The sequence below is a fragment of the Leucoraja erinacea genome, chromosome 25 (genome assembly GCF_028641065.1).
Source record: "Leucoraja erinacea ecotype New England chromosome 25, Leri_hhj_1, whole genome shotgun sequence".
Taxonomy (NCBI): Eukaryota; Metazoa; Chordata; class Chondrichthyes; order Rajiformes; family Rajidae; genus Leucoraja; species Leucoraja erinaceus.
Window position 1 is genome coordinate 22,465,251 of NC_073401.1, and position 288,358 is coordinate 22,753,608.

Below are 288,358 nucleotides of genomic sequence, written 5' to 3' on the forward strand. Positions count from 1 at the left end.
ATATGTTGCCTCCCTGGTGCAAGGGTCTGGGATGTCACTGAACGGCTTCAGAACATTCTGGAGGGGAGGGTGAACAGCCAGTTGTCGTGGTGCACATTGGCAACAACGAGTATAGGTAAAAAAAAGGTATGAGTGACAAGGTGAATTTAGGGAGCTATGAGATAAACTTAAAAGTAGGACCTCACAGGTAATAATCTCTGGATTACTACTAGTGCCACGGGCTAGTCAGAGTAGAAATAAAGGATATTGCAGATGAATTCGTGGCTTCAAAATGTGCAAGAGGGAGGGATTCAAATTTCTAGGGCATTGGAACCAGTTCTGGGGGAGGTGGGACCAGTAGAAACAGGACGGTCTGCACCTGGGCTGAATGGAACCAATGTCCTAATGGAAGTGTTTGCTAGTGCTGTCGGGGAGGAGATATAAACTAATGCGGCGGGGTATGGGTGCAAGAGCAGAGAGACAGAGGGGTGTAAAATGAGGGTAGAAGCAATAGGTAGTCAATGTGAAAAATAAAAGTGGCGGGCAGACAAATCCAGGGCAAAATCAAAAAGAGCCACATTTCAACATAATTGTATAGGAGGTAAGAGTGTTGTAAAAATAAGCCTGAAGGCTTTGTGTCTCAATGCAAGTCGCATTCAAAATAAGATGGATGAGTTGAATGTGCAGATAGTTATTAATGAATATGATATAGTTGGGATCACGGAGACATGGCTCCAGGTTGACCAAGGCTGGGAGCTGAACATCCAGGGATATTCAATATTCAGTAGGGATAGACAGAAAGGAAAAGGAGGCGGGGTAGAGTTGTTGGTAAGAGCGGAGATCAACGCAGTAGAAACGAAAGACATTAGTTTAGAGGAAGTGGTAATTGCTATGGGTAGAGCTGCAAAACACTAAGGGGCAGAAAACGCTAGTGGGAGTTGTGTACAGGCCACCTAACAGTAGTAGTGGAGTTGGGAGATGGCATCAAACAGGAAATTAGAAATGCGTGCGACAAAGGTAAAACAGTTATAATGGGTGACTTCAATCTACATAAATTGGGTGAATCAAATTGGCAGGGGTGCTGAGGAAGAGGATTTCTTGGAATGTATGTGGGATAGTTTTCAAAACCAACATGTAGAGGAATCAACGAGAAAGCAGGCTATTTTAGACTGGGTATTGAGTAATGAGGAAGGTTTAGTTAGCAGTCTTGTTGTGCGTGGCCCCTTGGGAAAGAGTGGCCATAATATGGTTGAGTTCTTCATTAGGATGGAGAGTGACATTGTTAATTCAGAAACCAGGGTCCTGAACTTAACGGAATGTACTTTGAGGGTATGAGACATGAATTGGCCAAGATTGACTAGAAATTGATTCTTAAAGGTTGACGGTGGATATGCAATGGAAGGCATTTAAAGTCTGCATGGATGAACTACAACAATTGTTCATCCCAGTTTGGCAAAAGAATAAATCGGGGAAGGTAGTGCATCCGTGGATAACAAGGGAAATCAGGGATAGTATCAAAACAAAAGGATGACGCGCAAAATTAGCCAGAAAAGGCAGCCTACCAAGGACTGGGATAGAAATTCAGAGTCCAGCAGAGGAGGACAAACGGCTTAATTAGGAAAGGGAAAATCGATTATGAAAGAAAACTGGCAGGGAACATAAAAACTGACTGCAAAAGTTTTTATAGATATGTGAAAAGAAAGAGATTAGTTAAAACAAATGTAGGTCCCTTGCAGTCAGAAACAGGCGAATTGATCATGGGGAACAAGGACATGGCGGACCAATTGAATAAATACTTTGGTTCCGTCTTCACTAAGGAATACATAAATAATCTGCCGGAAATAGCAGGGGACCGGGGGTCAAATGAGATGGAGGAACTGAGTGAAATCCAATGCATTAAAGGCCGATAAATCCTCAGGGCCAGATAGGTTGCATCCCAGAGTACTTAAGGAAGTAGCCACAGAAATAGTGGATGCATTAGTGATAATTTTTCAAAACTCTTTAGATTCTGGAGTAGTTCCTGAGGACTGGAGGGTAGCTAATGTAACCCCACTTTTTAAAAAGGGAGGGAGAGAGAAAACGGGGAATTGCAGACCATTAGTCTATTACCGGTGGTGGGGAAATTCTGGAGTCCCAGTTTATTAAAGATGGGATAGCAGCACATTTTGGAAAGTGGTGAATTCATTGGACAAAGTCAACATGGATTTATTAAAGGTAAATCATGTCTGACGAATCTTATAGAATTTTTCTAGGATGTAACTAGTAGAGTGGATAAGGGAGAACCAGTTGATGTGTTATATCTGGACTTTCAGAAGGCTTTCGACCAGGTCCCACATAAGAGATTAGTATACAAACTTAAAGCACACGGTATTGGGGTTCAGTATTGATGTGATAGAGAACTGGCTGGCAGGCAGGAAGCAAAGAGTAGGAGTAAACGGGTCATTTTCACAATGGCAGGCAGTGACTAGTGGGGTACCCCAAGGCTCAGTACTGGGACCCCAGCTATTTACAATATATATTAATGATCTGGATGAGGGAATTGAATGCAACATCTCCAGGTTTGCAGATGACACGAAGCTGGGGGGCAGTGTTAGCTGTGAGGAGATGCTAGGAGGCTGCAAGGTGACTTGGATAGGTTGGGTGAGTGGGCAAATGCATGGCAGATGCAGTATATGTGGATAAATGTGAGGTTATCCACTTTGGTGGCAAAAGGAAAGTAGACTATTACTGAATGGTGGCCGATTAGGAAAAGAGAAGATGCACACGAGACCTGGGGTGTCATGGTACACCAGTCATTGAAAGTAGCATGCGGTGCAGCAGGCAGTGAGAGAAAGCAAATGGTATGTTAGCATTCATAGCAAAATAATTTGAGTATAGGAGCAGGGAGGTTCTACTGCAGTTGTACAGGGCCTTGGTGAGACCACACCTGGAGTATTGCGTACAGTTTCGGGGTCTTAATCTGAGGAAATACATTATTGCCATAGAGGGAGTACAGAGAAGGTTCACCAGACTGATTCCTGGGATGGCAGGACTTTCATATGAAGAAAGACTGGATAGACTCGGCTTGTACTCGCTAGAATTTAGAAGATTGAGGGGGATCTTATAGAAACGTACAAAATTCTTAAGGGGTTGGACAGGCTAGATGCAGGAAGATTGCTCCGATGTTGGGGAAGTCCAGAACAAGGGGTCACAGTTTTAAGGATAAGGGGGAAATCTTTTAGGACCGAGATGAGAAAAACATTTTTTTCCCCACACAGATAGTGGTGAATCTGTGGAATATTCTGCCACAGAAGGTAGTTGAGGGCCAGTTCATTGGGCATATTTAAGAGGGAGTTGGATGTGGCCCTTGTGGCTAAAGGGTATCAGAGGTGTATGGAGACAAGGCAGGTCGGGGGGGGGGGGGGATTTGCGTTGGATGATTCGGCCCCTGATCATATTGAATGGTGATGCAGGCTCGAAGGGGGCCGAATGGCCTACTCCTGCACCTCTTTTCGATGTGTCTATTGTTTCTATCCTAAGAAAATCATATGTATAAATTCATTTGCCGGATAAACGACTCTAAAATGTATTTAACGATGCCTTGTCAAATATAGGTTTAGCACTACACGCTACGGGGACACTGGTATCGCTGGCTCGTTGTGGGACATTGATCTTTTCTATTCTGGATGTTAGAATCATGTATTGTGTTTTTTTATCTATATATTTATGATGTGTTTAGTGATATACTCAGATTTTATATGTATTTTATGGTGGCAATGTAGTTTTTATATAATGTTTGTCGTTTGTCTGACCTTGAGTCCGAAATAACGTGTATTAACGATAGAGAAGATTAACCCATATTCAGATAAGCATAACTCTGTAAGAACTATATTCTGGACTATAGTGACTTAATGTGGAACACAACTAAAGGGATTGGTCGAATTCTTTGTGGCATTAAAAAAACAATCAACAAGAACAATGAATTGTATTAATAAAGGAATATGACTGTGTTGCTACATCAGAGATCAGATCTATGAAAATTTTTTTTAAATATTGTAAGGAAACCGAAGCTGAGGTTTGAGGGTATAAAACCTTACTTGCAACACGACAGTGGTAGTCCTTACAAATCAGAACCAGGCCCAATTCTGCCTACTCTCTGTTCATGAAGCCAGCCTTCGCTTCACGATAGCATGTTACCTCTAGTACATGCATCATTTTCCTTCTTTGGAAATTGCACGTTAATCTTCAAAGTATTCCATGACATTAGACAAACGTTGCTTGCCAAGTTGCTTGAGCACTTCGGCACAAACGCATGTGATAGTTTTAATATTCAATAATATTCACGTGTTCCAACTATCCTACTATGACGCTTATTCTCGTCAAATTTGATCTAAAGCATCCAAAGAAATACTACGGTCGGCAAAATACCTCTAATATAATCTTTGTGATCACATGCCTGTGAAAGGAATGGACGTGGCGGATAAAATATATCTAGGAGTGCTTTCTGTGCCAGTGCCAGACCCACTGAAAATACGTGGCCAGGTAAGAGGATGAAGCATCAGTGGGCTGATATTTTTGAGGGTACAAACCATTTGCATTTTACCCGTAAAGAATGTTTGGAAGAATGAAGAATAGTCCCGAAATCAGGTTTCCGAATTGCAAGAAGGCCGATTTCAGTAACATTGTAAGAAGTACATTCTGGATCGGTATTCCCTAGTGGGTTGGAGCTGTATTTTCGGCAAAATGACTGCATCAATCCAGAGAAGTGGTCCTTAACGATTACAAGAGTCCACATCACATCCCTATATTTAACGTATTAAGGATCACAGTCCTTCTGTCATTTCATCTTTACCTGAAATTGCACTGCTAACATAATCTGCGGGATAACCCTACGGGGAACAGATTGCTTCTCGACCAGCTGCCCTGGTAAACGCTGGCCCCTCGCTGGACCATCACAATGTGTGTGGTTTTGCTCCAACCGAGCATTTGGAAGCGCGCTTCGCATACAGGAAACATTCCACACAGAAGTGAATGCTTGTTAGTCATTAACCCCGTTATTCTTCGCTGTGGCTTCTATGCAATGTACATCTTCCCCTGCGTAAAAACGATAAAACTATATTTAATACGTAATCTTATTTATTTTAGAGAATATCTAGGTTGCTTTAATACGTCACTTCCATTAATTTGTTAATGTGATGAATGTCCACGTCCATTGTCAAGTGCTAGAGTATATTCACGCAGATAGGGCAGCATCTTTTGGAGGACATGGATATGTTTATGTTTTTTGGTGGGGACCCTGTTCCAGAGTCTAAAGAAGTTTCTCGATCCGAAATGTCCTTACGAGACCATCTACTCCAGCATTGTGCGTTTTACTGAAGATCCAGCATCTCACAGTCTCATCTCATTGAACGTCACAACCTTGTTCTGTTCACCATTTCATTACCAATGTTTAATCTTTTGAGACTTTCAGTCTGCCTGTCTACTCCTCTCTCTCTTTCTCTCTCTCTCTCTCTCTCTCGTTGTTCTTACCCCATGATGCTCGCACGTAGAGTTACACTATGGATCAAGCAGAAATAATATTCTGCCAAACTCCAACAAGACGAGTAGAACATCTCTATTACCCTATAATCTCTTTTTGTTTCCAAAACCTAAAGTTCCAACAATACGCCAAATTTTAATCAACATTGATAGCAAGATGCGGATTAGTATGCACTGGTAAGCTTCTTGAATCACTGACGTATTCTGGCGATAGGACCCAAATCCTGCAATTAGAAAGGGATTTCCAAGAAATGAGCCCCCAACAATCGCAAAGCATAGCAATGTATTTCGCACTCAACATCGCCTGTGACTTGTCTAGCAAGAGAGGTGCTCCTATGCACACCCTTTGCTCTTATCCTGATTCGGCACGGAGGTGTTGTCCGTGAGTCCTAGGCATAATTGTAATGTATTTTACGTATTGCCAAGAGAGTCGTGGCAATATATTATTACTTGGGAGAGGATGAATATTTGGAATGAGAAAAGTATCAAAGAGCGGATTACTTTCTTCTGGATGAACTTGATTGTTGTTTTACCTGCATGAGGAATTGTCCAATGTATCCAGTTTATGTAAAGCGTTAATGTGGAGAGATCAGAGGATAACTGAGCAAAGGCAACTACACTGCGTACTGAAACATGGTCTGATGTCATCATTTCAACTAAAATGTTGTTAATGCCAGTTAAATGCTGCATAATCATGCCACGGTATCACAGGAATGATTCCGCTGTTCCAACAGAGATAGCATTTCCGAAGTACCGAAGAGTAGAACAATTTGGGAAACAATGTTTGGGACATTGATGCCTTTGCTTGACCTGTGTGCATGTCATCGATTTGCGGACGTTAATGAGATGCGAGTATTAACTGTCCAGACACATCAGCAGTACAGCCCGGTCTCCTTTGATTAATTACCAGCGAAATCGTTAGTCCAAATATCAACATTTTGAAAATGTAGACTGTTTTTTGACTGTATTTTCTTGTTCATCGCCGTTAGCACTGATTCGCCCAGTGTTACTACCCTGCAGGGATAATACACAAAGCGATAGGAGCGCTGCCGCGACAACTAGCGCGATTAGGTTGCGATATAAAATCTGCTTACATTAGACCAAGTATAAGGCAACGCTGGTTGCATGTAAATATCATTTCATATGTCAGATGAAGTTGGACAGAAATTATATCATAGCATTGCAAGCACGTGCAGACATCGAGGTCTTTCATATATAAAACTCGCCAGCAGCTACTAACATGTCGATTAAACATGTTTCTCAGTTTCTTTTCTCAATTAAGTCAATTGCCCGTGCTAAGCCAGTGAACATGTGTGCTGCTAGCAAGCATGCTTTCCAGAATTACAGCGGTGTTGACGGGGCATTGACACCCAAATCTGCAAATTCGTAACTAATTTTGAAGACAATTGCTTCTTCACATTGCGCTTTGAAAGATTTCCTACACACCATCTTCATCAGAATATTTACCAGTTTCAAATAAAATGTGTGTGTGCAACTAAAAGGGTGAAGATACATGTCGCGTACAGTAGTGCGAGACCATGAGATCGGATTCTTCAGCCCCTGTTGGAATGCATCCCTTCATTGTTCAAGAGTGAATGAGCAGTCGCCAGGAATTATGATGAGGTTATTCGATTAATTTATTTGAAGTCGCATGCCGTGCAACTGCACAGCAAAAGGTTCAGAGTAAATGAAAAGGGATAATTCAACACCTCCTTACAAACTAAACAAAGTCTCTTATGTGATTCAGTCTATATTAAATCGTCCCGAGGTACAAATGTACCGAGATAAATTGTACCGAGATATTCGACACCAAGTCTTTATTTACTTTGGAAATAATTTGACCCAGGAAAAATCTGGCAACTTCTGATTGGCGCAACACGCATTCTGATTTGACTGTTGAAGGATAGATAAGGAACTCGAGGTGACGCCTTGTCACACGCTTCGTAAGCGACCAGGAGAGAAACACTGAGGAGCCACTTCACCTGGCGTTCTCCGCTCAATTCATTACAATGTCTTGCTGGATCTCTCTAGTCTATGCGTTAGTGTTTTCCGCAGCTTGTGAGTATTTACTTCAACCGACATGATATTTAATCTCGAGTACGATTAAACCTTTCTATCCGTGATAATTCTACTGTTATTAGTTAATATTCTACTTTTATCTGGTTTGTTTTCCAGATATAAATGCGCAATTTGCACTAAATCAGCCGTCTTCAAAATCCACATCTCTGGGACAGAACGTGGAAATTGCCTGTACCCTGTCTGGCGGCAGTTTAGGTACTACCACCGTTTATTGGTACCAGCAGATTCCCGGAGCGGTTCCGCGGTTTCTGTTCTACTATTGGTCGGGCAGCAGCATTACTAGAGGCTAGGGAGTTTCTGAACGTTTCTCCGGATCAGTGTCAGGCAACACTGCAACATTGACAATATCGAACGTGCAGTCTAGGGACGCTGATGACTACTACTGTGCTGTGTGGAAAGATGCTGTAATCTTCGGCAAAGGAACGAGGCTGGGTATTGGCAGTAAGTACAATACCTTCTATCTTTGCGTAGACACAAAAAGCTGGAGTAACGCAGCGAGACAGGGAGCATCTCTGGAGAGAAGGAAAGGGTTTTAGGAAGGAACGGCAGATGTTGGTTTAAACCGAAGATAAGCACAACAAGCTGAACAGGCAGCATCTCTGCAGGAAATGTAAAGGCTCTGCAGTTCCTTCCTGCATATTTTGTCTTTGGGTTAATGATATAGCAGTGAAAAGTAATTGGTTTTCTGTCGCTAATCGATGGTTCAAAGGAAAAGCTTTTAACGCTAATATGTTCAGCGTTCGACTAAAGTCGAGATTCCTTTGGCAAATTATTAGACGTAGCTCTATCAAAGGGCCCAGATGTTAGAACGGCTGTTTGTATTTTTTACACTAAATGACTTTAAATAAAAGCTGATTTTTTTTTTTAATTCCCCGCCACGTTGCGTCTTTTTTGGCAAATTAGTTGAGAACAGCAATGAAAGGACGAAATGGCTGTCCGGTTGTGTTATTATTCTTAATTACTTTGCGGACAACGAGCTAATAATTAAGAATTAGACCGAGAGTAAGGGAACGGGAAATAACTTTGGGGGGATAGTATTCGCTATTCAACCTCGGAAATCTGAGATCAATCATGACTTCAAAGAGAAGAGACTGGTCGAGAAAAAACAAACATATACGTTTCAGCATTAATGTAAATCATATCAACGACTATTTAAAATGCGAGAAAACGGTAAATTTAACGTGGCTGCAAATCTAGTCTGTTCATTGATGGCGAAAACGGCAAAATATTCTTGTCGCTAAAATCCAACCATTAGGAATATTTCGGTATCTGGTCTTAACAAATGAACAGATGAATTAAGGGAAGGTATTTAAACAAAACTAAAGTTTTAAGCGCGTTTAGTGGAACTTTGGCAGCAATGAAAACCCGCAACTGGCTGTCGGGTAAAACGCAGTTTTTTTTTATTGTAGCTGGAGCCAACGAAAATAATACTCTGGAGATCAATTCAAAACACTGCCGAAATAATATATTTTACGCTGCTGCGCATATTCTGTCCCATTGCCATAAATAGTAGTTATTGTTTGGAGATCTCACTTGGAACGAATGAATCCATGTTATACCAACTGTATTTTTAACAAAGATAATGTTTTAACCGAAGCAGTTCTGCCAGCCCTACTAATCTGTGACTTTATTTTAAATAGATCCTCTGCCCCCCGCGGTGTCCGTGCTTGGACCTTCAGCGCAAGAATTGACGGGAAAGGGAACGGCCACCCTGGTGTGTTTGGTGAACGGGTTTAATCCGGGTGCTGTGGAAATTGACTGGACCGTGGACGGCAGTGCGAGGAGTGATGGCGTTGAGACCAGCCGGGTCCAACAGGAGGCGGACAACACGTTCAGTGCGAGCAGTTACCTGACTCTGCCAGCCACAGTGTGGAACGCACACGATCTTTACTCCTGTGTGGTTAAACACGAGTCGCAGGCAAGCCCGCTGCAGGCAAACATCGCCAGGTCCAGCTGTCTGTAAAACCTCTAGATTCCAACAAATCAAACTGACAAATATTGTTGCTCCGTCTTTCATTTGTCAAAAATTGATATAAAAATATTCTCTATTATCGACTAGCATTTGCGGTAACATTGTCCTTTGTCTCGCTGTTTGTAAACGTCATTCAATTGAAGCAACTCGTTGTGAATTGAAACTCCAATGTTATTCAATCTGTTAAATGCATTCCCAAATATTCATTAAAAGACAGTGGTCTAAAGATTACATTCAGGTTTGTTTTGTTTACCCACGTGACTAACATACAAATACAGCTCGCGACTAAAATCAATAATTCAATCTTAAGAGCGATACATGTGTTGGATTTTTATTTCTGATCAGAGAAAATCAAATGTATTTAATCAACCTTCATCATTTTACCTTATGGAAGAACCGATGATAAATGTGGCCGAACGTTATGTTATAAACTGGTGTGATGATAAATTGGTTCATAGAGCCGCGCGCGCGCACACGCACACACACGAACAAAATGGGGCGCTCATGTAGAAACGTATTCGAGGGCAGACAGTAATCGTTATATGTGACCTTGCTAATACTATTCACTTAGCAATTCCAACCTATTTCATCTGTGAATTAACTGGGTGGGGCTGGTGGTGAGTGAGATTAATATGGAAACATAGAAACATAGAAAATAGATGCAGGAGTAGGCTATTCGGCCCTTTGAGCATGCACCGCCATTCAATATGGTCATGGCTGATCATCCAACTCAGTATCCCGTAAGGCCTTCTCTCCGTACCCCCTGATCCCTTTAGCCACAAGGGCCACATCTAACTCCCTCTTAAATATAGTCAATGAACTGGCCTCATTGTCTGGCAGAATATGGTCTTTCTGCCTTTATATAGGGCGCTAGCACACATGGAGTATCACATATAGTTTTACTTTCCTCGCCTAATAGAAGTACTGAAGTTCTTGGTTGGTTCCTGCTGAGCTGATTAGCGGGATAAGTGTACGCTGCGCGGAACGACTGAGAAGCGTAGCCTACCTTCTCATCCACTCCCTACACAGTGGGGGCAATTTTACAGAGGTCAATTAACCTAGAAACCCGCAATCTTTGGGATGTGGGAGGCAAACCACGGCACCACATGGGAAACGTGTAAACTCCTCACAGACAGCATCCGAGCTCAGGATCGAACCCTGGTCTCTGGCGCTGTCGAGGCAGCTGCTCTACCAGGTGCGCCACTGTGCCGCCCCACAATATATAATATATCAGCCACTGTAATATCTAAATCTCGTAGTGGTCTTGGCAGGAAAGGTGCAGACGTAATTTCTCCTGATTGATGAGTGCAAACTATAATTTGCAGTATCCACAAAGCGCAGAACATAGTACAGCACAGCACACGAACAAGCCTTTCCGCACTCCATGCCTCTGCCGACATGATGCCAAAACCAAATCTTATCTGCGGGCACGTGATCTGGATCCAGAAATCTTACAAATGCCACTGTTGCTTGTGTCGCCACCACCACCCTCGCCAACGCCTTCACAGTCCTCACCAACCTCTGTATATAAAATGTCCATGCGTCTCTCTCCTTAAAGCTATGTCACCTAGTCCTTGATATTTCCACTCTGAGGGGAAATGGTAATCATTCTCTGCCCTATCTATGACTCATAATTGTATATAATTCTAGCAGGTCTCCCCTGATAGTCAACGGTTACAGGGAAAACAACCCAATTCTGTCCAACCTGTGCTCGTAGTTCAGGTATCATGCTGGTAAACATCCGCTGAGCCCTTTACAAGGCCTATAATTTCCATCTAGTATCAGGGCGACCAGAAATGATGGCAGTACCCGAAATGCAGCCTAGCAAAAGTCCTATAAAAGTTAGCATCATGACTCGCCTGCCCTTATCCTGAATGCCCTGCCCAATGAAGGAAAACATACAATATGCATTCTCACCACTCTATATAGTAGTGTTGCCACTGAAGGAGATATAGACTTGGTTCCCAAAATTCCTCTGTACTTCAATACTGTTGTTATTAATCGAAAGTAGATACAAAATGCTGGAGTATGTCAGCGGGTCAGGCAGCGTCTCGTATATTTCTCCTCATAATCGACCCCTCCCCCAGCAGTTCAATGCTCTGGTTAATCTGCATCTATCATTTCATCTCTCATTTTTATACCTATCCCGCTGTTTACTTTGACAGCCTTCCTCACTGTCAGCAACCCAAACAATCTAACTGTCATCTGTAAACGTATTAACTACTAGAGAAGGTGCAGAGACCTTTGTCATGGCTCCTGCAATCTCGTCTGTTGTGTCTCTCAATAATCTGTCCATTCATGCACACTGCCCCTCAAGACACCCAACACCTACTTCTTAATCACACAGTGCCTTTGCATATGAATATTCGCCACATTGATCTCACTCTCCTCCTTGTCTTCTCCTTGATTAAAAGACGTACAACGACTATATGTTGGTTCACTCTCCCGCACGCGCACACACGCACACACTCACACGAATACAATAGCGCGCTCATGCACAAACCCATCCGAGAGTGACCACTAACCGTTGCATAAGATCCTTCTAATCACTTGGGAATCCGATCAATTTCATCCTGGAGTGAAATGGGTGGGGCTGGTATTGAGTGAGAGTAATGGGAGGCAACCGGGGAGCCCGGAGAAACCCATATTATCACGTGGGGAATGTGCAAACTCCCAGCCTTGGTCAGGATCGAACCCTGGTCTCTAGAGTTGTGAGGAAGCAGATCCACTCCACACAGGTGCGCCGCTGTGGCACCCTACAATATATAGTATATATGCCTCTGTAAAATTCTTAGTGGTATTCGCAGAACATTTGCAGACGGTATTTGACCTGATTAGTGTGTGCAAGACTGAAGTTTGCAGTCTTCATAAAACGTAGAACGTAGAACAATACAGCAAACGAACAAGCCCTTCGGCCCACAATTTCTCTGCAGACATGAAACCAAAACCAAACCTTATTTGCATGCACATGATCCGTATCCCTGCATTCTTATATATACTCACCAGCACCTCTCACATTAAAGCTATGCCATCTCGTCCTTGATTTTTCCATTTTGGGGAGAAAGTGTTTTGACTCAATCCAATCTATGACTCTCATAATTCTGTATACTTTTGGGAGGTCCCATCTCATCCTCGGGCGTTGCAGGGAAATCAATCCAATTATGTCTCACCTCATCTTGTGGTTATTCTGGTTAAACTACATCTGCCATTTTGTCGCCCATTTCTGCACCTGGTCTCTAACCTGCTGCATTCCCCCTAATTGAGCATCATTCTGCTAAACATCCTCTGCATCCTTTGTAAAGCCTCCACATCCATCTAGTACTGGACCGCTCAGAAATGTAGACAGTAGCCACACTGAAGCATAACAAAAGTCCAAAAAAGTAGCATAATGACTCTATGGCCGTTATCCTCAATGTCCCGACCAATTAAGGCAAGCATGCCATCTACCTTCTTAGCACGATATCTAGTTGTATTGCCCATTTCAGAGAATTACGGACTTGGTTCCTACGCTCGCTCTGTGCACCAATACTGTTGTAATTCATTCTATATTTTCCCCCTTACAGTCGACCTCCTAAAGTGTCGCACCTCACACTTATTCTGGTTAAACTACATCTGCCATTTTGTCGCCCACTTCTGTACCTGGTCTCTTTCCTGCTGCATACGTTGACAGCCCGCAGTCCGCAACCCAAGCAATAGAAACATAGAAACATAGAAATTAGGTGCAGGAGTAGGCCATTCGGCCCTTCGAGCCTGCACCGCCATTCAATATGATCATGGCTGATCATCCAACTCAGTATCCCGTATCTGCCTTCTCTCCATACCCCCTGATCCCCTTAGCCACAAGGGCCACATCTAACTCCCTCTTAAATATAGCCAATGAACTGGCCTCAACTACCTTCTGTGGCAGAGAGTTCCAGAGATTCACCACTCTCTGTGTGAAAAAAAGTTCTTCTCATCTAGGTTTTAAAGGATTTCCCCCTTATCCTTAAGCTGTGACCCCTTGGTCAATCTTGGTGTAATCTGCAAATTTACTAACCAACCCATCTACATTTACAACCATGTAATTCATATATATCACACGCAACTGAGGAAGGTGCACAGGTGGCTGCAGAACTGCATAGGTTGTCGATCTCCTGTCTGGAAAGTGTCCTTCCACCACAACACTAACTTCTATCCGTAAAATAGTTCCAAATCCACACGTCCAAGTCACTGTTAATCCCGTGCAATTTAATCTTCTGGATCAGCCTACCATAGGGGACTTTATCAAATGCCTTATAAAATCCACGTGCACGATGTCCACTGCCGGGTTATTGATTACCTTGGTCACCTCCTCAAAACCTTCGATCAAGTTAGTAAGGCACCAGCTGCCGCGGATAAAGCCATGCCAATTAATATGTCTAAGTAAACCATTCTCTTCCAAATCCCAATCTGAAGAATCCTCTCCGTAGTTTATCATTCACTGATTAGTGGCGCACTGGCCCATAAATTCCCGGATTCTCTCTACTTCCTCGGTTAAACAAAGGATCAACACTAATTACTCTCCAGTCCTCAGACCTGGCCTGTTGCTGAAGGTGCAAGGATCTTCGTCGAGGCTCCTGCAATATTCCCTTTTGTCTCTCGAATAACTCGTTGATGTATCCACCTCAACGATTACCTTTCTTCACGACCACCAATACCCCCTCCTTCTTAGTCTCACAGTGCCCTTACATCCATGAAACTACCAGAGCAAAGAATATAGTAAAGAGAGGTTACAATATTACAGTTGCAGATAAAGTGCAAATAGATAATGCAAGGTCAATGAAGTAGGTTTGGAGCCAACAGCGAGGGAGAAACGTCCCTGACTCTGGTGGTACATGTTTACAAGCTTTTGTGTCTTCTGTCCGATGGAAGAGCGGAGACCAGAGGGATAATGGTCTATGATCATGTTGGCCGCTTTCTGAAGCAGCGTAAAATGTCGTAAAATGACAGTCTCTGAAATGTAGACGGAGTCTATTGGGAGAGGTTGCTTTTGTGATAGACGAGGGTACATTAGCAACTCTCTGTAGCATTTAGAATTAACAATAATGTAATTGTTTACAGAGCTATCAACAGAATCTAGACGGCATATATCGACCATGGAGTGAAAGCACGCAGTAGAAACTGGTTTGAATTGATTTTCTGCCTAATGACTAATTGTGGCGACCAGTTGAGTTCCTCCTGCAATTTGGGTTTTTTATCGCTCCACCTGAGAAGCATCTCCTTTAATGTGTCCATATGTCTACAGGCAGGTCAGCCTGGGAGGGAAGGTATTGCATTTGTAGTTAGAGGTGCTCGGAATGGCGAACAGTGGCAGAGATGGGGCAGCATGCAAGCAATCACGACTGTACCTCGCGACACTGAATTTCCGAACCTAATTAAACTTTTCAACATTATCATTGTGGCGCCTCACATATTCGCGTACACATCCACCTACATTTTTACTGTGATGCATATCCCGGCTGCACATGGCCTTTATTTATCAATTACTTTCGGTCGGATGGCACAAAGTAATCACAAATCAGGAGGACGCACGACAAATATTCGCCTCACTCGTCTGGGTTAAAACCTCAGTAGTTCTGTCAATGTTCAATTTAATATTGTATGTGTAAATATTCTGGCAAATACAGTAATAAATTGAATTGGCAGATGGTCGATTAGAATGTAATTAGAAGCTACTTGGCAAAAGATGCTTATGTAGTAAGAATGATTGATAAGTTTGTTGATGGCACGAAAATTCGTGGCATTGTCAATATTGAGATTGCAGTCAGTTTGCAGATTGATGTTGATCACCTGGTCAAATGTGTAAGATAATGCCAAGTAGAATGTAATCCTGATAATTATGTTCTGTTGTACATTGCGGCATTATATAAGTGTAAGTCACAAATCATGCAGGGTAGGTTCCAGCATTGAGCAGCAACATTCGTTAATCTGCAAGTCTAAAGTTCCATGGAAATGACAGGGCAGGTATAACATGCTAAAGAAGGCTTATGAAGTACTTTCATTGTCCAGTGTATCCGATATCAGAAAACAGAGGACTACATCCACATTTCTAAAATATTGGTTATGTCACAACTAGAATACTCGGTGCCGTTCTGATCAGCACTGCATCGAACGCACAGGAATATTCTGGAGAGATTGCACAGAATCTTCATCTTGATGTTGCCTGTGATGGAATGTTTCAGCTGTAAGGTAAGCCGCGATATGCCGGTGCCGTTTTGTTAGGTGCATCTGAGGCTGTTTTGCAAACATGATTGGGATATTAAAAAAATATGAGGGACACATATAGCGCAGACAATAAGGCACTTATATTCATAGCAGAAGTGCGCAAGCCTGAAGGGCACAGGTCTAAGATGAACATTGAGAAACTAGCGATGATCTGAGGAAGAGGTGCCTCATCCAAAGAGCGGTTGCCATCTGAAATGCACTGCGCAAGAAGATGGTGGACGAAGATACTCTCAAAATGTTGAGGAAGCTTCTGGACGAACATCTGAATTGACAATCTATGATAGATTACAGACCTAATTTTAGTGAATAGCATTAATGTGGAAAGACAGTAGATGGGCAGATTATTAATTTCGATGATTAACAGTTGATAGACATGGTGAGCCGCCGGGATTTCAGTATTTCTGTGCTATGGGAATCTACAACTTCCTATCTTTCTGACCTCTAATATCATCAACGTCTGAGTACGTTTGGTGAGTTACTACCCTACTGTGAAAGAAAAGGTTACCAGCACCCAATGCTTCCTCTCTAATCATATACCACTCTTACATGTCAGCGTACCACCTTTTCTTCCTTTCTGCCGGGAGTAAATCCAAGAACGGCATTTATGGTGGGTTTAGGGATGTACCGTCACCAAAACGTGTGCAGCAACTCGAGAAGGTGCTAATCACGACGGTGTAAATCATGATGGTTACGCTAACAGTGTGCCTTACCAGAAAAAATAAACCACGTGCAAACTACATTTGACAATCACGATGCGTCGGGCAGGTCATCGATCCATCTTTCTGTCTTCATTTTCCTTTGAAATGGACAGATTAACGATTAAGGATTATGCATCACATCCGAGATTTGACGTATTCGGGATCTCAGCGCCGTGTCTTTAACCGAAATTGCACGAATACAAAAATCAATATGGGCTGATTGCTTCTTCTTAGGTTGGCCTAGTAATACTACCCCATATGGGCTCCTCACACCTAGTATCTGCAACAGTAAAAAGACCCTGATGGGAGTTATGTACGGGCTTCCAAACAGTAGCCAGATTGTAGCGTACAAATTACACCAGAAGATGCAAAGGTCATGTGGATTTCAATATGCAGGTAGACTGAGAAATTTAAGGTTGGTACTGGATCCCAGGAGAAGGAATTTGTAGAGTGCCTCCAAAATAGTTTCTTAGAGCAGCTTATGTCGAGCCTACTAGAGAAAAGCAATTATTTATGTGGCATTGTGTAATGAACTGTTTTTGACTAGGGACCTTAAGTTTAAAATATCCCCAGGAGGTGGTGACCATAATATGATGAAATTGAACCTGCAGTTTGAGAGGGAGAAGACGAAACTAGATGTGTCGGTATTACTGTTAGATAAAGGTAACTACAGAGACATGAGGGAGAAGCTGGCTAAAGTTGAATGGAAAAGGATCCAAGCAGGAACGACGGAGGAGCTGCAATAGGAGGAGTTTCCATTAATAATTCGTACGATGCATGATATTTCATTCCAAAGAGGAAGAGAGTTTCTAAGGAGAGAGGGACTGACACAAAGTTACTTAAAAAGCAATATGGAAAGAAAAAATGAAATATAAAGTTGCTAGCCACTAATGTAAAAGAGGTGAGCAAAAGTGTATTTATAAGAGAGAGGGAAGAGTAGACATTGGACCACGGGAGAATGACGCTGGAGAAGGGATAATGTGGAATAAATGAATGTCAGATTAATTTAATAGGTTTTTTCATCGAACCTCACAGAGGCTTCAAGAGAGTTGGGGACAGAAACTAGTGGAGTTGATATTACTAAGTAGGTGCTTGGGTCTGAAGTTGAATAAATCACCTGGACCAGATGTGCTGCACCCCAGTGTTCTGAAGAGACGGTTTTAGATATTGTGGTCGTGTTTGTGGGGATCTTTCACTGGGGTCAGAAGTGGGCACAGTGGACCAGTAAATTGCAAATGTTACTCTGCATCTCAAGATGGGAGCATAGCAAAAGAGGGGAACCTATAGACCACTTAGCTTCACTTCAGTGATTGGTAAGATTTTAAAGTCCATTAAAAATGGTGAGGTAACTGAGTACTTATGGAGGAGCTAAATACTATTAAGATCACCAAGGAGGTGGTATTAGGGAAATTAATGAGACTGAAGGAGGATAAATCCCCTGGGCCTGATGGATTACATCCAAGGGTCTTGAGGGAGATAGCGGTGGGGATTGTGGATGCATTGGTGATGATTTTCCAAAACTCCCTGGAGGCAGGAACGGTCCCAGTGGATTGGAAAATGGCCAATGTAACACCTATATTTAAAAAAGGAAGTAAACAGAAGGCGGGTAACTATAGACCGGTTAGTCTAACATCGGTGGTGGGTAAAATGTTAGAGACAATTATTAAAGAAACACTAACGGGGAACTTGGATAAACATGACTTCATCGGACAGAACCAGCATGGTTTTGTGAAGGGGAAGTCCTGTTTAACGAATCTGCTCGAATTCTTTGAGGAAGTAACAACCCGGGTGGATAAAGGGGAACCGGTGGATGTGGTATACTTGGACTTCCAAAAGGCTTTTGACAAGGTGCCACATAAGAGACTATTGCTAAAAATAAAAAATTATGGGATTGGGGGTAATATATTAGCATGGGTAGAGGATTGGCTAACAAATAGGAAGCAGAGAGTGGGGATAAATGGTTCATACTCGGGATGGCAACCGGTAACTAGCGGGGTTCCGCAAGGGTCGGTGCTGGGACCCCAGTTGTTCACAATTTATATAAATGATTTGGAGGAGGGAACCAAGTGTAATATATCAAAATTTGCGGACGATACAAAAATGGGAGGAAAAGTAGGGGATGAGGAGGATAGGAAGAGTCTGCAAAAGGATATAGATAAGCTAGGTGAGTGGGCAACAACTTGGCAGATGAAATTTAATACTAATAAATGTGAAGTCATTCACTTTGGGGAAAAAAATGCTAGGGCAAGTTATTTTCTAATGAGGAGGAGCTGCGTTGTAATGCAACGCAAAGGGATCTAGGGGTATTAGTACATGAATCACTGAAAGTTAGTATGCAGGTGCAGCAAGCAATCAGGAAGGCTAATGGAGTTTTGGCCTTTATTGCTAGGGGGATTGAGTATAAAAACACGGAGGTCTTGCTGCAGCTGTACACAGTATTAGTGAGACCACATTTGGAATACTGTGTACAGTTCTGGGGTCCATACTTAAGAAAGGATGTACTAGCCCTGGAGACAGTGCAGCGAAGGTTTACAAGATTAATTCCTGCAATGAGGGGATTGACATATGAGGAAAGGTTAAGTAGGCTGGAACTCTACTCTTTGGAGTTTAGAAGAATGAGAGGCGATCTCATTGAAACATATAAGATCGTGAGGGGCCTTGATCGGGTGGATGCCCCGAGGATGTTCCCAATGATCGGGGAAACTAGAACTAGGGGACACAGTTGCAGAATAAGGGGGGGCTCTTTTAAAACTGAGATGAGGAAGAACTTCTTCACCCAGAGGGTGGTTAATTTATGGAATTCACTGCCCCAGGGAGCAGTGGAAGCAGAAACTTTAAATATATTTAAGACTAAAATAGATGGTTTTTTAGCTGCCAAGGGGATAAGGGGCTACGGGGAGAGGGCAGGGATATGGACCTAGGTATGGTTAGTATAGTAAGACCTGAGTGATCTCCTGGACAAGTGTCGATCGCCTAGATTGGGGTCGGAGAGGAATTTCCCGGATTTTTTTCCCGAATTGGACCTGGGTTTTTATCCGGTTTTTTGCCTCCCCCAGGAGATCACGAGGTTCTTGGGGTGGAGAGGGGTGATAGCGGTATAAAGGGGAGGGTAGTGTCTTGTGTTCTGTGTCTTGTGTCTACTGTTTGTGGGTAAGTGTGTCTGTTTAGTGTTCAGCCATGAGCGAATGGCGGTGCGGGCTCGATGGACCTGGTGGTCTGCTCTCGCACCTACTTTCTATGTTTCTATGTTTCTATGTTACTTAGAAGCACATGATAAAATTTGGCAGAAGTCAGCGTGGTTTTGTGAATGGGAAATATTGCTTGTTGGAATTCTTTGAGGAAGTAAATAGCAGGATGAACACTGGATGTTGTTGACATGGGTTTTCAGAAGACATTTGATAAGCTGCTGCATATGAGGCTGCTAAAGAAGATGAGAGCCCGCTGTATTAGAGGGAAGATAATATCACAGATAATATAATCCGTGTACATTATATAGTTGTATGGCAGAGTGGGAATAAAGGGGGGTGGGGGGGGGGGGGGGGGGGGGGGGGGGGGGGGGGGGGAGGGGGGGGTCCTCATTGAAACCTGCTGAATAGTGAAAGTCCTCGATGGATTGGATGTGGAGAACATGCGTACACATGTGGGAGAGTCTAGGACCAGAGGACACAGCCTCAGAATAAAAGGACAGACCTTTGGAGATGAGAAGAAGGTTTTTTTTAGTTAAAGGCTAGTGAATCTATAATATCCTTACACAGACAGATGTGGAGGCCGAATTAGGTATTGTAAGGTAGGAATTGTCCGATTATTTAGTATTAAGGATGTCAAAGGTTATGAGCAGAAGGCAGGAGATTGAGTGAAAGATAGATCAGCCTTGAATGAATGGCATATGAGGCTCGATGGACCGAATGGCACCAATTCTACGCCTATGCATTGTGGACTTTGTGTACAGTTTGCCCCCAACTCAGCTATTTGGAAGCAACATTTTCATTACTGAAAAGATTCCACACAGATGTCATTGTTTGTGGCACAGTGATCCCGTTATTCATGAGTTACAGCTTTTATGCACTGCCCTTCTACTCCGATATAAAACTATAAAGCCGTATTTAAATCCCTATTCCTATTTATTTTACCGTTTTTTAATTGTTTTAATACTTCATTAAGTTGTCAACGATACAAGTTATAGAAATCTGTATTCCCACTGGCTACGAATATTCTTTGAGCCTAATCTCCCTCATTCTCGGAATAACTCAGTCTGAAGAAGAATCCTGACCCGAAACAATGCCTATCTATGTCCTCCCAAGATGCTGTCTAACCCACGGAACAACTGCAGAGCTGTTTCACTGAAGATTCCAGCATGAAGAATTGAATGCAAAGCCGTAGATGTTGTTTATATGGATTTCAGGAAAACATTTTCTAGGGTTTGGCGTGGTAGGCTGCTCTGGACTGTTAGCTCGTAAGAGACCTGAAGAGCACTAGCCGACTGGATAGAGAATTGGCTTCATGGAAGGGAGCAGACGGTGCTGGTGGAAGATTGTTTTTCTGGCTGCAGGGTTATGACCAGCGGTGTGCCTCGTCGATCACGACTGGGCCCATTGTTGCTTTTGGTTTACATAAATGATTTGGATGAGAATGTAGAAAGCACGATTGGTAAATTTGCAGATTACAAGAAAGTGGCTGGTATAGTAGATGGCAAAGATAGTTATCAACAATTATAGCATAAACCTGATCAGTTGGATAAATAGGCTGAGGAATGGTTAATGGATTTAATGCCAATAATTGCGACGTTGTGCATTTTGCGAAGTCAAACCAGGGCAGGGTCTTCACAGTGAATAGCTGGTCCTGTGGAGGGAGGGGTTGTTTAGAGGTTGGGATGTTATGTTACAGTTGTAAAATATGTCACTGAGACTGCTGTTGGACTATTAAACTTAGTGTTTGTCACAGTGATGTTTGAGAGAAGGGTGTTATTAATCTGGAAAGAGTGCGGAGAAGATTTATTAGGATGTTGCCATGACATGAAGCCCTGAACGACTGGGAGACGTTGGCAGGCTCGGATTTGGAGTGTAGGAGGATGATGAGTCGTGTTATCGAGGTGTTCAAGATCATGAGGGGAATAGAAAAGGTAAATGCACAGAGTCTTTTACCCAGAGTTGGGGAATCAAGAAACGGAGGATTTAAGTTTAAGGTGAGAGGAGAATGATTCAATGGGAACCTGGGGCGAAACGTTTTGACACAGAGGATGGTGAGATATAGACTGAACAGCCAGAGTAAGTCGTTGAGACAGGCACAACATTTAAAAGACGCTTCGACAGGTATATAGCCAGTAAAAGTTTAGCGGGACATGGGCCAAACTCGGGCAAGTGCGATTAGTGTAGTCAGGTCATCTTGATCGACATGGGCAAGTTGGCCGGAGGAACCTTTTCCTTGCTGTTGGACTCTTATGGTATTATGAAGCTATTAGTTTAGTTTAGTTTAGTTTAGTTTAGAGATACAGCGTGGAAACAGGCACTTCGACCCACCGAGTCCGCATCGACCAGCGATCCCATCACATCACCACTACCCTACACACAAGGGACAATTTACACTCATACCAAGCCAATTAACCTACAACCCTGGAAATCGAAGATCTCGGTGAGAAACCACGCTGTCACGGGGAGAACGGACAAATTCCGTGCAAACAGCACCCGTAGTCGGTATCGAACCCTGATCACCGGCGCTGCATCGCTGTGAGGCAGCAAATCTACCACTGCGCTACCCTGCAGCTATCTGTAGCTCATTGTGCATCTACTCCACTTTCACCTTCCTTGAAAGTCTCAACCCTCTCTCTTCAACACTTTATTTCAAAATGTATTTTTTGAGTTTCTCCACTTGTTGCTAGTCTCTCTTTGTGGCATCACTCTCTCACACTCTGTCCTTCATAATGTTAGCACGTAGAGTTACATTATAGCTACAGCAGAAATACTATGCTGCAAAGCTGTAGCTAGACTCGTACGACAGCTGTACTTTTCCGTCCTCCGCTTCTGTTTCCAAAACAAATAGATTATGTTTACGTCTTCCAAAGCCTGTGTCTTCCTGCAACTTTCAGAAAGCGCATTGTTCCAGAAACGCATTACAACTGAAATATATGTGCTCCATGCATCTTGTTATGTTTTATGACAGTTGGCAATCCAATTCCCCTCCTGGGATAAATAAATGCTATCGTGTCGTATCGTACCGTATCGCCCTTGGGAAATATGCCAAGCAAAACTAATCACTTCATCCACCAATACATCCAATTTTCGTCACCATTGCTTGTAAGGTGAGTACTTGCGACACATATCCAATTACTCCTCAGAATGTGCCCATGTGCGTCCTTCTGGGATCACAATAATATTCTGTCGATAGAACCCTCACCATATTATTGGAAAGGGATTACCAAGACAGGCCCAGCAATCGGAACCCGAAGAAGGGTCTCGATCCAAAACGTCACCATTCCTTCTCTCCAGGGATGCAGCCTGTCCCGCGGAGTTACTCCAGCTTTTTTGTGTCTATCTCCAGCAATCGGAAAGCTGGTCAAAACATTTCCCAATTCAACGTGGTCTGTGACTTGTATCGCAACAGTGTAGCTCCTATGCCCACTCTTTATTTTCATCCTGGTTGGCATGGGAGTGTTGGCCGCGGATTCTAGTGAAGTAATTGCAGTACATTTTGTATGTGGTAAAGATAGACACAAAAAGCTAGAGTAACTGCGGGTCAAAAAGCAAATACTATCGTCGCGATACATTACTCATTGGAGTGAGTAAACACAGGTGCAGAGAATGGGGTGTCAATCAATCGGATTATATTGCTCTGGTTGAAGTTTATCCACGTGATTGCTGTTGGAGCTGCACTCATCTGGGCAAGCTGGGAAAATTCCCCAATTCGTCCAGTTTATGGTGGGAAACCCTTCGTGTAAGGAAATGAGAGTGGCATGCACATTGGTAATTGGCAAAACAGGAGTGTGATACTAGCGCCTTGAAACGTATTCTTATGTCATAATTTCAAGTAATATTTTGTTAACATCCATTTAAGTATGCGTAACCATCCCAAGTTATTACAGGAATATTTTCCATGCTGCAACAGCGAAAGCATTTCAGAAGTACTGAGGAGTCGAAGAGCTTCGGAAGCAAGTCTGTTGATTCTCGTGCTGTTAATCCCATGGCAAGGGTAATCCATGACATTCACTGAACATTATCGTTATAATTAGAGCCACTGGTTTGCTTTTTAAAATCTAGTATGATGCAACGCTGGTTCCATGTAAATATAATTTCCCACGTCGAATTAAGGTTGTTGGAATTAAAGACAAGGCAATCTAGAACCGCCGACACATTTGACTTTTTTTTAACATATACAACTCGCCATAAGCCCTGTGGTCGATTAAACATATTTGTCATGTTTCCATCTCATTAAGTCAATTTTACGAACAAAGTGAGCGGACGTTTCAAATGTGGGTGCTGCAAGAAATCATGCTTTCCAAATTTACTGCAAAAGCATTACATTAAATTTGACCGTGATTTCCAATAAATATACAGTAAGACTTACAAATTTGCCAATTTTACAAATTCAAAATTAATTTGCAATCAGTTATTTATTCGCCTTGTGCTTTTAGAAAATTTCGATACACCATCGTCACCAAAATGCTCACCAGTTTCAAAAATCAATATGCAACTAAGGAACGTGTCGCGCACAGTGCGAACACACCGTGAGATCAGGACTCAGACACTCTCCACATGGAATGTATCTCTTTATTTTTTATGAGTGAATGAATAGTCGGCGGATATTATCATGGGTTTATTCGATAAGTACATTTTGTTTTAATTTACGCATTGTGCAACCGCACCGAAAAGGGTTCAAAATAAATGAAAAAATATATTGAAAATAGACACACAAATCTGAAGGAACTCAGCGGGACAGGCACCACTCTGGATTCAACGAATGGGTGACGTTTCGGGCATCATGAATGTCCCATTTCAAACAAAATGAAATCTCTTATGCGCTTGAAAATATATTAAATCGTACAGGAGCAGACAATTAGAATTCGGATATTGACCTAGCTAAAGGTTTGGGAATAATTTGACACAAGAAGAATCTGGCAACTTCTGATTGGCGCAACGTGAGTAGTGATTGGAATGTTTTGCATACGAACACCCAGTGACGCCTCGTCACACGGTTCATAAGAGACCCGGAGAGTAACGTGTGTACCACTTCACCAGGCGCCCCCCACTCAGATATTTACAATGTCTTGCTGGGTCCGTGTAGTCTATGCATTAGCGTTTTCCGCAGTTTGTGAGTATTCTACTGACACCGACATGATGTTTAATTTCGAGCACAATTATAACTTTATTTTACTGACGCATGTTGTTTCGCGAATGTAAATGAATAGTTCACCTTTTCTAATTCTTCTTCCAGGTATAAACGCGGAGGTTACACTAAATCAACCGCCTTCACGGTCCACGTCTCCGGGGCAGAACGAGCAAATACCCTGTACCATGTCTGGCGACAGTTTAGGTAGTACCAATGTTTACTGGTACCAACAGATTTTTGGAAAAGCGCCGCGGCATCTGCTCTACTTTTGGTCGGGCAGCAGCATTTACAGAGCTTCGGGAGTTCCTGAACGTTTCTCCGGATCAGTGTCAGGCAACACTGCAACATTGACAATATCGAACGTGCAGTCGGAGGACGCTGCTGACTACTACTGTACCGTGTGGAAAGATGCTGTAATCTTCGGCAAAGGAACGAGGCTGGGTATTGGCAGTAAGTAAAATATCTTCACTATTTGGGTGCTTGATACTACAGTGAAAGGCAATTAGTTTAGTGTCGCTTAATTAATGGTGCAAATAAAAGTATTTTAAAGCCTATCTTTTCTAAATACACGGCTAAAATCAAGTATTTTTTGGCAACTTGATTGAAGTAACGATATGGGATGGGCAAATGCCTTTTCGGCTGTACATTTTTCATTCTTAATTACTTTTCAAACGATGAACTAACAATTGTCAACCAGGGTAGGAAATAGGCCGGCGGTAAAGAAGCTTGTCTTCCTTCTTGTGATGGCACGAATTATTCTATTAGAAGACGCACCTTCAATAATAGCACTGACTTTGGGTTGATGCCCCATCGCGAACTCTGGAATATCCGAGAGCTGCGCATCATTCGACACTCGTGGGTTTTTCCTAAAATTATGAACATGTATAGATAAAGAAAGTGCATTTCTCAGAATTATTGGTTCAAACCCAATAACCTGTCAGACACCTGGAATCTCGCTTTGAATTGTTTTTATATGGATTGGTAAACTTGTATTAGGCATGAGGAAAAGATTGGAACAATTCATAAGATTGTATTTAATTTTCCCTGACGTGGGTTTCGGTATCGAGAGTAGAAGTGCAAATGTATAAGATAATAATAATGTAAATTCCTGCCGGCTGTGCATTAGTCGCCTTGCGCCATTTTTCTGTTACTCTTCCCGCTAGAGGAGCAGTGCAGCAGTGTTTCCGGTATATGGAATCTGACCGTAGTTAGAGGATTTTTTTTCTTTGGCGCCCAATGAAATAGAAACAACGTGAAAACAAACAAATTAGTCAGTCAATTAGAACAGGCTTCTTCAGATGTTCAAATAATTTAGCCATATCCCGAGAAGACTATTATCACATTTATCCTGCATTTATTTTACATTTTTTAAACTGTTTAAACGCTAGTTTGAATTGTTTAATGTGTATTTAATTAGCCACTGAAGGGAGTTGGGGCATTCCAATGCTCTTCTATTGGAATTAAAATTTAACCCGAATCGCCTTCTGAAGCAAAGTTGCGCCAGAAACAAACAAAAACGCAGAACCAAAGCGAACGTCCTGACATCGTCAATTATTAGTTTAAATAGTCCTCCCTCCACCACCATTTGGAAAATTTTAGAGGACCAAGAAACCAAGAAGAACACTTTAGTTTATGCTTTCAAATGCGTGCTTAATTATTCCTCCTATAGATTCTCATTGTTATTGAAATACTGAGGTCAATCATTTTCAGTTAAATATGATGTTGAATTCCTTGCGTCATTATACATTCCGGGATCAATGTGTTTTATGTTGTGAAATGTAATCGTGGATTGTCATCCTGTCGTGGTGGAGAAGCTTGTGTGGTCCTGAGAGCGATGCCGTCTGGAGCTATGCTCCTGATAGGGTCGCCCGTGGCGGTAAGGTCGAGGGGGAGGTCTTTGACAAAGAGCAATTCAACCAAGTCCTCAACGGTGGAACAGGCAGAGGATGATGGCTGACCTTAGTGGAGCGTCACAACGGCTGTGAAGGCGGATGAAGGCTGCATCCATGCCACTGGATTCTGACCCAGACTTGTCAAGGACCATGTGGTGGCTGCCTGTGCGTTAAATAAACGTCTTCCCACGCACCGGCGTCCTCTATGAGAGGACATTCATATTCGTTTGGAGTGGCCGACATACTTTCTGTGTGGGCATTCTGGAATCACTAGGATAGCGAATATTTTAACTTGAAAAATAACTTTAAAAATTTGAATTTACATTGTACCTTAAATTTCTGAACCATCTCAGATAAAATCAGTTTTATTCCAGGGGATGTCTTAGCGCGTTTTGTTTTTGTTGGCGCCGCTGAGTGAAGTGAGCAAGATTCATTGTCCTATTTGGGAAGTCTGAGCTAAATTATAACTTCAAAAAACATTATAGCTTTCGAGAAAGGCATATGAACTTCAAGGTTAATGTGGAACAGTTCAAGAATAATAATAATGTGGAATATTTCTAAAACAATTTAGAATGCGATAAATAGTATGTTTGACATTGTTGCAAAATTAGATTTATGCGTCGTGCCAATATGATCATTTCTCTACTTACGCGACTATTAATAATACTGCAAAACCTTGTTTCAAACAGACCCACGCGCCCCCACAGTGTCCGTTCTCCGACCGTCAGCGGAGGAAATCACGGGAAAGAACACGGCCACCCTGGTGTGTTTGGTGAGTGGGTTTAATCCGGGCGCTGTGAACATTGACTGGACCGTGGACGGCAGGGCGAGAAGTGACGGCGTTGAGACCAGCCGAATCCAACAGGAGAAGGACAACACGTTCAGTGCGAGCAGTTACCTGACTCTGCCAGCCACAGTCTGGAACTCACACGAGCTTTACTCTTGTGTGGTTAAACACGAGACTCAGGCTAACCCGCTGACGACAAACATCGCCAAGTCCACCTGCATGTAAAATGCCTACATTCCACCTAATCCAGTCGAGGAAATATCTTTTGATCCCTCTTTCATTTATTAAAAATGATTCGAGGAATATTCATTGTTGTCAACTAGCCTTTGCGTTTAAAATTGTCGTATGTCTTACCATTAGTAAATGTCATTCAATCAAAGCAATCCTATTATTAATTGATAGTCAAATGTTATTGGAATTCTAATTAAATGCATCTTCAAATATTGATCAAAACTCAGTGGTTTTTGCATCGTAGATTTTTGCTTTAACAAAAAAAAAATCTATCGAATACAATCCAACCTTAATCTCTCTTTGTCTCTGTCTCTCTCTATTATCTGATTAGTGGATGAGGTGTGCGATATATCGGTCCTATTTTCAAAGGCGTTGAGAAAATAAAGGAGCTGATATCACAATAATATCTAAAATTCTCTGTAGTTCGGCGGAATAGATGCCGAGTTATTTCTGCTGATTCGTTGGACCAGTGGTGAAGTTTGTAATCTTTATTGAACATAGAACGTGGAACAGCACAAGAACTGACCGTTCAGCCTCCAACATCTGTGCCAACCGCGATGCCAATACCTAAACCTATCGGTCTGCATATAATTAATATCCCCAAATTCCTTCGTATCCATGTGCCTATCCAAAATTCTGAATATTCTCCTTCCACCACAACCTATCTATCACACCACAACGGTATTTTGTCCATAGGTCAGCTGTGAATCCAAAGGCCCTAATCACTCAGAATCCAATGCATGGTGATTTTCTAGATCAATTTGCCATGAGGGACTTCATCAAATGGCTTACAAAATCCATGTAGACAACATCCACCGCCCTACCTTCATCGATCACCTTCCTCGTCTCGTCAAAAACATGATCAAATTAGTAAAATAGGAGTCATTTATAAAGTCATTCCAATTAATGCCCCTAATTAACCCATTCTCGTTCAAAATGGAGTAAATCCTATCTGGGAGAATCCTCAACAATAGCTTCTCTACCACAGACGAGAGGATCGCCGGCCTATATATTTTTTCTAGATTCTCTCTACCTCCCTTCTCAAATAAAGGAACACAATTATCTACTTTCCAGCGCTAATCACATCGCGTGTGGCTAGAGAACATCAAGGATCTCCGTCAATGCTTCTGCTATCTGCCCGTCTCAATAATCTGGGACATCCTGGGGATTTATCTGATGTAATGCTTTTCAAGAGCCCCAACACTTCCCCCATCTTAATCCCAAATTTTCATGGCATAATAGCATTCTCCACACTGAGCTCACAATCCACCATGTCCTTGTCCTTTACCTCTGTAATCCAACGCAACAAAAAGGTCTGAAAAAGGGTCTCGACCCGAAACACCACCCATCCCTTCTCTCCAGAGATGCTGTCTGTCCCGCTGCGAGTCCAGCTATTTATGGCAATCTTCGGTTTAAACCAGCATCTGCAGTTTCTTCCTGTGCAACAAAGAGCTTTATCACTTACCCATTTGGCCATTCTAATCGCCCACGTGAGTTCTTTCCCCATTGTTTTATGTTCATCAAAAGCTGACTTCATCTTCAAGTAATGGGTTGGGTAATCAGAACTAAAAAGGAAAGCATTCTTCGCTGAGTGCAATTACAAAGTTTTGGATTCTTTACTGCAGGTGATCGCCAATACCTATATATATTCCGGATAGTAATATAGATATAATAATACAATAATATAATATATTATTATACCTATGGCACTATGTACATGTTATATTTCCGGTTTCGGCATATCCTGCACCTAAAAAAGCAGCCTCCAAATCTCATTTTTTCACATTATAAAGGGTGCATTTAAATTAATTAAAGTCCATACAGATTAATTTTCATAGATTCAGACTTTAGATCTTACCTTTCAGTTTGAGTTGATTCACAAAGTTCCACAACTTTGTGTTGCAGCACCTCAGAAGGGACTTTGCTTTCAAGACTTTCTTCCACTTCTATCCACTTAGCTGCACATTTTTCAGACTTCTTAATGCTTTTCTCACTAAATTCAATTACCCTGCTGCAAGTTTCCCGAACAAAGAACCTTCATCGGAATCTCCAGTAAAACAGGCATCAGTGAAGCCCTCTCAGCTATGTTGTGTGCTAGCCTGAAACAAAGCGCGTGATTGGCCAACTGGCAGACAACTCAATGTTAAACATCCTTTGATTGGACTAAAAATACCCGATATTTTCCAGTTTTTCTCTAATTTAATAAAAATGTGCAAGTCTTGTTCATGACGAGTTTCAGGGGTGATTTATATAATTTTTTTAAACAATATATGAACATTTCATGTAGTTCTGTGACTTGGGTCACGAAACACTGGAATAAAGCTCCTCGGCCCACAGCCTATTAGCCACAAGGGCCACATCTTAAATATAGCCAAATGAACTGGCGCCAACTACCTTCTGTGGCAGAGAATTCCAGAGATTCACCACTCTCTGTGTGAAAAATGTTTTTCTCATCTCGGTCCTAAAGGATTTCCCCTTTATCCTTAAACTGTGATCCCTTGTCCTGGACTTCCCCGACATCGGGAACAATCTTCCTGCGTCTAGCCTGTCCAACCCCTTAACAACGTTGTATCTTCTACCGAAGATAACCACAAACGCACGACAGGGAGCATCTATAGAGAAGGAATTGGTGACCTTTCGGGTCGAGACCCTTCTTCAGACTGAGAGTCAAGGGAGAGGGGGACATAGAGATAAGGAAGGGTTAGGTGTGAAACGAGAGATCAGAGGGGACGTGAATAAAGGAAAACGTAGACTAGATCATTGTTAGCTGAGGGGAAGGCGGCAACGAGGCACACAAAGTTATTTTAATCAGGACAAGGGGGACTAGTCGGTGAGCTAGGATGGGGGAGGGGATGGAGAGAGAGAGAAAGCAAGGGTTACTTGAAGTTAGAAAAGTCAATACTTTATGTTTCAACGTGCTCCATCATTCTATCACACATACCATATCACCCAATCCCTGACTACACCCAGTCCTTCATCCACATTCACACTGCATTAGACAACCTTGAATCTACTACCTCACCCTTACACCTCTTGCACAAGCACGTTCAAGAGATGCAGAAACACTGGACAGAACACATACGTATCACCTGATGTGCCAGGAATCTCAGTGTGAGAGCAGAGCGTTGGAGAAAGGATGAATCCCCTTCACTGCTTTCACCTGACAAGACTAACACTTGAGTTCAAGTTCAAGTGAGTTTATTGTTACGTGTCCCTGATAGGACAATTAAATTCTTGGTTTGCTTCAGCACACAGAACACAGTAGGCATTTACTACAAAACAGACCAGTGTGTCCATATACCATTATATAAATATATGCACACATGAATAAATAAACTGATAAAGTGCAAATAACAGATAATGGGTTATTAATAATCAGAGTTTTGTCCGAGCCAGGTTTAATAGCCTGATGGCTGTGGGGAAGCAGCTATTCCTGAAGGTAGCAGGGAGATGAGTGTGTGGCCAGGATGGTGTGGGCATCACACCATCAAGTTATGTTTGCTTAGGACACACACGTCAGAGTTATTTTTTTTAAATTTGCCACTGCAGGACTTGGACATATTCTACAATCGCGGCGAACTTTCCAGTACAGTAATAAGCAAGATAGGCAATCTTCAAGCAGTTGTGGTTCAGATAAAACGTCGAATCAAGGCCCAATCTTCTTTCTCTGGAGGAGATATAGGTGCCACGCCACTACTGGTGGAGCAGTGATACTCCGACGAAAGCTATGCAATAAATTACACAATTAAAACATGTGGTCCATACATTTTTTATTGCTTTTTAGATCAAAGATTTTATTGTCATTCAAAAATACACTGACAAATGCAAGTCTGAACGAAATTTCGTTGCATCTGTCTCACCGTGCAACATAAAATAACAAAAGGATAAAATAGATAAAAGGATAAAATAGATAAAAAAGATAAAATAGATAATAGTGGCGGCACATTATATGGAATTCAAGAGTCGCAGCAAATCAACCACAGAATTGCTTCACGTTAGCTGCAACATCCCTGCATCGCATCAAGGGACAGTACCGATGGATACAGTGAAATATAACATTGAGATACTTTTTGATTGTCTTAATGATTAAGTTTTGTTGTGTTGAATCGCGCTCGTGTCATGACTGATGTTAGACAAATGCGGACGATGACCTTTTTTTCAAAATAAGAAATAAAAGATGCCTGGGAGTTACACGGGATAAATAATTAGTGAATAAACAGATACAAAGCAGAACAAGAAACGCCAGTTGCGTGGAGCAGTCCCAAGTGTACATGGAATCCCATACGAGAGTAATTGACATTAAGGTTGCAGATCAAACTACTATCACTTCCTCACTATGGTCTCTCAGCCTCTCAACATCACTGCTTTTCAATGAACCCCGGTGCAACAATCAATCGACCCCCCCCCCCCCCCCCCCCCCCCACCCCCCTCCTAAATTGAAGAGAGAGAAAATGTCCCTGGTCCTCGCCATTCACCTCACCAGCCTCCGTATCCAACACACCATCATCTAACATTACTGACAGAGAGGTGTGAATCTGTGGAATTCTCTGCCACCAAAGACAGTGAAAGCCAATTCACTGGATGATTTCAAGAGAGAGTTAGATTTAGCTCTTAGGGCTAACGGAATCAAGAAGAACGGAATGTGGAGAAACCAGGAACAGGTACTGATTCTGGATGATCAGCCATGATCATATTGAATGGCGGTGCTGGCTCAAATGGACCTCTTTTCTATGTTTCTATGATTCCTTTATCGATTGTAGTACCTCTCCAAGGTAAATATTTTCAGTTTGCCATCAGAACAGTTCAGAATCTGAGCCCCCATGCTTATAGTTTATTTTTTCTGAGGCTAATTTTAATTGCAAATCTCTCATTACTGAACGAAATAAAAGATCACTCTAAACAATGTTATATCTTTTTATCCTATTACACCATATTATTTATGCTTGAAAACTGATTTTAACGGTTACAAACTAACACGTGAGCAGAACAATTTCTGTAATTTTGGATTCTTCCATTAAATCACGTTGAAATTGTTTTCGATTTCCATAATAATTAGAAACATGGGTCCAAATTCCTTCACTGCCCCGTTCAGTTCAGCTAATAATACAAATTATTCTTCCGCGGGTTCAGTGTCCTCCTTGGTGTCAAGCACATACTGGGCACCAATAGCGGAATTTGCACTTTCGCAATCACTTTGTAAATGACCCATTTTCTCACCAAAGTGGGGTTTTCCTGTTTCAGCCACAATGGTAACAGACTCTGCTTGTGTCGCGATATCACAGACTGGCTTTACAGTCATTGTATTCGAACAAAAATCAGTCCTCGATGACCACAGACTAACTGACCATGATGGGCAAAATCCGAGAACAACAAAACTACAGGAACATGACCAACATCCTTTTGGGCTGGTTTATCAACTTTGGTTGGAGCTCAGATTTTTAAGCTATCTTCATGAACTAACTTTTTTTTAAATGAGTCATCGAGCTGTTGGTAGTAGGTTGCAATTACCATCTTAACCAATAATGTGGAGATAATACCCGATAACACTATTGATTTAGGGATATTTGCCAGGGATGGCGGACTAGTTATGGGGAGACTTCCAACCCTGTGCCGCAGCCAGGTCAATAGGCATTTGTGGCAAAGTTAAGACTCGATATTGTTAATAACGTTGGATTTGAATAACACAAAATGGTGCTGGAAACGTGGCGACTATTGTGTGCTGTCTTAGTATCATGCACTATTCTTGCACTCTTGTAGCTTTATACTGCAACATTTGTTTACTAAACTGTATGCAAAAAAAGAAATTTCACTGTACCTTGGTACATGTGACCATTAAAAACTCACGTCAATGTAACCATGTAATCTCCAATGTGAATAATCTCCAATTATTTGAAAGGCATTGTTCTGTGCATGATAACCCCATCAATTTGTTTGGTGCAATCAGACTTTTGATGTTAAAAGCATGTATAGACCAAAATGTCAAGGAATATGCCTGCCCTTTTCTCACCTGCAATATTGTTTGCCCAAAACTACTGTTCAAAATATTGCAAATAATCATTGCCAAATTGTGCTAAAATCATGCATGGGTTTCCATCTTATAAAGTGCTATCTCAAAATCCATATAAACTATGTGCATGGACATTTTCCATGTCCATTGCACTACCTACACAATTAAAAGATGTGAACATGCTCAATAGACTTGTGCTACCCTTTACATGTCCATGTTGGCTCTCTCAAATCAAGAGACTTTTTACTGTCAGCCTTTAATTACAAATGCCAATAACCTCCCAACAACTATTAATAAACTGACAAGTTTGAGCTTCCCTCACCGTTTTTAAATAATGGAACTGCATAAGTATTTTTGCAATTTAAGAGGGACAATTCAAGAAATAATCCCTATTGATGATTATTGATTTAGACGAGGGAATGCAACATCTCCCAAGTTTGCGGATGACACGAAGCTGGGGGGCAGTTTTAGCTGTGAGGGGGATGCTAGGAGACTTGGATGGGCTGGGTGAGTGGGCAAATGTATGGCAGATGCAGTATAATGTGGATAAATGTGAGGTTATCCACTTTGGTGGCAAAAACAGGAAAGTAGACTATTATATAAATGGTGGCCAATTAGGAAAAGGCAAGATGCAACGAGACCTGGGTGTCATGGTACACCAGTCATTGAAAGTAGGCATGCAGGTGCAACAGGCAGTGAAGAAAGCGAATGGTATGTTAGCATTCATAACAAAAGGATTTGAGTATGGGAGCAGGGAGGTTCTACTGCAGGTGAGACAGTACAGTTTTGGTCGTACAGTTTTGGTCTCCAAATCTGAGGAAAGACATTCTTGCCATAGAGGATGTGCAGAGAAGGTTCACCAGACTGATTCCTGGGATGTCAGGACTTTCATATGAAGAAAAACTGGATAGACTCGGCTTGTACTCGCTAGAATTTAGGAGATTGAGGGGGGATCTTATAGAAACTTACAAAATTCCTAAGGGGTTGGACAGGCTAGATGCAGGAAGATTGTTCCTGATGTTGGGGAAGTCCAGGACAAAGGGTCACAGTTTAAGGATAAAGGGGAAATCCTTTAGGACCTAGATGAGAAAAACATTTTTCTCACAGAGAGTGGTGAATCTCTGGAACTCTCTGCCACAGAAGGTAGTTGAGGCCAGTTCATTGGCTATATTTAAGAGAGAGTTAGATGTGGCCCTTGTGGCTAAAGGGATCAGGGGGTATGGAGAGAAGGCAGGTACAGGATACCGAGTTGGATGATCAGCCATGATCATATTGAATGGCGGTGCAGGCTCGAAGTGCCGAATGGCCTACTCCTGCACCTATTTTCTATGTTTCTGAAAGAGCCAATAACCAAAGTGTCTGCTGTTTACCAGCCTTTAAATTCCAGCATGGAAACCTTTTAGTCCTCGCCAACATTTCTGTCAATTGTAGTGAGTTTCAGTCCTCAAATTATTAAATTCCCTTGTATATTGAATGTATTTTTGCAAGCGGATTGGGATTAAGATGGTTTTGTACAATGGTATGGGGTGTTGTTGAAATGGTACCTGGAGTATTGTTCACAGTTTTGCTCCCCTTAACGTAAAAGATGGATACAGTAGCAACAGAAATGCCAAATGAAATCCACGATGCCATTTCCTGAGATTAACAGGTTGTCCTACCGAGGATAGTCCTATCAAATGGAGCTAAACAGATTGTGTCTATATTTTCTAGAGATTAGAACTAAGATGACCCTACAGAGAAATAGAAGATTTTGAGCAGGCATGACAGGGTAGATGTTAAGATGTTCCTACTATTATCTAACAGATAATAACAGATTGCGTACAGTTTTGGTCTCCAAATCTGAGGAAGGACATTATTGCCATAGAGGGAGTGCAGAGACGGTTCACCAGACTGATTCCTGGGATGTCAGGACTGTCTTATGAAGAAAGACTGGATAGACTTGGTTTATACTCTCTAGAATTTAGAAGATTGAGAGGGGATCTTATAGAAACTTACAAAATTCTTAAGGGGTTGGACAGGCTAGATGCAGGAAGATTGTTCCCGATGTTAGGGAAGTCCAGGACAAGGGGTCACAGCTTCAGGATAAAGGGGAAATCCTTTAAAACCGAGATGAGAAGAACTTTTTTCACGCAGAGAGTGGTGAATCTCTGGAACTCTCTGCCACAGAGGGTAGTTGAGGCCAGTTCATTGGCTATATTTAAGAGGGAGTTAGATGTGGCCCTTGTGGCTAAGGGGATCAGGGGGTATGGAGATAAGGCAGGTACGGGATACTGAGTTGGATGGTCAGCCATGATCATATTGAATGGCGGTGCAGGCTCGAAGGGCCAAATGGCCTACTCCTGCACCTAATTTCTATGTTTCTATGCTTACTAGTAGGAGTCTTGAACAAGGAGGCATGTTACAAAATAATACATCAGTCATATAAAACAGAGGAGCATGACATTTTATTTTTCAATGGATGGTGAAGACCTGGAAGTATTTACATCGCTTCCAGTCTTCTAAGTTAAGAATATTTTTTACTTTTTTCCATTCACCATCATTTAGTGTTACGATATATATCAAATTTTATATCATGATGAGTGTATATTTGGAATGTCAGTTATTTTCACAATGAGGAGAAGTATTGATCATACCCAAAACCTAACATCTTACAGTATATCCAGCTTATATATATAAGCATATAATCCTCCAACATTTTCGCCACCTTCAATGGGATCCCACTACTAGCCACATCTTCCCATCTCCACCCCTTTCTGCTTTCTGCAGAGACCGTTCCCTCCAAAGCTCCCAGGTCAACTCGTCCCTTCCCACCCAAACCACTCCTTCCCCAGGTACTTTCCACTGCAACCGCAGGAGATGCAACACCTTTCCATTTACAGACCCCCCCCCCCGACTCTATCCAAGAACCCAAACAATCTTTCCAGGTGAGGCAGAGGTTCACTTGCACCTCATCTACTGTATCCGCTGTTCCAGTTGACAACTTCTCTACATCGACAAAACCAAGTGCAGGCTCGGCGATCGTTTAGCTGAACACCTCCGCTCAGTCCGTCTTAACCTACCTGATCTCCCAGTGGCTCAGCACTTCAACTCCCCCTCCCATTCCAAATCTGACCTTTCTTTCCTGGGCCTCCTCAACTGTCAGAGTGAGGCCCAGTGCAAATTGGAGGAACAGCACCTCATATTTTGCTTGGGTAGTGTACACCCGTGGTATGAACATTGACTTCTCTAACTTCAGACCGCTCTTGCTTTCCCTCTCTAACCCCTCCCCCTTCCCAGTTCTCCCACTAGTCTTAATGTCACCGACTACATTCTTTGTCCTGCCCCCTCCCCTGACATCAGTCTGAAGAAGGGTCTCGACCCGAAACATCACCCATTCCTTCTCTCCAGAGATACTGCCCGTCACACTGAGTTACTCCGGCATTTTGTGTCTACCTTCAATTTAAACCAGCATCTGCAGTTCTTTCCTATATGCTTTTTCTTTTCAAGCCTAACATTTAAATTATATCATACGGTGATTATTGTCATTTACCACTATAAAAAGGGAACAATTACCTAAATCTCACAAATCATTCATGGTCTGCCCTCTAGAAAAGGCTGCTTCAGAAAGCTGCCTTAAATGTGCACAAATGTATTACCTTCCTCACAAAGTATTCTGTTTTCCTGCTATATGTAAAATCAAAGTCTCCTTTTAAAAGTTTTATTTTTGCTGATAGTCACAAAAATCTGGAATAACTCAGTGGGTTATGCAGCATTTGCTGAATAAAGGAATAGGTGTTGTTTCGGGTCAAGACCCTTCTTCAGACTGAGCGTCAGGGGAGGGAGAAACAAGAGATATGAAAAGGTACATGGAAAAAGTATATGAAAGTTCTGCAAATGGACAAATCAAAGCTAGCAAAGATGATCAAGGATAAATGGAGCACTTTGCGCCATCCTTATACCAATCTCCGACTATATATATTCCACAACATCACTGCCTTTGGGAGGCAGATCGACAAGTCCTTTTCCGGTTTGTATCATATGTTCAATTTTATCCCTATGGCTGCAATACTTTCGATTACTTACATTTTTCCGTATTAATACTCAACAACATCAGGCCACTCATCCTCCTGGTGCAGTTCCCCAATCTGATAAACTTGAATATTATCTCCCAAATATGACCATGTTATAACTTTCTCAGTAATAGCTTCAACATTACATTATTTAACCTGCATTGGAGCTTCTAATTCACTCTATTTATTTATAACACTTCATGCATAATTACATAAATGTATTATCTGGGAAATAAAGTTTAACATTTACTGCTTCCCTGACATCACCTGACATCTTACAGCATGAACAAACTTTTATTTCTTGTTCTTACTGCAAAATTTCCTTCACTTCATCCACATGATTTATTGCCAGTTTCAACCTGAACTAAGTTTCGATCTTTAAAGTTGAAAAGTATGCAAATAATCACCAGTAATCTTGATATCTCTGCAATGATTAAATTACTTTCTGCTTTTGAAGACACATCTGGCTAAACAATAACATCACAGCGACGACTCGTGTCTATATTGTGCCTATCATGCAATAAAATATCCAGTTATGCTTCAGTGGAGTGTTAGCAGACAAACAATGACACCAAGCCTCCCAGAGGGACGATTAGAACAAGCAGGCAGAACTGGTTACAATGATAGCTTTAAAATATCAAATCAGCCTTTCCAGCTAGGCCCAACAAGGCGACTCCGGATTGTCAAAGCTGTCACAGCCAGACATAAAAACATATTATATGCACAAGTGGTTGTTCTATTCAACAGCCAAAAATCTGTAGCCTCCCTTTGATCTAGTATTTTGTTGGTTCACATGCTTAATCAATGGTGTTTTATCATTAATGTTTTATTATTATGAATGTTCAGTGTTTTCTGAGTCATACGTAACTGTCACTGTATGTCATGTTGTTGCTTGTGGGCGGAGCACCAAGGCAAATTCCTTGTTTGTGAATATTGGGCCAATAAACTTACTTACTTACTTAGATCCCTGAATATGACATGATTCCTTTGTAACCAGTGTAATCCATTTTTAACTTGATTAATACCAAACATTGTGCCAATGCATGAAGCATTTCCATTCCAACAAGTAGTGGTTCACTGTTTTGCTTCTAATTGTGTGTACTGTATTCATTGGCCTGCTCTAGACTGTCCTTGTGAGACAGGTTCATGTGCACTTTATCTACTGTATCCGGTGGCCTCCTTTATATCGACAAGACCAAGTGTAGGCTCGGCAACCATTTCGCCAACACTTATGCTAGGCTGGATGTATCAATTGCTAATGATTTTAACCCCTCGTCCCATTTCTATACTGACCTTTCTGTCCTGGGCTTCCTTCTTTGCCGGAGTGAGATCATACACAAAATGGAGGAAAAGCATCTCGTATTCCATTTGGGAAGTTTACAACCCAAGCGGTATTAACATTGCATTCGGTAATTTTGGGTAACTACGTAACCCCCCCTCTCCCTTCTTCCCTGCCCTTCCTACCCACCCACCCCACCACTATCCACCTATTTCTCCATCCACATTACTTCCTCTGGCTTCACAATTCAGAGCTCTTTAATCCTTTTGTCTCATATATTCGGTCTTTTCATATCTGGCCCTTGTCCAACTATACACCTATCAAAACCCCTCTTTACCTGTATCAACCCATTACCTGCCAGACTTTGTCCTGCCCCTCCTCTCTTCCCAGATTTCTTCCCGCCATTCCCCACCCCCGAATCAGTCTAATGAAGGGTTCTGACCCAAAATCACACCAATTCATGTTCTCCAGATATATTGCCTGACCCACTGAGTTACTCCTGCAGTTAGTGTCTTTTTTTGAGAAACCAAATAGACTGGGTGACTGGTTTGTAGAGAACCTCCTTTCAATCCATGTGTGACACTGAACTTCAAGTTGCTAATCACTCCATCTCATCCACCTGTAGCCTCTCACACTGTTCCAATTCAATCTGGAGTAAGATCAAGGAATAGCACCTCACCAGCAGCAGATTTGACATGTTTAAACCCTGAGAATACAATGTTGATTTGAACAATTTCAATAAATATCCTTTCTTTTTTGTAACAAAACCTGCCAGTTCTAATGAAAGACCACCATCCTGTAACATCAACTTTATATTTTTCTCCACACAGGTGATGTCTGATTTGCCATTCAATTTAATTCCTAAATGCAGCTGAAGCATTTTGAATACCTTTGTTGCAGTATTATTCTTATTTCTCACTTCTCTACTATTTTCTCCTCCTCCATACAGATCAGCTGGGATTAGGAATCAGTCACCATTCTCTCTCAGCAAGTGCCACCGCTCTTCATTTGTTTCTCTGTCTATCAGACATTGCATGTTCTTTCCACTTCTACGCAACTTAAAATATATCCTAATTTTCCTTTGTCCTATGAAAGGTCATCTACAATGTTCCTCTCTCCACAGATGCTGTCTGACTTGCTTAATATTTCTACGTGGATTATGCGTTTCAGATTTGTAACATCTGCAGTTTGCAGCTCTTCCAATACCAGCCATGTTAAAATTATTATTTTTAAATCCATTTCCAGATCAAGTTAGAGAGATAATACAACAAGTTGCTAACACTCACCTCATTCATGAAAGAAAGTGGGAAGCCGATCTGGATTGAGGAAAAATACTTTTGGTTATATAGAAACATAGAAAATTGGCATAGGAGTAGGCCATTTGGCCCTTCGAGCCAGCACTGCCATTCAATATGATCATGGCTAATCATCCAAAATCAGTACCTCGTTCCTGCTTTCTCCCCATATCCCTTGATCCCAATAGCTTTGACATTATCCTTCGTAAGGTTGACATTTTGGAACTTAGCAAGGAGGCAAGATGAATTGTTGGTAGAATAGGGATATCCTAAGCTTGAGATTATTGGGACAAGCTTCAGTTTGTATCTATTCAGTTATTCTTGCATCAGTATTTGATGTCTTTGAAGGTAGTGCATATACACATCATTCTATTCCCTTCCTGAATGTTATGAGGACACACAAAAACATGACACATTGGATAGTAAATGTCAAAACATTAGGCACCTATCTAAAGATGATAGATTGCATTTTAAAGTAATCTATGTTTAATCTTGATATGGCAAAATGAGGAATTGAAAGTCACATCTGTTAGCACATCAGAAAGCCAATTGAGCAATTACTGCCATCTGGTGCCAGATCCTAGCAGTCATACCACTTTTGGTGGCTTGCTAAAAAATAACAGAGTAGGAGTAAACGGGTCTTTTTTCACAATGGCAGGCAGTGACTAGTGGGGTACCGCAAGGCTCAGTGCTGGAACCCCAGCTATTTACAATATATATTAATGATTTGGACGAGGGAATTGAATGCAACATCTCCAAGTTTGCGGATGACACGAAGCTGGGGGCAGTTAGCTGTGAGGAAGATGCTAGGAGGCTGCAAGGTGACTTGGATAGGCTGGGTGAATGGGCAAATGCATGGCAGATGCAGTATAATGTGGATAAATGTGAGGTTATCCACCTTGGTGGCAAAAACAGGAAAGTAGACTATTATATAAATGGTGGCCGATTAGGAAAAGGGGAGATGCAACGAAACCTGGGTGTCATGGTACACCAGTCATTGAAAGTAGGCATGCAGGTGCAGCAGGCAGTGAAGAAAGCGAATGGTATGTTAGCATTCATAGCAAAAGGATTTGAGTATAGGAGCAGGGAGGTTCTACTGCAGTTGTACAAGGTCTTGGTGAGACCACACCTGGAGTATTGCGTACAGTTTTGGTCTCCAAATCTGAGGAAAGACATTCTTGCCATAGAGGGAGTGCAGAGAAGGTTCACCAGCCTGATTCCTGGGATGTCAGGACTTTCATATGAAGAAAGACTGGATAGACTCGGCTTGTACTCGCTAGAATTTAGGAGATTGAGGGGGGATCTTATAGAAACTTACAAAATTCCTAAGGGGTTGGACAGGCTAGATGCAGGAAGATTGTTCCTGATGTTGGGGAAGTCCAGGACAAGGGGTCACAGTTCAAGGATAAAGGGGAAATCCTTTAGGACCGAGATGAGAAAAACATTTTTCTCACAGAGAGTGGTGAATCTCTGGAACTCTCTGCCACAGAAGGTAGTTAAGGCCAGTTCATTGGCTATATTTAAGAGGGAGTTAGATGTGGCCCTTGTAGCTAAATTGATCAGGAGGTATGGAAAGAAGGCAGGTACAGGATACCGAGTTGGATGATCAGCCATGATCATATTGAATGGCGGTGCAGGCTCGAAGGGCCGAATGGCCTACTCCTGCACCTATTTTCTATGTTTCTAAGAGAGGCAATAACCAAAGTGTCTGCTGTTTACCAACCTTTAAATTCCAGCATGGAAACTTTTTAGTCCTCGCCAACATTTCTGACAATTGTAGTGAGTTTCAGTCCTCAAATTATTAAATTCCCTTGCATATTGAATGTATTTTTGCAAGCGGATTGGGATTAAGATGGTTTTGTACAATGGTATGGGGTGTTGTTTAAATGGTACCTGGAGTATTGTTCACAGTTTTGCTCCCCTTAACCTAAAAGATGGATACAGTACAACTGCCAAATGAAATCCACGATGCCATTTCCTGAGATTAACAGGTTGTCCTACCGAGGATAGTCCTATCAAATGGAGCTAAACAGGTTGTGTCTATATTTTCTAGAGCTTAGAACTAAGATGACCCTACAGAGAAATAGAAGATTTTGAGCAGGCATGACAGGGTAGATGTTAAGATGTTCCTACTAGTAGGAGAATCTTGAACAAGGAGGCATGTTACAAAATAATACATCAGTCATATAAAACAGAGGAGCATGACATTTTATTTTTCAATGGATGGTGAACACCTGGAAGTATTTACATCGCTTCCAGTCTTCTAAGTTAAGAATATTTTTTATTTTTTTCCATTCACCATCATTTAGTATAACGATATATCCCAAATTTTATATCATGATGGGTGTATATTTGGAATGTCAGTTATTTTCACAATGAGGAGAAGTATTGATCATACCCAAAACCTAACATCTTACAGTAAATACAGCTCATATATAGCATATATATATATATATTAGCATATAATCCTCCAACATTTTCGCCACCTTCAATGGGATCCCACTACTAGCCACATCTTCCCATCTCCACCCCTTTCTGCTTTCTGCAGAGACCGTTCCCTCCAAAACTCCCAGGTCAACTCGTCCCTTCCCACCCAAACCACCCCTTCCCCAGGTACTTTCCACTGCAACCACAGGAGATGCAACACCTGTCCCTTTACCTTCTCCCGCGACTCAATGTAAGGACCAAAACTGTCTTTCCAGGCGAGGCAGAGGTTCACTTGCACCTCCTCCAACCTCATCTACTGTATCCGCTGTTCCAGGTGACAACTTCTCTACATCGACAAAACCAAGTGCAGGCTCGGCGATCGTTTAGCTGAACACCTCCGCTCAGTCTGTCTTAATCTACCTGATCTCCCAGTGGCTCAGCACTTCAACTCCCGCTCCCATTCCAAATCTGACCTTTCTGTCCTGGGCCTCCTCAGCTGTCAGAGTGAGGCCCAGTGCAAATTGGAGGAACAGCACCTCATATTTTGCTTGGGTAGTGTACACCCGTGGTATGAACATTGACTTCTCTAACTTCAGACCGCACTTGCTTTCCCTCTCTAACCCCTCCCCCTTCTCAGTTCTCCCACTAGTCTTAATGTCACCGACTACATTCTTTGTCCTGCCCCCTCCTCAGACATCAGTCTGAAGAAGGGTCTCGACCCGAAACATCACCCATTCCTTCTCTCCAGAGATACTGCCCGTCACACTGAGTTACTCCGGCATTTTGTGTCTACCTTCATTTTAAACCAGCATCTGCAGTTCTTTCCTATATGCTTTTTCTTTTCAAGCCCAACATTTAAATTATATCATACGGTGATTATTGTCATTTACCACTATATAAAGGGAACAATTACCTAAATCTCACCAATCATTTATGGTCTATCCTCTAGAAAAGGCTGCTTCAGAAAGCTGCCTTAAATGTGCACAAATGTATTACCTTCCTGACAAAGTATTCTGTTTTCCTGCTATATGTAAAATCAAAGTCTCCTTTTAAAAGTTTTATTTTTGCTGATAGTCACAAAAATCTGGAATAACTCAGTGGGTTATGCTGCATTTGATGAATAAAGGAATAGGTGTTGCTTCGGGTCAAGACCCTTCTTCAGACTGAGCGTCAGGGGAGGGAGAAACAAGAGATATGAAAAGGTACATGGAAAAAGTATATGAAAGTTCTGCAAAAGGATAAATCAAAGCCAGCAAAGATGATCAAGGATAAATGGAGCACTTTGCGCCATCCCTTTACCAATCTCCGACTATATATATTCCACAACATCACTGCCTTTGGGAGGCAGGTCGACAAGCCCTTTTCCAGTTTGTATCATATGTTCAATTCTATCCCTATGGCTGCAATACTTTTGATTACTTACATTTTTCCTTATTAATACTCAACAACATCAGGCCACTCATCCTCCTGGTGCAGTTCCCCAATCTGATAAACTTGAATATTATCTCCCAAATATGACCATGTTATAACTTTCTCAGTAATAGCTTCAACATTACATTATTTAACCTGCATTGGAGCTTCTAATTCACTCTATTTATTTATAACACTTCATGCATAATTACATAAATGTATTATTTGGGAAATAAAGTTTAACATTTACTGCTTCCCTGACATCACCTGACATCTTATAGCATGAACAAACTTTTATTTCTTGTTCTAACTGCAACATTTTCCTTCAGTTCATCCACATGATTTATTGCCAGTTTCAACCTGAACTAAGTTTCGATCTTTAAAGTTGAAAAGTATGCAAATAATCACCAGTAATCTTGATATCTCTGCAATGATTAAATTACTTTCTGCTTTTGAAGACACATCTGGCTAAACAATAACATCACAGCGACGACTCGTGTCTATATTGTGCCTATCATGCAATAAAATATCCAGTTATGCTTCAGTGGAGTGTTAGCAGACAAACAATGACACCAAGCCTCCCAGAGGGACCATTAGAACAAGCAGGCAGAACTGGTTACAATGATAGCTTTAAAATATCAAATTAGCCTTTCCAGCTAGGCCCAATAAGGCCTGCTGGAAGGCGACTCCGGATTGTCAAAGCTGTCACAGCCAGACATAAAAACATATTTTATCCACAAGTAGTTGCTCTATTCAACAGCCAAAAATTTGCAGCCTCCCTTTGATCTAGTATTTTGTTGGTTCACATGCTTAATCAATGGTGTTTTATCATTAATGTTTTATTATTATTAATGTTCAGTGTTTTCCGAGTCATTCGTAACTGTCACTGTATGTCATGTTGTTGCTTGTGGACGGAGCGCCAAGGCAAATTCCTTGTATGCGAATATTGGGCCAATAAACTTACTTAATTAGATCCCTGAATAAGACACGATTCCTTTGTAACCAGTGTAATCCATTTTTAACTTGATTAATACCAAACATTGTGCCAATGCATGAAGCATTTCCATTCCAACAAGTAGTGGTTCACTGTTTTGCTTCTAATTGTGTGTACTGTATTCATTGGCCTGCTCTAGACTGTCCTTGTGAGACGGGTTCATGTGCACTTTATCTACTGTATCCGGTGGCCTCCTTTATATCGACAAGACCAAGTGTAGGCTCGGCAACCATTTCGCCAACACTTATGCTAGGCTGGATCTATCAGTTGCTAATGATTTTAACCCCTCGTCCCATTCCTATACTGACCTTTCTGTCCTGGGCTTCCTTCTTTGCCGGAGTGAGATCATACACAAAATGGAGGAAAAGCATCTCGTATTCCATTTGGGAAGTTTACAACCCAAGCGGTATTAACATTGCATTCGGTAATTTTGGGTAACTACGTAACCGCTCCTCTCCCTTCTTCCCTGCCCTTCCTACCCCCCTCCCTCATCCCACCACTATCCACCTATTTATCCATCTACATTACTTCCTCTGGCTTCACAATTCAGAGCTCTTTAATCCTTTTGTCTCATATATTCTGTCTTTTCATATCTGGCCCTTGTCCAACTATACACCTATCAAAACCCCTCTTTACCTGTATCAACCCATTACCTGCCAGACTTTGTCCTGCCCCTCCTCTCTTCCCAGATTTCTTCCTGCCATCCCCCTCCCCCCACCCCAGAATCAGTCTAATGGAGGGTTCTGACCCAAAATCACACCAATTCATGTTCTCCAGATATATTGCCTGACCCACTGAGTTACTGCTGCAGTTGGCAACCATGTTAAAATTATTATTTTTAAATCCATTTCCAGATCAAGTTAGAGAGATAATACAACAAGTTGCTAACACTCACCTCATTCATGAAAGAAAGTGGGAAGCCGATCTGGATAGCGGAATTTTTTTTTTGGTTATATAGAAACATAGAAAATTGGCATAGGAGTAGGCCATTCGGCCCTTTGAGCCAGCACTGCCATTCAATATGATCATGGCTAATCATTCAAAATCAGTACCTCGTTCCTGCTTTCTCCCCATATCCCTTGATTCCAATAGCTTTGACATTATCCTTCGTAAGGTTGACATTTTGGAACTTAGTAAGGAGGCAAGATGATTTGTTGGTAGAATAGGGATATCCAAAGCTTGGGATTATTGGGACAAGCTTCAGTTTGTATCTATTCAGTTATTCTTGCGTCAGTATTTGATGTCTTTGAAGGTAGTGCATATACACATCATTCTATTCCCTTCCTGAATGTTATGAGGACACACATAAACATGACACATTGGATAGTAAATGTCAAAACATTAGGCATCTATCTAAAGATGATAGATTGCATTTTAAAGTAATCTATGTTTAATCTTGATATGGCAAAATGAGGAATTGAAAGTCACATCAGTTAGCACATCAGAAAGCCAACTGAGCAATTACTGCCATCTGGTGCCAGATCCTAGCAGTCATACCACTTTCGGTGGCTTGCTAAAAAATAACAGAGTAGGAGTAAACGGGCCCTTTTCACAATGGCAGGCAGTGACTAGTGGGGTACCGCAAGGCTCAGTGCTGGGACCCCAGCTATTTACAATATATACAATGCCGTAGAGGGAGCACAGAGAAGGTCCACCAGACTGATTCCTGGGATGTCAGGACTTTCATATGAAGAAAGACAGGATAGACTCGGCTTGTACGCGCTAGAATTTAGAAGATTGAGGGGGAATCTTATAGAAACGTACAAAATTCTTAAGGGGCTGGACAGGCTAGATGCAGGAAGATTGTTCCCGATGTTGGGGAAGTCCAGAACAAGGGGTCACAGTTTAAGGATAAGGGGGAAATCTTTTAGGACCGAGATGAGAAAACATTTTTCACACAGAGTGGTGAATCTCTGGAATTCTCTGCCACAGAAGGTAGTTGAGGCCAGTTCATTGGCTATATTTAAGAGGGAGTTAGATGTGGCCCTTGTGGCTAAAGGGGTCAGGGGGTATGGAGAGAAGGCATTGGATACCGAGTTGGATGATCAGCCATGATCATATTGAGTGGCGGTGCAGGCTCGAAGGGCCGAATGACCTACTCCTGCACCTATTTTCTATGTTTCTATGTAACACCCATCAACTTTTCTTGATGGTTTGTGCATACCTACTTTTACAAACCAGCCATGGTGCAAATTTGTGATGCACCATGATGCAAATAAAAATAAGAAAATACTAAGTATTTCAGTTCCAAAGCAAATGAAATGGGCCATTTAATCTTTGGCCCATTCCAATTCTTTATCAGAAAGATAAAGAATAAAGGTCTCACATCTGAAACGTTAACTCTGTTTCTCTTCCTATTGGTGTGGCCTGACCTGCAGAGTATTTACAGATTTAAAAAAATTATTTTAGAGTTCGGCCATCTGATGCTTTTTCAACATTTTCAGCAAAGTTAACATTCCGTGTTGATGATTCACCAGAACGTTGTCACTCCGAAATAATGTAAAGTTTTATTTGACTGGATCCTGCTGCCTTGATTTACTGGCAGCCTCCAACCCCCACCTTCCTCTCTACCACCGAATAACCCGCAGGTCTTTGGGGGAATATGCAGATTGCTCACAGGCAGCAGCTGCCACAGTACTGAACCCGGTCGCTGCAGCTTTGAGCAGATTTACTCGCGGCGGCACTGTGCTGCCCTCATCTGACAGCAGCCCGGCATTACAGAGCAGACTTTGCAATACAAGTCCTTCTCAGACAGTGCAGCAAAAGCTCTACAGCCCTCCAGCTGTTTAAATTTATAAAAGACAAATTTTAGAGATCACTGATGGAGATATTTAATGCAATTCAAATGGATTTCAATTCCAATTTTCTTAATTTAAAAAAAAAGTATATTAAAACAAATTAAAAATTGTTAAAGTAACATTGGTAAAGGTAAAGCACTCACCTTTCCCCACAAAGCAAGGTACGGATGCAATGCATGGATGTCAATGAGCTCATAGAAACATAGAAAATAGGTGCAGGAGGAGGCCATTCGGCCCTTCGAGCCAGCACCACCATTCATTGTGATCATGGCTGATCGTCCCCTATCAATAACCCGTGCCTGCCTTCTCCCCATATCCCTTGACTCCACTAGCACCTAGAGCTCTATCCAGTGATTTGGCCTCCACTGCCCTCTGTGGCAGGGAATTCCATAAATTCACAACTCTTTGGGTGAAAAAGTTTTTTCTCACCTCGGTCTTAAATGACCTCCCCTTTATTCTAAGGCTGTGGCCCCTGGTTCTGGACCATTCTGGACATTGTTCCAATGTCTGACCACCCCAGTGGAAAACCTTGCCCAGCAAAAGGGCATACCGTCAGATATGCCGGCATTTGGCCCTCATAATCTTTAGAGCCACCAGTTGTCAAAAATAATTATTTAGCCGTATTCTTTTCTCAAACCACTTTCACAATCCCCTTATCAGACAGCTACCTATTGATCCTAACTTGCCTTATTTTTCACATGCAAGGATGGGAGGATGAAGGTAACTGATTTGTGTAAATATTAGATCCTCAGAGTCCCTTTATTTAGAGTAGTCTGTAGACAATGGAACTGACAGATATTTCATCTGCATACAATAAGATTATCCCAAAATAAAGAATACAAAAGAAATTCAAAGTAGATAGCTCCATTGCATGTGTCGGCATCTCACTGACAGCAGGCCACAGTCACATCAGCACCATTGCTAACCTTTGGATGGGATGTTAAATCAGGGCTCATCGGTGTTCTCAGGTGCTTGTAAAACACCTCATTATGCTATCTGGGGAAAGAACAGAGGAATTATTCCTGATGTCAGGAGCAATTGTACTCTCAATGAACATTACTAAACCACGTTTTCCAGTCATCATCTCATTACTCTTTGCGGGATCTTGCTGTACCAGTCTGCAGGACATTCCCTGCCTTCAACATTGGTCAACTTTGGAAACAGCTCATTGGTCGTAAAGAACAGAGGTTGTAAAAGGCCTATATAAATGTCATTTTACTTTTTCATTCAACTAGTCTGGCACGTGTCATCACCTGGTTGTGTACAGGTTTCAGATTTTCCAGTAATATGGTAGGACTGCTCGGGTGCTCATGCCCCACGTCCAGTTCCTATTCTCTACTCATACCGTAGCCATGTCCAACTCTGTACAGAATCATCGGTTAACACTCATGAGCTCTCAACAGGGGAAGCCCAAATGTTTCCCTCCTCAGACTAAGGACTTGAGGTCAATTATTATGCTTTGGTGTGTGTCTCAGTCCCACTCCCTCCTTCTCTCAGTTGTGGCAAGTTATCAATAACTAATTTTTCAGATATTTCAGAAATAAACAGGGGTGCTTAGACCAAATCTCTGACTATAATTGGCAGTACTAATAGGAGCATCGACTGTATTTGAAAAAAAATAATGCTTAATTTTATAGGTACTCAATTTATACTAAGTCTATTCCAGTTCCTTATCACGAGACTTAAAGTGAAGTAAAAAATGATGAGAACTGACGTAATCACATGGACCTACAGGAAGTGGGCGGTTGTTCAGCCCAAGGGCTTCAATTTTTAATTGTACAAAGCAAAGACAGGCGGTCAGAATACCACACTAATCCTCAGGGTCAACGTCCCCAATTTGATACCAAATTTAGCACAGCCAAAGAAACCCTTCAGGCCTTAGTGGTTTCAAACTTGGGCTGCAAGCCCATTAATGCAAAATCAAGGCAATCTTCAACATCCTGGGCTCCCTGCAACTGCAGAGTGTTTCACAGTGATGGTAAAGTTGTAAGCATCAGTTGCTGTCATTTTCCCACCCAGTTGGAACAATATGCTCTGCTTGTCCGAATCAAGGATTGAGCTGCTTGCTGCTGCCAGCGAATCCTCACCATTGGAAAGCACATTCTCAGTGCCAGACAGGTAGACGCATAATGCTGGAGTAACTCAGCGGGACAGGCAGCATCTCTGGAGAGAAGGAATCGGTGACGTTTGGGGTCGAGACCCTTCTTCAGACTGATCAGTGCCTGACATACCTGCAAATCAAGAGATACTTCATATCCAGAAGGGAGAAACAGGGATGCGATATTCTATCTTTATTTTATAAAAAAAGACGAAAAATGTGCCTGTATAAAGTTAAAAGGTACCAAAGGGCAAATTAGGTTTCTGTACATCTCTGCCATGCCCATGGTGGCTCATTAGAATTATTTTCTCCCCATTCACACATGTAACAAGGACATACTTTAAACAAATGTGTAATTTAGTACATCAGGCAAACAGAAAACGACACCATGAAAAGTCTGAACTCAGCTGTTCATCCTCTAACCGAGAAGGTTTGAAGACTGACAGCTTTCGATTGTGTTGTCCTTCCCTCTCCAAGGCAGGGAACAGGCAGTAAACGTCTGAGTGTTGTACAGCATTGGACTTGAAAGTTTATAAAAATGAGCACGGTCTGCAAAGGTCACTATCTGGCAAGTAATGCGGCCAGTGCTCATCACACAATGGATAGAGATGTTAAACCTTGGTCGCTTGTAACCATTCTCTGGGTGTAGTACTGGCTCCCGGCTCACCGACGTCCTGCAGTACAGTTGCATATCATCTCTCCTGTGCACTGCACGGCCACTTGTTGTGAAGTGGCGCATTTAGACCAGCACCGTCGGTCTCGCTGTCTCTGCGATCATGTCATCCACTGCAGTGGGCTAGCCTGGTATCGCTGATTGCGGCCTTCATCTCCCAGATTAAGACCCAAACCTTCAAAAGTCCATCTCTCCCAGGTGGGCGTCACCAGCCGGCCACAGCAAATCTCCCAGAGTGCGTTTGCGGTCAGATCTTTGTCAAACATCTGCTTGAAGAGTACTACTTGTCCCTCAGAAGATCCAGCTGGTCCTGATACTCCGTGAAGAGTCTCTGGAATCGGAGGTTCTGGCCAATAACTGGAAGCATCTCCTTCAGCAGCTCCCTCTTCCGAAGGCCCTAGCAAAGGAATAAGGAGGTTTTAGTCACTACAGCAAGAAAGATGTTTGCTCCCGAGGAATGAGGATAGTCCTGAAACAATTAAAGAATTACGTTTGACGCACTAAGCTTGTACTCCCTAGAATTTAGAAGATTAAGGAGTGGGGGGCTTACATTTTCTGGTGCCAATACTCCCACTTATACCAGCATAGCCATGTGTGGCATATAGTCCTTCGTCTACATTTACATTGCAAGTTGCAGAACACAATCTCTCTGCCTAACAGTGCATGCAGCAAAATCAGTCCAAAATAGCAACATGTTTTTTTTGCCTTCTCTAACTATCCTGCTAACTCAGAGCAATAAATTTAGGGAAACAGGCCCTTTTGGCCCACTATACCGACATCAAGCACCATTTATTCCAATCCTGTACCACTTCTGTTTTACTCTCGTCAAAATCTCCCCAATTCCTCCCAGATTCTACCACTTATCAATACACCGGTAGCAATTAATAGTGCAGGAAGGAACCGCAGATGCTGGTTTAAACCGAAGATTGACACAAAATTCAGGAGTAATTCAGCGGGACAGACAGCATCTCTGGAGCGAAGGAATGGGTGAGGCTTTGGGTCAAGCCCTTCTTCACACTGAAGCTTCGGGTCGAGACCCTTCTTCAGACTCTAGTCTGAAGTATTACACCCAGAGTATGGTCTAGTTTGGTTCAGTCTGAAGAAGGGTCTTGACCCAAAGTGTCACCCATTCCTTCTCTCCAGAGATACTGCCTGTCCCGCTGAGTTATTCCAGCATTTTATGTCTCTTAACAAAGAATAATGGCAGATTAATTTATGAATCTCATATTTTCACAATGTGGGAAATGGAGCAACTGGGAGAACGTGCAAACTCCACACAAACAGGATTGAACCCAGGTTGCTGGAGATGTGAGGCAGCAGGTGTACCACCATGGTAAATTTTGTATCATGGCAAATATTTATATACTTCATAATTACTACACAAGTGAATGTGGATAAATGGAAGAAGCAAAGAACTGCAGATGCTGGTTTACCAAGGAAAGATACAAAATGCTGGAGTAACTGCAGGTTATCCCTGAAGAACAGCATTTCGGGTTGTCTCTTAGCAGAAAATTAAGAGGATGATAGCATGGCAGCATAGGTAATTTATTATGATATTTGGACTCAAAGATAAAGGCACACAATGAGATAAAAGGGAATGTCGTAAATTGCGAAGCTGGAGGATTGACAAGGCGCACATTGTTTAGTAATGTAGGTTGAACGGATGGGGAGGGGAGAGGTAGGTGCAAGGTTAGCCAGGGCTGAGGGGAGGGTGGGGAGGGGATGGGAGAGAGGATGGGGTCGGTTTTGTAGAGGTTAGCTAAAGTTGGAGAACTCAATGGTTATATCATTGGGTTGGAAGCTACCTAAGTGGAACTTTAGGTGCTGTTCCTCGTGTTTGCATGTGGCGTCACTCTTGCAATGGAGGCAGCCCAGGACAGAAAGAACAGTATGGAAATGGGAACCGGTGTTTTGAATGGTTAGCAACCCGGATTTCCCGCGGGCCTTGGCAGACCAAGCGAAGTTTTCGGTAAAATAATCGCTGGGGTCTACCACATTCCTATACAATTCACACCTTGTCAATCTTTCAGCTTCATAATTTGTAACTCTGATCCTTTTTGTCTCACTTCTTCTGTGTTCATTTCTGGCCTTTGTCCAACCATCTATCTGTCTATCAAACACCCTACCCCCTCGCCCGTGTTCACCTATGACCTGCCATGCTTTGTTACGCACTTCCACTCTTCTCACTCTCTTTCACTCCACCGCTGCAATCAGTCTGAAAGGGTCTCAACTCGAAAAGGCACCTATTCATGTTCTCCAGGGATGCCTGACCTGCCAAGTTACTCCAGCACATTGTGTATTTCCGTACATAAATGGAACAATGGTGACCTGTAGCAAGGGACAGATTGCACCCGAAATGGATGGGAAGGAAAATCCTGACAGGCAGATTTGCTATTGCTACTCGGGTGAGTTTAAACTAGATTGGTGGGGGCGGAATCCAATGCAGGACTGGACAGGTAAGAGGCTGTAAGTACATATGTAAGGTGATGAAAGAAGGTTCAGTGGACAGGGTAGGCAGGAACACAGAAGGGACAGAGGAAGGACTGTTGGATTGAATTGCATTTTAATGCTAGAGGCCTGAAGGGAAAAACACATGAAGGGCGTTTGACCGTGACTTTGTGGCCGAGACAGAAAGCTGGTCAAGAGAGGGCTTGGGCTGGCAGCTTAATGTTCCAGAGTACAGGTACTACAGGAGAGATGGAGGTGGGGTAAAAAAGGAGGGAGTGTTGTTTTATTGTTTAAAGTGAGTGTCAGTGCAGTAGTCCAAGATAACATTATTGATGGTTCATCCAGTGAGGCTAAATGGGTGGAGAAATAAAGAGGTTGATTACCTTGTTAGGAGTGTTTTATATGCCCTCAAATAGTGTATGGGAATTAGAAGAACAAATATGCCAGGAGATTTCAAGTTGCTGCAAGACTAATAGGGGATTTTGACTTTCCCAATGTAGATTGGGCTTAGACAGAGTGGAATTTGTCAAACGTGTTCAGGAAAGTTTCCTCAGACAATATGTAGAGGGCTGTTCAAGTAAGAGGTCAAAGCTCGATCTACTCTTAGGAAATTGGAAAAGGTAAGTGATTGAAGTGTCTATGGGCGTGCCTTTGGGACCAGCGACCACTGTTCCATTAGTTGTTAAATAGTTATAGGTAGTGACAGGACGGGCCCACAAGCAAATTCTAAATTGGGGAAAGGCTAACATTTGATGGTATTAGACAGTAACTTGCTAAAGTTAATTGGAACTAATTGTTTGCAGGGAAATTAACAACTGGAAAGTGGGATGCTTTTAAAACTTCAAAATACAAAGAAAGGCACTCGAGATATTTCAGACTTGGCCTCAATGACTATACATTTGTCTAGCTGGGTTGCAGAGACTGACGTTTTGTTCTTTTTTTTTCCTCAACAAGATAACTTGTAATGAAGGATAAACCATCTACGTTCAGTTAATTCAGTATTAGTACCAGTGTTTTCTGATCCCTCGTTTAGTAGCGTGTTTGTATTTGCGAACAAAACCAAAACATAGTAAAATCCACAAGACTACTCAAAGCACTTCTGAGAACATACAAATCAAATAGAAAAATAGTGCTTGGTCATATTCCAAACCCAGTAAAGATGAACTACAACCAAATTTCAGTACATTTGGCCAGAACATTCTGAACTGGGCCTGCCACACATGGCCCCTGCACACATGCACTTAACTGAGCTGAAAGCCTTCACAAACCTTCAGCTCCTTCAAGTGAGGCAGTGAGGTCTGAATAGCTACTATGCCTCAGATGGTAGGAGGCAAGGGACCTCCCTTCTGGAATTCACTGACAGTCATGTCAGAATTGTTTGTTCCCATCAGGTTTATGTTGTTATTGTGCATTGATAATTTGTGCTTGAAGGACTAACTTTAGTTGCTCCCAGCTACTGATTTCAACCCATTTTTAAATATGTTTCATTCAATCTTTTTATGCAAAGAGAAACTGCCTACCAGGACAGTTGATTCCCACTGGCTACTGGAAGAGTTGTGAACCGGGCCAAGCAAATCTTTGCAAAGTTCTCTCAAACGTGGCTCAAATCCTGCAAATAGAAACAAGAGTCAGTGGAGTAATTGATTGACTGAAGAAAACTGGCCCTTCAGCCCAATGTGTAAACACTGATATTCGATCACCCGTTCACACACCTGATCTATGCTTATCCCACTTTCGCATCCGCTCCCACACAAGCAGCAATTTACAGAGGCCAATTAACCTACAAATCCATACGATTTTGGAACATGCATGTGATTCACACCATAAAATCAAAACTAGGAGCAATTCCCCACCTTCATTTACTAAATAGCGGGTGTAGATGAGAAGCCAGTGACGATATTCCTGGCTGGATTTTAGCGTCATTGCAGCTGCAACTTGATTCTCAAGATATGCCAGTGTGGTCCCTCGTTGTAAAACATGGGGCATCGAGGAGAGCCTAGCAGCCTGGCGTCCAGCACTGGAAGATGCAACAGAGATTATTCAGCAGACCAGCAATGGAAACACACAGCCATAAACTGAACTGCAGCCAATACAACGTTTAAGATGGAACTGCAGATGCTGGAAAAATCGAAAGTACAGTGGCTTGCAAAAGTATTCATACCCCTTGAACTTTTCCACATTTTGTCACGTTACAACCACAAACGTAAATGTATTTTATTGGGATTTTATGTGATGGACCAACACAAAGTGGCGCATAATTGTGAAGTGGAAGGAAAATGATACATGGTTTTCAAATTTTTTTACAAATAAAAAAACTGAAAAGTGTGGCTTGCAAAAGTATTCAGCCCCCTTTACTCTGATACTCCTAAATAAAATCCAGTGCAACCAATTGCCTTCAGAAGTCACCTAATTCGTAAATAAAGTCCACTTGTGTGTAATCTAATCTCAGTATAAATACAGCTGTTCTGTGAAGGCCTCAGAGGTTTATTAGAGAACATTAGTGAACAAACAACATCATGAAGCCCAAGGAACACACCAGACAGGTCAGGGATAAAGTTGTGGAGAAGTTTAAAGCAGGGTTAGGTTATAAAAAAATATCCCAAGCTTTGAACATCTCACGGAGCACTGTTCAATCCATCATCCGAAAATGGAAAGAGTATGGCACAACTGCAAGCCTACCAAGACATGGCCGTCCACCTAAACAGACAGGCCGGGCAAGGAGAGCATTGGTCAGAGAAGCAGCCAAGAGGCCCATCTCTGGAGGAGCTGCAGAGATCCACAGCTCAGGTGGGAGAATCTGTCCACAGGACAACTATTAGTCGTGCACTCCACAAATCTTTATGGAAGAGTGGCAAGAAGAAAGCCATTGTTGAAAAAAAGCCATAAGAAGTCCCGTTTGCTGTTTGCCACAAGCCATGTGGGGGACACAGCAAACATGTGGAGGAAGGTGCTCTGGTCAGATGAGACCAAAATTGAAGTTTTTGGCCTAAATGCAAAACGCTATGTGTGGCGGAAAACGAACACTGCACATCACCCTGAACACACCATCCCCACTGTGAAACATGGTGGTGGCAGCATCATGCTGTGGGGATGCTTTTCTTCAGCAGGGACAGGGAAGCTGGTCAGAGTTGATGGGAAGATGGATGGAGCCAAATACAGGGCAATCTTGGAAGAAAACCTGTTAGAGTCTGCAAAAGACTTGAGACTGGGGCGGAGGTTCACCTTCCAGCAGGACAACGACCCTAAACATACAGCCAGAGCTACAATGGAATGGTTTAGATCAAAGCATATTCATGTGTTAGAATGGCCCAGTCAAAGTCCAGACCTAAATCCAATTGAGAATCTCTGGCAAGACTTGAAAATTGCTGTTCACAGACGCTCTCCATCCAATCTGACTGAGCTTGAGCTATTTTGCAAAGAAGAATGGGCAAACATTTCAGTCTCTGGATGTGCAAAGCTGGTAGAGACATACCCCAAAAGACTTGCACCTGTAATTGCAGCAAAAGGTGGTTCTACAAAGTATTGACTCATGGGGGCTGAATACTTTTGCACACCACACTTTTCAGTTTTTTATTTGTAAAAAAATTTGAAAACCATGTATCATTTTCCTTCCACTTCACAATTATGTACCACTTTGTGTTGGTCTATCACATAAAATCCCAATAAAATACATTTACGTTTGTGGTTGTAACGTGACAAAATGTGGAAAAGTTCAAGGGGTATGAAAACTTTTGCAAGCCACTGTAGATGTAAAATGCTGGAGAAACTCAGTGGGTGAGGCAACATCTATGGAGAAAAGTAGTAGTCCACGTTTCGGCTTGAAACCCTTCTTCAGACTGATGTCGGGTGGGGGGGGGCGGGGGGGGGGGGGGAAAAATAAAGGAAGAGGCTGAGACAGTAGGCTATGTGGGAGAGCTGGGAAGGGGGAGGGAAGGAGGGAGAAAGTAAGGACATCGTGAATTTAGAGGTCAATGTTCATACCGCTGGGGTGTAAACTACCCAAGCAAAATACGAGGTGTTGTTCCTCCAATTTGCGCTGAGCCTTACTCTGGCAATGGAGGAGGCCCAGGACAGAAAGGTCAGATCAGAATGGGAGGGGGAGTTGAAGTACTGGGCAGATTGGGAGATCAGATTGGTTACATAGAAACATAGAAAACAGGTGCAGGAGGCCATTCGGCCCTTCGAGTCAGCATCACCATTCATTGTGATAATGGCTGATCACCCCCAATCAATAATCCGTGCTTGCCTTCTCCCCATATCCCTCGATTCCACTAGCCCCTAGAGCTCTATCTAACTCTCTCTTCAATCCATCCAGTGATTTGGCCTCCACTGCCCTCTGTGGCAGGTAATTCCACAAATTCACAACTCTCTGGGTGAAAATATTTTTTCTCACCTCAGTCTTAAATGGTCTCCCTTTTATTCTAAAACTGTGGCCCCTGGTTCTGGACTTGCCCAACATTGGGAACATTTTTCCTGCATCTAGCTTGTCCAGTCCTTTTATAATTTTATATGTTTCTATAAGATATCCCCTCATCCTTCAAAACTCCAGTGAATACAAGCCTAGTCTTTTCAATCTTTCCTGATATGACAGTCCCGCCATCCCAGGGATCAATCTCGTGAACCTACGCTGCACTGCCTCAAGCACAAGGATGTCCTTCCTCAAATTAGGAGGAACTGTACGCAATACTCCAGATGTGGTCTCACCAGAGCCCAATACAACTGCAGAAGAACCTCTTTACTCCTATACTGAAATCCTCTTGTTATGAAGGCCAACCTTCCATTAGCTTTCTTCACTGCTTGCTGTACCTGCACCCCAACTTTCAGTGACTGGTGTACAAGGTCACCCAGGTCTCGCTGCACCTCCCCCCCATACCTAACCTAACCCCATTGAGATAATAATCTGCCCCCTTGTTTTTGCCGCCAAAGTGGATAACCTCACATTTATCTATATTATACTGCATCTGCCATGCATCTGCCCACTCACTCAACCTGTCCAGGCCACCCTGCAACCTCCTAACATCCTCTTCACAGTTCACACTGCCACCCAGCTTTGTGTCATCCGCAAACTTTTAGTGTTGCTCCTAATTCCCTCTTCCAAATCATTAATATATATGGTAAACAGTTGCGGCCCCAACACCGAGCCTTGCGGCATGCCACTCGCCACTGCCTGCCATTCTGAAAAGGACCCGTTCACTCCCACTCTTTTCTTCCTGTCTGCTAACCAATTTTCTATCCATGTCAACACCCTACCCCCAATACCATGTGCTCTAATTTTAGTCACCAGTCTCCCGTGCAGGACCTTATCACCGGCTTTTTGAAAGTCTAGATACACTACACCCACTGGCTCCCCTTCATCCATTTTACTTGTCATATCCTCACAAAATTCCAGAAGATTAGACAAGCATGATTTCCCTTTCATAAATCCATGTTGACTTGAACTAATCCTTTTACTGCTATCCAAATGCCCCATTATTACCTCTTTAATAATTGACTCCAGCATCTTTCCCACCACCGAAGTCAGGCTAACTGGTCTGTAATTCCCCGTTTTCGCTCTCGCTCCTTTCTTGAAAAGTGGGATAACATTAGCTATCCTCCAATCCACAGGAACTGATCCTGAATCTATTGAACATTGGAAAATGATCACCAATGCGTCCACTATTTCTAGAGCCACCTCCCTGAGGACCCTGGGATGTAGACCATCAGGCCCAGGGGATATATCATCCTTCAGTCCCATTAGCCTACCCAATACTATTTCTCGCCTAATGAAAATTTATTTCAGTTCCTCTACCCCCTTAGATCCTCTGTCCTCCAGTACATCTCGGATTTTGTTTGTTTCTTCCTGAGTGAACAGATCAGAAGTACCTGTTCAACTCTTCTGCCATTTCCTTGTTACCCATGATGATTTCACCCGTGCCTGCCTTCAAGGAACCCACATTTGACTTTGCTACTCTTTTTCCCTTAGGAAGCTTTTACTGTTCTTCCTTATATTCCTGGCCAGCTTCCCCTCGTACTTCATCTTTTCAACCCGTATTACCCGTTTTGTTTCCTTCTGTTGTCCTATGAAGGTTTCCCGATCCTCTGCTTTCTGGCTACTCTTTGCTGTGTTATACATCTTTTCTTTTAGTTTTATTCTATCCCTGACTTTTCTTGTCAGCCACGGTTGTCTCCTGCTCCCCTTAGAATCTTTCTTCCTTTTTGGAATGAAATTACCCTGCGTCTTCCGGATTATGCCCAGAAATTCCTGCCATTGCTGTTCCACCATCATTCCTGCTAGGATCCCTTTCCAGTCTACCTTGGCCAGCTCCTCTCTCATGCCTTCATAGACCCCTTTATTCAACTGCATCACTGACACATCCAATTTAACCTTCTCCTTCTCAAATTGCAGATTAAAACTAATCATATTATGACCACTACCTCCAAGCGGTTCCTTTACCTCGAGTTCTCTTATGAGATCTGGTTCATTGGACAACACTAAATCCAGAATTGCCTTTTCTCTGGTCGGCTCCATTACAAGCTGCTCTAAGAAATCATCACGGAGGCACTCTAAAAACTCTCATTCTTGGGGTCCTGAACCAACCTGATTTTCCCTGTCTACCTGCATATTGAAATCCCCCATCACCACAGTGGCATCACCTTTGTTACATGCCAGTTTTAACTCCTGCTGCAACTTACAACGTACATCCGGGCTGCTATTTGGGGGTGTGTAGATAATGCCAATTAGTGTCTTCTTGCCGTCACAATTCCTCAACTCAATCCACAGTGACTCTTTAATAGTCTAAATTTCTCATAATAAGCCACTGTTATACGCATCAATGACTCCAGTGGTAGCAAGTTTCACATTCCCATTATAGGCTGAATAAAGTGCTCAGAATTGAGCTGCCTTTTCATCCATAACCAGCAAGAAGACTCCATGTAATTGCATCATGAACATTTTTAGATGGATACAAAAGAACAACTTTGCACCACCAATGTAATGTTCTTTGCTATCCTATTGCACAACTTGCTGATGTGCCTGATCCCTTTGTAAAGCGAGGTAAACTGTGGGATTTGGAACAGTCATATATATCAAACAGCTAAACCATTTCCAATCAATGGAGTGAACATGAGGAATGTTACAGAAGTCATATGGCAGAAGTGTTTCAAGATCAACAACCCCAGAAATCTAATGCCTAATTCAAACCATGAAGAATGTGCCTTTATCAGTGGATAGATCGGCAACACTATTACTTACTTTATTCCACATCCCTGCACTGTAGCTAAGGGTCCAGAACACAACATGGCCTCCTGGGAAGTTAAACAGCTGCGATAATCTGCACACTGAACCAGCGAATCTTGCTTATCCGAGATCAAATTCCTGGAAAATAAAGAAACCGTGAGGTAAAAGCCCTGAACAGGTTGATACAAATCAATCTTACCGGACTACCCGCATCATCCCTCTCTGGTGTCAGATCATTATATGGTCATAGAGTCTTACAGCATGGAAACAGGCCCTTCAGCCCAATTTGCCCACACCGGCCAACACGTCCCATCTACCTTATCCCACCTGCCTGCATTTGGCCCACATCCCTCTAAACCTGTCCTCTAAATGCACCAAGTGTTTCTTGAATGCTGCGATGGAACCGGTCTCAACCGTCTCCTCCAGCAGCTCGTTCCATACACCTACCACCATTTGCGTGAAAAGGTTATCCATCAGGTTCCTATTAAATCTATGCCCCCTCACACTAAAGCTACATCCTCTGGTTCTCAATTCCTACTCTGGGCAAGAGACTGTGTCTACCCGATCTACTTCTCTCATATTTACAAATGTTTGTGGAAAGTCACTTGCAGGTGTCAGACTATTAGTGATTACAGAGATTACCGGATAGGTGTCTGTCTATCATCTGAAAACGGTGGTCATCTTATTCTTTCGTGATGATAAAGGGGGGATGTAAAAGTTACTGGGCTGCGTGCGTCTCTGCCCCAATACATATATCCCCAAATGGGTTATAGCGTCAGGATACATGAATGTCTTGAACGCTTATCAAAGAAAAAAGGGTGTTGGGAAGTTTATTGTATCCTGTAGGGGTTAGTACTGGACTACATGGTGTTTTCTGGGAAGGGAGAATGAGAACTGTACAGGAATTTCCATGACTTTATTTCTGATTAAGCACAGAGTCTGATTCATCTGCTCTATCTGTTTTCGTGATGCTCGGTAGTGATCCAGTGACATAAATAATAACTCAGTTTGGACAGAACACACACTTATAGATACTGGGAAATGAGTGCCAAATTATATGACGAATAATCTGTTCCCTTAACCTTCACCGATCAGATATATGGGCTAGCTCCATTTCAGGTTTATACTGACTAACATTTCACAATGGTTACCAGATTTTACTGCAAGTTTGTTTTAACAAAATCTTCCCTTTATACTTTTGACAAAATATAACTATTACATTTGGAAGCTGCAATTACGACATTGGTCACAGTGGGGGAAAAAAACAACCAGAGCTATTCTCAAATGTTAATAATTTATAACTGCCAAATCATTTAATCATAACAGATATCAAACAGAAAAAGGCATAGTTCAATATATTTGCATGATATGTCAACAGGGTTCCAAAGCGGATAATTTTGTGAGAAGCTATGGTGTGGATGCGCACCTGCGCAGCCTGTGATTCGTGCAACCCCAGCGAATGCTGGTCCTTCCCCTGTGAGTGGCCAATGCACAGAAACATATCTGAATGGTCGGTTTATTATCTTTACAAACAGCACCAGTGTGCTGCCCACAAAATAGATTGTTTATACCAAGGGGAAATCCCGAGCACACAAAATATCTACATCTGATTAAAAACACACCCCAGAGCACTATTTATGAATGTACAACTACTGAGTTAGATCTATTTGAAAGTACAAGCAACTCCCCAGTTAGTCAAATCAGTTAACTGGTATTAGTTACATATTTTTAGGTTTGTTCATCTTCAGACCAACAAGAAAGCTGCCATTAGAGGTGAGCAATGCAAGTAAGAAAATAATGTTTCAAAAAAACTTTAAGTAAAACTTATTCGAAGCATTTTGAGACCATGCACAAAGTTAAACTTTGTGCTTGAGAGAGTTACACAATAAAGAGCTGCAGTGCAAAGCATTCTGACAAAGGAAGCTTGCATTGACGTCAAAGGACAGGAGCTTTCTGATGAATCGACAAGGACCAGTCTGTCCATCAAGCTTTCAGAGACTCTCAGATTGCATCGACCAGCATGGAATCTCCAAATCCAAACCAAAATTTAAAGAGAAGCAAATATATATTTAGAAAGAAAGAATAGCGTTGCTAAGACAAATGGAGTGAAATTAAGTGTTTAGTTCCTAGTCAGAATCATCACAACCATGATGGCCATGATCACTGCAGCAATGCTGCATTCACAATTCACAATTACAATTACATTATTATTCTGTGAATGAAATATTGCATACAGAGTGCAATATTTTATTCACAGAATAATAATGGAACTGTTACCCACAAATAACTTGTCTGCGCTGTGCATTTAATGGCATCCGCATTATCCTTACTTAATAATCAGATGATTGTTGAAATTGCTGTACAGCAATGAAGTATTGATTCAGCACATCACACTAGATATCTCCAAAGAATGACTGCTTGCCACACTAATCTCATTTCCTGCTATTTCCCAACAAACCTTGGGATGTTATCCCTTCACTGTTTACCTCATTCCCAAGTGCTCAGATTGATATGACCTTAATTGCCCTTCGTGGTCATAACTCCATCTTCTAATAACCTTTTATTGTACATTTTTCCGTCATATTTTGACATTGATCCTCAAGTTATGCCTTTGCCAGCAATGAACATCCACACAAGCAAGTTGATGCATAATTAATCCTCTCCTCTCTGCTATGTGTAGTACAAAGTCTTGTAAACCTTAAACTCCTATTTTCCAGGAAATGCAGCACTGCATCTCCTCCATAATCTCATTTTCTTTCATGATAGTGGCCACCACCTGGTTAAACCTTTCAAAGATGGTGCCATTTAACAATTCACTTAGCTTGCTAGTCACAATAGAACCAAATCTGAATCTGAATCTGAAATGGTATTGCATCAAGCTGCTCGGCAGCACAGGGGCAGAGTTACTGCCTTACAGCACCAAAGGCCAAGGTTCGACCCTGACTATGGGTGCTGTCATTATGAAGTTTGTACGTTCTCCCTGTGACTGGGTGGGTTTTCTCCAGGTGCACTGGTTTGTAGGTAATTGGCTTCAGTAAAATTCCCCCCAGTGTGTAGGATACGAAGCTCGATAACATTGAACTAGTGTAGAGGTGATTATCAGCAGTCGAAGGGCTTGTTTCCACACTGTGTTGCAGTAAACTAAACTAAACGTAATGAGGAAGGCTTAGTGAGCGATCTTGTTGTGCAGAGCCCCTTGGGCAACAGTGACCATAATATGGTTGAATTCTGCATTAGGATGGAAAGTGACACGCTAAGTCAGAGACTAGGGTCCTGAACTTAAAGAAAGGAGACTTAAAGTATGAGACGGGAATTGGCTAGGATGGACGGGCAAATTATACTTAAAGGGTTGACGGTGGAGATGGAATAGACATTTGTCTATAGTCTGAAAAATGAGTAAAGACCGTACTTAAGTGTGAATATCTGGAACTAACAAATGGCACAAATATAGGTCTCAAGGTATTAGAAGAAAAAGTAAAGGCCAGCAATGTGTTAAGGAAACAGAAGATTAGATGATGAACGGAGAGGTTGTGTAATGCCCGGCTCACCCGAGTCATCAGGAAAGGAAGGGTGACACTATCAGACTTCAAGATGAAAAACAAGTTGATTTCAATCTTTCTAAGGATACATACTTGTTCTGTTCACCTCATACCGTCAATCGCTTGAGAAACACATTCAGTCAGAGTTTGGAACTTTGGAATTCATGAATTTGGGGACATTAATTGAATCAATGTACACAAAAATGCTGAAGAAACTCAGCGGGTGCAGCAGCATCTATGGAGCGAAGGAAATAGGCGACGTTTCGGGTCAAAACCCTTCTTCAGACTGATGGGGGGTGGGGGGGGGGAGGAATGAAAAAGTGGAAGGAAAATGAATGTATTAGCTCAAGTATTGAATCATGTGTTAGCATACTTGGATTGTTTTCTCTCGAGCATCAGAGGCTGAGAAAACCTGATGCATGTATATAAAATTATTAGAGGCATTGATAGGGTGGATCGACAGAACCTCCCCCCCCCCCCCCCCCCCCCAAGGGTGGAAATGTCAAAGCCTAGAGCGCATAGCTTTATAGTGAGAGGGGCAAAGTTTAAAAGAATTGCAGGGAACAAGATTTTTTATACTGAGAGTATAAGGTGCCTGGAATGTATTGCCAAGGGTGTTTGTTGAGGCAGATGTGATGGTGGAGTTTAAGAGGCTTTCAGATAGGCACATAGATATGCAGGGAATGGAGGGATATGGATCACCTGCAGATAGAGGAGATTCATTTAACTTGGCATCATGCTGATATTGCAGGTCAAATGGCCTGTTCCTGTGTTGTACTGTTCTATGTTCTGAGAGGAGGATGGATTGCAGTTGGGGCAAACCACAATGTTCACGCCAAAGTCATGAATAATGGTAGCAAGAAATAGCATTTAAGCGTATGTTGACGCCATTCAACATGAGTAGAATGGAAAACCTTGCCACGCCCATATGAGGTTGGGACCATTGCAGACGCAATGTTGCGTTGGTGCATTGGAAAGGTGATTGAAGGTCACTATGGAAAAGTCTTACACAAGAGAAAAGTATAGAATCTATTCCTTTATTGACATAAAACACATGCCAAAGCTGCTCTCTCCTGTCCTGCAATGATCATTTGTTCTAATTAAAAACAACTTTTCCCTTTTAAAAAAAAAACTGTTTTAGACAAGGCTCTATTCAACCAATAAAATGTTAATTTCTTACCATGTGCAAAGGGATGTATTGAAGCAGTATGACTTGCCATTGGACAAAGTGACCACTGGAACGCCATGATGTGTAAGCAGCGATTGGGTTATAGTGGTATCATTACCTGTGAACAAAATGCAAGAGTATCTTAAAGCTTAGCCTACAGATTACTTCATGTTATTAAGCTTACAGTGTCAGGGACCACACATTATTCCTTAACATATAATACAGGGGCAACTCTTTTAAGGGTCTGGGAAAACAATGCCTTCTGCAACATGACATCTGAGAAAAGGATTATGATGGACCCTTAAATCCAGATGGACAAAGCTCAATGTGGCACCTTCGTCTGGGTTTACAGTTTATTCCGTAATGCAGCCACCTGATAACTTATTCATTGCAATGGACTGTGCAATACAGCATTGTGTCAAACATTACAGGGCCATGGATAATTTTGCACTGTAACAACGATGGTTTTAAATGGAACCCAGTATACAGACACTTCCCGACTAACCCCAGGGTTGTGTAGTCAGATGTTACACTGATCAATAGACAATAGGTGCAGGAGTAGGCCATTCGGCCCTTCGAGCCAGCACCGCCATTCAATGTCATCATGGCTGATCATCCCCAATCAGTACCCCGTTTCTTCCTTCTCCCCATATCCCATGACCGCTATTTTTAAGAGCCCTATCTAGCTCTCTCTTGAAAGCATCCAGAGAACCTGCCTCCACCGCCCTCTGAGGCAGAGAATTCCACAGTTGGAAACTGAAGTAATACTACGCATGCATCATTCACTATTCATACAGTGGGGTATCAGTGGGAGCATCCACGGGTTCAGCTGACTGGCTTGCGAAAACGGCTGCATGTGCAGTGGTGCACTGCTTCTGAGAGTGCCAAGATGTGCGCTCGGAAATAAAGCGCAAGTGTAAGTTTACTTAAGGGCCCTACTGCATACAGTGCCCTCCATAATGTTTAGGTCAAAGACCCATCATTTATTTATTTGCCTTTGTACTCCACAATTTGAGATTCGTAATAGAAAAAAAATCACATGTGGTTAAAGTGCACATTGTCATATTTTATACATTTTGGCTTCACCATGTATAAATTACAGCTGTGTTTATACATAGTCCCTCCATTTCAGGGCACCATAATATTTGGGACACATGGCTTCACAGGCGTTTGTAATTGCTCAGGCGTGTTTAACTGCCTCCTTAAATGCAGGTATAAGAGAGCTCACAGCACCTAGTCTTTCCTCCAGTCTTTCCAACACCCTTGGAAACTTTTATTGCTGTTTATCAATACAAGGACCAAAGTTGTGCCAATGAAAGTCAAAGAAGCCATTATGAGGCTGAGAAACAAGAATAAAACTGTTAGAGACATCAGCCAAACCTTAGGCTTACCAAAATTAACCCGTTTGGAACATCACTAAGAAAGATAGCACTGGTGAGCTTGGTAATCGCAAAGGGTCTGGCAGGCCAAGGAAGACCTCCACAGCTGATGATAGAAGAATTCTCTCGATAATAAAGAAAAATCCCCAAACACCTGTCCGACAGATCAGAAACACTCTTCAGGAGTCAGGTGTGGATTTGTCAATGACCACTATCTGCAGAAGACTTCATGAACAGAAATACAGAGGTACACTGTAAGAAGCAAACCACTGTTTAGACGCAAATATAGGATGGCCAGGTTACAGTTTGCCAAGTACTTAAAGAGCAGCCACAGCTCTGAAAAAAGGTCTTGTGACTAGCTGAGACTAAGATTAACATAACAGAGTGATGGCAAGAGCAAAGTATGTAGGAGAGAAGGAACTGCCCAAGATCCAAAGCATACCACCTCATCTGTGAAACACGGTGGTGGGGTGTTTTGGCCTGGGCATGTATGGCTGCTGAAGGTACTGGCTCACTTATCGTCATTGATGATACAACTAGCTGATGGTAGTAGCATAATGAATTCTGAAGTGTATCGACACATGCTATCTGATCAAGTTCAAACAAATGCCTCAAAACTCATTGGCCGGCAGTTCATTCAACAGCAAGACAATGATCCCAAACATATTGCTAAAGCAACAAAGGAGTTTTTCAAAGCTACAAAATGGTCAATTCTTGAGTGGCCAAGTCAATCACCCAATCTGAACCCAATTGAGCATACCTTTCATATGCTGAAGAGAAAACTGAAGGGGACTAGCCCCTAAAACAAGCATAAGCTGAAGATGGCTGCAATACAGGCCTGGCAGAGCATCACCAGAGAAGACACCCAGCAACTGGTGATGTCCATGAATCACATACTTCAAGCAGTCATTGCATGCAAAGGATATGCAACAGAATACTAAACATGACTACTTATATATACATGACATTACTGTGTCCCAAACACATGGGGGGGGGGGGGGGGGACAAACGACTATGTATAAACACTGCTGTAATTTCTACATGGTGAAACCAAAATGTATAAAAATGGCCTTCATTAACATCTGACAATGTGCACTTTAACCACATATACTTTTTTCCAAATACAAATCTCAAATTGTGGAATACAGAGGCAAGTAAATAAATGATGGGTCTTTGTCCCAAAAATCATGGAGGGCACTGTAAATCGGGGAGTGCCTGTGTTTAGCTATTGCAGCACTGAGTACACAAAAGATCAAATTCATACACAATTGCCTTGTACCAATTTTCTCCAGATTCTTGCATCAAATTACTGCAAAGTAGCATTAACAGAAAGAGTCTTAGTTTGCTTACAATCTTCTTTTAGCTAAGTAAAAGGCAAGTCTAAGAACTCAAACCCAATTAACCGATTTGTGGAGAAGTTAATAATGAGCTGCGGATGAAAAGGTTTGTATTTTGAAAACAACACTGAACCATCTGAAAATGGTTATCAAAATTGCAGCAGAATCTCGATACCTTGGCCATGTGGGCTGAGGTATGGTTGATGGAATTTAAAACAGAGAAGTGTGAGGTGTTGGACTTTGGAAAGTCTAACCTGGGCAGGACCTACACAGTGAATGGTAGGCCTCTGGGAAGTGTTGCAGAACAGAGAGATCGAGGAGTGCAGGTACATAGTTCCTTGAAGGAGGCATCACAAAAGGATGATGGGGTGGTCAAAAAGTATTTTGGCACATTGGCCTTAATCAGTCAGAGTATTGAATATAGAAGTTAGGAGGTCATGTTGCAGTTATACAAGCTGTTGGTGAGGCCGCATTTGGAGTATTGTTGTGTTCATTTCTAAACACCATGTTATAGGAAAGATGTTGTTAAGTTGGAATGGGTGAAGAGGAGATTAACAAGGATGTTGCGAGGACTCGAGGGTCTGAGCTATATGGAGAGGTTAGACAGGCTGGGACTATTCCCTGGAGCACAGGGGGATGAGGAGTGATCTCATATAGGTGTATAAAATCATGAGAGAAATTGATTGGGTAGATGCATTGTCTTTTGCCCAGTGTAGGGCAATTAAGAACCAAAGGGCATAAGTTTAATTGAAGGGGAAAGATTTTATCAGAATCTGAGGGTGTAACTTTTCAAACAAAGGGTGGTGGGTATAGGGAACAAGCTGCTGAAGGAGTTCGTGGAGGCAGGGACTATCTCAACGTTTAAGAAGCAATTATACAGGTACATGGATAGGACGGGTTTAGAGCGATACGAGCCAAACGCAGGCAAGTGGGACTAATGTAGATGGGACATGTTGTTGGGTGGTGTAGGCAAGTTGGGTCGAAGGCCTGTTTCCACACTGTATGACTAACACTGTATTCAACTAGTTACTATAACTAAATTTCATAGCATTCGCCCCTTTACACCTGTGCTGCATTTCTGAAAGGCCTATAGATTTAGTCCCACTTTTTCCACTCTTTCTCCTCAGTTCTACTACTTCATTTTCAAAGTATACCCACGTCCTTTTTGGAAATTAATGTAGAACCTTTCCACCATTCTCCCAAAAATGTACTTAGATCATTTGATCTAACAAAGTTGATACTATTTGATCAAATAAAGTTTTAATCTTCCCTCGTTCATTCATTTTATCCACAATCTGCCACAAGAAATACCTACATTTTCTGAAATCCTTCTCCAGATTGGATCTGAAGAAGTCTCCTGCTGCAGAACAGCGTCAATCCATTTTCCTCTCCAGAAGCCGACTGACCCACTGATTTACACCAGCAGTTTTTGTGCTCAAGATTCAAGCATCCGTAGTCTCTTGTGACTCCTTATTATCCTCTTCAATAACCTGCATAAATCTAAATTCTAATAAATTCCCCTTTAGCCTCATTTGCTCCAAGGAAAATATTTCACAAATCTGAATAGTTACTACAAGCTACGCACCAAGAATGACTGGATGTGGTGTTTGGCAAGTTGTAAGTTTCAAGTGGAAATTCATTTCTCAAGTAACTGAAGTACAACAAGACTAGATGTCCACATAATAAAGATAAATAATTATTGATTGGGACACTAAGCAGAATTCCTATTTATTGCACCACTAGAATTTTCTTCTCTTTTTTAATTAAACTCCAATGGTTAGGAAACTTCATTTAGATATGCCGGGTAAATAAAAAATGGAATGGTAAGCTATGTGACATGATGGTAAAGAAAACTTGAGTTCTGAACAATGGCATTTCACAATTCACACGCCTGTTGTTTAACCATGACGTTACTATAGCAGATGGAAGAGGAAGTGTTTGTTTTTCTCAAGCTGATTTGACTCCAAGGAAACAGATGTACAGGAAAAGGCAAAAAAACTAAGACTGTTGTGACAAAACATTAAGTGTAAACTTTTTATTTTAGTTCACTCAAGTCCCTGCTCGGGTTTCAGTACATCCAGGTGCGGCTGACAAAACAGCTCGGGGAACGTTCAATGGCTCAATGTTTGCATATTACAACCGTGCTAAGAAATTTAGAGAAATTATTAAATGATTAATTTTAAAAAGCATTCCAAGGCAAAGAAAAAGATGCATTTCTATCTTTTGAATACTGCCATTATCAAGATATCCTCCCACCGCTCTCCCCCAGCCCGACCCAATCAACATCCTGGGAGCAACCAAAAGAATAAACTGAATCAGCCAGGATCATACAGTGGTGACGAGAGCAGATCAGAAGTTGAGTATTGTCTAGTGTGTGATTCACCAAACACCCAAAAGCTTTTCCATTGTCTACAAGTCACAATCACAAGTCTGAGGGAACACTCTGCAATGGCCTGGATGAGTGCAACTTCAATACCATTGAACAAATTTATCATCAAAGACCATGAACATTGATCAGTATCCCATCCACAACAGTAAACCTTCAAGTACTATTTTAAAATACGGTCGCAAATTCATTAAAGCTCAACAGCAAATTTATTAAAATGTCTTCACGCAAAGGTTGTGGGAATGCAGTACTCCAAGATGGCCATGGAAACCGAATAAATGGGGGAATAGGTGGTTACTCGTGCCAAACTATAAATGTGTTCTTTTGTCAATCTGTCTCTTTAAATTATAAAATGATACAGATACGTTTCTAGGAGACCCAAATAGCAGACATAAAGAAACGTGATGATTGCAGCCTTTACAGCTCGTTACCAAAGGGGCCACATTTCAATTTCAATAAATATGATACTGAACGGCTCAATATTTTGTACATTTTCTACAACAAATAACACCCACTTCCACTTCTGCAATATTACCCACACTTGTCCTTACGTTTTATATGTTGCTGAACCCTAATGCGTAATTATATCATCTCCAGACGTGACTACTTCAACTATTCTCCTATAAATTATGTCTCCCCGATACTGCCACACGCATTCTCTCTCACATTTGGCCCTTTTTGCCCAACAACTCTCCTGCTAAGCTAAGTTTTATTCCCAACCCTCCAGAACATCAATATTAAAGACTTATCCATGGATTTATGTCTCAGAACAAAGAACGCTCCTCCTCCAGGACTTGTTTCTGCCAATATTTCACATTAAGCATGCTTCCCCGAGCCTGGCCTTTTACAACCACATTCCTTTTTGTTTGCCATCTGCCTTTTCTACTGTCTACAACGTCTGCTCTAAACTATATAGTATTTAAACCTCCCTCATTTTTAAAATGTATTCCAACCCATCGCTTCCAGTGTTTTATTTTCCTAAATGCTCCCTTCCTTGTTCAACATCCGTTTCCTTTCTTTTGATGGATGGCAGAGATTTTTTAATTTTGAAACCACAACATAAAATTAATATATTGTTATCATTCTTGTGAATGATTAAAGCTGTCTAGCCATTAAGGCAACAGTAAATGAAGAATGAAAGCACTTACTTTATGGGTACTAAAAATACAGAGAATTAACAGCAAATCTGCAAAAAATGCAGAGGAGAAGGTGGGCCAAACAGTTCAGTCTTGCTCCTAATGAGCTGCCATTTTGCATTAACTAAGAGAGCTATGTGGGTGCAGTTCACAAAAATATATCAGGCTGAGTTGAGAATAGCCTTTGTTCATCTCTGCTTTTTACTACGCATGTGCAGTTCCAGACCAGAAAATTCCCATTAACTTCCAAATATGTTTCAATCTGATCTAAAATATATTAAACCAAAGAGAATCAAAACGTTAACTGTGCTGGTTGTGAGGAGAATATAAATGCTTTACAAAATGTGGACAGTCAAGGGAAACAGTAATTTGTTAGCGAACCAGAGTAATCTCTATGTGTAGGAAAGAAGATGCTGCCTGTCCCGCTGAGTTATTCCAGCATTTTGTGTCTACCCAAGAGTAATCTCTATGAGAGTTCCATGATTCCACTCACACCCACTTTTGCAGTTAGTACATTTTGTTTGCAGCCTCACAGCTGGTCCAATACCTGATAATATAGTGATCAGAGATTCATCCTTGACCAACACAGTCTGTTTCTTTGCATCCCTGGAAGAACAAGGAAACATGAAATGCAATTATGTTCCCAGTTTGCATTCACTGCTGACCAAATTGAGAAGCAGAAACCTTTTTCAGATCTGATGCCATCAAATTAATGCTTAAAGCTGTTCCAATCCAAAACACCAAAGTCTTGCCAACAATATTTTCCCCTTAACAATTTCACGTCTTTGGATACATTGTTGCTTTCTCATCTTTTTTCCACCCATAAAATATTCCAATCACCTTTTAGAGATTCTACTCTCCACCTCTGATATTTACTTGTCTATTTAAAAAGCTTCCTTCTCTATTGAAAAATGGAAGGCAGAATCAATTTATGTCTAAAAATTATACATGTGTTTGAAACGGAACTTAAAATGAAACTAATAACATGAAAAATATTTAATAAATTAAAAAATAGAATTTTATTTCAAAACACATTGAAAAGTTGGTATCATAAATATAAACATACATTAAGAAAAATATATTAAAAAACATGCCCCCTCCTAGTTGTTCCTACCATGCATGCCATGCAGCTGAAAGTCAGATAAGAGGTTTTTCCAAATTCTAGGCTCAGCAATTTACGGAATGCCTTTCAGTCAAAAGAAAAATGCAGCATCAGAGCATGAGATTTGATATGCACGCATCTAAGCTCCAGCATATTCCTGACTTTCACACTGCAAGTGCAATGGCAGGGAGTTTGGTGTTCGATACTTCAGTCACTGCTGTAAATCAGCAGTTCCCTAAAGAAAAAGCAGCTCCCTCCACTGGCAGAGCTGTCAACACGATGCAGTTGACCACATACATCACACTCCCACACGGTTCCATACCCCAGGTGTAACCCATTTTGATGGGCATTTTCCCTGTTGTTTTTACCCGGAGGCACGCACTTACCAGACAGAGAGAGTGGCAGTAGCCATTAGCGCCATCACAAAGTGACTTGCACAATGCAACGTGGAGATGGGCGACTGGAGGAGAATGGCTGGCAGCAACCGTCGTCCATTTGCTGAAAACACAGACACCATCCGCTCCTCGCAGGCAACACTGACAAGGTCACTGCAAAAAAAGAGATGGATTAGTGCGAGCCTGGGACTACAACAGTTAGTGAAAACATCCACAGCAACAAATTCCCAGAAACTCAGACTGGCAACTGTGCTGGGGCAGGAAGCAAGCCATTCACAAGCATGCGATCACCATCAATACTTGTAAGTTCCAGTCCAAGTCAACCATCCTCACTTAGACGTATATTGCTATTCATTCATCATTGCCCTTAGAGGATTTGAGTGGGATCCTCACCAGTAGGATATGTTGCAATTCATCGCAATCTTCTTGAAGACAGTTAGGGTTGGGCAATAAATGCTATTTAACAACAATAGATGTTATTAAGCTAGGAAGAGTGCCCCATTTATGAGAATGTTGCCAGGACTTGAGAGCCTGAGCTATGAGAGAGGTCGGGCAGGCTAGGCCTTTATTTGTTGGAGCGCAGGAGGATGAGAAATGATCTTATAGAGATGTGCAAGATTATGAAGGGAATAAATAGGGTAGATATACAGAACAGGGGAATCAAGAACCAGAAGACATGGGTTAAGACAAGAGGGGTAAGATTTAATAGTAACCTGTGGGGCAAGCTTTTTCACACGCAGAATGGTTCGTATATGGAACCAGCTGCCAGAAGAGGAAGTTGAGGCAGTTACTATAACAATATTTAAGAGACTTTAGACATAGGTAGGAAATGTTTAACGGGATATAGGTCAAAAGTGGGCAACTGGGGGTTAGTGCAGATGAGACATTTTGGTCAGCATGGGCAAGTTCAGCCAAATGGCCTGTTCTCGTGCTGTGTGATTCTATGACTGCGTAATTCAAGTTGTGCTATTTGTGCCAAACTGCATAAACTGAACGGTTGTCATTGAAGGGTGCACATTCACAAATCTGCTGCTACAGGAATATAAGCGCTCAAAATTACATTGGTTATCTTCATGGGAAGTTGGCTCTCATGGAAATGAATTGAGAGACTGGCATTTACACCAAATTCTGGACTTTTCACACAAAATGCAACATGAAAACCAACCAAATTTCTAATTGACGAATTAAAAAAAAGTCCTATTGCTTCTGTCTAAAATTACAAGCCAACAATTAGTTGAAATATTCTTACACATATAACAACGTAGCACATCATACATGAGGCTTCTGTCGACAGCTTTATGTATTATGGAGGCCAAAGGTTCAGGATTTGTGCCTCACAGCAGAATCACTCTAGTCTGAGACCTATGCACTAAACCACCAAGTGTATTTTTAATATGCAGAATTATTTCTGTTCTTTCAGGTTTTCTTCATTTGGGTCTAGGTAACTCTAGGGAGGTTCTACTGCAGTTGTACAAGGTCTTGGTGAGACCACACCAACTGTATTGCGTACAGTTTTGGTCTCCAAATCTGAGGAAGGACATTATTGCCATAGAGGGAGTACAGAGAAGGTTCACCAGATTGATTCCTGGGATGTCAGGACTTTCATATGAAGAAAGACTGGATAGACTCGGCTTGTACTCGCTAGAATTTAGAAGCTTGAGGGGGGATCTTATGGAAACTTACAAAATTCTTAAGGGGTTGGACAGGCTAGATGCATGAAGATTGTTCCCGATGTTGGGGAAATCCAGAACAAGGGGTCACAGTTTAAGGATTAGGGGGAAATCTTTTAGGACCGAGATGAGGAAAACATTTTTCACACAGAGAGTGGTGAATCTCTGGAATTCTCTGCCACAGACAGTAGTTGAGGCCAGTTCATTGGCTATATTTAAGAGGGAGTTAGATGTGGCCCTTGTGGCTAAAGGGATCAGAGGGTATGGAGAGAAGGCAGGTACAGGGTACTGAGTTGGATGATCAGCCATGATCATATTGAATGGCGGTGCAGGCTCGAAGGGCCGAATGGTCTACTCCTGCACCTATTTTCTATGTTTCTTATCATTATTTGCCCATTTATATGAATTATTGAGGTTAGAGTTCTAGAGAGCGACTACAATATTTCTCAGAACATCATTGTTGAAAGAGGTCTAAAAGGCAAAAGCTAGAAACACTAAATTTAGATATAATAATTCTGTTGAATAATGGACTCGCAGAAATGATCAGTGCATCTGTAGTCTCCAAGTAAGACCATTCTGTATAAAAATATTTAGCTTAAAATTTTTTAAGAACATTCCAGTTGCTGAGGAAACCTTTCTCTGAAACTTATTTCACTTCTGAGAATCTCTATTCAGTAGATGAAATTTTCCTTCTGAAATTCTTGTGCTTGCAGCTTAATGTAAACAGTAATAGGTTTAAAGAAAATCACATGCATGAATAAATCACACTACTTATTCCAGAATCTTAGAGCACAATGCAATGCTATTCAATTAATTGTCTCTGTGTCAGTGAAATTGGCAAGCTGCCCATCAGAGGACATTGGATGACCTTTGCATCAAAAATACCCTTCATATTCCTACTTTAAAGTTGACATCATTTTTCCACATATGGCATACAGTTTTGTTTAAACCAGTCTTAACCTGAAACATTTGCTAAATAAAGCATGGAGCAAGTGAGAACGCAGACCAGCTGCATCTTACAACAGTCGCCCTTTGGAACTCTCCCAGTGTTTAAAGTTTCATTTCATTTTTAGCCAAGCCTCTGCAGCAGGAACAGATGCCCTACACCACACACAGTAAAGAGTTGTCCCATGTTATATATAAGGATGTTTATCATCAGACTGCAAAAAGCCCTAAACATGTTGGTTGGGTCCCAGTATTAGACATTAAGGTTTATTTTTCCCTTTGCGTTATTCCCCAAGTTGGGGGGGGGGGGGGTTACTGATTCTCCCACAATGCATTGCAACCACCCAGCACCAATCATACAAAGCAAACACTTAAGTAAGTTTGTAAACCAAAATTCAGAACATGCTAACAGTCTCATTAATTAAACACAAACTATATAACTTAAAATGTTAACATATTACGCTATAACTATTATAACACCAAAATTACATAATATCAGCAGCTTCCATGAAAGGAGACTGACAATAACTTTGCACATTATTTGATTATCAAATAATACATAGAAACATAAAAAATAGGTGCATGAGGAGGCCATTCGGCCCTTCGAGCCTGCACCGCCATTCAATATGATCATGGCTGATCATATTAAAATTAAAATATTAAAATTAAGGTATCATTAATGGCACACAAACCTCACACAGGTACGAGGCTGCTACACTGCAAGTTTGAACAGCCTGGCTACGGATTGCATGCATCTCCACCATAAAAACTAAAAAACCTTATACTTTACTTAACTACTTAAAGCAGAACTACAAATAAGTATGAAAAATTCCCCTTCATAAGTTCCATGAACAAAATGAATGGTTGACAAGATCAGTGGTGCACAGTCATTCAGTCTTCCCCAAAAGCCAAAGCCAATCACCAGTTCTCTAAATCAACTCTCAGATTTCTCACCACTGGACTTTCCCCAAAGAGCTCACACTCACCAGCTTCCAGCAGCAGTGAGGATTCGACTGGTTAGTAGTGTGTCCCATTCTTTGCCTTCTCTCATGCACTTTAGCCGGCTGAGCTTCCACCCCGTTACTGTTGGAACTTCATTTTCCACCTCTATGTACATAGCTGGCTCAGTGCTCACCTGGAATTCAGTAAAGTACAAAACTTACTTTATACACATAGAAAATTGAATTAAATTCTCTCAGCTCACGTATAATATATCACCTTAAACATTTTTCTAAATAAATCTCACATTCCCCCATTTGAATTTTGTAATTACAGCACGCGCTGAAGAGATGTTCTTTGAGTTTACAACAGGGAGAATGTTAACTGCAGATGCTTTCTTTACGCTGGAGAAAATGCTCTGGAGAGAAGGAAATAAAAAGTTTTAAACATTTCCTTCGCTCCATAGATGCTGCTGCACCCGCTGAAGCTTTTCGAACAGGGAATGTTAATTTCTTTACGCTAATGCTCTAAAAAGTTTTAAACAATTAAGCTAACCGAACAATGAAGCGATATCCGTCCACCTCCAGTAGAGGGCTCCAGTACCTTGTCCACAAAGCGAGCAGAAATATTCCTGACGCACATAGTGTTGGGTAAGTTAATATTAACTTGAGTAATGGTCGCTTATGTAACATTCTTGTATTACAGGCTTAAACAGGCCCTTGCAATAAAAGGGCTTGTAAAATCCTGAAGTAGCATTTAGAAACACTGGTCCCAGACAATGCCATCTCTTACCTGTATGTTAAATGCTTTCTTTGGTGTCGGTGTCGGGAGTTTAAATACTATGACAGGGGCCGAGACACGTGATACCTCTTTTTCTGTTGAGGGAGCAGGCTGAAATAGAAGTACTTCATTCAATATTTGACTTCAGTCAAGATCGATTGTGTAAATGAAGAGTAGAAATCAGTGAAAAGACAACAATGGCACTTCCCTCATAGCACTGTCTTCATCCTGAGATGACAGGAGGTTACTAGGTACAGCAACTAGGTACAGCAAAGGTCACAGGGCCAGATCATTGTAGTATTGAAGACTTCAAAGTAATGTAGTATTGAAGACTGCACCTCCAGCCAAGTCAAGCTGTTCCAGTATTGTTACTGCTCTGGTATATACCAGACAATTGCCCAGGTGTGTTCTGTTCAATGAAGCAGCATTAATCCAATCTTATTACTTACCACCCAGTCAGTCTACTCTCAGTCCTCAACAAAGTGATGAAAGATGATATCCACAATGCAGCTCCACTTACTCTCCATGACCCTCCTCAACAATACTCTGTTTCCCAGTTTTAGGGCAAATTACCGCCTTGGACAAAACATAGCCAATGAGCTGAATTCCAGAGGCGAGTTGAGGATGATCACCCTCAATAATCACACACATAAATGGGCATCAAGGAACGAACATTCCAATGATTGGAATCATTTTGCTGTATTGCTGTGGGAGGTTAATCATCCCAGTCCCAGAACTGCTACTAGAGATCTCCAGAGCTAGTTCCTCAAGACAGTGCTCTAGGGCTAGCCATCTTCTGCTGCTTTAGCAGTGAACTTCCTTCCACTGTAACATTAGGATTGACTACATTCACAGATACGGTGTTTGAGCCATTCAAAACTAGTCAATTAATGAGTCGTGCATGGATCAAACATTGTGCAATCATCAATAAGACCATATGTACTTCATGATCTAGACAATGTTCAGGCCAAGTAACATTAATCACACAAAACAGGTTTATCATCCATCCTGGATATTCAATGGCTTTCTATCATAGCACATTGGGAGGTGGGGCGAGGGGGTTAAAGAGGTCCAAAATTCTCTTCATTGACCTGGATGGCGCAGCTCCAGCAATACTCAAAATAGTTCAACACCATTCAAGACAAAGCAGTCCACTTGACTAACAACCCACCCACCATCTCACCATGTAAACATACATTCCCTCCATCACTGACGCACAACAACTACAATGTGTACCATCACTTAAGATGCCCACCAGGCTGCTCCACCAGCATGTTCAAAACGTACAACCTCTGACTTGGAAGTGAATTGCTATTCCTTCATTGCCACTTGCTCTAAATTTCAGAACTGCCTACCAACAGTAATATGCGAGTAGGAAGGGACTGCAGACGGTGGTTTGCTCCGACAATAGACACAACAGTCAGGATTAACTCAACGGCAACAATATACGAGTGCTTTCACCATATGGATTGCAGTGGTTCAAGAAGGCTCGTCACCATCGTCTCAAGGACATTTAGGATCAGACAAAAAAATGCAGGCTTATCAGGGAGGTTATGTTAGCAAAACAGTTTGACAGGAGATACATAATATGTTTAAAATATACATGATGGTGCAACACAGAAGTTAACATCTGGCATTTTGTATAGACACTGCAATGGGAGCAGACTGGATGCACAACATAACTAATAGGCTCATAGGAAAGAATCTTAGTTGGTTGTATTGATTAGCTAACAACATATGCCGTATAACCTGACAAAGCTGTTTCGAATAAATTACACCAGGTAGATCTTCCATTCCATTGGCAAATGCAGTGAACATAGAACAGCACAACACAGGAACACGGGAACAGGCTCTTCCGACCACAGTGTCTGTGCTGGGCATGATGCCAAGTTAATCTACATTTCCCTCCATTCCTGCATATCTGCGTTCCTATCTAATAGCCTCTTAAAGGCCACAATTGTTTCAACTTCCAGTACCACCTCAGGCAACACATTCCAGAACCCACCACCCTCTGTGTAAAATAACATCTCCACCCATCTCCTTTAAACTTCCCCCCTCTGACCTGAAAACCTGGGCTTTGACATTTCTATCCTGGGAAAATTGCTCAGTCTACCCCAGTGATTGGCAACCTGGGGTCATATGCCCCCAAAGGGGCCATGGCAAATTTCAGGGGGGCCACAGAAAAATTTGGGAATTTAGGGGGCCACAGGTTCACCTTTTTTCCACTAATAATGTCAGGGGGGCCACAGAAAAATTAAAGGGGGCCATGAGCTAAAGAAGGTTTACCCTATCTCTGCCAAATGCTGCCTCTCCAAACTGGCAACGAACAGGGCCCAAACAAATGCAGTGACACAGAAAGAGATAGTATACATCCATAGAAGAATGTTTACTGACATCTTTAGGAGTGTGATAATTTCACCCGTACCTGAGTTGTTATGGTTATAGGCATATGCTTTGTTTCTTTCCTGGGTCGACCTTTCTTTTTCTTTTCCACAACTTCTGCTTCAGTGTCATACTTGCGTTTGGACGATGACGAGATTTTAGAAGCCGGAATCTTCTCGTCACTGTCACTGCTGCTCTCTTGAATTTCTCTGGGTTTCAACTCTTTGGACAGGCCCAAATCTTTACCCCTATAAAGAGAGAACCACAACAAAGATATATTATTAGCCCATCTCATTCACCTTGGATGAACCAAGTATGTCGTCAATTGGAGTGTGTCTCGAGTAAAAAAAAAAACCCTTTCATGACATCAAGAATGGATAAGATCGCAACAAATGACCTGTTCTAATGGGAGAGATGCAACATAAAATATCTGTTTTCTTGTAAGCATTAACTTCAAACTTCTGAGAAGTAATACACCTTGTAATACATTTTCGTGATAAAGTAATGTAATTTGAACTCATTGCAGTATTAACTTGCGGACAGTCCTAAGTCAATTAAAACAGACTCCACCAAAGTCGTCCACGTTGCTGTCCTAATACCTGTCCAAGTCAGTCTGCCTGGCAACAGAAGAGATGGGGGCTGTTCCAGGTGTAGATTTGGATCTTTCAGTGAACCTCGAGTCAAGAGCTTTCATCGGCTCAATCCTTGAAGGAGAAGTCAAAAGCTGAGTGCTTGTGGGCACAGCAGTGGGTGTACTAGTGATTGCAGACCTGAAAAACAAAGACATGACTTTAATGTACAGGTCTGGCCTACATAACACCCAACAACATACAGATATTTCAAACCAACTATAGTATTCCCAAATATGTACAGGGTTCATCCTGAAATTTTGCAAAAAAAAAACTATTACATGCCATTTTTGATTTGTCGCTATTTTATATATTGCTTTAATTTCTCTTCTTAATGGGTCTTGAAGTAATCATCCTTTATGTAAGAGTCCAGAAATTAATGTTTACCAGGGATCGATCCTGACTCCGGGTGCTGTCTGCAAGGCATTCGACCGTTCTCCCTCTTACCTCTGATTTCCTCCCACATCCCGAGGACATGCAGGTTTGTAGGTAAATTGGCTTCTATAAATTGTTCCTAGTGCGTAGGATGGAACTAGCGTGTAGGTGATGGTCGGTCGGTGCAAACTCAATGGGCCAAAGTGCCTATTTCCACGCTGTATTTCTAAACTAAATCATGGAAACTCACTGCAGACTGAGATTGGAAATGGTGGAGGGGGATGAAGCTTATCCTGATGGTCACTCCGTGATATTTCACAAAACAAAAAATCAGGCAGCAGTGGGACTTAAGTGGTTTGCATTGAATAACCCTGCTGAACTAATTTGTAGAAATAAACTTAATAAAAATGATGAAGCAGGTAGCATCAATTGGTGTGACAAAAGAGGTGCCCAGTGTAATACAATTCAAACAAAGAATGAATAAACCCAATTGCCTAAATCTAGTTGAAGGTGACCGAATTAAGCAAATATAAGAACACACAACCTGGCATCTTGCTGGTGCTTTGAAGACTGCATCACCCTGTTCAATTTTTATGAAAGCCTCAGATTATCATCCCTGACCATAACATGATTAATATTGGAAGGTATAGTAAATACAGAAAATAAACACGACGCCCAAAAATTGAATTTTGTGACTAACAGGAAAATAAAGTTGGCATATAACGGCTGGTTAAAACATCGGTATATAATGCCAATGCATGGAGCACAAATACACTATTATGAAAACACTATGAAACAATAGTGAAATCAGCCATGGGACAAAATGTGTAGGAAAGAACTACAGATGCTGGTTTAAATCGAAGGTAGGAACAAAATGCTGGAGTAACTTAATGGGACAGGCAGCATCTCTGGAGCGGTCTGAAGGAGGGTCTCAACCCAAAACGTCACCCATTCCTTCTCCCAGAGATGCTGCCTGCCCCGTTGAGTTACTCCAGCATTTTGTGTCTACCTTCAGCCATGGGACATTCTGTTCAGGTGTGGTCACCTTTTATTGACTAAATATGAAGCTCTTGGAGAGAACATAACCAAGAAAAACACCACCAGCTGATTCATAAAGTAGTTTAGACAATTATCTTCCCTGAAAATTCAGGAACTAAACAGAGGTACCCGTTTTATTTAAATAAAGAAGGGGAAAAATACAACCTTGTTGCGCAAAAATAACTAAAATATTGCAATGAATTACTTAGAAGAGCAATATTAGGCGTTGCTGCCACCTAGTGGAACTCTGAACAATTCAGTTTAAAGTATTTAAAAACCTCAATAGCGTGGCTTTAGACTTGCAAAAAATGTCAGTTTGGGTAATGAAGATAATTTCACACTACGTTTCAGCACATTGTTGCTTTCACTGAGAAATTTACAACTGGAAATAGACGTAACAAAAGAACCGAAACACCATAAAAGTTTCACTCCACGGACTAAACAGAGACAATAGACAATAGGTGCAGGAGGAGGCCATTCAGCCCTTCGAGCCAGCACCGCCATTCAATGTGATCATGGCTGATCATCCCCAATCAGTACCCCGTTTCTGCCTTCTCCCTATATCCCCCGACTCCTCTATTTTTAAGAGCCCTATCCAGCTCTCTCTTGAAAAGCATCCAGAGAACCCGCCTCCACTGCCCTCTGAGGCAGAATTCCACAGACTCACCACTCCCTGTGAGAAAAAGGGTTTCCTCGTCTCTGTTCTAAATGGCTTACTCCTTATTCCTAAACTGCAGCCCCTGGTTCTGGACACCCCCAACATTGGGAAAATGTTTCCTGCCTCTAGTGTGTCCAAACCCTTAACAATCTTATATGTTTCAATGAGATGCCCTCTCATCCTTCTAAACTCCAGAGTGTACAAGCCCAGCTGCTCCATTCTCTCAGCATCCTGGGAATGAACCTTGTAAACCTACGCTGCACTCCCTCAACAGTAAGAATGTTTTTCCTCAAATTAGAGGACCAAAACTGCACACAATACTCCAGGTGTGGTCTCACTGGGGCTCTGTACAACGGCAGAAGGACCTCGTTGCTCCTATTTTCGATTCCTCTTGTTATAAAGGCCAACATGCCATTCGCTTTCTTCACTGCCTGCTGTACCTGCATGCTTACTTTCATAGACTGATGTACAAGGACCCCCAGATCCCGGTGTACTTCCCCTTTTTCCCCCAACTTGACGCCATTTCGATAGTAATCTGCCTTCCTGTTTTTGCTACCAACGTGGATAACCTCACGTTTATCCGCATTAAACTTCATCTGCCATGCATCTGCCCACTCCCCCAACCTGTCCAAGTCACCCTGCATTCTTTATAGCATCCTCCTCACATTCACACTGCCACCCAGCTTTGTGTCATCTGCAAATTTGCTAATGTTACTTTGAATCCCTTCATCCAAATCATTGATGTATATTGTAAATAGCTGCAGTTCCAGCACCGAGCCTTGCGATACCCCACTAGTCACTGCCTGCCGTTCTGAAAGGGACCCGTTAATCCCTACTCTTTGTTTCCTGTCTGCCACTTCTCTATCCATGTAAGCATTCTACCCCCAATACCATGTGCCCTAATTTTGCCCACTAATCTCCTATGTGGGACCTTATCAAATGTTTTCTAAAAGTCCACGTACACCACATCCAGTGGCTCTCCCTTGTCCATTTTCCTAGAGATGACAGAGATGACAGAGAACCTGTGGCTTTCGCCGATTAAAATATTGGTTGGACTGTTTGTCAGTCAGCATTCTTTTAATTCACTCGCCTCCGTTCTCTTTTCCACAGGTGTCGCCTAAGCTGTTAACTTCCTTATATTTGATGTTATTTCATATCTGCAGTTGAAGGATTGGAAGTTTAATTAATTTCCCTTTTGCTGTAATACTGGTCTCCTGTCGCTAGATGGCACTTTTGCTCCACAGCAACCACCACAGTTCACTGCACCTGCTCGGCTGCTTCCCACAAGTGGGGGAGGGGAAGAGTCTTTTGTTCCTCTGTACTTTCCGCAGAAAACTGCAGCTTCAAACAACTCTAATCAAATGAATTAGCTTTGATTTTGTTCAGCACCAATCAAATATCTGAGCTGGGATCAAAGAAACATTCTCGCACTTAGATTTATACTGCATCTGAACAAGCCGAGTTATAAAATAAAGCATTGTACCCAGTTACTGATGAGAAATAGGGTGACATATCCATGTAGGTGTGTATCACTATTCAAATCCAGTTGTACTCAGCATTTGCACCTTACCCGTCTTTGATGGGGCTGTCTTCAGGTGGCTTTGCAATGGCTGGTGCGGGGTCCTGAGATAGTTTAGCAGAGACGGACTTGGCAGCATTAGAGTCTGAGGAAGGCTGTGGCTGGCTGATCTGTGAAGACAGCACTGACCCTGGAAGTGCCCCCGTGATGGGTACACTATTAAAAAAAGCAGTCGAAAAATCCCTAATGATAAAAGAAACAAACAAAAGGCAGGTCATGTGAGAAGCCATTTTGTGGCATTCATAGTTTCTTACACAATGGATTTTGGGGAATTAAATATTGCATTGAATTTATTCAAATGAAAACAATTTTGTTGAGTTAATTAATCCAAAACATAATTTTTTATAACAGCTCAGAGAGTGACAGTGAAGCATGTTTCATTTACTGATGGCAAATGCTGGAGACTCCTTGGTTTCAGCTGTTCAGAGAATGCACTCTACACTACAACAAATCTCTACCAAGGTGGGCAAGAGCACACAATCACAAGTCTGCAACTACACTAAGTCTCGTAAAGGAAAGGGCAAAAGAAGAGGACGCAGGCAGGTCTTAGCCAGGAGGATTCTTAATATCTAACATTACATGGGACACCAAGGACCGAATCCAGTAAGCTTACTGAAATGTGCAAGGTAGCAGGGATTGAATATTTCATGTCATTAATTCAATTTTTTACTGCTACACAGATTTTAACATTAATTGGGAGGATTGGACGAGCCATCAAGCCTCTGCTAATCCTGTGAGACATATTGCAACTAGCATCTGTTATCAGGGGGGGGGGGGGGGAAGCATTATAAGGATGTCCTTTCAAAACTGTAAAACTTTCCCCACCACCACACTTTCCCCCATCACCCCCCCCAACCAAGCCAGCATCACCACCACATCCACATGGTAAAGGGTCTTCCTAACACACGAACAGGTAAGGGTGGTGATATACAAGAGGGAGACAATGTTCAGCAGCAACACAGAAGAGGTTTATCACATTCCGTCCACATTAAATGATATTATTATTGCTAATCCTTCACCAACATTATGACAGAGGGAGACACCAGTGAGCAGAACCCTATGATACTATTACATATGGCAAGTGATTCATTTCCTAACTTTCAATGTCTACCATCCACAAGGAACATGTCAGAAGTGTAAATTCCTTGGATGAATGGTGCTTCAGGTCAAAGCAGCTACTTACTAGATTTGGACCCCACCCAGCTAAATATTCACTCCCTCTTTTGCTATAATGAGTATAGCAAATCAGTGCACTGTAGTATCTCATCGCTGCTTCTTCAAAGGCGCCTCCAACCCAATCTGCTTCTGGACAGCCAATGACATACAGCATCCTGGCATGAAACAATGTGGCCAATCCTTTAGCATTGCTGGCCTAGCTATAGGAATTTCCAATAAAAAGGTGCCAACGGAATATCCAAAACTTCAATTACAGGAAGTGACCACCTTCTCAATTATGCCAAGACATGGCCAACAACTGCACAGCTTGCCGATAAAGTCCACATCTTAAATATCAAAGCACACTTTGCGGTAAGGACTGATCACCTGCAGTGAATATTGTTTTGAATAATAACATGATAATACGGCCTAATTAATCACAAAGAAACCAAAGCAAAATTCTCTATGGAACTGCCAGCATTATGGATCTGTGACTTCTCCCTTGGTGGAGATTCAGTTTCGGGTCAAGACCCTTCTTCAGTCCTAGTCTGAAGAAGGGTCTCGACCCAAACGTCACCCATTCCTTCTCTCCAGAGATGCTACCTGTGCCACTGAGTTACTCCAGCATTTTGTGTCTATCATCAGTTTAAACCAGCATCTGTAGTTCCATCCTACACATTCCTTCTTGATGCATCTATCCTAAATACCTCATAATTCTATCAAGGCATATCACTGGCATACTTATTGCAGCAAATATAATATTGCAACAACATTATTTGGATAAACTATAGGGAATTCATAGCACAATGGTTTAATACGAAGAAGAAAAATGTTTGCAAATAATTCAAACTGAAATAATTGATATCTGGTACACAATAATTTTAATAAATAACATAAATCCTAAATTATAAAAATATCTTTATACCTGCTTATATTGACAATATTAGCTCCGTCTCCAAAACACTGAAACAGGAGATGAGGTTTGAAGGACTGATTGATACGAAAGACACACATCAAATACAAAAATCAATTACAGTAATCAGCTTCTGTCTGGCCCCCGGGAAATCCTACCTTATTAGATACTGCAAAAATAAATCATAAATCACATAGCAACTGGGAATGTGTTAACAGCAAAGGTCCTTTGCAATGAAATAATTTGAAATCATGAGAATTTTTGGCACCTTAACACATTCACTTCAGCTACCCCCTGACAAAACCAATGCTGATACGAGAGCCTGAAAACTATTGAGCTACACATGCCTACCAGCATATACAACAGATATTGGCACAAAGTTTGGAAACAGTAATCCATTAGTGAGTTTGACATAATCCGAGTCCAACTTAAAATCACAAAATCCTGAACAGGTACTCTAAATATCTGTACACTAAATGTAGATTTCTGTTAATAATCATAATCTAGTTTTTGCAGTAGCAAACTATGATTTGGAACAAGATTTACAAAAATCCACTTTCTATTATATGACCAAATTGTAATACATATCATCCCAATGAGCTCTAAACCTCTGGTCCGTGTAGCCGCAATTAATAATAACCAGGAAAAGACAAACTGCTGGAGGAGGCAGCATCTCTAGAGGGGAGTGACTGAAAACATTTGATTTGAACCTTTCAAACATTGTCTTTCTCTTTGCCTCAACAGATGCTGCCTGACCCGTTGTGTTCCGCAATGAATCCAGTCTAACAACAGGCACCTGATATCACTTCTCCACTGCTGGCCAAGCCGGTCTGCCAAGTTAAAAGATCTTTGTACTCTGGAAATCATACCCCCCCCCCCCCCCCCCCCCCCTCCAATTCACATCTGCCACATTATGAAAGAGTGCATTTCCCATTGTGGAGAAGCAGCTCCCAGAACAGGAACTGGAAATCACAGGAAGGTTGGCCAAGGTGACTTTAGACAAGAGGGACCCAAATCCACAAACTAGTTGGACCATATATTTAGTCCGAGCTAGAAATTCAAGGAACAGAAGATGCTGGAATATTGTGTACAGCACAAAGTGCTGAAGTAACTCAGTGGGTCAGGCAGCATCTCTGAAGGACGTGGATCAGCGATAATTCAGGTCGGGATCCTTCTTCAAACTGTAATCAGACGGTGTCTGAAGAGACCCGACCAGAAAAGTTGCCTAGCCATGTCCTCTAGAGATGCTGAGTTACTCCAGCACTTTGTGTTCTATTCAGTCTGAGTTTACAAATTAGTGATACTATGGCAAGAATGTGCATTACTGACTATATTCAGGCTCACTGATCAGTTATTGAATATTCAACATGTCAGTCCAGAGAAAGAGAAACAAGAGAGACAGGCTCAATGCAGCCCCTTGACAGATTCAAAGCTCCCCCCCAAACTCATGATCCTTCGAGGTGAATATCAGCGGCCCTCCCACCTTGCCATCCAATTAGTCAAGCTGGGACAACTTTCTAAAAAGCCACAGCAACTAACCCATCAGCACGCCAGAGCAGTGATAACTCTGCCTGGTTGTCAGCAGTGAAGAACCTTAACAGTAGCTACTGAAGGCCAACGCTGGGGGGCTCCAACCAAGGGAGGGAAGATGACACCAGCACCACCTAAAGAAGAAACCGACCTTCATGAGCAGAGAATCCTGGATTTCGGGAGCCCAGCAATTACATCTATGACTGTCCCAAACGGGACACGAGACATACAGTTAGCGCCGAAGTACTGTATGATTAACGGTGATTGCGAGTGTGTGAATAGAGCAGCATTTGCACTGAGATCAGACTTGTATTCTTTTATTTGTCTCCCCGTGACCCGCGTGGGTTTTCTCCGAGATCTTCGGTTTCCTCCCACACTCCAAAGACGTAGGTTAATTGGCTTGGTAAATATTAAAAAAATTGTCCCCTATGGGCGTAGGACAGTGTTAATGTGCAGGGATCACTGGTCAGCGTCGACCCGATGGGCCGAAGGGCCTGTTTCCGCACTGTATCTCTAAATAAAACTAAACTATTCTCAGGGCAGCATTTGAACCATAATGTGAGACTTGTGGGCTAACTGAAAGTTTAGCCATCCCTGCATTCATCAGTTTTCAGGCTCTTTTCGGGGTTTTACCAGATGAAGACATGAAAAGTACAAGTGCAGAGGTTTTCACCCACATCGAAGAAAGCATCTGAAAATGGCTTCAGAACTACTTGGCTCACTTGTCAAATAATGACAAATTTGTTGAAATACTGCCCTCACACAGTCTAAAACAAAGTTTAATTTGAAGTACACACTGTACCAGTAATGCTTGGCCCAGAGTGTGCATTGGCAACTCACCACTGGTGCACCTACAAAGTTGGAAGATTCCACCTGCCATGAAATGGGGCAGATAAACCACTCAATTTATTCAAAGGCCACGTACAAGCACCAATCAGGATGTATTGTTCCGCCTGATACCACTGCAAAGTTTCAATAATAATAATGCAATCGCAGGTGGCTTCTTTTATTCCATAGCTACCTCCTTTTATAGATGGCAATTTACTCGTTTGTGATCCATTAATGTTTCTAATTCATTGTTCTCCTTTTACCTTGTGTTTTCATTTCAGAAATGCGTTCCACTTCCTGTGCTTCTTTGTACAGTTGGATATGGAGCAACAATAATTGTTTGGAAGTGTTGCAAGGGCATATGATATAATTGAACAGCTGAGGAGCTACATGGTCTTCAACTGCTTTCAACAAGATAGATGCTTTCCAATTTTATACCATCATCGATTTTCCGGCACCTTGGTTCCAGAGCCTTGCTGGATTATCCAAATTGCCAGAACTGCGGAGGTTACGGCCTCAAAGAGAAGTTGAACTGTACCAGAACGGTCTGTCGCAGGGGGGAAATTTGATCCGCTGATCGGCCCTGGAAGTCCCGATAAGGTCAAGAATTCACACCGCCATTTCCCCAGTGCCCCAGTAATCCAGAAGTAGAGAGCATTGGTTTAAGGTGAGAGGGGAAATATTTAATAGGAACCCAAGGGGCAACTTTTGCACACAGTCGGTGGTACATGTATGGAACGAGCTGTCAGAAGAAGTGGTTGAGGCAGGTACAATTACAGCATTTAAAAGGCATTTGGACAGGTACTGGATATGAAAGGTTTAGAGGGATATGGGTCAAAGGCAGGCAAATGGGACTAGCTCAAATGGGCAATTTTGGTCATCATCGATGAGTTCATAATTCAGAGGAGCAGAGTTAGGCCATTCGATCCATCAAGTCTACTCTGCCATTCAATTATGACTGATCTATCATTCCTCTCAACCCCATTCTCCTGTCTTCCCCCCGCAATTTTTGCAACCATTTCTAATTAAGAACCTGTCACTTGCAGCTTTAAAAATACCCAATTACTTGGCCTCCACAGCTATCTGTGGCAATGAATTTCACAGATTCACCATCTTCTGACTAAAGAAGTTCATCCTCATCTCCTTCCTAAAGGTATGCACTCTTATTCCCGAGGCTGGGCATTCTTTCTGGTCCTAGATTCGCCCACTAGTGGAAACAGGATGGGCCGAAGGCTTGTTTCCATGCTGTATGACTCCATGACCATGTATCCAACCTGACTGAATCTAACCAGGTCACTGCTAGCAGTACATCGATTAACAAATAAGAGCTTTGCTTTGCCAGCGATCATGAGAATCAACTCAGACATAATATGTCTCATAACCTGGCCTTGCAACCACTCATGGCCGTGAGTCATTGAGCAGCTGCCACTTAGCACCCCCTGGAGTTGTAAAATTACTGGAAAATCAATCACTTCAAAGTCATGGCCAAGGACCTGCTGCCCGCAGTGTTCAGTGACATTACACCACAGCTCAAATATTCTGATGTAAAATCGGCAAATATCCTGACTACACCCTCTCCACTTTATTCCAAGATATCAGTACTTCCACAACCAATTTAGCAGAGCTGGTGTTAAGTGAGGCCCCTCTGTGCTGCGGCAATCTCAAGACAATGGCTTGTGGACCAAACAACCTGCTCTGTTCAGCCTGCCGGCTGCACCCGAGGTCTGTAAAATACCTTGATCATCCCATAATGCACATTAAATCAAGAGCAGTGGAAGTCACTGGTTGGAGAGTAAAGAAAATCTGTAAATCAATGAATTATGCCAAAATGACATCAGGCCCTTACAATATGATAACCACCTAAAGAAATCTTAAGTAACTGGCACTCTGTCTCTTCCAGCTTTATATTCGAGATAAAACACACATGGGGTCGGAAATTCTGGCTGTTGGGGATTATACACCGAATCAGCATTTTTTGCAAGGCTGCCGTAGTGCTACATTGGACTGAGCGCCACAATAGGATTTCAAGTGCACATTTGTTCCTTCATTGTTTCCTAACTGTGCAACATACACTAAAACTTTTCAAAGGGTACTGAAATGACCTCTTACCCAGTGTCTAACTGAGCAATGCAAAAGGGTGTGATTCTTCTCCGTCCGTCAGCTGTCCTAGTTTCAATCTGTTTCTTTAATAAATTCTATAAAGGGAGAACAAGAGAGAAAGAAAGTTCAGATGTTATTATCCAGCACACTATTTGCCTCCCATTGAAGGTCTCAATAACATGGCCCAGGCTTTAATTTTTAATAAGCATTACGGTTATTCAGACTGCTTTTTTAACGTCACAGACTACAGAAAGTGCAGCACTTCGGAGAAGCCTTCATTCAGAATATAAATCCTTCGAAACAAAGGACCAAATGCGACGGTGGTAAAATACCTACACAATACACGATAGGCTGCTACAATTGCCATGCAAACAATTCTTGTGAATGGCTCTCTTGCCATCTTTCAGGGGATTTTTGAAACCCAACACCCCTTAGAAACAAGCTGCATCATATTACACCAGACATGCATAATAGCAGTGGCACAATCAAGACTAACTCTCAGTGCAGGGCAGCAATTAAGTTATTTAATAAAAAAAGTGACAGCTCTTTGTTATAAAAATTCATTTTCAACTACAGATTAGCACTTGTATTTCATGCAATATTCGGATTCATTTTAAATAAACGTACTAGTAGCCTCCCCATGTACTCCAGAATTTAAAACAAAGCATCTTGAAGGGTCTCAAGCCAAAGCGTCACCTATTCCTTTTCTCCAGAGATGTTGCCTGATCCGCCGTGTTGTTCCAGCTTTTTGTGTCTATCTTCGATCTTATAGTCATGTCTAGTTTGCTCGGTTACTGGTGATCAGTTAGATTCTCCACGTTAAGGATAAAGCAGAGTTATGGGACAGAGAGAATGACAACACTTCTAAAGTGAAGCTAAATGCACCCCTGTCAAATGTTCCCAACAGGTTTTATTTGTCTTTCTGCATTGAAGAATTGTGTGAATAAATCACTGGATTTGCTAGGGGATTAGCTGCCAGATAAGGATGGTAAGGACATGAAAGGATGTTTCCATATCAACTGAATGGAAAGATCCTACATGAAGTTAAATTTGACTAACTGCCATTTATTTCTCTTTAAAGTCCTGCAGCTATAGTTACGCATCAAGAGATCCTGAAAGCACCTCTTAAAACCATTACTCCCATTACTAAAGGACACCACCTGCAGATTCCCCTCCAAGCCACACACCAAAACTGACTTGGAAATGCATCATTGTTCTCTTTTTATTGCTGGGTTGAAATTCTCAGACACTCTGGAAGAATTTAATCATAAGTGATTCAAGGACACGCTATACTTTAGAAATGAGTGATACATTTTGGCTCTCTCAACTGCATTCCATTGCTATCAACAGGCTTTTTAAAATAAAGTAACTGAAACTGAAGACAGTGAAACTATGCATTTAGATTTTGTGGCACCTTGGTGAAGAGCAGTTAAACAGTGTACCCTATCCTGCAATGAAGAAATCATAATTTAACTTTAAATTTCCCACACCACATAATCAGTGTGAAAGATTACTTGATATCTAAGTAACAGTGAAAATAGAAAATGATTTGTGTTCCGCTCATCATTTCTTAAAATTAAAAATTGCACTTGCTTTTTGTTTCTTAATGGTTGATTGGTGAATTAATTGAATAATATAGCACGGAAACAGGCACTTCAGCCTATCAAGTTCACACTAACCATCAATCACCTGTTCATACCAGTTGTATATTATCCCACTTTCACATCCAATCTCTACACGCAAGGGGGAATTAAAAAAGGCCAATTAACCTACAAACTCGCTTGTCTGGTGTGTGGGAGGAAACTTGAGCAGCACCCGAAGGAAACTGACAGTCACAGGGAGCACATGCAAAGTTTATGCAGACAACAGCCAAGGTCAGGATCAAACACACTTGGGTCTCTGGTGCTGCGAGGCAGCAGTTCTACTAGCTGCATTACCTGCAGACCAGGAAATGAATGCTCAAGGTGACTGATGGTATGCTAATCAAGCAGGCTTCTTGACAGTCACTGGCGCTGCACACACCAGGAGCATTCCATCATGCTCACAAGGTGACTTGCAGATGGTTAAAATGCGAGTTGGTCACTGCAGGGTATCCAGCCTTTGCCTACTCTTGCAGCAACAATATTTATGTTGCTCATCCAGTTAAATTTCTGCTCTGTGCTGACTACCAGGATATCATGGTGCGGGACTCAGTGATGGTGAAGCCATTGAATGTCCAAGGTAAGTCATTTGACCTTCTCTGCTACAGATGGTCTTTATCTGGCACTTTAGTGGCCATTCGTCAGCTCAGGCCTGAATGGTGTCCAGAATTTACAGACACGAACAGCTTTATTTGCAGATGTTACAAATAGAATGTTTTCAATCATCAGCAAGCATATCCTCTCCGATCTTGTGAGGAAGTGAGATCACCAATGAAGTGGCAGAAGATAGTCGGGCCTATGACGATGCTCTGAAGAACTCCCGCACAGGTGTCCTGTGGCTCCATTATTGACCAACTACCTTCTTTTGTGCAAGGTACAATTCCAAACACAAAAGTATTTTTGCTAGCTTCAGGTTTCCCAGGGTATTTAGATGTCACACTCAGTTTCACTTCACATCTTTGGAACATGGCAGCTCCATCACTTTACCGAATTGCAAACAACATATATTTTTATTGGTTCTATCACGACCTATAGTTCCAAGTATTTAACGTCAGTTGAAGATTTCTCAAGTAGCATCGGGGTCATGAACACTGTTAGCATAGCAACTAATTTGCACCAAGGACATACAAACTGCATTATAATATAGATGAGAAAACCAGTTTCAGTGAAAATAATTTGGAAGAAAATAATGACTTGGATGAAGGGGAGGGTGAAAATAGTGCCATAAGACATTAAATTCTGCTTCAAATGAAAGACCAACTGGTTTAACATAACATTTTGATAAAAGTGATCAGACAAAGGAATAAAACAGTGACAAATATCGCTGAGAGCGTACAGCCTTCGTCTTAGATCCCATTTGGGCAGCGATGAAAAGCAAGTCCAAAGAAAGAGGACAAGAGTGGAATTAAAAAATATGAATTACTTTGCGTCCAAAATGATAAGCTTTAAAAAAATTACAGAATAAAAGATCAGATTTTGAATGTATGATTAGAACAGGCAATCAACAAGGGGTGCACTTTACAAGCTACATTCAGGAAAAAGACACTTACTTCTCAAGTCTAATTTCCTCCAAAATATTTCAAAAATATTGCATTGATACGAATTCTAAATTAATTCAAATTACATTAAAGTGCACGTCTCATTTACAGCAGGGAAACGGGCCTTTCAGCCCAACTTTCCATACCAACCTAATCCAAGCTAGTCCCATTTGTCCACATTTGGTTCATATCCTTCAAAACCTCTATCCATTTATCTATCCAAATGTGTTCTATTACTGTTAATATACCTGCCTCAATGATATCCTCTGGCAGTTTATTCCGTATACCCATCAATTTCTGTGTGTGACAAATTGTCCCTCAGGTTTCTATTAAATCTTCCCTCTCACATTAAACCTATCCCCTCTAGTTCTTGTTTAAGAAAGAACTGCAGATGCTGGAAAAATCGAAGGTAGACAAAAATCCTGGAGAAACTCAGCGGGTGAGGCAGCATCTGTGGAGCAAAGCAATAGGCGATGTTTTGGCTCGAGACCTCCAGTTCTTGATTCCCCTATTTTGTGAAAAAGACTGTGTGCATTTCCCCCTCATGATTTTATACGCGTTTATACGACCACTCCTCGATTTTGGGGCAGAAAAAGGAGCAGATGGAAATGCCACTTGTTCTCATGAAACATTTGTGTGCATTTCCAAAACATTTGAAATAGCAATGATTAATAAGAGGATTCCGTTTCAGGTCCCATAAATGAAAGCCTCTCTGGGTATCAGTTATAAACCATCCCTGCTATATTCAAACCTGTGACCCAAAAACACAAGTTGTTTTTATTTACATTTTAATGCTCAAGAAGCTGCTTCTTATCCATTACCTTCCGAATGTCCTCCAAGCTCTCTCCATTCAGCATATTCGGCACTTTGGTGGCCATCAGTTCCCTGGACCCTAATGCATTTTTTTTCTGCTCCTGTAACTGCTTCTGCTGCTGTTGGTACTTAAGCATCTCTGGATTTTCAATGATGGTGGTGGACAGTTGCTGCTCCGTTGTAATTGCTAAACTTTTGCCATAAGTCTTCTGGTGAATCATATTCTGTAAGACAGACATAGAAAATGTGGGTCACCAGGCAGGTGAAGAGTGATAATTTGCCTTAAAGGGAAATGTTTAATAATCTAATAATCAGATATATGTCTGCCCACAGCGAGTTATGTTCTCTTGACAACAGGAAGCAATCTTATGTAGGTGAGTGTACTATCTGCATGCAATAAAAGATTTCTGCTCATTTATGGAAACTGTAGCAATAGTAACTCAGCCAAAATTTTACATTTTAATTACCTTTTGAATTGAAATGGATGAAAACCAAACAGTGCACAGTGTGTGGATATTAAACCTTACCCTGCCCTAACTTTACTGGTGAAAATACTGGAAACATGAATGGGCACAAGTTTAACTCTCGTTGTCCAGCACTATGGTTGCAAGTAGGAAACAATTCATCCCCAAGAACATATTCCAGGTATACCTACAAAAAGTATTTGTTTGATGCAGGAGCTAAATGAGCATGCTAATGACAAATTAGTCAGTGCAATTCAGACCACTAGTATAAAAAGACAAAAACGTGCATAGTCAGTTTGTGAATTTGTTTTTAAACTACTCAAGTTGGGATCTCACCAAATATACATTTTAATAATTGCAGTATACATGATGTTGAGTCCTTCTGAACAAACTGCGGGAGAGTTGAGGGTACTCGAGAGAGTACACGTTTTAATGTAAAGGCATAAATGAGAGTGGTGGGGATTAGTTATTACTGCTATATAAATCTCTATGTAATGAAGCCTGGGTTCAGTTTAACTGCATTTTGCTTACTCTTCTTCTTCAGTCATAGTTGACCAGGTCATCAAAGGCTATGAATGCTCATGTGTAGCTCTGTGGAAAATGGTGATCTCCTCCAACCTTTCCAACATCAAACAATCCTGCACTAGGGGACCCACACACTTGGTGCCAAAAATATTTACTACCAAGAACTCCAGTGATCCACCATCAAATGGCATCATCACTCAATAACACAAGGGTACTAAATCACAACATTTGTCAACTGGAAATTAACAAACAAGTATTCATTGGATCATTTTTCTAATTATTTTATTTTGAAATCCTCATTTTCAAGTAGTAATTCATTTCTTTTTCAACTTCTACATTTCACCTTCTTATGAGATCACCCCTACCAAACCTCATGAGTAACATTATTAGTTTGGGAAAGTTATATCATATATAGTCCCATGATATCAAAACCACATCCCTGCTTGAAGATTCATGTTTCTCTGGTACAAGAACAGACCCACCTGCAAGTAAATTAGTAATCTGCACCAAGTTGAGGATACAAGCACATTGATGTAGTTGCTGCTGCTGTACTTTAAATTGGCTCAGTTACCTTCTCCTCCTCAGTTAGTGGATCACCCAATTCTTCCTGGGAGAAATCCAGAAATGCCACCGTTCCATCCATTGAGCATACCAGCAAACCCAATCCTGTTAAAGTCCTGGTGTAAAATAAAACACAAACTATATTTAATACTTTCAAAGTCAACACGTTTGCTCTCAAATTATGAATTTGCTGCAAATTATGATTAGTTCCAATCAATTAAAAATTCATGGATGAGAAGAAGGATCTGCTTATCAATTTGCATTATTAAATAAATTAGTACAATTAACATTTAAAAAAAGAATTAGATGCATATAGAAAAGTCGTGCTGGGCCAAGAAGAGTTGAAAAGCCGAAGATGGCATTCTAACATTGAAAAAAAAATGGGATCAGTTAAGATAACAAAGAGGAAATAGAAAAGGAAGCTTTGAGATTATTCTAATGACAAAGATGGAAGGTAATTGTGAAGTATAATCTTAGCTGAATCAGGAAAGATAACCCAAAATGGTTGAATTAGTGGCATAAAAAAGGGCAAAAGACTCTTTAGGAAAATATCATCATTAACATTACAATCAATCAAGAAAGAACAGCCTTGAATGAAGGTAATGTAAAAGTCATAGGAGTTTTTACTGGATAAATTGATGTGTTAAAAGTAGTTTGAAAAATAATTTCAAATAGTTTATTTGAAACCATATCCTGGAGCAATATACATTGGCATCAAACAGGAAACAATTTATCTTTTCTTCTTGGGTAATGAGATTAGTAATTAGTAGTATTAATTAATTAGTAATTGCATAAAATGACCCTCCAGGAAAGGATTCAACCAAAGTGTGGTTGCATTCAAGAGTCGCAAACTTTCAGAGTAGTCTTCCTCCTAAATAAATGTATGTACACTAGTATGAGGGGCAGATTCACAGAGACAAGCAATGTTATTACACTCAAACAGGTCCTTCAATCCACCCAATCCACATTGGCCATCAAGTCTCCACTTTGGTTACATTATCACATATTCAATTAGAGATTGCACAATGGAAAAATACATGTTTTCTTGATATGATAGAATCATGAAACTTTGCGGAATAGGAGGCGGCTTTGCTGGTGAAAGCACTGCTTAAGAACTCTAAAAAAACATGGAGCACTTCCCATATCTTCACAGGTGACATATCGGCAAAGATAAACATCAGTGATGAAATTCACCACCACCTTCGATGCACCAGCAGAGTCTTTGGTCAAATATGGTAAAAGGTGCCAAAAAAAGGAACCTCTAAACAGGCAAAAAAAAAAAAACATGGTCAATAGACAATAGGTGTAGGAGTGGGACATTCAGCCCTTCGAGCCAGCACCGCCATTCAATGTGATCATGGCTGATTATCCACAATCAGTACCTCGTTCCTGCCTTCTCCCCATATCCCCTGACTCTGGCATTAGTGCTCTCAACCAGGCAATAGTGCTCCCTGTCTTCCCCTGTACTTCTGAGATCTGGACTTCCTACATCAGACACCTCAAGGATCTGGGACATGCAAATTCCACACAGATTGTACACAAGGGCATAATTGAACCTGTGGCGCTGCAGCAGAATACTGCATCACAGTGGGACCCAGGTTACTCACAGCAATGCCTGAAGCCCAACTCGTATATTGCAAGATTTGTCATGGGAGGAGATTCCCTGGTGTTCAGCAGAAAAGTTGCAAGGACGTGTTGAAAGCTTTTTCGAAGATGCGCAACACCCTCTTTGACTCATCAAAGTGGAGAATGAGCATTTGGATGCTATGGAGAAACTTGAGGCCTTGTATTATTGAGAATCCCTATCTAAGCTATGGAAGGGGAACACACACCACAAATGCATCTCCTCCTGCTCCTTTTTTGGAAAGTCAGTGGTTTTCCCCAATGGCCTCACCAGCCACCTCAGAATCCACAAAAACATAGCTCAAGTAAGTTATCCTTGATCCAGAGGGATTGCTGGAGCAGTCGCAGTAGCAAAAGTAGTAGTAGTTTCCATCAAGCTGCTGATGGTTTGCCTCAGACTCTCATCAAGACACTTTTCCTTCATCCATTGTCATTTTCCTCATTACCAGCTGCAAAACAGCAGCGGAACCTGTGGCACAATATATGGCTCTTGCCACAGAGACAATTATAGCATTGTGGAAAGGAGATGTGTTAAGATTGTGTCCCATGGTCAATTTTAAACATTCACAATTGATCATACCGAAACAACTAAACCAAAGATTTTCTTTTCATTTTGTTTTATGGGTCTACGTAAGGGGGAGGGGGAGTCAATATCTACATTGGTGGAATAGTTGCCAGCCAAACCTGATGCTTCAATCTTGTGGTTTGGGAATGCACAAGGATTGCCAGTTTCTAGTTATGTCACACTGATCCAAGAACAGGTTAGCTCGCATTTTATTCTTGCCCAGCATCAATGAAAAATGTTTGCAAAAGAAACGTATGATTGATTGTAAAATATAATTGAAACGCAAGAGAAAAGTATTTCCTCTAATTTACTGAATTAATTTTAATTCAATAACATATCTATTATATTAATGTCGATTTCATTCTGATACAAGTATTGACGAGAGGATACAAGTATAGTGTGAAATGGAGCAACATTAGAGAATCCATCACAATCCTTACCAGGAGATATCCATAATAGATTTATCAAATAATTCATGGATCACCACCAGAGGGCGTTTCAGGCAAGTAAGCTGTTGAAACAAAGCAACAAGTGAACACTAGCCTGTTTGACTGCAATATGTTGTTTCTTTCATTCAAGAAGGCCATTTAAGACTCTAGCAAAGCAAATCAAAGCCAAATGCCCATGCACAAAATAAATCAATTCCAATTGAAGGTAGAGAGGCCCAATCATAGGTTATAATGTGTGCCTTAAAGGAGACACAGATAATAAGCCAGAGAGAATTCAGGGCTCGATAAGATTTAGAGCATGGACAGGAGAAGACTAATTACGTGATCAAAGAGGTAGGCCGCCCCAGAATTGGAGAAATGCACAGCTTGGAGAAGGTCATAACAGAAGTAAATATCAGATGTCTGAAGGGATTCAAACAGAAGGGTTTAAAGGATCTGAGAGTTAAGGTAATTCAGCAATATGGAGATTACGATATGGAAAAACAACCACAGATAACATTTTAGATCAATTAACTTTTATCAAAATTGCAAAATGTTAGAAATAAATCATGTTTCCATGGGGGTGGTGCTGTCAGCGATGGCAGCCTCGCCAATGGTCTTCTGTCTTTTTTGTTATTTTCAGTGTTATTAAAAGTTTGTGTTAATGTTCTCTGGTTTGTTTTATGTGGGGGGGTGGGGAAACTTTTTTTCAATCTCTTACCTTGCCGGAGATGCGATTGTTTTCCGAATCGTATCTCCGGTCGCTCTGCGGCCTAACATCAGGGAGCTGGCAACCTTGCTCGAGACTGACTTTGAGCCCTACTGCTGGGCCCTGGACTTACCATCGGAGCCTGCGATCCCTTGCCTGGGATCGACGCTCCAACCCCAGCCTGCGGATTTCACCTTCGAGGAGTTCGCAGTCTTGGGTAAAGACCGATATCGGGAAGCTCCAATGAGGTTCGACTAGCCCCAACCCAGGGTCCGATCGCCCGGCGCAGGGGAGCTGAGATTCCCCCCCGATGCGGGAGCTTGATGGCCCCGACGCGGAGGGCACGACCGCCGGCTGCGGGAGCCAAGATCGCCCCGTCAACGGAAGGTTCAAGGTCCCCCACCGCGGGAGAACAAAGAAAGGAAGAGATAAAACTTTTTTTTTCCGCTTTCCATCACAGTGAGGAATGTGGAGGAGTCACTGTGGTGGATGTTTATGTTAAAATGTATTTTGTGTGTCTTGTTGCTTTTTATTGGTACGACTGAATGTCAAATCAAATTCCTCGTATGTTGCAAAACATACTTGGCTAATAAAGTATGATTATGATTATCATTATGATGATTATGTTTAAGATGTAGAAAAATAATGTATCTTGAGGGGAAAGAAAGTCAAAGGGGAGCATAGAATCGAGCATGTCTATGACATGGTGAAAAGTCAGTTTATCTTTCTTGAGATGTCACCCCAAAAACAAGGCATCTAGGTCGACACAAAAAACTGGAGTAACGCAGCGGGACATGCTGCATCTCTGGAGAGAAGGAATGAGTGACGTTTCGGGTCAAGACCCTTCTTCAAACTAAACTAGCATCTGCAGTTCCTTCTAACACAAGGCATCCAGGTCTCTGGACTTACCCAAACAGAGAGGGACCGGTCTTTACTCCCCACTGCACAGCAACAGTAAGGACAACTAGGCTTATTGGAGCTCCCATTCCGTGGCTTCTTCTTAAATATCTTAGGGTTAAATTTCTAAAGATGGGAATAGAAGAAAAACGTCAGCATCAGATTAACAAAGCGCTGCTTTACATCCAAAGTATAAAGAAACTGCTCATTTACTCAGTCTTCTGATCAGCAGCATATTCAGACACATAGCCCATTTTAAGTGCACATCGCTAAATAGAATTTAATGCTGTATTGAACCTAATGAACAGATCACAGACAAATGTTTATAATTCACGGTTTTAAATAAACAGACAAACTTGAGCACTGATGTAAGTTGGGACAGCTTATTATTTTGAAACTAAAAACTGATCTTAATTGTTTTTCTATTAGTGCATTAACCAAACTGTAACAAATAAACTTGGCCTATCCTTCTCTTATGTCCAGATGATCCTCTTTGCATCTACAAGTATAGGTAACCTGTACGTCTGTCTGACTGTTACTGGCAAAGATTATTCCTCTCATTCAAGTCATTATTTGCATTAAGCCAAAACCCAGTTTATTATTTATAACGGCATTAAAGAGTCCATTTCAGTAATAAGAATTACCATTACATCAATGTTTTCACTCCCAGCAATAGGGCTACAAGTAAATGCGTTCCAAAGTTAGAAAAATATTTCATAATTATGATGAAGTCGATGTTACTCTCATCAGAGAATAAAGCAACAAGAAAAAAGAAAATCACAAAAATAGCCAAGATGGGAATCTAAAATAAAAACAGAAACATCGAAACATAGAAAATAGGTGCAGGAGGAGGCCATTCGGCCCTTCGAGGCAGCACTAGAAAAACTGAAAACACAACAGATTAGGCAGCAACTGTGAAGAGAGGAAAAAAAAAAACAGCTTATTTTCTAGCAGCATTCACAGAAATCAAAAGTAGTCCCTGGGGGAAAATGTATAATCTTTCAGCACATTCTAACCTTCAGCCGTTCTGTACTTTCCTTAATGGCATTTTTAAACATTCATATTTATGACAAACATCCCATATTCTCCTATATTATCTGGAGCCAAGTTGCCACAAACTGGAAATGGCTTAGTGGTTAGACCCTCAGCTCAAAGTCTGAAGCTTTAGCTTTAATCCTATGTCAAAGACTTCAGGGCTTCCTCAATCATCACTCTGAAGTAGCACCATGGGAGTTATGCTGCATTCAAGGCAATATCTTCTGATAAGATGTTAGACTAGAGATGCAAAAGGTCTCCTGGTGTTCTTGCAAAGTAGTGCGAGGATTTCTGTAATTTTCTGAAACATATGCTAGATCATTCGCCAATATTTCCTTGGTTTCCTCTTCTCATCTTTTTGAATTGACAAAGTGACGATCACAATTTTCCAATTTAAAGAAATTACTGCTGAGCAAAGATAACTATAGTTCGGCCGACATTTTAACCGTACTTCATAAAATTTGAAATGTAGAGCACAGAACAAAGGATTCATCTCACCTGTCCACGTCAAACCAAACTGACCAATGTAGGCCAATCCAAATCCCAGCTCTTGGGCCATAGCATCAAAAGTTACAACGTGACTATGGTGAAGGTTGCTGCCTGCATGACACTTTCAGAGTGATCCCATCAGTTTTTTTGGGGGAAAAAAATCTTTAATTCACTAACTCTTCTATCAATTACCTTGAAAATATTTTTGAGCTATTGAAAACGAGGCCAAAGGAAATTGCTGAATCAATTTCTAAAATTTTTTATTTGTGATGTTAGAGATCAGAATGGAAACATTTGCTGTGCGATCAGACCAAGCAATCTTGCAACCACTTGGCTAGTCAAATGGGAAAGTAAAATCCCTGATCAAGAATGAAACTAAAGACTACTATTTGAAAAAATATTTAGAAATTTCCATGCCCCAACCTTCTGTGGAGTGTTCATAGTTTGTATCAAACCACTCTGCCACCCACCAAATGGAGCACAGGATCTGGCAGACATTGACGCAGATAACAATCCGGCTGCTCAACACCCGGCTTGAGATCTAACTATTCCTTTGGTTTATGTTTCATTCACAAGAAGAAGATAATCAAAAAAAGTGGAAGAACATTACATCCACGTCAATGGTACAGCATGAAACTGTTTTGAGGGAGGTGCATCATTAATGATAACTACAGGATTTTCATATTTAGTTGGGCATCACCTATTGTCAGAAATTGACGTAAGATGTTAGGCTCGTTATTATGACAGAAAATTCTTGCCAATTAAACTATTTCCTACTCTTGCTCTCTTTGTATAAATCGAAACACTTACTTATGTCACACTGGGCCAAGTGCTATTCAGCAGGGTTCAAAAGGTGAGAACACTTACCACCACCGTCACTGCTTTACGATGGCCAACAAAGTCCATATTTGTTTTCCAGCCATCCCGTTCAATGATCTGGGCTGTGGGGCCCGAGTTGTTCATCGCATGCGCAGATACGAGGTAATGGCCATCTGGGGACCAACTTAAACGCAGTACGTGCGTCGTGCCTGCACACTGAAGAGAGATAATAACAATCTTATGGACCACTAATGATGCACGACCACATAAACTAAGAGAACATACGCCAAATATCTTAGTAATAATGGAACTTAAGACGCTGCAAATTTAAAACAGCACTGAACCATGGGCTTTTTTGTTCTTTCAAGAAAGCAATGAAGGTAGAAGGTAGTGGTGGCTGGGAGATTCTATGATTGGAGGTCTGTGACCATTAAGGCAAGGATCAATACCACACCTCTGTCGTTTATGATATCTATAAATGATTGGAGTTCGGAGTCAGTCACCAACCAGGTCAGCTCCCGATATTACTGTCCACAGGGCCCACAGCCAAAGCCCCTGAAGTCTCGCGTGTGTGTGCGCGTGCGCGGCCATCAAGAAATTGCGTTCCCCCCCCAATGTTTGATAGCGATTTCCGTCTCTGCTGTTAACATACCATTTATGGATGCCTCTGAGAAATGTCACACTCCCTTTCAAATATGTCGCCAACCCCCTGCTTAAAAGCCCACGTTTGTCCTCTGTGCCTTGCAAACTAAGCCCATTTCCAGCCACTCCTTCTTTTACAAGGTCCTTTAATGTGTTGCCCCCTCCCAAATAAAAGCCCAGCTTTCTCACACTTACATGCCTAAATCTGTTCAATCATGCCCTACACGGCATTTAACTGCAATGTCTTCAATGACAAAACTAATGCTTATTATAATGGTGGCAGATTACCCTCTTTGCTATCTTGATTTATTGTGACTGCAACCCAGATGGTGTTGGTTGCGAGTAAGGATAGGAGAGCTGCTGGAGATCAGTGGGGCATTACAGCTCTATCTACTCCACAAGGTCTTTTAAAATTATAAATGTACCTGTTCATGAATGGCTTGCCATGGTTCCAATAACAATCAAACAAACTAGCGTCAATAGGTAGGATATACGTTTGTCTAATAGTCAAAAAAAGACTCCACTTGTGGCAGCAGGGGAATGGAGAGGGCAGTACATGCCATGTTCATTTATTTTAAGTTAATTCGTGTAAAAATAATATTCCAGTATACAATTCCAAATAGTTGTTAATCAAACCTGCTGACAATGTTGCTGCAAGTGCTCAAGATGAAACTGAAGCACACCATCCACTCCTTCCTGCATTTCTAGATAAGTGCTGACAGACGTTGCACGAGTGTCTTTCATAAGCTGAATTTAATTAACTCTTCAAACATATATTTTCTGAGTAAATTGGTGTTATCTATTGCAGTTGACTACTCTAGGCCATATGGCCCATCTCGCATTGAATTCATCAACTGATGCAGTGTTAAAGCCTTAATCTAAAACATAGATTCAGGGTACAATATGTTGAAGAACAAGCAAACAGTCAAAACGCGCTACAGGAACTCAGTGGGTCAGGGAGCATCTCTGGAAGGCATGGGTATGTGACGTTTTGGGTTAGGACTTATCCGGCACCAGCACTTTGTGTCCTTTTTATAAACCAGCACCTGCAGTTCCTGTATCAGTGAACAAAAGGTCATCTGTTGATCACTTGAAATTGACTTTGAATGCAGTGGTAGGAGAGCACGAAGGAAGGGTGCCAGGTTCATGATATCTATAGAAAACCTGTGCCACAGATAGCTGCAGAGATATCGACAGGACTTGCGTACATGGCTAAAAACAGTAAGGAATTACTGGACAATAGTTGGGACATTTGCTGCATGTACATACTTCATCAAAGGGCTTAGTAATGTTGGTCTCCAGCTGCCAATCCATGGTCCTCCACACTTTTAAGCTCCGGTCATCAGCTTGGGATGCAATGTACTTTCCGACAGGGTCCCAGGTAAGACCCTTTACCAGGCCCGAATGACCACGTAATGTTGCAATGATTTCTGTAAGAAAGTGTTGAAAAGCTTTCACAGCTTATTCATCCTTGAAGCGCACAACATTTCCAACCGATCGCAACCCCCCATAACCTGCATGATCAACTATATTGTTGTTATACTTGAGAGTTCAAATGTCATCATTGCAATAGATTCATAGAAAACAAATTCTACATGAAGTGGAAACAATGAATAACTTTGCTGAAAGTGAATTTTCACCACTGCCTTGTGAGAGATTCCTTTGTATACTAGTTTGAGTTTTGTCTTTACACCAATGAACATCAAACTCACCTGGGAACTTCAGGGCATTCCAGATCACAACAGTATTATCAATACTGCAGGAGGAGAGCCAAGCATCGTGGGGTGACCAGGCCAAGTCCATCACATCTGGAACATACACAGAATCCTCAGTCAGTGTACTGTGCATGGAGATGTTGGTCATGCAAAGCTTATGGCAATGTTCCACTTCAGTGAACCATTCATCATTGACAACAAAAATTTAAAATACCAACATTTTCTTGGTAAGCTATGGTGGAAATTTTGGATGAAGTGCTTAACCAATCTCAAACCTAGAATGAAAAGTGGGTGGGAAGAGTAAAGAAATAAGTTATGAAGAATATGAAGGAAGGTTAAGAAGGAGAGAATAAGATTAAAAAGGTACTGACAACTACAAGTATGTTGATATTGAACAATTTGTTGAACAAGCTGAGCTAATCAGGATGAATGGATAGTGGGCAGTTTGGACCACATAACTTTGGACTGTGTGAGATCTGTTGGTAGATAGATTTTGAGAAAGATGGCAAGACAAAAAAAAATGTAAGTTGTAGAAATAGCTTGGAATTTGTGGATGTGGAATTTGCATAATGTTCTCTCATCACAACTTTGAAAGAAAATTAGTGGAAAATAAGATGTAGAAACAAGGAACTTCAGATGCTGGTTTACAAAAAAAGATACAGTGCTCGATTAACTCAATGTGGCAGGCAGTATCGCTAGAGAACATGGAAAAGTGACGTGTCAGGTCGGGACTTCTTCAGACTGCGTTTTTCTCTGATAACATGAAATGTCCACTATAGACACAAATCAGTTTCACTGAGATTTCGGTCAAACTCCTAACCAGCAAATTTGAAATCATAATTCCATCCTTAGACCGAAATCCCTACATGATGATCATGACAACATGTGCAATTACTTAGAGCATGAAATAATACAAGACCATGAAATAATTGAGGAAGACCATTGGATATCATTCTGAATGGTTTGCAAATGGTAATAGTACAAATGATGGGACAAGAAAGCGAATTGAAGTGGAAATAGTGACATTGAAAATAGACAAATAAGAAGTTTAAGATAAAGGTGATTTCAGTAGCAGAGATGGGACATCTCAGGTCATTGCAATGTCACAATAAACAATATTAGATTGAACACAATAGGTGTTCTTTAATAACAATTTAAATAAGGTAAAAGTTTCATAGATTCCAATTAGATATAGAATGCGGGTGTGGATTCATTGACAGGAGAGATAAAGCCAGAAAATATTTTTTCTATACAAAAATGATACAAACAACAAAAGTTATAAGACAAAGTTAAAAGAATTACAAAGGTTATAGAAAAAAAATTAAGAATGTTTATATTAAGCATGAAGACAAACTGGCAAAGCATGTAAAATAAGTATTTAAAAAATGCGCAAATGGATAGACAAAGAGGAGGATCATTTAGACCCAAAGAGCCAGCTGTACTTAAGACTGAAATTCCTGGATATGTTCATTTTATCATTTAAATCGTTTTTATGGAGGAATCTGAATGCAAGACAGTAGAAAAATGAATAGGATATAGAAGAGTTAGTATTTAAAATAAATATGACAATTCACTGAAATTAATTGAAGACATTTTGAAGTCTTGTTCTGTCCAAACAACAATAGTACAGTCATCCATTCCGATTAGTTGATCTTGTTTCCTGCCTCTGTTCAATTGCATTCTATACTCAGTTAGAACTACACACTGATAATTCTGAAATTATGAGGGGTCGCAAATTATCAAACAACATATAAAATTTGACATCTTTCGAGAAGACAACAGGTAATTTGTCAAAAGACAGCAAAGTATCAAAATGAATGGAGAAGAAAGTGGGAATATTTCTCAAATCTAGATCTGTAATAATATTAACCACTTTCATGAAACTTCATTTATGGAGATCCAATTCAGAGTTTAAATCTAAATATATAGTAGAAATGTTTAGATGATGAAGGACAAGGAGACCAGTCCCATTTCACGATGCAAGAAATGTTTGAAATGGAAAACCATCTTTTGCTTCCCCAAATCGTGAGGATAGAACATGACCGTAAACTCTTACCTCCTGTATGGCTTCTGAGAATAGAAACACACCTCCACTGCTCCACATTAGCTAGCTTGCTACTGGAGCCAAAGACATTGCTTGGCCCAATATATCTGTAGGAAATAGTCACACAGTTGTTATATAACACGTCAATCTTAGCTTTTATTTAAAACATGTGAATTTAAAGAATGTTAAAACATTTTATACATTGTTATGACAATTTATTAGACACAAAACAATGCCTGATCTCATTTCAGAAAGCACTTGCAGTTTTGTGTTGCCAGTATTTATTTACTCATTTGGTTATCACAATAAACACAGTAGATTTTAGATGTATTAGATTAACTGGTAATATAAACCTAACAACATTATGAAAAAACATTCTTTCTGTAAGTGCTGCACAGCGGTATAACATTGATTCACTAGTTCCCTATGCAAATACACATTTGCCTTTGAATCGTTCTCAAACATCATTATTTTGGATATATAAAAAAGCAGCTAATTAGGTCTGACTGACATACTTACGCAGCTCTCTTCCACAACATTATTAGTTTGTCATCTCCACCCGATGCCAGGTACAACCCATTATTAGACCAACGAACACAATTTACACAGGCTGTAAAGAAACAGACGAGCTCTATAATTTACTGTTTGTATGCAAGAATACATTGAACACAAAATTTAAAAAAAAGTATAGCCAAGTTTTCAGGGTATTTACCCTGTGAGAGTGACTTTACAATGTAGGCCAAGACACTTTCACATTGAATCCCATGTCAGTTGTGATAAAAGAGACCCTCTGATTGTGTTTCAGTGCCCACATTACAGAGAAACTAGCCAAAATGTGAAATAAAATGAATTATCTTTAATTGTACTAAATGAAAGCGGTCATTTAATCTGATTAACGCACACTCCAGATGAAATTATACAGTGGTAAAAACAGCAATCTAAAAAATTGCAGTCTTATTTTGGTTGGAGAGAATTTAATAACATTTCTTGTCATTCTACTGGGCTAAGAAGATACTGACATTGAAAGTTTAAAATGGCTAGTGAAGTAGCTAACGTATAAAAAAAAAACTGCCAGAAGAATTCAGCCAGTCATGCAGTATGTGGAAGAAAAAGGATGATTGATATTTCAGGTCATGACCCTGTACTAGGACTGAAAGCACAGAGGGAAGAAAGCTAGTGTCGAGAAGTGAGAGGTGGGGTGTGAGACAGAGGATGGTTGGTGATAGCTGAAATCAGATGAGGGTGTGATGGACAAATGGAGTAGACAGTGGAAAGGACAAAATTGCTCAGAAAGGGGTAGTAAGTGATAATTGTAACCAGATAAGGGAGGGATAAAGAGGCCAGGTGGGGAGGTAGCGATAATTGATGGACTGGTGAGAGTGGGACAGATACTCTTGGTTACCGGAAACAGGAAAATTCAATATTTATAATCTAATTAGTAGCTTAGGCCATATGAAGTGACGGTTTTAATTTATATCTGAAGATTTAATAGTAACTCACAAAAAGTAACCAAACACCACACCAAAATCAACTTTCCACAACCCTCTGAATGGAGTACCATTTTTGAGGACTGTAATGAGTGAATAATCATTAAATATACAGCAATATATTTGTGAAATTCTAAAGAAGCTTTCCATGTATATTTTATATGTACCCAGGTGGTTATCCATTTGGCAGAGCATTTTGGGGATAGCTTCGTTCTTCTCATCCTCCTCTCGAACAACTGGTGGCATATTCCATATGACAACTTTCCCCGAGTCCTCCCCTGCAGACAGAACACAAATAATGAGCTTTCTGTATTTGATAAATTAAGTCTTAAATATAAAACTCTAGCAAATAATTGTTTGATTTAGGAATGATCAGAAATGACCTTATTGCATGAGAAATGGAAACCTACATCTAGGCCACCTAATCAAATAAACCCAAATTAAAGGCTAGTGGCACATATTGGCCTAGTCATCAAAAAAAAACACACAAAATAAAGCATGAAGTGAAACAGTAGAAATAGCACAGCAACAACCAGCTTTGTGCTGCTGTACTGCCTGTAAATATCTCAAGCGCCAGTGGGCATTTTAAAGGCCATTGCATATAGTAAAACTATTATTTCCACCTCAAAGTCAAATACAGCTGTCAAACAGAAGCACGAAGGCCAGTAAATCCAGAGTCTACAATATAAGATAAGAAAGAACTAAGTGGAGAAAAATAACCTGTTTCCCAATTTAACATGCACACTTGCCAGAATTACAGGTATTGGATTTATCTGCAACTTGAATGACAAAAGATGATAGCAACATGATTTTCACCTCGATGTCAGAGCCTTAATCTCAATAAATAGTAGGTAGCCTGTGGCCTGGCTCTTACCTTGGCCACCTGTTGCAAACTTGGTTCCATCTGGATGAATGTCCACTGAAAATATTGGCTTACCTGGAAGACAAATGAAATCATTGAACATTCGTTCAGTGTATGCCAGTTACATCATCAGAAGCCTGTTTGACAGCTTCACCGTGTGAATTGGATTGGATTGGATTCCTTAAATTGTCATTCAGACCTTTCGGCCTGAACGAAATTTCGTTGCCTGCAGTCATACATATAATAATAAATAACGAAACATACAATAAACACAAATTAACATCCACCACAGTGAGTTCACCAGGCACCTCCTCACTGTGATGGAGGCAAAAGTCTTAAAGTCTCTGTCTCTTCCCTCCTTGTACTCCCTCTGCATTGAGGCGATCCAGGCTTCCGTTGTTGTGACCCTGCCGGATAATGGTAAGTCCCGCGGCTCAACCGAGCTCTGCGAACGGGCCGGTTCAATCTCCATGGCCCGGGTGGTAGAAGCTGCTAAAGCTGCCGCCCTCCAGTCCAGCGGATGCAGCTGTTGTGCCGGGTGCTGCGGAGAACAGGTCACCAACCTGTGACCTGCGAGCTCCCGACAATGTCGTCCACTGGGCCGCGGCCAAGCCCCGAATTCAGGTCGCCGCCGCCGCAATGCCGGAACTCCGCGGAACAGTATGATCTTGCAAATAGATTATCATTTGTTATTGATACTTAACTGGTGTTGGCCGTTTTCAACACTTGTGATATCCATTCACCATAATTACTTGTCAATTTTTATCTATTTTTCAATTTCTGATTACTAGCACCCTTCCTAAGCATGTAATTAATTTGACTGGGTTCATTTTTGATAACAAGCACGTCATTTCAGCATATCCAGCACTCCTTCAGATTAAAACACCTCACCCTTGCTTGGGTTAAATTCCATCTGCCATTTATTTCTCTGCCCATCTCTGCAGCTGATCTCTATCCTGCTGTTTCTTCTGACACTCTTCCTTGCTGTCTGCAACTCCCCTGATAATGATTCCACGACTCTATTTCTTGTTTTAATAAAACTGTTGATTGGTAAAAGTGTGATCTCCCCTACTCTTCAAGTACTATCATTAGATTATTTACATCTACCCAAGGGGCTCAATGTATCAGCCAAGAGATAGTATCATTCAGCTGTGCCACCATACCTTGAGTGAATCCTAAGCAATTGCTTGTTAGAAAGCTTCCACCCTCATAAATTAAAGATTTGGATTCTAATCTTTCAAAACAAATCATAATGAAATACTTATGGAATTCTGTTGAGCACACCACTCCCATACAGACATGCCATTATAAAATATTTGTCACTTCAAAAGTAGTGCAACACAATATTCAGTCTTCCCTCACCAAGAAGAAGACTGCAATTTTATAACAAAGAAGAATATTTGGCACACTGTGTAGTTGCTCATTGAAAAGAAGCTACCCAAATACTCCCACTTTCCAGCACCTGGTTTGTCGCTGTGCAGGCAATGGCGCTTCAAATACATCCTATTAATTCTCAATGCAGTGAAGGGTTGTGCCTTTATCACCCTTTCAGGCAGCGATCTCCAAGTTCCATCTCCCTTTGGGGGAAAGGTTTTCCTCATATCTCCTGGAATCTCAATTTAAATCTATACCCCTTGCTTCTTGATATCCCTGCTATTGAGATAGCACCTTCTTTAAGTCAGCACTCAACATGTTTAAAACAACCTCATCATATGCAATTTCTTCTCAGAGCCAAATTTTTCAAGTCATGGCAAGACCTTTACAAATCTCCTCTGCATCATTACCGGTGCATCACAACTTTTCTGGAATTACGTGTCCAGAACAGTACTCAGAATTCCAGCAAGACACTGTATACAGACCCCATATCACTTCCTTGCAGGCCTCATCCAAAATGTTATGGTTATTTAACTAATGAAAACAAAGATTGGTATTTGTACAGTGCTCCAACAAACAAAATATCCCAGACAACTTCAAGGAAATTTCTGACAATCATCATGAAGTGCTTCAAGAGGCTAGTTATGATGCACTTTTACTCTAGCCTCCCAGATAACATTGATCCATGCCTACATTTTGCCAACAGGCATAAATATCACCAACAATTTGAATTCTGAACCAACCAACTTGAAGCTAGGGTAAAAGAGCGCACAACACCTTTACTTCCTCAAAAGACTAAGGAAGTTTGGCATGTATCCAACGAATCTTACCATCTTCTATACATGTATTGAAGAATGCCTACTGCTGGGTTACATCACAGCTTGGTTTGGCAACAGCTCTGACCTAGACTGCAAGAAATTGCAGAGAATTGTGGATGTAGCCCAGTACATCACACTGACCCGCCCCAACCCACATTTTCGCCCGTCAATGTCCCCTGCACCCTGGACTAAATCAACATTTCATGCTGTCCTAGGAAAGCAGACAAACATAATCAAAGACCTTTTTCACCCTTAGTAATTTCCTCTAACAAGTAGAGATACAAAAACATGAAAGCACAGACCACCAGATTCAGGAATAGCTTCTTCCCCGCTGTTATCAGAGCTCTGAATAATCCTCACATAAACTAGGATGTCATCCTGATCTACCAACCCACTTCATTGCGAACCTTGGAATTTTTCTCTGCGACTATTTAATATTACTGTTGTAATTCTGCACTCTGGTATTTTTCCCTTTGCACTACCTGTGGTACTTGTATGTGGCTTTATTTTACTCGTGTATCATTTCATTGTCCTATCTGGGACACATGACAATAAACTCTTGACTTGACTTGTTTTGACCGATTAGTTTGCAAATAAAGCTTTTCACTGTGTCTCAGTACACATGACATTAATAAAACCAAGAGGAATAGGTCAGATAGAACTAAGAAACATTACTCATAGCTTCTTCTGTAATAATCCAGATTAATACTTTCAAATGAAAATATTATTTATGGGCGTTTAAAATCAGAATATTTTCCCTTCTTACTGACAACTTAAAGCAAAGTAGCCAGTACAAAAATACATCAACTGATCAAATGGGGAAAAAAACATGCCATTAATTTAGGAAGGTAACAAATACAAACTATGAAATCCTTGTGAAGCCAGTTGAAGTTGCCAACCATGATGGAAAATACTAAATCAAACTTTATAAAACACTCATAACAGTCCATACAAAATTCACTGATCCATTTACAACCGTGATTATAAATAGGTCATTCGTTAAAATGAGTGTAGCTGTTAACATTCGGACAATAAACGTTGTTGCCGATGAACATCTAACAATATTCCATACAGAGAAATACTAATACTGGACTACTTTAAGAGCTTACGAATCAGACAACTTACCAAACAATCACACTTGCCAAGCAAGGATGATTAACCAATAACACAATGTTTGTCCATGCAAACGAATGCACCTAAAATACAGTGACATTGCCTGAAAATCTACAATAAAATCAATCATTCAGATGCCAATCAGCAACAATTAAGGAACAACTTGACAGGAACCTAAAATATCCTTAAACCTGCAGCAAGGGGTAAAACATTATTTCAAGTTTCATAGACAAATACATACTGGTGTCAAGTTTTAAGCCCAAGGTTGTTGAAACACCAAAGTATAAATAAGAAAGATTCTGTTTTGTTTAGTCACGTGTACCGAGGTATCGCAAAAAGCTTTTGTTGCTTTATTATGCTCCAGCTCATTCATACAAATGCAAAACTAATTATAGATGCTACAGAGAGGAAATTAGCAAACAGTAACCATATATATAGGTTGGAAATATTCAAAAAAATCTACTTTTACCCACAGCTCACCTGAAAGTGTAAGTTCTCACAGTGCCAAGTATGGCTGTCATTTTTCATTAGCTCATCCAAGTAAAAAAATCCTCACAATGCAAGCCTCAACAGTGAACTTGGTCTAGGTTTATTATTGTCACGTCCACTGAGCTATTGTGAAAAGCTTTTGTTGCGTTATTGTGCTATCATATCAAATAGTACTATGCATAAATATAATCAGGTCAAACTCAAGTACAATAGGTATAGACTTGTATCAGTTGATAGTAGATCCATCTCTGAAAAAGCATGCAAAGAGTCACCACACCTGGAAAGATATTCCACCAAGGTTACTGAGATAAGAAATCCCAGCTCATTTTGATCGTAACCCAATAACATTTTCAGTACAAATTACTGAAAACTGGAATTGGGGTTTTAGCTGATTTTCTTTATCCCCAACTGTCTCCCCACAGTACTGTCCAACACATTATGACATGAAGACAAATTAAGTTGGGCTCTCATAACCCACTCCAAGTGTGACTTGAACCCACATACTTTGCTCTCGATTAAGGATCAACAACACAAGATATCAGTTTGGCTCAGTTGGCAGTTAATTGCATTCTTGCAAATTGGTCCCACTAGTGTTACTAATGGTAGAATTCTAACCAATATTTTGTTCTGGGATTGCAAATCTCAGCCACAGCACGTTTTTGACCATGTTCAGGTTGAAGCTAAAACGGTGCAAAATTTCAAAGATGTCAAATAACAAGAGTTTGCAACCATGAATATTAATTAATGCAGCCTTACATTTTAAGAACAAACTTGACTTGAATTCCAGACCCTCCCTTAATTTTGTAACCTTATCCTACCCCATGTGACAATTAACCAGTATTGAGTTTTCCCTTCTTGAACATTGTACCTTCCTTTACCCCAACTATAGATGCCATGCCTTCAGCATTCTCCTCAAAACACTGCAACCTTCCTGTCTGCTAAGACATCTTTTCTCATGACTCTCTTAGCACGCAACAAAAGCTTTTCACTGTACCTCGGTACACGCAACAATAAACTAAAACTGACTCTCTTGCCTAGACGTCCATACTTTTTTTCCCCCCTTGCACATATGAAGAATCTTACAGCATGTCATGTTAAAAGGAAGTTGTTAATACAACACAGCAATGATAGTCTAGCGAAATAACTACTGCAGAAAACAACATGTTCCAAGTGGAACTTACTTTTTCAATCCTTTTCTGAGGCTAAGCTATAATTAACATTAAGCAACAAACTCAACGACATAAATAATATGGTTTAAATGGATTATAAAGCACCAATCCCATCAACAATTTCAAATGCTTCATGGATCACTAGATTCACACTTACTTCTTCAGCCATCACGCCCTCAGATTTGGTTATTGTTTGCAATCTTCTCGAAGCTATCATGTGCAAGTCTGTTTTGGTTACACTGTCACAGGATGCGACTGATCACCAAGCGCAAAATGTTAAATTTCTCTTATCTTCTTGCACAGTTGGGAGTCTGAAGAAGGGTTTCGGCCCCAAACGTTGCCTATTTCCTTCGCTCCATAGATGCTGCTGCACCCGCTGAGTTTCCCCAGCATTTTTTGTGTACCTGGGAGTTACATTAACTGTTTGATGCAAGTATTGATTTAAAGAATGCCCGACATTTACAAACAACAGAGAACCACTAATTTCTCTTCTGTTAGTTCAGCTGTGAATAGTCTGCATTAATTCACTCCATTGGCATTCCTGTTAGCATAGCTACTTCAGCCACTTCTAAACCTTTCTGTGCCAATTCACTCCTGCCATTGTTTGCCTAACACTGCCTTTTCTCTCTCCGCTTCCAATCTACTCCTGTTAATCCTAAAAAGGAACTGTCCAGTATTCAGAAAAAAAGCACGATGCTGAGATTCTGCGCTTGGAATGCAAGACAATCAAATCCTAACAATTGTCATCCCCTCATCAAAAGGTGGAAGGTGGCCCATCTGGTTAATAATTCCCTACTCAGTACTCACAATATGTTTTTGTCAGGTCTTACCTCAGCCTTGCCCAAAATATAGACAGAACAGTTGCAATCCGACTATTCTTTAAAAAAAAAATACACAACAAAATTGAATAAGAATCTGAGAAAATTCTCCACTGGCAAGAATCACGTTGAACACAAAAGAAAATAGGTTATTTGGTGATCGATCTCAGCCTCAAGGTATTGAACTAAATGTACCAAAGGAAATTGCCCTAGATCCAAGTATCTCCTATTGCTTCAAGACCTTCCCTGTCATGCAAGGTCTCTCATATGAATGTGCATTTATTCAGTTTCATTCATAACTCTTTAGATTTCAAGGTGGTTTGTAGCCATATGCAGCAAGACATGGATAACACAAATTCACACTCGCCTAATTGGCTGTTTGAATAATTCACCTTCTAATGATGTATACAACAGACTGAATAAACTTGTTATACCAATAAGAAGAGCTTCACAAATTCACACACCAGTCGTTGGTTTTCGTTAAATCACCAATCTTAATTTACAGGCTTGTTGCTAAAACTTGGCAAGTAACATCTGCACCGCACAAGCATCAGACAACGATCTTCAATAATAGGGTGTGTAACATGTCTTCTTGACTACCATTGTTGACAACGATACCAATAGTATTATTTACCACTATACAAGCAGCCTCAACCCTCACAATATTTTAACTAGGCTAGCCAAAGAAACATCGTGAACAGATTAGAAGCTGTGAATTCTGCACACGGTGACAAACTTGACAAAGCCTTTCCACCATTCACAAAGCACAACTCAGGAATCGAGCGATATATTCTCCTTTTGCCTAGATGATTGCCGTTCATATACCAAAGTTCCACACCATCCAGGACAATGCACAAATCTGTCTGAAAGATTCATTGAAGAAGATTCATTCACCAAAAGCATAGTGTGTACCAATTACAAGATTTATCACAGACACGAAGATCTCTTTGACATTACTTCTCAAATTTGTGACCTCTCCCATCAAGAAGTCAGCAGGTGCATGGAATGCCACCTGCAATTTCCCCAAGTCACACAGTCTAACAAGAAAATATATCACACCTTCATTACGCCAATGAAAACCTTGCAACTCCCTAACAAATCTTTGTAAGTATCTTCACCAAACACCACAGAAATTCCTAAATGATGGCTCATCATCACCATCGCAAGGGTAAATGGCCATGACCAATAAATCCAACACAGCGAGTGACTCCCTTATTGGATGAATATAAAAAATACACAATTTAATGAATATTTATAATAGAAAACATATTGAATTGTTTTCTTAACTTGGAAAATCTCTCCAAGGTGCTATATACCCCAAACAGAACATTATAAAAATGAGCAAATACATGGTCAAGAGTGTTGAAGTGAGTGAGGAGGAAAATTTAAAGCAAAACCTTCACTTTCTAATCATTCTCAACTTGAAAATCTGCCATTGATACTACAGCAGATCAAGTGCCTCGCTAAACATAAACATGTAGGCTTTTCTTTGCAGTTATACAGCCGATTGCCCATTGTGACTATTGATAGGCATTTGAAATCTTCTCTCACACAAATTATAAACTCATCGTGCCAACAGAAAAACTTCCCGCATTCACTCATCAACTGGTACACAAAAAAGCTGGAGAAACTCAGCGGGCGCAGCAGCATCTATGGAGCGAAGGAAATTGGCAACGTTTCGGGCCGAAACCCTTCTTCAGACATTCACTCGTATTCACTCATCAACTGTTGGAATTATTCTAATCACATGTCATAATTGCTTTCCTTCGGTTGATCCCTGCGCACACGACTGTTGAGCAATGCACTTCCTTTCATTTGAAACCCTTCCCACAGTTTACTTCTCCATGGACAATACCTGTGGATCACCATGTACTATTCCTTCAGGTCCATCATTACACGAGCCGTGCATCCCCCAGCCCTGAATCTTAATGCCGCTGAAAACCTGGTCAGATTTCCAGACCCTTCCACAGCCCATTGCTATTCCTCGTAACCCTCTTGGCTCTTGGACAACTTGGACCCCGACGTCCACATCCAGGCTTCCATCGTCGCTTCCCCACATCACTATTTCATCCCCAGGCTCCAGTCTCAGGCGCGGTGCCGTTCACCCCATGACAGGTGGACTCACTCGGAAAGTCCTGCAGCTCCTCTGACTCCCTCCCTCCACTGACCATTCTCAGTCCGAGCTCACACACGCCTTCCAGTCACTGCACGCTCCCTCTCCTCACCCACCCCATCCTTGCAGCCGCTCACCATTGTGATGGACCCAAGCAGGTTTGAGCAGCTTCATGCTGGGCCGCGGTACCTGGGACACAAGCACCACCCTCTCGGTCTCGGTGTCACTGTCCCAAGGCGACCCGGTCTCTCGCTCCGCTCCGCCGGAAGGGAGCAACACACTCAACGCTCCCCAGAAACTCCGGTGCCCCCGGCAAAACGGCTCGGGAAAAGAATCAAGGTCAAAACAAGCGTTCCGAGCACAAAATAAAACCCAAAAAAGTTAGATTTAGTGCATAATTTTCAAACTCAACCGTAGCTGACGTAACTGATTTAAATTTAGAACAACTGAAAGGTCTATGACCATCAAAAGCTTCGGCAACCCGAAATCTCTAGCCTATTATCTGGTTGTAACTTGGTGAGCAGCATCCAACAATATCAACCAAGGATCTTTGATAACAACAATATTGCCAGTGCCCCGTTCGGATAAGTTTGACCAACTGCTGCTTATAATAGATCCTACATTTATACTCTTTAAAAAAAAGATTTGCCTTTAACTCAGGATATTCAGGGGACATTAAGCCAAGCAAGTACATTTTGAAGTACAGTAAATAATATAAAGTACAACTTCTGAATGTGTGCACAACAAGATCCCAAAGATAAAAGAGAATTGGCGCAGATTATCTGATTAATGGTTTCGGTCAGGAGGTCAATACCGCCATCACAATGTAGACCAAGCTTCCTTATTGTCTGGAAACGTGTAAGTTCCCCTAAAAAGTTTAATGTCTCATTTAAATATATTTATTTCAAAAGTGCATCACTCCTAAATGATGCCCAATTTACATCTAGTGCCCAATTCACCAAACGTTGTCATTCAGTGATGCATACACTGAAATGCCATATGGAAGATTATGTAATGGGAACAGGCAACATGACCTATGTATCTACTACAATTAACAAGGTAAATTATTCACTACAACGAATTACTTTGTGGTATAAAGAAAATAGATATAGAAAGCAAGTAACTGTTACACGGTGATAAAAAAATATATTAGTGTCAATGCAAGAATCTGGCTAACATTAAAATAGGGAGTTATCTTGTTCAGATGATAGGGTTTTACTATTGTACAATTTCTGTTACTTCACTTTGTCCCAGCACTCTAAATATTCGTTCTTTCTTTATGAAAGCTCCAACATAATTCTTCGTTGCTGTCCTTCAAGCAGTTAAGCAAATTATTTTTTAATGTCATGGCCAATTCTAAAGTCTAATTTCCAAAGCATTTTCATCAAAACTTAGGTGCTCTAAATTTCGATACAAGCTTGCCGGTAGCTTCGTTTACAGGTTCAATTATGATTTTAATGTGCTTGATTTTTTTTTTAATGAACAAATGTTCAATTGCAAACATACCACTGTTGTGGTTCTGAACTTTGTCGGGGTGGGAACATTTAGTAATGACCTGTGTTCCCGAGTGGGACATCATTATGTGGGGAGAAGCCGCTGGTAGTGGTGCGCCGCTTTAAACTGCTCGGGTTGAGTGGGCTGGGTGGAGAAAGGAGTGGCAACGATCTCAAGGTGACTGCGTTCCTGATTAACATGGCATGGATGGTCCAGCCGCTCCACGGCCTGATGTGAGTACTGACCTCGTGGAGAGGCCGTAGCTGGCGGCGTCTGGACCGGGATCGGGGGGTTTAGGGTCGGCTCGGCTGATAGTGACTGGCCTGAGGCGGGACCCGGGCCGAGAGACTGCCTCAAACGGAGCGGATTTGAGGCGACATTAATCCCATGGATAGGTTATATATCTATTAACTGGGGAACCAGCACAAAGCGCCTCGGGAAAACGGTTCCCGGCAGGTAAGTAAGGTCCACGCATTTATATAAAATGCCTTACAGATCCTCGGGGTTCCCAAAACATATTGCCTGAATTAGGTATTGTTTATTACAATATTAAACGTGAACACATATTACATGAATTGATAAACATAATTCTGGTGCTGGAAAGGACACAACGTGCTGGAGTAGCTAAGCGTTTCGGGTAGGGACCTTTCTTCAGCCTGTATCGTGATGATTTGTAGGATATTCCAGTCTCTGCCCAATGACAGTGGAGGCTTAATTATTGAATATATTCAAGAAAGAGGTGGTTTGTTTTTAGATGTTCAGAAAAGCGCCACTGAGGTAAAAGGTGAGCATAGATTTTCATGAGTGGTGGGGCAGGTATGAGGGACTGAATGGCCTATTTATACTTTTGTTTACAGCATTATATGTCCTTATCCATTTGAGAGATGGATTTCTGAATTGAATCTGTTTTGAAGATATGACCCCTAATCGTGCAGCACCTCCCTTAATGCTACACTGGTGTAATTCTAGGTTTGGGGTTTGGGAAGTGCTAAAAGCAACATCCTTTCCAGGCCCAGTCAATGTTTTGATTATAAAAGCACAAGATGAATCTGAGTCTTGTAACTAAAAGCTAGAACTGATTTTGTTTTTTCTCTCACAGATCACGTACAGTGTGGAATGCTTCAGTTCGATCCAGCCACTGGCATACGTCCATGTTGTCACTCAGAGAATCGTTGCCCATGAGGTACAGTATATGATACAAACTTTAGTTTTTTTCATTTTCAGCTGCCTAGATCTCTATGGGAAAACATAGAGTACATTATGAGGATCAGCATCTCTATTGGGTGTGATTTTTATGGTTGCAACAGCATAAAAAACGTAGCTGTGCTGCATTTATCCCAGGTTTCACTTAATTGCTTGCGAGTGCCATTCAAATAATTGAAATATGTAAATTAAAATGTAAATACATCATTATAGAGAAAAGGTACCACTGGCAATGCTGAAAATCTGCAACATAGGGAAATGTGCAACAAGCTGGTGAGAATTTGTGAATGAGTGGGAGGAAAATGTTAACTTTTATTTAAACTGCAAATGTTGGAGATCTAAAATAAAAAAAATGGCCGATAACACCCGGCAAGTCAGAATGTTTCTGGGGGGATAAAACAGACTCGCATTTCTGGCTGAAGACCCTTTGTTGGAATGTCAATTTATCGGTCTCCGTCAGGCCAATTTCAATTGGATTATAACTAAGAGGGGGATCAAGGCAAAATAAATTGCAGCTGTTTCATTTTATAGCAACTATATATACAGTCCATTGAACGGTCAGGCAGGGAGAAAATGTGGATGGAAATTTAAAGTACATAGGAAACATTTAAATAAAAAGGCTGACCTAACTGGATGTGCATCAGAATGTTTTGATCCCTTGGTCCTTTTGACAAGAATTCTTGTATCAAATGTGTTTTCTGGTTTTTTGGAACAAAATTACTCTCCATGATTTTCTCAAGGTTTGATGATTGTTTCTATTAGGTCAGGGAATAAGCCTAAGGAAGACTGCTCATCATCATTGGACTTCTCAATTGCCAGGTTTAAGTGGCAGCAGCAGAAGTTCGGAGTTGGTCTACTCGCCATCATATTGCTTGGTAGAGGAGTCTGGGGAATGAATATGCAGACAGAATTAATCCATACATTTAACAAGTGGGGATAAATTTATTTTGCAGAGCTGAGCCTAAGAAAAAGAAAAAAGTGGATCCCAAAAGGGAGCAGGCAGTGAGAGACCGTTTGAAAAAAAGATTGAAGAAGTTGGAACGTGTTCCTCCAGAGCTGATCCCAATTGAAGATTTTATCACTCCCACAAAGTTCCTTGATGAATCCAGGTCTGTGTGTTCTGAAACATTAGTTGTCAATAGGAAATGTATGCTTTCCCCATTGTTTTCTTTCCACTGTAGGATTTTCATTCCAAACTGCGGGTAAGAATTTATTTTCCATTCTGAATTCTCTTTAGACAATATTGAAATAATGTTGCATTATTTTCGTTATTTATCTTTCAAATGGGAAAAGGGCGATTGGTCCAACCTGTGAGAGAGTGTTAATGGTTCAGGGTAAAGTTGAGCGAAAAGAAAACTAAGGTGAGATAAGAGAGGTGGTTAAAACTAGTGAATACAGGCGATGAGATCAGAGTGAATCCAAGGTTAAGCATGTGTTCATCAGAAAAGACAAGATGTTGATTATACATTTAGCAAGTTTGTAGCAACAAGGAGAGTTTGTATATCAGGTATACCCAAATCGGGACATCTAATGACTGAGCATCAAAATACAAATTGGGATAAGAAGTAGGTTACTTGAACCTAAACCAGCATTTAATGTGGCTTATCTAATTGTAAGCTCAATTCCTTAGTAACCTTTCCTTCTCTTGTTTATCAACCATGTACCAACCTCATTCTTAAATATTCAAAGATCGTGCTTACAGTGCCCTTTTGGCAAAAGAGAGCTCCAAACACTCTTGACCCTCTGAGAGAAATTTCACCTCATCTGTCTCAATTGGTGAGCCCTTTAATTTTAAATAGTGAGCCCAAATTCTGGATTCCCATGGAAGAGAAAACTGTTCCCGCGTTCAACCTTGCAAGAACACTCAGGATCTTGTATTTCAATTGGATTTTCTTTCACTAATCTAAATGCTTGCAGATGTCAGGCCTTCCAATCTTTCATCATTTGACAACCTGTCCAGTTTGGTTGTTGGTCAATTAAATCTCTGGATTACTTTCAGCTCATTTACATTCTTCCATAAAAAAGGAGACATATAGGGTGCACAGTACTCCAAATTTGCTCTTGTTAATATACTCCTTTATCATGCTATTTCTTCAAAAGAACACCAACCAATAGTCAAACATGATTTCCCTCTAAATACCATGTTCATACAATTTGAGCAGTTAGTCCATTTGGATGGAGTTCTTTAGACATTATTGGTTTACTCCCAAATTGACAGATTAACTGGTAATTTTCATATTACTGTTTGTGAAAGCTTGCAGTGTTCATAATGACTACATCAACCCCTAAATCACTTTTGAACATGAGAGACTGCAGATACTAGAATATTGAGCAAAAATACAGACAGATGAAGGAGCTCAGTGGGTCAGGCAGCATCTATGGAGTGAAATGGACAGGTGTTATTTGGATCAAGATCTTTCTTCAAGACACACATTAAAACATCCCAGTTTCCTAAAACACTTGTTACAGTTTGCTTTTTCTTTAAATTATGACATTGGAACACGACAGTGAATTCTTCTCCAGACGTACTGTTATTTAAAGAAATAGATTCTACCTAGACCTGTTGCCTCAGTGGCTGAAAACCAGGTTCAGTCTTGATCTCTGCTGCTACCTGTGTGGAGTTTGCTTGATCTCCCTGTGACCTTGGTACTCCAGTTTACTTTCGCATCCAAAAGATGTGTGGATTAAAGGTTAATCAGCCATTTTTAAATTGTACCTCATGCAGGTATGTGGTAGAATCTGGGGAGTTGAAGGGAATGTTGGGGAATAAAAATGGGTCATGGTAAGATCAGTATAAATGGATGGTTGATGGTTGGGGAGAACCTGGTGGGTCAAGTGACCTGTTTCCGTACAGTTTTCATAATGACTCGTATTAAAGCATAAAGTGAACCTCAAGTACTAATTATGACTATACACATAAAATGCCCTCAATAACATGTTATCTATGGTGCCTAGAGTTCGGGATCTGCCCAAAGTGACAGAGGAAGAGACTGAGCAGCGCGCGCTTCTGATGAAGGAATGGTCACGATATAAGCAGAAGGAACATAAAAAGGAAGCTGAAATGATTCATTCCATGATTGAGGCACAGCAGGAAGCGCTACAGGAACTGCGTGTCGAATCAGAGAACTTGTACCAGGCTGCAATTAAACGGGATCAAGGACTGTTTCCATTGGAGTTACAAGGATGCAGCTATACTCCTCCTATACCTGACTACCAAGCACCTGATGGAAAATACAGAGAAAACACGAAGGTTTATACACAGTGACGTACATGAGAACCTTTCACTTCTACCCTGTTATTCTTTGAACCAGATCTTTTTTAAATAAAGTAAATATTGTCATAAAATGTATAGTACGTTTTTGGGAAATGTACTTCTGATTAACAAGTTTTCAGAAAAGTTGCTATTCCGTCCAATGTTTGTCGATGCTTTTAAAAAAGCAGTGTTAAAAATATACATAAGTAAATGTACCAACAATGTTAATTGGCAACTTAACTGGAATGAAAATCATTAAAAATCTGCACAATTTGGAAATCTAAAACAATTGCCAAAAATGCTAGAAATGCCAGCGGGTCAGAAAAGAGATTTAATTAACATTTCAACTTGAAGCTTGACATGCTAGAGGCAGGAAACATGTTCCCGATGTTGGGGGAGTCCAGAACCAGGGGTCACAGTTTAAGAATAAGGAGTAAGCCATTTAGAACGGAGACGAGGAAACATTTTTTCTCACAGAGAGTGGTGAGTCTGTGGAATTCTCTGCCTCAGAGGACGTTGGAGGCGGGTTCTCTGGATACTTTCAAGAGAGAGCTAGATAGGGCTCTTAAAAATAGGGGATATGGGGGGGAAGGCAGGAACGGGGTACTGATTGGGGATGATCAGACATGATCACTTTAAATGGCGGTGCTGGCTCAAAGAGCAAATGGCTTACTCCTGCGTCTATTGAAGCCAGGTTTGAACTGAGAAAGAGGGAAAATAAATTGGTTTTAAGTTGAAGAAAAGGTGAGGGTTGAACATGTAGGAACAAAGGGAAGATAGACACAAAAATCTGGTGTAACTCAGCGGGCCAGGCATCATCTCTGGAGAGAAGGAATGGGTGACGTTTCAGGTCGCGACCCTTCAGACTGTTAGGGATAAGGGAAACGAGAGATATAGACGGTGATGTGGAGAGATGAACAATGAATGAAAGATGCAAAAAATTAACGATAATAAAGGAAACGGGCCATTGTAAGCTGTTTGTAGGGTGAAAATGAGAAGCTGGTGCGACTTGGATGGGGGAGGAATAGAGAGAGAGGAAATGCCGGGGCTACCTGGTGAGAGAAATCAATATTTATACCACTGGGCTATTCAATGTTCTTTATCTCTCCACATCACCTTCTATATCTCTCGTTTTCCTTATCCCTAACCAGTCTGAAGAAGGATCTCGATCTCGTCACCCATTCCTTCTCTCCGGAGATGCTGCCCGTCTTGCTGAGTTACTCCAGCTTTTTATGTCTATCTTCGGTTTAAACCATCTGCAGTTCCTTCTCACACATTTAGTGCAAGGGAATACCTCTCATAGGGTTACATTGTTCTATGGAGACAGTTAGAGAGAGATCGAAAGGAACACATGCTATAAGATGAGATAAAATAGCCAGCTCTTAGCGCAGCTGGATAACGTAGCAGAAATGGCCATTTCTGATACTGACAGTGAACTATCTGACATTCTAGGAGTTGGGAGTCTGGAAGACTACAATGTGCTTAAATGGAAGATGAGGTGCTGTCCCTTAAACTTGCATTGAACACCATTGTAACTTTGCAAGAGACCATAGACAATTAGTGAAAATTGAGAATTAAAATGGCAGGCAGCAGGAAGTTCTGAGTTGCCTCTGCAGAGTACACATGTACTCCACATAGTAGTTACCCAATCTGAGTTTGGTTTCTCGAATGTGGAGGAAACCACATTGTAAACACCAAATGCAATAAATTAGATTTACTGATTACTGTAAGTGAATTGCTGCTTCATTTGTCAGAATTTCTTTGGTCATTTGACAGTAGGATGGAAAAAACATAAAAGGTCACGAGCTGCATTTCTGGTAGTTGACTGGGAACTTGGCAGAAGGAGGGGTAATGGTGGTGATGGAAAAGTGAATCTTGGGTGTCAAAGAAAGCAATCAATTCAAAATGCTGAAAGGAGCAGGGTAAGAAGATGTGTCCATAGGTGGGAACTATCTGCTGGTGGAAATTGTGAAAGATGAACTTAAATGTAGAAGCACATGGGTTGGAAAATGAGGACCAAGGGAACCTTGCTTTGTTCAGGAGAGGGTGTCAGAGCCAAGAAGTGGACAGAAACAGATTCAGTCAAGGGATCTTCAGTCATTATAATGGGGAAGCCACTATTCAGGAAGGACAGTGTTTTTGAGGCACCTACGTGGAAAGTCTCTTCAATGGATCAAATACAATGAAAATAAAATGGAACGGGAAAATAGAATAAAGTCCCTACAGGAGGCAGAGTGTAAAGAAGTATAGTTGATATTCTCATGATGGCTCTCATTAATATTCAACACATTAAGTTGGTTTGTGTGCCTCATCATTCAGATTTTCTGCAACTGCCACTATAACAAAAGCATTCCAACAACATGATACTCAGATAAATGAGTAGGCTGAGTTTTTCATTATAGAATACGGATCTGAAGGCAAAATTACCTTAAAACCACTTCCTGCACATAGCAATCGCATATCAGTTTGATTCAAGATTGAGGTTGCACCAAATCCAAAAGTGAATCCAGATTTTCAGATGCTATTAAGAACTTAAGATGTTTTGTGATGGATTAGCCTAAATCCAATTTTATAAAGAATCATCATAACAAACGTTGTGGACAGTTATCCCACAATATGATAGTTTAACTCCAGGAGCAGGTAATTTCCATTATTTCTCTTTTCCATCATACAGGGGAAGATGCCATTCAGCTGGTGGATTCTTCCTCATCTCCCAGATTGGATCCCTCTTTTGTTCTTCTAACCTTTTCTTCTCACTATTGCGTAAAGCTTCCTGTAAAATTAAAAACAAACTAACAATTAGAGCCATGTTAACTTTCAACCAGAAACTGCTGCTAAAGCTTTTGTCAAAAGATGCTTATACTGCCTCCTAAAAGAAGGCCTGTGAAGTCTTGCATGGAAGAAATACTCTAGTTGTTATTAAGAGAATCGTCAGTTTATTTAATCAGAGTTAAATTATTTTGTGACAATCCCACCAAACTGTCAGATTTGAGACGATTGAGTGTTATTCATAATAATACCTCTACACATTTTCAATTTGCTGTATTTAAAAGGCATAACACTTTTTTAGTTTTAGTTTTAGAGATACAGCATGGAAACAGGCCCTTCGGCCCACTGAGTCTGCACAAACCAGCGATCCCCGCACAGTAACACTATCCTACACACACTAGGGACAATTTACCCTTATAACAAGCCAATTAACCTACAAACCTGTACTTTAGAGTGTGGGAGGAAACGAAATATCTCGAAGAAAACCCACGCTGAGAACATACACCCATAGTCAGGATCGAACTCGGGTCTCTGGTGCTGTAAGGCAGCACTCTACCGCTGCGCCACCGTGCTGCCCTACTTCATTATAATCATTTTTACAATGAACCCAGAAGGTTTAAAGGACCTCGGGTTAAAAGGCCTGGTTAAGTTAAAGCAAGAGCAGGAAATAAGACCCATGCGAATTGAGAGGATGCATGGGAAGCATTACTTGGTGAACCAAATACCAAAAATCTGGGGTTTCAAACAATGGGATAGCAGATATGTGGGATTCTTTTGTATCTAAATATATATATATATATTTGGATAACCAGCATTATGGTATGTTAATAGAACTTTCTTTTAAATGCAATTGATGGTAATACGTATAAAAGTGAAGATGTTCGCATTGTCCTAAGAGAACACTGTATCAGCATTGTTTTATGACAATTTGAACAATCTTTACACTTATTACCATCAATTGCATTAAAAGATATTTAATCATGACTTTTTCTGTTACTTTAATTCAAATACGTATTATAGAATGGAGTGAGAATCTCCAATGTCACTAAAATCAATTGAGATTTAACTTTGTTCTCTCCAGCTCTCTCATCCCTGTCCTATCCCAATCAACACATTGGATTAAAGCTCACCTCAACTCCATGTACCTGCCACTGTTATTCACCATTACCCTGACCCATCAAAACATAGCAATCTCAGTCTCCTTTAAACATTTGCCCCTCTCAACTTTAATCTATGTCCTCCAGTCTTTGACATTTCCACACTGGCAAAAAGGTTCTGTATATCTCTAATTACCTAGTGTCCATGCCAACCAATGACCATTGATCACCCGTTCGCATTAGCCATCACACTGGGGGCAATTTACAGAGACTGATTAACCTACGAATCCGCACGTCTTTAGGATGTGGGAGAAAATGAGCACCCGGAGAAAATCCACAAGGTCACAAGGAGAACGTCACACAGACAGCACCGGAGGTCAGGGTGGATCCTGGGTCTCTGGCACTGTGAGGCAGCAGATCTACTGCCCAATACTGCGCTGCCCAAGCTTTCACCAAAAATAATCCTGAGAAAAATAAGTGTGCCACAACATGTGTTTTTTTTCAGAATTCTCACCTTAGTTTCTCCAGACTTATATTTTTCCCATTCCCTGCAATTTTTGTAATCTGTTTTCCACTGCTTACATGAGGGGACCTCTCCATAGGTGTAGTAATGATGGAAGCGATTCCTCAGACTCCGACAATGCTTCCATTCACTCCAATAATCATCACACATCCGAGGAGGCTGTAATATGATTGTCAATGCCATGTTAGAGCCAGCTGACAGAAGACAAATGTTCTTAAAAATATCTTATCATAGTAAGAATCCTGCATGTTACTGTTTGACCTTTTTATTATTTAAGCCCAGAAATGAGCATCAGCCATAGCCATCATTCAGTGCCCACTCCTATGCGAGGTGGCTGTATTGTGCTGACTTGCTACACTGCTGCATTATGTGGTGAAGGAGTTTCCACAGTCTTGTTAATTGGCAACGATGATTACAGAATTACAATAAAAAAACAAAAATATTTCCGCCAGATTGATATGTTACTTGAAAGTAGGGATGAACCCATGCCTTTGTTCCTCTGGTAGGAATCTAGGCTTCTGGAGTTCAACACTCCTGTGCACAGTCTGAACTAAGATGCACAATGCTGAGACTGCCACAATAGAAGACTACCACATACTGTATGCCAATATAATATCTAAATGGAACCATGTCATTATTGGCTTTGTGCCTACATGATTGTACTGAGAATACACACCATGTGGATGAAGACTACCCTTGGCACATGCAGTGAATTATTAAACACATCTAAAAATGCATCCAAGTAATATCACATCGTGAGATTTATTAAATACGCAGTTGACTTTTGTAAACATATTGGTCCAAATAATCATGAGAAATGATAGCAATTCCACACCAACATTTCGCCATTTGTCCTGTAATTATCAACACTGCGGGTGTCCTGTGCAGAAGCTGAAAAGCAGAACTTCCACATGGCTCTTTGCTGGGATATTGCCAACTGCACCCCCACTGTTGAATCCAGCGGCATAGTGTGATATCACTTGAATTAGTCTGCACTCACAGTTTAAATCTGGTCCAGAAAAAAGCAGACCCATTATTTTAATGGAGGGAGTTAAGTCTTAAGTAATAAATATTTTACAGCATTTGAAATGTTTATATTCAAAGTGTTCAAATGTTTAATTATTTTGAATGATTTCAATTAATTAAAAATATATATAATTTTAAGTGTTTAAAAAGCTTCTGACTGCCAGCCAGGGCAGTTACGAAATCAATGAGGCAGCTTGTCAGACAGCTAAGCTTTAGCGCATGGTTCACTCAGCAGTCGGGGTTTCTCCAACTGCTTTGTGGGCAGGTTCGAATATAAAGGCATTGCTCAGAGCAAGCTAAATACACGCAAAATGTCATACTGGTAGAAAATATAGTGAGGCCATTTATCGAGCAAGCTGGTGGTGATCACAGGTAGCTCAATGGCCAGAAGTTCCAGCCATTTAAACAACATGCATTTGCATAACAAATTCTGGTACACTGCAATCGAAAATCAATAAATGGTAACTAGTACAAATCTGAACTAAAAGTGAGGATGCTGGATGAAGTTCAGCCTGACGAGCAGCATATTTCCAGCATTTCCTGTTTTTATTCTAGTGTGTTGGCCCAAACATGGGGAAATCTGCACCATTATCAAAATCACTTGGTTAATCTGCGCCACTATATAAGTAACCATCAACCTGAAAAGAAACGTGTTCCCTCTCCCCTGACTCACTACCTGAAGAAGGGTCTTGCCATAGAGGGAGTACAGAGAAGGTTCACCAGACTGATTCCTGGGATGGCAGGACTTTCATATGAAGAAAGACTGGATAGACTCGGCTTGTACTCGCTAGAATTTAGAAGATTGAGGGGGGAATCTTATAGAAACTTACAAAATTCTTAAGGGGTTGGACAGGCTAGATGCAGGAAGATTGTTCCCGATGTTGGGGAAGTCCAGAACAAGGGGTCACAGTTTAAGGATAAGGGAAAGTCTTTTAGGACCGAGATGAGAAAAAAAAATTCACACAGAGAGTGGTGAATCTGTGGAATTCTCTGCCACAGAAAGTAGTTGAGGCCAGTTCATTGGCTATATTTAAGAGGGAGTTAGATATGACCCTTTGGCTAAAGGGATCAGGGGGTATGGAGAGAAGGCAGGTAAGGATACTGAGTTGGATGATCAGCCATGATCATATTAAATGGCGGTGCAGGCTCGTAGGGCCGAATGGCATACTCCTGTACCTATTTTCTATGTTTCTATGTCCCGACCCGTAACGCCATCCATTCCTTCTATCAAGACGTGCTGGCTGTCCCACTGAGTTACTCCAGCATTTTGTGTCTATTCCCGATCCGAAACGTCTCCTATCCATGTTTTTCTCCAGAGATGCTGACTAACCTGCAGAGTTACTCCAGCATGTTGGGTCTACCTCTTGTTAAACCCCAAAACAGATCAGACCCGAATCATCACCCATCCCTTTTCTCCAGAGGTGCTGCCTGTCCCGTTGAGTTACTCCAGCCAGGGGCGGATTAACCATTAAGCAGACTAAGCACGTGCTTAGGGCACCAGGGCCAAAGGGGGCACCACAAAGTTGGGAAAAGGGCGAAAAGAAGAAAAAAACGAATGATGATTTGTAAAAAATTCCGTATCTCCACTTTTTATGTAATTGTTGAAAAGTTAGAAACGGAAATGAGGAGACGAAAGGTGTACACTGAAATAGCAGACAGATTCTCTTGTCTGACAGATGTTCCTAATGCCACCCAACAAGGTGCTAATTCCCAATTATCAGAAAGTGAAAGGTACTCAAAGACTTGTCAGACACTCATTGATGTTTATCCAGATGACATGAACAACACTTTGTCTACAGAGCTTCAGCAGTTCCATTCATATGTTCTTCATAAGTTTAAAACCAACCAAGAAAACATCTTTCACTCACATGGAACTTTACAACACAATTACAGAAGACAAACTAGAGAGTGCCTCTCCAAATGTTGAAATTGCCTTAAGAATATTTTTAACATTAATGGTCACCAACTGCACAACAGAGAGGTCTTTCTCACAACTGAAACGTGTAAAAAACCCAAATAGATCAGTTATGCTTCAAGAAAGACTCGACTCACTGTGTATATTAATAATTCAAGCAGACATTCTGAGAAGTATTAATTTTGAGGATGTTATCAGTGATTTTGCGAAAATGAAATGTAGAAAAATGCCTTTCAGGTCATGAATATTGGAACTTTGATACATTTAACTTGTGAAATATTAAAATAGATGTTGTATTGCATTTTTGTAGAACTTTATGTAGCCCAAGCTTGGCTTAGTTTGTACAGTATATTGTGTTATCATATGAATACATTTTTGTACTGCTGCAACCTGCATTGTATATCTGGTCAGACAGGTCAACAACTAAAATGGACTGGATCAGTGTGGAAAGGAGGGGGGCACCAAGATTGGTCAGTGCTTAGGGCACCAGTGAGCCTTAATCCGCCCCTGACTCCAGCATTCTGTGTCCATCTTCGGTGTAAACCAGCATCCTTCCTACACTTTCCATCAGAGTGACCTGTCTCTTCTATCGTAGTCTGTGATCATGGAGGTGTCAGACCAAGTGACACGAGTGTTTAAGAAGGAACTGCAGATGCTGGAAAATCGAAGGTACACAAAAAAGCTGGAGAAACTCAGCGGGTGCAGCAGCATCTATGGAGCGAAGGAAATAGGCAACGTTTCGGGCCGAAACGTTGCCTATTTCCTTCGCTCCATAGATGCTGCTGCACCCGCTGAGTTTCTCCAGCTTTTTTGTGTACCAAGTGACACGAGTATCCGTGCTCCCCCCCGCGGCAGCGTGACCCTGGAGTTGGTACTGCAACCTCCCGCAGTCGGGAGCCGGGCCACACTTACCCTCCACAGATCAACACTCGCCATCCTCGACCTTCCCTTCTGCACCTCTCCCCGGACATCGGGGTCTGTCAATCACAGCACGTTGCGGAATGAAGACTGACGAATCGGCGCCACACGTCCGAGAGAGGTCCCGCCTCCACGCCGAGACGTCGCTAATTAGCCTATCATTTACATATTCATGAGTGGATCTAGCCAATCGCTGCGAGAATGGGCGGAGTCTGCGCGTGGTAGGTTCCCTGCTGATCCGAAGTTAGACACAAAATGCTGGAGTAACTCAGCGGGACAGGCAGCATCTCTGGGGAAAAACATGGATAGGTGGCCTTTCGGATCAGGATTAGATGCAAAATGCTGGAGTAAGCGGGACAGCCAGCATGCCTGGATAGAAGGAATGGGTGATGTTTCGGGTCGTGACCCTTTTTCAGGTTGAGATTCAGGGGAGAGGGAGGCACAGTCTGAGATTAATGCCCCTGTCCCAGTTAGGAAACCTGAACGGAAACCTCTGGAGACTTTGTGCCCCACCCAAGGGTTCCGTGCGGTTCCCGGAGGTTTTTGTCAGTCTCCCTACCTGCTTCCACTACCTGCAACCTCTGGCAACCACCTGCAACCGCACGGAAACCTTGGGTGGGGTGCAAAGTGTCCAGAGGTTTCCGCTCAGGTTTCCTAAGTGGGACAGGGGCATAAGGAGCAGCGGGAGAGGATGTCGCAGAACTCTCGTCGGAGAGAGGAGGGAACTTCTTCAGAGTAGGCACACCTTGAGGAGATTTTGCAGTGAAAGCAGACGTAATGTGTAGAGAGGAACTGCACATGCTGGTTTACACCGAAGATAGACACAAATTGCTGGAGTAACTCAGCGGGACGGGCTGCATCTCGGGATAGAAGCAGGTCTGGTGAAGGGTCTCAACCCGAAACAACACACTTCTATCCAGAGATGCTGCCTGTTTCGCTGCTTTACTCCAGCATTTTGTGGCTATCGGCGGACAGAGAGAGGCGGATCATTGTTGGTGTTTTCTGCTCTCTCTATATATTTCGGGATTGTATAGAGCAATTCGATACATCTTGAGATTGAGTCTAGCGTTTCCATTTTTTGTACTTTAATAGAGCTCGGGAGGGAGCAGATTGTCACTGTTCACATGAGCAAGTACAATCTTTTTAAAGCGTAGATAGACACAAATTGCTGGAGTAACTCAGCTGGCAACTTCTTTGGAGAAAAGAAATAGGTGACATTTCAGGTCTTCTTCAGACCCTTCTTCAGTCCCAACCTGAAACGTCACCTATTCCTTTTCCCCAAAGATGATGCCTGATCGGCTGAGTTACACCAGCATTCTGTTGCTTATCTTCGTGTGAACACCAGCATCTGCAGTTCCTAACTAAATGTTGATTGGCAGCATAAACATGAAATCAGAAAAGTCTATGTGGTCACTTAACTCCCTCTTAAATATAGTTATTTTTACAACTTTATAATCCGTCTTAAGCCCCCTTTACATTTCTGACCTCCTGAGGACCAGTTCTATCTCATTCTACCTGAGCCTCACATAATCAACTGAAACTATGTGTTATCAATTCTTGTGATTAGCTCACAGCCTGTAACTCACTCCTGAGTTTTGTTTTAAATATACAACATAGAAACAGGCCCTTCAGCCCACCGCTTCTGAAATCAGTCTGAAAAGCAATCCTGACCCAAAACGTCACCTGTCTATTTTTACCAGAGATGCTGCATGACCCGCTGAGTTACTCCACCATTCTCTAAGCTAGATTAGCCTACCTTTAGAGAACTGAGGGACTACTGTGCCCTCTGTCTTACCACTGCCTTACGCCCTGAAGTACCACACAACCTAATGCCTTCTCGCAATTCTGGACACTAGGGCATCCTCGGGTAAGGTAAAAGGACGGAGAGATCTGCTTCATTAGGACCATACCGACAATGCTGCATCTTAATCGTTTTATCACATTACTTGGAACCTTTTACGTGTTAGTGGAATAATGGTTTGTTAGCAGTACTTTTGGAGGAAAATATTTATTTGTGCCCATCTTCGTCGCCTAGTTTATAATAAAAAACGCAGAATTCCATTTTCCTTCTTGTGTCTTTTTCCAAATTCACCCATTTCAATTGAATGTCAGTAGCATATATCATAATATGATCAATTTATTGACTTAACCATGTTTTTTCCTCTGCAAATTATGATGGATATTATTGATGGCATCTTGGGTGACAGACAGTGCATCTGCATGGCATTCATTTGTCCATTGTTGTAATTGGGACATACATCCATTTATTTTAAGCTGGTTAAAATTAAACTTGGAGTGGACGAAGGCGTAATATACAAAGATCACATGTCTTAATGCATTAATTGAATCAACAGTAATTTCTGGTCTCGGATGTTTTCTGAAATAGTCTGGACCCAAAAACCCGTTTTGGGGGAATAGATATATCTCCTGATGTGTGCATCTGGCATATATTCTGAGAATCTGAGAAGAAAATGTTACACAATGATTAATCAAGAAACAAAAGATATAATTTGCAAACATACATTGTTCCCTGCAGGTTGGTTTCAGGCTTGTGTTAATGGCAGGAGTCAAGCATACCTCTATTGGCAAAGCGGGAACATTATATTTTTGATAAAGACAATGTTTGCATTCGCACCTGGAAGGGATAATTTAGCTAACAAAGTACTGCCATTCACATTAGGCTGTTGCTCTTCCAGATACCTCCATGGCAAGTTCCTGCTATGTACCACTGACCCTTCTGTAATGTATCTTTCTTAGTCATGCACTTGTTTCTGACATTCACCTGGGAATCACATCTCTCCTTGCGGGTTTCATCTGCATTTCTGTCCACTTCTGAGCGGGTCCTTCCAAAACCACTTTGGTGACTGGGATCCCAGTCTTGGACAATTCAGTTGAGATTTGTTATGAAGAGAACTGTGCAGCAACTGTGACTGCTGGATGGATGGGTCAGGCTCTTTAAAGAAATGTTCAACATTATTAAAAAAACATTCTCCTGCAAAGAAGTATGTGTAACTGGCAAAACAAAAATCCTGTTAATGTCTTCAGTGGGATGTATTGGCTGAAATTAATAGTATTGCCATGGATCTGAAAAGTTGATTGGCCACTAAAGTTATCTCATTTCAATCAATGTTTCTATAACAAGAAACTGAATGGTCAAAGCTAATATATTAAACAGGGTTGGCACAGGATTAGAAAATATACAAAATCTGATAGGTTTAAGATAGCAGAAAAGAACAGTGGATGGACTGAGTAATAGTTTTGATATTTTGCTACAAATTAGCAACTTTAAGAGTAGGTTATGATTATAACTGATCAAACACACTTTGAGTTCATGATTCTCACCAATTCATGCTCATTACAAACATTAATCATGCTTTTCATTAAAAATCCTATTTGTTTAATCTGATGCAGTAATATTTTAAATATGGGTAGAAGCAATGTATTGTAAACTATTAATTGGTTGAAGAATTCGGGTTGAAGAATATACATGAATCACTCCTGCAAAATTGGTCCCATTATTTTATTACCACTTGTTCATTTTGTCTCCTGTAATAATCACATCAACATTTGTTCTTTGAAATACCAATATATTAAACATACCTAAATCAATCTTAGAGAGGTTCAACATCTGTTAAATCCTTTGGCATTCTTCTGGCATTTCTGAATGGTTCTTTGTTTGTTTAATCTTACAATCATCAGCCTGTAGCAACAACCATAGTTATAACATGCATTGTATCACACCTTCAATGTAACAAAGCACTCCAAGCAGCTTAAACTGGATATCAATAAAACCACTTCGAGGTAAAGATATAATAACTATCAGGACATGTAACCAAAATTAAAGTGCATTTTAAAGAAAGAGGAGCTAAATAATGCACAAGAAACAGACAACATAGTGCAGTTCCTATAAACATTAATTTAGCAAAAACCTGTGTCCAACTGCAGTTCCACAATGTTACCAAGAAAAAACTTAAGTCTTGCATGTCATCAAAGAGAGAGAAGAATTTGTGACTTTCTATGAATATCAATGACAATAGACAATAGATAATAGGTGCTGGATTAGGCCATTTGATGTGATCATGTCTGATCATCCACTATCAGTACCCCGTTCATGTCTTCCCCCCATATCCCTTGACTCTGCTATCTTTAAAAGCTCTATCTAACTCTCTCTTGAAAGCATCCAGAGAACCGGCCTTCACTGCCCTCTGAGGCAGAGAATTCCACAGACTCGCAACTCTCTGTGTGAAAAAGTATTTCCTCATCTCCATTCTAAATGGCTTACCCCTTATTCTTAAACTGTGTCCCCTGGTTCTGGACTCTCCCAACATAGGGAACATGTTTCCTGCCTCTAGCGTGTCCAAACTCTTAATAATCTTATATGTTTCAATAAGATCTCCTCTCATCCCTAAATTCCAGAGTATACAAGCCCAGCCGCTCCATTCTATCAACATATGACAGTCCCGCCATCCCGGGAATTAACCTTGTGAACCTACGCTGCACTCCCTCAATAGCAAGAATGTCCTTCCTCAAATTTGGAGACCAAAACTGTACACAATACTCCAGGTGTGGTCTCACTAGGGCCCTGTACAACTGCAGAAGGACGTCTTTGCTCCTATATCAACTCCTCTTGTTATGAAGGCCAACATGCCATTTGCATGTCGTAACCTTACATTTATCCACATTAAACTGGATCTGCCATGCATCTGCCCACTCACCCAACCTGTCCAAGTCACCCTGCATCCTGATAGCATCCTCCTCACAGCTCACACTGCCACCCAGCTTTGTTCATCTGCAAATTTGCTAATGTTGCTTTTAATCCTGGATGACACAAAGCTGGGTGACAGTGTGAGCTGTGAAGAGGATGCTAGGAGGTTGCAGGGTGACCTGGACAGGTTGAATGAGTGGACAGATGCGTGGCAGATGCAGTATAATATAGATAAATGTGAGGTTATCCACTTTGGCAGCAAAAACAAGGGGGCAGATTATTATCTCAATGGGGTTAGGTTAGATAAGGGGGAGGTGCAGCGAGACCTGGGCGTCCTTGTACACCGGTCACTGAATCGTCTGAGGAAATATACTGAATGAAAATGGGAAATGCATTTTGTCATTCGGTGAGATAAGAAAACGACCTTGCATTTACCTAATATTTTAAAATTCAGAAATTTGTGTTGAGGAAACCAGAACTGGTTCACTTTTAGGAAATAAATTGTGCCAATCAGATGGAAGAGATGGAAAATGTCTCAGAAAAAGTTTTCAGTTAGTTTCATTCCTTCTGCTTTTCCTCCTTAACTCTTAAAATCCTTTAATTCTACAGTGTGAAACTATCTTCTCTTAGTTGACATTGGATACCCTCCCATCATTTTTCTTGGCAGTGCTTTCCAATTGGAAATTGTGAATGACATTTTTCTTTCATCCTCAAAATCCCCCTCGTTCCTTTTAAGTATGTGCCCTCTGTTTACCATTACCATTGCAAAATAGAGGGATGCCAAACACTAGGAGATCGGATATTTGACTACATCAGACAAGCAAGTCAACCTGCATATTGCATGTCAAGAGTAAAGAGTCAAGAGTGTTTTATTGTCATATGTCCCGAATGGGACAATGAAATTCTTATTTGCTGCAGCAGAACAGAAAAAACATAGTACATAACGGGGGAAGAGAAAAAATTTTCAATAAATAACAAATATAGTGAGGTAATAATATAGTATTTTGCAGTTCAGAGCTCAGAGCTTATTTGCTGTTGTGTTTAATAGCCTGATGGCTGTAGGGAAGACAAACTGCGGGGTAAAGATACAGCAACACTGCATCTTACTTTTGGGGTCCAAGATTACTGTAAGGTTTCACTATTAGACATTGCCAATCCTAATCATTGGAATATCTAAAGTGGATTAAAATAAAAGTATGTGGCTAACTCATTTCATTCACTTTATATAGCAAAGAAAATTCCAATAGTGAGAAACATTGAACCTACCAAGAACAGGGGGCACTCATTCACTGTTTTAGCATTGCTGGTACCTTCTGATTTTTCTGCCCACTTGTCAAACACAAGTTTCATTTCCCTCTCAATTTCCTGCAGGTGCAAACATTAATTGAACATGTTCGATTACTGCTGTAATATACAACTAGTCATGATTTTTATTTGTTAATTTTCCGACTGTAGGCTCCTGGTTGGGAGATATCCATAGGCAACTCATCCAGTGGCATTCGAAGGTGAGAATGTTAGGTTAAGCTGGCATTGCCCATTTCTACAATGATCAGCGGCTTAATAAATAGGGATAGTTTAATGGTCTTAGACAAATTCTGGCAGTGTGAGATTAGGCAAGTCCTGTGCAATGATTATCATGTCCTCTTCCTAGCAAGAAAATATAGTGAAAATAGGAGATGGAATTCCAATTTGTTTCCCAATACTGGAATAGATGATTCCGCATCCATTACAGAAGCCTGATGTCATTGTCATAAGGTTGTGATAATAGCAATTTCAGAGCTGTTGTGCAACATAAATTACATCTTCACCACTGATGCCCACAATAAGGGTAATGTTGGTCCTTCTTGCTATGATTCTGCTGTGTATATGCCTCTAATTCCAGCATCATTGAATGAATTTGCTACTTCTGGCTGGGGTGTTGTGCTCTAAACTCTGCCACACTGAGGACATTTGCCATTGTTCGCGGCAGGTTGGTGTGGTGTCCATGATGCTGGATTCTACAATTTACCTTTCAGCAATCAGACTGTTATTGCAATCAATTGAACCATGGAGGCATGTCTCTCATTAATATTGACAGATATCAATGCGTTTATGTCCAGAATCCAAGGAACAATCCAGAATGCTTAAGAATTCTTTGGAACTGGATACTGTGCAGAACAGTAGAACTGAAGGGCAAATCCTGTATTCTATGTAAAGTAAATTCAAACTGGCAATTAGCAAATGTGAGAAATCCCCGCTGTTAAGTAATTCAAATTTGATTTGTTTTGGAGTTTTTTTGCACAATCCACAAGCATTGCCACTTTTCATTTCACTGCACATCTCGTATGTGTATGTGACGAATAAACCTGACTTGACTTGACTTATTCAATGCAAATAAAATAGAAAATAATGCATTTTACTACAGTGCATGAGTTATTTGAAACCTAAACTATGGGAGGAATAATCGATATTAAACCTGTGATTTACAAAGCTTTCCTTGAATCTGAGACAGACTAATTATAAGAAAGTAATTGCTTTGATTAATTAACAACTATTGTTGTTGAATCACACATCTGCTGGGATAGTGGAAGATGGACTGAACCTTTTCTGATTTAGCATTTCTGATACATTGTGAGACTATACTTGCTTATTCAAACTTAATGAAACAGTGCAGGCTGACTTTAAAGTCCTCTTCAATGGTTTGGCCCAATGATTTCCTTGCAAAATCACTGAAAAAAAACATAGCAGTTCAAAATTATCTTAACATTGAACAGAGGATAAAAAACCCTCCAGAAGACTTAACCTATAAACGTAGCACCCAAAAGTTAATCTCCTATGTGGTTTTCACATCACTGGTGTAAATAATGACAGCGCAGAGACCTGCCAGCTCGTGTAAACCCTATTTTCCATGAAATGGTGATATTTAAGGGACCTATATCCAAACTGTATGTTTTGTCTTCATTGAGATCTGTGTCTTCCAGTAAGCTCTCATATCGTGTACCCGGGTTAATTTGCCAAGGTGACTCCTTCCTAGCCCCGCGATTATTCCACACCATTGGCACTGTTCCCGGGCACATTTCACTGTATACCTCCATTAAAAAGATCATAAATTCTATCTTCATTGTTTTTCCTTCAACCACAAGAGAAGGGACTGCAGGCGTAAGGATTTTCCTGTGTTCCCCAGAGTGCAAGGATTCACAGCCTGCATATGTGTAATATCACTGCTCACAAGGACATCCTCTGCTGGAATTTCTGGCTGAATTCCTGGAAGTTTTTCAACAAGCTGGCCAGGTCCTTCTGGAATTTCCCTACCATCATTACAGCAGTGTTACTAATCAGAGACGTTCCTCGGTCGGTAAAGTAGTACGACTTGTCTTCAGCTACATCCCTTTAAGGCCCGACTGCTGTGATTGTATCAGCTGGATCAAATTTCAGCCGCAGTGAGAATTTGCAATAGACCAACAGAACAGCACATCCTCAAACTCTCACGGGACTTTCTCTGGCATTCGTCAAGATCATGCCTGATCTATCTCAGCATAATTTCCTGTACCATCACCCCTAACCACCCAAATTGCTTGAAATCCACTGATCTCTGTTTGGAGAGAACTTGGTTGCAGATTCTCCACGCGGTCTGGGACCAAAAATTCCAACAATTAATCAACTTCTGACTGAGGAAATTTCTCCTCATCCGAGTCCTAATCAGCCTAATTCTGCAATTGTGACTGTTTATTTTTGATTCATCAGCAAGATGAAGCACCCTCCCTGCATTCAAACGGCAAAGCCTTTTGAGAATTAAAAAGGCAATGATAAGTAGTATTAGTGTAGATGAGTACGATGGGTATCATAGACATTGTGGTCTGATGTCCTATATTCTGTAATCTGTGATTCTATGACACATATATTTCAAGTGTGTATCTTATTCTAAATTCAAGAGAATAAAGGTTCCGTAGACTCAATCTCTTACAGCAACTGCACCATTCTGGAACAAGCCCAGTGAATCTTCACTTTACACTCTCTCTGGTCAATATATTTCAGATAAGAAAATCAAAATTGCCCATAAAACTGCAGGTGTGTTCTCACCAAGGCCAGAGATCATTGCAAGAAGTGTGTATATTGAGGAACAGACAATAGGGACCGGAGAGCATGCTGAAAGAAAGCAAGCAGACTAGAGACAGCATAATCAGGAGCATCAAATCTATAGACAGTCCAGGTCGTTTCCGTTAGTTCTGTGGGGAGAGACTGATTGAGGTCATTGTTACCTGGTTTGCAGGTTCCACTTGTAAAGCTTTTCTGAGAAATTTGATTGAGAGAAAATACTTCTCCTGCAGCTCAAGAACCTGAAAAAGAACATTAAAAAAAGAAAGAAATTGAAATAGAAATTTACCGTGAACAAAACTGGGGATTGCAGGATATGATATATTGAAACCCTCTCAAATAAGCATTCATTAAAGAATGAGAGATATGACTGACTCCCCCATTAAAGCATGAGAGATACTGCCTCCCCCAATCTGGGTCTGCAGTAAAGGTCACTGGACCTACACAGAGCTATTAGGAGATTGTTTGTTATTTTGCTAATAGGAATCTTTCTGGTTTTTGCAGGACTTTTCCTTTTATTGTATTGAAATTAATCTATAACGTAATTAATCTAAACAAAATCTATGTTTTCATTAGCTGTCTGAGTCCATGTGCTTTTGATGCTGCTGCAAGCAAATTTTCCATTGTACCTGTATCTCACCGTCCTTGTGAATATGACAATAAAGTCGACTTGACTTTGTCAACATATTGCCGGGGTAGCGTGTGTAAGAGACTGCTTGGACTATTTCTATTTGCCGACCTAGGGTCTCCTGATTGCTTACAAAAGACCATCTCTTGCACTGTGTTATCAAATCTACCCCCCCCCTCCCCCAATCAAAGGAGCATAGCAAATAAACATAGCCTCTTTGACATGTGACAGTGGGTGGGATTTGGATAACGTGCATGAAAATTAGCTGTCGAGTTTCCAGCAAAAACACCATGTCTGGCCAGGTTCACATCACACCCTCGCCTACCTTGCCCTTCCTGAACAGGGCTTTGCAGTGCTGGGGTTGGTGCTGCAAGACAATATCACAGCAGGTAAAAGCCTCCTCCATGTTTCCCATGTTCAGGTGGCAGGCTGCGTTATTGCTGTAGCATTTCACTTTTTCATCAAGAAGACTTTTCTCGTCTTCATGGTTGAGGACATCTGGAACAATAAGGTAGCATTAAACAGATGTTCCAGTCCAGCTGAAGCAGCAATATGACTGACTAGGATTGAATTGGATATTAGCTCAAACTGCTTCTCAGTGCCAACTATCTTCAATAGAAAGTTTTTCCAAGGATTGCAGGTAAATGCTACATTATGCCAATGGGGAAGTACTGTGTTTGTCACACAGTTCTAATGACCTGGGTTTGATTCTGGCCTCTGGTACTGTTTTCATGGAATTTGTACATTCTTCCTGTGAACGCGTGGGTTTACTCTGAGTACTCCAATTTCCCCCCAGGTCGCAAAGATGGGGGGATAGGTTTGTTGGATCCTTCACTTAAAATGTTGTCACCTCAGTATACCAGAACCTTGGAGAGTGCAGCAATGGATGGAATTACATCAGTCTATATTTGGGTGCATAACTCTCTGGATGGGGGGGGGGGGGGCGGGGTTGAAGCCATAAAGATCTGATACATACCACCATCAAGCTTTATTGATGGTGGCATGTATATATGAAAAAGTGAATCTAAGTAGTTAAATCAATGGTGGATATGTGAAAAAGTGAATATGTGGTCCATACTGACCGGAGTATGGAAGATGAGAAATTAATGAGTAATGATAATTTTAAGAAGAAAACTAACTCAGGGATGGCTGTCAAAGTGACACCAAGAGGCCGGGGAGCCTAGAGCTATGGAATGTTAGGAATAATAGCAATAAAAGCCAACTATTTATAATTTTTTTCCAAGGATAAATGAGCTGTCCGACCATGAGCGGCTGATGAAATTGGATCCACACTCTTTGGATTCTAGCAGAATGAGGGTATATTGAAACATAATATCCTTAGTATGCACGAAAGGCAGATGCTAAAATGTGTTCCTTTGGTGGGAGAATCTCAAATTAGAGAAGATAGGTAGTGAACAAGAATACAGGGCCGGTCATTTATAATGATAGTGCCTAGGAACGTGGTAGAGCCTGGGAATTTCTTCACCTCATCTTGTTGCTGAGGCTGGATCACTGAGACTGTTTGAAGAGGAAGTAGATACATTTTAGTAGAGTCAAGAACCAAAGGACATAGGTTTGAGGTTAGAGGGGAAAGATTTATTAGGAAAGTGACAGGGCAACTTTTTCCACACATAGGGTGGAGAGTATATGGAATCAGTTGCCAGAGGAGGTAGTTCAGGTAGGTGCCATCAGAACATTTAAAAGGCATTTGGACATTATGGATACAAAAGGTTTAGAACAACATGGGCCGAATGTCGGCAGTTGGGACTTGTGTAGATGGGGCATCTTGGTCGGCATGACCGAGTTGGGTCGAAGGGTCTGTTTCCATGCTGTAGGACTCCATGACTCTATATCTGTAGAACATTCAAAATGAATCTTTTCAATTGAAAATGTAATTATTCCAAGAAAATAATTCAATACCTTTGGTGTTGGCATCTATCATTGTCAAAGCACTGGTGTAGCAGGGGATCGCCAGTTTATAATTCTTACTCTGGAAGTATCGGTTGCCTTTCTCCCGCTCGTCCCTAATTAATTGCAACTGTTCCACTTTCGGTTTAACCTCCAGGCGAGTTCCACTGACTGACAACAGCTCGACTTCGAGGAGAACTCTGCCCCCTGGTTTCACTTCTGAGGCTTCACTGCAGAACAATTAAGCAAATGATCAGATTCTGTTGTCGTCATTGAGAAACAGTATGAAAACAGGCACTTTGACCACTGGGTCCATGCTGACCATCATATATGGAATGAGCTGCCGGAGGAGGTAGTTGAGGCAGGTGATATCAGAACATTTAAAAGGCATTTGGACAGGCACATGGATACGAAAGGTTTGTATTTACACTAACCCTACAATAATCCCATTTTGAACCAAGGTGGCATTTCGGAAGGACAAGAGAAGACTTAAATCATTCATAACAGTCAACAAATAAAAAACAAATTTGGGTAAGCAAATACCAACTTTCTTTGCCAAAGAGGTCAATAAATCTTGCACTTGTTACACTCAACCTGCTGAATTACAAGACAATCCGTTAAAAAATGGATAAATACTGAAAGCTCAATTTACAGTTAAAATATTCTCTGATTTCAGTAGCTGAATATTCTGGGATCAGCTCTTCGAGAGCACTGCCCAATAAAATAAATACATGCAGAGCCTGGGCTGCTGAGTATTTTTTTTACCATTTTCTGTTCTATTGCAGATCTCAGGCATCTGCATAATTTGGGTTGGAGAGGAAATCCCTAGAGTGGAAACTCAACATGTCACCAATGAATAACATCACCTGAGATCTACTAAAATTCAAATGAATTGTAATCAGAATTAGAATTCAATCCCAGACTTCAGACCACTTGATACGTTTCATCTTATTTTGTGATTTCATCTAAACCTACAGCTTCAAATTAATTCAGAGGCAATTCTGTAAAAACACACAGAGTTGATTCACAGATATGAACATTAATTACCTGGATGCTCTTCCGGAACAAAACTTGGAGTCTGTGAGAATCAGAGCTGTTTCATGTAAGTACATCAGGGGCACACATATCTCCAGAGCCTTAGAGAGAGAAAACAATTCTGAAAGTTACTGTGTTAAAGAAATCAAGAGATAATGAAGCTGAAGAAGGGTCTCGACCTGAAACGTCACCTATTCCCTCGCTCCATAGATGCTGCCTCACCCGCTGAGTTTCTCAAGCATTTTTGTCTACCTTCGATTTTTCCAGCATCTGCAGTTCTTTCTTAAACATGAAGCTGATGGTACTCAACTGAAGACTGTTCCAATATCAGTCATTCCCCGACCTAGGCTGTTTTAGTGCAGTTTACCATTGCATCTATCCAACCAAATAGATATTTTGTGTTGAATTCACAAAAGCAGGACAAGCTTAATCCAACTCATTATCTGCCAGTTCACGTTCCTTCATCACATGGGGGTGGGGGTGTCTTTCGTTGTGCTACAAACAGCTCTGTCCATCAATAGTGGCAGAAGAGACTGCAGATGTTGGAATCATGAGCAAAAGTAAAGTGCTGGAGTCAGGTAGTGGAGGGAAATGCACAGATAACGTTTCAGGCCAGGACTTTTCTCCACATCGAAGAAAAATTCTGACGCCAACCGTCATCTGTCCATTCATCCTTTGAATTCTTCCAACAATTTGATTTTTGTTCGGGCCTCACTATTGATGATTAATTTATTTTTTCCCCAGAAACATTTGGCTCCTGATCTTATAGTCTAAACATGGATCAAGGCGGTAAATTCCAACAGTAACGAGGTGAAGTGACTGCCCATAACAGTAAGGCAGCATATGACTAAGATTGTATTTTCCAAATGCTTGTGAGCAAAGCTACAGGAAATCCACCAGTTCAATAGTAGGTAAAATTTAAAAAGAGATACTGTCCAGAAAAAGGGAAAGCAGCATAATTTAAGGAGGGACTAGAACACACAGCAGATAGATCAATGTAACTGTATATCCTTAAACAACAAGCTCCTTGCAATCATTAGTGATGATCCTCACCCTAACCCTAACTTCAACGGAGAGAGGTTGAGCTTTCATTGGATCGTAAAGTCCCTGTCCCACTTAGGCAACCTGAACGGAAACCTCTGGAGACTTTGCGCCCCACCCAAGGGTTCTGTGCGGTTCCCGGAGGTTTTTGTCAGTCTCCCTACCTGCTTCCACTACATGCAACCTCCAGGAACCGCACGGAAACCTTGGGTGGGGCGCAAAGTCTCCAGAGGCTTCCGTTCAGGTTTCCTAAGTGGGACAGGGGCTTAAGTGGGACAGGGGCATTAAACAATAAATAGGCTGCACGAATTGGCTTGGGGCAAAATAAAGTAAACACAATCTATGAACTACAGTATACACATCTGTGAATTATTTACATTCAAACATTATTAACAGAGTGACCCCAGGCTCGCGACGCGGACAGTGATGGATTGCACACATTTGTAAAATGATCATAGGTTCAAATCCTTTACAAATGGAAACCATGCGCGAATTGATTGACAGATTTGATTTGCAGACAGATGGCGGTAGCTATATACTCACGCATATTTACATTTAAATTTGCTACAATCGTGTATAATAACCCACTGATGGGGTATCAATGACAGTAGCGATGCCTATGCAAATCGTAGCTGGATTTAGATGGGCGAGTATTAGTTAAAGAGGGCACGATTTTCTATGCGATTGTGTAAAGTGTCATTTATAAAGAGCTACACAGTGGAGTGACGGTGCCTCTGCTGCCTTACAGCGCCAGAGACCCGGGTTCGATCCCGACAACGGGTGCATTCTGTACCGAGTTTGGACGTTCTCCCTGTGTCGGCGCGGGTTTTCTCCGGGTGATCCGGTTTTCTCCCACACTTCAAAGACGTACAGATTTGTGAGTTAATTGGCTTCGGTAAAATTGCAACTTGCCACTAGTGTGTAGGATGGTGGTAGTGTACGGGATATCCCGATCGCTCGTCGGCGGTGGGTCGAAGAGCCTGTTTCCGCGCCTATCTCTAAATTCTCTTAAGTCTAAAGGTATCATGACTGCTTTAATTGAGCACATGGTTGAATAATAGAAGAGTCAACGATTAAACTCTCAAAGTGTTCATTTTGCACAGTTAATATGTGCGTATTAATTATACCTAGCTTGATGTTGCGGAGATTTAAATTAGCTATAAATATTAATACTGGGTGAACGCAAATTGCTTGTTTGTGTGAATTCTGTGCAGTTTGGGCTCAGGTGACTGATTCACTGCTGTGTGTGCCTTCCGACCATAGCTGACATTGCTTTTGGTGAGGTGGCGTTCCGCTCACCCACCTTAATGACATCCCTTCCATTGATAGTAAATGAAAGCTTCTGCCGGCCCAGAATGACATCTCCGTTTTCCTGCATGATCTTCACCCAGATTATGACATTCTGCCCGTTTCCCGGCCTCTCGAGCTGCGCGTCGCCACCTTTTAGAATCTTCTTCTTCAGCAACCCATTCCCTGCAACGGTGAATGAGTGGCATTAGTTTAGAACGAGTTTCTACCTGTAGTTAGTAATTGCACCGTTTATTACGCGCACCTAGCACGTCAATCCACTCTTCTTCTGAATTGTCCACTGCATCATGTGTTGAGTCCATCATGCACACTGGAGCCCCGGCGGCCACAAGGACTTGAACTCAAGATGTTCGCCGGCCTATCAGATTTGACAATGCTTGCAATCAAAATTATCCGACCACAATAGGAACCGATTCCACCATTAAAAGGCCAGCTTAGCCTGACCGGCCCGGTGCAATCGGTACAAGCGTGCGGTCACTTTTCCCTCCACGCTGACCTTGTCTGCATTTGTTGATCGCGTCAACATCTACAGACAGAAATGTCTCAATGACAAGACACTGTTTAGAACTCATTTTGAACACAGATTGTTGCATCACGGAATGTTTTGCTGTTACTGCGGATACTTGCTTCCTGCAAAGATGTCACTTGGAAGCCGTTTAGAATTAAATTTACTGAAGAGGAAGGAACGTTTACGGGAGACCGCGTGTCCTGTCTGGGGTGGGGGGCGATTGAACTGGACTCTGGGCCGATACAACACAATGAGACCAAAAGCAATCCGATGTCTCTGTATGACCGTTTTGTCCAACCATTGGAAACATTGAGAGCGACCATTGAGAGTCTACTGACATATTGCATGTCAGTGTGGTATGCAGGCTGCTCTGCTGCATACAAGAAATCGCTCCAGAGAGTGGTAAAAACAGCAGAGAGAATCACCGGCTGCCCACTGCCCTCTCTGGAGGACATTGCCACCTCACGCTACCTCAGCAGAGCCACCTACATCATCAAAGACTCCACACATCACCTTTTTGAACTGTTGCCCTCTGGCAGGCGTTACAGGTCAGCCAAAACACGGACCTACAGACTCAGATACAGTTTTTTCCCCAAAGCAATCTACACACTCAATATGAAAAAAACACTGAGTATTTATTCATGCTGCACTTTTCCATGCTGCTACAAACCTCCACGTGCAATACTGATTCTTTATTTATCTCGATACCTAGTTTTATAACATTGTTTTAAAATTGTGTCCTGTGTTTTTATGTTTGTATATTATGCACCAATGAAGTGGCAATAATAATTGTTGTATACAGTGCTGACAATGGCAAATAAAGGCATTCATTCATTATTTATCAGAATAATTTAGACCATTTTCACATTTCGCTGTTATCTCATGCCTTTTTTGTTCATCTGTCCAACCATCTGCCCATCAACCACACACGTTCACCTATTGCCTTTCACGTGTTATCCTGCCCCTATCTTCGAGCTGACTTTCCCTCACTCAGCTTTCCCCTCCATGTTTCCAATAGTACTTTCTTGAAATTATATTCCACTGTATAAGGTCGCCTCGAAGACTATCGAGGGGCAACATAATAGATGTTCATAGAATGATGAGGTGCACAGATAGGATTGTTAGGCAAAATCTTTTCCCCCCCCCCCCCCCCCCCCCCAATGTTGGGAGTCTAGAATTAGAACACATAGGTTTAATGTAAGAATGGAGAAATTTCAAAGGAGATCTGGAAGGCACGTTTTTTACACAGAGGGTAGTAGTTATCTTGAATTGGTGGTAGAGGGAGATGCAATTAAAAGCTTTAAATAGCATTTAGACAAGTACTAAGATAGAAAAGGTAAAGAGAGATGTGGCTCTAATACTGAGGTGGTGGGAAAGGGCTTGCTTCTCTGCAGTATGATTGCATGATCCCTATACAAGTCAGACACTTGTGTCACCACAATCATAGAGTGTGTGGGTCTAGGGAGATTGACTGAACCAAACGCTGGACTATCTCTAAACCTAAAGCTTGCACCCAATGTCTGTGAATCACATGGTTAGCCCACCCAGAAACATTGGAAAGGAACACACGTTGGGAAGCACAACTTCCCACATGTGAGAATGTTCATTCCAAACAATTCAATTAAAAAAAAAAGTAAACTGCAGATGTTGGATATCTGAAACAAAAATGGAATATGCTCAGCAGATCAGGTAGCATCTGTGGAAAGAGAAACAGTAACATTTTCAGGATGAAGACCCTTCATCAGAACAGAGTGGGAAAACAGGTTGAAGGGAATGAAGAGAAATACTGCCTGTGAGCAAATGAAATGAAAGGCAGCTTCAGTGGGAAGAGGAACAAATCGTTCAGGTTTCAGGTTTGCAACCTTCCTATTTTTGTCAAAATGTATCTCAATGTTACCCAGTGTATTAAAATGAATATTATTTCTATTGATTAGAATATCATCTGCCACAAGACTTAATTTGCCATTAAGCAAGAAAGCCTATTGGGTCACAACGCATAGACTGTATTTCTTTTTGATGTGGACTATCGTTGGAGAAAACTATTGTGTGCTAGATAGGAGCCTGAATTAGTAAATGTGGTAAAGAAAAAATGTAGATATGTTACTTTCAGGCATTGTTTTTGGTTGCCTGTTTTCTCAAGCCAAATCCCCCTTTGGGGATTTGCCCTCCATACCCTTTCATGTTTATCACAGTGCCATGATTGAGAATAATTTCAACAAAATTATTGCAAAACCAGAGTGCAGTTTGTTGTTGAAAACAGTGCTGTTGAGCTTCGATTTTAATCATATAAATTTCACGAAAATACACTTAATTTTATATAGATACAGACCATGTTGGACAAGGTGAGAAGATAAGAGTTAGAATACGTAGCGGCTCACATGGACTTTGAGCCCTGGCAGGCTCTGCTGTAAATTCTGCAAACTTTCATAAAGATCTCCAAAACAAAATTTGACATAGAGCAAATATGTTTCAGGGTAGAGACACAAAGTTCTGGAGACAGTGAGATCTAGAAACGGTAGGGAATTGTCGTAGATGGACCAAGTGAATTTGAGTGCAGGATGGAAATTAGTTGTGAGGTTACCCGTGAACTATACCCAAACTCTACCTTCACTACACTGACAACTGCATCGGTGCCACCTCCTGCACCCATGCAGAACTCACTGACTTCATCAACTTCATGGCTAATTTTCCATCACGGGAGACAGACTATCGACAGACATCTATTACAAACCCACCGACTCCCATAGCTATCTAGACTACACTTCTTCCCATCCTGCTTCCTGTAAAGACTCTATCCCCCACTGCCAACTCCTCCGTCTACACCGCATATGTACCGAGGATGTTGTGTTCCATACCAGGACATCAGTCATCTTCATTCTTTAGGGAATGGGGGGTTCCCCGCTATCATTATAGACGAGGTTCTCACTGGGTTCTCCTCGATAACCCACAGCTCTGCTCTTGCTCCCCCTTCGTAACAAGGGCCGCCTTGTCCACACCTTTTACCCAATGATCCATTGCATACAGCACATAATCCTCCGACATTTTCACCACCTCCAACGGGATCCCACTACTAGCCACATCTTCCAATCTCCATCGCTTTCTGTTTTCTGCAGAGACCGTTCCCTCTGCAAAGCCCTGGTCAATGTCCCTTCCCTTCCCACCCAAACCACCCCCTCCTCGGTACTTTCCCCTGCAATCGCAGGAGATGCAACACCTGTCCTTACACCTCTCCCCTCGACTCTGTCCAAGGAACCAGAGTCTTTTCAGGTGAGGCAGAGGTTCACTTGCACCTCCTCCAACCTCATCTTCTGTATTCGCTGTTCCAGGTGTGGACTCCCGTATATCAGCGAGACCATGCGCAGACTCTGCAATCGTTCCACTGAACACCTCCACTCAGTCCGCATAAACCTTCCTGATCTCCCAGTTGCACAGCACTTCAACTCCCCCTCCCATTCCCACTGACCGTTCTGTCCTGGGCCTCCTCCATTGTCAGAGTAAGGCCCAGTGCAAATTGGAGGAACAGCACCTCATATTTCACTTACACCCGAGCAGTATGAACATTGACTTCTCCAACATCAAATTTCCCTCTCTCCATCCCCTCCCCTTTCCTCTCTCCATCCCCTCCTCTTGACCCAAAACTGGACAGGCTAGATGCAGGAAAATTGGTCCCAATGTTGAGAGTTCAGAACCATGGGCCACAGTCTTAGAATAAAGGGGAAGTCATTTAAGACTGAGGTGAGAAGAAACTTTTTCACCCAGTGTTGTGAATTTGTGGAATTCCCTGCCACAGAGGGGAGTGGAGGCCAAGTCACTGGGTGGATTTAAGAGAGAGTTAGATAGAGCTCTAGGGGCTAGTGGTATCAAGAGATATGGGGTGAAGACAGTCATGGGTTATTGATTGGGGACGATCAGCCATGATCACAATGAATGGCGGTGCCAGCTCGAAGGGCCAAATGGCCTCCTCCTGCACCTATTTTCTACGTTTCTAGAAACGTCACCCATTCCTTCTCTCCAGAGATGCTGCCTGTGCCACTGAGTTAATCCATCATTTTGTTCTGCACTGGAAATGGAAAAGACAAGAAAGAATGCAAAAAGTAGCAGGTGAAATTATGCAGAATTTTATACTGCATTCCTGCTTAATTGTTTCTGGCTGAACCTAGTTTTTTGGCAGATATAAGAAGCCCTTAGCTGAAGCAGAGCCTCATTGAAATATACATGTTTGTGATTTCTACATCATGTCACTTAAGACGAGTGTAAATCAAATACTTGCTAATTTCATGTAAAATAAAGAAATTAAGCAGATTCTTTAGAAAGAGCATTTTGATTTCACATTTCTTGTATTGAAATGCATATTAGGCAAAACAAAATTTGATTCAATAAGACACCAAATGGAATAGCCAACTAGATTTCTCATACTGGGGGTGTTCTCCTCTTGGTATAGTCACTCATCATGACTGATGGGAACCTTGAAATATTGAATGGCAGTTCCCATTCCAATTGCTAGATTACAGCCCAATATAAATGCAACATTCTCTAAACCTGCAACCTTTGAAAGTGTTATTTAGTGAATATCACCACTCTTTTCCCTTCAGTTTTTACCCAAGACTTTAGATTTGGATTTAAGGATATTATTGACCTTTCTTGCTCGTGTTTAGATTTTATCTTGATTATTCCCCATTTATAGAACTATAGTCAGAGACATCCATCAATGATTGAATGCCAGCTAAATAGGACAAATGACTTCATTAACAAAAGCAAAAAAATAATAATTACAAACCATAAGTGTCGGAAAACTGTTTTACTAAAGGAAGATTATATATATACAGATCAAAAGTCACATTTGTAAACGCACCTAAATTATTTCAGTTTAGCATTGCATTCTTGAACCACTCACTTCAGTCAAAATCAATTGTCCATTAAAACTAGACACACAAGCGTGAAAGCCAGTCTGCAAGATAGTGCAAAAGATTCCACTTGAGAACCACAAATGGTTTTGTTGAAAAGTGACCAGTCCATTTCAGCTCCTGTGTCTTTCTTTACCATACCCCCTCCCCCCCCCCCCCCCCCCCCCCCCCCCCCCCCCACCCCCCGTTCCCCAAATGGAAAAGGTTCTTCTTCCACCACAGTCCTACGGCTTCCTTCCTTTCTTGCGTAAAGACTGGCCTTCTCCAGAGAATGCGATAAACCTGCTGGCTCCCGAATCCTGCATCAACAGAAGTGATCATGAAGATTTAGAAAACTTTATCTATGATCTTGCTTTGTACAGCCACAGCTCAGCATTTTCCAAAGTGAAGCATTGCACAAGATCGCCAGGTTGACATGTGGGCGCCAATTGATTAAAGTAAACCGTAATTTCAGGCAAAGTAGACAATAGGTCAACTGCTGGAAAGGAGTGAAGATATTGTGCCATGTTTCCTGTTTAATAAACTCAATTAAACCGTACAAGTTCTTAACAAAATGAATCAATATGAAGCAGAGAACGTACACTGTATCAATTCTAATAAATCAATCTATATAATCCAGAATCAATGTTGAGATACTCATTTCCCAAAGGAAGTGGACAGAAAGGTCAGGTAAACCAGGAAAGAGTAACCTAATTTTGCACTTGACCCTGGAGTACTCAAGATGGACAATGACCATCTGAAATGGAACACGTTCCAATTTCTCAGCACCATTCCTCATCTTAACTGCAGATTGTAAAGGAGATACAAGGGAAGTTGATTGGTGATGGCGACCCATTGATTTCAGTCACATTATGACCACGCTATTCAGAAGAATTAATTGATTTATAATATTTGACTGATGTCCCTTTAAAACTCATATCAGATTTCCTGCATGAGTAACAAGGTCGACATCAACTTTATTTTATATTATCACTTGTTAAATTACTGAACCTTTTACCAAAATAAGAACATATTTCAAGCGAACACATTAATTTACTTCCGACATTCACTCACCTCTTCTATTTGTTTTGGGTGAGGCCGTGAATTCCTGATGAATGTAATTTTTCCTATTTTGAACTCATAGTTTGGAATTCCTCTGTTTGATGAATGGCAGAAAAAAGTTAGTTTGTAATCACCACCACTGAATTAGACACACGCTTCTTAAGCATTTCTGTATATTTGGTTATATTTGGACTGTTCGTTCATTACTGACACTCGTTTCATATAAAAAGCTTAAGACGTCAGACACTCAACTGATACGGTTCAATTCTCAGAAACCTGTGGAATAGAACAAACTACAGGGAATCGAGAACATAATCTTGACTGAAGACTCAGTGCTGTATTGAGGAAACACTGCACTTCTTGCATGAGATACTGAACAAATATCAACAGTGGGAAGCAGGAAAGTTCCATGGCATTCAAGTGTCAATAGTAAACATATTGTTGTAGACCATTAGCTTTAAAAAGTTGTGGATAGGACAGGGCTGGTACACAGGTTAAAGATTTAAATTTTAGGGCAAGGCCAACTTTAATGGTAATACACAGGAGCTTGGAAAAGTTGATTGGAGTAGGTTGTTTGCAGACAAAAAGATCGAAACAGTTAAAGGCTTTTAAAAATGAAAGGTATGCATGTTCCTGTTAGGGTGAAGGGCAAGGCAGACAAGAGTAAGGAACCCTGGATGACAAGAAAAATGGAGGCATAGGTCAGTTATAGGCAGCTGGGACCAAGTGTGTTCCTCAAGGAATATTGGAGATTGAGCAGCATACTCAAGGAAATAGGGGGGGGGGGGCATGAGATACCTCTGGCAGATAAGATAATGGCAGACCCATAACAGATTTTATAAGTATATTAAGATTAAAATTATAACTAGAGCAAATAGGGCCCCCAAAAATCAAAGTGGTCATCTATTTGTGGGCTCGCAGGAGATGGAGGTTCTCAATTAATATTTCTCCTCTTTCACTTCAAAGACACGAAGACTAGTGAACTTGAAAAAGTTAATATCGATGTCTTGAGGAGTCAAAAATATGCTGAATGTCTTAACATTCTCCAGAGCTTAATCAGGTATATCCTTAGCCAGAGAAGAAATTTCAGCAACGGTCCAAGAGGGTCTCGACCCAAAACGTCACCCATTCCTTCTCTCCAGAGATGCTACCTGTCCCGCCAAGTTACTCCAGCATTTTGTCTCTACCTTCGATTTAAACCAGCATCTGCAGTTCTTTCCTATACAAATCATCATTAGACATGTGTGAAGTGCCAGAAGATTGAAGGGCAACTGATGTTATGCCTCTATTTAAGAAAGGTTGTATTAAAAAACCTAAGAATCATAGACCAGTAAGCCATAATATCTGCGGTTACTAGAGAGGATTCTGAATAATATATAAGCATTTGGAAATATATAGGTTCATTCGGCATCATCGGTGTGACTCTGTGCATGAGAGATTGTCTCTGAAATGGAATCTTTTGAAGTAAACAAGATTGATGCAGAGGTGGAGTTGTTTTTCAGACTGGAGGTCTCTGATTAGTGGTGTGCCAGAGGGATAGGTGCTGGAGTCTTTGCTGTTTGACAACTATATCAATGATCTGGAAGAGAAAGTGCAGGCATTTTTGGAAAGCTTACGGATGAGACTAAAATAGTTGGTATCGTAAACAGCGATGATGGTTACCAAGTATTACAGCAGGGTCTTTGACAAACTGGTCCGCCTCAGGGAATTTAGTATAGAAGTTGGGATGTTAAGTTACAGTTGTTCAGGACATTGATGACACTACACTTGGAATACAGCGTTGTATTTTGATCAACATGCTATAGAAAAAATGTCATCAAGCTGGAAAGGGTGCCTTATATTTCCCAGGACTCAAGGGTCCGAGCTATATGGAGAGTTTGGGGAAGATAGGGCTTTGTTCGTTGAAGTGCAGGAGACCAAGGGGTGATCTTATAGATTTATAAGATCAAGAGGGACATAGATAAGGTGAATGCAGTCTTTCTCCCAGTTAAGAAATCAAGCATAAGAGGGCATAAGTCAAAGGTGAGAGAAAAAGATTGAATGAGAAATTGAGGATCAAATCTTTCACACAGAGGGTATATCAAATAGTTGAGGCAGGTACAACAACATTTGGACAAGTACATGGATAGGAACGGTTTAGAGGAATATGGGCCAAACTGGACAAGCTTAGATGAGGTATGGAAGAGTTGGGCTGAATGACCCACGTCCGTGCTGTATGACCATCACTCTTCAAGATCTCTTGAAGGTTAAGGCCTAAAAATTCTATATACAGTTTCAAACAAAGATTAAACAGATGAAGATAGCCTAGTTTAACAGCAGAATAAATCATGGATAAACATCTTAGTACTACTATCATCCGAACATCCTGAGTTTTTTTTCAACAATTCAGGTCAACGGGCAAAACCAAACTGGTTTCATTTTTAGACAAATCTCTGGCAAAGCCAATGTCTTGCACATTGAGCGGAACCACCTATGGGCCATCTTGCAGGATGCTTTCTCCCCTCTTTACCTCTTAATCCAGAAACGGCATCTCTAGTTAACAAACAATCATCAACAGCACTGACATCCAGTAGTTAGTTGATTAGTTAGCTAGTTGATTATGTACAACCCCAGTCAGTTTTAGACACCCACCTTTTAATATCTTCTGGGTTGATTAGTGCTGGATTGGGATCAACTCCTTTCTTTTTTCCATCTAGTCGGTTGCCAGCGCCAGTAAATGGCTGAGAACACAAATATCAAACCAAATGTGACTGTTTTAACCCCTATTAGGAATTCCCAGCAAATCTGTTGGAGTGGGATGGAAAAGACACCAGACAAGTGAGGTCAAGAGAAATAAGAGACAATTTAGTGGTTTAGAAAAAACAGAATGTTTGGTGTTTCATTTATCATTTGCAAGTGTAGGCATTCAGTAACTGTGTTTACCAGTCAGTTAAAGTTTATACAGATGTGATGTTGTAAGATTTATTAGCCGCCTTGCTTTCAAGTTTGGGTAGGGGTGTAAGAAATAATACTCCACTGTAATTAGTCAAATTTGCATTTTTGTCTCTATTTATTATACTTTTTGAAGAACTCAGCAAGTCAAGCAACCTCTGTGGAGACAAAAAGGATATGATGTGTTCACGTTTTGAATTGGGGCCCAGCATTGGGACTGGGGCAGGGAGAGGAAAAGGGAGACAAATAGTGGGGAGTGAAGGGAAAAGAAAACAGGAACTAATAGGCGAGAGGTGGAACCAGATTTGGCAGGGAAGCGGGTGGGGAAGACAGGCAACTGGAGCCAGGTGGGGAGGGATCAAAATCATCTTTAAAGGAGCGAACGATGACATGATGCTATGCGGTTGGTTTAAAGCTCCTGTAAGTCCCACTCCTCCATAGACCCACATCTGCATCAAAGCCAGAGGAGGCAAAGACTAGGGTTTGCTTGATAACATTTATGAGAAATCCCTCCTTCACTTTAATGGTAACTGGGAGAAGGCTGAAGCGCAAACAAAGTGGGCAGGTTAGATTCTGTCCAACATTCTTCTTGAAAATGGGTTTGAAAGATTTAGGTAGAGGAAATTGTTTGCTAACAATTCAGGATGGCAAAGTAACTTTACTTATTAATTTTGGAAAAATAATTTAAGTCAGGACATTTGTTTAAAAAAACCCCACAAGGCAACAGGCAAATTTTACATCAAGTAAAGAAGTATTTTAAAAGAAAGGTTGACTTTCCAATGGAGGAATCTGGTGCACTTGGAGGAAGCAAGGAAAATGTGCAGACTCTGCACAAATTAGCTTTTCCACTCTGCTGCCCAAAGTACAGCTCAAACCCACAACCCTAAGATTGAGAGTCCCATGCTCTACCGATTTCACTAGCCAGGCTATGTGGCAGTGCGCTCTACCCATGCACCACATTATATGCATCCCATAGCAAGGTCAAAATAAAATCTGCCTTTCGTGCTCAAAATATTCTGAATAAAGTTTAAAAATAGAAAGTCATCCAGTTTAGTAAATTGTTTTGCAACTAAAATTAAAAACCCAGTTATTTTTGGTACAGAACATAATATATGGCTTTCTGCTTACCCGGAATCCCAAATCAACTGGCACAAAGGTAGTGTGATCAGCTTCAAGATCCTAGAAATATGAAAAAGATAATCCATGGAATATCAAATAATGGGTTTAGAGACAAAAGTCAAAACATGCTTTAAAAAAAAAGTATTATTCTTTTGATGATCACTATAATATGGGTGATGATTCAAGAGTCAAGGTTATTTTAAATTACATTTCCGTTGCACTTAAGTGGTCAATAAAATGTTGCTTTTGTTTTAAATTTCAAATTTGTTGATTTTGAAACATCACTTACCAAATGAAAACTGTTGCAGAGTAATGGAATATGAAAAAAATATGGTGATAATTGTTAGCCTTGATAATTAGGAAAACTTCCCCATTCTTTTTTAAAATAGTCCCATCCTTTTTTTTTTGAACATCTCTGCTTGAGAAAGCAGGCGGTGATCTGGATTTAGACTATCCAAAAGTCTTCACTTCTAGTATTGTACTCAATACCATACTGGGATATTAGCCTCGATTTTTGTACTTGGGTTCATTTGCAAAATGTAGGAGTCAGCAAAAGATGAGTTTAGTTACTTAATACCCATTCCATGTTTGACAGAAACACCCTTCAATATTATTCAAAACTGACGAACTACTTGTTATAGTAAAATTCCATACCGAACTGTCTTCAGGCTGGTAATGTCTTTCAGGCTCTTTGTAACCCAATGGGGCATCAAAATCTACCTGCAGATTAAACAAAGAAAATACAAAACTTGAACTTGCACAAGCAGATCTAACAGATACAGGTGGTGCACATTTACACATTCTCCAGATTAACCAATTTTATTTTAGATAACTGATAAGGTACAACACTATCTGCTCATAACCTGTACATGGAAGAACGTACAAGCAATTTTTTATTTCCAGCCTAAAAGGGCACATCATGTGCAAGCATACAGCAGATGAATTATCAAAACCAGGAGACTCTATGTTACTTGTCAGTTGATACAGAGTTTGCTCACCTGATGGAGACACTGACATTGGATATCGGACAATTTACCCGTGACAATGGATTCTAAAGAGGCCAAGAGGAAAGAATAATCAAGTGCAACTCCCACTCCTTTCCAAAATGTTCCTGGATAATCGAAAGGTAAGGGCAGAGTTGGTCTTAGTTATACAGTTTGGTCAATTACCTCATGGATAAATCGCCAGATTCACACATCAATTATGGCGACGTGCACCAAGCATCAATGCTCTTCAGAAAATAGTGATAGAAAATGTAGAAAAAAAAAACTTATTCTTGGGGCTTCCAATTCCTAAATGGTTATAATTCCAAAAATCTCTCTTCAAGCCTCAGTCACGTTGGGACATTGGCTCTTGGTGCTTTAGATTTTGTTTCTCCTCTGCGCCCACTGCCCCCCTCCAAGCAAGTTAGAGATTGAAATACATGAGAGTTAAGACAATATATTTTGGTGGTGTCTATTATGACATCTCCAAACAAAAGTGATCTACTCAAAAGTGACACAAAAAAACCCAGTAACTAACTTGCACAACAAACAGGTGAGAAAAATGGTTGCAGGGTGGCTGTTGTTTAAGAAGCAAGAATTCCCTTTGTATTCTTCAAATGGTGCCATTTACATTACATCTACTTGAGAGTAAGCAGAAACTTAATTTATCATGCACACGAAAGATGGCATATCCAGTAACACAGTTGACAAGGTAAAATTGTATGTATATGGCTAAAGTGGAATTTTAACCCGCAATCATCCAGTACAGGTTGCACAAAATTACTGAATTATGATTGACACCTAGAGCAATTCTGCAAACCATCTAGTGATGTGACAGCACTATTAGAATATATTGATTATATATTAGAATATATTAACCAAATGAAACTGAATTAAACTTACATTCATATCACATTCAATGATGGAAACAGCTTTGTCCGGTTTAGTCTCCATAACCCGCAGTTCATAGATCTGAAACACAGATATCCTTCAAAATTCTCCCCTTTGTGTACAGGTCAAAGCACAATGTTAAATACATAAAGTATATTATTTTGAGTTTGTTGCTATAGATGCAACAGAAATAAGTTAATTAGTCTGTTAATTCAGCTTCATGTTTAGGACTGGCAGTGGAATTAAAAAAAAGAGAGATTTTGGCCCGAATCACCAAATTTTACACTGAAGCCAATTGGCTTCCTGTGGATGAATGGTGGTGATATTGCACACAAACACAATACTTAGATGCTATTGTTGCAGGGAAGGTGGCGGTGTTGAGAAGAAATGGGGGAGTAAAAGAAGGGGGGGGGGAAGATTAGTTGAGGGTGGAGATGGGAGGATGTGGTTAGTGGTGGGATTACCATGGAGGTGATGTGAAGGATGCAAAGGCTGGTGAAGTGAAACGGTGAGGATTAGGGGAACTATCCTGTTCTTTCTGGGGGAAGGAGGAGCAAGTGCAGAACGATGAGACACAGAGGAGATACTGGTGAAGGATCAATCTATGACAGAAGTGGGAGAAGAACGTTTCCTAAAGAAAGAGGACATCTCAGATATCCTAGAATGGAAAGTCTCATTTTGGAGCAGATATGGTGAAGACCAATGAATTCAGAATAGGGAATAATGAATAATGCAAAAGGCAGGTTGGGAGGGAGTGTAGTCCAGATAACTGTGGGAGTCAGTAGGTTTATAGTAGATGTCAGTGGACAGTCCATCCCCTGTGGTAGAGACGGAGAGATCATGAAAGAGGAGAGAATGTCAGAAATAGTCCAGGTGAATTTATGGGCAGGGTGGACGTTGTGGTGGTTAATGTAATCAGGTGTTCTGCACAGGTGCAAGTGGCATCGCTGATACCATCATCAATGTAACAGAGAAAGAGTTGAGGGATAAGGCCAGTGTACACCTGAAATAAAGACTGTTCGGCAAAACCGACAAAGGCCCATGCGAGTGCCCATGGCTAGCTACGATTCCTTTCTTTACATTTTCCATTAATTGTGCAACTTGAAGCTGTACATTTATCAGAAATTAGAAATGCCAGATTTACAAAATTCCCTATCCATAGAAGACCACTCACCTTCTCATTGTAGTTAATGGCAATGACATCACCAGTGGTCAAACAAGCAAAGTTCCTCAAGGCATTTTCTAATCTGCAAGTCAAACGCTAAGAGAAAATGCCAAATGCAGGAACAGATTCTGAATGTTTAATATCAGCAAAATTACCAGTAAATATTTTCAGTGTTAAACTCAATAGCATTGAGACTTATTTACCATCACCCGGTGGGGGTCGCTACATCAGAGGCCTGGATCGCCTCAGCGTAGAGGAAGAACAAGGAGGGAAAAGACAAAGACTTAAATTTTTGCCTTCCATCCCAGTGAGGAGGTGTCAGGTGAACTCACTGTAGTGGATGTTAAATTTGTGTTTATTGTGTGTTTTGTTATTTTATTATATGTATGACTGCAAGGCAACAAAATTTCAGACCGAAAGTACTGAATGACAATAAAGTTTCCAAGATTCCAACAGATTCAATGCGAAAGAAATAATCTCTGAGCTAGTTCTCAAGTGCAAATTAACAGGCAACCACACATGGGGTCACGTGGAAACACTTGACACCAAGTGAACTGAAGATCTCAATGTTGCCATCTGGCAAGACAACTACACCTTTGGGTGCTTGGAACGAGTTGTTATAAAATTGTGTGCATAAGAAAATAAAACTGCAATTAAAAACACCAGATCAGAATATTACCTACACCGGGAATGAATTGGAGGCAAAAACTATTTACTAATACCAGGATTTAAAATGCAAATTATGCCGATAGCTAATTAGCAGGGTTGGAGACTAACCTGTTGTTTCACAGTTGCTCACTACTTTTTACAGACATTGCTGTTCAGAATGACAAGTACACTTGACAGACTTTTGTTTCAAAACCTGCTTTAAAGCAAGTCAATGAAATTAATTCAGCTCTTGGATCAGTGCAGTCATTTACAGCAATTGCTGGTCAACAATTGGCTGTTTATGGATTGAAAGGATTCTTCTATTACATATTGATAATTTGCTGCTACATGCGACTAGAAATTAAATATTTACACACCAATGTCTTGAAATACACCACAGAGCAGTCCAGATTACCATTATATGAAAATAATTATCTTAAAATATGAAAAAGACTCGCTTGTGGTGTAAACAGAAACTCAATGACACAAAGTTTTATACTCCTTTCTTGGAGGTCACCCAATCACAATGAAGAAAATTTAATCTAGTTTTTAAAAAGTCAGCGTCAAATATAACTCTGGAAGATTCTTCTCAATGCTCCTTGGTAACTCCAACCACTCAGCAGAAGCAGCTCTAGAATGATACAAGGATACACAGCTTTGGGATTGGTGATATCCAGGAAGTCTGGAGCCTGTGGCTGAAATTTGGAATAAGTAGCAACCATCAGGTTCACACTCTCCACCTGGACAAGCCCCCCTTCCTCTAGTAGCAGGTTCTGCATCATCTAGAAACAGAGCGGAACATGGATTAAATCAACTGCAAAGATAACAAAAAAATGGATTATTGTTCAGATGCATGCACTTTTGGCATGACATCTACTGGGGTCCAATCAACCATAACCCATTCAAGTTAACAAAATATTGGCATACAAAGGGTATTGGGACAGATTTGGTGCCCTGGTTTGGTTAATTTAGGACACTACTAAATATACATATGGATACATAACAGCCAGATGAATTAGCTCTTTATCTGCTTGAGTTACATCGTAACTTAATACGTATTTCAGTTCTATTTCTTACCTTCATTCATGTTCCGACCCATTTATTAAACCTGTTGATCTCAGTTATGAAAGTTTCATTTGCCTTGGCATCCATCTTCTTTTGAGTACCGGCTTGCACATCAGTGCAAACCCGTGTACAAAACATTGCATCAAACTAAATTCCCAAATGATTTTGCTCTATTTTTAAAGTTTCCGTCTTTACTTTTATTTCTCGAGAAGTTCCCAAATCTAAACTCTGTCATCCAGAAAGACTAAATCTACAGGCACACGATGACACCACTATTTGCTCGGTTCCCACCAAATCACTCACTATCTCAACTTGGAAATCCTTCCTTCTTTACTCAGAATTTTCCCCAGACAGCAGAGGGAGCACCTTCACTCCCTCAGGACAGCAATTCTTCATGAATGTAGCTCACTTGAGGGTGTTTACAGATACAGGTACTTAATGCTGGTTTCACCAGTAGGGTTCACTGAATGAGTAGGGCTCAATTAATTAAATTAAAAAAATATCTTTCAAATGAATGAACTTCTCAGTATCTTGCAAATGAAGTTGTTTTAAATTATATAAAGACCACTCAAACGCTAAGTGAATTCTAACAAACCTGTGACACTTTAAAAGTAGCTATAACACCATTTTCTCCATGCTTAGATGATAATCACATATAATGATTAAACTAAATAGCACAAAGTTTTCACTAAATCTCAGTAGAAGGGACAATAATAAACCAATATCACCAGGTGTGGTCTACTCAGTGGGCAGAAGTGGCGCAGAGCATATAAATTCTTAGTATTTCTAACCCTTCTTAAGGAGATAAACAAGTTGCACGCACACAGTTGAATAAAACGTTTTACATACAATGAGTGCATTGAGTACTGCTGCAGTGCAAATGTTTTAAGCATTTCTTAATAAGAATCACGATCAAGACAACTGAGTGGATTATCCGTTTTGGTTGAGGAAGTATAATGGATTTATTACCAAAAGCAACTGTCTCTCACGAGCACCAGAAGATTTAATATTCAATACATCTTTTATCCAAATGGCAATGTGGGCAGGCATGATAAATTTCATAGTTAAACTCTTAGAAATGTAGAATTTGCAGAAAGTTTTTTTAAATTAATATTTTTAAAATATTATCACCTTTGAGTAATGTACAATTGCTTAATTCAAATGATTTAATAATTCAATATACTACTTGCTGATCTATGCGGCAAAGGAATGGCATCCCTACGAACATAAACCAAGTTGGCTGGCCGTCTGGTTAGAACAGTTATATTCCAAGCAACAAGTGTTCCAAACACCAGTCCACTTCCCAGCTCCAACCTCTAGGGTCTCCTTTGGAGATGTGTACAATGCCTTCGTGGATAGACAAAAATGCTGGAGAAACTCAGCGGGTGAGGCAGCATCTATGGAGCGAAGGAAAAAGGCAACGTTTCGGGTCGAGACCCGTGGATGCTCATTTACAAGCTGTGGTGATACCGGTGATGTGTCCCGCTAGTCAAATTCTACAACAACCCTCACTCACCCAGTGAGGCAGATAACAGATTCCTTCCTCGGCCACAAACTCCAAAACACCGCAATGTGTCATTCGGTCAGTTTTTCGGTTGATCAGTTTAAAGAGCATTGGATAGGTGATGTTCAGACGACCTGAAAAATAAATCAAATGGTTTCAGTCCAGCCACTAAAGGCAGAACAAGGGCACAATGGATTTCAGCAATAGGGAAATTACAATAAACCGAGGGAATAGAGCAATGGGAATAAATAATGTGAACGGTTTCAAAAATCAGAAAAATTATAACACCACCTTATATTCTAATTGGGTAGCATGCAACTGAATGGTATGAACTCCGTCCTCTCCTCTCAGGTTTTCTTCCCTTTTGTTTACCTATTTCACTCCTTTTCTCCTTCCCCCCCCTACTTAAATTCATCCCTAACTGCCCACATACCAATATTCCTCTTCCTTTGTTCATCTTTCATAACCCCACCCAAACTGGGTTCCATCTATCCACCACCCCTTCTTTCTATGATTCCACCCACCAGCCTGTCTCACCCCTCCCTTTCACTTCTATATACAAGGTACCTATCATCTACACTATTGGTCCTGATGAGAGGTCTCGACCTGAAACGATGACCACCCCTTTGCGTCAAAAGAAGCTACTTTACCTAGGTATGTTACAAAACCTACCTGAATCGTGGCTGAGCATCTGCCCCACCCCTTGTGTGCGATTTTGGCGCTGTTTAGAGGGGGCGGGTTTAAAACGCGATTTTTACTAGGCTGTTCCAATCGAAAATGTTCAGCCTAGTAAATCATTAATGGAAAATCGCTGAAAGACCCCGTCGCAAAAGGTATTATTAGTTTTTATGGCCTTGTATAATATTTATAGTAGTTTAAAAATCACTCTCTCACTCCGCAACCTCTCGCAGCCCCAGGGTTTTATAAAGCAAACAATTAAAAGTATGTACCTTATTTTTACATTAAATGGGGCATGTATATAACCCTGTATATAAAGTTTTCTATAGCGAGTAGTTCATTTTGGGCTTTTTATATCCCGCAGTATTTTTCTGGGCATTTGAGGGCACAAATCCAGCGCAATGTGAACGTTCTAAACCAGCGCGTTCACAGGAACCCACTAGAAAGCCGATTTAAATTGACTTTAATTTACAGCAATTGAACACTAAATTCCTTCCATTTGGCCTATAAATTGATGTAAATGAGATTTAAAAATCATGTTTTATTGTGAATTATTTGTGAATATTATTTGGACACTTGGGCTATTTAAAAATGTTAATCATTTATTAAGAAATGGATAGATGTTTAGATCTAGTAAGTGAAGTTTGAAATTAGCTACAAATGGGTAACTAACTAATTATATGCTTTAATTTCAGGTCATCCAAGTAAGATTATTTTATATTTGTTTCAGAATGCTTCAATCTATGATAACTGAAAATTTCATTCAGTTCTCTTAATTTTTAAGAAGGTTATGGGCTTTTGACTGTCCACGATCACAGCTTTTTTGATATGTCCATAGAAAATCAATAGGGAACAAGATGCTAATTTCCGAGTATGAAAATGGCCATAACTTTTTTATTACTTGAGATATGAAAGTGAATTAGGTGTCAAATTAAACTTATTGTTATGCTTTATCTGATCGGATAAATTGCAGACTTGATTTTTTAAATCTCAAAATTTTGTAACATTGCTACTTTACCTGCTGAGTTTTTCCAACAGTTTCTTTCAAAAATAACTCCCGATACCTTTAATGGTGCATATACTTTTAAAGGATGAAACGTCACTAGCACTTCATAACTTCTTGACAGAAAACATCATATTACATGAATTATTAATGGTAGAAAGTTGCACATGGGATTCAGGTACTTACTCAGTTGATCCAGAGCAGATGGTGGCATTATTACTGTGCAAGAAGAAACACAAACACTATGTAAAATAACACAATGGAAAACATACTGCAGTATCATTGTTCCTTAAGTAAGAGTCAAGAAAGAGCCAAGAATATTTTATTCTCACATGTTCCGAAACAGAACAATGAAACTCCTTCTTGCAATCAAAGCCATCAGCATTTTGGGTCACATAAACTGCTCAACCATTAAATTAACTGTGCCAAGGTGCTGGCAACTTCACTCTCTATTAAATGATCAACGCTGTGATTGGTCTGCTGAAAAGACAGTAGGAATGGAATTTACCAAATGCAAAGTAAAAATTATTGTTTTTAGCAAATGACAACAGTTTATTCACCTTTCAATGCAGATTATAATTCAGTGACGAGGAGAGTATTAAAATAATACGATTCAGAAACTTCACATTCCCAATATAAATTTTCTTTCACAAGAACATTGTCAGCACAAGAGATATCAAGTATCTCTTCGGGTATGGAACATCCGCCATTGGAACTCAAAATGTGGAGATAGATGCAAGAACTAAAACTGAAATGAGTATTGGCACACTTCACTTTCTTCTTCGCGAGAAAGAACAGAACCCAAACAACCCAATGATTAGCACAAACGTGCCATAAATCACTTGGACAGTAACACAGAGAGATTTCCATGTGACAGACGTGGCAGTCATTCTGTCCACCTTGAAGAGCAATCTCATTCTTCCATTATTTTGTTCCTGTAACTATTCTAATTAATTCCACTCCCCAAAATTCCCTCACACACCTAAAGACCGGGGAAATTTATAGTAACCAATTAGCCTACCAACTCATATCTTGAGGAGGGACCTCAAGTTGTCACAGGGGATTGTACAAATCCAAGTTCACAGCACAGAGGTTAGGATTGAACCGGAGTGCGTTTTTTTACTGGATTTAATTCAATTTGCCACAGCACTGTGCTATCCTGATATGGATGGTAAATGATGACCTTGATGGTGAAATTAACATAGATGCAGCAGAACAACTGACTAACAATCCATGCAGAGGGATCTTTCCAATACAGGTGCACAACCTTTTATCCGGAGTTCCGGAAACCGAAAAACTCCGAAAACCGGCCATTTTTTCCAGGATGTCGTCTGCACACCAAAGCTCGCGTTTTGCGCCAAACTTGACCCCAAACGACCCACGGTCAACCCAGGTCTGTACTACTGTAGCGGCTGCCTCCGCCCCGGAGACCGGGGAGACACTTAAACATCTGTAAAACATTGCTTAAATGTTAGTCAGTTAGTTTGGAGGGCTTTTATGTGAAGGGGGGGTTGAAGGGGTAAACTTTAATTCTTAGTCCCCTACCTGGTCGGAGAGACGGGGAGCGGTCAATGCCTTACCGGGTCGCCGTGCAGTAAGCTCCGCAGCGCTGTGTGGCCGGTGGGGCTGCGGGCGGCGCCGGTTGTAGCTCCGACCCCGGCAACTCTACCCCTGGCTGCGAGGCGCTCCAAATCCAGCACCGCTCGCGGCCGGACGCCCCCCCACCCCCGCAAATGTTGGGAGGCGGCGGCGTCGCAGCGCTGGGATACCAGCGGGAAGCTGGTCGCTGTGCGGTAAGCTCCAGGCCGCGGAGGCCGCCTTCTCCCAACATTCGCGGAGCTGGGGTGGGGGGCGTCCGACCGCGGGCGGCGCTGGATTTGGAGCGCCTCGCAGCCAGGGGTAGAGTTGCCAGGGTCGGAGCTCCAACCGGCGCCGCCCGCAGCCGGACGGAGCCCCCAGCTCCGCGATGTTGGGAGTCGCCGACCAGGTAGGGAACTAAGAATTAAAGTTTCCCCCTTCACCCCCACCCCACCACCACCACATAAAATCCCTCCAAACTAACTGACTAACATTTATGCAATGATTCCCCGGTCTCCGGGGAGGAGGCAGTCGCTCCAGACTTTTCAAGCCGCCCGCGCTACCTACCTAATCTACGCTAAAAATCTTCCATTCGGAAATACGGAAATGTCCGAAATCTGACAAGTGTCTGGTCCCAAGGCTTTCGGATAAAAGGTTGTGCACCTGTATATCCATCAAACAAAGTTTCAGAATGCTCAACATTAAAACTTGCTCAAAAATGGAATTTGCTGAGAATCACCAATATAATGATAGAATGAGGATGTGGATAAACTACAACCACTTACTTTTCCCTCCCTTCTCTACATCCGATCGATCACTGCCTGCAAACATTGAGACAGAATAGCAGCGGTACTGTGTGGAGAACCGGTTCCGAAATGCTTGCGGAATTGCCTGGTCAAACATATTGAAGGCGAACTGTATTAAAAAAAGAGAACAAGGAAAAGAATGTCTCAGAGGGTGTCTGTTAAACAAGGTGTCATACTGAGGAAATACAAGTTTAGTTTAGAGATATACAGCGCAGAAATAAGTTTAATCTTCTGTGGGTTTGCTAAAGAGACTTTGAATAAGACTGCATTATTTTAAACTGTACGCTGTCAGGAGACTGCCTTGGTATTTTTACCAGTTTTCTTTTCTTGTAATATTGAATAAGCTCCAATAATGGAGTAATAGCCTTCACATCTTATTTCACTTCCTCCCTCAGCAAATTCTGAGCTACCTCAGGATGAGCAGGTGGTCCCACAATGACAGTAGCTCGCATATTATCACATATCAGGATGTCACATTCCTTTGGAATTAAAGATTAAAAAAGGTGAAAATAGAGTCATTCAAATATTTCCTTTGCCAACAGAAATGCAGGCCAAGCGAGTACAATTTAATCACTAAACAATTTACAACACAAAATAGAGGATTATTTATCTGCAGACAAGGTGGAAGAAATGCCAAATTCTCATCCCCAAAGAACTATGGATGTTATGTCACCATAAAAGTTTAAAATGGGAGAATGACATATTAAATAATTTCTAACGTTATGTAAACTTATGTCCTTTTCAAGAAGATATCCGTCAGTGGCAAGACACCACTGCCCAAAGCAACAATTTAGGGAGGTGCAATTTCAATTTAAAAAGGACTCCAAATACTATCGAAGATAGACACAAAAAGCTGGAGTAACTCAGAGGGACAGGCAGCGTCTCTGGAGAGAAGGAATGGGTGACGTTTCGACTCGAGACTCTTCTTCAGACCTATCAAGATGTTACCAAATACTATCAGCAGAGAGACAGATGTAATACTTCTGCTTGTTATTATATAAAGTAAATGATGAAAACACATAGTACATTAATTTTCAAATAAACTAACAGTGAAATTTCAGGGAATAATTCAAGCATGCACCATAATAAGCAAAAGCAAATAAAACATCCATGCAATGAAAATTCTCCTACACGACACTTAACTCATATTTCTTACACTAATGAGCAACTTTAGAGTGAAAGCAGGCAAGTGGAACCAGTATAGATGGTGCATCTTGGTCGGCATGGACAAGTTGGGCCAAAGAACCTGTCTTTGTGCTATATAGCTCTGTGACTGTCTCACCTGGAGGGACTGTTGGGATCCCTGGATGGATGTGAGGGAGCTGGTCTAGCAACAATTAGGAAAATGTCCCCATGCCACTTCGCAACAAACAGGTGACACAATTTACAGGAACATTTACAGTGGGTTTTCAGTAACTGGTGAGTTTAGAATAAGGGACGGCAGACAAGAACAAAATGGGTCAAATATTCTTCCCAATGCCTTTGTGACAACTATATTGAGTATCTCACTTGGTACACTGTTCAGTGAATGGATTTGTCCTGTATAACCCAGCTCACCGAGTCCATTTCCCAACCTCCACCATCCTACCTGTTGGCTGGTGAACAGAGGCTTGTTAATTTATCCAAAGCTGGTGTTTATATTTGCCAAGATTAAAAATGGCGGACAACGCACAAAACAAAACCTAGAAGAATTTTTAACTCGCATTATACGAGATGGCAACAATAGTATTTTTTTTTTTAATCAGGCTATCGCCTGCTCGTTTGACACCACAGACTATTGCCTCAATTGTCAATAAAGATGACTTGTAATACTTTAATACGCCGTTTTTATCTGTTCACCGAGGAATGACTCGGATGCCGGTTCGGGATCTCTAACGTCCCACAGTGACTGTGCAGTCTCTTCACATAACAACTCATCCCATCCCATTCTTCCCTTTCCCCACACGATACCAAGTCCCACCTTGATCACCCCGGCCACCTTACCATGTTTCCTCAGCCCAGGCTCCGATGAGACGGTAGACGGGTCGCTGCTCGGTTTCCCTAACGGTGAATCCACAGATCTCCCGGACAGACGATGACCAGCTCTGCCCCGGAAGCACTACACGGCGGAGAGTGACCCCCATTGGCCAGCACCTACACCGCACGCCTATCATTGGCTGCTTCCAACCGACCAATCACATGGCGGAATCGGATAACATCTCGGTTTCCATTGGTCTGTTGAAAGCGCCATTGACCAATCAGGGGGTGCTAGCATCCATGAATAATTGACTAAACATTCATTTCTAATTATGTACAAATATGTTATAGGATCTTTGATTATGTATAAGTCCTCTCTGACATCAGGGCATGGAGGAATTATGGAGATATTGTAGAAGTACTCAGAGTTGGGAACTCTTTGGTGCACTTGGGTGGTAAATGCAGCAGAGTGCATGTACATTATCAGTTAGTGCATCTATATGATGCTTGGGTTAAATGGTTGCAATTGGTTAATGGACACAATATCAGCAAATATGTAGTATTTATTAAAAGTATGCAATTACTATTTTTACTGGAAATAGTCTATTGAATGTTTATATGCCTTTAAGAACCAATGTGTTGTGGATACTTGGTATCCATGTTTCTTGTCCTACTGTTTACTAAGTAAGTAAATAGTAAGGCAACAATAGGCCATCAAATAAAATGCTACCCACCTGTCCTCTGTACATCTTATCCAGAGATACAATAAATTTATCAGCCTCATAAGCAGTACACCCATATTCTGTTTAAAAAAAATCTAATTATATATTTTAAATGAATTTGCCTCAATAATGCCTCAATTTAACATAGATCTGTTACAAAATATACCATATTATATAGTCAGTCATTGTGAAGAGTTATCTAATCATTCATCGCCCCTTTAATTCTTCATGCGCTCCTTTGTTACCATCTCTCAAAGCAATACAAACACTTTAGGAATATTTACCTCATCATAAATCTTCACAATCATGAAAAACCTTTAAATTAGGTCATCACTGAGGTTTGAGTCATCTGGGAAATATAGTGAATTCCTTTGTGATCTCATCATGCTGAGTGCTGCAGCTATATACATTGACAGTATGTAGTCAACAAAAACAAAAGTGAAAATCAATGTGCCAATTAAAAGCAAACTTAAATTATCAAATTGTTTTTGAGCAGGGTCACTAACTTGGGATATGTGTAGGTGCCTCCTTTCACAGGGATGATGTTATAAAAATTTACAAATTTTAAGGTTTTTCATTACGGATCTTTGTTCAATTGAGGCATTAATGAGGGTTAGCCCAAATTAGATTATGAATTGTTCCTTAAACATTGGCGTTGTCCGTCATTATACAAAATGCTTGCATTATTTAAAAATATATATTGCATGCAAGGAAAGCAGGATCTAATTATGCCGTCAGACCAGGAAAACGCTCAAACGTCCCCCCTCCCCTCAAAAACAAAACAGTATTCAGAATAAAAATATATACCATCTTCCTCATCCAGCTTTCTTCTCACCCCCTCCCTCCCCTCATCAGTCTGAAGAAAGGTATTGGCTCGAAATGTCACCTATCAACGTACCCCAGAGAAGCTGCCTAACCTGGTGACTCCAACGGGATCCCACTACTGGCCATATCTTTCCATCCCCACCCCTTTCTGCTTTCCGCAGTGACAGTTCCCTCCAAAGATCTTAGAGCTCTAAGATTTTTGGTCCCCTCCGCAACTTTCTGGTCAACTGGTCCCTTCCCACCCAAACCACCCCCTCCACAGGTACTTTCCCCTGCATCCGCAGGAAATGCAAAATGCAACAAAAGGTCTCTTTACCTCCCCCCTCTACTGTTCCAGGGATCACCTTCTGTACATCGTTTCACTGAACACCTCTGTTAAATCCACCTTAACCTACCCGATCTCCTGGTTGCTCAGCACTTTAACTCCCCCTCGCATTACAAATCTGACCTTTCTGTCCTGGGCCTCCTCCATTGTCAGATCATTGGAAAACAGCACATATTTCGCTTGGGTACCTTACACCCCAGTGGTATGAACATTGACTTCTCTAACTTCAAATAGCCCTTGTTCTCCCTCTCTCCCCTTCCCAGTTCTCCCACCAATCTCACTGTCTCCGACCACCATCTATCTCTGTCCCGCCCACTCTCCTGACATCAGTCTGAAGCAAAGATCTTCGCTATAAGATCTTTGGTCTGAAGGGTCTCGACCCGAAACGTCACCCATTCCTTCTCTCCAGAGATGCTGCCTGTCCCGCTGAGTTACGTCAACATTTTGTGTCTACCTGCTGACTTCATTGTATACAAAAGTTGTGCAAAAAAAACTCTATACAAATGTCCTATACATGAATTGGTGTCTTGCTCAGAAGCTCAAACTTGTGAAATAATTCTCCTTCAATGAGAAATGGATTACACCCTTCTACAAAAGATGCAAGCAATATTGATACGTGTGCAATGACCAGCCAATCATATAGTTATCATTTGAGCATTAGATCCAATAAGAGAATAATTTTCTGTCCAATGGAAATAGGGGGAGGACGCATGTGTGTGATTTCTATCCAATCAGAGCATGTACGGTCGACTGGCCATCCAATCAGAGCATGTACGGTCGACTGGCCATCCAATCAGAGCATGTACGGTCGACTGGCCATCCAATCAGTTAACCAGGTTGCCTTCGCCGACGTCTGCGCTCATATCCAATCAGCTCTGGTATTACTCGGGTTCTTTTGGCGCCAACTTCGAGCCTCCAAGTTCACAGAGCCGGCTGTTTTTTTTTGTTGTTGTTGTCGTCAATTCGGGGCGAAATACTGGTTGAAGTTAATTGTTGCGAACTATGTTCGTGTCGGATATACGGAAAGAGTTCTACGACGTGCTATTAAACCAGGTAAGGAGTGAGGTAGACGTGAGTCGCATGACGGACCTTGTTGAAGTAAAGGCCCGGCGTTTGTTGAAGCTGCTCAAGAAGGAACTGCAGATGCTGGAAAATCGAAGGTAGACAAAATTGCTGGAGATACTCGGCGGGTGCAGCAGCATCTATGGAGCGAAGCTGGTTCACTTATTCGCTCTTGTAGTCGAGGGCTTTATCTTCGGCGTTGGGTAGCATGATCAGTACGTGTTGATTATTTACAATCATCAGCTATCACTCCTGGAAATGTGTTTTATATTGTTACAAATAACAAACACATTACACTTGGGAGACGTATGTAAGGAACTTCGAATTATATTCACATTTGTTTATAAAGATCAATAAAACAAGATCGAGTAGAAACATTGAAGCATGATTTTGCTCTAGATCTCGAGGTTATTCAGTCATTCATTGATGTTATGGCTAACTTTTTGTCTAATTTCAGTCATTGTTTTGGCTTCCAATATTTTAATGCACTTGAGTAAAACAAAGGTATCAATATCTGAGCCTTTTGTTACAACTCATTACTGCTGGCACCCTTTGGGTGAAGGGGTGTTCTCTAATTTCTCTGGAATGTTACTGATTTTAAGATTATGACCTCTTGTTAGTAGAAAATAGTCTTCATATCTAATTATTTGCAATAAAACACTCGATTAACCTTTGATTCCATCAAATACAGACATTGTTCACATAGCTCTTAGGTTACATTATATGTTTACAGCTGGTCTAATACAAAATCAAACCTATTTCCAAATTATATAATGACTTCAACTATTGGGTCATAGGCGTTGTGTCATTGGTTTGAGTCCAGGCAACACTATGGCATGGATTTAAATGCAACCACTGCTAAAATTGGAACAAGGCATTGTGTGCTACTGTCATATGTATTCAGCAGTACAATGAAATTAGCAGGATATAAGGGAACTTCAAAACTGCATGTTATTGCTGCTGAATCATTGTGTCATTTATGTAAATCTGGAATTGTACAAAAATAAAAGCTGTATGATGTTTAGTTTTGCTGAAACTTGTGTCTTATTTTTCAGAGGGTGTTATTACTTGTGGCCTTCGATGTTGATGCACTTTGTACCTGCAAAATCCTTCAAGTGAGTGGTACCTTGTGTCACATTCATTGATTCCAATGGTTTAAAAAAAATAATTATTTGTTCCCTGTAGTGTCGTGATATGGCAGCTGGAGATGCTGACCCAACCACATACCAAACTAGAGGGATTTGTTATGTGGTTCTGACAGGAGAAGTAAAATATATTGTCCTTTGGCTTGTCCTATTCTGTTACCTGCACTTATTTCCTTTTTTTTTTTTTTCAGTGGGTATCATTTGCTTTGCAATGAGTCTGAATTCAGTTTCATAGAGTTTCATGATTGCTGCAAAGCAAAATAAGAAATTATGTTAAAATTGTTGCTCCTGAGATGGTAAAGGAAAGCGAGGAGAGGAGCTCGCAAAATAGAATAGAATAAGTTTATTGTCATTGCACAAAACTGAGCAATGAAATTCCATTTGCTTCTCCTCCGTTAAAAGAAATACAACACGACACCAATGCACATATGTACATTATGATCACCATTTTCGATGAAATTCTGGAATGTCATGCCTGACAGCATTTGTCCGTTTCCTTTCAGTCCCTGTTCCACTGTGACCATATACAGTATACATTGGTTCCTGTGGCAGGATGGCAAGATCTGGAGACTTCATTCCTTGAGCACAAAGAACAGGTGGGTGACGTTCCACTCAATGTGTCTAGGAGCAAAGTAAAAGCTAGCACAGACTTGTGTATGTTTTCTTTATTATTGTCACATGTACTGAGGTACAGCAAAATTATATTTGTTGTGTGCTGTCCAGGCAAAGAAAAGACTATATACATTGTTACAATCAAGTTGTCCACCATGTACAGATAAACGGTCCAACATTTAGTGCCAGATAAAGTCCGATTAAAGATAGTTCAAAGGTCTCTAATGAGGTATTTGGGAGGTCAGGTCTGCACTCCAGCTGGTGAGAGGACTAGTTTATTTATATTTTATCATGTGTACAAAGGTACAGTGTAAAACTGTTTAGTTTGGGTTGCGTGCTATCCAGTCAGCGGAAAGACTATACATGATTACAATCGAGCTGCCCACAATGTTCAGATACAGGATAAAGTGAATAATTTTTAGTGCAAGATAAAGTCCTGGAGGCATGAATTTTCAAACTTCTGTACCTCTTACCTGATGGGGAAAAGAGGGAGTGAGATGTTGATTATGCAGGTGGCCTTGCCAAGTCAGTGTGAAGTGTAGATGGAGTCCATGCAAGAGAGGTTAATTTGCGTGATAGTTTGGGCTACGTGTACAATTTCCTGTGGTCTTGGATGGAGCGGTTCCCATACCATGCTGTGATGCATCCTGATAAAATGTTTTCTGCAGCACACCTGTGGAAGTTTGGTTTATTGGCACATGTGCTGAGGTGCCCTTAAAAGCATTTTTGTTGCATGCTATCCAGCCCATCGAGTCTGCACTGACCAGCGATCACTGCTCGCTTACACGATCTTTATTTTACATTTATACCCAGCCAATTAACCTACGAACCTGTATGTCTTTGGAGTGTGGGAGGAAATCGAAGATCTCTGATAAAACCCACGCAGGTCACAGGGAGAATGTACAAACTCCGTACAGACAGCACTCATAGTCAGGATTTAACCTGGGTCTCTGGTGTTATAAGGCAGTAGTTCTACCTCAACACCACTGTGCTGCCTTTCTTTGATAATTCTTTAGTAAAGTACGGTATTTTATGCAGGTGGGTGAAAGCTGGCAACATGAATAAGCTGTGCGGTTATTTATGTTGTCCCTAAATCTGTATCTTTCCTATTTGCAGTTCAAGTATCATGTGCTAATCAATTGTGGTGCTAACTTGGACCTCCTGGAGGCACTGCAACCTGATGAGGACGCTGTTTTCTTTATCTGTGATTCCCACAGACCTGTTGATGTCATTAATGTATATAATGATACACAGGTATGTCTGCCAGACATTGACAAAAGCTTGTGATAACTGGCCTTTTTATGTGTGAAATATTGGACTTTGTCTTATTTTTATTTCCTGTTCCTTTCATGTACAACCTTCTTTGCCTTGAATGCATTTTTCAAAATTAAGCATGCTATTTTAGGGAATGAAATTATTTTACACTCGGTATGTTAAGAATTTTCAGTGGAATAGTTTGAACCAAACTAGAAGTCTCTCCTCTCTGAGGAGAAACTGGAGCTTCCCTCTCTTCTGCCTGGAAGTATATTCTAACCCCGTTCTTGGAAGGACCCCAACTGCATTGATGTTATGATTTACTGACCTGTCCACCTTTTGCAGTGAAGCTACCAATAATCCTCTCCATATGGTAATGACATTTCAGTTTGATGTTTTGTGGGAAAATACAACGTGTGAGGAACACTGCTGTTGGAAAGTGTTGATGCTCTACGTGATGTGTAAAGAATTATTTTTATCCACTATGCAATTACAGCAAGAAGAAAACATGGGGTTAATGTTCAAATTGGAATGGGAAATTCAGCAAAAATAATTGAGGGCTATAGTTGTGTGGTGTTCCCAACTAATTTTATCTTGTCATTGAAATTGGAGCAGATAGTGATAGGAGCCATTCGGCCTGTCAAGCCTACAGCCATTCAATCATGGCTGATCTGTCTTTCCTTCTTAACTCCATGCTCCTGCCTTCTCCCCATAACCCCTGACACCCGTACTAATTAAGAATCTGTCAATCTCTGCCTTAAAAAAAAAAAAATTGGATAATTTATTGCATCCATTCAAACTAATTCCCAAGGGGTTGGATCAGCCGACGCATAATTGCCATTTAAAGTGCATGTAACCTGGATGTGATTTCCTACGGTATGTGCAATTCGTCTTCATCCTTCGCGAAATACCCAAGATGACTAAGAAATCCATTCGTTCTAGATATTGAGCACTCTGTGATTCCAAAGAACTGATGTTATCTGGGAGTTTTTGCTGAGACTAGAGCTAAGCTAAGGGGCTCCAGCTTTTGTCACTTGTCCCTTGATACAGATTGACGAAGTTCAGAAGAAAGTCGCAGCTGATTTATTTTTATGTAGGAACCAAATGGCCCTCTCAACTCCGATATCCTGAGTCGGCCTTGTTCAAGCAACATCTATGTGGCAGGAGAGACGAAGGTGGTGTGTGTCTTTGGTAGAAAATCTGAAGCATCTTGGTTGTCAAAACCCATCACTCCAGTACGGTGTGGTAATATAATTGGGAGAGTATATCCACAAATCAGTTTAATTAGTAGTCTGTTCCAGTTGGTGCAGTTATGGCATCGTATTAGGATTTGTGTTTTCAGCAAATGGTGTTTAATTTCCCTTGTCCATGTGTTGTTAGTGATCATTGCATCTATAATGCTCTGCACCTGTTCATCCACATATGTGCAAATTAATATCCAAGTTCTGATCCTTTAACTGGCACCATGCCATTATTCGACAGCAATGCTGGAAATGTTTGTGGTGTGTATGCAGAGATGTCCAAAAAAGCACCACTGGAGAAGCTTTACACACATGGACAAGTGGTGAAGGGAAGATGTTGTATTTTTTACTATGAGGATAGCAACATCTTTCTAACTACTAAGACCTGGCATGTACCCACTGCCAACTAACGCAGAGTAGTGTTGTCCTTTGAATACATGCATGCAGTACTTTGATCAAAAAGTGTGTAAATTATCAGAAACGTCTGAAAAACAGAGCAAGGAAGGTTTAGAAAATTACAAATTTCCAGAAAGCATAAATTTAAAGGGAAATTAATACAGCGAACGGTGGGATGATGCCTTTTAGATGGAGAATTAAGATCTAATGTGAACTACATGGAGTTTTGCTAAATTTATAAGTTGTTGGGTGGATGTTAGTTGGTGCAACAGTTGTGGTGAGGAAGCAGATTTCCCTCACTAGAATGGAACAAAAGAATATAATTTACAATTATGTGAGATAAGAAAAAGCCATGATTGTGCTGTTGCTGTTTAAATGGTTAGGACACATTTGATCAAAATCTTTAACAGACAACATGCAATGAAATTCTTTTCATTGCTAGGAAGGCCGGCAATAAAGGAAAACTGATTTAAAGTAACTTCTCAATATCCCCTTTTGGGTTATTTAAAAGCTATGTAATGCATTATCAAGAAAGGTGGTGAAAACAGGTTCAGCAGTCATTTTTGAAAGGATAAATACCTGAAAGAGAATTGTGCAAGGCTACAATGTACTCGGGGAATTAAAACTAATTGGTATAGCCCTTTTGAAAGGTTGGCATAGATAAATGGGCCGAGTGGTAGACATTGTAGAGATTCACTGTTTTTGTTTAATAACAATCACCTTTTCATAATTAGTAGCTTCCCTTGTGAAATTGAACAAATTGCTTTGTTTATTCAAAGATTTTCTCAAGATTTTAACATAACTGAAATTAATTTACGATGTTAGTAGCTCTTCTGGAATCTAATGTATCATTAAGTGTGGAACTGGTTGTTAAAAATGTGGCACTTAAATGGAAGGCAAAAGTGCATGTTGCCCATTCATTTACCTCCCTCTCGGGTCTAGAGTCTCCAACAATGGGTCGATTTCATCAAAATAGTTTAGATATCGGCAATCACAAGACTTTAACGTCCCATAGAAATGTTAATTTACCTTACTTCAGAACTTTATAAAGCAGGTTAAAGCATGCTAAAAGTTAATAGTGTGGATAATATTTTATCTTCTAGATTAAACTGCTGATTAAACAGGATGATGATCTTGGTATCCCTGCATATGATGACATCTTCAGGGATGATGAAGAAGATGAAGATTCAGAAGATACTGGAAATGAAAGTGAAGGATCAGAACCTACGGGGAAGCGCAGGCGCATGGATGAGGTGATGAATTGTGACCACTGTGTGTAAAGGTTGTTCTGAATGTATTTTATGGGAGAGTTGACTTGACCTGAAGTATGAGTAGCGAACGAGAGAGAAGTAAATGGGTTGAGGAACCTGTGAGTCTGTTGATTGAGGGGTCATGGGCATTAAGCCCCAGGGATGGAAGCTTATGGTCTGAAATTTGGATGTTTGGTTATCTGGTGTGAGATTAAGACCTGAGACTTTAGCGCTTGTGAGGATGTGGTTCATGGTCAAAGACCTTATTTGGCAAGTTGAGACTCTGCCCATCACCACATCCCTGGCCGTTTCAAGGCCAGGCCCACCAATGGCGAAGCCACCACCAACCCATACCTTCACTCCGGCTGCCTGTGGGAGAGAGTCATTCACTCTACCAATCCTCACCCACCCCCTACTCGGCTGACGGCAGGCTGGGGTAGTCGATTCGTCTGAGTTCCAGGCCAAGTTCTAGGCTGGGGACCTCCACACTGACTGTACCAACTGTGTCGCGTTTATTGATTCATTCTGCCAGGAACCCCCTTCCAACAGGCAACGTTGATACCACTGTGTCCTACTGCTCTTCCCCCTATTCCAATAATGCCACTTCTCCTACCCTACACCATGCCTACTTCTCTGCACCTTCATCCATCCTTTTGGCCCTCATTCTGATGCAAAACAGTCAGCCCTTCGCAGAGGCTTTGGCTTTGTTCCTCACGCCCTCACCTCAACTAGTTCCAAGATCACCATGATGTTGAGCTCATCTTCCTTCACCTCTGCCTCTGGGCCTTTTTCTCTGGTAAGGAGTCCTCCATGCCCAGTGACGGCCACTTCCCCCATCTCCATCTTTCCTCCTCTTCATGGACTGTCCCTGCCAGCCTTTTCTTACTTGTTTTATGTTAAAGATGTGGCCATGGACACTCGCATGGTCCCCAGTTATATCTGTCTATTTGTCGGTTATATCAAACAGTCCTTGTTCCATAAGAACACTGGCACCATCACCCAACTCTATCTCAGCTACTTCGCCGACTGCATCGAGGCTGCTCCTGCACCCTGTGCAGAACTCATCGATTTTATTAACTTTACCACTAACTTTAACCTGCCCCCAAATTCACTTGGACTATCTCTGACACCTTACTCCCCTTTCTTGATCTCTCAGCCTGTCCCATATGATGGAGGCAATCAACTGTCTGTCACGTTGTCCCCCACCCCTGAGGGGGGAAACGAGGATAGAGATTCCCTGTTCTCTCCTTTCACCCCACTAGTCTCCACATTCAACACATCAGCGTATGACATCTCCACTCCTCCAGTATGATCCCTCCATCAGTCACACATTCTCATCCCCACCCCTTTCTGCCTTCCACAGAGACCACTCCCTATGCAACTCTTCAGTTTCTTCATTCATTCACACCCAAACCACCCCTTCCCATAGTACTTTCCCATGCACCAAAGTAAATGTAACACCTGTCCCTGTACCTCCTCCCTCGCCTCCATCCAGGAACCCCAGCTGTCCTTCCAGGTGAAACGGAGATTTACATGCAGCTCCTCTAACCTTATCTACTGCATTTGGTGTTCCCGATGTGGACTGCTGTACATTGGTGAGACCGAGCATAGACTCGATGACCATTTTGCTGACTACTGTACTGACCTTTCTGTTCTAGGTTGACTCCATTGCCAGAGTGAAGCCACATGCAGACTGGATGAACAGTGCCTCATATCCCGCTTTGGGTAGCTTACAACTCAACAGCATCTATAAATTATCCAATTTTAGATAGTCACAACACTCTCATTTCTTTCTCTCTTTTCTCCCCCCCCCCTCTCTCTCTCTTCCTTGTGCCCCACCTGGACTTGCACTTATTTCTCCCCTCCCCTTCAACTTGCATTGTTTTCTTGAGCTTCACAATTTGCAACTCTGAAATCATTTTATTTCTCATTCTTCCTTCTGTCTTTTGATTTTTGGTCCTTCTCCAGCCATCTGGATATCAAAAAAAAAAAACCCTCACCTGTTACTTCCCATGCCTTGTCTTGCCCCTCTCTTCCAGCTCCCTATCCAATCCCCACAAAGTCTGACGAAGCTTCTCCACCCAAATCATCACCAATCCATGTTCTACGGAGAAGTTGCCTGACCCCTCAGTTACTCCAGCAGTCTGAAGAAGGGTCTCGACCCGAAACATCACCTATTCCTTCACTCAGTAGATGCTGCCTCACCCGCTGAGTTTCTCCAGCATTTTTGTCTACCAGCATTTTGTATCGTCTTTTTGTAATCCAGCACGTGTAGTTACTTGACTCTGCCCTGCATCCTATATATGGGGATCTGGGATGGATATTAGTAGCATTGGGGGTGAGGTCGGTGTATAGTGTTAATGATGGACATTCATGTGATGGTTGGAAGTGATGTTGGTACTGTTTATGGGTGAAAAATGATGCAGGGTAAAGTCGAGTTGTTGACTTTCCTTGATAGTGTTTTAATCTGGTACTACACCAAGTTAATAATGGGTGTTCCCATAACAAGTGGTTAACGTTCCCCTATGATGCATTATATGTGGGATGATGAGAGTTGTACAAATTGCCAAGAGTAATTCATGTCTGGACATGCCTGGTCTATTTTCCAGAATGTTGCAAATTAATAAAAAATTATGACAATTGAGTTTATTTCACAGCAATCTGGTTTCTGTTCTGATCCAGTCGCAAAATAATTTGTAGAATTGAAATTCTGAGCAACAATATCCAGAGTTTGTGTATTTTGTTTTATATGTAATCTTATCCATTTCCGCATAGTGTAGGGTGGTGGTGGGAGGGTAAAGAGATGTGGAGAGGTGGAAATGTTGCACAATCTGGTACTGAATCATGTAGGCCCAAGATATTTCCAGATTCAATCTGTCTCTGCTAATTACCCGGTCTGAATGTTTATATTGGAGCAGTCTTTTAGCTTTATAATTACTTAACATGAAGAACGTTAATTCATATGTGTGACTGTTAGCGATGATCATTTTTGCTTTCTTTTGATGTCATTAACAGTTTGGTGGCCCTTTGCCAAATACTGCTGTTTAACCCAAAAAGAAATGATAAAAAGCAGTTATGAACATTTAGTACCTAACCCGTGTTATTGCATCAAGGCACATTACTTTCAGGAGAATAGAACATTGGGAAACTTTGTTTCACTTGAATTCGTGTAAAGATATTATTAGAGAAAAATCCAGCCAAAGTAGCATGGAGAAACTTAAATTTTTTAATTAAAAAAAAAATTTAAAATACTCAGTCAAAAATGAGTCGAAGGGAGATGAATCATTCTAGCTGACTTTGTCTTATTTTTATTGCACCATGCTTGATGAAAAAGTTACTATCTAGTGCAATTCCAATTCCCAGCAGTGCTGGTGATGGTTTGTCATGTGTGAAAATAAATGTCAAAATAGATTTATTGATGGGCTATTATTACAATCTTTTAAAAAAATATTATTGTGTTCTAGGGGACCATGGAGAGGAGAATAGATCGAAGACGCCAGCGCCGTGAATGGGAGGAGCGCAGGTACTGGTTATTGCAATTAGCTTTCATAGGTGTCAAAATTTGTGCTGTTCTAGCCATAAACTGTACGTTTAAACAAAATGTTCTGTTCGGTATAAGTATGTGAGTTAAACAAAGAGTAGCTTGTTCTCAGCTGCCTCTTTGTGAATCAACAGGCTTGTTTGCTACTTTATATATTTCGCCACTCTCAATTATCCTGCACATATAACAATCCTCCCCATGCCAGACCCCAGCACATACCTGAAGTTGAGGTGCTTTCCAAATGAAGGTAAAATTGAGACCAATTCAGTCCATGCTACTGTCACCTACCCTTCAGTTTGTGCCATTAAGTACCCATCTACATTGCGTGGGGTGTGGAGAATGCTTCATGCTCTCTATAGTGTTGTTGCGTATTTTGTATACATAATTCGCAGTCCCATTCGGCTCCTTGACTCAATAAACATGCTTGTCTATCCAGTCTCTCCTTGTTAATGGAGCATTCCTTCCCAGGCAATATCCTGCTAAATCTCCTTTCTATGTGTACTCTTAACTGGATTGCAATGCTTTGTTTTCCCATTGGCTCTTCATTTTTATTTGATTTTGCTTTGACAATGATGGTGAATGGTGGTTAAACATTGCTTTATATTACATCGATGCTGAGGGCATCTTGTAATTCTCATCATTTCCTCTTTGGCAGTATCTTGGTTCATCTTAAAATAGATTACATTTTGCGCAGGTCATCTCATAAAATATTTTTAGTTGTCTGCACTTTTGTTTTTTTTAATGACAAAGTACCTTGTCCCTCCCATTCCTCACCATCTACTCTTTTCTGGTCGAATTTATTCCTTGCTTTAATAATGCAACATACTTTTATGAAGTGCCTTAATACAAAATGTCCCAAAATTCCTAATGGTGCAGCATTGGTTAAAAAGCACTCTTGGCATAATGCAGAACTCAGTTTCCTTACACTTCCCATTTCACCTTAACTGCCCTGAACTCATCCCCACTGCCGTTGAAACCCTCATCTACATTGAATATGCAAAAGCTCTCTGCTTGGCCTCTCCTTTTAGACTTTGCATAAATGTGCTTAGCTAAGAGTTTATTCAAAGATGTGGGTTGCAAGTGGCATCTTTAATGGCAGTTGTGGTATCTGAAACCCTGGCCATCGCTATTGCAACTGAAGTTAAAACTGGGAACCACAGATCTACATTGCTGGGCTAGAAAATGTTCAAGATGACAAAGGATAAGATTGTGCAGGGATTTACATTGGGATTGGAAAAAGTTTAGTTTTGCCTGACCAGGAGCCTGTGGTGTTTAGTAAGCTCGGGTGTGTTGTGCAAGTGGGACTTGGAGTAAAATAAAGGAGAGAGCAGCAGAATCAAGGAAGAATGTTTATGTGGATTAGAAAATGGAAACTTCAGAAGGACATTGGCCTCAAAATAACAGAGGCGTGTATAACTATTTTAGAAACTGAGTTGGTTAGGGGTAGTGTGTGATGTTGTGCTATGCAGGAGAATGTGGATACTTGGCAATTAAATGGCTGTTGTCAAAAGCTCACATAAGGGTCAAAGCAACACCTACAGGCACTTACCAAGAATGGAAGTGATGGGCAACAAACTGACTTTGTAACAGAAGTAAACCCCGGGGCTTCTGCCTTCCAGATACTTAGTTGGCTTGTAGATTACGAGAATACGTCTAGCACATACCCTTGTGTGACACATGCATTTTGCAAACTAAGTTGCAAATAAAGTTTTGTTTTTACATTACGAAGTGGGAACATTTGGCCTTGCCAGAATTATTTGTCAATAACTTTTCAAAATAATGTTTATTTGTAAAGTTTAATGTTATGTAATGAAATCATTCGTGGGGACTGATTAGCATGAATATAAGAATGGATTCAATAATGGAATGAACGTAGTATTTTGAGTGACAGTTAGATTTGAATGTGATGTTCTGGGTAGAATGAGTGTCAGATTTTAGTTAAAGAAGTCGTGGCTAGATTGTTAACAATCAAACTTCTGTGTCTTTTACAGGCGAGAGATTTTATTTGAATATGAGCAATATGAATACCATGGGACTTCGGTATGTATTTGTAATCATTGGAAACTTACATGTACCGTTTAGCTGTTTATATTTTTCAACAAAAAAAATCTTTATTTTCTCTGAAATTATACTATTCTGTGTCATTATTCAGTGCCTCTTGAGGATGATAGAAATTACTGTTTTGATCAATGCCCTCAAAATGGAACTGCATTCTCGTATGATTAAGTAATTTGCAGTGGTGAGGCTGAGAGATACAACATCGAAACAGGCCCTGGCTGACTAAGGGGCTTGTCCCAATTGGCGATCCCTTTTTATTATTTTATTTATTTATTTCCGATGACTGCCGGTGTCATATCAATGTCGCCAAAAGATTTTGAACATTTCAAAATCCAGCGGCGACATAAAAATGACACTTGAAAAAGTCAATACGTCATCACGCAGCGTCACCGTTGAATCACGGCGCAAATTTTTCGCTGACCTGATATGTCAGTCAAAGATGCCGGCATTCGCCGAAAAAAATTGCCAAGTGGGGCAAGTCCCTTAGTGATCATCAGTACATTAGTTCTATGTCCAACACACCTGGGACAATTTACAGAAGTCAATTAACCAACAAACTTTCATGTCTTGCAAGGAAACTGGAGCCACCAGAGAAAACCCATGCGGTCACAGGGAAAACATGCAAACTCCACACACAGCATCCGTAGTCAGGATCAAACCCAGGTCTTGAGCTGTGAGGCAGCAACTCTATTGCTGAACCATTGTGCCACCCTTTTTCATTTTTCTTTCCTCGCATGGTGGGATTTACTGCAGAATTCAGAAAATAGTTATATTTAGGAGATAGTACATTTGATTCATAAGCAAAGTACTTGCATCACACTGCTTCCCTTTTAAAAGGGGGAAATCAACCCTGTTGTATGCATTGGTACATTCTTCTCCCAACTTGTTCAATCTCATTTAAGTTCCATAATCAACAGCATTTCAGTGTAACGTAAACATCTACTTGACAATTCTGAATGCCTTGATACGCATGCGCTGATGCTGATCCTACCTTGAGTGTCATGTATGACCAGAGTAAGCTTTGTTTTATACCTTGGGCCTCTAGGTATTCTCAACCTCCATTGGCACATTGTGGTTCCTGCATGTATTGTTCACTAAATTCACTGCTGCGTTTTGTCAAGGCAATTTTGGCACCTTTGAAATTTGCAACGTACCACCTAAAAGCACCAAGGAAGACTGGCCTTGAAAACACAACCATTTGCAGGTTCCTCACTGATTAGTGATGTAGAGATTCTATTAGTACTTCCTACCGTTCAACTTTCTGGAAATATCTTCAAAAATGTGGTTCAATTCTATTTCCCAAGGATTTTTTTTTGTGCGTTGGACACCAATTTTCTCTTACCAACATCGTGTAGGTTTTTTTTTTTAAATAATTATTTTGTTTAAATATATGGCAACCAGTATTTGCTTGAACATTTTCATTAATTTATATTTTCTTTACATACACTCCGTTTCGGTTTAGACAGGAAGACCAGCATATTTGCACTTCTGTATCCATTTTCCTTTCATGCCTCGGTTCTTGTACAATTTGTTCAGTCACTGCAGAGAAGCTTAGCATGACACTCAGATAACAAAGCACGGGAATAAATTGTGCTTTAGCCTTCATTGCTGACGTACATCAGAGATCATGAGTGAATATCCATCAAGGAAGTAAATTCTTTAGCGCTAGATTGTTCTGGGGAGTTGCTAATCTTCAAATGCTTGATAGGCATGGCTTGCCATCCTTGTATATCACTCTTCATATAATTACAAACTGTTAACATTTACTCAAGCTGTCCGGAAAGCTATTTAATAGAACTCCGTATTGTTCCTTGGGGTGATAAAGGGCTCTTTATGAGGATTCCATTTTATTTGTTTTTGGTATGCATTGATTTTTGTTTTGTATATCTTTTATATATACACAACCATTTGCAGGTTGTAGTTCTATTAATTAGCTTTCCAGACAGCTTGAGTGAATGTTGACAGTTTGTAACTGTGAAGAGTGATATGCAAGGATGGCAAGCCATGCCTATCAAGCGTTTGAAGATTAACAACTCCCCAGAACAATCTAGTGGTAAAGAATTTACTTCCTTGATGGATCTTCACTTCTTAGCAACTGGAGTGTTGGTCCACAGCAATTTCTCCAAAATGATGCAGTGCCAATTAATTCAAAAAAGCAAAGAAACCAATGAGGTAATGAAGACTGCCTACTCGTTTACAATCTTTCCCATCAAATAATATGATCCTTCAAATGAAATTTTGAAAGATTGTATGGAAAAGTATATTGTAATTAAATTGGCTTATAGTCATGGTTTCCTGTGTTCTCTTGCAATGAAAACTTTCCGTCCTTTGCAGATGGAAGCAAATTTCCCTTTAAGCATAGTACCACATCCCTCTATTTTAGCATGCACAAACTGATTGCTTGCCTTAAGTTAGCTTTTTTTCTTTACTCTCTTTGTTTTGATTCCTTTTTTTCACTAAGGCATGTATCTCTATTAAACATGCTATTTGAAATATTTTTTTCACCATATTTGTTCTTTCCTTCATGTAATTTTCTGTCAATAATCAACGATAAATTTGTTTCTTTTTCTTTCTATTCTATTCAGTTTTATTTTCATACAAAATTGGATTGTTTTATCTGGAACATCACATGTTGGGGGCAGAACTGATAGAAGTATATAAAATTATAAATAGGCTAGACACTTGAAACCTTTACACTGGGCGGAAATGTCTAGAACTTGAGGGTATAATTTTAAGGTGTGAGGGGCAAACTTTAGAGTAGATATGTGGGGCAATTTTACATAGAATGGTAGGTGTCTGGAACACGCTGTCATTGGTGATGTTGGAGGCAGATACGATAGTGGGATTTAAGAGGCTTTTGAATTGGGACATGGATGAACATGGAATGGAGGGATATAGATCACACGCAGGCAGATATGAGTTAATCTTGGTATCAAGTTTGGCATGGTCTTTGTTGGCCGAGAAGCTTGTGCTGCACTTTTCTATATTCTATTTGCATTTATTTGTACCAATGTTTTCCAGTATTTGTTTAACTGTGAAGATGGTATTCTAGATCTGGGTTCAGTAAATTTTGGGGATTCTCCATTGACGTTCTATCACAGAGGTTTTCATGTTCTTGCGTCATCCCAAACTGCTTTCAACATCAAACAATAGCTTCTGTAGTGCAATTGTTAATTTTATGTAGGTAAAGTTAAAGCAATTTTGTGTACAACAATGTCACAGAGTAGTAGAATTGTTGCTGATGGCTGGATCCCAACAGGGCACTGCGAGAGCTCCCTATTCTTTTGACATTGCTTCATTGCCTCATCTGAAAGATGACAGCTCTGATAGTACTGCTGTCCTTCTGCAGAATACCAAAATGTTGACTTGAGTGAAGTAATTCAATTAGGGAAATGAGGCAAGGAGCTACAGTTATATGTAAGGGTATAATTATTAGGCTGGTGTTTGTAAAGAATGCTGCATAGTTGGAAGCAACATTTTAACCCAAGGCTAATTAATTAATAATCCTGTTGTTTATTTGCAGTCTGGAATGGTAATATTTGAGCTAGCCTGGATTATGTCCAAGGACTCAAATGATATGTTGTGGTAAGTGCTTTCCATATGTAATAGAAACTTATAATAATTACTTGCAGTTTTCTTGACCATATTGTTGTAAAACTTGCAATTTGCCCTAATTCTTGAAGCCGTATTTTGTCTACCTGGTTTTTTTTTTGTTTTGTTTTTTTAGGTGGGCTATTGTTGGTTTGACGGACCAATGGGTTCATGACAAAATCACACAGTACGTATTCTGAAATGCTTCTGCTTTTTTAGCCTGATATCAGCAGGGAAGATTTCCAGATTAAATATGATGTTAATTAAATATTAGTCTGTGTCAATTTGCCTTAACTCAAAGCTGTGAAGAGAACATAAGACATGGAAGTTTCCATTTCATCAATTTTAAACCGCCCTTATGGCCTCATTTGCATAAATAGGGACCATGCTGACCATCAAACCTTTTAAGGTTGTTTGTGGATATCAGAATGAAACTTAATTCCAATTATGGTTTGTTCTGCAGCATGAAGTACGTGACAGATGTTGGCATTGTGCAACGTCACGTGTCGAGGCACAATCATCGTAATGAAGATGAGGAGAATACACTTTCTATTGATTGCATGAGAATCTCCTTTGACTTTGAGTATCCTTTAATCGGAATGCAACAATCGGAGAAAGATGACCAGTGAATGTTATTGCTGAAGTTGTAGGTGAATTGCATGTGGATTTTGAAACAACCAGAATTAAACTTAATTCCAATTATGGTTTGTTTCAATTCATTTTCAATTTGGTTGATAAATGCTTTTTTGGGTTGCAAATGTTAGCTCAACAGTTCAGGCCTACTCATCATGTTACATAAGTGGCTGTGAAGTTGGACTGTTTTTTAGCAAGCAGAAAGAAAAATTGGCTTTCAGTTGGTTGACGATCAAGGTTTTATTAGAAGATTTTGATCTAAAAAAATTAGCAGGGGTCAATCGGTAGGTTATGTTTTTCCTCTGGTTCAAATGATGCCACAGTTTGTACTTTGGAGCAGAAGGAAATAGAATGTTCAACTGAGCACAGAACCAAAGCTCTAAGCCATTATTCAGTGAAATAGGACAAAATGGCTAGTAATTATTGTTTCTTACCTTTTGGCAATCATAGTATCAATATCTAAAGATGAGATTCTTCAAATAGATCATGAATAGTTCTGATGTCATTAGTTGGAAGGCCTTTCAATAATCTGACCAGAGTGGGTCTTTGATCTTGGAGATGGATTAGATTTGACTGACAATCCTCAGGAAAACTATCTGTAAATTTACATTGTATACATTTACAGTGATGTAATGACGTAAAAGCAATTTTTATCACTCTTTCCCTACCCCCCCTCCCCTCCCTGTTCATTTTAAGTCTTGTGCATTTTCACTTATTTTTAGTTTAGTGTTGATGTCATTATGTGTTGTAAATGTGAATGCTTTAGTTTTCTTTAACTACAAATCTTGTTCAGTCTCCGCCTTGCTTTGTATCACCATTGGTCATTGTATGAGAGCATGTGTAACTCCAACTATACCTATGCCAATCTCAAGCTATGGTCCATACAAGGTTTGAAGAGACTTCAGGAATTCTTAGCAGAAATGGGGTAGGTGAACCCTTTCAAGTTCCACCTTCTAATGATTCAAAACTGTTTTCAAAGGAGCCACTGTTAAATTCAAACTGCAGTAAAACTGATAATTCAGCATCCTTGGGACTTTGGTGATTCTGGACTATTGGATGTTACTTCTGATGTTACACATATTGTGACACATTTCCAATTTACCTTTTTTGCATTGAGGGAATTGTATCTTTAGCCATACTGGTGGGGCTGATATTGTACTATTATTTAAATAATATAGACCAAGAACCTACAGGCAGGTGACCCTGACATCAGTGGTAGGAAAGTTGCTGAAGAGGATTTTTAGGGGCAGGACCTACCAGCACTCGGATAGGCACGATTTGATTAGGGATAGCTGGCAGGGCTTTTTGCGTGGGAAATTGTGTCTCACTAACCTGAGTTTTTTTGAGGAGGATTGATGAGGGCATGTTATCTACATCTTCAGCATGGACTTGCATGGTAGGCTAGTCTGGAAGATTACATCGCATGAAATCCAAGATGAACGAGCCAATTGGATTTGATATTAACTTGGACGAAGGACTCTAAGGAGAGTGTGGAGGGTTGTTTTCTAATTTGAGGCCTGTAACCAGTGGTGTGCCGTAGGGGTCAGTGTTGGGTCCAGTGCCGTTTGTTACATGTATTAATGATTTGGGAAATATTGTTATTAACGTTGTTAGTTGATTTGCAGATAACACCTAAATTAGTGGCGTTGGTGATAGTGAGGATGGATATCTACGTTTGCAACGAGATCTAGATCAGTTGGGGAAATTAATCCAAGGCATGGGAAATGGACTTGAACTCTGACAAGTGTGTGGAGTTGCACTTTGGTTTGTCAAATAAGATCAGGACTTGCACGGTCAATGGTGGTGCCCTAGCGAATGTTGCAGAACACAGACATTGTAAGTACAAGTGTATGGTTCCCGAATATTGGAAAGTCAGACCGTCTGCTTGCCTGTGGATAAATGTGAGGTAAAACAGGAAGGCAGATTATTATCTAAATGGTGTAGTTGGGAAAAGGCTAAGTAAAACGGGATCCGGGGGTCTTTGTTCATCAGTAAATGAAAGTAAGCATGTGTAAAAGCGAATGGTATGTCGGCCTTCCTAACGAGGAGTTGAGTATAGGAGCAAAGAAGTCCTTTGGCAGTTGTACAGGGCCCTAGTGAGACCACACCTGGAGTATTGTGTGCAGTTTTGGTCTCCAAATTTGAGGAAGGACATTCTTGCTATTGAGGGAGTGCAGCAAAGGTTCACAAGGTTAATTCCCAGGATGGCAGGATTGCCATATGCTGAGAGAATGGAACGGCTGGGTTTGTATACTCTGGAATTTAGAGGGATGAGAGGGTATCTTATTGAAACATATAAGATTATTAAGGGTCTGAGAACATATCCTGCCCTTGATGCAATTCATGACCTTGATGCAATTCATGACCTTGGATTTAGTTTGTGTAATATCTAACCATCAATTTTCCTATTTATGTTGCAGACTCCCGCTGAACCAAGTCAGGCAAAAGTTTAACTCTATGGACATCTCATTGAAGGATAATCTACAAGAAATGACTTGAGGAGTCTGCAAGTAAATTTGGGTAATTTTTTTTCTTTTAAATTGTGGTTTTATAATTGGTTTGTAGAAATTGCTGTGACTATGAAATAGCACAGGTGTTTTCTTGAAGGTAACTCCATGGCAAGATTTGAAGAAAGAACAAAAGTCCTGGTATTTTACCCAAAAAATACACCTTAAATCATCTCCAGGAGTAAAATAGATTATGCAACAATAGTGCATCTAGCAGAAACACTGTCTCTGAGTGCCATAGATTGGGTTCAGTCCTGATCTCGGGTGCTATGTCTTTAGAGTGCAGGTTCTCCCTGGATTTTATCTCGCATCTGACTTTTTTTTAAATTTAACATTCCAAAAAAGCGTGGGTTGGTAAGCTAATTGGCCATTGTAAATTATAATCCTATGTATAAGTGAGTGGTAGAATGTTGAGTGAATGAAGAAAAGATGGAAGTAGGATTAGTGTTAATGAACAGGTCATAGTCAGCGCAGACTTTGTGGGCTGAAGGGTTTATTTCACTCTGTCTATGACTCATCTGTTCAGTGGTTGTGAGATATTGGGTCCTACCATGTTTGGCATTATAAAAAAATTAATCGAAAGATTAACACGTGCTATTGAATATCAGTACGTACAAATTCTTTACAACAGATCGTCCATCTACATTACATCACAAAAATAAAGGCAGCTTAATCATAGAAAATTGTGCTGGATAATAATTGATAATGAAATACTGATTCCTTCCTCACCTGCCTAACCTATTACAGAAACGTGTATTGATAGTTTTCAAGAGAGTTAGATTTCGGTCTTGGAGCTAAGAGAATCGAGGGATATGGGGACAAAGCCGGAACGGGGAACTTGTATTGGATGATCAGCCATGATCATATTGAATGGTGGTGCTGACTCGAAGGGCCGAATGGCCTACTTCTGCTCCTATTTTCTATGTTTCTTTGATCTCAAACTGAATAATCACCATCACCTGTGTTTCCCTTCTCACACGCCCACCCAACTTTCATTTCACCAACAGGCACTATGTTGCATTTGGTAGCAATGTCATAGTGCAACACTTTTTTTGTTATGGTGTTTACTCTGGTAGTCGTTGGTTGATTCAAACTGTTCCTAATTATTGCTCTAAGAGTTTTTCTGTTTATTTTCAGAATGAAGGATATCCGAGTACAAACGTTCAATGTGCACTTTGGGTTTAAAAACAAGTTTCTTGCCAGTGACATTGTTTATTCAGTAGCGTCTCTGCTTGAGAACATTGAGAGAGACGATGGGAACAAGAGCTTTATCGAAGCCTTGGACAGTCTTTCCAGGTATTGCTTGCTTTTGGCTGCTGCTTGGGGATCTGCGCTATACATACTGTAGATGTTGAGTTTGCAATGCTATGATTTGACTAGAAAATATTGAAACAATATATAAATGAATGATTATAAACTTCTGCCGTGCTTCCTATTAAATTTCATTGCTTGTTCGCAAACACATAGTAATTTATAGAAGTGCAGATGCTGGTTTAAACCGAAGATAGACACAAAATGCGGGAGTAACTCAGCGGGACAAGCAGCATCTCTGGAGAGAAGGAATGGGTGATGTTTCGGGTCGAGACCCTTCCTCAGACTTGCACTTACACAAATCAGTGTCCCTGTTCAAAAACAATTAAATAATTTAAGCTCTCTTTTATTTGGCACAATGATTTTCACTGACTGGGTGATATACTGTCAATGAACCAGCTTCAGTCTGAAGAAGGGGCTCGACCCGAAACGTCACCCATTCCTTCTCTCCAGAGATGTTGCCTGTCCCACCGAGTTATTCCAGCATTATGTGTCTATCTTCAGTACATAATAATTTGTTGAGTTCTTGTAGTTGGAGGAAATCTGCTGTCAAAGTAAATGTCAATAACGCTATCTAGTAGCGTTTCTCTGGTAGTTAGATTAATGCAGTAAAATTAAGCAGATTGTATTTGTCTGGGAACGACTCCCAGCTGATTTTTATTCACTGTTGAATTGGTTATTTCATATTTAATTTACCTGCTTCATTTGATTGTTTCTGTCTTGGAAAATAACTGAAAAGGTGGGTACTGCTTGATATTTGGAATTGATCACATAACTATCCTGTAACATCTGGAGAATTATATCTCTAAAGCAATTTTTTTTTAATGTTTGCTTTGGAGATATTTTTAAAGAAGGCATGAGAGAAATTAACACATGGAAGAAATATGCTGTACTTTCCAAAAATCCTGATTATTTTTTTAATTGTAAAATCTGAAAATTTAAAAAATGTTAAAATTGACTGCTCAATCCATAAATTACCTTACACTCCATCCCTTTGATCACACCTACCATGTATACATTTTCTGTGAGCTGCCCACGTGTTGCACATTCATGTCAGCTAACAATGGGGGGAAAAGTATTGTGTTTATTAATAATTTCACTGTGTTTACAACCAATCCTTTCATTGCGATAACAAAATCAAGTTAAGCCAGCTCTTGATCTCAAGCCACTTTATTGTCCACTTACCTTCTTTTCAGATCTGAAGAAATTGTATCATGTTGCATTATTAGTGAGTTCTGTGATTTTGTTTGGCTCAATATGTACAATGCAGTAGAAATTGTGACGGTGAGTCGGCTTGTAGTGTCGTATATTATCCACTAGGTGCTCTCCGTGTACCTGTGCTTGTCCATAAATGCCAAGGCAAAATCCTCCCAGATTCCAGAGAAATGCTGCATGCTCTTTTCTTACATTTTCAAATAACGTTAACAATTACAATGGATTCCTTAACCACCTCCCAAACGCCATCCTCAAATTGTGTATTATAATGCATAAAATATGTGGAAAATCATTATTAACAATGAAAAAACTAACTTTTTTTTGCCTTTCTGTAGAAGTAATTTAGATAAACTGCATCAGGGTCTGGAACTGGCCAAGCAACAGCTCCGAGCAATTCACCAAACAGTTGCCAGCTGTATTTGTACCAACCTTATCATCTCGCATGGACCCTTTCTTTACTGTTATTTGCAAGAGGTGAGGATCAGCCTTGGAAAGATATTATTACAGTGCTTTCCATAATGTTTGGGACAAAGACCCAGCATTTATTTATTTGCCTCTGTACTCCACACTTTGAGAATTGTAATAGGAAAAAAAACACATGCGGTTAAAGTGCATATTGTCAGATTTTAATAAAGACCATTTTTATACATTTTGCTTTCACCATGTAGAAATTACAGCAGTGTTTATACATAGCGCCCTCCCCCCCCCCCCCCCCCCCCCCCCCCCCCATTTCAGGGCACCATAATGTTTGGGACACAGCAATGTCATGTGGATGAAAGTTGTCATGTTTAGTATTTTGTTGCATATACTTTGCATTCAATGACTGCTTGAAGTCTGTGAGTCATGGACATCACCAGTTGCTGGGTGTCTTCTCTGGTGATACTCTGCCAGGTCTGCATTGCAGCCATCTTTAGCTTATGCTTGTTTTGGGGGCTTCCCCTTCAGTTTTCTCTTCAGTTTGCTCAATTGGGTTCAGATCGGGTGATTGACGACCACTCAAGAATTGACCATTTTTTAGCTTTGAAAAACTCCTTTGTTGATTTAGCAGTATGCTTGGGATCAATGTCTTGCTGTAGAATGAACTGCCAGCCAATGAGTTTTGAGTCATTTATTTGAAATAGAGCAGGGGATGTGTCTATACACTTCAGAATTCATTACGCTTCTACCATCAGCAGTTGTATCATCAATGAAGATAAGTGAGCCCAGTACCTTCAACAGCCATACATGCCCAGGCCGTAACACCCCCACCACTGTGTTTCACAGATGAGGTGGTATGCTTAGGATCTTGGGCAGTTCCTTCTCTCCTCTGTACTTTGCTCTTGCCATCATTTAGATTTAAGTTAACTTTTGTCTCATTTGTCCACAAGACCTTTTTTCCAGAACTGTGGTTGCTCTTTTAAGTACTTTCTGGCAAACCGTAACTAGGCCATCCTGTTTTTGTCACTAACCAGTGGTTTGCATCTTGCAGTGTAGCCTCTGTATTTCTGTTCATGAAGTCTTCTGCAGACAGTGGTCATTGACAAATCCACACCTGACTCCTGAAGAGTGTTTCTGATCTGTTGGACAGGTGTTTGTTTTTTCTTTTCTTTATTATAGAGAGAATTCTTCTGTCATCAGCTGTGGAGGTCTTCCTTGGCCTCCCTTTGCGATTAGTAAACTCATCAGTGCTCTCTTTCTACTTAATGATGTTCCAAACAGTTAATTTTGGTAAGCCTAAGGTTAGATACATCAATCTAACAGTGTTATTATTGCTTCTCGGTCTCATAATGGCTTATTTGACTTTCATTGGCACAACTTTGGTCCTCCCGTTGATAAACAGCAATAAAAGTTTCCAACAGTGATGGAAAGACTGGAGGAAAGACAAGGTGCTGGGAGCTCTCTTATACCTGCATTAAGGAGGCAATTAAACACCTGGGCAATTGCAAACACCCGTGAAGCTATGTGTCCCAAAAATTATGGTGCCCTGAAATGGGGGGACTTGTGTATAAACTCTGCTGTAATTTTTACTTTGTGAAACCAAAATGTATAAAAATGGCCTTCATTAAAATCTGACAATGTGCGCTTTAACCACATGTGATTATTTTTCTATTACAGATCTCAAGTTGTGGATTACAGAGGCAAATAAATAAATGATGGGTCTTTGTCCCACACATTATGGAGGGCACTGTGCCCTTTTTGATTCCCACATACGAACTATTAATATATCAATGGCACTTCCTGTGAAATTAATAATCACAACTAGACCAGGAAATAAATGAGACTAACAATTTCATTCAGACAACACCAGCAAGACAGTTAATTGGTCACCAAAGTATTTTCTCTATATGTGTCTTTGACTGCCTTTGTATCCTCCTTTCTCAATTGTCTAATCTTTAAAAATCTTTTCGACTTTAAGAATAAGTAAGCCATTTAGAACGGAGACGAGGAAACACTTTTTCTTACAGAGAGTGATGAGTCCGTGGAATTCTCTGCCTCGGAGGGCGGTGGAGGAAAGTACTCTGGATGCTTTCAAGAGAGAGCTAGATAGGGCTCTTAAAAATAGCGGAGTCAGGGGATATGGGGAGAAGGCAGGAACGGGTTACTGATTGGAGATGATCAGCCATGATCACATTGAATGGCGGTGCTGGCTCGAAGGTCTGAATGGCCTACTCCTGCACCTATTGTCTAATGACTCAAAATGGTGGAATAATTCAGTGGGTCAGGCAGCATCTCTGGAGGAAATGGATAGGTAATGTTTCAGGTCGGGACCCTTCTTCAGACTGTCTAATATTTTACATTCTCCAGCACCTGGATTATAAGAGGCTGAGGGGTGATCTTATTGAAGTATAAAATGACGAGGGGTCTGGATAAAGTTAACACTCAGTCTTTTTCCCAGTGTAGAGTATTCTATAACCAAAGGACATAGGTTTAATGTAAGAGAGGAGAGATTTTAGAGGTTTTTCTGTATCTGAAATAAGCTGCCAGAGGAAGCTGTAGACGTGCATATAATTATCATTCAAAAGACTTTTGGACAGATATATTGATAGAAAGGCTTTAGAAGATTATGAACCAAATGCAGGTAAATTCGACCACCCTAGAATACCAAGTTGGATAGCATGGATTTTGGGCTAAAGGGCCTGTTTCCATGCTGCATGGCTATCTGACTCATTGAATGATGGTAGACACTAAATGCTGTAGTAACTCAGTGGGACAGGCAGCATCTCTGGAGAGAAGGAATGGAATTGAATGATGGAGCAGGCTCCTCCTAATTTGTAAATTTTGTATAATTTACAAATTGTCAGCCACGGTCCAATCTTTCCTCTGACATTAAAATTGTAGTAGAGCCCACATTCAGCCAAATTCTACATTTAAGTGCAAAGCAGTGCATCTCTGAAAAATGTGTAACTAGAATAACCATTGGGGAAAATAAACAATCATTCCTCATTAGTTGAAGGGTTAAAGTTCCCAGCCTCAAGTATAGAGTCATCCAGAACGTGAACACAAGAGACACAGTTGAAGTGTTTGTAATTGCCTTAAGCAAAATGTGCTGATTACACAATTGTACCCTACAAAGCTGTCTCCCTAGCAACCTCGCCGCCCTACATGTGTGGTGGCCGGTTTACGATGCAATAGTTGAAAAAAAAAGGGGGGGGGACAAAACAAAAGCCTGATGCCTTCCCAGCTGCAGTGCTGAACTTCACTGTGCCAAGGACTGCCCCTTCTATAGCAAAGCTGTTTGCAGGGCAACTCCACTGCAGCTTTCTATCCATGTGGCAAAAACAAAATGCTAGAAATACTCAGCAGACCAGGCCACGTCTGTGGGAAGAGAAACAGAATGTTTCAGGTTGAAGACCTTTCTCACAACTAAAAAGAGGAAGTAAGGACAGCACAGTCGTGCTGCAGTAGAGTTCCTGCCTTACAGCACCAGACACCCGGATGCGATCCTGACTGGGTGCTGTCCGTGTGGCGTTTGTACGTTCTCCCGTCACCGCATGGGTTTTCTCCGAGTGCTCCAGTTTCCTCCCACACTCCAAAGCCATACAGGTTTGTAGGGTTAATTGGCTTCGTTAAAATTATTTCTTGCCCCTAGAGTGTAGGATAATGTTGGTGTGCTGGGTGATTGCTGGTCGGTGCGGAATTGATGGTCTGAAGGGCATGTTTCCACATAGTATCTCTAAAGTCTAAAGAAGGTTGTAAAGTTGCAGAAAAATTAGGGGAGAATGTCCTTGTGTAAAACCAGCGTAATCAAGGGGATAAGATATAAATAAAAGGTCATCTGGTCAATGAGTGAATGGGAGCAGTTAGAGTGAGAACATGGACAAAAGAATGTAGGAGTTATGAAATGCAGAGCAGAAGAAACTGCCTGGCAGTTTAGACTGGTAATATCCTTCATTCCCAGAGGGAAAAGGAAGCAAAAAGATTAAATTCAACTAATACTATAGATGACATGCAAGGACCCAACAGTTTTTCCAGGTAAAGCTGCGATTCGTTTGCACTTCTTCCAATCTAGTGCACTGTGTTTGATATTCACAACATGATGTCTGCAGCATTGGAAAAAACAACGCAGATTAGATGTCAACTTTGCAGAACATCTGCCTTCACTCAAAGGGAGTGACCCTGAGCCTCCCATTGCCAAACGACACTTCATTTTCCCCATGGACACATTGAAACTTTCTGGACCCGATATTAAATTTCACAATTTCATGTAACTTGCTTTCTTGGCCTGTATCAGTCATCTACCAGGAATAATAGCTTTTTATCCCTTCCTTTCTGCAAATGGAGGACATCCCGAGCCTGATCTGCTGGGCTTGTCCTGCTTGCCTATGTTCTTGGCCTCTAGTTCCGCTCATTTACTTTTTGACCAGAAACCTTGTTTGCAACTTAAACCCAATGTTACCTGCTTTTAACTTATCAGAGACGCCCTGCACGCCCATCCTCCCTGCAGCTGCACAAGACTCTTGTCTCCTTTCAGTTCTGACAAAGGATCTCTGACCTGAAATATCCCCATAGCTTGTGGCTTGACCTGCTAAGTATTCCCAGTAATTTTGATTTAGATTTCTAGCCTTTCAGTCTTTCTTATTTTCACAATTATGTGACACATTGCCCATGTAATCCTATGCATTAAAATAAATAGGCTGTCTACAATTTAAAATTATAATTTAAGATGGGTAAATAAACGCTGCCATGAATCTGTTGCAACTGAGGAATATATTTTTGTTTTAATGTTAAAAGCACAAGCATTATCAGGCTTCCTTGATATAAACTGATCTAATTGGTAAAGATAAAAGCAACAGGAAAGAAAAGCAACAGATCAAGTGCTAAACACGAGGTGAACAAATAAGTTGTTTTTCAAATTTTCTTCATTCAAAACTTCAAAAACTAACATCTTTAAATTGCCAGCTGTTTAAAATTCAAGCACTTTCTAGCAATGGTGACAAAGATGTTGGTTTATACAATAGATTCAGTACATGTGTTGTTTTGAGTAATTTATATATATATAAACTTTGTCTCCAGGGCACTCCAGATGTGAAGATCTATTCAAAACCCATTTGTCTGAAACTTTTGTGCAAACATCTGCTCAAGTGTTTTGTCCGATCGGTATGTATGTTTCCAAAATTGTAGGATAGCTTCAGTGAAATTCTGGACATTCCCTTGGTGCCAACTTGTATAAATAACACAATGTTTCAATGAATTTATTTAGTCTTCTCTGTATTAGATGATGTATCTCAGCCATGCGGACCTGATTAAGTTTTTGGTTTGCGTAAGTCGTCGACTTCACAGCAGGCAGTGAAGAAAGCGAATGGCATGTTGGCCTTTATAACAAGAGGAGTTGAGTATAGGAGCAAAGACGTCCTTCTGCAGTTGTATAGGGCCAGGTTAGACCACACCTGGAGTATTGTGTGCAGTTTTAGTCCTCTAATTTGAGGAAGGGCATTCTTGCTATTGAGGGACTGCAGCGCAGGTTTACAAGGTTAATCCCTGGGATGGCGGGACTATCATATGCTGAGAGAATGGAGCGGCTGGGCTTGTATACTCTGGAGTTTAGAAGGATGAGAGGGCACCTTATTGAAACGTATAAGATTATTAAGAGTTTGGACATGCTAGAGGCAGGAAACATGTTCCCGATGTTGGGGGATTCCAGAACCAGGGGCCACAGTTTAAGAATAAGTGGTAAGCCATTTAGAAAGGAGATGAGGAAACACGTTTTCTCACAGAGAGTTGATAGTCTGTGGAATTCTCTGCCTCGGAGGGCGGTAGAGGCCGGTTCTCTGGATACTTTCAAGAGGGCTAGATAGGGCTCTTAAAGATAACAGGGGATATGGGGAGAAGGCAGGAATTCGGGTACTGATTGTGGCATTGAATGGCAGTGCTGGCTCGCAGGGCCGAATGGCCTTCTCCTGCACCTATTGTCTATTCAGGCAAATAGCCATAGGGATATTTTAATTTATTACTGCTCGCAAGTTTGGGAGGCAAATATCAACCTCTGGTTCCTATTGCTCCTAAAGCGTACTGTAAGATTGTTGGCAGTTTTGTATTATATTTACTTGTGTGCTACACACAGTGCTTGGGCACCTGCATAACCATATAACCATATAACAATTACAGCACGGAAACATGCCATCTTGGCCCTACAAGTCCGTGCCGACACAACTTTTTTTTCCCTTAGTCCCACCTGCCTGCACTCGTACCATAACCCTCCATTCTCTTATCATCCATATGCCTATCCAATTTATTTTTAAATGATACCAACGAACCTGCCTCCACCACTTCCACTGGAAGCTCATTCCACACCGCTACCACTCTCTGAGTAAAGAAGCTCCCCCTCATGTTACCCCTAAACTTCTGTCCCTTAATTCTGAAGTCATGTCCTCTTGTTTGAATCTTCCCTATTCTCAAAGGGAAAAGCTTGTCCACATCAACTCTGTCTATCCCTCTCGTCATTTTAAAGACCTCTATCAAGTCCCCCCCCCCTTAACCTTCTGCGCTCCAGAGAATAAAGACCTAACTTATTCAACCTATCTCTGTAACTTAGTTGTTGAAACCCAGGCAACATTCTAGTAAATCTCTGTACTCTCTCTATTTTGTTGACATCCTTCCTATAATTGGGCGACCAAAATTGTACACCATACTCCAGATTTGGCTGCATGGTGTAATGGCTACTTGGGCGACTATATTTGGTGTACCCAGATCTGTATATTAACTGAAAGACAATGTGTTGATGGTTGTTTTGGGAATCATATTTATGCACGTCATAAATATAAGTGCATGCATGTCGGAATGCAGGTCAATTTAATGTTTATATCATTAGATTTAACCAAGTGTGCCAGACCTTGTACATTAACTGTTTCTAATTCCGTGGATGCTTTCCTGATACATTTACAGTATTTCTAAACCTGCAGCAGAAAATAAAACTAGTACAACCATGTCAAGTTTAAAAAGTAATGTGACATTAAATGTTGCACCTCGCTCAATTATCTATTGTGAAATCAACGCAGCATAAGAATATATGTTCAACGATTCACCGGACGTTACTTGAGTTTGATGTATGTGTTCGCTGTCAGAATGGAATATTTAATATGAGATGAGCTGTCCATCTTCAAACTTAAATCTGTCCTAATCTGTAGGGAAAGGGGAACTTTTTTTAGCCTTCCATCATAGTGAGGAATGTGTAGGAGTCACTGTGTTGGATGTTCGTTAAAATGTGTTTTTGAGTGATCTATTACTTTTAATTGTATGACTGACCTGGCCAATGAAATTCCTCGCATGTTGCAAAACATACTTGGCGAATAAAGTGTGATTCTGATTCTGATTTAGACCAAGAACAAACGGTGCAAGGTGCTCCCTCTGGTTATGGCGGCACCAATGGACCTGCAGAAGGGAACTGTGATAGTAATTGGAATCCCACCAGAAACTGAAAGCTCGGACAAAAAAAAGTGAGTGTATATCCAAACGCCATTACATGATTGCTTATATGAATGATAATGTGCTTTCCCCAAATTATTAGTGCTGTAACTGTGATGCTGAACCCTGCTAAGTTTGTTGCCTTCAGATGGAACACGCAGTATACGAAAGACTTGACTACCTATAATTTTAAACATGATAACATTGGAAAATGAGTCACTCCCTCCGTCTTAATGTTTATCATTTTGTTTGCATTTGCTAGAAGACAGTGCAACTGATAAGAGCATATGGGTATCCTTCAGGTGCTCCAGTTTTCTCCCATATACCAAGCTCTGCATGCTGGTGGAATAATTGGCAGCTGTTGCTCTCTGAGATGGCATTGACTAGATGGGCTGGAATAGCTTCCTATGCATGACACAAACAATCTCCCAGGTGTACTAATGGCCAGAGGAACTAGGGTGAAGGAGGAACTGAAGGAAATTCACATTAGTCAGGAAATGGTGTTGGGTAGATTGATGGGACCAACGACTGATAAATCCTCAGGGCCTGATGGTCTTGCATCCCAGGGTACTTAAGAAGGTGGCTCTAGGTGAATTTTCCAATGTTCTGTAGATTCAGGATCAGTTCCTGTGGATTGGAGGGTAGCTAATGTTATCCCACTTTTTAAGAAAGGAGGGAGAGAGAAAACGGGGAATTATAGACCAGAGGATGCTATGAAGATGCAGGGTGACTTAGACAGGTTGGGTGAGTGGGCAGATGCATGGCAGATGCTGTTTAATGTGGATAAATGTGAGATTATTATCTGAATGGTGTCGTTAGGAAAAGGGGAAGTATAATGAGATCTGTGTGTCCTTGTACACTAGTCACTGAAAGCAAACATGCAGGTACAGCAGGCAGTGAAGAAAGCTAAGGGGATGTTGGTATAACAAGAGGATATAGGAGCAAAGAGGTGTCCTTGTACAGGGCCCTAGTCACCTGAAAGCTAATATGAAACTATTAGATGAGCAGGAAGTGGGTACATCTGCAGACAGTACAGCAAGATTGGAAGCTCACAATGGCATTTGTTGGGCCTTCATGTCATATTTCCAAGTTTGTTGAACAAAGCGAGGAGTAATAAGTATAGGGGGAGCAAAAGATGAGCCCATGGGGGAAGCTAAGGTTATCTACTTTGGTACAGCAGAATATTTGTTAAGCCCCTGGTGAGAGCTAATACTCCTGGCTAGTATTGTGTGCTAGGTATGTTTTTTTTTAGTCCAACTAATTTGAGGAATGGGCATTCTTGCAGAATATTGAGGGACCCTCTGCGACACTTTATTGTACCACGCTTTGTACAACAAATAAAGGCTTTGCACATGGTGCAAATTCTCCGTTAGCTATCAGTGAGGGAACATTGAATTGAACTGGCATGTTCTCCCTGTGACTGCATAAAAATGTTGTTTGCTTTTCCACTGACCCGTGTGTTTGGTGTTTCCTCCCACATTCTAATCAGATATGTGGATTTGTAGTATTTCCTATATGTGGCCTAATTGGCCTCAGTATATTGCCCCTGATGGTTAGGGAGTGGATGCAAATATGGGATAATATGAAACTACTGTAAATGGGCGATTAAAGGTCAGCATGGCTTTGATGGGTCGAAGGGCCTGTTTCCGTGCTGTATCTCTATATAAAATAAATAAATGTTGTGTGTCTGGAGCTCTGTTTGCTGTGTGTGGTAGATGGCAGTGGCTGGTTTCTGGACGCACTGCTCCATATAATGTGTGGAGTATGGTGCATCCCTCCACCCCCCTGCAGGTTCTTGGGGGACAGTTCCCCACAACAAGACTACCTTCCCCTCCTTTTGCCTCAGTCTGCTTTGGCTCTCCTGCAGTAGGATCAATGGACTAACTATTTTAAACAATGTTATTCAAAAGATACAAAACTCTTATAAACTACAGTAAAACTCTGCATTCTTAGCAGTGCCAAAGTTAAGCCCAGTTGAGTATAACAAGCTCTCTATTTTAATTCCCAGGGAATCTGCAAATTAAGGAATTTTTTTAAAGCATGGTTTGCTTTACAAGCAATGTATGCTTATAATGTTGTACACTCAATTTGTAATCAAAATTATACCCACATGGGAACTCCTAATACATAAATGGCATACATGATCAAGTTCTGAGCCAGTGTCACTGAAGCCATTTGGGTTGCATTCCTAGAGTGGAGTGATTGAACACTGAATAGTGATTAGAAAATGGACACTTTTAACAAAAACACAAAATATTGGCACAGTGAAAGAAATTTTAATGGGGATTAAAATTGCAGCTGCAATGTAATCCAGAACCAGTTTGGTTGTCGGATTACCCTGTGTCAACTGTTCTAAACCAGCGCAATGCTTTGGATTCTGAAGTGGAGTGTAAAATGGTTGTGATGGAGATTCAGTAAATAATTGTCATTCTTTTCCAGTTTCTTTGGCAAAGCATTTGAAAAGGCAGCAGAAAGTACCAGCTCAAGGACTCTGCATGATCAATTTGATAGTTCCAGTAAGTAACACTTCAGGTCACTTTGCCACTATAAAATCAAGTTTAATAATCATGGTGTCAGTTACTTTGGCAGTTTGAGGAAGTATCTTTCTTCATTTCCTTGCATAATTGTGATTGATTGCAGGGAGTATCCCTTTTTGAAGTGTTTGGGGAATATGTGTCAAAGATTTTGTGCCTCACTTCAAACAGAATTGTTTTAAGATTTCCTCCTAACAGACTAGAGGGAAATCATTCTATACTTAAATAAAACAGAATGGCATTTGTGTGCTAACAGGGAAAAAAGGTTGAAGTAATTTTAGAAATGCTTGATATATATATGCAGTCTGGGTTTTTGAAAACTGTTCATGTATCAAAAAAGCAAAGTCAGATGTGATATTTTTGAGAACATTGTTTTGCGCAGGAAATCTGTTTCATTGAACGTTTTCAATATACGTATTACATCAACATTCTGCAGTACTGGTGTTGAGAGTACACTTTTTTTTCTCTAAACTGCATATGGATTATTATGTTCCATTCCAAGCATTGAATTACAGTTTGTGCATATAGCTTTCTTCCGGTGGGGCGAAGAGCCCTTGCCTTGCCGCTCTTCTTCATTAATTTGGCATCTGACCGACCGGCACAATAGATTGCTAGTTAAGTGAATGCAGTCTTTAGAGTTAATAGATACAGCGTGCAAATTGGCCTTTCAGTCCACCAAGTCCATGCTAACCAGCCATCTCCCCGTATACCAGCACTGTCCTACACTCACTAGGGACAATTTACAAATAATAGAACCCAATTAACCTGTAAACCTTTACCTCTTTCGTGTGTGGGAGCAAGCCAGAGCACCCAGAGAAAAACCATGCATCCCAAGGGAGAACATACAAAGTCCATATAGACAGCACCTGTAGTCGGGATTGAACCCAGGTCTCTGGGGCTGGAAGGCAAAGCTATACCGCCACACCACCGTGCCGTCCCTTAGTCTGAAGGTAGCTGAGAATATCGCCACCATTGAAAGGAGGCATATTGACAACTTTGACATATTGACAATTGTCTTTTTTTTTCCAGTAATAGAACTGAAAAGTGAGGATCGCAGCAAATTTCTGGATGCATTGATCTCTTTGCTGTCTTAAAGGTGAGTACAACTTTATTTGCTGAAGGATGAACACTCAATTTTTGTTCTTGTAGCAGGACTGTCTATTTAGAAGTGTATTAACAGAATAATTGTTTTTACAAATCATTTTAAAGAGCTGTCTACATTTGGAATATGCAGGGGAAATGAAAAGCCAATGAATAAAGACTTGTGTAAATATAGCAATGTTACAGTAATTGGAGTAGATTCGAAAAGTCTGTTACCTGAAGTATAAGCAGATGCTTTTGATTCAATGTCTTACAACTGGCCAGATAACTTTGAAAGCCACAGGAACTTAATGACAAATAGTGCTTCATTTTTATTGCAATCTATTATGGGTATTAATATAAAACACATTGTAAAGGTGTCAATAATGTTATGGTCCTGTTTATCCTCTTAGCATGTACACTATTGTCCATGGGTGTTTCTTGAATCCTATTGGAAACTATTGCAATTGTTCAGCATTTGATAAACAATTTGCGAGCTGTTGAAGACTGATTTTATTACTCTTGTATAGAAGCAGTTTAAAAAAATAATAATTAATACCAAAATGATGAATCTCTTGGCTCGATGTTTCATCTCGCCTTAGTGCAACAAGCTGGGGGGTTTTTTTGCCGCCCAGCTAGGTATCATAAACTTGAGTGTACTTTGACTTCCTCTCTCTGCTGTGGTTCAATTGATATTTCCTGTTCTTGCTTTTTAGGTTCATGCCTGGTGATTTTTGTGATTCTCTGAGGATTGAAAGTTCTCTTCTATTTTGTCTTGTGATGTGGGAAAAAATATATAAATTATCTAACGGTCCTGGAGTTGTTGTTGTTTTACTGTCTCTTTTTATCTATACATTAGATTGTAAATTATGTATTATTATAGGTATGCTGTTTACCAGATTTTACTTTTGTAAATTTAAAATAAAATCAGTACTGATTTTGTGTATTTGAGTTGTTGCATGACTTGGTCTTGTATATTTGCTCTTATTTTTGGGAGTATTTACACAGTGCTATTCCTAACAGCCGTAAAACATCCTCTGTTTTGGCTGCTACTGGGACTGGAATGCTTTTATTCCCTTTGTTGTTTTTTCTCCTTTAATTGGCAAAACCAGCATTAGATTGAAAAATAAATTGACGACAAACGTGGGAGCTTAGAACAACTTGTAGTTTATTGTATGCTGATCATTTTTGCCTTGTTTCTGTTCCATCCCAACAGTTTAACTGATGATTATAGATCACCAAGTTTCCAAGAATGTGCTAAAATGGCCTTGTGATAGTGATAAGCTCTCAAATTTCTGGTTTAGAGAACCAGAACAAAGCTGTAATTCCTCTTGCATCACCAATAGAGAAAGCAACAAAGAATTTTGAAGCAGCATTAGTGACTGCCAGAAAGGCCTACCACTGTTTTGATGATAGGAAACAATGCTGGTCCCTTCCCGTTTCTCCCTCTCTCCCACCCCCCCCCCCCCCCCCCCCCCCCCCCCACCACCGGCAAGAGGCTTTCCAAAATGACATCCCCTTTTTTTTTTCCTTAAAGCCTTTTTTTGGATAAACAACCGCTGGCATTGTCTCGGCACTGTTTGATTCTTCAGCCCAGGCTTTCTGCTTCTGTGTCCAAAAGGCCAATTAGTTATTCTATAAGAAATCACTGCTTGCCAAGTGCAGATGCAGAAAATCTCAGTGCTTGTTAGAATATTGAACAATAACCAGAGGACAGGTTTAGCAAAGTTGTATTTGTATGAAGAAAATAACTTTTTCAATTGCTCTCCATAGTTATTCAGTAACTTTAAAGACACAATTGGATCTCCAGCTTAAAATAAAATAAATAATGGAGATTGATTGAATCGCAGTTTCAAAACGATCAGCATTGGTAAAATAGGGTAAACATTATCTGTGCAGTACAGGTCCACCACTGATTTTTCCAGAACCCTTGGTTCCAGAGCCTTGCGGAATTATCTGTTTTGCCAGACCTAAAGAGGACCAAAATGATTATACAATACACCTCTGACCCACTAATTATACCCCTCCAATATGTCTAAAGCAGCATGGACTGCTAGAAAGTTAAAACTAATCTTAAATGTAAATTACAGCAAAACTTGAATTTATTACATGGCTACCTGGTGGCCAGTTAACTAGTAGCCCTCTGAAGTCCAAATATGGGGTAGGATCGGGGGCCGAGGTGCCGCTTTCCCGGTTATACTACCAGGCCGACCCCCACAGCCCACAAGTTGCCAAATCTGCCGAAATAGCGGCAAGTAGGCACGTGCAGCACAGGCCTCCGAGGAGTCCAACGGTACTGGATCGGACCGCTTGGGGCATCGGGGTGGGGGAGGAGAAACCGCCCTGCATAGCTGGCTATGGGAATGGATCCGCGCCTGAACATTAACAATGAGATTCTTATTTTAACCTGGAAAATGGTTTACAATTTGGGGTTTCGCAATTCGCAGATTTTAAGCCTTGAAGTAAAATATTCCAGTCCCCCTCTTCCTCCTCATTCCCCCGTCTGCCCGCACAAAATCATCCAATTCATCTATTTATTCAGAAGGGAAGCAGTCAACCCTGATCTTTGCAATTTACACGAGCCAACATTTTCTTAAGAACTTCAAAGAGGTGGGAGGATATTTGAGGACTTCAAGCAACATCAGGTTGTGCAGCTGTTTCCTGGCATCCGGCAATACGGTAAGCTAATTCAATTCTATGCTTCATAGTTCACGTTCGGTGCTAAATGAATGTTGAGAAAAGAAGTTTGAATTCCATTATGAGCTGTAGGCATATAGTATGGAAAGAGCCTTATCTATGCCAACCAAGATGCTCTAAGTTGGTCTATTTGCCCAATTCTGGCCCATATCCTAAACCTAGCTGATCCACATACCTTCCTCCAACAGCGTGTTCCATATTTTACTTTTTCGCCACCCTCTGAGTGGAAACAAAGTTGACTATTGAGCTCCTATTAATTGTTTCCCGTCTCAGTTTAAATCTGTCCTCTGGTTATTGATTCCCCGACCCTGGGTAAAAGATTCTGTGCGTTCACACTATCTATGGACCCGTCCCATAATTGTATGGTAAACTTCTATAAGATCGCCCTGTGCCCAAGGAATAAAGTGCAAGCCTGTCCAATGTTATCCTGTAGCTCAGGTTCTCAAGTCCTCGCAACATCCAGCATGGCCTATCTGCTTCGGAATCGGAAGGCAAGGAAGCTGTCGTTCCAGGTTTCCCATGTCGCTGAGAGGATTCTCCCGATGCCGGAGCACCATCATCTGGCGAGAATGGCCTGGGCCTCCGTAAAGGCGACTGCGGAGGCCTCAATAGGCCCGACTATGGGTGGACATGGGGATGGGGACTGGACTTTGTGCCTTCCCTCATAATGGGAACCATTGTGGGGGGGGATGTTGTTTATGTTTAAATTTCTTTATTCCTGTTATGTTGTATTCTTTTTTTTATGTGCTGCAATGGCAATACGCATTTAACTACACCAATTGGTGTATGTGACTAATAAAGAACCTTTGAATCTAAATCTACCAAGTGGATGCATTATGCAGTAGGAATATTCTTAAATACAATGAATTATAAAAGGTTTAAAGTATGAGGTTTGGTTGTAATTGAGGTAAATATTAATGTTGTGACTGATTTCCAAAATGGGTGAGTAGCCAAATTAAACATGAGGTGATGGTATCTGAAAGTGATGCGTGCAGGATAATAGAAAAACAATGGACCATTGCAACAGTTGAACATCGGTAAGAGACGCATGATTTTATTTTTCTCGCTGGAGAAAAAGTAAAGGATAGGGGAGCTGAACTGGCAGTAAGTTTAAACAAATTAAACACTAATATTATAGGCTCGTTTCCAGATTTCTGTTTGGTTATAGGAGGATTTAAGATTGTAAAAAAATAGTTACTGCCAAATTAAATCCAGTATCTTAATTGTTTGTGTTTATTTGCTAAATTGAAACCCAGGCTGGCTGCAAGAGACTTTTCTGTTACAATGGACTTTATCAGTGCTTGGAGAGATTTTGATAAAAATCTATGTTGAACATGTGAGGTTTTAATTGTTTTCAATAGTCCAGCAGTCTTCAAGGTTATAATTTAATTCATGGATATTTCTGATCCATTTCACTGAGCCAATCATTCGTTTTTGGCCCAAATGCAGAGGATAACTTCCTGTTACTCCACAGTGGCTGGCTCCAAAACTACTGAACCATATACACCAAGTAGACTTCTGATTTGAACCGTGGTCTGTGTTGAGAGCAATGGGACGTTGGGAGGTATCACATGGCTCTTTGTTTTCAAGCTGCAGAGATGAAGAATCTGACTAATGCACCAGTAATGTCCAGTGATCCATGTTCGTAAAGACACATTATCAAGGATGTGGTCGAGCATCATTGAAAGTTCAGATTTTCTGCTTGCATTCCTAGTCCAAGCTTACACATAAACAATGAGTTCTTGAGAGTATGCCATGGAAACTGCTCTTCACTGTGAGCAGCCATCAACAGAAGAGGGCGTGCGGTGTGGGGGGGGGGGGGAGAGAGAGGGGGAGGGGGGGGGGAAGGAGAGGCGGAGGGAGGAAGGGAGGAGGAGGAAAGTTTAGTGAAATCCAATGATTTAAAAAAACTAGCAACCTGCTATAGATCATCATAATTGCTTTCGAGGGGACCTGCCTCTTGCTATCTGATGGCTTGAAAAACAAACAATTTCAAGCAAAATGCATGAAGTGTTTGAGGATAGATTCTTGGAAAAACATTACCTGGAAATCAACCTCATGCCGATTTAAAAAATGGTAATTTAGAAAGAGAATAGCGTTCTTTTCTCTGGTCTAGTACAATAATATTTGTGCAGTTGTAGTTTGTGAGGAAGTTTTTGTTTGTGTCTTGGTCTTATTTCCTTTACTTTTCATTTTGTCCGGTAACCCATGTTTCTCATCAGTCCCCTGTCAGGCTTTACTTTCCACTCTCTGAATCCTTGGTATTCCCTTCTTGTTTATTAAAACGTTAGCAGCAAGTCAGCAGAAAAGAAAGGAATCAAATCAATTCGGCAGTGAGCTGGAATTCAACACACCAGGGGAGGATTGAACTACACTGGCCTGGAAAACAATGCTGCCTTCCACCAGAAAGGTTTTTGCTGGGTCCTAAAGACTTCCTTGCATGGGGCGAGGTTGCAGAGCACATGGCGGGGGATTTCTTCTGGATTCACACCTTGATATCAAAATTCCCAATTTCAGTATTGAAAAGTTTTGTAATTTCAGTATTGAGAAGAGCACCCAAGCCTTGATCTTTTTTTGCTGCCCTTCAAACCTTACTTTGTTGTGTTCTTGTTGGAGTAAGGTGAATTTCTGAAAGATCTTGGCGTTGAGCGTTGATGGGGATCTGCCATAGAGGAGAATGTGTGGCCAGCATTGAGTGGCCTTGATCCTACTGACTGGTGGAGGAAGCTTGAGGAACTCGCTGGTCTACTCTTTTCTTGATGTCTTGGGAATATGTGTTTGCAAAACTCCCCATGTGTAGGAGAAACTTCAAATTGGAGTTTACTACCTTTGGACAGCATTGGAATGTTTCATCGCGCTGCTCTGACATGTACATTTCTGAATCAAATGACTCCATCTACACTTTACGCTGCCTTGGCAAGGCCATCAGCACAATCAAGGATGCGTCTCACCCCGTCGCTCCCTCTTCTCCCCTCTCCCATCAGACAACAGGTACAGAAGTGTGACAACTCGTACCTCTAGATTCGCAGACTATTTCTTCCTAGCGGTTATAGGGTAACTGACCCATCCTACCAACCGAGCGGTCCTGAACTATTATCTACCGCATTGAAGACTCTAGCTATCTTTAATCCGACTTTATTGGACGTTAGAAATACGTTTCCTGCCTCTAGCGTGTACAAACCCTTAATAATCTTATACGTTTCAATAAGATACCCTCTCATCCTTCTAATTTCCAGAGTATACAAACCCAGACCCTCCATTCTCTCAGCATATTACAGTCTATCTTTCAACCGGGCAATTGTACCCAAAGATCCATTTACGCCGCGAAATGGCTGCACGTCAACTGATTAAGAACTGGTGAAAGTGCCATGCGGAAACCGCACCCGATTAGAATTCCTCAGATTCTTTCCCCATTATACATGGTGCGAGGAACGTGCCGGAGCAGAAATAGTGTTTTGTCGACACTTTGTGAATACTTCATGCATTTGTTTTTTTTTTTTACCGTTAAGACTGTATTTTAATGATACAGCATTAACCTTAACTTTAATCTGGAAGTCTAGTTGGTAGGATTCTATTTTGGCTTAACGTAGAATTAATATGTGATGGATGACACATAGACCTCTACATAATCCTCTGGAAATTTGATGCACGTGTAATGGATGAATGGACAAATTCAACTCCTTGGGCACAATGGTTGAGGAGAAGGCAAAATGGGGTGGTATAGTGGCCTAGCCGTTGAGCTGCTGCTACCTTGCAGCGCCAGAGACCCGGGTTCGATCCTGACGACTGGTGCTATATCACTACGGGCACGGAGTTTGTACTTTCTCCCAGTGACCGCGTGGGTTTTCCCCGGCTGCTCCGGATTCTTCCCACGCGAGTTAATTGGCTTTGGCAAAAATTGGTGACCTGCACTCGGTGGAGTGAAGAGTCTGTTTCCGCACTGGATCATGCCTAAAGTTAACTCGAAATTATTCATTTTTAATGAAATGTCTGCAAAAGTAAAAAAGCAGCTGGTTTCACTGTTTAACCCTCATCAGGAGTGGGTTCATGGTAAAGAATTGATGTAACTTCTGGAATACTTCGTTAGTTTATGAAGATGGTGTCAGCCGTCTTGGGGGCGACGTGGTGTCAGTATAGAGTTACGTGCTCGTCTTCCTGCACTGACGGCAGGACTTTCACACACGGCCGAGAAGAGGCCGTTCATTTTTCACTTCAAAGTCTCCAATAAACGCTGTCAAAGTCTTCCATAATATGTGCGCGAACGTGTTGGGGGGAGTGAGTTGACTCGAGTTGCTCGTGAGGGCGAGTGTGCTGGGAGTGTGGTGTAAGATCACGGTGGTGATGGATGCCTGCAGACCCTGCAGTACTTGGCACAGCGGCGTGCCGTCACCTGGGGCAACCCGGGTTTTGCATGGCCACTGGAACACAGTGGTGGCCTTGTGATCGCAAGTCTAGGCCATTTATAAGAATCTGTCTAGTCTTAAATCCGCCCATCGTTATATTGTTGCTCTCCCTCCGCCCCCAGTTTTTCTGTTTACTATCCAGGTGTCTGGTGGCCTTCGAGTGGCAGCTGTTTAAATCAGCAAGAACCCGCCATCAGTCCGTGTGGTAGACAAAAATGCTGGAGAAACTCAGCGGGTGAGGCAGCATCGATGGAGCGAAGGAAATAGGCGACGTTTCGGGTCGCGGCCCTTCTTCAGACTGCTTTGGCCTGCCTCTCCTCTCTTCCAGCTTTCTCCCACCCCCACCCGCACACAGTGACTCTGAGATGGATCCCGACCCAAAACGTAACCTATCCTTAAGTTCCAGAGATGCTGCCTGACCCCTGAGTTACTCCAGCACGTTGTGTCTTTTGGCTGAAGTAACGCGCCGGGTCGGGTAGCATTTCTGGAGAACATGGATAAGAGTCAAGAGTCAATTTAATTGGACCCCTGGAGGTCCAAACGAAATGCCGTGCAGCCATACATTACCACACAAATAGACCCCAGACACAACATAATTACATTTTGATCCATATAGCTGTGGGGAGGGACGTACTCCCCCCCCCCCCCCCATGTCAGACCCTAGCGGGTGCCCCCCCCCCCAATAGAAGTAATAAGAGATAAGAGAGACATGAAACCTGGTGGGGAGGGAGAGGCGGGTGGGGCTGCAATAGAAGGTGGGCATATTGACCTGGTAGGTGGATATAGGTGAGCGCGTGGGATATTGATTGGCAAGCGATTGGACGAAAACCAGAAATGAAGAGACAAGGCTGTGAGATAAAGAGAGGAATTCTGAGATGCGAAAGCAGAGGAAGGATAAATCTGGAAGGTGACGGGGTGAAGAGCAATGGGGTGGGATTTTGGGGTGTACAGATGGGGCACAGGGGAGGGGGGGTGTCTACAATTAATCTGAAGGAGGGTCCCGACCCGAAATATCGCCTATCCATTTCTTCAGAGATGCTGTCTGATCCGCTGAGGTACTGTAGTGCCTTGTGGTGGTGGGGGTGGGAGTGGGGGGGGGGTGTAAAGATTCAGATTCAGAATCAATTTTAATTGTCATTGTCAGTGTACAGTACAGAGACAACGAAATGCATTAGCGTTTACTAACTAGCGTGTGCAGTGTATTGTGCTTGCGCTTCTTCCTTGAGTTTTTGATAAGATCCCTCTATCCTTATCCGCAGTCACTACCCGCGTATTTCCCATTCTCCTTCCACAAATGGCCCCCATCCATCACCGACACGAGTGACGGCCATTTATCACTCGCTAAGTACAGGAAAAACACTCGGAAACGTGAAGGCTCACTAGAGCGCCAAAGAGCGTGCGGATCATGTCGTGACCACTAAACACGGGGTAATTGGGTGTAGATTTGCTTTCGCTATTTTGCTCTTTTTGTGCAGGTTTGTATTATTGTTGACTCTTTGCCATCAACACTTTTTGTCGCCTTTCACATATGCCCTTTCGCTTCGTGCGTTAACGCCTTACTGCGATGTTTTCCTTTCCCACCTCCCCGACCTCCTGTGCGTGTCTCTCCTTAACGTTGCCTCTTTAAATAATCGTCTCAGACTAAGCAGGTTCCCTTTGTTCTACTCAAGCCACTTCAAACCTTTCACTGGGCCTCCCCAAAGCCACAGGTCTGTGAACGGTTGCTGGCACCTCTCGTCCTTTTTAATTGACTTTCCTTCTTAATCTCTAATAATTCAAAAATAATTCGAAAAGGTTCGCCAAAACGAACTAATGCTCCGCTCCCGGCTCCAGAAACGAAGCCCTTGTTGCTAGCAGCAACTGACATTTGAAGAAATGCATCTTTTACATTAAAAAAATATGACGAGCGCTCGGTATCCGAGCAACGGGAAAAGTATCCACTGTTGTCATGGCGTTTCTCTATCCTTTGTTTGAATTGAAGGGTTCTTTATCTTATTGAAGACTGGGAAGCTTTCAGAAATTAGGTTTCCGTCGCAACAAATCTGGACTAAACCTGGGAGAGCAAACTTGCAGATTTCCCTCCCTACAACCCCCCCCCCCCTCCCAGGCCACTCCTCCCTCACCAACATTCAACAGTTCAAACTCCCCTCCCCGCGGCCACTCTTGCTTCCCCTCACTGGTATCGAAGTCTATTCTGTTTATCTGAAGCGTTCGGGCTGACACTAGTTGGCTAAAGTAACAGTTTATTTTGGGAAGAAAAGCAAAGATCGTGGGATGCAAGCAAGTAGCAGTAACTAACAAAGCGGAACAAGCTATTCTATTACCCAGTGTGATTTAGGTGGAGGGTCATAGCTAAGAAAGTCTTGTTTGTTCCCGTTATGACCGTGTTCTTCACCCAGTGACCCACACTGACAACAACTTGAATCTCCCGTGTTTCTAAATTCAGTATTTCTTTTATTGTTCCACAGCTGCAAATCGTCCTTATCACCACTCCCCCATCCCAACCTTATCTCTGGTTATCCTCTCTAAGCTCCGTTTCTCTGTTGCTGAAGGTGGTGACTCAGCACGCACAGAGCTGTGGTTTTCAAGGTCTCATTGTGAATGTCATTTTCTCAATGATTCTGCGGAAGAAGCGAAACCGTGGATCGACAAATCCTATCACTAATGTGAAATCTAGTGAAATAAAATATACTGAATGTTAAAATGTACTGAGTTGGCGGTGAGTTTCCCCACCCTCGGTGTATATAGACTGGCTTATGCAGTCAGGCATTTTGTTACATGCCTAAGCCACCACAACAAGTGATCAAGACCCATAAAACCGCAACTTGTATAATTAGAAAAGCTGATACATGATGGTCCCATGGATGGTAAGGAGCATTAGTTCCTCTTCTCCCACGAACAGTGTATGTGAATGCAGATATTTTTTTACTTAATGTCAGCAACACATACATATATTTCTCCGAATATTAATGTTGTAAAACTTCAGAAATAGTTCAATACATTAGTTTAATTCTCCTCACTTTTATGCCTCAACAGCTTTATGTAAGGCTCTCCCTTCAGTAGCGTCACACATATTTCTTAACCCCTTTGTTCTTCTAAATCGAAGGACTGAAAAGGTTTCTCCTGATCCTTTGTGCATCCTGTGGCGGATTCCTCCAATTGGTTCCCACTGTTTCATTACAATTGTCCCAGCAGTAAATGAAACAAACAGCCTTGTATATCATAAATCCAAATTCTTTATTTTTTTCAAACACGTATCCGGGTCCGTTGTGTTACTCATTGGTGCTTTCTCGCATTTGTTTCCCCCCCCCCCCCCCAAACCTTCAGGACTGACACCAATGCACCAAAGTAAATGTGGCGTTTTTATCATCTCAATTCACCAACCATCGCCTCTCAGTTAGTTTAACACATTAACTTTGATAAGTTCAGAGGCTCATTTCTGTAAACATATTGTTATCGTTGATCCTTGAAACATGAACTAATTTGGGAACTTTAATCTAAATTCTGAACACACTGGAGACTTGTTTTAGGTGATCCCCCATGACAGAGGCCAGAACTGATGGTGTTACAGAATGGATGTGTCAATGATGCACGGTACATACAAACAGAGCTCTTAATAATATGACCATTTCTTAGTACCATAATGACAATTTCCCCCCCATTTGTAAGTGTTTTAAACAGCAACTCGTATATAGGTATCTCATAATTCCTGCAACAAAAGACTTCGATGTTTGTTTTTGCGGAAACTTGTCGTTATTTTTTACAGGAACACCCACACTCTCCCCAACCAGCCAACGTCCCGTAATATATCCTGGTCTAGAATATGATGAATGATCCTGATTAGGTATAGCCTGAACCTTTGTTATCTCCGCATTGACACCATAGATGATGGTGTCTTTAATGACACCAGTCAGCACTGAGGCTGGGTTTGTGCCACATGCTCGTTTGTTAGAATTGTGCTTTGCATTCTGTAATGTACCAAGACTGGAGATGAATTTATGTGGGCAGTCAAGTTTGGAAATTATTTGTCACAATCTCTTTCAATTGTTGGAGTCAAACTGCAAGAAACGTCTACGTATAGAGTTGTCGTTGCTAACTGCGTTTCAGCTCCAGTGTCGCCTGATCGTTTGTCCTCGGTCGAAGTCATTATCAACCTTGATTTGGGAACAGTTCAGCCACTCGGGAGAGTTCAACTTCAGTTCAGCCACTTAAAAGATATGATTCAGGGGAATCCTGGTATTCGGTTTCGCTGTAGCAGAAAGCACGGTGACCCCTCCCAAATGAAGAACTACATTTATAACAACTTGGACATGAATCTTGAAAAATTGCGCCAAAACATGGTGTGTACTGACTGTCTCAGATCTCGGTGCACTATTCTGAACTCAGACTGTGCCTATGTCTAGTAATACTTTTACTGAACAGCAAAAAAAGGAATTTCACTTTACCTCGGTACATGTGACAATAAAGTACCATTGAACCAGTGAACGTTCCTCAATGGAATTTGTCTTACTTGAAAGATGATCATTATTGCATATTCCCCGAGATCGTCCATAAAGTTATCCTCTGCCCGGGTGTGGGGGAGTTGAAGCTGTGAATTTCCATCCCAGGGTTTAGACCTGTAGCGGGGAGGCCGAACTAATTCAGAGTTTAGCTGTTTTTCAGTTTACATATGTTCTTCTGAGCTGATGGGCCGGTGATAGGGACGAGCCTGTCCTATATAGAGTGCTGTGAGATGGTCAAAAATGCACCTTGCAGGCACTATTGGCTTGAGAGGTTATGTTGTTATCTTTCCAGTGTGTGTTGACTGCCGTGTGCATTTGTGTCTCCCTGAAAAGCGAAAGAAAAGTACATTTATATTACTGGAGTGAGTGACATTGACAGTTGTCATTGCACTTCCTTTGGTCTCATTCCTGCCACAGGACTCAATACATGTCTTTCCATGTTTCTGTCCGCAATCAATTCTCGCACTTCTTCATGAGACGTTCTGAGACGTTCTTCGTGAGACGTCATGAGACATGAGAGGTTGGACAGGCTAGATGCAGGAAGATTGTTCCCGATGTTGGGGAAGTCCAGAACAAGGGGTCCCAGTTTAAGGATAAGGGGGAAAGTCTTTTAGGACCGAGATGGGAAAAAACTTGAATGTCTGGAACTCTCTGCCACAGAAGGTAGTTGAGGCCAGTTCGTTGTCTATATTTAAGAGGGAGTTAGATGTGGCCCTTGTGGCTAAAGGGATCAGGGGGTATGGAGAGAAGGCAGGTACAGGATACTGAGTTGGATGACCAGCCATGATTATATTGAATGGCGGTGCAGGCTCGAAGGGCCGAATGGCCTACTCCTGCACCTATTTTCTATGTTTCTATGTTTCCTGGTCCCTTAACTCTTCCCACAATTGTTAATTATTAATTTTCCTAATCCTTGCGTTAACTTATAAAGGGTCGGATCAAACTGAGAGTTCAAAATGTGGACACTGCAAAGCACCGGGGAGCGAGCAAGATACCTTGATACTTTATCCCGGAGACAGTCGCACCTCTTAGACTAAATAGAGTAGAGCTGGCCAGTCACGGTGGACATAATAGTGTGAGTACCAGTGAGGCCAGTATATGGATAGAGACAGTAGCGATGGAAGAACCTCAACACGTATGAGGTTGTTGTAGCCTGAGGGATGAGTCCAGGAGGATGAGCAATCCGGTTGCACGGAGCGCATTTAATTAGAGGGGACTGAAAATGACCGTGATTGTAATTGTGGCAGTGGCATCCCCAGCCCTCCCCTCTAGAGATACCACTCAACGCAGCTGTGAGACCCAAACATTATGCTGCCTACCCACAGGATATTTTCTTGTGTCTGGACTTGACAGGAGAGGAGGTTGGTGAAAGGGGTAAGCGCTATTTCTCATGGTCCGTGTGACACGGATAAGACAGAAAAGCAGGTTCTGCTGAAGGAATGTGCATGAAGGAACTGCAGATACTGGTTTAAACCGAAGATAGATATAAAGTGCTGGAGTAACATTTGGACAGCATCTCTGGAGGGAAATAATGGGTGACATTTCGGGTCGAGACCTTTCTTCAGATTGATGTTCGGGTAGAGGGAGAAACATATATAAGGAGGTGTTAGGTGTGAAAACAACAGGACATCAAGATCAAGGAAAAAGTAGAATGGATCAATGTTAGCTGGGAATAAGTAACAACAAAACAAACTGAGATGTCGGAGACAACAGGACTGGTCGGAGAACAGTGAAGGGGGAGGGATGGAGAGAGAACGAAAGCAAGGGTTATTTGAAGTTAGAGAAGTCAATGTTCATAGGGAAATATGAGGCGCTGTTCCTCCAATTTACACTGGGCCTCACTCTGTCAATGGAGGAGGCCCAGGTCAGTGTGGGAATGGGAGGGGGAGATAAAGTGTTTAGCAACCGGGAGATTGGGTAGGTTTAGGCGGACTGAGGGAGGTGTTCAGCGAAACGATCGCCGAGCCTGCGCTTGGTCTCGCCCACCTCGCCCAAGCGGCCCCGACAGTCATTTTCAGGTGAGGCAGAGGTTCACTTGCACCGCAGTGGATGCAACGCCTGTCTCTATACGTCCCTCCTCGACTCCGTCCACGGGACCCCGACAGTAGTTTCATGTGAGGCAGAGGTTCACCAGCACCTCCTCCAAACTCATCTACTGTATCCGCTGTTCCAGGTGTGGACTCCTGTATATCGGAGAGTCCCAAGACGTTTTTCTTTCAGAAGAAGCTGCTTAAGTTGCTGGATGCTTTCAGCATTTTCTATCCAGAATTGCGGAAATCTTACCGATGATGTTGCAATTAAGGGGCTTTATAGAAAAGTTATCATTGTAAGATTTAAAAAAAATATATATATATTTATATTGTTAGCGATTTTAGTTAAATTTGAAACCAGTAGTTTATATCTGTGAAAGAAAACGGCAAAGGCATGCGGTGCAATCATATTAAAGAGAGATACAGCATCAATACGAGTTCCGAAACTCCATGGGGCAGTGTGAGTGGTGCCGGGTGCTGGGCTCCGGGATACATCCTGCCCGGTGTGGTAAGTGTGGCCATTGTTGAGGAATGTCAGCACCTGCTTTGTGTTGACGAACCACCTGGGTCCTATGGTCTCACTCTCCACTTCCTCTTTGATATGATGGGAGCTGCTGTCTACTCCTCTCCCCCTACCAACCCTCACGGTCCCTCAGATCCACATCAGCCGGTCTCCTCTCCATCCACAAGCCCAACCTCCGCAGTTTTGGGGACAGAGCCTTCTCCAGGGCAACTCCCAGGCTCTGGAACTCCCTCCCCCAACTGATCCGCAATTCCGTGTCCCTCACCATCTTCCAGTCCCGCCTCAAGACCCATCTCTTCACCTCTGCCTATCCTTAGCCCCACGTCCCCCTCCCTTTTCATATGTGCATTAATTGCCTCATATTGTGTTTTGTATTGAATTCTGTCTTTACTTTGTGTACTAGTCTTGTCTCTACTATTTATTTCATTCCCCTTACATGTTTTTCCTCTACCTGCTAAATATTTGTAAGGTGTCCTTGAGACTCTTGAAAGGCGCCCATAAATAAAATGTATTATTATTATTATTATTACTCCCTTTCTCTGTCCAACTCGTGTAATTAGAGCGTTGGGGTTGGGTTTTCTTTGGCCTGGCAGACCACCAATCTTAACATCTTCCAGATCCATGGCAGGATGAACACTCCAGTTTTAATGAAATGTCATATTTTAAGGGAAGATGTTGCCGATATCTCTGTTATACTCAATAGGCCGTAGTTCGCTTCTGCCAGGCGGACCACGAGGCGATATTGGGACTTGAGGTTTATATCTAAATGTCCAAACCTTGTTTCGTCAGACGGTTAATAGTTGCACCGGATAATTTAAGCAATGGTAATTTTAATTGTCCATGAGAGGTGACTCCCTAGAAGTGGAGGGTAGTTCGCGGTTTCCAGGGTCGCTCTGCTGTCCTTCATTGTCAGATGTGGGGGCTGCAGAGATGGCTGGTTTGGGTAGGATGGTAGAGGACCTGTTCTGTCAAAGTTTAATTCAAGGTCCATCTCCTCACATTTTGGTGAAAGCCCCCCTAGTGATAGTGTAAAACGTGCCTCTGATGTGTACGTCTGTCTCGCTGGGTCAACGAAGTTGGACACGGTGGGTCGGGCAGCATCTCAGGAGAAAAGGAATAGGTGAAGCTGCGGATCGAGACCCTTCTTCGCTGGGTTAATGCACCTGCTGCTGGACTCATTTCCCCGTGATCTAGTTAATCCTAATTCCACGGATTAACGTTCACCCATCACGCCAATTGACTGAATCCTAGAATACTCTTCCCTGTTTACAAATCCATGCCCTCCCTCCCTACCCTGCTCTCTCCAATTTCCAGAAGCGCCCGAATTATCTACTGGCCTAACCTCTTTATCATCCCGAATCTAACATCGTCAGCATTGGCAGGACTGCCTTCAATCCCATCTGTTATAAACTCTGGAATTCGTTCCCGAAACCTCTCTGCGCTTTAAATTTCACCTCTTCCCCCAAACGTTGTCCGTCTGTTCCAGCGGCGTGGGGATTTGAATTAGATAGATCACGAAAAAATCAACCCGAACCACGCCCTTGCCAACCCAACCCGTGAGTTTCTATGTGGATTACTGTGAGAGTACTGCAGTGGATTGCTGAGTACTGCTTTGAAGTTCTATGTTACAAACCCCTCGCATGTTGCATGACCCCACAACCATCATTTCCCCCGAGCAAACATTTTAGGAAGTGGGGACTGAGCACTAATTTGGAGTATGAGTGCGTGGGTATAAAATGGAGATTCAGCCTGCTAGATAAAACAGGGCAAGATTTCACCGGTGAGGTGGAAAACGCTCGTGTTTTTTCTTGGTAAGGAAAACGAATTCCTACCGTCTTCTCTCATAGAAACCAAGGGGAAGAGAGGTCATTTGCAAGTTGAACACTTCATTAACAGAAATTATTGAGGTCGAGCAAATTAATTAACAGAGCACATAATCCCTTCGCCGAGCCTCCGTTGGAAGAGGAATAATGGAGTGGGGGCAGAAAATCTCCTCTATTGACGTGCCTGTTTCAAGATCGCTTGACATCTCAGCCAAATCCACATGCCTTGGCGGCTGCTAGGTGACGGCTCGATTAACAGCGCTCATCAAATTAAATAGAGAGGCTAAGAAATCGTTTTGTTTTAATATAGATAAATGTGAGATGATACACGGTAGCATCGAAAACATTGAACCTGCACACAATCAGTTTCCATTAGCGAAAATGCAGAGGACTGTGGTTATTAACCGTTCACTACAATTATCCAAACAGGCTTCTTAACTTCGGGGTTAGTTAAGCGCTGCGATGCATCTCACAATGTTGGAGCCCTGCCTTCGACAACCTGGATGGAGGGCGTTCTTTGGTTGGGGTGATGGGGTGGGAAGGGTGTTTACAGCTGGCTTCCCGTACTGGTTACGAACATGTAGAAGCACGAATACTTGATGAACTTGCTGCCTGGTGCGACTCGCTTTTATCATATCTTCCGCTTGGGAAAAACACACCGTTAAAGGATTTGGCCAGGGATGCTGGTAAAGCCCCATCTTGTAAATTGAGGCTTGTACTCAAAATGGCAACGTCTGAAACACGTACTCTAACAGACGCCAATCTCCTGGCCAGGATTACGCCTTTGGAATAATAGCGGGAGCTTTGCTCGATTGTTATTGCGAACTGTGGGCGATTTTCCTATTTCATTATTGTTTTTTTATTTCTCCTACAGTCGGGAACTGCATCTCCATCGGAAAATTAAACGAAATGGCGCAAAGAACGCAATGGCCCGAGGGAATTGGTTACGCCGATGGTCTTTTACAGTCTAAACTAGGCTGTGCTACTTAGTATTCAAATGTCCCTTAAAAGGCAGTTTTGTTTCATTTGACGAGGATAGACAATGCAAAACCGTAACACAGCGCAGGAACGTTTGTCAGACCCCTCCCTATTGCGGCAGCGAACGGTTTCGTTTAAATAATGCCCTGGGGTACATTGTTGCAAAGATTATCCCGTGATGCTAAGTTTATGGTAGTTGGACAGATAGCGTTCAGAGATTGTGAAGGAAGGAACTGCAGATGCTGGTTTACACCGAAGATAGATACAAAAGGCTGGAGTAACTCAGCGGGACAGGCAGCATCTCTGGAGATATTGAATGGGTGACGTTTGGGTGGCGAGATCCTTGACCCGAAACGTCACCCATTCCTTCTCTTCAGAGATTGAGAGATTGTGGCAACGGGGATCTGACTTTGAGTGGGAGTTGAGGCCGCGGAGCAAATCAGCCATGATTACATTGAAAAGCAGGGCAGGTTTGAAGGAGTAAGCAAGTGGCCGATCCCTAGTCGTATTTCCTTGCGCTCTGCAGTTTGGAAGGTGGGTTGGAGCGGTAAACTGGGATAAGTAGTGCCATTGGGGAAATTGCGCTGCTGCTGTGATGGGTTACTTTAACGTTGCCTGCCTGCTTTCGGTTCCAGCTGTCGAGTATAAATAATGGACGGCTAATGCGATTCTCCCCCGTTGCCCAAAGTTGCCACCTCCCCACAGTCGAGTGTGCATTGGAATGTCTTCTGGTTGCAACATTGCTTTCCCCTCACTGGCAAGAGCAGATGAGTTGGTTAAGTCATTGTCAAGTCCTTGTGCGCTGCGGGGGTTTCTGATGATGCATTTAGCCAGAACACGTGAGGCGAGGCTTGTGGACAAGCAAGGGATCAGACTGGAAGGGGGCCAGCGTAGAATGGCTTGTTTCCTGGCTACCACCAGCATCTCCGGTAACCAGGGCGACGGGACGTCCTCTCACCAGCAATCCCGCGCAAGCCTCCCCCCCCTCGGAGAGCCACGTGACCGCTCACATTGTGCATTTATTACTTTCACATTCAAAGATAAAAGACCAAATGGAGAGGGGGGTGGGGGGGGGGGCGAGTCATGGGAACGGTTTGTTGGCGAGAGTTCTCACCACCAACTCACATAAATGATCCCAACGCCTCTCCAACGCTTCGCAGCGCAAGGTTGAGAGCAGCGCTGTCAGTGTGATATGAGGCAGTCACAGGACTTTGGCAAATCTATGTAGAAAAACACATCTGACTAGATTACGATGCCGCTGCAGCAATTGACCTCAGTCATTGCCCCAACACTGTCCCAGGATGATACAGCGCCGTCTCCGCCACATTCATCCACCCCCCACATTGAAATCATAACATGCCGGGAAACCCCTGCAATTCAGGCAGCATCTGCGGGAAGAGAAGCCGTTAACGTTTCGCGTCGACAGCACTTTTTAATTCCCATTGGTCACCATCCCTACTTTCACCGCTCCAGTAACCCCTGCCCCACTTAGGAAACCTGAACGGAAACCTCTGGAGACTTTGCGCCCCACCCAAGGTTTCCGTGCGGTTCCCGGAGGTTGCAGGTGGTTGCAGGTAGTGGAAGCAGGTAGGGAGACTGACAAAAACCTCCGGGGACCGCACGGAAACCTTGGGTGGGGCGCAAAGTCTCCAGAGGTTTCCGTTCAGGTTTCTTAAAAACACACACACTCTCCAAATGTAACACTGCACGCTGAATTGTGTCTCTGCATCCTCCAAATAATATTGCCTGCATTACTATTTCCTACGTTAATATTATCTGCACTAATACTGTTTGCTTTAATACGGCCCCGGTCGTTATTAACACTGAGTGGCATCACTGCCCTGCCTCGTACATACTCAGGTATCAATATCCATCATTAATCTCACTATCTCCTCAGAGTTGCCTACTGCAGGCGCTAGATTTTTTGAACGGGACGAGAGGTGTCCGCGTTTCTGAACCATTGTTAGCAATGGGAGGGAGTGGATCAGCGCTCTGAAAATGGAGTCCGCCCTTCTTCTCTTCGACGCGAGAAAAGCGACCATCGCCTATTTGGGAAGAGTGGGGTCTCAAACCAGTCTGATGGGTTACGGAAAGTCTCGGCGCCCACTGAGTTCGCCATCGAGAACTTTAACAGGACGTAGGTGACAATAAACAGCCAAAAACAAAGTGATTCCACTCGCTGTTTAAGAAGGAACTGCAGATGCTGGAAAATCGAAGGTACACAAAAATGCTGGAGAAACTCAGCGGGTGCAGCAGCATCTATGGAGCGAAGGAAATAGGCAACGTTTCGGCACGAAACGTTGCCTATTTCCTTCGCTCCATAGATGCTGCTGCACCCGCTGAGTTTCTCCAGCATTTTTGTGATTCCAATCTCTGCCGGGCTCCAAATCTCATGCATAAAGCCAACTGCGCCTAAATAACTAATTTTAGTTTCATTAAATTATAAAAAAGAGCTAATGAATAATTATTGCACCATTAACGTCTGTGATCATCTACATTTTATAATCGATAAAACAATCTGAAAAGAGTATTGACTAAAGCAAGTGAGTAAAGCGCCGTGTTACTTCTGGAGCAAAAGCACCGTTCTGCCCCCATCAAATTTTTCTAATGAATCAACATTTCTAATGAATTCTACAAGGCTCAGTCTACACTGACCACATAACAATGACCGGCGGGGTACTATAGAGGAAGTCCGGGCGTGAGACCGAGATAGGGGGGAGAGTGCCCCCCCGCACTTTCACAACGCTCGCAGAAATGCCCATCGCAAACGCCATCGATCAATGTTCAAACGTTCCTCAACAATCGCTTGTGAAGTTACTTTCGGAGCGCGCTTCCAGCTCTCGATCGGTCCACTCAACGCTGTCAAACAGCTTTAGATATACAATGAACACCCCCTGTTTTCGTTTACAATACAAATCCATTAAATAAAAAAAAAGGATTGCTTTGAATAAGCAGAATAGAAAGCTGGTGGGTTCTACGATTTCCTCGCTCCCTCCCCGTGTCCAATTCGGGTCTGTTCGGAGTAACGGGGGAGGGGGGGGGGGGGGGTACCCCGTTCACACGTAGTTCCTCTTGTCGTAGTCCCCGTTGGCCGAAGCTCTCCTCGGGGCCGTGTACTTGACGGCGAAGGACGACTGGTCTTGCTTCGGGGGACAGGAGCAGCAGAGCAGGGCTCCCCCGATGAAGAGGAGCGCGCTGGCGGTCCAGCCAACGTACAGCGCCGCCCCCATCTCTCGCTTCTTGGAGACGGGGACCATGGGGTTGTAGAAGTCGCGGACGATGGTGTTGGCCGTCCAGCACACGGGGATGAGGGCGAGCAGACCGGATAGGATGAAGATGACACCTCCGCTGATGACGATCCGGGCTTTGGTTGTCACACCCTCCGTGCAGTTGGTGCACTGGGCTCCCAGGATGGTGACCAGAAGCCCGATGAGTCCCATGATGGAGGCGATGACTGTCAGCGCCCGGGCCGCCTGTTCGTCGTGTCTCAGCGACAGCAGGGAATTGTAGACTTTGCATTGCATCTGCCCCGTGCTCTGGACCACGCAGTTCATCCACAATCCTTCCCAGAGCGTCTGGGCCACCACGATGTTACTCTCGATGAAAGCCGTTACTTTCCACATCGGCAGCCCGCAAGTCAGCATGACTCCCAGCCAACCTAGGACACACAGCCCCAGTCCCACGATCTCCAGACCAGCCGACGGCATCCCTCAACAGTTCAGTTTCTGTCTTCGGGCGAGTTTGATCAGCGAAAGCGTCGGTCGTCAGCTCCGGTGCTCCGCTTGTGCATAGCGTCTGCTCTCTCAGCCCGTTCCGTTCAAATTGAAAAAAAGAAGGCAGTAGACAGCGGACAATAAAAGCCAGCGACGGGCGGGCTGTCCAATGGCAATTTACCCCGGCCGAAGCTGATTGCACGCAACTGATCCAAGGGCGAGCCAATGAGAACAGAAACATGCGGTTCTCACATCAAAGAGTGTGGGTGGAGGGCATTGCACAAGCCTGTTGCCTCCGACTCAGCCTGACAAAGCATCGACTTATGTGCAGTCTAACGGTGGCAGACAGTTGGGAATATCCCGCCCCCCGCCCCCCCATCTGCCGCGCCTTGGCCAATATATGTGCTTATAATTAAATAACTGCTAACTTACTTGCACAATAAGAACTCAAAACATAGGGGAAAGCGCACTCCACTGTTTTAATGCTCACTCTGGCTCATGGGGTGATCGTCAACAGGAGTGCAGCTGGAACCAAATTTAAACGATTTTCTCACGTATGTCCCAATTTTATAGATATGTCCGATTTGCTGTAATATGCGGCGGCTGGTATACAGTAAACTTCAGGGTGGGTGCAGCAGGCGGCAACGGACAGGTTACATCTGTACAAACTAAAGCACCGGCATCCTGTGGCTGCTTATACAATCGCGCACAAATGGAGTCAAAGAGTGTTATTCGGAGCGGGGTAGCCGACAGTTTGCTCATCGAATCTTATCCTTCTTTCATCACTATCGCTGCTGATTGTCTATCACCTGAAGGAAGACCAAACGCTGGGAGAGCCGGCCATGAGGCGAGTCAGGGGGTCGGAACTCTGACCCCCCCTCCCCCCTCCCCTGCCATCCTCGCCTCACAGACTCTTACAAAACAACTTGTTCAAGCGATTCAATGGTGTTTCTTTGTCACTTGGACCGGGACAATGAAAGCCTTAAAGCTGGGGCAGCGAAGAACGACGGACTGGGAATCTGAAAATTCAATGTAAAACAAAATGTACCGCCGCGAGGGCGTGGTTTTAGTGCTTTGAAAAATGGTTATGTTTCAGGATTGAACGATCAGAAACAGCGGTGTATGAAAGGACACATAGTGGCGAGAATGTAGACGCAAACAGGCGCAAGATGAACAAGGAGACTCGCGTTTAAACAGCAAAACCTCCTAGAATCTTGAGCAAAAACACAAAGTGCTGGAGGAACTCTGTGGGTCAAGCAGTATCTGTGAAAGGAATGGACAGGGGATGTTTAAGACCCTTTGAGGGTACCGGCCCGAAACGTCGCCCATCCATGCCCTCCACAGATGCAGTTCCACCAACCCATTTTATTTTGCTCCCGGATTGTTCTCCAGTTTTGACACAGGAAGGTCCCACAAAGCGATAATAACCAACCTGTTGCACTGATGCAGACTGTGGGATGTGTTTGTTCGCTAGAACACTGGCAACAACTATTCTGCGACCCCCCCTCTCAGTTTGAGCCTGGTGGTCTTTAATGTCCCGATTTAACATTTCACCCAAATAGACGGCGCAGAAATCCCCCAGTGACACGGTGGAAAATAATCCCAGACCGTTTGAATGAATGTCCCGTTATTGAAAGGGAGAAGCAATTGTAAGATCTCACACTTGTTGAGAAGCGAGAACGTGCACAAAGCCACAGGATGGAGAGGGAGGGGAGAGTGTAGCCTTTCCGACGGGAGTGAATGACAATCATATACACACACTGGGGTGGGGTGGAAGTGGTGAGGCAGAGGTGCAGTCGCGAATATTGTAAGAGAAATAGGTTAAAATAGAAATTGTATCCATTTTAAAACGTCTACACGTCGATTATCAATCCCACACCAGAGGTGTGTCGTTACTTCTGTGCGCTGTCTTCAGCACTTCAACGGGGTCGCTTAAATTATTGTGTGTGGTATTTTAACCCAGAGAGAGAAAGAGAGAGAAAGAGGGAGAAAGAGGGAGAAAGAGAGAGAAAGAGAAAGAGAGAGAGCGAAAGGGAGAAAAGAGAAAGAAAGAAAGAGAAAGAGGGAGAAAGAGAGAGGAGAGAGGAGAGAGAAAGGAGAGAGAGGTAGATAGGTGGAGCGAGAGAGAGAAAGAGAGGGAGGGGGGGGGGGGGGGGTGGAAGAGAGAGAGAGAGAGAGCTTACAAAACCCCTTTCCTGGGGAACGAAACCCAGAACAGAAACTGGAAACGCATCTGAACTTCCGGAGCAATTGAATGGAACTGAAGGAAATCGGCCGGCAGGGAAAACAGAAACAGACAGGAAACATATAGCGAGAATGAAGGGAATATCCTCTCGTCGTCTGCCTCTCAGCTGCGGGCCTTTTATTCTGGTTCTGTGGGCACCTGCACCGAGGCCAGGCAGAATGGAGAATGCATCCAGACTCCTGTTTATCTATCCTGCAAGAGATCCAGTGGTTTAAATGCAATTGAAGGTGCGAGGAGGCCAAATACCAACCTGTGCCACACTGTGAAACTGAATACTAACATGCCAACTTGGAACAAACGGCCTGTTGCACCATTGTTGATCTGATTGTATCCTCGCCTCCGCGATTTCACCCCCCACCCCCCCCCCCCCCCCCCCCCCCCCCCCCCTTGCTTGCCATGTCTCTACCCAAAACATCCGTGACTACCACTCCTTGAGATAGGGAATTCCAAAGGCTCATCGCCTACTGAGAGAAAACAAAACATTCCAGAACAAGGGGTCACAGTTTAAGGATAAGGGGGAAATCTTTTAGGACCGAGATGAGAAAAACTTTTTTCACACAGAGAGTGGTGAATCTGTGGAATTCTCTGCCACAGAAGGTAGTTGAGGTCATTGGCTATATTTAAGGGGGAGTTAGATGTGGCCCTTGTGGCTAAAGGTATCAGGGGGTATGGAGAGAAGGCAGGTACAGGATACTGAGTTGGATGATCAGCCATGATCATATCGAATGGCGGTGCAGGCTCGAAGGGCCGAATGGCCTACTCCTGCACCTATTTTCTATGTTTCTATTTCATCTCACTCTTCCGTAGACAAGTCTTTTCTTATTATTTTTTTTAAACCCTCGTTCTACCTTCTCCCACGCGAGGAAACATTATCTCCACGTGTAACTTCTCAAGAAATGAAATATGTTAAAGGTAGACACAAAGTAGAGGAACTCAGCGGGCCAGGCAGCATATGTGGAGAAAAATGATGGGTGAGTACCGAAGGATGTTCTCCTGTTCCGTCTATGCAACGCCGAACCTACTGAATGGCGCTTGTCCCACCAGTTACTGAATTTTAAATTCTCATCTTGGTGTCCAAACTTCCCCACTGCTTTACCTCGCCCCCAGGATTCCAGGATTTTGTTCCTTGAGCTCTGGTCTCCTGAACTAACCCTGTCCCCGTCCTAAGCAATGGAATTCCTTTAGGAAAACAGTGTCTGCTTTAAAAGGGTGACCTTTTTTTTTCTCCGACAAAACATCTATTTCTCTGGCAAAACATGTCTTCATCTGCCCTATTGGCATCCCGTTAATTAGCGCCTGCTTGCATTCTTGTGAAGACCTTGAAAAGCTCAATAGGTTATGTTCATGTAACACGGTCGCTCGCTCGCTGTGTAGGTTCGCCCTCTTCAAATGGTGGAACATTCCATAATATTAGGACATGGCATTACATTTGACATTATTGATCAATTTTATTGATGCTGTAATCGGGAGGCAACGCAATGAAGGATCAATACCTCAGACGTGGTGGTCCTGGCCAGCTCAGACCTGGAATATCTAACGCAGAAATGCTGTCCCCTACTACCTGCGGCAAGAATTCACCTAAGCTATCTTTACCCTCTGTACAGTCTATTACCCTCCCACACTCATGCCAAGCTTGCTCTGAATGAACTGGACTCTGCTGCCAATAGCCTTGAGCAAAAAACATTCCAAAGCCCTGGTCATTCTAGCCTGGAACTTCAGTCAAGCCAATCTCAAGAGCATGCTACCAAAAATGCTATCAGCATGTCTCTTGTCTCATCAGGGGCCAGAACACCCTCGACCACCGCTACACATCCATAAAAAAAACGCCTACCGCTCCATTCCACGGCCACATTTTGGGAAATCTACTCATCTAGCTGTGCTTCTACTTCCTGCCTACAAACAAAAACTAAAGTAGGAAGATCCCGTACAGAAAGTTGAAGGTACACAAAAATGCTGGAGAAACACAGCGGGTGCAGCAGCATCTATGGAGCGAAGGAAATTGGCAACGCCTATTTCCTTCGCTCCATAGATGCTGCTGCACCCGCTGAGTTTCTCCAGCATTTTTGTGTACCTTAGATTTTCCAGCATCTGCTGTTCCTTCTTAATTACCGTACAGAAAGTTGTTCAGTGCTGATCTGCAGAAACGGATGGCATCCAACTACAGCCCCCGTCCCACTTAGGAAACCTCTGGAGACTTTGCGCCCCACCCAAGGTTTCCGTGCGGCTCCCGGAGGTTTTTGTCAGTCTCCCCACCTGCTTCCACTATCTGCAACCTCCGGCAACCACCTGCAACCTCCGGGAACCGCACGGAAACCTTGGGTGGGGCGCAAAGTGTCCTCAGGTTTCCTAAGTGGGACTGGGGCACAACTGTTGTGCGTCAGTGAACTGGTCAGTCCAAACTAAACAATAATGAAGGATGCATCAAATAACCCCAGAAGTTGCAAGATATGTTCAGAAGGTCAGCCAGCAACTGCGGAAGAGAAGCAGAGTTAACATTTCAGATTGAAGATTTATTTGTTAGAACAGCGAAAACAAGTTAGTTTCGAGTTGCAGCGAGGGCGACGGAGAGACCCATAGAACAAAGGGACATTCTCAGTTAAGGTCAGAGTTGCTATAGTGATCCTGATATTTATAGTTATGTGGTTGACAGATTAATGAGCAGTTGGAGGGGAGAGAAAACAAACAGGAATGTGTAAAAAACACAGTTTTGAAAGTGTTGCAGCTATCTGAGACCAACATGAGAATGGTGGCCAGTGCTTATACCGAGGGAAAGAGCAATCTCAAATTGGAAATTGCAGATTGCATCTTGCATAGAATTGGCTGGTGGAGAGAGAGGTGTTGATGAGAACGTGTGAGGATGTAGGATTGGTGTAAATTGGCACATGGTGGCTGATGTAGACATGTTGGAGCCATGGGCTTGGGCCCATGATGTGTGACTATGATTCATTCAGTATTGCCCTAATTGTAGAATATACCCAGATGGAAGATGAGGTGCTATCCCTCAAGCTTACATTGGGGCTCCTTGGAACTATCTAGGATTCAGATAAATCGGAGTGGGAGTGGGATGGAGAATTAAAGTGACATTAACTCAGTTTCTCCATTGCCACTGCATGCTGAGCTAGGCATTTCCAACTCACTCATTTATTTACAGGTCTTAGCAACATCTGAGCCAGAGACCATGTAAAGGTTATAAAACCACCAACAAACAAGGAAAGTCAGCATGCACAGCACAACAAGGTTGGAGTAAGTTAGAAAACACACAACGGAGACTTGCAAGGTCACCACTTTCTGAAGGAGTTTGGTCTGACAATTCCATTGTCAAAGATAAAAACAAAATGGTGGAATAACTCAGCCGGTCAGGCAGCATCTCTGGAGAAAATGGATAGGTGACATTTCTGCTCGGGATCCCTTCTTCAGACTGATTGTAGTAGGGAGGGAGGGTGGGGGGGAAATAACTGGAAGTGAAAAAAAGGACCTGTGAACCTCAGTCTCACCTGGAGGAATTGCAGGGGTCCCTGGATGGAGTCGAGGGAGGAAGTATAAGGATGTGGTACATCCCCTACAGTTGCAGAGAAAAGTACTTAGGGAGGGGGTGGTTTGGTGGGAAGGGAGTGGTGAACCAGTGAGTTGCAGATGGAGCACTCTCTGTGGAACGCGGAAAGGAGTGGATATGGGACGATACGGTTAGTGGTGGGATCACGTTGGAGGTGAGGGAAATATCGGAGGTTGATGTGTTGGATGCAGAGGCTAGTTGGGTGAAAGGTGAGAAGCAGGGGAACTCTGTCCTTGTGGCATCTGTGGGGAGAGAGGGTGAGAGCAGAACTCCGGGACACAGATGAGATGCGGCTGAGGGATTCATCTACGACAGCCAGGGGGAAACCATGTTCACTATATTCAATTGTCAAATCTACTGGTTAAAAAATATACCTGGTTGGGGTTTCAGCTGCAGACTATTTGAGGTGGAATAGATTTGGTGAGGTGAGAGAAATGGAAAGAGACAGTCTGGGTAAAGGCATTGTCACCGCCCAAATAGGATCTTGATTCCAATAATGGACTAAGCTCTGAACAGACTATTGCAGAAGGAGAAAAGAAGTTAATGGCTTGGGAACGGCTGACAATGATATTTACTTTGGTCATTTCATATTCAGTTGGATAATACTGGTGCAGGATAAGTATGGAGCAATGAGGCATTCAAGCAGCAGTTAAAAGTCTGAACTCAACCGATGAGTATACACAAACATGTCAAGTCCGCAAGAAAAAAAAATAGAAGGGAAATAAAGGATACTCATTTTAAGTTGAATAGTTTTTTTGTTAAAACAGAAGAATATATGAATATATTCCTAATTTATATGCAAGCATTTGGAACAGACTTCTATGCCAAGCAGCTGGTCTCACTCCAGATAGAGAGTTGCATAATTATTTCATTAACAATCAGCATGGATACAGGTGGCTGAACAACAATTTGGAGAGAGAGAACTTGAGAGGAAACTGGAAAACATTTGAACCACATGAAACAGGACATTGAAGGATATTCTCCTAATGTTGGCAAATATGATCAGTGTAAAAGTACTATAAAAGTAATCCATCATGTAAAAGAGAAAATATTTTTAAATTGGTCCAATCAGCCTCCATGACGTGTAAGGGGAATCAAACAGATTATTATGTTCAATTGCTGAAAACCCCAATCACAGTTCACTTCAGTTTACCTAACTGGTGTCATTTCACTAGTTGTCATTTTCTGGTGATATGCTTTTGCACGGATTTTGATACGGTTTCACTAACCGATCTTCAGAAGTGATTAACATTCCCTACAATAAAAGTCCACTTCACTACCACTGGCCTTGCCATTCATCAACTGCTGAATTTTATTTAGACTTTCTTTGCAGTGACATATCTCATTTTAGATACAAGCTAACAAATACCACAGTATTTTGTTGATAATTCTAATATCCTTCGAATTATGACATGCTCTGACGAATGTGCGGCGCTCCAGCTGAGATAAATGAATGTCTTGTGCAAGTTTAGCATCACTTCTTTACTTTACTACAGTGATTAGTCACAGATTCCCGTTAAAATATAATCTATCTTAAATGTGCTCCCATCATTACTGATGCATGTCTCTGCGCTCCCAGATCTCTGCTTTGTCATTTCTTCCATTGTCTTTTCCCCTTAAAATGTGGTACTTCACATTCCACCACATTCCCTTTAACTCCACACTGAGTTCCTCAAAAGGTTCAATTAAATTAGTCAAGCTTGATTTGTTCTTTACAAATCTATGCTGACTCTCGCTAATTAGCCCATGCCTTCCTAAGTGTTCATTAATTTTATTCTGTAAAACGCACACTGGAAATTTACCCACAAGAGTTGACATTCATTTGCTTACGTTTTTCTGGCTTCTCGCATTAGATTGAAAATGAGTTGATACCCTATCGTAACGTAGCATTTCATCAAGGATAGGACAGGTTTAGAGGGCTATGGACCTAATGCAGGCAAATGCAACCCAACATGCCAAGGTACGTGGCATGGACAAGGTTGGCCAAGGGGCTTGTTTCTGCCCTGTACAGTTCTGACTCTAAAACTCTTGCCAACCAAAAGTGACTTTAGTTGTAATTGTAATTAATTTATTAATGAAGTATGTAAACATACAAGGAATTTGATTTGTCAACAGTCATATGAAAAAGCAACAAGATACATAACCACTTACAATTTAAACATAGACTTAAACAGCCACCACAACGGCGTGTGAGAATCCCCAGGGCACACAGCATAAGCGGAGACCCAGAGCCATCAGTTCAATGTCCGGGTCACACACCTGTGCCTTCACCGTGATGTGACCAGAGTTGTACCGACTGCTGTCACTCTCTCTGCAGTCCCTGTCCACCCAAACAGTCAGAACCCTGTCCACACTCGCACTGTCCTCAAGGAGCCATGTCCCTGCAAAACACCGATATCACTGCACTTCCGCCGAGTCCTCACCAGTGCAGGCAGCACGTCCATCTTGTTTTTTCGTTGACCTCACATTCCCCACTGTGATGGAAGGCAAATAACTTATACCTTCTTTCCTCCTTTTCTCCTACGGTTTGGGCAATCGAAACTTCCGCAGTCGGGGCGACGGAAGTTCCTGCGGTTGGAGCTCCAGCAGTCGATCCCTAACAAAGGGACGGCCAGCTCCACGATGATAAAACCGCAGTGCAGATGGAGATACGATGAAAAAGTCGCATTGCAAAAATCGACCACTCCAACCCTCAGCCATTGCCTCGCAGGACAGAGGCAACTCTTGGGCATATTCAAAGCTCTAACCCACTGTTCATTCATTCAGTGAGGCATTTAGGAGAATGATTTGTACACTAAATATTTGGAAGACAATTTCCTTCACGAACCTAGCCCCATGGCACAACACTGTTGCTTGGCACTCACGATTCTTCACAAGATCTTGGCTCATATGTCATAACCTGGGCATCACCTGTCTGTACATGCAGGCATAGAAGATGGAATTCACCACCACCCCAGTATTGCCTTCAGGTAGGTCTGAGAAAGAATGTTTATGCCTTGAATCTGGCGTTAAAATCATGCACTGCTGAGTTTAAGTGATCCCAGCTCGTCTTGTATTTATCAGAGACATGGGCATCTATCAGCTGGCATCTCAAAGCACCAGAGTACTCCCACCAATTATGTCTCCACAAACTCCTTCAAATCGATTGGCAGAATAGGTGAACTTATATCAGGCACATCTCTCGGGTTAATTTGCAAGGAGGTCTCCTTGAAACTTCCTCACTTTGGAATCCCCAACTCTGTAGCTTGGTGAAGAAGCATCTGGTAGGGCTCCAGACACTCCATGAAGAGCACAAAGAGCAGCACGAGAGTGTACCAATCAATTAATCCTGTGCTACCCATTATCCTAATGTAATCAAAAGGAACTGCAGATGCTGGTCTATACCAAAGATAGACACGAACTGCTGGAGTAACTTAACGGGTCTGGCAGCATCCCTAGAGAAAATGGATAGGTGACATTTCAGGTCGGGACCCTTCTTCAGACTGCTTTACTACAATCAGTGTGAAGAAGAGTCCTGGCCCGAAACATCACCTATCCATTTTCTCCAGAGATACTGCCTGACCTGCTGAGTGTCCAGTATTTTGTGTTTACTCATTATCCTGACAAACTCCATGTATCCACTTGCAGCAGTGTCTGTGGATCCCACATAGGACTCCTAAGGCATGCACTACCCAGGGAACTGTCCTGGAAGTAGTCACCCTCAAAAGTTTGAAAGGCAACCTAACACGTTTGAGGTTCAGGTTTTCTGTTGCTGTCTGTTTGTAGTTACAAAGGCTGGCTTGTACGTGTTTCATGATTGGCTACAAATCAGCTGAACTTTTAAAAGTTTTTTTTGTTTTGGTGACAGCAGTACAGCCACTACACCAAGCAATACTTGCATTGCATTTTAAAAAGCATCCAAGCTGGCTTCCTTGTTTGATGTTGTTGCCAGCATGCAGAATAGACAGTGTGAGAAGGAAAGTAGGCTCCTTTCATTGTGTTAATATGTATGTGACTCATAAAGCCCAGATTCATGAAGTGAAAATTTACCTGCTGAATTTTGGAAGATATATTAAATGCAGGAAAGGGTTCCAGGTCTCCTCCACTTGAAATGCATGGAAGTTTTATCCAAATGCATTTATTGGAGGCGTGCAAGGGAGATATGTTGAGGGATTGAATGAACCTACCAGGAAATGTGCTTTGAATGTGGGTGCATGCCAGGCTTGAGTCATAGTTATAAAGCACAGATAGAAGCCCGTCAGCCCACAATGCCCATGCTGTCCATGAAGTACCCAGAGGCATTAATTTCGCTGGAGTGTTTGAGGCTAAGTGGAGACCTAACAGAAGTATGTACATTTACGAGAGTCATAGATAGGCAGTCAGAATCTTTTCCCAGAGTGGAAATATCAAAAACTAGAGGGCATAGCTTATGTGCGTGGCAAGTTTTTTTTATGCTAAGGTGCTGGGCGACCGGCACGTGCTGCCAGAGGTGGTGACGGAGGCGGATATAATGGTAGCCTTTCAGAGGTTTTTAGATAGGCACTTGGATCTGTGGGGAATCAAGGGATAGGCATCTCATGCAGGCAGAGGAGATTAGATTAATTTGGCATCATGCTGAGCATGGACATTGTGGGCTGAGGGGACTGTTCCTGTGCTATTTTCTATCTACCCATCTATGTTAATTATATTTTCCAGCACTTGGTCCTATGCTTCAATGCCTTGGTGATTCATGCTCATCTTGATCCCTATTAAACATTGTGAGAGTCTCAGCATCCACCACCCACTAAGGCAGAGCATTTCAGATTCTATCCACCTTTTGGGCAAAATATTTAGTCCTCAGATCACCTGTAAATCACTGACCCCGACTCTAGATCCATTCCCTCTGAATTTAGACGCCACTACTATGACGAAAAATGCTCTCCTATTTATCCCATCCAGGCCCCTCATTACAGATTCCACAGTCCAGCCAGCTGTATCTTAAAATGGTTGACTAGCATTGTTATCTTGTAAATGTTAAGGGAAAAAGAAAGGCGATTTTAAAGATCTTTTGATTTAAGAACCAAACCATTCAGGTTAATGTAAACATACACAAGATTTGTTCTCGTAAATACATGATATTGGGAATTTTGAATAAAGCAATGCTTATTTAAGTATATTTGTTTATTTAAAGTTTATAGGACTGTGGTTTGCAAATCAGCAAATTTCATCTGAACCTTCAAAAAGACAGAGAGAGCTACAAAAGAAAAAATTGAAAATAAAATAACTGCCAGAAATTATCAATACTTTTATTGTTTTACTGTTGTAACAAATGTGCTTGGGGATGTCAGGGGAGCTAACCTGAGATGGAGCAGGGGAGGCTCATTCCTTGAACTGCCATAAGTTTCCTACATCTGTGCAGTTTGCTAAACTACCCGAGGTAGGATTGTCACGTCAAGGACAGTAATTTATCTTCCCCAAAGGATAAGTGTGGAACAAAATGGGTGTTACAACAGTCTCATTTAGTTTTGGATTATTCTGTTTAAATTCGATTCAGACGCCACAACTGCCAATTTGATGATTGCATCTCTGGATTTCTACTTCAATAACATAACCATGATGATTACATCTCTGGAATTCTATTTCAATAACATAACCATTATGCAATCTATGACAATTCTGTTGCTTCTGCAACTTGGGATCATTTGCAACTTTAGATCAGTTTAGATCCTTCATGGTCTGTGTTTCTTCACTGATGCTTGTCTTATATGTTTATTATAAAACCTGCACTTTGCAGATAATGCCATAGTTTATTGCCAGTCCATGATTTACCCTCAATTGTGGAGACAGTCAAACATATTGGAAGTAGACACAGATGCTGGGTAAATCAGTGGGAGAGGCAGCATACTGGAGAGAAGGAATGGGTGACGTTTCAGGTCGAGACCCTTCTTCAGACTGATAATCTGAAGAAGGGTCTCGACCCAAAACGCCACCCATTCCTTCCTTCCAGATATTCCATTTCTTGATGTACATGGTAAAGGTAGCAAAAGCAATAGTTAATTGGTTTCATGGTTCCTGTTACAGAGATGAGCTTTTAAAACAATCCAAATGTATTTAATTATTTGAATTTAAATTGGCAGAATTCAAATTCATGCCTTTGATCAGTAGCCTAGTAACATAACAACTACAGCGTGGATTTATAAATTGAGACATTGAGTATGTTCCGCTTTATTCTCTGCCTATTTTTCAAAGATTCTGTGTTAACATTTAAACAAACATGTTTGGAAAGAAAATAGAAAATGGTTAATAATCATATTCCTGACAATAAAGAAATGTTAGGGTGTGGGTACAAGTTTAATTCTTTGAATTATATCTCTACATTGACTGGTCATGGGCTTCCATAAATAAGGGACATCTTATGTTCTTATTATCTTTTGCAAAATACATGGGTGAAAAGTGAAGGTCAGTGCAATAAGGGAGGTGCCTTTTGATGCTTCAGCAAGTTCATAGAGTGTATGGGTGGTCCCAGCTTTGTTTCTGTTTGTGATAAGTTAGCTAACAAGACATAGAATGTCACAGGGAAGACAGTGGAACTAGGCTCAGCCTCTAAGGGTTATAGGGGATAAACTGGGAAGAGTTAAATGCCTGAAGGTTCTGAAGGAGTGTTCTAGTTTTTCTGTTACAAGCTTGGCAGAAATCCTGGAGATAAACTTTTGTGAAGCTGTATCTCCAGAATTTAGCAATGAACACCAAACAAAATCATAGCAGCAGCTTGGGAGAATTCCTGCAGAATTTCAAGGCCATTGAATCAGTATCTCACAACCAAGACTGAACATTTCTATTGGGATGCTGGTGAGAGCTTGTATAATTTTATTTATGCTATCTCATAGGTTACTAAATCTGGTGTTAACTGAATAATAGTCACTTTAAGAATATCTGGAAGATCACATCTGCTGACCATATCTCAAAAGGGCTATGGTCAACTGTAAATGGGTGAAAGATGGTTATGAACCAAATGTGCGTAATTATAAATAAGTACAATGGTTGGCATGGACAAAATAACATTTTTCTGACCTTATTACTCTATGATATTTTGGTCGAAACAATTATATAAAAATTACAACAGAATTATCATTGAGATCCAGTGCCCTTTCAAATCAATGTCGTCAATGTATACAGCCTCCTGCAATAATCATCCATCTCTATCTTCTATTCCTCTCCAATTCTAGACAGCTTGCCCAGCCCAAATCCATAGCCAACTTTCCTCAATTTCCTTTTGGGTCCCATCCAAATAGGGTTCCATTCTGACACAAGACTGAAATGGCCCTAACCTAAAGTTCAAGTGACATTTTCTGTGACTGTAAATGTGGTGAACTATGCTTCCTTATATTTCTTAAATTTGGCACACTATTAACTTCACAAATCCTGCTGAAACATTTACCTATACTTTTTTTCCATATTTCCTGGTTGGTTTAATCTTCAATTCTCCACAGGTTTGAGCAAAGCACTCTTGTCCATTTTTTCACAAACACCATACTCACCCTTCCCACTGAACTCGCTTATTTACATTGCCCTGCTCCAATTGTAATTCAGATGTAAGATTATTTTCCCTCCAAGAGCTATATTTCCTTATTTACTACCTTCTCCATCCCTCTTATCTTTGAATTGTTTTCTGCTAATCCAGATGTTACTTTTCCAGCCATTCATGACTGCATTTAGATCCTAAGGTCTAAATGAACTGTTTGCATGCATCTGCAGTTTCTTCCTGTACATTACTAACCAACCCATGTACATTTACATCCAATTCATAAATATATACATATATATCCACTATCTACCCTCAATAATCATCTCCTCAAAAAACTCAATTACTTACTTGGTACTCAGAGATACAGCATTGAAACAGGCTCTTTCGCCCACCGAGTCCATGCCCTTCACTTTAGTTCTATGTTTTCCCACTTTCCCATGTCTCACGTTTCCGCACGTCTTTGGGATCTGGGTGGAAACCGGAGCAGCCAGGGGAAACACACGCAGTCATAGGGAGAACATGTAAAATTCACACCGACAACACCCAAGGCCAGGATCGAACCTGAGTCTCTGACGATGTGAGCCAGTAGCTCTACCAGTGTGGTGTTAAAATGTCTTAACAGAAATTTATCAATGAACATGCAAATTGTTGTTAGCAAAGCAAAGCAGAAAACAATTTAAATTATCATTTAAGTTTTGTAAACTCAGTGGATTGCAAGGAGGAATGGGTAATGAGGCGGTAAAGAATTCCAATGTCACTGGGAAAAAGCGAGTCAACTATGATGTGATATGACTTTGTTTTATTACAAATGAGATACTAAGTATCCCAGATTTCATGGACATTTCAGTTTCATCATGCGAAATATGATGATCTTCTTTCTGTGCAGTGACAAAATTCCCCTATTCTCCCACTTGTTCTTGTTTGAAATATTTGGTGTTGAAAACATTTCCAAAATAGCTTCAGATTCCAAAATGTCACCTGGAAGTTAAGAGTAATTCACAATGGCTTTAGCAATGGTTGGAAACAAAGTTAAGCAGGAGGCGGTAGAGAAGGGTTTGAAGCCCTTCAATTTGGAGGGATGGGTTCATGGTAAGTTGTTCAATGTTACTAGAAACTATACAATTTGAAATTCTAATATTAAGGCGTGAGCAATATACACAGTGGCTGTGCAAATTGTAGTTTGAAAATACGTTGCTCATTACTTTGTTTCCTTTTCTTAATCTCCTTTACAGCTTGTTACTTTGCATATTCTTCTTATCACTATTTCTTAACATTACTATTTTGCTTCCTGACTAAGACATGGAGTTTCAGTTTGCTACTTACTTTCATTTGATTGTTTTCTTGATTCTTATTTTGCTTCTCGCACAGTCTGGCTTATGGAAATGTTCTATTTTTCTCCTTTTGTATCTTGTTGATCCCAAACTCTCCACTTAAGGGCTAAATTTGATGCTGACTGCTACTCACCAAAAAAAAGACATGCAATGCACATTTTTATAACAAAATGGATTCTCATTGTTCGACTTGCAGTACTTCACTTTTTCCCCCAATTGCAGGAAGTCTGCCAGGATCTATTTTAAGTGTTAATTTTCATGCACAAGGCTAGGCAGGAAATGTTGGTAGGTTTGAGGGAAGGGATCATAACAGCTAAGTTCGATATTACTCAACAGGTCAGGCAGCATCTGTGGAAAGAGGAAAAGAGTTAACATTTAAAACTGGAGACATTTTGTCTACTGGAAAAGAAAAAAAACAGGTTAGTTTTAAGTTGCAGAGAGTTGGGTGGGAGGATGGAGAGAAGAAAGGGAATATTTGAGGCTACATTTGCAAAGGCGATAAGCTAACAATGTAAGCAACTTGCTAAGGCCTTGCACGCGCTTTCTGATGATAGGTTATCAACCTTAATGCTTGTTCTGGATATCCAAATGGACGCCAACCAGTTTATGGCCACAACGTAAATGTAAGCCATTTGCCAACTAGCAACTGAGCACAGTGGGCTAGGTTTCTGGAGAGTCTGCACCACAAGGGTCATCAGGAGTGCAGGAGAGTTGCTTTCATGGCAAGTAATCACATCCCATACACATTCATTATGTGCAATGTTCAGTCCTTTCATGTACTTGTCGGAGAAAACCTTGGACTTTTTTTGTCAGTTGTCCTATTTTTTGGTTTGGGGAGTAGCATCTTATCCAATGACAGATGAGATCATAAGGTTCCCCATTTCAATCACGTGAGAGAAATTATATTTACATATAATATGTAATATATAATATATATATGTGTGTAATATATATAAATAAATTACTTTGCAGTCAATTTTAGCTGTATTTATAATGCATCAATATCACACTAAGATTTGTGTATTCCTTTCCCAATCCCAACTCACCTTGAACTTCCAACGGACACACCTACCATTGCAGAGTGCCTTCTATTTCTGCACCATGCCTCAGAGTAAGCCAGGGACTCACAATACTTTCCAGGGACTCAGTGAGAGGCCTCTCACTGACCAATGGAAGAAAAAGATCTCAACACAGTCTAGGTCACTAATGGGGAAGGTTACTCGCTGAAGATCAGGCCAGGAGATTAAGTTCCCATTGAAGAAGGCAAAGGATGATTTTCTGTGGCTGGCTAATCTGAAGGTGAACCTAATGTCTGTCCCCAACTGCATGCTCTAATACTCATCATGTCAGGCAGCACCTGTGGTGAGAAGTAGTCTCATGCTGGTGACCTGCGGATCATTTCCATGTGAGGAGAATGTTCCAAGGAATCTTTAACTAGATATCACAGTCTCCAAATAAGGACCATGTATTTCTTGTCCAGTTTTCCTAAATACTGTCATCTCATGAAATTGGCCTTACTTTGAATTGTAACCTTTACTCCTACTTTATCTGTTTCCTTTTCCACATTTTGCTTTGCCAAATCAAATTGCCGAAAATATGCTCTCCCTTTGGTACTCCTTAAACTTTCCTGCTTTAATACTGAATCCACAATTGCATCCTGCACTCCGCCCTGATACACACTTGTTGGACTTGCTACATTTTGGGCATTAAACATTCTCCCAAATGATCCTTTGAACATATTATCCCTTCTTGCAGCTAAGTTGTTGCTTCAACCCACATTCACAAACCCTATCCAACTACATTGATGCAATAGTCAAGAAGGCTCGCCAACGTCTCTGCATTCTCAGGAGACTGAGGAAATTCAGCATGTCTCCAATGACTCCTACAAACTATTACAGATGCACATTAGGAAACATACTGCTGGGTTGCATCACAATTGATTTGGGAACCGCTCTACCCAGGACTCCCAATAAATTGCAGAGTTGTAGATGTAGCCCAGTCCATCACACAGACTGGAAGTCCCACAACTGACTCCATCTACACTTCATATTGCCTTTGGAAAGCAGCAAAATTATCAAAGACGTGTCACTTTTTGGTCATTCGTTCTTCTCCCTGCTCCTGTCTGGCAGAAGGTACAGAAACTTGAAAGTGTGCACCATCAAACTCAGGAACAACTTCTTCCCCTTTGTTATTGGATTTCTGAATGGACCTTCAATAAACTAGGGTACTGTCCAATTCACCTCTACCCCATTGTGGACATTGGACTTAGTTTACGAAGCTGATGAGTTGCAATACTGAGAACTATATTCTACACTCTGTCTTTCCCGATGCTCTATATATTGTACTTGAGTTTGGCTTGATTGTACTAATGCATAGGAATATCTGATCTGTAGGCAAAACAAAGCTTTTTATTATACCTTGATACACATGATAATAATAAATTTAAACTAAACATTTTTTATCTCCCTTTCTATCTTGTTAGAAAACCCTACAATCAGGAAAATTAAGTGGCAAGTCTTGTGCAGCTTTAGTAACATATACCACTTGCCTATCATTGCATTCATCTCACCTGCCCTATTCTTTGCATTTAGGGATTAATCAAGTCCATGTTCTTTAAAAAAAATCTTGTTTGCTCTGTTTTTCACACTGGTAGTTCTCTGCTTTCCATTTTGGTCTGCTTTTCTTCCTTCTGAATCTGTATTCAACTTTATATTTGCCTGCCATGTGGTTAAAACCCTCCCTGGCTACATGAGCAAAACTTCCTTTGAGGATATTTATATTGGCCCTCTGGTGGTGCAACTCATCTGATCTGTGCCAGCATCACTTGCCCCAGAATTAGTCCCAATACCCCAGGAGTTTAACGCCCTGCCTCCTCCTCTCCAGTCACACATTCAAGAGCATACTACTCTTCTATCTATTCTCATGTGAGACATTGCGAGTAATCTTGGAATTCCTTCCCAAAGTCTGCTTGTAGACGTTAATCTATTTCTTCCAATGTTGTTGATATCATTATGGACCAGAACCTCCAGCCATTCACCTTTACCCTCCAAAAATTTCCACAAGTAGGTTCTGCAGAAGTGTTTAAAAATTCAAGTCTGAATTACGTTTACATCTTGAAATATGATCCTCTACTCAAAAATAATGTTCTTCATCTAACAGCCCTCAGTTTTTACGGAACTCCTATCATGTAGAAAAACCTTTGATCCATATCTAAACTATAACCTGGTCACAAAGTTCAGCCTTTCAGCAGCGATCTGCATACCTGAATAAAATGAAATATCTCTCCAGTGGCTAGAGAAGATATTCATCTCTCCTCCAAATGAACAATTGCATGATGTAAAAATTGTATGTAAACTTTCTTGACCATTTTATCTTGAGGAAGAAAGGATATGCAGCTTTTTTCTTTAAAATATTTGTGGAATTCATCTTCAGATATCTCATCTTGGAGATATTTAATTGTTCAATTTCTCCCAGGAGCCTTTGCTTGCTTTAAACAGACCAGTCATGAATATTCAGTTTTACTGCATACCTTTTAACAACTATCTCTGTGCTCTCTTTTTGTACTCACGAAGAGAAAGCAATTACCCAGCAAACAAACAGTTCATAACAGATATGTGATTATGGTCATACCATATTATCTTGTAACTGACTCTTAAGCAATGTTTGGCTTACATTGTTCATGCCAGAAGAAATTCCTGTGGTAGGGTGGAGTCCCTCATCCAGAGCAAGAGTGTGAACCATCTTGTCTTCCCTTCACTGTGCCAGGTTTTTCTTATAGTGATGCAGAAATCTGTATTCAAAAGGTTGTTTGGTAGTGTGGCTAATATCATGTTTAGACAGAAATGTGACTGTAGGTGACTGGTAGAATCTGTGGGTAGTTGATGAGAAAGTGGAGGGAATTCAATGGGATTGGTGTAAATGTGTGCCAATGATTGACATGCATGTGGTGGGACAAAGGGCCTGTTTCTTTGCTGTCTGTACGAGAATCCCAGAATGACATGTTGCGTTCTATAGCAAATTCTGTTGACTACTGTACATGATTCTACCCATCATATTTTTCATTTTCACCATATCATTGCAACGCTCTGAGTCCTCATTAAAAGAGTGCAATGGTTTTTAAAATTATATACTTTATTTTTAAAGCATTTAGACTTTAATTTAGACATACATTATGGAAACAGACCCTGCGGTCCACCGAGTCTGGGCTGACTTGCGATCACCCTGTACACTAGCATTATCCTGTACACTATGGACAATTCACAATTTATACAAGCCAATTAATCTCCAAACCCAAACGTCTCTGGAGTGTGGGAGGGAACTAGTGCACCCACAGAAAACACAGTCACAGGGAGAACATACAGACACGTACAGGGCTGAGCTGCCTTTGTAATCACATTGCACCTGCCATAGCAAGAGATATGCCAGAAGAAGGGTCCCAATTTGAAATGTCACTTATCCATGCTGCCTGACCTGCTGAGTTACTCCAGCACTTTGTCTTTCTTGCAAATCAGCATCTGTACTTCCTTGTATTTATTTGCATATATTTGCCACACATAAACATAAAGTGGCACTGGCATCTGCAACATCCCATTCATTTTTACATTCTTACACGCCTTCATCCAAGAGTTGTGCAAGAAGGAACTGCAGATGCTGGTTGAAACCGAAGATAGACACAGGGTCTCGAACCAAAACGTCACTCTGCCTGTTCTGCTGAGTTGCTCCAGCTTTTTGTGTCTATCGTCATCCAAGCGTTGTTCTTTATCACCCAGAGCATGAACACTTTGGGAAATGTGATAGAGTAGCAGAGCTCATGGTAGGAAATCAATCTCATCCTGTGGAGGGCCAAGCCAATCACAGTTGATGGGTAGAGGCATTTGCAGTGGAGGGCAGGTAGCACCCAACCTTCCCACTAAATGTCATTGTAGGCAACACAAGTATTCATCCAGAACATTAAGGACATGTAAACGTGACAAATTTAAATTGCTGTGTAGGGCTCTAATGTGAGTGGCCAACATGGGTGACATTTGAAGACAATTGCAAATACTGTCAGGGGAAGCCATTTGGGATAATTCCAGCTGAGGGCTCGGTGGACCGAGGGAGCCTCCAAGCAGAATGCCAGTCTCTGTTTTGTTTTTTACCAGAACCAGAAGAAATTCGTTACCTCTTTCTTCAGGACTAAAATGTAATAGAGAATGTAGGTATGTTACAAAACTTACCTTCAGCGGCGCTGCAGTTCTGCCGCTGCCCATTGTGCGCGACTTTGGCGCCTTTGAGTGGGGGGGCGGGTTTAAAATGCGATTTTTCTGCAGCCTATTCAAATCGATCTCTGTCAGGCTGTTTAGTTGCTAAAGAAAAATCGCTTCGACTGCCGTTTTATTAAATTTATTAAAATTACCGCTGGATAATTTAATTGTTAGAGTAAATGAAAAATCATCTTCTAAAGCCGTGAACGCCGACAACGGGATGGATCTCACGTAGGGGACAAGGCAAGGTAGGCTGTTTATTTTTACATTAAAAAGTACTTCTTTGCCTTTAATCAAAATTTCAAGTTGCGAGAAGGTGACGGAGCCCATCCGAACCAGCAGTGTTTTTCCTGCCGACATTGGGTTCAAATTCACTGCAACCGCAACGTTCCAAACCAACGTGTTCCACAAAATCCCACTCGCAAGATGATTTAAATGCCCATTAATTTACAGCAATTAAACACTAAATTCCTTCCATTTTGCCTATAAATTTATGATAATGAGAGTTTAAATCATGTTATATTGTGAATTCTTGTGTGAATGTTATTTGGACATTTAGGCTATTTAAAAATGTAAATCTTTTCTTAAGAAATGGATAGATGTTTAGATCTAGTAATTGAATTTTGGAATTAGCTACAATTGGGTAAATAACTAATTATATGCTTTAATTTCAGGTCATCCAAGTAAGATTGTTTAATATTTGTTTCAGAATGCTTCAATCTATAATAACTGAAAATGTCTTTCAGTTCTCTTAATTTTTAATAAAGTTATGGCCATTTGACTGTCCTTGATCACAGCTTTTGTGTTAAGTCAATGGAAAAGCAATAGGGAACAAAGATGCTAATTTCCGAGTATGAAATTGGCCATAACCTTTTTAATACTGAAGATGTGAAAGTGAATTAGGTGTCAAATTAAACTTCTTTTTATGGTTTATCTGATGGGATAAATTACAGACTTGATTTTTAAAACCTCAAAATTTTGTAACATTGCTACAAAATTCACAATGTAACTCAGCCAGTCAAAGAAGGTGTCACCATCTCTGTTTTATTAATGAATCAAACAACGTGTAGAAAACAATCTACAGAAACGCATTTAAAATATTCCATTCCTCTCACCTTCCCGATAACTCTTAAGATGTTTGACTGTAGGGAACCGGTGGCCATATTTCACAGTGATCCATTGGGAAGGACAGGGACAACTCTAGATCGCACTCCTGCAGTAGAAACTTTCTTATTGTCAATGAAAATAGCAAAGGGCAGCGACTCAGCTCAAATGCAGAGCGAATAATGCGAATAAATAAATCTATAACCTGCAACGTGAAGTAAATCAAAGATCTTATAGCTATAAGGTCCCTCAATAAAGCTGCACGGGCTGCCGGGATGCTGGATGAATCCCGCCGCGGGGGTTGGCGGGATATTGGAGGAGCTTTAGGCGCGCTGCCTGATGGGATAGTGGCAGTTGTCTCCAGGCGGGCGGCAATGATTGATTGGCGCGAGGCCTGAGGGAACGGGTTATTCAGAGGGAGAGAGTTGGACATATACAAGATTACTTCGGTAAGTAGTATGGAGTAGCGGCCCCCCCAGAGCAGAAGTAGCTGTTAGAAGCGGGGTTACCGAGTATCTGTCATTCGGGGCAGCCGAAGACAGATATAATATGAGAATTCGCTTGAGAGAGGGATTGGAGGGTGTGGTGTGGGGTGGGGTTGGTGGGGTTGGTGGAAGTGAGTGTTCGATTGAAAGAAGAACTCAAACCAAGGAAAGGAATACAAATAAACAGGAGGGGAAGAAAAGGAAATTCCATTGAATATTCGTTATCACTTCACGGTTATGTCATTAGCACAGCTATCAGGTTACATACTGACTTATCTAGTCCAAAGTGCTCATTGGATTGTTTTTATCAGTTTATTGTATTCTAAAGAGTCATCGTTGTGGTGTCCTGTTCCAGTGTTCTTTTCCAGGTTATCATAATTGCTGTACAACTGTCTGATGGTTGGACATAACTTCCTGGAGCTCGCAGTCCACCCAAACACCATCAGATACAATTAACTGATCTGGTACCAAGCACTCTTCACGTTCTGTACTGATTAAAATATTCCTCTATTGCTACTTCTGATTGAAATGAGTTCTGCATGATGAAGATGTCTTTAAACATGAAAAGAGCATCCTACCATTCAATAATAACTGTGTTAAAACCAAACTGGTGCTTATCACACACTTTTAACATCCCTGAATATCTCCAATGTGTTTCGTATAAAGTGTAGTAGTTTGAAAGTGCAAGATTTATTTTATAGGTAAAAAGGTTGCCTGGAGGTGAAAGTACACAATTAGATACTCGTGATCCCCACCTCAAGAATAATCTTATTCCACACATTTTTCACTTCAAGGAACATTTTCTCCCTTGAAACATTCTCTGGCAACTTTTGAAGTGAAGGTTATGCAATCTAAACTCTAATAAATGGACAGATTACACATGATCGTGTGGACCTCCCATTGCTCTTGATTCTCTCTATTTAAATTTCAGAGTCAATATACTTTGCTGTAAATAAATTCAGTCCTATTTCTTCCATCCTCCATTTCTGTACTTAAGAACAGGGAAGATTACAACACAAGAACAGGATGTTCAGACCACAATGACTCTGCTAAGCATGAACCTTATTTAAACTCCATGTACTCCATATCCCGCCATTCCTTGCATATTTATGTAAAGCTTATCTAAAGAAAGATCACTCGTATTTGCTTGCACCACCCCATTGACAGTACACTTCAGGCACCCACTACTCTCTGTGTTTAACAATGTTAATCTTGTAGCTGTGCTCTCTGATATTTGACATTTCCACACTGGAATAAAAAGACTTCTGCTGTCTACCCTATATGCTTATAATGTTATGAACTTTTATCAGGTCTCTGCTCAGCCTTCCCCAGTGGACACAAGTTTGTCCAACCTCTCCATATAACTAATCTTTCTGTGCATCCTCTCCCACCCCACAATCAGCCTGTAGAAGGGTCTGGACCTGAAATGTCACCTATCCACGTACTCCAGAGATACTGCCTGACCTGCTGAGTTACTACAGCACTTTGTGTCCTTTTCTGTCTAATCCAGTCAGTTTTGAAGTTAATCTATTGTGCTCTCTCTCCAAATCCTCCACATCTTTCCTGCAATGGACACATTCTATCATTTTTGGTCAATTAGACATTTCCTTTCCAAGGAGAGGTGAAACCTGGAGCCAACCGAACCTTGCCTTTTGATTCTATCTCTGTCAAGTTCAAACACATTATCTCATTGACTGTTGAGCTGAATGCACAAACTCTTTTTCTCCACTTTCTATATCACATGCACCCGACATTTACTCCAGTCCAATAAATTAATTTGAGAAGTTTTGCGAAATGAAACAATTTGTCTGAATGTTATTTGATGATCTACGGAGAGATACAGTAGTATGGAGAAACCGTTGCATATAACTTTAAAATCCCAGTTAAATATAATAATTGTGTATTCCTGCCTTTTAGAAGACTAAATTGTGTGATACTAAATGGTTATTAGATATAATGTCAAATATTAATAATTGTTGCCAAATTTTCATTGGGCAAGAAATGAAATATTTTATCACCAGTAGTCTTTACTGGATAGGTAATGTTAAAACTTAAATGCCTCAGAATGGTTCAAATGTGACTGGCTTCATGTTTTTATTCTATGGTTTCTCATATTATAAACTTTTACAAACAATTCTAAGAAGCCAATTCCCATAATTCTCTATTCACTTAATTCTCTTTATTTGCTGGGTGAATGATGTGAAACCTTGTTGCTTTCTGATCAAGATACAGAACTAAAAAAAGGACTACCATCTCATGAAAAATATACAATCAATGCAGAACAATAACCAAGATTGTGTCCTTGTTTTTCTTTAAAGTGCATTCTTTATGTGTAATTTAACTTTATTTATATTGCATTATTGTTTTAAAAGCTATGTATGGATGGGACAAATGCCGGGTGTAGTTGTATTAAGTGGATAATGGTATCTTTGGCATCAATTTGATCACAGCAGAGTTTTGTTTATTATCAATTTCAGTCTGAAGAAGGGTCTCGACCTGAAATGTCGCATATTCCTTCACCCCATAGATGCTGCCTATAAGTGCTGAGTTTCTCCAGCATTTTAGTCTACCTTCTACTCACTAGATGGTGGTTAGTCAAAGCATCCTAGTTTTACTTTTCCATCCAGTGTCAATGGCATTTTGAGTTAATGTAAACATTATTTCTAGCATATTATTTGTGCAGAGGAATGTATTGTTCTTTTATTTGTTAGATCTCTTCATAATCTTATCCCATTATTTTGGTGAATCCAGATGTGTACAATATTCAAATGATTATTAATTCATCTTGAATTATCTTTGTACTTAACAAAAAAAAAACTTGCCTTTGTATGATTTGTGTTCACTTGCATTATGTACAAAGACTAATAGTTTAGGGTCTGTTCAAATTGTGAACATGTTGCTGGGAATTTGCTGGAGCAGGAATTTCTGTTGTCTTCCAATCTCCTAACATAGATAGAAGCATTCCAGATAAGGCAAGTGATTCACAAATACCAGACTTGTTCAACCCTTGTGTAAGGCTTAAAGTTGTAAATAAGGACAGAAAACCCAATTAGGAAGCATAATTTTATACTTTAATTAGAACTACCATATATAGGCCCGATAATTGGACTTCCATGTTGAAATGTTTGCTATATATATACCAATTTGAAATCTAAGCATAGGACCCCCGACATCAGCTCGATCTTTATGAAGTGCCTGTTCTATTTCAATTGTAAAGATGGGAGGGGGATGGAGTGGTACTGATGTCTGTGAATATAACTGTCAATTCCCATCATGTTTCTTCTTTATATGATGTTGTACATCTTGATTTCTTACTCCATTTTTAAGCTTGCATGTCTCTAATCTTTTTGCATACTCTGATATGCCATGATAGATCCAGTCTCTCTGATTTGTTACTTCTGCTCCATATAATCATACAAACTTAATCTGCATTCCACAGCAGAGCTGAGGATGCGATCTTCCTTTCATTTGTGCAGAACGTTTGAAGTACTGAACCTTTATTTTTGACAAAGCAAAGCCACATTTGTTTAATTCTTATAACTGTTGTCCCTTTACAGTTTTAGTGACATAAACATTGTATAAATGTATCCATTGCATTGATTATTTATTTATAAATTATTATTCCATTAAAATGAGAAAATATATCAATAGCACAACATTAAAAAAGAACACTTTTAGAAATAACAACTTAGTTGCTGCAGCTTTACCAGCCCACTAACGCAATGACAAAAATATACAATCAATAACATAATAAATTATCAGTAATACGAAGTGACCAGATCATAATAGAATCAGGGGACACTCCTATGATCAAAGGTCATAGCCTCCGAATTAAAGGATGTACCTTTACAAAGGAGATGAGGAATATATTTTGTCAGAGGGTGGTGAATCTGTGGAATTAATTGCCACAGATGCATGTGGAGACCAAGTCCTTGGGTATTTTTAAAGCGGGGAATGACAGGTTCTTGATTAGTAAGGGTGTCAAAGTTTATGGGAAGAAGGCAGAATGGGGTTCAGAAGGAACGATAGATCGTCATGATTTAATGGCAGAGTAGACTCGATGGGCCGCTGGCCTAATTCTGCTCATATGACATGATCTTATGAATATATGCACTGACATACTTATTAGCAGGTGAAGTCCATGGAAAGGAAAGGTGTGGAGGAATATGCGCAAAACGTGGGAAATTTGGATTAGCTGGTAGGCATCTTGGTCAGCACGGGAGAGTTTATCTGAAAGGCCCATTTCCATGCTGTAAAACTCTGACTGGCTGACTCTGAACCTCCCACTCCTATCACCAAGCCAATTGTGTTTTCATAGGCTATTCACTCTGGATCCCATATGTCAATGTAGAAAACGTCTGCAGCGTGTCAATCCTCTTGGTCATTTTAAAACACATTCAAATTTGTGAGACATAATTTCCCAAACAATAAGCAATGCTAACCCCAAGCAAACCTTGGATTTAAATATTTAGTAATCATCAGCAAAAGTAATTTCTTCTTATAACGAGGAAAGATATTGATGAAGCAGTGGAAGGTAGCTGGGCCCATGATATTCCCTCAGAAACCTTTTGCAGTGATTGACTTCTACCTTTTATGTTATGTATGTCCTAGATGTATGTACGTTTTCCATTAATGCTCCATTTCAATTCATTTCAATTCGACGAGGATTCCTGATACCACCCCTGGTCACAATCAACAGTAGTCACTTTTGTGTCACATCTAGAATTTGGCTCTTGTGACCAAGTTTGGGTCAATATTATATATGGGTTTGGAACCTTTATGTCTCACATTACACAATTCTTGTCCTCCAGTGATAATAATGTGTGAAGGAACACTGCCCCTCATTGTCATATTTTGTGTTGATGGAGCTTTTCCAAATCTGGCCTAGTATGGCACAAAGTTAGCACCATATAACAGAATGTAGACAATCCTCAAAGTGAAGGTAGTCGCCCTTAAGATTGCGGACATTCTTACCACTACTGTCATTGACATTCTCACCAACAACAGGTAGAAAGTTTAGATATATCAGGTTGGTTAATTATGATGTTAAGTATTTTTATGATGGCGATCAGCCGATTTTTGGGTGTTAAAGTAATTGAGCCAAACGGAATTAGTGTAGGAAAGTGAGGTTGAAGTATATAATCAACTGTGATCTTATTGAATGGCAGAATGGGTACAAGGGGCTGAATAACCTACTCCTGATTCTTGTGTTCTATTTATTTTAGGTTTGTGAGGCAGATTTTGAAAGGGTGATTGAGGTGGAAGCAACGTGGCCATATTAGGATATGGTGTTTTGTTGAGGAACTTGAAATCTTGTCTCCAGATAATCAGTTCAGGCTTTGAGTGATTAAGCTAACGGCTGAGTGAAGTTCAATGGGCCGCGACATCTGTTGGAAAAGATATTAAGCACGGGCAACGTTTGTTTTACTGCGCCAAATTAAATTATCCAAATTACTATTTGAATGAAAATATGTGAATTTTATCAGTGTCTTGACCAACCTTTGTCTCTTAATTAATTACACCAATTCCCATTATCTGGTTATAGGAAAATCAGTTGGATTAAATCGCATTTGTTTAATGCTAGGGGTCTGACAGGTAAGGCCGTCAAACTCAGAGTGTGGATAGGTTGTGCGACTGGGACATTATTCTTATTATGGAAACGTGGCTAAGGCGAGGCAGGACTGGTAACATTGTTTCAGGGTAGAGATGATACAGGTGGGGGAACATTGGCGTGTGGGGTGGGAGGTAAAAGAGGAGGAGGAATTGCTGAAGAAGGGAAGAGTCTCCACCCGAAATGTCACCAAGTCCTTCTCTCCAGAGATACTGTCTGTCTCGCTAAGTTACTCCAGCTCTTTGTGTCCATCATTCGGAGGAATTGCTTTATTGATTAAGCAGAACCTTGTGGCAGAAGTCCAAGATGACATTAATGAACTATCAATCAGTGATGCTATATGGGTGGAACTGAGAAATAAAAAGTGGGTGATGAATTTGTTTGGATTGTACTGTAAGCCTCCAAATCATTAACAGGAATTTGAAGAACAGATATGCCAGGGGGGAGTTGTGGAGGGAGAGTAGGAGAAATGGGGGTGCACCAGGTGGGGTGAGGGTGCATAGATAAGAGTGGGCAGGGAGAGAAAGATGGTACTTAAAATTGATAATTCATTTTTCATTCAATTGGATGGTGAGCTACCCAAGCAGAATATGAGACGCTGTTCCTCCAGTATGCGTATGGCCTCATTCTGATAGTGGAAGAGGCCCAGGACAGAAAGGTTGGTATGGCATTGGGAAGGGGAGATAAAATATTTGGCATCGGGTGGTCCAGCAGGTGGACCAAGAGCATGTTTTGTGAAACAGTCGCCTAGATGCTTGGTTTCGCTGATATAAAGGTGGCTATTCTGAGTATGTGGTGGACTAATCAGGAGGTGCACATGAACCTCTTTCTGACCTGCAAGGGTGGTGAGGGTCCCTGGAAGGCCATAGAGGTTTAGCAAGACAATCCAGTTTTCATCAGCCATGGTAATGCAGTGATGTTACTCAAGTGATACGAGTCAAGTTTAGGAGGATTACATGCGGTAATGTGGAAGAACTTCCAAATGAATGAAGGCTGTGTAAGTAATCATGCTCTCCCTCCATTTGGCTGTGAAGTGCCACCAATTAATGTTCTGCTATAAAAGTTCTGCCTTTGAAATCTCTATTGTCAAAGAGTTACATAGAAAAATAATTTGTCAATTAAATATGGTTATGCTAGAACATATATTTGGGGATAATTTTGCTGTCGAATAATAAACTGATCGAGCTGTAACTGTTATTACTTTCATTCATAAAGAAATTGAACTGGTTAGGTAGGTACTGTCAGAGTAAAGTTGTGATATCTATATATTCTCATGCACACATTTATAAGGATCATGAAATCTTACTCAGAAGAAACTTTTTTGTGCAGCTACCCTTTAATTTAATCAACTGCTTTTTTTAGGCTCAGAACTGTGATAGTATCTTCTTTCAGATAAGCTCATTAGCTTGGCGAGAAACTCGGAATCCAGATACTGTAGTTTTATCTTTTGCACTGATTACATGAGTGAGCCAGTGGGATTCAGATCAACTGAGTAGCTGTGTCAGGAATGAAGGAATCTTTAAGTGTCTGGAACATGGGAATAAGTGAGTTCGGTATTCCAAAGAATGCAAGAAATCATGGAATTTGTCAAAGGTCGAACGCTCTGAATAAAAATCGAACGAAAGCGCTGCAGATTCAGTGAGTACAGTTTGGGTCCAAATGTTTTTGTCTTTTTTTCAGTGGGAGAGGGGGGGTGGGGGGGGGGGCGGGGGAGTTACTTGCAAGTGCTCCCGGCCTGTCCATGGCCGACAGGGACCCGTCCACAGACTCTCTGTGTGACCAGGACGACTCCAGCAGCAGCGGCTACAAGTCGCTCGTCTTCAAGCAGGGCCAGCGGCTGTTCATCTTCAGCAGGATCTCAGTGTTGGATTGAGGGGAGGGTGGTTGAGATGGAGGGCTGCCGTCCAAACCGGCGGGATAGGCAGAGCCGAACTGGAGCCAGTGGCTGCAAGTCCGGGGCCGCCCTGCCGGCCCAGGGCCACTCCGGACAGGGACGGGACCCTTGGGACAGAGATGGCCCAACAGCAACTCAAGAGCACCTGCAGCGACTGAGAGCCGACCCTGACTACAGACGAAATGCAAGCCTGCGCACAATGCAGCACCACCGTTGCCGAGACTGTTTTATAGCTAGTGACCTATGACCTAGGCATGCGCAGTCAGAATACTGAACTTGCTTATTCTGGGATGTTTGTATCATTGAGCCAGGCTGGTATTAGCTTTGTATAGGTCAGTAGTTGTCAAAACTCCAGAATCCTCTGCGCATTTTTCATTTTGGATATGACACAGGTGCTTTGTGATGCAGCCGATTGCTCAGTGTAATAAAGAATATCTGAAAACTTTCTAGTGAGCCAGAAGATATCTATTATTACTAAAACTCTCATCTTGACCACTTTCGGTCTACGTTGTAAACAAATTTGCGCAAAAACGCTACCCAATATCGCTATGATTTTTTTCGCCGTCTTTCTCGCCGTTCTCCTCTACTTCAAGACTCCAAGTTTTGTTCCAATCGGTGAAATAATAGAAAAGTTATGAAGGTTTTAAAAAAATCGTGAGATCAGCAGATTGGTCTTCACGTCTGTCAGTCACCACAAAGGTAACGCCCCTTCCAGGGACCAGGAGAATAAAGCCCCGGATGCCGGTTATGAGTCAGTCAGCCCGCCCGGAAGAACGCGAGTGAGAGTTGAGTCCAGAATTGTGGGTCTATGCCGTGCTGAATGATCTGTGAGTCTACGCTGTGCTGAGTGAACTGTGAGCCCACCAGCCATGGCTGAGTCCAGAGGTCACGCTCATTCCGGAAGCCCGCTCACTCCAGAGTCTCGCTCATTCCGGAAGTCCGGCTCAGTCCAGTCCAGAGTCCAGAGCGTACTCATTCCGGAAGTCCTGCTCAGTCCAAAGGTCGCGTGTGCGTGTGAGAGTGAGTGTGTGTGTGTGTGATTGATGGACGGCGTGTGTGTGTGTGTGATGGTGTGAATGATGGTCTGTGTGTGTGTGATGGACTGTGTGGGTGTGTGTGCGTGAGTGAGATGGAGGGTGTCTGTGAGTGAGATGGAGGGTGTTTGTGTGTGAGAGATGGAGGGTGTGTGTGTGAGATGAAGTTTACGAGATTGATCCCTGGGATGGCGGGACTGTCATTTAAGGAAAGATTGAAAATACAATGCTTGTAGTCACTGGAGTTTAGAACGATGAAGGGGAATCTTTTTGAAACATATAAAATTATAAAAGTTCTGGACAAGCTAGATGCAGGAAAAATGTTCCCAATGTTGGGCGAGTCCAGAACCAGGGACCACAGTCTTAGAATAAAGGGGAGGCCACTGAGGTGAGAAAAAAACATTTTCACCCATTGTGAATTTGTGAGTTGTGAATTTGTGGAATTCCTGCCACGGAGGGCAGTGGAGGCCAAATCACTGGATGGATTTAAGAGAGAGTTAGATAGAGCTCTAGGGGCTAGTGGAATCAAGAGATATGGGGAGAAGGCAGGCATGGGTTATTGATTTAAAGATTAATGAAAAAAAGATGGTAAATCATTAGAAAAAGAGTTGCTGAAGACTTTCTAGTTATGTAAAAAAAAAAAATCCAATTGTTTCTGGCCATTGAAGAACAAACCTTATTGTCATCACTTGTTGAGTTCCTGAATTTCTTGAATGTGAGAATTGATAGAAGTGCATATTTCCTTTTACAAAGGGTGTGTACTTGGGAATTCAGGGTCGGGATAATCTCTTGTTCTGTTTCTGATCACTCAATTTGGGTAGGAGAGAATGTTCTATTTTCCTCATGCTTTTGATCTTTTATATCCATCATATCAAGGTTTCGGAGATGATGAATATGAAGTATTGCATTTGAGTGGTATTGCATCAGTAGTCCTTGATCTGTTTGAAGATTTAACAGTTAAATACATGAACTACCAACATGTTGTCTGAAAGCATTTGTGCAATGTGTATTTAGTGAAGGTACACAAAATTGCTGGAGAAACTCAGCGGGTGCAGCAGCATCTATGGAGCGAAGGAAATAGGTGACGTTTCGGGCCGAAACCCTTCTTCAGACTGTAGTGAATGTAGTTAAGTCACAAAGCCAGGTTTGAACCCTGCTGCTAAATCTTTAGTGAGGAAATTGGCTTTCTTATTACCTATTCTGGTACAGCGATTATAGTAAAAGTAAACTTTATTGTCAATTCAAATAATGCAACAAGTAGTTACACAGAGGATTGAAATTGCGTTTCCCCATACTCCAAATGTGCAAGTAATATTTATAACACAGACAGACTTATGATTATATAACTTCTCCCAGATTTTGCACCATAATTAAGTGTTTGTTCTTGCTCCCAGAATATATATTAATAATTTTTGAAGAAAGTTTATTTATTTGTTTCAATATTAACATGTGATGAGGATGTGGTTTTATTTGTGACTAATTAGTTTTGGCTTGGGAGTGCATTTACCTGGTGACTTGGATAGCTTACAGGACCATTTCTTTGAGAGTTACGTGCTGATAATGTTGAGGTTGCTGATCTGTATTGTTAATAGCATGGATGTATTTTTTTCTTTAGGTCGTGAGCTGTGAATTTAAATATCAGTATGTCAACAGAAAAGGCAAAGGTGAGTAACTTAATGGGGTGGCTTTATGATAGCATTCCATTACTGGAATGGTCCAGTAGTGGCCTCTTACATTAAATTATTCTGTTTATTTAAAATGACTCTTGATTTGAACATTCCTGAAAGATATTGCTGTATGATTTTTACAGATTTATATTGTGTGTATGTGTGTGTGGTGTGTGTGTGTGTGTTGCAAGTTCTGAGCTTTATTATGTATTCATAATTATTCATAGGTGTTAGCTTGTATGAATGGTGAGGCAGGTGAAGCCATTAAATAACCATTGTCAATGTAGTGAATGCCTACTATGTTCTGTTGTGCTGAAGCAAAGCAAGAATTTCATTGTCCTATCAGGGGCACATGACAATAAACCTACTTGAACTTGCACTTGTCCAGACTCGGTAATCATTGCATGTAAACAGAAGAAAGGATGTGCACTTTTTCTCATGGTTGAGGAATATATTTGTGGAGAGGAGAGATGGGGGATCCGATCATTGAACATTTGCTTTGAGGAGATAGGAATTTGTGTACCAATTCTGACACATGGAAAGTTATTAATAATTTGAGTAATTAATTCAATAGCAATTAATTTGGCAGGATATGATGAATATTGAATTTTCATTTTCAGATCTGTATGTATTCTCCATTTGATTTACTTTCCAGTCAACTGGTCCATATAAATGATGTGAATAACTTGGATCACCTCATGATTCCAATGTAAATGTCCTGTATATTTGCAATTGTATATATATTCTTTGTTATCTATGCCCGATTCTGCTAAAACATTGTTGTAAAACTGGTGAATTTGGGCTTGCTAAACTATTAAAAATAAAATATGTGAAGATAACAGAATGAGATAAGGTTTGCCAAAACCAAAAATTGTAACAGTACTTGTAAGAGGGGCGACATGGTTCAGAAAATCTGGTATCTGGTACATATTTTGGTATGTTGCGGCAACTTTTGTTCCATGTATTGTGCATGTAAGCATTACAATGGACTGTGCCTTTTCTTTCACCAGAATGCTGATGCAAACTTTTTTCTAACTCCCTGGAGATACAAATACATTTGTATGGAATCCGAATGAGTTGGATTCAGCTTTACCAGTGGAAGTTGGGTTCAGCTTTAACAGTGCAATGTGAGACTAGAGAAGCAATTCAGCTGGATGAAACTTTCTCTGCAGTGGAAGCGTTCTGCTTGACGAGCAGCTCGTACCAGCACATGAAGTCTGTGCTGTAATGAAAATTGAAGTGTATTGTTTAGGGTAATTAAAATTTTTCGTAATATTGCCAAAAGTGGGTTATGACGTAATTACACAGGAGGATATAATTGTAAGTCATGTTTTCCATTTTTCTCGCAAGGAGAAGGCCACTTGGCTTATTTAGTCTATGCCCACTATTAGAGCATTCGCATCAATCCCATTCCTCCATTTATTTCAAATAAATTAATCTCTCCCATATGGTCAACAACTTCCTTCCTGATTCCCATTGTTCACCAAGTTAACAGTAGCCTACCTTCCAGCAAGTTTCTGGAATGGGGGAACTGGATACAGAATCGGTGTACTGATAGGAAAGGGTGGTTGGTGGTTAAAGATTGCTTTTCGAGGTGTGTGACTTGGGTTTTTGCTGGGCCTATTGCTGTTTGTCATATACACCAAAAATTTGCATGAGAACATGCGCCATAATTAGTAAGTTTGCAGATTACACTAAAATAGGTAGTACTGTAACCAGTGAGGATGTTTATCCAGAATTACAGTGGCATCTTGATCAGCTGGGCAAGTGGGTTGAGGAATGGCAAGTGGTCTAAATCAGATAAATGTGAGATATTGCATGTTGGGAATGCAAACCAGGACAGGACATTCACAGTGAATGGTAGAGCCTTGGGGAATGTGATAGAGCAGAAGGATCTTGGAGTACGAGTACATTGTTGCCTGAAATAGTAAGATGGTGAAGAAGGCTTTTGGCACACTTGTCATCATCAGTCAATGGATTGGTATAGAAGTTGGGATGTTATGTTACAGTTGTACAGATCTTTGGTGAAGTCACACAGGATATTGTGTTCAATTTTGATCACCTTGCTATACGAACAAAGGCATTAAGATGGAAACAATACAGAAACAAGGTAACGGGTAGGATGAATGCACAATCTTTTCCCAGGATAGGGGAATCAAGAACTACAGGGCATAGGTTTCAAGGGAGGAAAGATTTAATACAGTGCCCTCCATAATGTTTGGGACAAAGACCCGGCATTGTGAAGTTATTTATCGATGTGCCTGCTTATTTTGCATTTTTTCTGAGGGAAGTGGAATAAAGTGAAATATAGTAAATTTGTTTTTTTGCCAAAAAAGTTTCACAAGCTATTTGACACAATTTTCATCATGTTTTGGGTCAGTATCTAAGATCTTTATCTGTGGATTTTTTTTGTACAGGCACTCCCCAACATATATATAATGGGCGCCATTTGTACACTCGCACTTATACAAGCAATTTTTTTAAGCCCACTGACGCCCACGTGATCTCTACGTCGCAGCTCCCCCGCGGTCTCCACATCGACAGATGACATTTTGGGTTGGGACTGTCCCTCAGACTGATGTTGTAGGAGGGGAAAACTGTGTGGATTGGGAAAGCTTGGCAAGTGAGAGCGCATACTTGGTAAGGGGGTGTGATTAACAGTATGATTTAGTTAGTGACAGAGGCTGGAGGTGAAAAGAAGATAAAATTGTGTCAGATAAGGAAAGAAGAGGAGGTGTGAAATATAAAGCCGGAGGGATATGGATGGAAGGGGACATGGTGGAGAGGAACGAGATGAGAATAAAAAAGCAAATATGTGACTTGGACATGGGAAATGAGCAAACGGAGGAGAGGGAAGAAGCAGGGTTACTGGGTGGAAAATAGTGAGAGTGTGCACCGAGGAGCAGGAACAAGTGGTGAGGTTCGGGGGTTGGAGGGGGGGTGGGGGGGGGGGGTATGTTGAAATTGGAAAATTCATTGTTCATACTTTTGGGTTATAAGCTACCCTAGTTGAAGGCTTGGGGAGCTTACAGCATAACTCAATGGTTCGGTCTGAAGAAGGGTCTCGACCCCAAAACGTCACCCATTCCTTCTCTCCGGAGATGCTGCCTGACCCGCTGAGTTGCTCCAGCATTTTGTGTCTACCTTCAATTTAAACCGGCACCTACAATTCTTTCCTACATATAGCCCAATGGTGGGTTGAAATTTCATCAATTTCAAAGAAAAAAGCTTTTCACTCACCATCTTGCAACAACCTAGTAACCCAGCTCTTTTCCCCTTCTCCGTATGCTTAAATCCCATCCCTATAATAAGGTAATGCAGGACCCCCCTAGCATCATGGAGAAGACAGCTGAATTATTGCAACTTCTTTACCCCTCATACAAACTGACATTAAGTAAGTGCTACCATCGAGTAGTTTGGTGTTTCTTATTGGAATTATGATTAGCTGATAATGAAATATATATTTGTTTATTTCAAATGCCAGAATGGAAATCTTTTGCACTGTTTGTACAGTTGATGGTGTCCAATATGATAGTGGAAAATGGCTCCTTCCCCAACACATTCAGTTGCAATGGCAGTGGGTCGGCATAGATCATCTTAAGAACAGTAAGAACACAAGAAACACCAGATGCTGGCATCTTGAGCAAAATACAAAGTGTTGGAGTATCTTGGTGGGTCAGGCAGTATCTGCGGAGAGAATATCAATCACCCCTCCCATTCCCTCCACAGATACTGCCTGACCCACTGAGTTACTCCAGCATTTTATTTTAAAAACAATAATGGGAAATCTAGGTCGGGGCGAGTGAATGTTTTTGATAGCTTGCCAGTGGTTGTATGGTATGTATGTGTGTGAGTGCAAAAATGAAGGGGGATGCAGGGATTGGAGAAATGCTTGCGGTGCGGTCCATCTTTCCCAGATTTCCATTACATTTTCTTCAGTAATCGCATAGCCTGGAATCCTTTTCTCTCTTGACAGTTTCCAGATGTTGCTGGTTATGTGGGATTTGCAAATCTGCCCAACCAGGTCCATAGGAAGTCCGTGAAGAAAGGATTTGAATTCACGTTGATGGTAGTTGGTAGGTTTTCTTGCCTTTTAGATTACATACAGATGTGAGCTATTATAAAGCTTGTTAACTAAATTTCATTCTGTGATACTCAGTTCAACAAATTTTAAGGTAGACATTGGAAATTAAATGTATAAATGGTCATTTATTAGGAGAGAAGACTTGTTATCTGTCTTTCAAATAGTTTGTAACAGTCATTCCAGTCATTCTTAATCCTCTTCTTGTTCTCACCGTAAGAAACTAGGTCCTCTATAAGTGTGGTCCTGATGGATGCCATCGCCAGGAAACTAAACCAATTTCACTTCTCCAGTTCTCCTCAGATTCTGTAATTTGTGCAGTTACCTTTTTTTCCCAGAATGAATTTTATTTATAACTTCCATGACTCAATTACATTGCAATAGAATGGCAGTTCATATCATTAGGAGACTGAGTGATTTTGTGAATAATCTTCCAAATTATGTCACATTCTTACATGTACAATTAAACAAAAATCTGATGATGGGGGTAGCGCACTGTTTATGAATTCTTATAAAACGCTATTTAAAATTGAATTTTGCATCTAATGCTAGTTAGTTTCAAAGACTAAATGAATGATTGTTTTGATAGCTGTTGAACTGCTCTGTTTCAACTGTAGCATTTTTTGCTTGTAAATTGTTCTGAGTACAAATTGAAAATCACTTGTAGACCTTTGAATAAATGGCCTAGTGTAATTTGACAATTTTTCAAAATGTTTGGCAGGGTGATGTCATTTATTCCTGGCAGTGTTGTACATTCAATTAAATAAAACATATCTATCACAATAACATTTCCTGTTAATTGAAATTTCACAAAACAAAACATGTGAATCATGAAGATTTTTTTAAATTGTTTCCACGTCTCAAGTACATCCATTTATTTTTAGTTTGTACACACTTCTTTAGCCGCACATCTCATTACACTTATGATTTTATTTTCCTCTATCCCTCATTCCTCAGGTGAGTCTGGCCTTGGAAAGTCTACATTGATCAACAGCCTGTTCCTGACGGACCTCTATCCTGAACGCTATGTACCTGGGGCTGCAGGTAAATGAAATATGGGACATTTCCTAAAATATAGACTATCAGTAATGTACATATGACATCACAACAGCAATAAAGGTTATAGTGTTTTACCACAAATGTGCAAAGCTTAATTGCTGACCTGCTGAATTTGTTTATCTATGCTAGGGTACAACTTTAGATAACTTAATTGGCCTTGCGGAACAGCAAAGAAAGAAACAGCTACAAATATACATTTTGAAATGTGTTTGCTACAGATACAATATGAGGCAGGCCGGAGACCCGGGTTCGATCCTGACTGTGGGTGGTTGTCTGTACAGAGTTTGTATGTTCTCCCCTTGACCGCGTGGGTTTTCTCCGAGATCTTCGGTTTCCTCCCACACTCCAAAGACGTGCAGGTTTGGAGGTTAATTGGCTTGGTACGTGTAAATTGTCCCTAGTGTGTGTAGGATAGTGTTAATGCATGGGGATCGCTGGTTAGTGCAGACTTGGTGGGCCAAAAGGTCTGTTTCCACGCTGTACCTCTAAACTAAAGGGCTTGGGGTGTGGGTCATAAGTGGCTGAATAATCAATAGAACTCCCAATTTATGTTCAAACGAAAAAAACATTTTTGAGTGACTTTGAGCTCTAACACAATTGCACCCAGTAATAGTTAACTGCTTTAGGGAAAGGAAAGTGGAGAAGTGGACATTGGGGGGGGATGATTAAAAATTAAAAACTGCAGCTGCAATACATTCGAAGCTGGTGTTTATTGTTCCGAAAATGTCATCCTGTGTTTCGAGGTCAAGGCTCATGAGCTGTCTGTCATACTCAAATCCATTTGTTGAGTGTAATGTGATAGCTATAGTACTGGTTATCAAAACTACTTCATGTGTTTGGAGTTAATGTGCTTTTTCCAAAATATCATTGTTTTTCTCAGATAATTTGATAACATCCCACAGTTGAGGCATAGCAAGGTGCTATCGAGTTTAACTAAATATTTATGTTGGACTCCTTTTCTTTGCATCTCTTTTAAAATCTAACTCCCCCGCCCCCCCCTCCAAAAAGTAACACATCTCTAATAGATAATAAATCATTGAGTTAGATGAGAATAATATGTGACAGTCCATGGAAAAATGATTGCTATGTGTATCGAATTGTGTAAAGATTTTGGCTCAATTCTGATAAATTATGGCCCTAAGCTCATTTTCTAATGACCTCCACTTATTTTGAAGTTGTCCAATTGCAGTTCCTTAAATAGTCACACAAAAGTTCTTTCCGGTCGTAAAGCTTTATATTTTGCAAACATTGTACTGAAAGCGACATGTCCAGTGATAAATACACTTATCACATGAGATTAAAGGGCTTTTCTCATTCATCTCATATAAAATTAACCATAAGATTGATACTTTTCAGGAGCGACGACTAATCTTGTTCAACCAATTCTTTGTTGAACAGTAAACTGATCGCTTGTTCACAGTAGATAGATTTGTGAAATTGGTCAGAGTTCATGACTGGAGGCCATTCACCGTGCGGATTGTAATAGAAAAGAATCAATTCAAGACAGTGGACTTCAAGTGTTAATAGTTCTGTTTGTTTACAAAAAAACATCAGTATCTGAAAGCCAGCTGAAAGCTAGTGAGAATAAATGTCTTCCTCTGGAATATGAGGAAACATGAGCAAAAAAACAGAAGACTTCAAGAGTCGATATATATGGTCAAAAATGTTGCTGGTTGCAAAGAGAAAATGGGTTGGATTAATAACTCTTTATGATTATGGATATACAGTGTGGGTTTAAAAATGTGATAATTTTATTGGGATTTAGTGACAGTTCCTGTGAACTTGACTGACACAGTGATATAACTGTACACAACTGTTTGCAACTTGTGCACCTGAAATATCAATGTATATTTTTCTATTAAAATCATAAGTTTCAACCCAAGCCCGAAAGAAACCATTGGCTGTTTTAAAGATTGTCCAATAATATATTTGGAATTGGAAGAGGTTGTAAACAAATTGGTCAACTTAGAAACATAGAAAATAGGTGCAGGAGTAGGCCATTCGGCCCTTCGAGCCTGCACCGCCATTCAATATGATCATGGCTGATCATCCAAATCAGTATCCTGTACCTGCCTTCTCTCCATACCCCCTGATCCCTTTAGCCACAAGGGCCACATGTAACTCCCTCTTAAATATAGCCAATTAACTGGCCTCAACTACCTTCTGTGGCAGAGAGTTCGAGAGATTCACCACTCTCTGTGTGAAAAATGTTTTTCTCATCTCGGTCCTAAAGGATTTCCCCTTTATCCTTAAACTGTGACCCCCTTGTCCTGGACTTCCCCAACATCGGGAACAATCTTCTTGCATCTAACCTGTCCAACCCCTTAAGAATTTTGGAAGTTTCTATAAGATCCCCCCCTCAATCTTCTAAATTCTAGCGAGTACAAGCCGAGTCTATCCAGTCTTTCTTCATATGAAAGTCCTGACATCCCAGGAATCAGTCTGGTGAACCTTCTCTGCACTCCCTCTATGGCAAGAATTAACTTAGTTTTAACTATTCTTTTCACAGAAAAGATTGAAAGAACTGTCCAAATTGAAGCCTCAACAGTTGAAATTGAGGAGCGGGGAGTCAAGCTACGCTTAACGGTTGTGGATACCCCAGGATATGGTGATGCTATTAATAGTCAGGATTGGTACGTTTCTAATTACTTACGTAAAGCAGTATCTGTGAACTATTTTTCTTGCACAACCTTTTATCCGAAAGCCTTGGGACCAGACACTTGTCGGATTTCGGACATTTTCGGATTTCCGAATTGCAGATTTTTAGCGTAGATTAGGTAGGTAGCGCGGGCGGCTTGAAAAGTCTGGAGCGACTGCCTCCTCCCCGGAGACCGGGGAATCATTGTAAATCATTGCATAAATGTTAGTCAGTTAGTTTGGAGGGATTTTATGTGGTGGTGGTGGTGGTGGTGGGGTGGGTGGGTGAAGGGGTAAACTTTAATTCTTAGTCCCCTACCTGGTCGGCGACTCCCAACATCGCGGAGCTGGGGGCTCCGTCCGGCCGCGGGCGGCGCCGGTTGTAGCTCCGACCCCGGCAACTCTACCCCTGGCTGCGAGGCGCTCCAAATCCAGCGCCGCCCGCGGTCGGACGCCCCCCACCCCAGCTCCGCGAATGTTGGGAGAAGGCGGCCTCCGCGCCCTGGAGCTTACCGCACAGCGACCCGGTAAGGCATTGCCCGCTTCCCGCTGGTATCCCAGCGCTGCGACGCCGCCGACTCCCAACATTTGCAGAGCTGGGGTGGGGGGCGTCTGGCCGCGGGCGGCGCTGGATTTGGAGCGCCTCGCAGCCAGGGGTAGAGTTGCCGGGGACGGAGCTACAACCGGCGCCGCCCGCAGCCCCACCGGCCACAGCGCTGCGGAGCTTACTGCACGGCGACCCGGTAAGGCATTGACCGCTCCCCGTCTCTCCGACCAGGTAGGGGACTAAGAATTAAAGTTTACCCCTTCAACCCCCCCTTCACATAAAAGCCCTCCAAACTAACTGACTAACATTTAAGCAATGATTTACAGATGTTTAAGTGTCTCCCCGGTCTCTGGGGAGGAGGCAGCCGCTACAGTAGTACAGACCTGGGTTGACCGTGGGTCGTTTCGGGTCAAGTTTGGCGCCAAACGCGAGCTTTGGTGTGCAGACGACATCCTGGAAAAAATGGACCGGTTTTCGGAGTTTTTCGGTTTCCGGAACACCGGATAAAAGGTTGTGCACCTGTAGTTCCTCAAATGTGGAATCTTCACTCAATTGATTTTAATTAGTGCTGGAGTTGGTGCCAGCTGCTGTGAACAGGAATTACATTGTGGAATTCTTAACCAACAGTGACACAGGAATTACATTGTGGAATTCTTAACCAATTGTGGTTTAATTAAATTGTGTTGTGAATTAACTAAGGATGCTGTTATTTCAGTCCGTGCGTGTTTTTGTTTGATTTGAAACTATGGGCATCGCAAGAATTAGACGACGATCAGTTTAAGATTGAATGTTTAATTTGCTAATAAAATTTTTTACTGTAGAGTACCGGTAATTTAAAATCAATGTTATGATGGTGTAAAACGTTATTTTGTTACATTTTATTGTAAACGTTTCCAAAACTAGAATAGTGCCATTGCAGAGATGAAATCTAACAAAGGAAATTGGTGAAAGTCCAGATAAATGTCAATTTAATCTTTTGTACAGTTTCCTCTGGAAAAATTAGCTAAGAAGAAAGTGTTGTTGCAATCCAATGCTTACAATCAATGCATTTCTTCTTAAGGAGTTGCCTGTTTTTCTTTCATTGGGTTGAGTCGAGATTTTCTGCCTTTAGTGTATTAATTGGTGCCACTTTGGTTGCTAAGGAAATCCTAAGCTCATTACGGAAAAGTTAAAGATGAGGGCATTTTAAATCTCCTTATTCTAATTTTGTTTCCTTGTGCTTTGAATTTCAATTAATTTTAATTTCAAAGTGGACTTTATTCAAGTAATAAATACATGCAACACTGGAACTGTGCAAAAAATTTCATCCGACATTCACGGATACTGTACAAATATTCAATACTGTTTACACAAATTTATCCCCCACCCTTGCCACTCATGTGGCCCACTGGTGTGGAATCCCTTCCTTTATTTTTGAGGGGTGACTCCACCACACCCTACCCCCCCCCCATGTCCAGCAGCGGAAGGACCTTAGACTGTGGTCCTCCCCTACCGAGACTTGGCGTTGGCTGCACCAAGCATCAGTGTGTCCCTCAGCACGTACTCCTGCAGTCTTCAGCGGGTCCGTGGGCAACATTCCCGGACGGACATCTCGCTCCGATGGGAGGTCAACAAAGCTCAGGCAGACCAAAGAGCGTCTTTCACCGAGGTGATGATCTTCCAGCAGCACTCGATGTCACTCTCTGAATGTGTCCCTGGGAACAGTCCGTAAATCACAGAGTCGTCTGTGACTGAGCTGTTCGGAATAAACCGTGATAGGGACCCTTGCAAACCTCTCCAGACTTGCTTTGCAAATCCACACTCTGCAAAGGGGTGCGCAACCATCTCCTCTCCATAGCAGCAGTCCCGAGGGCAGTGTGCGCTGGTGGTGAGGTTCTGACGGTGCAGGAAGAATCTGACTGGGAGGGCTCCCCTCACCGCCAACCAAACCAGGTCTTGGTGCTTGTTGGTGAGCTGTGGCGACGTTGGGCATGCTTTTCCCCCCATTGCCTGCCATCTTGTGTATTGTGGCCCGTCGCACCCGGTCCATCCTCGACCCCCAGATGAACATTAAGATGGCCCGGGTGATCCCTGAGGCGTAAGAGGGAGGAACAGGCCCCCCTTGCACCAAGTACAGCAGCCCTGATTGTACCTCGCACATGATGAACATTTGTTGTGGTTTCATTTGTGTTGTTTGCTCCCCCTATTGCCCATTCCAAATCTGAGCTTTCTGTCCTGGGCCTCCTCCATTGTCAGAGTGAGGTCCAACGCAAATTGGAGGAACAGCACCTCATATTTCGCTTGAGCCTCACTCTTGGTTCCAGCGGTATGAGCATTGATTTCTCTACCTTCAGATAGCCCTTGCTTTTGCCCTCCTGCCCCACCCCAGTTCTCCAACTAGTCTTTACTGTCTCCGCCTACCTTCTATCTTTGTCTCGCCCCCTCCCCTGACATCAGACTGAAGAAGGGTCTCGACCCGAAACATCGCCCATTCCTTCTCTCCATAGATGCTGCCTCACCTCACTGAGTTCCTCCAGCATTTTGTGTCTGCCTTCCATTTAACCAGCATCTGCAGTTCTTTCTTACACATAATCAAATGGAATGATTTGGCAAAACTGAATGCATCGTATCTACTGAATTGCAGGAATGCTGCACAGGAAATCCATTGCAATTTTGAAAAAGAAGGGGACTATCATTTATGAACTGCGATGTTGGCCAGTTTTGTAGGTGGAGATTTGTTTAGACAAAGTTCATTGCTGGACATAAACGGGGGGATGGGGGGAGAGATGAAGATGTATGTTTTAATAGCATCACTCCCTACCATTATTGATTTTTTTTTTTAGTTGTTTTTTCCAGTATTGGCTTTGTAACTGGGTTATGATATGTAAATATGTTAAACCATTAGAATTATCAAATGCATATTTATGTACATTGCAAATAGAACAAGCTTATAATTGGTTTCTGCAGACTAAACATGTCTCCGAAACCTCATTGGAAATCCCTGCAAGCTGACAGTTTGTCTATTTACAATAACTCACTCTGAACCCCCACAGCATTAAGTGCTTTTGCCCCATGCCAAGCAGATTTCCATCCTGGCCGACCAAGGGTGTTGGTCCCTGTCACTCACACAGCTAATCTGCTGTATGGAGGATCCAACATCCTTGATAGACATAGAACCACTATCCTGAGGTGAGGCAACAACTCCCTGAGCTGTAGGGATAGGTTGGGCAGGCTAGCACTTTATACTTTGGAGCTCAGGAGGATGGGGGATGGGAGGAGGCAGTTGTATAAGATCATGGGTAGGGTCGGGTAAATGCAGTCTGTTACCCAGTTACCCAGAATAGGGGAATCAAGAACCAGCAGACATAAGTTTAAGGTAAGAGGGGAACGATTTAATAGGAACCTGGGGGACAACTTTTTCCACACAGTGGGTATAAAGAACAAACTCTCAGTGGAGGTATTTGAGGCAGGTACTATTACAGCATTTACAATGCAATTGGAAATTCCCTTGATTGCACTTGGCTGTCAGTTTGGATTATTTAGTTTAAAATAAATGTGCAATTTTGCACTTTGGTCACACAGTTCATTTAATAGCAGTGAGTTGAGGGAAAAATGTGAAAATAAAGATAGCCATGTCAGTTTCACTGCTGAACGATACAGTTGTCCATTGAAAAGACAAATTAATGCAGGATAGTGACAGATAATACAGTGCATGTGGCCAGCAGTAGTGCAGAAACTCTGAGATGCACAGTGCAGCTCACATTTGAAGATTGGTTCACTCAACATCCAACAAAAGACTGCTGATAGTGGAAAAAAGAAAGAGAAATTCAATTGGAAATGGAGAAATGGCTAGGAATACTGATTAACCTCCACGTCATGATCTAGCTACAGCCCATCGTGTAGGGAAAGGATCAGAAACTTTCAGCTCTCTCTGAAATAACCATTGTTACTTGCGTGAGCTCTCTGTGATGCCTTGTCTCATTAATTGAAACAATTCCAGTTCAGCTTTCAGAGACGGTGCGGGTTTAATTGCTGAACATCTGCAGAAACACTATATTAATTAGCCTTTGAATAATGAATCTGTATTCCCTGCTTGTGCAAAATATTAATTGCTCAATGTAAATTATAGTCTTGTTTTCATTCTTTTATAATTAAGGATTAGTACATGTGACAGAAGTTCTGTGGAGAAAGCATGAGAATGGGGTTAGGAGGGAGAGAGATCAGCCATGATTGAATGGCAGAGTAGACTTGATGGGCCGAATGGCTTAATTCTACTATTCCTTATGATAGTGCATAAAGTGTGTGTTCAGCACATTTACTCTGTGAAATTTGATGAGTATAACATTCAAAGTCTGAACAAAGGTTCTGTTTGTGTCCATTCCCACCACAGATGCTGCCTGGCATGTTGACTTCCTCTACTGTTTTTTAAACTCTAAAAGTTAGTGTGTAGAAGGTTATGGATATGCCCTTTCCAGCTTGAACTTCTTGGGAAGTGGGAAGACCATTTTGAGCTAGGGAACACCTCCAGGAAATAGTGGTTAGAGAACAACCATTATTCAGTTATGGGAGCATTTTGAGATTGAACAAAGGGATTGTACAAATACATTCCTTTGACACTGGGTCAAAGTCAAGCAACCCCCCACCACAATGCATCATTGGAAAACCCACAATGTAGCAGCTCAAGACAGCTTACCAATACCTTCTCAAGAGACATAACAATGTAGTGGTTCCTCTTATCAATGGACAGTTAAGGACTGCAGAGTTCTGACTCAATAAGGTGAAGATTGGATTTATTTGTCAATTGTATTCAATTCATTTATATCATGTAAGATATGCTGACAATGCTGTTCATTTTAAAGTAGCCTGCCTTGTTGTAATTGGGAAGAATGCACGTTGAAGTGACTGGTATTACAGAATCCAGTGCACAAGGACTTTAATTGTTGTGACACTTGGCTTACATTCACACGTGTAGATATTGGAGAATTATTTAAAAATACTGTGTTAAAAGCGATGGAGACAAAGAATTCAGTGTATAAGGGAATTGGAATGTACACCTGCTGCATAATTATTTCCAATTTTTAAAAAAAGCCACTTTCAAATAATATATCACCTATATTTCTACATTTTTTCAGTGCTGTCTTTATTTATTATATTATATATATATATATATATATATATATATATATCAGTTGTTTTCTTGCTGGTTGTTATTCTCTAGATATATTTCATTTTCTCTACAGATTAATTTCTTGGTGTCTTCTTTTCCCAGTTGTCATGAGAAGTTAGAGGAAACAGTGCAGGATAGTGATGTATTTTCCTTTCCTCTGTATTCATATCAATAAAACACTGATTTGTTGGAAATATGTTTTTGAAATTTGCTCTTCCAACAACGATCAGTGAATTGGATCTTAATCCAGAGCAGCTGCAGTGACATTGCTTCTTCCACCCAGTTCACAAAGAAGGTTTAATCTAGGATCATCCAAGGCATCAGTCTCGAGCTGTCTGTCTTGCATTTCTCCTAACACTGAAGCTGCACAGCTAGTAAGTAATGTGTTTTGGGATTGGGTGTGTTTGAATTGGCTCCCAGAATGTTTTAAAAATGTGACCTCCATCCCACAAAAATGATCAAAGGGGCCTCAGGATGCAGGTGGCTCCTCCCCTTGGTGTTTTTAATGGCATTAGTCCAGTGCAGCTCAAAGTGGTGGGTCAGTTAGCTCTGCAAATTTAATTTTAATTTTAAAATAGATTGTCCCTCTGCTCCATTCTTTCCTTAAAACATTGATTTTTGTTGAGATTTACTTTCACAAATGCTGGAGATTCTCCAGAACATTCCCTAAGTGGCCAGCATTTACCGGTGAACCTTGGCAGAACATGTGATCTGGTTGATAGATGGAAAGAGATTCACATTTGAACTTAATCAAGCTGTTGTGCAAAATGCACTTGCGTTACACTCCCCCAAGTATGGGTCATGGAATGGTGAGATTATTTGATATCATCCACATTTCATGATACGTAGTACATGTTTCTCAATAAATGTTTTAAAAAAAATGAACATAACACAGGAGAAATGATCTATCCATTTGATTGAAAAAGTATAGAAATATTGGGTTAGAAGAAAAAGCTTACAAATGAACAGTGAGGATTGGTAGAGAAACCCAGCAAAAGGTAGGAGAAAATAGAACGAGAAAGCTACTGGAAGATAAAAACACACTATAAGATCTATAAGTATCTAATAAGAAAGAGAGTAGCACAAGTAAAAGTTCCTTAAAAGCTGTGACAGAATTAGTAATAAGGAATCAAGAAAAGGAGAAATGTTGGATAATATTTAGAATAGTCCAATATACGAGAAACATTCTAAATAACCAAGGAATGAATGAGCGAGGATGAAGACAATGAATGACACCATTACTACCGAGTAACATCATCTGGGACTAACAACTGACATTTCCCGTGGAGCTGAAAGTCTTTCTGCACGGTTTCTAAAAAAAGCAGACGCAGGAATAGCAGGTGGTTGTCATCTTCCAAAATTTCCTTGAGCCTGGAAAGATTTCAGCAAATTGGAAAACAGCAAATGTAACAGATTCACTAAAGAAACGGGGAAAACATAAAGGAGGGAGCTAAAGGTGACAGCCGAGCAGCAATATTGCAAAAAAGATGGAATCCATTATTAAAGATGTATTAACAGTAGCTAGAGCACATTGTAAGTAGGCAGCATAACTTTATGAAAGGAACATTTTATTTTACCAATTTGTAAGGATCTTTGAGGACTTAACTAGTGAAACAGATAAAGGGCAACTAACAGAGACAAGGAACTACAGATGCTGGATCTGTATAGAATACAAAATACTGACGTAACTCAGCGGGACAGGCAACATCTCTGGAGAACATGGATAGGCGATGTTTCTGGTCAGGAACCCTTTTTCAGACTAGGGGGCAACTAACAACTGTTGTCTATTTTGGATTTCCAAAAAGCCATTTGACAAAATGCTACATAAAAGGTTCTAAGGTTTATGGAGTTAAAGCAATTATCTAAGTATGGATAGAGGACTGTTTAGCGGACAGAATACAGGGCAGGGATAAAAGTATCATGTTAAAATTCTAACTAATGGAATGCATTAGATCAATACTGTCTTAACTATTTGCAATCTCTTAATGATTTAGATGAAAGGATAGTGATATGTATGTTTGCTAATGAAACAAAGGTACATTTTAAGATAGTTTGTGAAGAGGCTACTTAATTTGCAAACGGTGCAGATTAATCGATTTAGAGTGCAAAAGGTTGTTCTGTGGAGTATAATGTTGGGAAATACTCTGCTCGGAGTAGAAAATATTTTTTAAATTATGTAAGCTTATTACATTTTGGCGTTTGCAGAAATCTGGATGTTCTTAGATGAGAAAAATAAAGTTAGAATGCAGGTGCTATGAAAGGGAAAGGGAAATAAAATGTTCATATTTTAGGAATGGAATTCAAGGATATGGGGGTCCTGCGATGATTGTACAAGGTTTTCATGAGACCACTCATGGAATGCTGCACATACCATTGGCCTTGTTTAAGGAAATATATATTTAACTTTTGGGGTATTACATTGAAGGATTGCCAGTTTGATTTCAGAGATGAGAATACGATACGATATGATGGGACTTTATTTATCCCAGGAGGGAAATTAATTTGCCAACAGTCATAAAAAAACACAAAATACATGAAACATGAAAATAAAGTGACAACTGGTAAGACACTATGGATGTCATAGTCATTGAGTGATACAGTGTGGAAACAGGCCCTTTGGCTCAACGCGCCCACACCGGCCAACAATGTCCCAGCTACCCTAGTTCCACTTGCCTGCGTTTGGTCCATAACCCTCCAAATCTGTCTTATCCATGTACCTGTCCAACTGTTTCTTAAACGATGGGATAGTCCCAGCCTCAACTACCTCCTCTGGCAGCTTGTTTCATACACCCACCACCCTCTGTGTGAAAACGTTACCCCTCGGATTCCTATTAAATCTTTTCCCCTTCACCTTGAACCTATGTCCTCTGGTCCTCGATTCCCCAACTCTGGGTAAAAAGAATGTGCATTTACCCGATCTATTCCTCTCATGATTTTGTATACCTCTATAAGATCTCCCCTCATCCTCCTATGCTCCATCGAATAGAGACCCAGCCTACTCAACCTCTCGCCTCACACCCTCTAGTCCTGGCAACATCCTCGTAAATCCTTTCTGAACCCCTGCAAGCTTGACAATATCTTTCTGATAACATGGTGCCCAGAACTGAACACAATATTCTAAATGCGGTCTCACCAACGTCTTATACAACTGCAACATGACCTCCTAACATTTATACTCAATATTCTGACTGATGAAGGTCAAAGTGCCAAAAGGCTTTTTGACCACCTTATCTACCTGCAACTCGACCTTCAAGGAACCATGCACTTGTACTCCTAGATCCCTCTGCTCTACACACTACCTTGAGGCCTATCATTTACTGTGTAGGTCCTGCCCTTGTTCGACGTCCCAAAATGCAACATCTCGCACTCCTCTATGAAATCTCATCCCCAATTCCTCCGCCCACATTGCCAATCGATCCAGATCCTGCTGCAATCGTTCACAATCATCTTCACTATCTGCAAAACCACTAATTTTTGTACCATCAGCAAACTTGCTTATCTTGCCCTTTATGTTCTCATCCAAATCATTGATGTAGATGATAATAATAATAATGTTTTGACAATTTTGGAGCATAGATGACAATCAGTAACAGGCCCAGCACTGAACCCTGTGGCACACCACTAGTCACAGGCCTCCATTCTGATAAGAAACCTTCCACCATCACCCTCTGCTTCCTTCCATGGAGCCAATTTGCTATCCATTCAGCTATCTCTCCTTGGATCCCATGGGATCTAACCTTCCAGAGCAGCCTATCCTGTGGCACCTTATTGAATGCCTTACTAAAGTACATGTGCAAAGATTGAGTGAAGATGTGCAAAGATTGAGGAGGTGGGGAGGATGCTCAGTCTCCGTCTCCGTCTACCCCACGACAGAAGGGGGAGGAGTGGTAAAGTCTGATAGCCACAGGGAAGAAGGATGTCCTGTGGCGTTCTGTCCTGCATCTTGGTGGAACCAGTCTGTTGCTGAAGGTACTACTCGGGTTGACCAGTGTGTCATGGAGGGGGTGAGCTGTATTGTCCAGGATGCCCTGCAGTTTCAGGAGCATCCCCTCCAAGACCACCTCCCAAGAATCCAACCGCCCTCAAGACGGAGCCAGCCTTCCTAATGAGTTTGTTGATCCTGTTGCCGTTTGCAGCCTTTGCCCTGCTGCCCCAGCACATGGCAGCGAAGAAGATGGCACTGGCTACCAACGATTGGTAGAACATCTGCAGTATCTCACTGTAGACATTGAAGGAACGGAGCCTTCTCAAAATGTACAGGCGACTCTGACCCTTCTTGTACAGAGCCTCAGCGTTCTTGGACCAGTCCAGTTTACTGTCCAGGTACACTCCCAGGTATTTGAGGCTCCCAGAACATTGAGGCTTATATTGCCCTGTGTTTGGGGGGGGGGGGGGGGGGGGGGGGGGGGGGGGGGGGGGGAAGGAGAGAAGGAAGAGTGATCTCATTGAAACAAAAGATTTTGACAGGGCTTTATGGTGGATATTTTTTGTTTCCCCACCAGGGGAAATATTTTTCTTTGGAGTTAACCACCAAATACAGCATATGAGTCATTAAGCATTTTTGAGGCTGAGCTGAATAGATGTTTGGATTGCAGGGTTAAGTGGATTGCACAGGAAAATGGTGCTAAGGCTAAAGATAAGATTGGCAAAGATATTATTGGCAGAGCAGGAGTCATAAGGCTTACTCCTACTCAACTTTGTTGTTGTGGGATTGAAAAAGCTGAGTGATGTCCAAATAGCAGTCCAATCTATACAATCATGAAGATATTTGTTTGGATAGACACAAGAAATTTGAGAGGAATGCAGAGCCGTGTTGTGAATGCAAGTCACTAACAAGTATAGTGGGGAGTTCATGAGAACCTTTATTACCCACAGCATGGTTAAAATGGGGAATTTGCTAACATGAATGGTATTTGGGGCAATTGACATATAGACACTTTAGGGTAAGTTGGCAAAGAACACGGTATAAAGCGATCAGATTCCAATCATTGAATCACCAGCACTGAATAAATCTGTGCACAATAAAATGTCTTTAATTATTTCACCCCTGGTTTGTTTTATGATGATGAATAAATTAATTGCTGTATTTGCAAACATGACAATTTTTAGTAATCAATCAATGTCTAGTTTAGAGATGCAGCATGGAAACAGTTCCTTTGGCCCACTGGTTTCCCTCCACATCCCCAAAACATAGATGCTGCTGCACCCGCTGAGTTTCTCCAGCTTTTTTGTGTAACCTTCGATTCTCCAGCATCTGCAGTTCCCTCTTAAACCCAAAATATCTTAATTGGCCTCAATCGGTAAAGAGTGGATGGAAAAAGTGGGATAACATAGAACTAGTTTGAATAGGTGATTGATGGTTGGTGTGGACCTGGTGGCCAGAAGGGCCTGTTTCCATGCTGTATCTCTAAACTAAACTAATTTTAGTGACATGGGTATTTATTTTTACACAGAAATACTCAGTAGATTTTCTGTAAATGTAACTGCATTAAAATTGTAAAAATGTAACACAGACGTGTGAAACAGAAATCGGTTGTTAGAAACATTGTTGTCACCGTGTTCGAACAATGGATAACGAGGCTCCAGAGGGAGCCACCCTCCATTGTAATTCTGCTGCACTGTTTTCTGATGAAGCTTCCTTTCATTGGCAAAAGACAGGCACATTTTGGCTAGCTACATTTTTTTTAGCTTATGTGAAGCTCAGTCCGAGTAACTGTTGCTTGCAGCTATATTTTGTTTTGTCGAGTGCATTTATGCATTGATTTCATATCTGGCGTAAAGAACATTTTTGCGTGGGAAGGATTTTAAGTACATTTTGTTTCAAGAAAATATAAAAATTGCTCGTTTGAAGCATGAAACTCATTGAAGCTCATCAGTTAGAAATTAACACTGGAATTCCCACATAATTGAGTTTTATCAAGTAAAAGGCAGAAGTGTTTTCTGCATTTACAGGTAAATATTTGGATTTCATGCTCTCTCATTTTGAGAAGAGCAAATTGTTACTTCCATTTATCATGAGACCGTCTTGGTGGTGAACAAAATAATGTAGATTTGTATATATGAACATTAGTATTTCTAATAGGGAACATGCTTTATGATTGGAATCTGTCTTTCCTAAGTAACATCTGTATATTGTGAGGGGAATCGCAATCAACACCCATGGGGAATGAGAGGCTGATCCGTGACATGTATCATTTTGTATCTTGGAATATTTCAGTTAGTTACTGTGCAATGTTCCAATATTCAGGCTATATAGACACTATTACTTTGATAAAGTTAAATTTTGCCATGCGTTTCCTCCCAGGGGAGCAGTGAGCTTAGCAGGTTGAGAAAGGCATTACAATGGCATTTTTTCCTTTCATTTATGCATTGATGGAAGTTTCCGCAGAGGGGTGTGTGTCATTTCACTTAGTACACAAAGCACAAGGTTGAGATTTGAAGAAGTCATTGTGCCTTTATCGCTTACTCTGTAGGACTTTATCACACATATTTGCACTGAGAATATGTGTTGGTAGTCATGAGTTTGGAATGCTTTTTGTCCCATTTTATCTGAATGGTGGCCGATTTGGAAAAGGGGAGATGCAACGAGACCTGGGTGTCAAGGTACACCAGTCATTGAAAGTAGGCATGCAGGTGCAGCAGGCAGTGAAGAAAGCAAATGGCATGTTAGCATTCATAGCAAAAGGATTTGAGTATAGGAGCAGGGAGGTTCTACTGCAGTTGTACAGGGTCTTGGTGAGACCACACCTGGAGTATTGCATACAGTTTTGGTCTCCTAATCTGAGGAAGGACATTTTTGCCATAGAGGGAGTACAGAGAAGGTTCATCAGACTGATTCCTGGGACGTCAGGACTTTCATATGAAGAAAGACTGGATAGACTCGGCTTGTACTCACTAGAATTTAGAAGATTGAGGTGGGATCTTATAGAAACTTACAAAATTGTTAAGGGGTTGGACAGGCTAGATGCAGGAAGATTGTTCCCGTTGTTGGGGGAGTCCAGAACTAGGAGTCACAGTTTAAGGATAAAGGGGAAATCTTTTAGGACTGAGATGTGAAAAACATTTTTTACACAGAGAGTGGTGAATCTCTGGAATTCTCTGCCACAGAATGTAGTTGAGGCCAGGTCATTGGCTATATTTAAGAGGGAGTTAGATATGGCCCTTGTGGCTAAAGGGATCAAGGGGTATGGAGAGAAAGCAGGTCCAGGATACTGAGTTGGATGATCAGCCATGATCATATTGAATGGCGGTGCAGGCTCGAAGGGCCGAATGGCCTACTCCTGCACCTATTTTCTATGTTTCTATGTTGCTGAGTAGTATTTTCCATTAATTAACAAAAGGGAATTGAAATTGAATTGCAAAATTTTGGCATAAGAATATTGAGTGTCTGTTCTTAAATATGGGATTCAATTTACACCATAGTGAGTTTCTTAACTTTCATCATTACGTAAAACATTAAAGAAAGGTTGAGGCCATGCAGGTTCTGAGAGAAATGATAATTTCGACACACTGTTCTTTCCCATAGCTCTGCAATGTTCTTATTCAAGATTCTACAAATTTAAAGTTGTGGGCATCCACACCTTCTGATAACTGGGTGGTATGCTGTCTCACACTGTGCCCTTTTGGTGTGTGTAACGCCTTAATATTTCTGTTCCAACTGGACAGATCCTGGCTCATAAGGAGGAGAATGTGATACAGTGGCCACCTTTGTTCTTGGGCAGGCATAGCAAGTCAGACATAATTACAACTTTTTTTTAATCTATTTCTGCATGGCTCATTGGACTATCTGGTTGAACTGATCATGAACTATTGTTGAGGGGCAGAGCATGAAAAGACTGGAAACCTGGCTGAGATATCCAGTGAGCTTAACCGCCAACCGAATGATGTTCCAGAATGACTTGCTCCCTGAACTGGAAAGGATTGAAAGAGAAACTGAGCTGTTGTGTGAGAATGCAGGGATGTTTTCATACAAGGTTATCCCTCCCCAAATATGAAAAATAACCAAAACGTGCACCTGTGATTGGCTTGTTCTCACTGAAATGGCTTCAACATAAACTGGCATTGATTTTCTTAGAGGTAGACGAAAATGCTGGAGAAACTCAGCGGGTGAGGCAGCATCTATGGAGCGATCGAGACCCTTCTTCAGACGGAGGTGGGGGGAGCGGGAAGAAGAAAGGAAGAGGCGGAGACAGTAGGCTGTGGGAGAGCTGGGAAGGGAAGAGGAAGCAGAGAGAAAGCAAGGACTACCTGAAATTGGAGAAGTCAATGTTCATACCACTGGGGTGTAAATTGCCCAAAGTGAAATATGAGGTGCTGCTCCTCCAATTTGCATTGGGACTCGCTCTGGCCATGGAGGAGGCCCAGTACAGAATGGTCCCATACGGAATGGGAGGGGGAGTTGAAGTGCTGGGCCACCGGGAGATCAGGTTGGTTCGTGCGAACCGAGCGGAGGTGTTGGGCCAAGCGATCACCAAGCCTACGCTTGGTCTCACCAATGCAGAGCAGCTGACACCTAGCACAGCGGATGCAATAGATGAGGTTGGAGGAGATGCAGGTGAACCTCTGCCTCGCCTGGAAAGACTGCTTGGGTCTTTGGATGGAGTCAAGGGGGGAGGTAAAGCGACAAGTGTAGCATTTCCTGCGGTTGCAAGGGACAGTACCAGGGGAGGGGGTGGTTTGTGTGGAAATGGACAAATTGACCAGGGAGTTATGGAGGGAGCGCTCTGTGGATTTTCTTAAATGTTCCTTTGGCAGAAGACATGATTTGTTCTTGTAAATATTGGATTAATGTTCGAAAGGGATTTTCCTGAATTTGGTAGACGAAAATGCTGGAGAAACTCGGCAGATGAGGCAGCATCTATGGAGCGAAGGAAATAGGCAACGTTTTGGGCCGAGACCCTTCTTCAGACAAGTTGCCTATTTCCCCATAGAGTGTGGCAGCCTCGCTTGCAGCTTTTTTTTTTTTTTTTTTTCACCCTTTAAAAAAAATTATTAGTTTGTTAAAAAGTTTTGTTCTGGAGGCCCTTTAGTCTTTTTATGTGGGGGATGGGGAAAACCGTTTTTTCTAGACGGGATCTTTCGCTGAGATCATTAGTGTTGGAGCACCGACCAGCGCGGCCTGTTGACTTCGGGAGCCGCGGTCTCCTGTAGGAAGCGGTCGTTTTGAAACTCCAAGCCGCTGTGAGCGTTCTTCCGACGTCGGAGTTCCATCATTCCGGCAAGAGGGCCTGAAACATCAGGCCGCTGTAGCGGCAACTGCGACTTGGACAGGCCTCAATAGGCCCCGACCACGGGTGAACATGGAAAATTTGGACTGAACTTTGCTGCCTTCCCGCACAGTGGGAAACGTTGATCCCGCTGTGGGGGGATGTATTTTATGTTTAATGTTAAATTCTATAACGTTGTGTTTATTTGTGTGCTGTAATGGCAACTCAAATTTCACTGGTGTAGGTGACAGTAAATGTCCTTTGCCCATAGATGCCGCCTCCCCCGCTGAGTTTCTCCATCATTTATGTCTACCTTCGATTTATCAGCATCTGCAGTTCTTAAACGTTCCTGAATTTGGTAGGAGGCCATCAGAAGTGAGAGACGGCAGAAACAGTCAGTTTCGCCCAAGATAGACAAGAAGTTATGCTGTGGATTTCTTAGAAATATGAAATTATTTGAATGTTTATTAGAACATAGGGTGTCCAATACCCCCCCTAAAAAGGTATTTCACTGCCTAAGTAGCAGCATGTGATCTGTGGATATGATCATTGCTTATAACTGATTATTTTTCTAGCGCATTTCATAATCTAATCCTGTCATATCCATCACACTGCCATTATCTTCAAACCTATGGACCAATACTAGCTCAATGTGGTGTATAGAAGGATAGGCCAGGAGTAGGATCTGGTATTAAATGAACTGCCTGTGCGATGAAGCCATCACACAACTAATGCATGCAGACCATTGAATCAGCTAGTGCTAATGGGAGATGGCTTCATGAACATCTCCATTAATTAAAGCAGAGATAAGAAATTTAAAACAGAACATACTGGAAATAATCAGGCAGGCCTGGCAGAGGTCAGTGCATGAGTATTAAAGAAAAAGCCAAAGCATTGATAGTCAGGGATGCTAAGTCAATGCTTCACTTTGGTTTCTATGGAAGACAATCTTTAGCTTTTTTTCATTCATTCCATGTGATTATTTTTCAAAACAGCCAAATGCAAGAAGTGCAGATGAGGCATGATACTCACAAGAAACCAGCTGCAGAGTTGAAAAAAGGTCCGGACACAAAACACAACCTATCCATGTTACCAGATGCTGCCTGACCCACTAAATTACTCCAGCACTATGTCTTTTTTTTTCTCTTATGTAGCCAATTACTGCCATGTGCCGCTCACTCATAATTATTAGCAAAATGATGAAAGAAAGCATTGTTATTTGACACAACATTTCAGTGTTTTTCAACATGTAATAGTAAGTGAGTTAGGACCCTTCATATGCCAAATGTACACTATTGTTAGTTCAATTGTAACACAGCATCTACTGCTTTGGCTTTGACTGACTGGACGTGCTCAAGATTTGTATTTGGGATGTTTCTAGTTTGTTCATTGAATTGGGAACTGATAGGAAGCGGAATCATTCCGTGAGATCATATTTCATTGTTAGTGCAGGGTTGATTTGAAGTCTATTGTGGACTAGTGTTAACATAATATTGGCAGGAAGGAGATCACAGGTCAAACTTTATGGCTGTATTGTGAATGAACACGGATTTTCATTGCTATTGTGCGAATGCTATTGTGTATAGGACAATACGTAGCTGACAATTAAATTGTACTGGTTCGTTTGTTTAATTCTCATGACTTTAAAAACAATCTACAAATCTGCGGAACCACAATTTTGCATTACTCTTAATGAACTAACTCACTACTCCACTTCTAACAATTAATCAAGAAGTGTTAATTTCAAATTCTGGTCAATTATTCAAAAGTATTTTACTTTAAATGGTGACTTCATTAAACCAATATGATAAATCACCAGCAATAAAGAGCATACCTTTGGTAGTCCTGTAGTTTCAGTTGTGTGTTTGAGTTTGACCAGTTTATTCTTCTCAAGATGACCCTCTTGAGTCGAGGATGATTTGTTTTCACTTCATTTCAGTGGGTTCCGAGGTAACTAATAAATGTTATGTGGCAACCTTGAACTCCCCCCAATAGATGGTGCAAGTGAAGCATGATGGATCATGTGGATTGATTAAAATATATACTCCTTTTCGCACATTGCTGTCTCAATACCTCCCCATCTGCATTTCTGCCAGTCTTTCTCATGAATCAGTGTGGATGTTACATCTTTTTAAAGTGACCATGAGAACTGTCCGTTTGAAAATTGCTTACTAATTAGAAGTCATGTGCTTGTATGAGGAATCTAGTGACAGACATTCTAGCAATTGGAAATGATTGCATGTGATCAGAGCCTTGCAGCTGGGAATGTTGGCCATGGACGAGTCCCCTGATTATTTGTTTTCCTCTCATGCCAATTGATTGAATATTCTGCAAAGGCATTGTTGGTGGTAGTGTTTTGAGGTGCCGACTGTAAGTTGATCTTGTGTCCAAAACATATGGAAGGAAATGCTCACTACCTTATGCAGGACTTGAGATCTTGGTCTTCAAGCAGTTTTCTTTCCTTGAGGTAGTTGAAGACAATGCTTTCTCTTTGGATGAGGTGGGGGATTTTCTCATTCTGCTTTCGATGAAAGGTGGCTGCTGAGAAAGGGAGAGTATTCCATGTTAAAGGGAATCACATCTGGATTTTGATCATCAAGCACTCAGTTGTGCGATGGAACCTTTGTCTTTCTGAGATTCATCCTTCGAATGGCTGAAGTATGGTTTAGAGCCCATGCTCCGAGAGTGCACGTATGCAATCATTAACTATATTTTGTTGCTGTGATTGACGTTAAAGTGGTTTTAGTTCTGTAGTGGAGGTGATGAAGGTTGGATAGCTTCCACTCAGACTAACTCCACTTAGAGATAAGGTGAATAATGGTTTTCTGCAGAATACAACATTACATAAACAAACATCGCTGTGAGGATGTGATAACTCCATGTCAGGTATAGAGGCTGGCGATGTGGTGGATTTTGTAAGTAAAGATGTTCATGGTTTGGCCATGTCTGTTATAGAGCTCTTCAACCCCGCAACTCCGGCGGGAGAAGTCGCCCAGGAGCCCTGAAAAGATCCAGGGACCCGCGGGCTCCCTGTCCGCCGTTGATGGTCCGTCAAAGGCAGAGGTTTTAGCAGCAATCAAACTTCCGGACTCGGCATGTACGACGGTTGGTTGAGAGCCCCCGGTCTTCTCCTGTAGCTATGTTTTTCATGGATTTGATGCAAGGTGATATAATTGTGGCTCTTGGGCATAATATGTATAGCAGCTCTAAGGAGCTCATCAATGACTTTCTCTGTAGCAGATAGCAGGACAACTCTGTTGTAAAGTAATTACAACATTTGGATTGCCCCTTGAAAACATTATGTATTAAATCAGCCAGCAAGTTACAGACAGTGCATAACTTGCAGTAAATATGATTTACATGCTTTGAAATAAACTGATTGTTTGGTTATAATTCTGTTTAAGATGTGCATTTCAGAAAACAATTACAATGTATTTTTAAAGATATTCTACAAACAGCACTTATGCCTAATGCTGTGGTAAGGCATCACTATAAAATCAGGTACAATCCTTTAAATGCAATGAAGGAAGAATAGTCTTTGCATTGACATAATTCTGTCAATTATAGCCATTTGGACTGATGGAGATTTAATAATCATTCACTGGGAACTGCAGTGTTACTGTGTGTAATTGTAGTCATTTGTAGACCATTGCCAATGATCTGTCACATGCTTACTACTTAATACTTTTTACAATTTTACTCATTAATTTGTTCTCGAGTTCCTTATGGCATACTGCCAAAATGCAAGACTCTTGCTTACTATTTGTTTTACTTGGTAAAATTAGGTTGCAAATTGTAGGGAACCACATTGATAAGGCAAGATCTGTAGGAGTATGAAATCACTTAATTAGTCCTGTACTATCCAGAAGATTATTTCCAAAGCCTTTTGTTTGTAATTAAAATTGTTGGTGAAGTGCATTTTCTGCAAACTCTCACAAATGTTCAATGGGGTTTTAACACCTCAGTACTAAGGGTTGAATTTTATGGTAGTATAACAGGTAGTGTTATCATTTTTAAGACCATACCTGTTTTCTCATTACAGCTTCAAACCAATCATTCAGTATATTGACAATCAGTTTGAACGATATCTTCATGATGAGAGTGGCTTGAACAGACGGCATATCATAGACAACAGAGTGCATTGCTGTTTCTACTTCATCTCTCCTTTTGGCCATGGGTAAGGAAGTAGGCTGATTTTGAATCTACATGCCAGTCTTAGTCTTTGCTGCACCCAAGCTTAGTAATGGAAGGATGCCTAGTGATATCAACCCCAAGTGAGGAAGCTGATTCACATTTTGATCATTTTACCATGGTATATGATTAAGAGTAGTCACTAAATAACGTCTGTTATACTCTAAAGCATGAGTTAGTGTTAGATGTAGGGTCACCACCTGTTGTACTTCTTTTCAAAATATTCTCCAGTGAATAGGCCACATAAAGACCTTATTTTCCAAATAAAACATCAACTTAATCAGTTGTCATCACCTTAGATCTGGTAGACACGAGCCTGAACAGTACTTTGCAAACCATCATTGGGTGCCTTCAACCTACTTCAGTCGAGCAGCTCCCTATACTTGCAGGCATTCCGCCTGCAGGGATATGAAGGCAAGCAGCAACTCTGGCACTATCTCGTCGTGCCATGGACCCAGATCACCTCCTCCATCAGGCTATCAGCAGAGAGCAGAGCCACCCCGATTGAAGTACAATCACCCCTTTGCTCCACACGGAAAACAACTCCTAGCATCCATCTAGCCAACTGAGACAAAAGCACACTGGACAACCACCAAGTGGACACAGGAGTGGAAGGCAACCTCATCTCCATTACACAGCTACATCTCTTCACCAGGTAAAAGCTGTCCAGGGTCTGACCTCCCCAGAGGAGCATGGGTGAAGCTCAACATACTTTGTACTGGAGTTGAGCGTTTCAATGCCAGCATGTGGAGATGGGAGCCCAGCCTGTGAAAGCGGAGCAGAACAACAGACAGCCAACCATGTCATCTCTGAGTGCCCGCTCTACCATGCACCAAATGGAGTTCAGGGCCTGGCAGACATTGATGCTGAAGCAACAACCTGGCTGCTCAACACCCAGCTTGAGGTTTTAACTATTCCTTTGGTTTGTTTCATTCGCAAGGAGAAGATATCTGAGATTTTTGTTTGGCTATCTTTGCATGCAATGAAAACAGTGCTGCATTCCACCATATGAATCTTATTTAGATTATAGGCATATAGCACTGTAGCAAGCCCTTTGTTACAACATATGCACCAACAAATACCCATCTGCACAAACCCCATTAATGAGTACTTGGTCCGTAGTCTTCTGTCCCTTGGCATTCAAATATTCATCCAGATTCTTATGTATTGTGAGGAAACCCACTTTTGCCACCCATGCAAACAATGCCTCCAAATTCCAAACACTCCCAACCCTTCCACCAATAAACTCTTCAGCAATCATGCTCACATTTGCAGAAAACGAAGCCTATCCCTCTTTAACTGTTGTATTTTAATTCTTACTTTTGATGAGAATGATCTACATTACCCCATTGCTGTGCTCAGATTGCTGCAGTCTGTGTTCACCCATACAATCAGCAGTTCCTTGTCAGAGATTAGTTATTATTGTGGATTTGGGTCGTGAATGTAATAGCTAGCAGATAAAATAGAACACATACATTCAGACTTGATTAAAGGATGAAATTATGCATGCATAAACAAAACCGATAGAGAAGCTGGATATTTTGGAATATGCTGGCTTAACATCTGATGAGAAGGAGGACTGGAGTTTCTTGAGATTTCTTGCATGTACTGCTTTGTTGACTTGCCTCCCTCTCTCTATCTCCTCTTCTCCAGAGGGTATTGTTACCTTTCTGGATTGGGGTTTAAAAGATTCATAGGTCTGTGGCCCTTTGGCCCTTTGTTCTTATGGCACCTGGTCCAAGAGATTGTGTGATTCACTCCGCTTTGGGAGACGTTAGAGCCAATTTGAATCATGTTGCATAAATGAACTTATTGTGGACACTGGTGGGAGAGAATTGAGGGGATGAAAAAAGCCTTTGCCAAAAAAATTTTTCCATCCCCCTTGGTACAAATCATGACTCTAATTGAACACTTTCTGGGACAGGGTTCAGTGCAGCACCTTGTGGTGAACTCTTGCCTCCGCTGTAGAACTGTTTATCTTTTTTTTTTAATATGGTCTCAGTATGAGATAATGTTCACTACCATTGGTGTTTTGGGAAATATGCAAGTTATCCTAGTACTAGGATACATGTTATGCAGCAACCTATAGCATAGATTATGAAAGTAAGACATTACGATATAAAAAAAAAAGCCAAAAGACATGATTTCTGGAATTTTAAAATATATGGAGGGAATAGTAGCTAATGCTTTTAATGCCGTATCTAACTATTTGCCATCTTGTACAGGTTGAAACCTCTAGATGTGGAATTTATGAAGGCCATTCACAGCAAAGTAAATATTGTACCTGTGATTGCTAAGGCAGACACACTGACATTGAAGGAACGGGAACGACTGAAGCGAAGAGTAAGTAGTTATTGGTTATTATCTACATCAAGTTCAAGTAGGAGGATATTTTTCCTCATCAATTTTTCCCATTTGTTTTACAATAAATTTCACTTATTTGCTGTTTTTGGTGGAAATTGACTGTAAGTATATAAAGTTCCGATTTTACAAATATTTTTTTAAATTGGATAATATTTGAATATTGCTCTCCATAGAATCAGCAGCGATGCATATCTTAACAACACATTGCAACTGAAGTCCCACACCTCTGATTCATGATATTCTACCCAGTAATTTATGGATGTTGAATTTCATTCCGTCACCCACACACACTTTATGTAGCCTGATACATATCAATTTGGAGTTCATGATGGCAACATAGCAAAAAATGTATTATTATTATGTGGATGCAAGGAACTGCAGATGCTGGTTTACAAAAAAAGACACAAAGTACTTGAGTTCTGGTCAGGTAGCATCTCTGTAGAACATAGACAGCTGAAGTCTCATCTCCATCGATAGTTGATGTTTTAGGTCGGGACCTGGAGATGCTGCCTGATCCACTCCAGCACTTTGTTTTATTATTATCCTGTGACTGCTAAGGTTGAGGTAATGGGAACAACATAGGCAGAGAAACTAATTGTTGCATTTGGCCTTTGTTAAGTCTGAGTGCAGTAACAAACACAACATTTCTGCGCTGCACATTACAACCATTTTCAGATTGTTTAACTAATTTCACGATTATTGACATAATTCTTAAATCCAGGATGTCGATTTATTTAAATAATAAGGAAATCTGTGGCAAGCATTCCTGCCACTCTTGATTTACAGAACAGAAGTGCTGGAATGTGTTCTTTTTAATTTGCTTGCCATTACTTCGACGTTGAGGCTGGAATGGGTTAACAGTAAGAACACATTTGGTGGAAGCATTTATTCTACTAGTATTCTTTGTTTTCAGCAGGCCTTTGTAGGTGGGCCACTTTGTACATAAATTGTAGCTGTCTATTGTAATAGGCAAGGAAACATAAAAGTTTTTTATCAGTAAACTAAGTTATTGCAGCAATTGTGGACAAAGCCATTTAAATGTCTTGGTTATTGTTCTCATGAATGCAGAAATCAACACTTAAGTCGTTGCTGCAGAAAATCACAAGCTAGTAAGAAATTACCATTCCAACATGGCTTTCGGGAAAACAACATTTTAAAAAACCTGGTATCCCATATCGTTTCCTGGAAGGTTGATTTTGATTTTCTTTGCAAGCTGCTCTTTTAAATTCTGGGAACTGTGAATCCAATTCTCTTAGGTCATAAGGTCTTTGAGAATTTTACCGAGTGACTTATCCTACACTGAAATAGAAAGTAAAATAATCTTCTACGAAAAAGAAATTAATTATTAGCAGAATTATATCAATTTTTTTTTGTATAGCTCAACAGCCCATAGTACTATGTTTAGTAAGTATGAGGCACTTAATAACTTTCTCCAATTTTGACATATAACCTGGCTACATTCTGTACTGAATTAGCCCAGAGCATATTACACTCAAGAAAAGATAATATTTTCCATTTAAAAAAAAAAAGATTGCAGGTGGAAAGGAGGCCATTCATCCCTTTGGGACCCTTTCCTATTTTCATTAACTTAATTGTACCTCCCAACTTCTCTGCCAAAAATATTACTGGAAAGAGCACAATTTGTATTGGTTGGGGAAGAGAGGAAAATCTTGGTCTCAGTTTTAAATTCCGATCAGATAATCAGACACCTGGCTCCATTTTAAAAAAGACATTTTAAGAAAGAATTTGGATTTATATGGATCTGGCACATCCACTGGGCACAATCAGACTTTACTGGACTGTATCTTGCACTGATGTTATTCCCTTTATCCTGTATCTGTACACAGTGGACATCTCGATTGTAATCATGTATATTCTTTCAGCTGACTGGACAATAAACTAAACCAAATTAAGTTATTGAATGCACATTTTTGGTTGTGCGATATATTCAGTGTCAACAATTTTCTGAGAGCAGAATTTCAGATAATGACATGCATTAGCATTTTATATTCTGTTTAAATGGTGATATACGGGAAAATATACTGCCTGGGTAACAGTGAAAATCTTCTATTTTATATTATTTAGGTAGTTAGGGGCTCCTGTTTAATATCTCCCTTCCAAAATACAGAGTCCACAACACATTTGTCTCAGTACTGCACTTAAGCTGTCAACGTAGATTGTCAGTCAAGACCTACTGTGAACCTTAACTTACAAACATCTGACATGGAGTAAGAATATTGTCAAAAGAATTTTTGGGTGTCAGTGACTAGGTTTGTGCTATAAATATAGTAGATGTTGCCCATCTCCAGCAAGGAAAAGCCAAACATCCTTCCCAAACCTCAGTAGCAATATTGCCGAGTCAACGCCAATTGTAATCTTAACTGACCAGCATTTTAGATGTTAGAGATACAATGTAGAAACAGGCCCTTCAGCCCACCGAGGCTGCGTCGACTAGCGATCGCTATACACTAAAGCCATCCTACACACTAGGGACAATTTGCAATTTTACCAAAGCCAATTAACCTACAAACCCATATGCCTTTGGAGTGTGGGAGGAAACCAGAGAAAACCTAAGCGGTCACAGGAAAAACATATAAGCTCCGTACAGACAGCACCCATACTCAGGGGGGGGGGGGGGGGGGGGGGGGGGGGAGAGAGAGGGAGGGGGGGGGAGGGGGGGAGAGAAGGGGAGAGAGAGAGAGAGAGAGGGCGGACTTGAAGTCGGCGAGTGGGCGGCGGGCCTCGACAGCTCGCGGGACCTCTGAAGCCCAACCAAATGACTGCAGATCAGCGGCTTCAATCCAGAGACCTGGGCTGCGGGTGG

General features: G+C 41.4%; 9 protein-coding genes, 1 long non-coding RNA gene and 1 pseudogene across 13 annotated transcripts in view; 5 read left to right on the top strand and 6 right to left on the bottom strand.

Annotated features, from left to right (window-relative positions):
* Positions 1–7,433: 7,433 nt before the first annotated feature.
* On the top strand, positions 7,434–12,224 carry LOC129709072 (immunoglobulin lambda-1 light chain-like; annotated as a pseudogene).
* Positions 12,225–24,659: 12,435 nt separating this feature from the next.
* On the top strand, positions 24,660–27,969 carry LOC129709075 (immunoglobulin lambda-1 light chain-like). The gene is made up of 3 exons (XM_055655175.1): positions 24,660–24,789; positions 24,913–25,257; positions 27,389–27,969. Exons 1-3 carry the CDS (start codon positions 24,741–24,743, stop codon positions 27,709–27,711), a joined length of 717 nt encoding a protein of 238 aa, XP_055511150.1. The 5' UTR covers positions 24,660–24,740; the 3' UTR covers positions 27,712–27,969.
* Positions 27,970–48,133: 20,164 nt separating this feature from the next.
* On the bottom strand, positions 48,134–117,421 carry LOC129709077 (protein HIRA). 2 transcript variants are annotated; one of them, XM_055655176.1, is made up of 25 exons: positions 117,262–117,421; positions 109,243–109,305; positions 108,536–108,646; positions 107,401–107,491; positions 106,894–106,988; positions 104,835–104,930; positions 104,392–104,552; positions 102,529–102,696; positions 100,150–100,263; positions 98,544–98,614; positions 95,926–96,031; positions 94,374–94,589; positions 90,384–90,469; positions 83,840–84,031; positions 80,169–80,339; positions 79,613–79,817; positions 77,200–77,298; positions 76,455–76,603; positions 72,845–73,006; positions 71,904–71,962; positions 65,131–65,236; positions 60,427–60,549; positions 55,049–55,212; positions 54,716–54,804; positions 48,165–51,144 (listed from the first exon to the last, which is right to left on the bottom strand). In XM_055655176.1, the coding sequence occupies exons 1-25, from the start codon at positions 117,296–117,298 to the stop codon at positions 51,028–51,030; spliced, it is 3,051 nt and encodes a 1,016-aa protein (XP_055511151.1). In that variant the 5' UTR covers positions 117,299–117,421; the 3' UTR covers positions 48,165–51,027. The 2 variants fall into 2 exon arrangements, with proteins under 2 accessions (XP_055511152.1, XP_055511151.1); XM_055655177.1 differs by lacking the exon at positions 83,840–84,031 and having other exon boundaries at positions 48,134–51,144.
* Positions 117,422–118,692: 1,271 nt separating this feature from the next.
* Positions 118,693–123,166, top strand: mrpl40 (mitochondrial ribosomal protein L40). The gene is made up of 4 exons (XM_055655178.1): positions 118,693–118,851; positions 119,718–119,801; positions 120,775–120,930; positions 122,777–123,166. Exons 1-4 carry the CDS (start codon positions 118,817–118,819, stop codon positions 123,084–123,086), a joined length of 585 nt encoding a protein of 194 aa, XP_055511153.1. The 5' UTR covers positions 118,693–118,816; the 3' UTR covers positions 123,087–123,166.
* Positions 123,167–125,440: 2,274 nt separating this feature from the next.
* c25h22orf39 (chromosome 25 C22orf39 homolog) lies at positions 125,441–131,453 on the bottom strand. Its single transcript, XM_055655179.1, has 3 exons — positions 131,317–131,453; positions 127,455–127,622; positions 125,441–125,847 (listed from the first exon to the last, which is right to left on the bottom strand). The coding sequence occupies exons 1-3, from the start codon at positions 131,338–131,340 to the stop codon at positions 125,725–125,727; spliced, it is 315 nt and encodes a 104-aa protein (XP_055511154.1). The 5' UTR covers positions 131,341–131,453; the 3' UTR covers positions 125,441–125,724.
* A 1,682-nt stretch (positions 131,454–133,135) lies between these two features.
* On the bottom strand, positions 133,136–147,594 carry LOC129709080 (peptidyl-prolyl cis-trans isomerase FKBP8-like). 2 transcript variants are annotated; one of them, XM_055655181.1, is made up of 9 exons: positions 146,266–147,594; positions 146,017–146,186; positions 143,685–143,773; positions 142,650–142,867; positions 141,055–141,227; positions 140,266–140,343; positions 137,294–137,392; positions 134,923–135,022; positions 133,136–133,782 (listed from the first exon to the last, which is right to left on the bottom strand). In XM_055655181.1, exons 1-8 carry the CDS (start codon positions 146,324–146,326, stop codon positions 134,954–134,956), a joined length of 957 nt encoding a protein of 318 aa, XP_055511156.1. In that variant the 5' UTR covers positions 146,327–147,594; the 3' UTR covers positions 133,136–133,782; positions 134,923–134,953. The 2 variants fall into 2 exon arrangements, with proteins under 2 accessions (XP_055511156.1, XP_055511157.1); XM_055655182.1 differs by lacking the exon at positions 133,136–133,782 and adding an exon at positions 133,803–134,275.
* Positions 147,595–151,308: 3,714 nt separating this feature from the next.
* Positions 151,309–168,978, bottom strand: ufd1l (ubiquitin recognition factor in ER associated degradation 1). The gene is made up of 12 exons (XM_055655183.1): positions 168,829–168,978; positions 166,825–166,954; positions 164,648–164,680; positions 162,793–162,914; positions 160,863–160,993; positions 159,573–159,645; positions 158,411–158,479; positions 157,179–157,244; positions 156,534–156,584; positions 155,106–155,194; positions 152,487–152,568; positions 151,309–151,732 (listed from the first exon to the last, which is right to left on the bottom strand). The coding sequence occupies exons 1-12, from the start codon at positions 168,829–168,831 to the stop codon at positions 151,658–151,660; spliced, it is 924 nt and encodes a 307-aa protein (XP_055511158.1). The 5' UTR covers positions 168,832–168,978; the 3' UTR covers positions 151,309–151,657.
* A 2,556-nt stretch (positions 168,979–171,534) lies between these two features.
* Positions 171,535–205,129, top strand: cdc45 (CDC45 cell division cycle 45 homolog (S. cerevisiae)). The gene is given in 20 exon segments (XM_055655184.1): positions 171,535–171,726; positions 172,791–172,850; positions 173,384–173,476; positions 174,609–174,746; positions 177,487–177,636; positions 181,098–181,156; positions 183,166–183,214; positions 186,756–186,817; positions 186,960–187,010; positions 187,287–187,406; positions 188,250–188,381; positions 189,877–189,949; positions 189,951–189,976; positions 191,101–191,259; positions 192,825–192,963; positions 197,983–198,066; positions 200,284–200,402; positions 202,810–202,886; positions 203,934–204,000; positions 204,701–205,129. Coding segments are annotated over 19 exon segments (1,707 nt in total). The 5' UTR covers positions 171,535–171,675; the 3' UTR covers positions 203,999–204,000; positions 204,701–205,129.
* Positions 205,130–223,913: 18,784 nt separating this feature from the next.
* cldn5a (claudin 5a) lies at positions 223,914–224,889 on the bottom strand. The gene has a single exon (XM_055655185.1). It carries the CDS (start codon positions 224,645–224,647, stop codon positions 223,997–223,999), a length of 651 nt encoding a protein of 216 aa, XP_055511160.1. The 5' UTR covers positions 224,648–224,889; the 3' UTR covers positions 223,914–223,996.
* Positions 224,890–237,937: 13,048 nt separating this feature from the next.
* Positions 237,938–245,920, bottom strand: LOC129709085 (uncharacterized). 2 transcript variants are annotated; one of them, XR_008725457.1, is made up of 4 exons: positions 245,624–245,920; positions 242,896–243,055; positions 239,258–239,613; positions 237,938–238,912 (listed from the first exon to the last, which is right to left on the bottom strand). It is a non-coding gene; the product is annotated as an uncharacterized LOC129709085 (long non-coding RNA). The 2 variants fall into 2 exon arrangements; XR_008725456.1 differs by lacking the exon at positions 242,896–243,055 and having other exon boundaries at positions 245,624–245,917.
* Positions 245,921–245,924: 4 nt separating this feature from the next.
* Positions 245,925–288,358, top strand: part of zgc:63587 (uncharacterized protein LOC393431 homolog) — an 87,504-nt gene continuing 45,070 nt past the window's right edge. Inside the window, exons 1-7 of the mRNA XM_055655186.1 lie at positions 245,925–246,061; positions 256,252–256,300; positions 260,280–260,379; positions 261,342–261,428; positions 263,953–264,076; positions 283,022–283,156; positions 285,396–285,513. Coding sequence (XP_055511161.1) covers positions 256,280–256,300; positions 260,280–260,379; positions 261,342–261,428; positions 263,953–264,076; positions 283,022–283,156; positions 285,396–285,513 — 585 coding nt within the window. The 5' untranslated portion in view covers positions 245,925–246,061; positions 256,252–256,279. The remainder of the gene's footprint in view (positions 246,062–256,251; positions 256,301–260,279; positions 260,380–261,341; positions 261,429–263,952; positions 264,077–283,021; positions 283,157–285,395; positions 285,514–288,358) is intronic.

Excerpts from the sequence above, each read along its gene's own strand:
- LOC129709075 (XM_055655175.1), top strand. The coding sequence starts at position 24,741 with ATGTCTTGCTGGGTCCGTGTAGTCTATGCATTAGCGTTTTCCGCAGTT. Across the intron at positions 24,790-24,912 it reads ATTAGCGTTTTCCGCAGTTT|GTATAAACGCGGAGGTTACA; the intron begins GTGAGTATTCTA and ends TTCTTCTTCCAG. Across the intron at positions 25,258-27,388 it reads AACGAGGCTGGGTATTGGCA|ACCCACGCGCCCCCACAGTG; the intron begins GTAAGTAAAATA and ends TGTTTCAAACAG.
- LOC129709077 (XM_055655176.1), bottom strand. The coding sequence starts at position 117,298 with ATGAAGCTGCTCAAACCTGCTTGGGTCCATCACAATG. Across the intron at positions 96,032-98,543 it reads TCTATTATGGATATCTCCTG|GACTTTAACAGGATTGGGTT; the intron begins GTAAGGATTGTG and ends ATTTTACACCAG. Across the intron at positions 80,340-83,839 it reads GACAGCCCCATCAAAGACGG|GTCTGCAATCACTAGTACAC; the intron begins GTAAGGTGCAAA and ends TTTGTTTTTCAG.
- mrpl40 (XM_055655178.1), top strand. The coding sequence starts at position 118,817 with ATGGCATGGATGGTCCAGCCGCTCCACGGCCTGAT. Across the intron at positions 119,802-120,774 it reads AGAGAATCGTTGCCCATGAG|AGCTGAGCCTAAGAAAAAGA; the intron begins GTACAGTATATG and ends TTTATTTTGCAG. Across the intron at positions 120,931-122,776 it reads AAGTTCCTTGATGAATCCAG|AGTTCGGGATCTGCCCAAAG; the intron begins GTCTGTGTGTTC and ends TATGGTGCCTAG.
- c25h22orf39 (XM_055655179.1), bottom strand. The coding sequence starts at position 131,340 with ATGGCGAGTGTTGATCTGTGGAGG. Across the intron at positions 127,623-131,316 it reads CGAGTGTTGATCTGTGGAGG|CCTCCTCGGATGTGTGATGA; the intron begins GTAAGTGTGGCC and ends ATCATATTACAG. Across the intron at positions 125,848-127,454 it reads ATAAGTCTGGAGAAACTAAG|GAAGCTTTACGCAATAGTGA; the intron begins GTGAGAATTCTG and ends TTAATTTTACAG.
- LOC129709080 (XM_055655181.1), bottom strand. The coding sequence starts at position 146,326 with ATGATGGACTCAACACATGATGCAGTGGACAATTCAGAAGAAGAGTGG. Across the intron at positions 146,187-146,265 it reads AGAGTGGATTGACGTGCTAG|GGAATGGGTTGCTGAAGAAG; the intron begins GTGCGCGTAATA and ends TCACCGTTGCAG. Across the intron at positions 143,774-146,016 it reads ATGGAAGGGATGTCATTAAG|GCTCTGGAGATATGTGTGCC; the intron begins GTGGGTGAGCGG and ends TCTCTCTCTAAG.
- ufd1l (XM_055655183.1), bottom strand. Across the intron at positions 157,245-158,410 it reads TCATTGAATGTGATATGAAT|GTAGATTTTGATGCCCCATT; the intron begins GTAAGTTTAATT and ends TTTAATCTGCAG. Across the intron at positions 155,195-156,533 it reads CAGTTGATTTGGGATTCCGG|CCATTTACTGGCGCTGGCAA; the intron begins GTAAGCAGAAAG and ends TTGTGTTCTCAG.
- cldn5a (XM_055655185.1), bottom strand. The coding sequence starts at position 224,647 with ATGCCGTCGGCTGGTCTGGAGATCGTGGGACTGGGGCTGTGTGTCCTA.